Genomic DNA, 271,207 nt, shown 5'->3' on the forward strand with positions numbered 1-271,207 from the left:
GGGGGTCCGGGGCCTGGCTGTGGCCCTCGGCGGTCTCCTGGTCCTGGTCTTCGGCGAGTGCCGTGCTGTCCGGCGCCCGATAGCCGCCGCCCTCACCTGCGCGCATCTGCGGCTGACACGTCGGCGGCCGCGGCGGCCACTGCAGGTGCGCACCTGGTCCGCCCCTCCCTTCCTGGCCACCCTCCACCCGGCCCGGCCCCGCTTGGCTTGGTCCCCAGCGCAAGCCGCGGAGCTTGTGCGGGAGCCCCGGCTCAGCGCGCTTTATACGGCCTACTCAGTCCCCGCCCATAGACACACACACACGCGCGAGCGCACGCGCGCACGCACACACACACACACACACACACACACACCTGTCCGGGCGCCCGTTTGCTCGGGGCAAATATTGACTCAGAGGAGGCGGAGCGCCCCCTCACCCCTCTCCCCGTCCCCGCCTAGGCTTCGGGGCCGGAGCTCCTCTGAGGCCTTGGCGGTGGGGGTGGAGGAGGGTGTCGGGGACCTGGGTGCCTCTGGAACAACACCAGATGTCACTTTTCCACCCACCTGCCTCGGGGAGGGGGTGGGGAAGAGCCGAGGACAGAGGCTACCAGGCGGAGGTTAGGGGGAGCGGGAGGTTTGGTGTCCTAGGGAAACTGGGGCATCCTCTGGCCTGGGGGATTCGAATTCACATTTAATAGGGTCTGTGGCCCGCGGCTTAAGCGATGCGCTCCGTCCCCGTCCCAGCGTCAAATTCTTGACCTTCCTCGACGTGCCTCGATTTCCCTTCCTCTCAACCTCCACAGAGTCCCGGGAGCCCGGCAGATGCTGAGTAAAAGCTAGCAGTGGAAAGGCCGAACCTCGGAGCAGGTGCGGCGGGGAAAGGGAAGGGATGGCCCCTTTTGCTCCGCGGCCACCTGCTGTGCAGACCAGGCCACCCGGCTCTGCTGGGGCAAAAGCCGGCCAGAAACCACCCCGAGCGCCCTCCACTGGCCAGATCACAGAACTCTCGCCCAGCTGCCTAGTGGAGAGGAGCGACTCAACTTCCCAGCTCCAAAGAGTCAGTGCTGTCCACCTTGGCCGCTTCCACCATCTGTGCCTCTCAGACTGCGCGCGAGTTCTTGTCGCTTATGAGGAAATAAAGTGAAGGCAGATGTGTGTGTGTTGGGGGAGGGGGTAGCTAAATGCTTTACTGGGGGGTGGAGAAAAGGTCGGGAGGAATCTACAGATGCAAGTCGGAAGGGGTGGGCGCTTGCGTCTGCAAACAGTCGGTGGGGGGCGGTTCAAACGAGCCGGGCATCTCCGCTTGCTGCGGCCCCGGGGCTGCTGCCGGCAGCGACTCGGGACTCAGAATCCTGGAAGACAGAAAGCCCCAGGTAGGGGAAGTGGAGGAGAAGCTTCCCGGGGCCCCTGCCCGCCCATGCCGCCCCTCGCGCCCTCCGGCGGCCGCTGGCCCCGGTGCCCCCACCTGGGAACACTGAGCGGCGGCAGGGCGATGATGCGTGGTCGCGAGGTGAGCACCACCTCCCCGCGGCTCGCCTCCACCAGGACGTTCTGGATCATGTTCTCCAGCAGCGCCTCCTGCAGGATAGCGAAAGCCGGGAGCCTGCGCGGCGGGAGGCGGGCGCGCCGGGGTCAGCGCCGCCACCGACTTGCACTGGGCTTCTCCACTGGCTTCCTCTGTGCTGTACCGTTTGCCCCGAGCTTTAGGTGGATTCTCACTTAACTCCCCGCCCTCCCAACACCATGAAACATTCTCGTCCGGATTTTACAGACGTGTAAAATACCGTGACTCAAAGAGACAAGGTGCTAAATGGCATGCTGTTGGCACCGGAGAGGGATTCGAACTCGGACAAGCCGGGTTCCCATCCCAGGACCAGGCTTGGGGAAAGGTACTGAGCGATGAGACCGCACAGAAGGAGCTCCTAGGGAATCCCACCGTGGACAGAAAGCCATAGAGCAGCCCCAGGAAACAGCAGTGCCAGAAGAGGTGGTACTTTGCTCCCGGCTCTAGAAAGTCACTTAAGTTCTTTGACGACTGTAATCACCCTGCTGGAAGTGGTGTGATGGTAAATGTTAATAGTCTGCTCTTGGAGAAGAAAAATTAAAGCTCAGATCGCCATTCTGTACATAGCGCCTCCTGAGACCTTAAGCTTCCAGCAGCCCAGCCAATGAACGCGGAGTTGGAAAGAGAAGCTGAGACAGGTAGCCGCCCAGCACACCACTGCCTCCTAGGACCCTTCTGCACTCAGCGCCCCCTCCAAACCTTCACCTGGGCTTGGCTGCTCACCGGCTGATGGCCTCCTTCTCATCTTGCTCTTGCCTCTCCTTCAGCAAGGCCTTCATCTGCTGCTGCCACTGCCATTTCAGGGACTCCTGGGATGTGGGCTGCAGCATGGGCTTCATCTCTGTCCAGGGCAACTTCTCCGCCTTGTCTTCCCCCTCCTGCTCTCGCAGCTCTTCCTCGCCCATCTCCTCCTCCTCTTCCATCTCCTCCTCCTCCTCTTCCTCCTCCTCCAGCTCCTCCTCTTCTTCCTCCTCCTTCTCCTCCTCTTCTTCCCCTTCCTTACTCCCCAGCCTCCGTTTGTCCTCCTCCTCCTCCTTCTCTTTGCTGAACTCTGAGCTCCTGGATGACTGAGATGGGGCTGGCACCACGTGCAGGCTGTTGTGGGCCACGAACCTGGCCGACTGCTCATTCCAGAACTGGCAGAAGTAAGGCATTTGTTCCACCAGGTTTTGTCCCACAGCCTCATGGAAGAGCTTGTCTTCCAGCAGGCCCCTGGGTGGGCAGAGAGGGAGGAGAAGGTCCTCACTGAGAGGCCTTGCAGCCCCCTGTGGGGGACTCTGGCTTCAGGGTTCCCCAAGGGGTGGTTCTTGACTACTGTGGCCACAGGTGCTGGTGGGGGGCTGATCAATTGCTCTTCCCACCGTTTCTTCTTTAGAAAAAGGCATCTCTGGCCCCCCTCCCCCTTGGATTCTTAACGGTGATCATTATATAATAGTGGAAGAACCAGGAGGTCAGAGGTGCCGAGATGAGGGTGGGAGCCCTGGAAAACAGTGGCCCAGCTCCAGACCCCATCTACCAGCCGCAACAAGGCAGAACTTGGGACGCAGCCCTGAGGATCCCTCCAGCCAGGCCACCCTCCAGAAGGGCCTGGAACAACCTGTGGAAGGGATCTTGTGAAGAAGTTCTATCTTTTGGGAAAGGAAGGGCTGGGACTTGTGGGGCTTTGGGTGGGCCCAGAGTTGACCGAACTCACGAGGGAGGCAGAGGGGTGAGGGTTTTGGGGAGGGTGCTCACCTGATGATGGCGGAAAGGCAGTCAATCAGAAGCTGCTTCTCCTGGTTGGAGACAGAGGCCCACTTGTCAGGGGATTCTTCCTCACCAGCCTCCGACTCCACCTTGGGGCACATCCTCTTTGGCAGCTCCCTGGGGGGCGGGGCAGGCCATAGCATTCTGAGTGGCCTGGGCAAGCCACCATGCTGGGGTCAGGGGCCTGAGCAGTGATGGTGGCTGCCCAGTCATGAGGACCTAGGTGAGCTTGCAGCAGCCTCTAGTCTTAACCCAAACACAGTGCTGCTGCATTTTGGGAATCAAGTCCAACTCTCAGAGTCAGCACAGGCCTTGGAGACGCTCCAAGGTGGAAAGGGAGGGAGGAGGGGAGGCAGGGAGGCCTAGGTGGGTTCCCCAGGGGGCTCTGGCTCTCTGCCCCTCCTCATAAGGGCCTGACAGTAGCGGGGGAATCTCGGGGCCAGCAGGGCCCCAGTAGTCCCGCTGATGGCTGCACGTGCTCCAAGCCCTCAGCAAGGGTTAGGTCTGGGTAGCCCCTGCTCTGGAGTGTGTGTGGGAGGGGCGGTGCAGAGAGCAGAGAAAGGAGACCCCTCCCTCCCTCCCTGAGAGTTCACCAGTGCAAGAAGTGGTGGGGAAAGTCGGAGAAGTAGTTGGCCAGGAAGTAGTCGGTGGCATGGGCACGGGCAGTGAGGCCTAGGCAGAGCATGCCTGGCGACGGCGGCTGGGGGCATGGCCAGAATGTCTCCTTCTTCGCCATCTTGAGGTTCCAGCTGGTCGGCCGGTTGAGATCCTGCTGGTTCTTGATGGGGGGCAGCGTCTTTGGGAAAGGGGAGGCACTGACGACAGGGGCTAGGGACTGCACTCCCATCACTGATGTGTGCTTAGTCCCCCAACCAGGCCTTTGGCTACACCTCTGGCATCTCATCCCCACCCATCAGTACTTTCATCCCTCCCTTCCAGCAGGCTGGACTGGGGGTTGGAGGTATCTCTGGGGAGCAAGCAAGGATCCTTTCAAGACATCTTAAGGAGATGGGCCTGGGCTTACGTCCTCACCTTGTACTTTCTCGCAGGCTCACAAGCTGTACAATATGCCCTTTTCTGTGGAAGCAAAGAGACCCTTGCTTAGGATGCAAGAGGCCTAGAGGGATTCCCTTCGTCCTTCCCTTCCTGCTGACTGACCCACAGAAGGCCTGAAGTCAGCGCCACCACCTGCTGCCCTCTTGATCCTGCACAACTCTAAGCCACACCCTCTTCCAGAAGGTTCCCCAAGGAAGCGCTGCCTACAGATGAGGGAAATCTGGCTACCTTGCTGAAGGGAAGGAAAGGAGACACCACCACACAGCGCAGGCTGCTCAAGCAGCACTTGTCCCCAGGGCCCAGGAACGCTGCGCTTTAGAGGGATGAGTAAACAGCCTCCCATATTAAGCCTTAATTCAGAAATCCCTTCTTCCATAGCCCTCAAAACATCGTTTGCCTTCAGAGCTGGGCTAGAGCCTCAGAGTGAGGCAGTGCCTCCCTGGGGGTTCAGTGTGGGGGACACAGGGGCGATCAAGGTGCAAGAGTGCCACCATTGGGAGGAGGAAGCAAGGTGGACATGTTGACTCATTTATTACCAGTCCCCTTGCATAAATACTAATATTAGCCCATATTGAGTGGAGGCTTTCTGGGCACCAGGCACTGTTGTAGGTAATCTACAAGCATCAACTCATTTAATCCTCCCACCAATGCCACAAAGTGGATCATTTATTTGTGTTTTAAAAGTTTTAAAACTTTTCTTTTTAACCTTTTTTGTTTGTTTTTGGCCACCCTGCACAGCTTGTGGGATCTCACTTCCCCAACCAGAGACTGAACCTGGGCCATGGCAGTGAAAGCCCGGAATCCTAACCATGAGTCCACCACGGAATTCCTTTTGTAAACCTTCTTAATATGGAAAATTTCAAAGGTATACACAAGTGGACTTTCCTGGTGGTCCAGTGGCTAAGACTTCATGCTCTCAATGTAGAGGGCCCGGGTTCAATACCTGGTTGGGGAACTAGACCCCAAATGCCACAACTAAATATCCCATGTGCCACAATGGAGATCAGAGATCTCGTGTGCCAGAACTAAGACCAGGTGTAGCCCAATAAATAAATAAAAATACATATTATCAAATAGTATACAAAAGTGCTGAGAATGCTACAAAGAGTTCTCCATTACAGCCAACCCAGCTTCAACAATTACCAGTTTATGGCAATCTTCTCATCTAGACTATCTTGAAACCAATCTCAGATGTCATATGACTCCCATTATATAGTTGAGGGAACTAAAGAGGTTAAATAACTTAGCTAATATCCATCAAAGGTCAAAAACTAAGCCAGACACTTGTTTCCAGAGCCTCCACCTGAAAACACTATGCCACCTTTCCTTCCACCAGAAGGTGGGCTCTGCCTGTTTCCCCCTGGATCCCCAGTGGCCAGCACCCAATAGCCACTCATTAAATACAGGCTACATGAAGCAGAGAATGGTCAGCCAGCTTTCTGTATTCACAGTTTCTTGGGAGGGGCTATGCTTAGTCTGGAGAAGGCAATGGCAACCCACTCCAGTACTCTTGCCTGGAAAATCCCATGGGTGGAGGAGCCTGCTAGGCTGCAGTCCATGGGATTGCTAAGAGTCGGGCACGACTGAACGACTTCACTTTCACTTTTCACTTTCCTACATAGGAGAAGGAAATGGTAACCCACTCCAGTGTTTTTGCCTGGAGAATCCCAGGGATGGGGGAGCCTGGTGGGCTGCCATCTATGGAGTCGCACAGAGTCGGACACGACTGAAGTGACTTAGCATGCTTAGTCTAATAAAAGAAATCTAATCTCTTATGTCAGGCTGGTCAGCTTTTAGGACCACCTCGGATCACCACCTCTGTCTCCTCTGGCAAGGCTAATCAGAAGGCTCTGTGGTGTTCAGAGCCCACCCTGCCCTCCTCACCTTCACTTTCCTATCTGTGATGGTGAACTCCACTTCCTGCCGCAGCTTCTCGTCTTTCCACTCCTGCAGGTCCTTACGGTACTGCCTCAGGCGTTCCTGCTGGTACACCTGTGGCTCAGGACAAGGAGAGAGAAGACCAGGTCTGGAGGGCCTTGGCCTGGGCCTGTGCTGTGGTCCCCCCACTCTTCCAGAGCTTGGCCCTTAGAAGAGGGGCCTTGGGGGGATCTGGGGATCTCACAGACCACCGCACCCCCCCAAGACTGGGAGCTGTGTGCCATCCAGCTTCTCTTTGAGGGTGGTCCTACCTTGCATATCAGGTCCATGCTATAGAAGCTGGCATGCACTGAGGCCTTCAGGGTCACTATGAATGGGATTGTCTCTTCAGGAGCCACCTTTCCTTTCATAGGACTCACAGACACCTATTTATATTTGGGGAAGGAGTCTCTCTGGAGCTTCACAGGGCTGGGATGGGACAAGATGGGATAGCACAGGATGGGATGGGGTGGGATGAAGTGGGATGGGATGGAGTGAAGTGGGGGTGTGAGGGGATGGAGTAGGATGGAGTGGAATGAGATGGAGTAGGATGGAGTGGGATGGGATGGAGTAGAGTGGGATGGGATGGGATGGAGTGGGGTTGAATGGGATGGAGTAGGAAGGAGTGTGGATGGGATGGAGTGGAATGAGATGGGATGGGATGGAGTGAGATGGAGTGGGATGGGATGGAGTGGAATGGGGTGGGATGGGATGGAGTAGTGTGGGATGGGATGGGATGGAGTGGAGTGGGATGGGATGGAGCAGGGTGGGATGGGTTGGAATGGGCTAAGTCTAGAGGCCCTCTGAAGGTTCTGGTTCCCTGCAAACACAGGGAACTCTCACCTCCCCAAAATCTAGAGGCTTCAGCTGCCAGGCGAAGACAACTGTCTCATTCTTGGAGATGTTGTTAAGGAACAGCAGGCGGCTGCACTTGCTCTGCACAGGAATGTTTCCCAGGGAGATATGTGACTGGGACAGGAAGACATTCTGTTGGTGGAGACAACACAACGGCAACTTTGGGAGGTGAAGAAATACTCAGCCTAGCCACCAGTACCAGTCACAAGTGCTTTCAACAGGCCAGGTACCATTGTCGGCAACTGACAGGCATTTAATTCTCACAGTGGCCCAGGGATATAGGCACCACTGTTGTCTCCACTTTACAGATGTTCAGAGCATATAAATAATTTTCCAAAGGTCTCTAGGATAAACCCAGACAGTATCACTCTGAAGCCTATGGTTTTGACCATTTAAAACAGTCTTGAAAGGGCTGATAAATCAGAATTTGCTTACAAAAAGCAGAAGCAAGGCTAATATGATTTGAGTCTCTGAAGGGTAGTTGTGAACTACTAGGTGGTCAGCTGCTGGCATCTTCACCGGCACAGAGCAGGAGTTGTGTGGCAGGGGTGTCTGGAAAGACCGAGGCCATGGAAGGGGCATTTTCTTGGTCTAGACCCTGAGTTCCTCCAGAGCTGAGACTCTGGCACTTTTGTGTGTCCCCAAAACTGTGTCCTCCATGGTACTCATCCTTAGTAAGAGTCCAAACAGGGGAGAAGGGGAAGAGTAGACAGGCAGATGTATTGGTGGATAGTGACTGGACGAGTGCATGGACGGTTGAATGGAGGGACAGGTGGATAGATACGGGATGAGCGAATGGGCATGTGGGTCAGTGGGGAAACACATGGAAGGTGGATGGATGAATGAGGCAGGCCTCAAAACAGTGGGAAGTGTGTGAACTAAAGGCAGGGTTACTGACCCTAGGTATCTTTCAGCAAAATCCATCTAGTTCCAAGGGAGAGGCTGTTCTGAATGAAGATAGCATCTCAGAGCCCTAGAATAGGCTTCTTTCTACCCCTCCCAGTGCCCCACCAAATGCCCTGAGGTGAGGGTGGCTGGGGCCGCGCAGCAGGGGGAGCCTTGCGCAGGAACACCTGTGGGCACTAGGGGGCAGGGTAAGCCTCTCCTGGAGCGGGTGCTGCATTCTAAATATGGAGGAGGGTCAGTTCCAGACACTCCCCCCACCCCCACCCGCCCCATATCCCTTTCCTTTTCCAACTCTGTGTCATTCCCTTCTCAGCCTCCTCGTCCCGCTGCACCAGCCCCCCTGGGCCCTCAGGCTCCCCCTAGGCCTCAGGCCTTCCCTGCTCCCTTTGCCTTACCTGTCCAGGTACCATCAGCCTTGAGTGGATGGCGTTGTTGTCCCACAAAGAGAGGTTGTGGAATGGGGCCGCGTCCCCCAGGACGTGGGGGTCATAGCCCACTCCCTGGAAGCGGATGACGGCCGAGTTCCATCCCAGGATGTGGATGGGTACATCTACCTGGGAGGTTAGGCAGGTGGGTGCAGGCCCTCATCAGAGCAAAGCCTGCTGGGAGGGGGCCACCTCCAAACCCCCACCCTGTGTGAGCTGGGGCTTCCGCTCACCGTGTAGGTCTTGGCTTCAATAGGCGAGAAGATCCAGAAGACCCGGGCAGTTGTGCCTGGCTGGATCTCCCCTTTGGGGTTGAGGCAGCAGAAGATGGGGTGATCAAAATTTTTTTCCCGAACCTGTGACAGGATGTTGGTCTGGATCTCATATGTTACGGGCACCGAGCCACCATTATACAACTCATAAATCTGCAGGGGGAGGAATAGAGGAATCTTCACACCCACTCAAGTCCACAACGTAGGGAGGCTGGGATTCTGTGTTCACTGTGGGAGGGTGGGTTGATCTCCATGAGGTCACCCTTACAGTCCCAGACTTCCCCTAAAAACTTCTGATTTCCCTTCTGCCTGGATCACCCACAAAGTATACAACTGTATTTTAAGCCTGCAACATTTTAGTACAATATGTAATCTTTATATTATTTGCTCTCAACGTACCTAAGTCAAGTGTAAGGGGACACTAATGCTTGTGTCCACAGTGCTGGAATTTGGGGAAACGTCCATGCACTCACCATCCGGACCCTTCATGGTTTTCTAGACTCTCATTCTAATTACCTGGGAGGCTGCCACTTTCCACCTCTGCCATTAGAGGTAGTTGTGCTTAAAGGCAGAAAAGGGAGCAGAAGGAAGGTATGAGGTCCCCCAAGGCTAACCCTGAAGTCGGGGAGTCACAGAACATCCTGCCTGAAACCAGAGGTCTTCTGGTCCAAGACTCCATGTTAGAAATGAGAGAAAGAAGACAGTGAGAATAAAGAGTTTGTCTGGATTTAGGTTCAGCCTCCCCACCCTTCTCAGCACCCACTCCTGAATGTGCTTTTTTTCCTGTAGCTTGGATGGTTGTCTGAGCTTCAGACCTGGTATCCAACTTCTATTTGATGACTCCTCCTTGTTGTTTCATAGGCATCTTACATTTGGCCAAGACCAAATTCTTTACAACCTATTCCTCCCCCTAGTGAATCTCACTTCAGCAAATGGCACCTACATATTCCCAGGAGTTCAAAGTAGGAATCCAATACATTTTCCTCCATCCCCTTCTCTTACTTTCCAGATCTAATCCCCAGCAAGTCCCAGTGATTCTGTCTTCAAAATGTAGATTAAATCTGTTCATTCACTGTGTTTCTGCTGCCTTCTTGCAGGTCCCGGCCACCATCTGTCATCATCTTATGAATGAAAGGAGATGCTTGACTGCAGTTGTGGAGTTTGGTTGGCGGTACAAGTTGGTCTTCTCCTTTGTCCATTTTCCACTGTTCGTGTTCAGTGTCACAGGGGAGTGGTCTGGTCTCTCTGGAAAGCTCTCCAGGAAGCATATGAGTCTTTGCTTGTCTTTTTGAGGGTCTGGGCTTCTGGGTGAGGCTTCTGGGAAGCCAGTGGGTAGACGGGTGGTGTAAGGAAGTGAGCAGAGCCCGGGGCCATGAGACCCTCTCTCGGGTCTAGGAAGCCCTTTTATTTTGCTCCAGGCTGAGTGGCTGGAGGCCTCTCCCAGAAACACAAGGGATTCTAAATGATTAGAAATTTCAGAGTTGTGAAATGTTTGGAAAAATTCTACATCTCCCTCTGGGAGATTTCCAGCGTACATTTTCAGAACGAAGGAACCTGGTTCCCTCCAATTAATAGAGACAATTCTGTAGCTTCATGAGGATTCACTTTCTAGCATTTCAGCCTCCAGAAAGATGCCCTTTTTGGAGCAGTAATTTTCAAGATGTGACCGTCAATAAGCAGGTGCTGAAACCAGTTTATCAGGCCATGTCCGGCATTTAAAAAGTGGAACAGAATAAAAAAGAAAACATCAGAGCACTCAGCATGTAGTGGTGTACGTATTGACTTGTGATACTTTTGTTTCAGTTGGATGTGTATGTATAAACTGGGTTTTCCAAAATATACTATGGTTCGTGGTCAAGTTTGAAAAACCCTGTGTTAAAGGAAGGAACCCCCTGCTTTTGCATGGGAATGGGGCCTGGCAAAGGGCTCAGCACCAGTGCCTAGAAGCTGAAGCCTCTCGCCTTGGGTCTCTCCCAGTTGCCCAATCTTGAGGTTCAACCTGCAACCCCACCTCTGTGAGTGAGGACAGGGGCCTTGTCATCCTGTCATGGGCTGATGCAGACACACAGAGAACACTTCAGCATCCTGGTGAGCAGGACCACGTAGACCACTGACCTGCCTCGGGGGCAATGTGTCACCAATGGGGACAGGGATGAACTGATGGCTGGTGGAGGTGAAGTGCACATACTTCTGCTCCAGCTTCACCGTCACACCTATGAAATTGAGCTGGAAAGAGAAAGCCCATGAGCAGCATCCTTCCCTGGGAGGAACTGAAGTGCCCAGAGGAGAGATGTGGACCCCAGTCCCCTGGGGAACGGTGCTCCCTGTACCACTCTCTAGGCTCTCCAGGACAGGACAAGGGCAGGACCTCACCAGGATCTCCCGGCCATGGGACACCTTGAAGAGCACCGGGAGGCGGTCAGTGCCGATGAACAGATGGCTGGAAGGGAGGAGACAGTCCAGGATGACTTACTGAACCTTGGTATGGATGGAAGAACAAAGGGTCATGGCACGCGTGTGGCTTTGGGCTGGCTACGCGGAAATCCCTGAGCTGGGATGGGGCAAGAGGAAAATTAAACCTCCCCTGTAGGTGGGAAGGCAACACCTTCTCAGGGTGGTGGCCACTCAGGGTACCCTGGAGTCACACAGTGTAAGGCCAGGCTCCTCCAGGGGTTGGGGGAAATGGAGGTCTTCGGGACTGGAAGGGCGGGGTGAGCGGTGGGGGCAGCACCTGTATTTGAGCTCCACCATCTGCTCTTGCCCGGGACTCAGGCTCCCAGCCTTGGGACTGATGGAGAAGATGCAATTGTCCTGCACACGCATCTGGTGCAGCTCGGTGCCATCAAACTCTGCCTTCTCTGCCCAGAGCTCCAGGTCGATCTGCTGGTCACTCGGGAAGAGGAAGGCCCTAGGGGAGGGGTGCAAGACAGAAGGGGCGAAGGAGCCTCTCGGTCAGACCAGAGGCAGGAGCTCTGAGCCCCAGCTGGGATGCATGGAGGCCTCCTCTATTCCCTCTCCCTCTTCTCCGCCATTAGGCAAGCTGTCCCGTGCAAGGCTGAGCAAACACTGAGGCTGTGGATTCTCATTTCATAATGGCCCCCAAACCTAGGAACAGAAGCAGTGACTAAATGGAGTATGGAAATTGGGGCTCCCATTGTGGGTACCAGGGGTCAGCGGGCTGCTTGTATATGTGGCCACTTTGAGCTTGGCAGTGACCCTGGAGGGGTCTGTGTGACAAAGAGCTTAGGAAGGGCCATTTGAGGCACCTAGGAATGTCAGCAGCACCAACTAGGTGGCCCCAAGAAGACTGGCATTTTTGAGTCCAAAGCAAGGCTGGGCATAGAATCAGTGCCCCTGTGATGCCAGGTGCTCCAGTAGAGCAGATATTGCATTCTGAAAGGTGCCCAAATAAGTGATAAAGGGGTCCCAAGATCGCAATCTGAAAAGAAGGCTCCATCCACTCTCAGAGGGATTAACTGGCCTCAAACTGGGCAGGGTATATGAACAGGGAATAGCCAGAAGCGGGGGGAAATGGGCATCACACCTGAAAAGACTCAAGGAGAGTCTTGGGAAAATGCAAATCAAAATCCCCTCAAATCAATCTTAAGTATTTTCACATCTGAATCGTAAAAAATGGTTACATTTGATGCTGGTAAGTTCAGGAAGGACAGACATCCTCGAATACAGGGAGAGGAGGAATTGCTCCCACCTTTTGTTGCAGGAATTTTGATAGCATCTTTTAGAATAGAAAGTGCATAGAACAGAAAATGCTCTTTGACTCAGAAATTCCACTTGGGAGAATTAACTTGCAGGGGTAAAAATGTAAGCACGCATGCAGGCAGGCACACTTGCATGTACACACACACACACAAGGATGTTTATTATAACTTTGTTAGTGATGGTAAAAAAACATTAAAAGCACTGGGAACAACTAGTGTCATCTGAAAGGAGCGGTTTAAAACGTAAAGGCTTCCTTGACAGTCCAGTGGTTAAGATTCCACACCTCCAGTGCAAGGGACACAGGTTCAATCCTGGGTCGAGGAGCTAAGATCCCACATGCCATGTGGCATGGTCAAAAAATTAAAAAAAAATTTTAATACCAAGAATTAAAAAATTAACAAAACAAAATAGACATAAGGTCCATTCATATTACAGAATATTATGCAACTATTAAAATGAATGAGTTACATCTCTATATACTGATCTTTATTGATCCAAAAATGAATGTTACTGACATAAGGCTGAGTGACAATGTTATTGTTATAATGCTGAACACAGAGTAATACATGTAACACCATGCCATTATTGTAATAAAAAATGAAGGAGTAACTGTGTCCACGTGTCTCTGCCTTGTACCAGTGCTGAGAGTGGAAGCACATGCCAAGCCCACCAGGGCCGAACGGAGAGGGAGCTGGCGGGGTGGGGAGCTTCTTACTTTTCTTCCATCACCCTTGTGTTGTTGGACTTGTTACCATTACTTGTTAGTTGCTTCTGTCGTTTTATCTGCAGGATATTGATCTGCAGCAAAACTGGCGACCTTGCTACTTCAGGTTTGTCTGCAGTTTCCCTCTCGGCTCTCACCCCAACTCCGTCCAAATAATCCCTGCCTGTCCTCTGGTGTGGGCCCCCAACTTGGGACTGTGGAAACCTGCCAGCCTGTTCCCCTGCCTCGAACTGCCAATCCTCCTCAGAAGGAGAAGAATTACACGCCCATCAGAGGACTCCAAGGCCCTGCCCACGTCCTTATCAACATTACAGCCACGCTGTGTCTTTTTCTCTTACCCATGTCTGCACCAGGGCCCCTGTCTAGAAGGCTCTCTGAAGGCTCTCTGCCTCTGCTCCCTGGCCTATAGGTCTAGCTTTCTCCAGGAAGTGCTTCTGAGGTGTGCACACCCTCCCACCACTTCTAAATCCGAGGGAAGTAGCTCTGACGCTGCCCAAGGGTCTTTTGCAGCATGTCTCTCACCATGCACCACAAGGCCGGTCTGCCCATCGGGAGGGCAGGGCCTAGGCTCGTCCGCTTTTCTATTCTGAGCTCTGGGCCTGAGGCCTGCACCAAGGAAGCCCCGGTCCACGTTTGGCCGATGGCTTAATGAATGAATGAGGGAGCAGATGACGTTAACTTGTGCCCCTGACACCTGTGAGGGATCTCCCTTTAAACACACAGCCCAACATCTCCCTGGGCCAAGCGCAGGGGCAGCAGAGGAGGCTTGGTGGGGGCATGGCAGCAACATGGCTCCCAGCTCCCCCCGATGCTCCCCCCAAACCCACTTCGGGTTCTCTGTCCTGCCTGCTGCTGCCTCCAGGCCAAGTCCACACTCCCCATTTTTTACTGATCTTGGCAGGAATAAAACCTTCGGTCTGCTCCTTATGAATTTAGCAGAGACTCGGCTAGAACTTTCAAAAATAGCCTTCTAAGAAACTGAAAGGAAACACAACAACGCAAAAAGCCGAGGAGAGTCAAGTGTTCTTAGGAAGGTTCCCTGCGTTTGGAATCTAGGAAGAAGCACGGACTGCCTTCCTGAACCTCAGACAATCTCCTGATGGACGGGCCTGGCTCAGTGGGCACTCTGCCTGGCTTTCCTCCTGTCCGATTTCCAGCCACCTGGCCCCTCTCCACTGAGAGTGAGAGCTGGCGTGCTCCTGCACAAACACACATGCACACACAGTCCACCAAAATACACTGCTCCACACCAGGACACCGGCCAAGGCCGCTTCTCCTGCCCCTACTCCCAGGCCCTGCAGGGCCTTGGCTCCTGGCCACTCAGACAGCTCAGTGGATGGCTGACGCAGCGCTCCAGGCAGGCCCCGGGCCTTCCCCACTGGGCCATAGCCTGCCAAGCTTCCCAGTCACTCAGGGCCAGGAGCCCTTAGTTACTCACAGTCCCGGGCCTTCTCAGACAGAAGCTGCTTAATGAACCAGCTCCCCCTCCTCCACCACAGGGAGGGACAGGACAACCCAGAGAGTAAGGGGCGGCCGCTGCACCGGGGACAATACAGCGCCCCCAGTCTCACCCACATGTACCCCGAAGACTCTTGAGATCACAGATGCATATGCCCACTCTCATCCACCCACTGCCACACCCCGGCTGGGCCCCTGGCTCTCCTCCCACCCCTCCCAAGCCTGACTCAGATGGGGACACTTCTTTCTCACCTCCGTCTAGCCAAGCAAAGTTGGAAGTCATCAAAAGGAAGTTTACTGGGAAATGAAGGCGCGTGGCAGAGGCAGGAGGAAAGAAAGAAACAGCGCTGGCACGGAGACAGGATGCTAACTGGGCACCAGTTCAGGGCCCCTGTGGGAGTTAAGCCAAGCACAGGAGGGGCCCAGCGAGGAGGACTCCGGTCTCCAGGCCTGGGCCCCATGTGACCGGGAAGCACAGCTGCTCCGTGCCCAGCCCCGACTCTTCCTGCAGCCCCATGTGGCTTTGCTCAGCTCAGCCATCTCCCTGACACTGACGCTGTGGCAGCAGAGCCTGGCAGAGACCCTCACCTCGCCCCATGCAGGCCCGGCCCCCACTGGCCTGGGGCTCTGTTGGGGCTGCCCGAGCATTTATCTAGCTCAGAGATCAGGGCACCCTGTAGCTTCTTGCTGACTAACCTGTGTAGGTGGGGGCTCTGGACCTAGACAGATCTGGATGGGAACTGGCTCTGCCTCTAACGGCTAAAGCTCTTAGCTGAGTCCTTAGCCTCCCATCTGTGAGACAATCAGCAGAGGAGGATTTTTTCACAGGGTTGGTGTGAGGCTCAGAGAAGAGGGTCCTAGTGGCCAGCTGTGGCGCACGCGTGGTGGCTACTTCTCACTCGCTAAGCTATGACGATGCCTCTGCCAGTCTCAGCAGTAAAGAATCTGCCTGCCATTGCAGGAGATGGGGGTTCCGTCCCTGGGTGGGAAAGATCTCCTGGAGAAGGAAATGGCAACTCACTTCAGTATGCCTGTCTGGGAAATCCCATGGACAGAGGAACCTGGTGGGCTACAGGCCATGGGATCACAAAGGAGTCGGACACGACTTGGTGACTAAACAACTGCCAGTCTCCATCAGGGTGAGTCTACCACTTCTGAGCCTATGGACGCGACTCAGCCAGATCTGATGTCCCGTTGGACGACCCTAGTCCTACCCTGGCGTCTACATCCAACTGATGCGTGGGGTCGGGGTGCACTTCATGGACACCAAGCGACCAGGGCTACAACCAACAAGAGAACACCTCCAGCCCCTGCATCCCACTCCGTACCAGTCCAGGGGCACCATGCCGCTGTTCTTCAGGGCCAGGAGCACCACGGAGGGCGGGGCATCTATCGGTGCCGCCCCAAAATTGAAATTGAGCTTCAGAGCGGTGAAGACAGGGGGGATCTGGCTGGTGCTGTGTGGAGCAGAGAAATGGTCTGGGACAGGGTTGGGGACAGGCTGGAGTCCTTTCAGGGGTGGCTGGCTTGGCATCCGTCTCCCCACAGAGGGGAACTGGAGAATCTGGGACTCAGGCACAGGGGTGGGTCAGCATTTGAGACCTCAAGTCAATCTCAGCCTTTTCCAGGCCCCACCAAGGATGGGCAGACATTGGTGGAGGGCAGATAGGGAGCCCCTTCTTGGACAGGGCCTGATGCTGGGGGCATGAGTGGAACATTGCTCCAAGAACATTCCCAGACAGGCTCTGCCTTTCCCTAGGCCCACCTCACCTGTGCCGGGTGGGCACCTTATAGGTGAGTTCCCAGGGTGTGGGGTCACGCTCCAAGTAACTGTTGAGCAGGTCCAGGGAGAAGAGGTGCCACAGGTGCTTCCGGGTGATGCCCTCGGCGCTGCCCATGGAGCAGATATCCAGGATGGAGAGGAGTGGGTACACAGCCGTCAGCGACACGTGGCACAGCTCCTGCTTCTCCCCAGTCTTGTCATCTGTGGGGTCATGGGAGAGGGGTGGGCTCACCTCCCAGCTCCCCTGGGGAGGGGAGTACACACTGTGGGCGCAGGGGTCCCGGGCAACCTGCCCCAGGACCCTAGTCAGGAGCAGACTCCTGGGACACTTCCAACAACAGCCAAACCTTAGCTGATACTTTCTACATGAACCAAGCACTGTCCTAAGAGCTTGGCAAACACCACTGTATTTAATGTGCGTTGTTATTCATTTTCAAACTTTAATGGCTTTATTGAGATATAATCTATACACCATAAAATTAACCATTTAAAAACATTTTGGGGGGGGGACTTCCGTGGCGGTCCAGCGGTTAAGGCTCTGTGTTTCAACCGCAGGGGGCACCGGCTCGATTCCTGGTCAGGGAAGTAGGAACTTACATGCCATGCAGTGCAGCCAAAAAATTAAAAAGAATTTTTTGGTTGCATCATGTGGCATGTGGGGTCTTAGTTCCCTGACCAGGGATTGAACCGGGTACCCCCTGCAATGGAAGCGCAAAGCTTTAACCACTGGACCACCAGGGAAGTCCCCAAGATTAACCCTTTCAACACACAATTCAGTGATTTTTTTTTTCGTGTATTCACAGAGTTGTACAACCGTCATCCCTGATTTTAGAACATTTTCAGGCCTCCCAAAACAAACCCAGTACTAAGTGGCTGTCACTCTCCATTCACCCCTCTCCCCACCCCTGGCAACCACTCATCCACTTTCTCTCTCTAGATTGTCCTATTTTGGGTATTTCACATAAACAGAATCATACAATGTGTGGCTTTTGGTGACTGCCTTCTTTCACTTGGCATGTTTTCGTGGTTTGCCCATGTGCTAACATGTATCTGTACTTTTTTTTTTCACCAGTGCACCATTATTATCCCCATTTTACTGATGAGGCATAGGGAAGTTAAACAACTTTGCTGAGGTTACATGGCTAATAAGTGCTGGGGCCAGGATCCAATTCCAAGGAGCCCACACTCTCAGCCACTCACTCTCCTGTGCTCCTCTGACTGTGCTGTCCTGGACTCCCACCAAGTGGCCCCCGGGGCAGGCTGCTAACAACCTCATTTTATGAGGGAGGAAGCTGAGACCTGAGGCATCTGAGGGGTTACCTGAGATCCCTCAACAGGTAGACACAGGGCCCCACTCTTCACACTGAGTCCCCCATAGCTCAGGTACGCATATGTGGACACCCACACAGACAGAGGTGGCTGGTATGAGGCATGTACACCAGACACCCAAAAGCACACCCTAGCACGTTCTCATCCACCCTGCCAGCTGTGTCTGGACCCTCGGCATCCTCCCACCCCAAGTCCTGCACACACAGCCCTCCGCCTTTCCTCCCTGACCCTGACATCCCTGCAGATGGCCCAGGTACCTCTGTGGGAGACGACAGCATAACTGATGGTCCAGGAGTACTGGGACCGGTGTTTGGGACAGGCAGTCAGGCAGATGGCGTCCTGGGACCGGGGCGGCATGCTCCCCTCGGTGCGGTCCAGCTGCAGAGCTGCTCAGGGGTGGCCGTCAGGGGCGGCCGGGTGGGGTCAGGAGCAGAGGAGGCCTCCAGTGCAGCCTGGAGAGGCCCGGCCTTTCCTCTCACCCAGTCCCAGACATTCTCCCCTGGGCCAGCAGAGCTCTGGTTAGAGAGCAGGAAATGGGGAGCAGAGAGCTTCCTCCAGACCAAGACAGTGGGGACCAGTCTTGGGGTCACTGGCACCTGCTAAGCACTTTGTTCCACTCAGCTGCCCTGGGAGGTAGGCACCACCAGTAGCCCCATTTTACAGATGAGGGAACTGAGGCTCAGAGAGGACAATTACCCTTCAACCCCACACATCTAGCAAGTGGAAGCACCAAGTTTCCAGCCCTGTCCCCAAACCATGGTCCGGTTAACCAGTGTTAACCCATGCCCCTCACTCCTGCCCTGAGGGCCCAGTCCTGCCCAGGCCTGAGTACCAAGGGGACTGTTCTCGACAGCCTTGGGGTCGCTCTGTTCCAGGAAGAGGCGGTAGTGGAGGGTGCAGTCGCCATCGTTCAGGAGCACCAGCATCCTGGTCTGCTTGCCATTCACCAGCATGTTCCCAAAGTCCAGCTCCTTTTCCTGTGCCTGAGGGCCAGAGTCAGCCAGCCCGGGGGTGGGGGATCCCCCAGGCCCACGGCCTCATCTGTTGCCCCCCACTCCGGCCTCAGAGGGTCCCCAAAGAGCGGATCCAGCAGGGAGAGCCAAGGGGCCAGAAGACTGCCATCCCCTGCCTTCGTGGGGTCAGGTACTCTGGGGCCTTCCCTCCCATCTGGGCCCTGCCCCTCTTCCCCTTCCCCTCCCCACACCCACCAGGGTCCTCCCACTCACGGACAGGCTGCTGGTGATGCCCATGCCCACCAGCCGGAGCATGTAGTGGGTGGTGGCGGAGGGCTTGGTGTTTGGGGGCAGGCCGGCTTCCCAGACCCACATCCCCACTCGGAACAGGTACTTGGTCTCCTCCAGAGGGCTGAAGGTCCAGGTCAGCGTCTGGGGTCACAGACATTATCCCTTCGTGGGGGTCTCTGGGAACCCCCGCCCAGCTCTCGGATGTCTGAGGTCCCACTGCAGAACGTCAGGCTATAGAAAACCTTTCCGAGTGCTTCCTCGAGCCAGGCACTTACACACATTGCGTACTCTGCCATTTCCCTCGGGCCCTCAACCACTTAGCCCCAGAGGTAAGTGGTGTTATTTTAGTGTCTCATTGTCTGATGAGAGACTGGAGCTGCAGAGAAGCGGGGTAACTCCCCCAGGGTCACACAGCTGACGAGGGTACTTGGTGGGAGCTGGGGATGTGCACTCTTGAGGCTGGACTCCAGAGTCTGTGTGGTCTCTCGCCTTACAGAGTACTATCCCTGGGCTCTAACAGACACCGTGTGTTGGTGGTTCTTGGCTCAAGCTTGGCCTCCTTGACTAGGAGACCCTAAACCAGGGCTGGGGCTCTGCTAGTTTGGGTCTCACCTGTGCCCCCTCCAAGGACCTACCGCTTTGACCTCCAGAAGCTCCCTTCCTCACTCCTTAATGACAGCCACCCATTAGCCCCAAATCCAGCTGCTCCGAAGCACCCCCCAGCTTTGGGGGACCAAGGACGGAGGATGGGCTTGTCCCTGGGCACTGACATCAGAAACCCAGGTTTAAGTCCCAGCTCTGCACCTCTTAATTCACAGTCTTAGTAAACAGTTTTCCCCCAACCCAAGTCTCAATTCTTTGTAAAATGGGGGTGAAGATGATGGTAACAGTCATACCTACGCATAAGGCTGGAAGAAATGACAGTGGCTTAGATGGAGGGGTGAGCCTGGCCCCAGAGAGACGTGAGTAAGAGCTGATGGTGAAGGTGAGGGTGATGGGTATCCTTCCCTCCCGCCCTTGGCAGGGCACTCACAAAGCTCTCGTTGGGCTGGATAATCCCTCTGGCGGGCTGGACAGCCAGCATCTTTCGGTGCTGCTGGGAGACCCTCCACTCAAATTCCAGGGGCAGACGGGAGGGGTTTCGGAAGGTGAAGAGGCTGGTAGAGGAGCAGCCCACCCAGGTGGGCTTGAAAAAGATGCTTTTACAGGTGTCCAGCTTCAGCTGCAGTGGCTCCTCGCGGCTCTGCATGGTCACCTCCTGGGGCAGGCAAAGGGAGGACAGTGCCCTGACATCGCCCTGCGGCCCTGGCTCCCCCAAAGATCCTAGATGGGCAGCTTTGCTCCCTCGGAGAGAGCAGCAAAAGGTGCCCCACCCTGGGCCCTGGGTATGGGCAGGCTCTGTCAAAGGCAGAGTATGTACATAGTGACTGAATAGGAGATGGTTCTTGAAAAGAAGTCAGGGACCGAAAAAGGATGTACAGATCATTTCATTGGCCAGATGTGAGTCTAAAAACCTCGGACCCTTTCCCTGGCCTGGCCCCAAACACCCTTCCACCATCTGTAGTCATGAGTTTTGGGCTGCCCTCACTCCTTCCTTGGGGACCTTTGCACCCCTTTTTCTTGCTCTGGATCCTATAAGTGGACAGGCAATGTCCTGGGGAGAGCCGTTCCCAGACATGGCCCAGGGATCCTCTCCCTGCCATGCCACTGCCTGGATGGGGAGCAGCCCCTGAGCTATTTTAGGGGAGCTTTATAGGCCAGTCCGAGGATGCGGCTTTGAAAAGGGAAGCCCCAGACTCTGGCCCCCTCCCAAGGATCCAGTCCCCACCCCCACTGCCTACCTTGAGATACTGGGGGCAGGAATTGAACTGCAGGTAGAAAACATGCTGCTTCCAGGAGCTGCCCTGAGGGTAGGTATAGGTGAGGAGGACCTTGTGGGCCCCAGGGCCCAGGAGGCCCGAGCGGGGCCGCAGGGAGATGTCCAAGCTGCTTTTGGGGGCCAAGCTGTAGGTGAGCAGCATAGAGCCTTTGTTGACGAGGAGCAGGCTGCGGTAGGAGGGCTCGCTGGGGGACACTGCAGGAAAGAGCTGGGATGGGAGAGAGGAGAGGCCCCAGCTCAGATCTGCATGCCCTCCCCAGCCCCACCCCACATGCACACTCCAGGTGGTCTGTGTGGGCATGGGTGAAGCCGTCTTCCAGGAGGCCCAAGATGCCCTCGCACAACCCGGTCAGTACCCTGGGGGCAGGGAATGGAGGGACACAGCTCGGGCTCCGATCTCCAGAGACCTCCAGGCAAGGAGATGGAGCGGCCACAGGGACTGGCTCCAGGAAATTGAGGACCCCGGACCCCACCACCACAAGTTTCTTTCATCTTGTTGTTGTTCAGTTGCTCAGCTGGGCCGACTCTTTGGGACCCCATGGACTGTAGCCCTCCAGGCTCTTCTGTCCAGGGGATTTCCCAAGCAAGAATACTGGAGTGGGTTGTCATTTACTCCTCCAGGGGATCTTCCTGACCCAGGGATCAAACCCACATCTCCTGCGTCTCCCACATTGGCAGGCGGATTCTTTACCGCCTGAGCCACCAGGGCTCTGAAAGTGCCCACAAATCATCTTTTGGAGATCCCTGTTTCATAGAAGCAGGTGCAGAAGCTCTGGGATAAGCAGCCCCTTTTAGATAATTCTCAGGTAGGCAGCCTTGGTAGGGGAGTGGGGGGAGCCCCACTCTGGGAAGGGAAAAATCCCAGCAGTCCCAAACATCCCTCAGGCATCTAGGGTGTGGCCAGCACGAGGCAAAGAGCTGGGTTGGCTACCAAATGCATGGCCGAAATCGCTGGCCCGGGTGCCCCCTCCAGCTGGAACAAAGAGCACAGGTGCATGAGGTGGGGGCAAGGGGTACATGGGCAACATGGGTCCAGCATTCTGCTGGATTTCAGCAAAGGCCACAGACTATAAGCAACCAGCCAAGGGAAAGGGGCAAGGGTTGGCAGGGGGCACGGTCAGTGAGGAGACCCCAGGGAAGTCAAGAGGGCTGTGGGAAGGGGTGCCCTTGAGCACCAGTGTAACAGTTAGGGGGCAAGATCATCCCCAAACACACAGTGCAAAAGTAATGTCTTTCCAGCAAGCGTGAGACAGGAGGGTGGAGCAGCTGGATGAAAAGACTGATGATGGCAATAGAAGCTGGGAAGAGGCATCGAAGGGGAAACCAAAACTGGCACTTGGCCATCTGGCTCCAGAGTCTTTGTTTCTCAACCTATGTCATCCTGGGGCTCAGGTCAGACAGGGCCTCCAAGGGCCCTGCTGGAGAGACCTGGGAATGATGACTCCCTCAGGACAGGGTTAAGCTAAAGGGCCAGCCTTGAGACACTTGCTGGGCTGGATAATCCCTGAGGGCAGGGGCTCATGGCCTGGGAGGTCCTATTCCCAGCAGGCACTCGGTTAATATGCAATCAGGAGCTGGAGACTTTAAAGCTGAGCGTCGGAGAAGGTAATGGCACCCCACCCCAGTACTCTTGCCTGGAAAATCCCATGGACGGAGGAGCCTGGTGGGCTGCAGACCATGGGGTTGCTAAGAGTCGGAAACGACTGAGCGACTTCACTTTCACTTTTCACTTTCATGCACTGGAGAAGGAAATGGCAACACACTCCAGTGTTCTTGCCTGGAGAATCCCAGGGACGGAGGAGCCTGGTGGGCTGCCGTCTATGGGGTCGCACAGAGTCGGACACGACTGAAGCGACTTAGCAGCAGCAGTGAGAGGGCCGGGGAACTGTTTCAGATGGAGCAGGCCAGAGCCAGTGGTCCAAGCCCCAGACTCTTCGCAGTTCCACTGCAGTGGTCCAGGAGACAGTCCTTCAGGACGGGTGCAGAGCCCCAGGGGCTGGTGGTGGGGAGGTTGGGATGGCCAGGGAGAGCACTGGACGTGCTTCTGAGGCCACCAGAGATGGGAGAGGGATCTGACGGCAGAGCCAAGCCCTCTGTCCCACCTCCCACTGCGGCTGGGGCCATGCTCACCTTGGGGGCGTCCAGGGTGTACTGGGGGATGTGGTGCTCCAAGCCAGGGCAATAGCTGTGGCCTCGCACCTGGAGTGTCAAGCACCAGGACGGGCACACAGTGCAGTCCTCTTCGATGTTGTTGTAGCTTCGCAGGACCTGTGGGACAACCACACCCATGACCGCAGTGTCTGACCTGGTGGGGCACCCCAGCCTGCCCCCTGTACTGCAGGAATCCTACATGGGGCCCAGGGGGAGGGGGCCCCCTGGGAAGACAGTGGGGGAACCACAGCCATAGCAGCCCCTCCTGCTGTGCGCCAGGCCCCGCATTGAACACGCAGCACCAAGCAGTCAGCAAACACGCTCTCTAATCCTCCCAGCAGGACGAGGGTGGGGCTGGGATGTGAAAGCAGCATTCATCCTGCAGGAATGTGCCAGAGAGCACTGGCCAATAGAAACAGAAGGCAGCCGCAAGCGCGAGCCGCAAACATGGTTTTAAATGCTCTAGTAGCCACATTGACAAGGCAAAACACGTAAAACCTATTTCAACAATATATTTTATTTAACTGTGTAGATCCAAAATTGTATTGTTTCAACATTATATATGTATGTGTGTATATATACATATACACACATACATATATGTGTGTGCACGCTTAGTCACTCAGTCGTGTTGGACTTTTTGAGACCCCAGGACTGTAGCCCAGCAGGCTCCTTTGAAAATACTAGAGTGGGTTGCCATTTCCTCCTTCAGGGCAATCTTTCTCACTCAGGGATTGAACCCACCTCTCTACGTCTCCTGTGTTGGCAGGCAGGTTCTTTACCACTAGCACCAATTTGGAAGCCCATACATATCTGTGTGTGTATGTATTCTTGTTGTTCAGTTGCCCAGTCATGTCCGACTTTTCTTGACTGCCTGGATGGTAGCACTCTAGGTCTTCCTGTCCCTCACCATCTCCTGAAGTTTGCCCGAGGTCATTGCATCGGTGATACCATCATATACACATATATACATACGTATACATATATATACATATATGATGCATATAGATGATGGCATTGGGCTTCCCAGGTGGCTCAGTGTGTAAAGAATCCACATGCAATGCAGGAAAAGCAGGCAGATGTGAGTTCAATCCCCGGGTTGGGAAGATCCCCTGGAGGAGAGCATGGCAATCCATTAGTATTCTCGCCTGGAGAATCCCATGGAGAGAGGAGCCTGGTGGAATACAGTCCATGGGGTCAGAAAGAGTCAGACACGACTCAAGTGATGGAGCACGCATGCACGCACAGGATGGCATCACCATATATGGTGCATATATATATGAGGCAGGAGACATTTTGCATACTTTTTGTGCTAAGTCCTAGAAATCAGTGTGTCTCTTCCCTTTACAGTGTGTCTGTTTGGACTAGACACAGTTCAAGCGCTCAGTGGCCACATATGGCTAGTGGTTGGCATATCGGACAGCTTAGGACGGCAACCTGTAGCCTAAAAGTCTGAGGAGCTCAGCCAAGCCAGATTCCACAGCCTCATTCCTACAAACTTTCGAGTTCCTGCACAGCCAAGATATTAGAACAGAGGCAACTAAAGACTCAGCTTTAGAAAAACTTCTCGAAAGTTTGGATATGCTCCCAAGTTTATAGATGGAAAGACAGCTCAGGGGTCTATACATTAAGGGAGGAGCCCAATGTCACAGAGCTGGTAAGGGACTCTGATCTTGACTGCACAGCTCTACTGTTCCCTGAGCCCCAGCACCCAGCCACTGGGCAAGAACAGCAAGGTGGGCAGAGCAGAGAAGGAGGCAAAGGGGAGGACGGATTGGAAATGAGAAGGGAGCAATATGTCTGGGGCTAAGAGGCTGGACTGACCACTTGGTCAAGGGAAAATGGACAAGAAGCCCCTTACTACATGCACGTAATTACTGGGTGCCTCAGGCTCTGTCCCCCCAGGGCCTAGTTCCTGCCCTCAGTTCTTCCAGAAGGACCACTTCCTACCTCAAGGACTAGCGAGAGGTCAGGAGCCCCTCAGCCAGGAGGCCGAGGAAACTACGTGCACCAGAATTGTCCAAAGGGCTTGAGCCCCACTGAGTTTTCCCTTCAGAGCGGGTGGGAGGCACACAAGAGGGAGACATAATCAGCTGGGCCAAGAAGCCCCTCAGCCAAGGCAGGCCATGAACCTGGGAGAAAAACAGACCACCAAGGCCAAAGTTCGGCCAAGGGTTCAAGGAAAGGAGGGAGCAGAGCCCGGCACAGAGAGGACGTGTCCTACCTCACCCTCCCCTCCCCTCCGACCCCATACCCTGCCGTCCAGGCTCCAGGGCAGAGAATCCACATCCCCCTGTCCTGTCTGCCCACACATACCTTATAGACGGCGAAGGCTTCAAGCTCCACGGCGTATAGGCCGTTGGGGTGAGGTGGCTGGAAGTGCAGGCGCAGGGCTGTGGACTTAAGAGGGGGCACATCGCAGGTGTTTGGGGTCACCCAGAAGGGGCAGTCAGCCCTGCGTGTCCAGGCCACGGTGATCTTGCCGTTGGTGTGGTTCATCAGGCACAGGGGGACGGGGCTGGGGTCCTGGGGCCTGGGGCAGGCACCGAAATCCACCTCGATGGGCTCAATGCTGACGGCTGGGGGAAAGATGGCCACGTCACTGGTGCCGTCGAAGAAGTATTCAGTCATCGGGGGGATGAGGGGATACTGCGGGGCCAGTATGTCCTCCGAGTCCTGCGTCGGGAAAGAACGGTGGGTGGGGGCCAGTTCTCCAGCTGCTGCCCCTCATCTCTGTGCTTCTTTCTGGAAAAGGCTACAAGAGCTCCGCACATGTCACACCCCCTGACTACGAACGATGCCCACGGCACTGTGGAGCACGGGACTGCCCAAGGACTGCTAGAGAAGGGGGGGCGTGAACCTGGGAGGGTGGATGGCCCCCCGGGGTCCCAGAGGGACACATCGAACCTCGATGGGGATCATCAGGGCGCCGTTCTTATCCTGCTCCAGCTTCCTCTCCCTCAGCATGATGCCCAGGATGTCGGGCGGGTAGAGCGTCAGGCCCCGCGCCAGGTGTGTGTGGTACCACGTGAGATGCTGAGGCCGAAGGATGGCTGGCTTGGTGCTCTCCGAGTGGCATGTCCCAATCAGGTCCAGGAACAGTGGGTCCTACGACATTTCGTCTGTGTGAGGCTAGATTTCAGCCTCCACTCGCCACCCTGGCCAGAGACCGGCTTCGTCAGGGCACAGTGCGTACCACCTGGTCTAGGGGCCCAGGTGGGGTTGTCACCTCAAGGCTCTCTGCCCTGCACGTGCTGCGTGGGGTGAGGGCCAAAGTCCTGGGCTGGCAGCAGTGAGAGCAAGACTGGCCCACCCACCTGGCTGGAAGCGAGCCTCTGCATGCCCCTAGCCAACCTCTGGCTCCGAAAGCCAGGCTGGGGGCCCTGGAGGAGAAAATCCTGCAAGTTCCAGAATACAGGTGACTGAGCACCGAGCCCTGTTCTCATGACCAGGTCTCGGATTGGGCCTCCAGCTCCTGGGGAGCCTGGCCTCGCCCCTCCCCGACAGCTCACCTGGTGGTGGATGAGACAGGCCACCCGCCGCCAGTAGATGATGGGTTGAGTGGGCTGGAAGACACAGCACAGGGTCATGCGGGCCTTGCCCACCAGGGTCCCAAAGGCAGGTCTGATGCTGAAGACGCTCTCCGGACAGTCGATGTCAAAGTGGAAGTAGGCCCTGCAGTCCGACTTGTTCTCCATCCACAGGCGCTGCTCGGAGCGGGTCCCCAGGCTGACCCAGCTGAAGTCGACACAGCAGTGCTGCAGCGACAGGTCAGGACCTGGTGGAGGAGGCGGAGGCGGGGGGGTCGCTGTGAGTGACCCACCTGGCTGGGTCTCCAAGGGTCCCACCGATGGGATGTGGTGCTGCTTGGAGACAGAAGATTGGGTTGGAAAGGCTTGGCGCCCCAGCGGCCTGTGCAGACCGCCAGGTGGGGTCGTAGAGGGGTGGCGGTTTGAGGGGGATGGTTGGGAGTCAGGGAGTCGGGGAGTGAGGATGCCAACAGTATCTCCAGGTGACCTTAACTGATTCCTAGCTGAGCCCACCAGGGGGCAGCAGACACCCAGGCTGAGGGTAAAGAGGCCCCAGGCGTCTAGGAGCAGACGCTGGTCAGTTGTAAGCAGGGGCTGCTGCTGTCCCTGGAGGCAGTGCAGTGACCTGGGACTGCCAGTACCTCTAGAGAAACCAACGACTTTGAGCAGGGTCTGGGAGGCACAGCCAGAGGGCACGATGGACAAGTAGTCCATGGTCCTGACGTCCAAGGTCTCAGGGCGGAAGAACACCGACACGAATTTCTTCTCTCCGGGGGGCACAATGCCATGGGCCGTGGGGCACGAGAAGGCCTGGTCTTTGACCAGCACGTCTGGGGCCACTTCAATCCTGAAGGGGGCGCTCACCTGTGGGGCCAGGAAGGATCCGGTTACAGGGTGGGGTGGTCCGTCATCACCAGTGCCCAGCTGAAGCCCTGCCTCTGCCTCAGTCATCAGCTTGATTGTGGAACAAGGCTGCCTCTCAGCCCAGAGGAGGGAAGGGGCTGGGAGGGACTGCCCAGAGCAGGTACCTCTGCCTTGCCCCAAAGGTACCACGAAGGCTAACAGTGGTCCTGGCATCAGGACACCTGAGGGCTGCTCTTGGGGTTGTTATGGGGGAAGATCAAGGGATAGTCCAGCCTAGCCCCCAGCTGAGATGATGGCGGACCCCTGCTGACATGAGTGTATCAACAGACATAGGTATGCAAGGCTTGCAACATTCTGTACAGGGGGTGGGTATTAGGCACACCCAGGCCTGTGGTCCCTGACCCCTGTCCCCACTTCCCGCTACTGGCACAGGACACATACTGCCGATGGGTTATACAGCTTGATCTGCCTCTCGGCGGTGCAGCCCACAGCAACAGTGCCAAAGTGCAGCACTTTCTGGAAGCCCTCGGCATCCTGGTCCTCCGGGCGCCTCTGCTTTATGCTCACCAGCAGCTGGGCGCATTTAGCTGGGCAGAGAGTGGACAGCCTTGGGGAGAAACCCACCAGGGCCTCTGTGGCCCCAAACTGAACAGCCCCTTCAAGGAAGACACGGGTTCCCAGGGGAACACTGGTCTGCGGCACCAAGGGAAGCAAAGAGATGACAAAGCCTGTGGGGCTCGGCGAAGGGCGGGAGGCTGATGGAGGTCCCTTGGGGGCCAGGCCAGGGTGGGGGTGGCAGGAGCACACTGGAGGCTTTGTTTCCCAGGGAGGTGAGCGGGGGGGCTCTGGGGACGGGTGAGAGGTCGGGCCTCACCCACAGCCTGCAGCTGGATGCCGCTCTTCTGCTTGCTGCCCTCCCCATACCAGCACGTGGCCTGAGCTTCATAGATGACAGCCATTGGGGGCTGGAAGGTCACCTTGATCCGGCAGGCCTGGCCTGGTTCCAGCAGCCCTGTGGTCGGCAGCATCTGGAATGGGCTGGGGGACTCCCAGGTGAAGAAGGTAGGCAGGTCCCTGGGGGTGGGGTGCGGGGTGGGGGGGATGTGGATCAGAGCCACTTTGCCCCCTCTGACCACTGCCCCTGCTTTAGAAAGGTAGAGATGCCCCCTTTACTCCCACACCCCACATGCCGGTCTCTCCTGCTCCCAGGAATCCTCCTCCCCATTGTCGCGCTTCCCACCTCCAAGCCTGAGCCTCTGCCCTCACCCCACATTTTCCAGGCAGAACCAGGCCTCAGCCATGTCCCCCATGGCGCACATGGGCAACTGCAGGGACGGTGGGCAGATCAGCTTGTGGCAGGGCAGGGTGGCTCTCAGGTCCACACAGAACATCCCCTCTGCTTTCTCAAGCCACAGCTGGTCCACGTACTCCTTCTGTGGTGTGTGGGGGTGGTGGGGAGAGGCAGAGGCAGTGACTGATCAGTGGTACCTGGGTGGTACCCACCTCACCCTGGCCCTGGCCATCCCCCCAACATAACTGTGGAGGGCTGGGCCGGGCCACGGCCCTCCTCCATCTCAGTCTCTAAAGACAAGGTCAGTTACTTGAGCTCTAGTGCCATCCTGGTCTCAGAGATATGGGGCCTCTTTTGTGAGGGACAAAGTTTTGGGAGAATATTTTGAGAGCAGGAAGAAGCCAAGGAATACAGGGCTTTCTGACGGCTGGCAGAGTAGCCCAGCTTTCCCCGCTGCCCCACCCTCCCCACCCCACACGTGCAGCTGGAAGCCCCTTCTGTCTAATGAGTTTTGGCTCCAAGTGGTAGGATGTGGCTGAGGATGTGGGTGTGGCGGTTGGGTTGGAGGGGCTCCTCACTGCTCTGGCCTGGCCCCCTGCTCCGAGGTCACTGTGCCCGTGTCCCTCCCTGTCCTCCGCTCACCACGGCAGGCCTTACCTTCTCCAGAGGGCGGAAGATGACGGGGAGTGAGAGGGTTAGGCCTGGGCTCAGGAAGATGGGCTGTGGGACGACCGTGAAGAAGAACTTGGTCTTGGGGGGCCTGTGGGAGGGAGCCAAGGAATAAACACTTCAGGATCAGAAAACTAGGAGAGGCAGAAGGATTAGGGGAGACCCTGGAAAGGTAAGCAGCCGGTGGGACTGTAGAAGGGGAAACACAGCAGTTATGCCCCAGTAGGAATTCTCTCTTACATGGCACCATTTTTATCCCAAACCTTCACTCCAGGATGTCAGAGTGCTGAAGGGAAAGATACAGGAGCGGACTTCCCTGGTGGTCCAGTGGTTAAGGAGCCACCTGCCAACGCAGGGGCGTGGGTTCCATCCCTGGCCTGAGGAGATCCCACATGCTGTGCGGCAACGAAGGCCGTGGACCACTACTGAGCCCACTCTCTGCAGCGAGAGAGGCCGCTGCAAGGGGAAGCCCGCGCACCACAACTAGAGAGTGACGCCTGCTCGCCGCAGCCGGGGAAAAGCCCGCGCAGCAACAAAGACCCAGCACAGCCAAAAGTGAGTAAATAAATAAACAAAATTACTTTAAAAAAAGAGAAAAAGACAATACTGCCAAAAACTCTATACCAGTAAGTTCAGATAAAATAAACACATTTCTAGGAATGTATAATTGACCAAAAGTGACTCAAGAATTATACATTTTGTGGCCACCCTAACCTAAAATTATCCAAAAAATTGAATAAATAGTCAAAGAATCATCCCACAAAGAAAAGACCAGGCCAGATGGCTTCGCAGCAAGTAGTATGGAGCACTTGATAATTCTAGCCTTGTCTTCCCAACAACAGAAAACAAGGAAACCCTCCCCCAAAATACTCTGTGAGTCTATCATAATGTTGTTATCAAAACCTGACAGTTATGAGAAGAAAGGAAAATTACAGGCCAGTACCAGCCATAAACAAAATATTGGCAAAAACAATTTAGCAATGAGTATAGAAAGAACACTCAATCATGAACAAGCGGGGCTTATTCTAGGTATACACCATTGGTTTAACATTAAAAAAAAAAGTGGGGATGGATTTTCCTGATGATCCAGTGGTTGGTAATCCTCCTGCCAATGCAGGGGACATGGGTTCAATCCCTGGTTTGGGAAGATTCCACATGCCTCGGGGCAACTGAGCCTGTGGGCCACAATTACTGAATCCTCTGTGCCCCATAGCCTGCACACTGCAACAAGAGAAGCTTCCCGCTCACAGAAAGTGCTTTCACAGCAACAAAGACCCAGCATTGCCAAAAAATAATCAATTAACTTTTTTAAAAATCAGGGGATTTCTCTGGCAGTTCAGTGGTTAACGCTCCAAATTTCCACTGCAGGGGGTGCAGGTTAGATCCTACATGCCCTGTGGTGCAACAAAAAAAAAGAAAATTAAAAATCATTTAATGTAATTCATTGTATTGACAAATTAAGAGAGAAAAAAACACATGACCATCTCAATAAAGAAAAACATTAAATAAACTTCAACATATGTTTATGACAAAAACTCTCAGCAACCTAGGAATAGAAGGGAACTTCCTTAACCTGATAAAGTCTAAAAAAAGAAGAAAAAAAAACAACTACAGGAAACATGCAAATTAATGGTGAACACTGGAATCTTTCACATTGAGATCATGAGCAAAACAACAATGCCTTCTATAACCACTTCTGTTCACCACTTTCCTTTTCAATAGTGCAGGAAGGAAAGACAAAGAAAGAAAAGATATAGGATTGGAAAGGAAGGGAAAAAATGCCATTTTTAAGATATGAACATGTACATGGAAAACAGAATTAACAAACACATCATTAGAATTAACAAGAGAGTTTGTCAAGGTTACTGGGCACAACGGTGTGGAAAAAACATCTATATTTTTAAAAAATGACTTTCTAAAAAACCAGCAACAAGCAGAAGAATAAGACAACTTTAAAAGATATCATATTCAGCATCATTAAAAATTTAAAACACTTAGGTATAAATCTAACTAAAGATGTGTAAGACATCTATGGAGAAAATTTTACATTTTATTGAAAGACATGAAAGAAACTCTAAAGAAATATAAGGAGGCACCATGTTCACGAAAGACTCGATTTGTAATGTCGATTCTCCCCAAATTGATCTGAGTGTATGCCTGTGTGCTCAGTCACTTCAGTCATGTCCAAGTCTTTGACCCTATAGACTGTAGGCTCCTCGTGTCCATGGGATTCTCCAGGCAAGAATACTGCAGTGGGTTGCCAATGCCCTTCTCCAGGGGATCTTCCCGACCCAGGAATCAAACCCGTGTCTCTTGCGTCTCCTGCATTGCAGGCAGACTCTTTACCCCACTGAACCACCTGGAAAGCCTAAATTGATCTATATGTTCAACTAAATCCTAAACAAAAATCTTAAAAAGTTGTCTACTTGTATGTATTTAAGTTGATTTGAAGATATTTATGAAAGTTAAAAGGTCCAATGAAAGCCAAGACAATCCTGAGTAAGAATGAAGTTGGAGGACTTACACTACAAGATAATCAAGACTTATAAGCTTTAATAATCAATTCAGGATGATATTTATTGGCCCAGGGAGAGACAAATAGAGCAAGGGAACAAAACAGGGTTCAGAAATGATTCCTACATGTATGGACACGTGACAAACATCAGTGGTAGGGAGATCATAAGGCAAAGTATGAAATTATCAATAAATGGTGCTGGGACAACTGGACATTGATTTGAGGGGGAAAAAAGTCATTGGATCCCTACTTCAAACCATTCACAAAAATCAATTCCATGTAGATAAAAGACAAATATGAAAGGCAAAATTACAATGTCTTTAGAAGATACTATAGGAGAAAATCTTCATGAACTAGATAAGGGTAGAGAAGAACTTGAAATATCAACCATAAAAGAAAATATATTGATACATTCGACTCCTTTGAAATTAAGAATGCCTTTTCTTCAAAATACATGATAGAAGAAAAGACAAATCACAACGCGGGAGAAGATATTCACAACACATAACTGATAAAGAGTTAGTGTCTTCAATAAGAACATCTATTAAAAAAAGACAGTCTACAAAGAACATGTAAAGATAGGTAACAGGTACATGAAAAGATACTCAACATTGCTAATTATTAGAGAAATGCAAATCATAACAATGAGGTATCACTTTGCACTATTATCAAGAAGTCTACAAATAAATGTTGGCGAGGATGTGGAGAAAAGGGGACCCTGGTATACTATTGGTGGGAATGTTAATTGGTCTGCCATCCTGAAAAACAGTATGGAGGTTCAAAAAAAACTAAAAATAGGACTACCATATGATCTAGCGATTCCACTCCTCTGCATGTGTCCAGGAAAAAAGAAAAAGAAAAATACTAATTGGAAAAGATACATGACCCCAATGTTCATAACAGCACTATTTACAATAACCAAAATGCTGGAGCACCCCAAGTGACCATCAACAGACAAATGGGTCAAGACACACACACACACTCACAATGGAATATTGCTGCTAAGTCACTTCAGTCGTGTCCGACTCTGTGTGACCCTATAGACGGCAGCCCACCAGGCTCCCCTGTCCCTGGGATTCTCCAGGCAAGAACACTGGAGTGGGTTGCCATTGCCTTCTCCAAATGGAATATTACCCAGCCACAAAAAATAATGAAATCTAGCACATGGGTGGACCTAGAGAATGTTATGATTAGTGAAGTCAGTCAGACAAAGACATATACTACATGATATCACTTGTATGTGAAATCTAAAAACTAAAACAAACCAATGTTTATAGCAAAGCAGAAACAGACTCAAAGATACAGAAAACAAAGTAGTTGTTACCAGTGGGGAGAGGGAAGTGGGAAGGGGCAAGATCAAGATAGGAGTATGGGGTTAAGAGAAACAAACTACCAAATTTAAAATAGATAAGCAGGACTTCCCTGGTGACACAGTGGATGAGAATCCGCCTGCCAATGCATGGGACACAGGTTCCATCCCTGCTCTGGAAAGATTCCACGTGCCGAGGAGCAGCTAAGCCCTTGTGTCACAACTACTGAGTCCGCACTCTAGAATCCTCGAGCCGCAACCACTGTGCCCATGTGCCTCGAGCCTGCGCTCCACAGCAAGAGAAGCCACTGCAGTGAGAATCCCAAGCACTGCAATGCAGAGCAGACCCTGCTGAACGCGACTAGAGGAAGCCCATGCAAAGCAACAAAGACCCAGCACAGCCAAAAACTGAATAAACTAATAAACCTAGTCTTAAAATAATAGAATGAAATAGTTAGGCAACAAGGTATCCTGCAGAGCACAGGAAATGATAGCCATTATCTTGTAATAACTTTTAAGGGAGTAAAATCTATAAAAGTGCTGAATCATTATGCTATACAGACGAAATTAATATAATATTGCAAATCAGCTACATTGTAATTCTTTCTGAGAAATGAAAAAAGATAATCTAACAGAAAAATGGGCACAGACTTAAACAGGAATTTCACAAACAAAATGGCCAATAACAGGAGAAAAATACTTAATTGTAATAGTAATCAGAGAAATGCAAATTAAATCTACAACAATTTAGCATTATTGGCAAAAAATTTAAGTCCAAACAATATCAATTGTCGGGAAAGTTAAAGAGGAATGGGGATACTCATATGTGGCTCGTGGGAATATAAATGGATATAAGTACTTTGGAAACGAGTTCGGCAAACATGGACAAACGTCTGTAAGAAGCAAACGTGTACATGTTCTAAGTCACAGTAGTTCTATTCTTTTGTATCTACTCTAGCAAAACTTGAACTTGTGCAATAGCTGAACAATGTCGATAACAGTCTCAAACTTGAAACAAACCGAAATGTCCCTCAGCAGAAGAATGCACCAACACATAGAAGCATACACTGAACTCTGTGGTGGAAAAGGATAAACTATGCATGCAATGTGGATGAGTATTATGAACATAACCGAGCTATGACCAACCTAGACAGCATATTAAAAAGCAGAGACATCACTTTGCCAGCAAAGCCCCGTATAGTCAAAGCCATTGATTTTCCAGTAGTCATGCGTGGATGTGAGAGTTGGACCATAAAGAAGGCTGAGTGCTTAAGATGCTTCTGAATTGTGGTGCTGGAGAAAACTCTTGAGAGTCCCTTGGACAGCAAGGAGATCAAACCAGTTAATCCTAAAGGAATTCAATCCTGAATATTCTTTGGAAGGACTGATGTTAAAGCTGAAACTCCAATACTTTGGCCACCTGATGTGAAGAGCTGAATTACTGGAAAAGACCCTGATGGTGGGAAAGATCGAAGACAGGAGGAGAAGGGGGTGACAGAGAATGAGGTGGTTGGAAGGCATCATCAACTCAATGGGCATGAGTTTGAGCATTTGTGAGATAGTGAAGGACAGGGAAGCCTGGCATGCTGCAGTCCATGGGGTTGCAAAGAATCGGACAAGACTTAGTGACTCAACAACAACAACAGTATATCGTGTTATCCCACTTGCGTAAAGTTCACAGGAAGATAAACAAACTATACCATTTAGGGATGCAAACATCAGTGGCAAACCCCTTTGAGAAAAACAAGAAAATCATTATCATGAATGTCAGGACAGTGGTTACCTTCACCAGTAGGGAAGGTGTTCCAGCGCTCGGGCGGCACATGATGAAAGAAGGTGAGCTTCAGACACTGTTATCACTCCATTAATTAACCTGGTCACATGGGTTCCACTTTCAACAACTGTTCAAACTATACATGTTCTATACACTCTTTTGGTTTTGCATGACTTTGTGTTTTAAGTGACTGCTTTGGGGGTTTGAGGGCTCAGGGAGTTAGTCTCTGATCCCTCATACTGGTACCTGTATTTTATCTTCTGGATTTTCAAGGAGAGATTTTTCAGAACCAGGTTTTTGGTGATCTCCTTCCCCAGCATCCAGCCTTTCCACTGTAGCTCCTCAGCCACCTCGATGTCCCAGATGACCCTCTTCTTCATTTTGTCCTGCTTCTTTGGGAAGCACAACTGAGTGTCCATGGAGCTGGCAGGCTGTCCGGTTGGCAGGGAGAAAGGAGAGAAGAATTCAAAAACCCAGAGAATGGGCTAAGATCTCCCCACCTCCAGAAGGTAATGAATTACACCACTCCTTGCCCCAAAGGGGATGGTCTGGAGAGAGAAGGTGAGAGGCAGGGAGGCCCTGGAGTCTGATATTATCTCTTCTGAGGTCACTGGAATGGTTTTCCAACTAGATTCCCTGAGATACTGCCCCTGAAGCAGTCCCTGGACCGCTCTATTGGCCCCTTAACCCAGCACACTCAGCAGCCTTAGCTGGCCAGTTCTGTCCACCGTGTGCCCTCAGACACTGCTCTGTTCAGATGCTGCCTTCTCACCATTTCCTCTCCCATCCCTCACCTAGCTGGTGGAGCAAAGGACAAAGCCAACTTACCTGGGGCCAACCCACACCCAATGCCTTGGCTTTGAGGCCACTCCAAGCACTTCTCCTAAGGATGCTAGACATTTACTGTACCAACACTCCCTGTCTGTAACAGCAAATCCTCTCGTAGGCTGATCCTTAACCCTTAATTATCTGAGGAGGGAAAGGGAATGGACAACTTCTGGGGCAGCAAGATGGCGGGAGGAGGAACCAGGTGCCTCTTCCTACCATTCATTGCAGTGAATGTAAATTCACTGCCATTTTCCTTTAGCTTTGACCAAGGATTGTTTTTATATCATTATATAAAGGGGGCCTGGCGTGCTGCAGTCCGTGGGGACACGACTTGGCAGCTGAGCAACAACAAAGGATAAACGTATGTGTTTAACAGATATGTGTTTCACTACCTATGATGCGCCAGACACTGTAGAGGTTAGTGCCAGGCCTATAACAGTGAACGAGACCATCAAATCCTTTCTGTCTTGGAGCTTACATCTCAGTTTCAAAATATACAGAGTGTCAGATGGTCCGAACTGCCCACGGAGGAAAGGTGACATGGGTGACCGAGGGTCATTTATTATAAACATCAGTTGATGCATCAGTCAGAGTCCAACCAGAAAAACAGAAGCCCCTCTGGGTGTTTAAGGAACTCAATACACAACCAGGGGCTAGTGAAGTAACCTCAAAGTTAACAATATCAAGAAGCTGCCACCAGGGACCTCCCCGGTGGTCCAGTGGTTGAGAATCAGCCTGCCAAAGCAGGGGACATGGGTTTGATCCCTGGTCTACAAAGATTCCACATGTGGAGGAGCAACTAAGCCCGCATGCCGCAACTACTAAGCCCGTGCACCTAGAACATGGGCTCCACAGTAAGAGAAACTACTGCAATGGGAAGCCCATGCACCACACCGAAAAGTAGCCCCCTGCTCACTGCAACTAGGGAAAGCCCACGTGCAGCAACAAAGACCCAGCACAGCCAGAAAGAAACAAATTAATTTAATATAATTTTAAAAAGAAGGTGTCACTGTATACAAGTTAGGGGAAGAGGTGGGGTTCTCAGAACCCAGAGCACTGTCTGGTGCCGATGGGAGTCACAGCGAGATGCCGACCGAGACACTGTCAAAAGCAGGGAGGGAAGAAGAGACAGACCTGGGCTTCTCCGCTCCTCCCACCTTCAGTCTCCAGCTAACTCACAGTGGAGTGGGGAAGGGCAGTGAATGAATCTGTGTGCAAACTGGCCTGGAAGGGCACAGATGCAGAGGAGAGATGACCATGGTCCACAGGGAGGCAAATGCAACCACCATCACATCTAAGGCAACCCAAGAACTCCCACATGACAGACGCTGCACAAAATGCAGTCAGACACCTACGTTACCTCCCTAGATGAGCACTGGCCACCCTGACCTGGTGCTGTCACACAGAGAGAACCCTGAGAGCTGCAAAAAAGCAGACAACATCCACCCACTGGACAAACGCAAAGCCCTAGGCATCAAGATCAGAAGAGCTTTTTGAAGGAAGAGAGAACTACAGGCTACTCTTATCAGCTGCAAACTCCCATCTCCCCAACATTCTTCTCTCTGCCGTCATGCTTACAGCTGCCACCGCTCCAGTTGGCCTGGGGCTCTGTGTATGTAGCATCTAGTAATGTGGTTGGGACAGAAGAGAGGGGTGCTCCCAGACTCTGACCCCTGCTGCACTGCTGCCCATCCACCCCACTTGGCCCCACAGGCATCCTCACAAAGGCACTGGCGTTGCTGCTGCTGTAGGCACTCATGGCCATGCTGCTGCCAGTGATGGTGGGAAAGGCCACCGTGCTGGCACTCAGGCACGATCCGGAGTTCATGGTGCAGTCCCCACTGTCCCTAGTCCTCATGAGGAGGCTGAGGGCTGCTTCAATGAGCATCGGGTGCTGGGAACACAAGTCCGAAGGAAGCTCTCTGGCTAAGCCAAGAGTTCCTGCCAGTCGGGAGCTGGAAAGAGATCAGAGAAGAGACAGGAGGGGCATGAGAAAGAGATGTCAGTGGAGAAGACTCACCATGGGCACTGTGATCGTGGAGGAGTTGCCTGCTTCCGAGCTCTGGCAACAGGTGTGAAGTGGCACGTGAGGAACGAGCCTGAATACAAGACCCAGGGCTTTGTCTGGGAGCCTAGAGGCTCACCATTCAGGAAAGGCCATTTGGGAAAGGGAACTGGGGATGAGGCCCCTGCAGCACTGGCATTTCTCCATAGCCACACGTGGCGTTTCTCAGTAAGTCCCCAGTGAGTGTCACTGAAGCATATGCATTGCTTTTACCTGGCTCTTACTCTCTACTTGTTGCCTCTGAACATGGCTGGCCTCCTCTGGGAAGAGAAATAAGGAACAAAGAAAAGGCAAATGAGACTGAAGGCTTCTTGGGCTTCCGAGTTTTCTCTATCAGTACACATCCTGTTCAGTTCAGTCGCTCAGTCGTGTCTGACTCTTTGCGACCCCATGAACCGCAGCACGCCAGGCCTCCCTGTCCATCACCAACTCCCGGAGTCTACCCAAACCCATGTCCATTGAGTTGGTGACGCCATCCAACCATCTCATCCTCTGTTGTCCCCTTCTCCTGCCCTCAATCCTTCCCAGCATCAGGGTATTTTCAAATGAGTCAGCTCTTTGCATCAGGTGGCCAAAGTATTGGAGTTTCAGCTTCAACATCAGTCCTTCCAATAAACACCCAGGACTGATCTCCTTTAGAATGGACTGGTTGGATCTCCCTGCAGTCCAAGGGACTCTCAAGAGTCTTCTCCAACACCACAGTTCAAAAGCATTAATTCTTCGGCACTCAGCTTTCTTTATAGTCCACCTCTCACATCCATACATAACTACTGGAAAAACCATAGCCTTGACTAGACGGACCTTAGTTGGCAAAGTAATGTCTCTGCTTTTAATCCAGGTTTAAAGGAAGCCTTCACTGAAATGATGATTCAATCCAAGGATAAATGAATCAACCTCTAAAGCAGAGGCTGTGTCTGGAAATTATATGCAAATGTTATAGGCAAATTATATGCAAATTTCATGGGTAGGGGGCTCTTTTCCAGGGAGAGTGTCCACAGCTTTCAACAAATGCTCAAAAGGGTTCTTGGCCCTGCTTTGGACACACAAGGATCCCAAACTGGCTCTGGCTCCATCTCAAATCCCCCTTCCTTCTGCACATATGCCCAGGTGTGGCTACCATATTTGAAAGCATCAATGTACTTCTTTTTTGAACATATGTGCATCTTTAAGATTACTCAGTATCTTCCCCCACCTCTTTGAATAACAATTTCAAAAATAATAACTTCTAAGAATGCTTACTGAGAACTTCTCATGTGCCAAGCAGTGCTGTAAGTCCTTCTCGTGTATTTTAATCCTTATAACAATTTATGATTAGATGTGAGTCATCTTTTATTTGGCCTGAAATTATTTATTTTCAAGTCTGAGGTTCAGCCCCTTATTATAACATATTTTGCTTTAGGAAACAGTTGTATGGTCGCCCTTTAGAAATTTCCCCACTTCCATCAGACACTCTCCCATACCCTTCTCACCATTCATCCAGACCAAAAGATTCTGTTGATGTACTTTTTCCCTAATTGGCAACAAGTCCAAACTGTCTAGGGGCTTCCCTGGTGGCTCAGTGGTAAAGAATCTGCCTGCCAAGAAGATGTGGGTTCAATCCCTGGGTTGGGAAGAACCCCTGGAAAAGGAAATGGCAACCCACTCCAGTATTCTTGCCTGGGAAATCTCATGGACAGAGGAGCCTGGTGGGCTCCCTGGGGTCACAAAAGAGTCAGACATAACAGAGCAACTAAACAATAGCAACTAAACCCTCCAAAGGGGACTATCTTACATTCACTCATTCATTCATTCACAAGGCATTTACTGAAAGCCTGCTATGTACCAGTGCTAGGCATCAGACAGGACAGGCAAGGCTCCTACCTTCAATTGGAAGTGAACATTCAGATGGAATCAGAGAGATGCAAGCTGGTGAGACAGGGAGGAAGGCCCCATTACTTTTCTGCTGTTGGGTGGCTTTGTAGTACTTCCCTGACTCAGTAATGCCTGTAACTGTAGGGCATTCTACAAACAGCCTCTGCCTCTGGACTCTGAAAAAAAAAAAAAAATCTCTGATCAACATTTGTAGAAAAAAAAGAGAGATAACAGGGTAGAAAGCTGGTCCAGACCAGGGCTTAGGGCTTAGGGAAGTGAGAACTGGTCCTGGAGCAAGAAAAGTGGGGTTCCAGCATCTGCTCCGATTCATTTGAGAGGGGCAAATTTCTCCATCTCCTCAAGCCTGTCTCTTCACCTGTAAAATGAAGGTTATACTATTTCACAAAATTGACTTTAAGCTTGAAAGAAACAGAGAATTTGAAAAAGCCCTAGGCAAACCTTTGTTACTATAGTTAACAATGATAATTTCCACACTAGCATGTGCTACTCTTCCAAAGACTGCAATCATTGCGAGGACACTGGGCAAGGGTGGTGCTGTTTTTCGTCTCTTTATATCTTGAGAACCTTAAAAAAAAAAAGTCAGCAGCTTCCTTTATTTGCCTAATTCCCAATCTAAAAATTCCTAAGATGACCAGTGTAAAAAGTGGCGGGCTGCCAAGAAGAAATAAAATATACTTGGAGCGGTTTCACTATCCTCTAAGAGATCTCCAGGCTGATCTCGCCCACGTCTTAGTCCCTCGGGGCTCTCCGACGGATATTGAGGGGACCCCGTCACGACTTCCCAAAGGAGACGGTCTCTTAAGACAGATACCTTCCCTGGCCACTCGCGCAGCTCGCCCGGTCGGTGGGACCAACGCTCAGAACTCACACCGCCGCCATGTTGTCGTTTCTATAGATACAAGACGCACGAGTCAAGGCGTCTCCTGGTTTCCCAGGGCAACGACGGCTACCGGCATGAGTCATGGATCAGAGAAAGCGAAGACTCTGCCCAACTACAACATTCACCCTTATTTTTTATTCTCCAACTTTCCTGGCTGGCTGTAACTGTCTTCTACCAGTTGCAACACAGTTGTTGGGACGTCCCCAAAATCTTGGCTTTCGTTGACGACCAAATTCGGAGGAGGCTAATTCAAGGACTTGTCAGAGCAGTGGGAGTCGTTTCTGTTCTTTCGTGATACCCCTTGGCGATAGAGTCAGAATTTCACCCGGAACTTCATTCTGTGATTGCAATTGTTAACTTAAAAGCAGTAGTTAGTTCTTACTTTCATTGCAAATGAATTCTTTTTGCAGGTGGAAGGGAATGTCTCCTAGGCATTTGCTCCTGGCATTTCCCCCAGCCCAGCACAAAGCTAACTCTTTTGAAGGGATCTGAAGGTGGATGTTTGAAGAAGGCGTTATTACACATAATATGGATTTTTGGAAGCCCACTGGTTCATTTGTTCGTATGTCCTTTGCGGAGAAGAGTCTCATTTGGTGAAGAATCCTTAGGTGGTTGAAGCTGAAAATCTGAGATCATTTATGGGCAATTAAAGATGCTTCACTACCCAGGACAGTGATGGAGGGTAGGTGTTATAGGGAGAGACTCTAGGGGTAAACCCAGAAAATAAACTCTAATTTTGGGAAAGTTGGAGTTTAAAGGTAAAAGATACACTTAGATGACAATGCCGCCCTAATTGGCCTGGGAGATTCACATGGCCAGAGGCTGAGAGGAACGGTCAGGCCAGGGGCCCATTACGTTATGCCAGCACAATTAGGTCTGGAGTTTTCTCGGGATCGAGGAATGTGGAACTTGGTGAGCTTTTCACTGGTTTTAACATTATCCTCAGAATAGGAAACCTGCACTTTGGACATTACCACTTCTGTGTTGCTTGTGGTTTCTATAATGATTTCCTTCTTGTTTTCCTTTAAGCTCTTTTTGAAATAGTCAGCCTGACTCAGCTGAACCTGAGGAACAGAGAAAGGGACCTGTGTGTCTATTCTTCAGCCGTAAAAAAATAAGAAGCAGTAACTCTGGAGGCAAGGCTTGGTGGTAGCCTCAGAAATCCCAGCAATAAAACCCTAAGGAGATTAGAGCTAGAAAAGCTTATTGCAGGAGCCACACACCCTTGTGCCTCTTCACTGAAGGAGTGTCCCTCCAGAGCTGGTCTGTGCAGTCAGTGGTGGCTTCTGGGCTTGGGACAGTGAGAGGGAATTCTTGGTTGGTCCCTTGTGGGCTCTACTTCTACAAGGTTCTGCCTGCCTCCTGGGAGCTCTGCTGATGAGTGACCTTGACCAGCATGGTGGACTCCCAGGGAGAGGCCCAAGTTGGACTTAGCCCTGGGAAGCAAACAGCATGGAAAGGGGTGTGGCAATGGAGGAAACTGAGAAGGGGAGAGAAATCTGGGCTTGCCTCAGAAGTCCCTCATTTCAGGATCCCAGAACCTGTGGGGAACAATGGGTGCTGGGTCCTGGGGACCATCTCCTTCGTGGACTCACGAAAGATGACAGGGTGGGCGCTGTTTTGTTCAAGGCTGTGAACAAGGGTAGGTGATGATTCAGTACCTGGATGAAGACCAGGATGTGGAAGAAAGGGAGGAAGGAGGATGGGAGGACTCCAATCCTCCTGGCTAGAAGCCAAGGGTGATAAAGATAAAACACATTCGGTGATTTGGGCTTCCGCACACACAAAAATATCTTTTCTAAGCTTTTTCCCCCAATATCCCTCCCATGAAATACAGAAGACTTTGGGCTGGGAAATCAGACAGATCTGAGATTAATTCATCACGCAGACCTGAATGCCACTTACTGGCTGTGTGACCTTGGGCAGGTCCCATGACCTCTCTGAGCCTCATCTTTTACCCTGGGGATAATTATCAAAAGGCCTGTTATGTAAAGTCAGTTATGTAAAGTGTCAGTTATGTAAAGTCTTTGATGCATACTTTGTCAACAAAGATAGACACACACACACACACACACACACACTGGAAGGTCACTTGCTAAGTGGATGTGTGCTCAGTTGCTCAGTTGTGCCCAACTCTTTGCAACCCTATGGATTGTAGCCCACCAGGCTCCTTGTCCATGGAATTCTCCAGGCAAGAATACTGGAGTGGGTTGCCAGTTCCTCCTCCGGGGATCTTCCCAACCCAGGGGTCGAACCTGTGTCTCCTGTGTTTCCTGCATTGGCAGACAGGTTCTTTACCACTGAGCCACTAGGGCTTCCCCACTCAGTGGAAGGCCCCTATAATTTTGCTACTCAGCTTTCTGTGCATCCTCACCTCTTCCCATCTCCCAGTCTCTCTGCTGCACGCAGGAGAGATAGAAAGTGTTTCTCCTCTCCGCATCCTCCTCTTTTGTTTCTCCAAGAAGGATACTGCCCATGGCTCTAGGGTGGAGAAAGACAAAAAGACATGCCAGGATGATCTCCTGTCCAGTTGGCAAAGCACCCAGCTCCAGTACTTGAAGAGCCCTCGCCCACTTTTCTTCACCTCAACTCTGACTCAGTTTCCAGTGTTGCTTCTGAAATCAGAAGATGTATTTAAGTTTGGGGAAGGAAATGAGGTGGTAGGTTCTCCCACAGAAGCTCCTGACCTCCAAAATTAGTAGGGTAGATCTTATAAGCCCAGCCTGAGAGGTGAAGAAAAGACTATAGATAAGAGGGCATCTAGGAGAAGGCATGGAGCATTCTCTGCATTAAGCTGCCAGTTCAGTTCAGTCGCTCAGTCATGTCCGACTCTTTGCGACCCCATGAATTGCAGCACACCAAGCCTCCCTGTCCATCACCAACTCCCGGAGTGTACCCAAACCCATGTTCATCGAGTCGGTGATGCCATCCAGCCACCTCATCCTCTGTCATCCCCTTCTCCTCCTGCCCCCAATCCCTCTCAGCATCAGGGTCTTTTCCAATGAGTCAACTCTTTGCATGAGGTGGCCCAAGTATTGGAGTTTCAGCTTCAGCATCAGTCCTTCCAATGGACACCCAGGACTGATCCCCTTTAGGATGGACTGGTTGGATCTCCTTGCAGTCCAAGGGACTCTCAAGAGTCTTCTCCAACACCACAGTTCAAAAGCATCAATTCTTTGGCACTCAGCTTTCTTCACCATCCAACTCTCACATCCATACATGACCGTTGGAAAAACCATAGCCTTGACTAGATGGATCTTTGTTGGCAAAGTAATGTCTCTGCTTTTCAATATGCTATCCAGGTTAGTCATAACTTTCCTTCCAAGGAGTAAGCATCTTTTAATTTCATGGCTGCAATCACTATCTGCAGTGATTTTGGAGCCCCACCAAAATAAAGTCTGACACTGTTTCCACTGTTTCCCCATCTATTTCCCATGAAGTGATGGGGCCAGGTGCCATGATCTTCATTTTCTGAATGTTGAGCTTTAAGCCAACTTTTTCATTCTCCTCTTTCACTTTCATCAAGAGGCTTTTTAGTTCCTCTTCACTTAAGCTGCCATGGGCCCCTAAAGTTGCTGAGTGTGGAGAGAGAGTGTCAAGAGATTGATGACACCCCCAGCCTGAAAGGGCTTCTGGGATACAAGATTGTCAGGGGCTGGGGAAGACTGCCACATGGCAATACAATTCAAAGAGAAGAGTTCCGTTCTGCCTGGGACCCCTATAGGGTTTTCTAACTCTCCTGTGCCAACCTAAAGAGCCTGTTCAACTTGCTCCCTCATTGTCTGCACCAAGTGGTGAACAGGCACAAGGCCAACAGTAGGGAGGATGGAAGGAAAAAGACATGAGGCTCAATCCCAGAAGACTAAGTTCAAGTCCTGATTCTGCCATTTAAGAACTGAACAATTTGAGGCAAATGGTTAAACATGTCAGAGCCTCACTTTCCCCATCTGTAAAATGGGGCAAACAGGGGCAGTATTCGGAGAAGGCAATGGCACCCCACTCCAGTACTCTTGCCTGGAAAATCCCATGGATGGCGGAGCCTGGTAGGCTGCAGTCCATGGGGTCACTGAGGGTCAGACACGACCGAGCAACTTCACTTTCAATTTTTACTTTCATGCCTTGGAGAAGGAAATGGCAACCCACTCCAATATTCTTGCCTGGAGAATCCCAGGGGCAGGCAGGAGCCTGGTGGACTGTGTCTATGGGGTCCCACAGAGTCGGACACAACTGAAGTGACTTAGCAGCAGCAGCAGCAGCAGCAGGGGCAGTATTCAAAATACAATTGGTACAGTATGCATACTAACCTATGAGAATGGATACCAGGGAGCCTTAGAGCCAGAGCCGGGTCCTGAGAGCCCATACTGTGCCAGCCTTAACCTCTTAGGTGTTAGGTTGTGAGGTGTGGAGAGCAGCCACAGCAGCAGAGAACTCGGTCAGTGACTATCCACTAACTAGTAACAAAGTGGGTCTCTCCCAGGTGGCTCAGTGGTAAAGAATCTGCCTGCCAATTCAAGAGCCTCAGGAGACTCGGGTTCAATCCCTGGGTTAGGAAGATCTCCTGGAGAAGGAAATGGCAACCCAGTCTAGTATTCTCGCCTGGAGAATCCCAGGGACAGAGGAGCCTGGTGGGCTACAGTCCATGGGGTGACAAAGAGCTGGACACAACTGAGGGCACTCACTAACAGTACTTCCAGATTTTAACAACCAGTAGAGCTACACAGGATAATACTGCTGTGTCGACTGCAAGTGAGACCTAAGGGTAAATCCTACCTTACCAGCTACTGTATACGTGGTTATTTATTTTAAGCCAAATTTGGAGTCTCTCTCTCTCTCTCTCATTCCTCCTTATTGGTACCTACCACCATGTCTGACTGCTCTTTCCCTCTAGTCTGAGCAGGCTCCTTCTTTGTACTAGCTCTCCCAGCTGTCTTCCTCATCACCATCTCCTATAGGCTCCCCAGCTCCATGTCCTTCTGGCCAGAACCATGGACAGCTCCAGCCGACCAGCCCATCCTAGGCCATCCCCTTCCTCCTGCCTCCTCTCTCCTCTTCCCCCACCCACACCAGTGCAGAACCCTGAGCCGTGATTTGAATGCAGGTCACAGCTGAGAAGACAGTACAGTGGAGTGGATCAGAGCAAGCTCTGGAGTAAATCAGACTGGATTTAAACCCCAACTCCATCAGCCCTCAGCTGTCTGATCTTATTCCTTCATTTCTGTAAGATCCAGCCTCCTTTTCCGTAAACAGCAAGAACTTCTAACAGCTGCCTCAAAGGTCATGAGGTTTAAGTGGGATGAGAAGTTTACAGAATTTAGCACAGAGCCTGACTCATTATATGTTTTGAATAAATGAAGAACGCCATTATTCTGTGACTTTCCACCCTATTTAATTCCTCAAACTCTTTTCCAATCCCTATCTGACTAGAGCCCTCTCTCAAGTAAAGATGTTATAACATGACCACCAGTTTAGTGTAACTGGCTTCCTTTGGTTGCGGAAGTTGACTTGGACTTAGAGATGGTAAGGAAACCTACCTTTTTTGGTCCATGAGATTCTCTTTTTATTAGTTTTTTTTTTTATTTAAAAAATTTTGAGTTAATTTTAGATGTACACAAGAATAGTACAGGTAGTTCTCTAAAACCTTTCATCTAGCTTCCTCCTAGGTTAACCTCTTACATGACCACAGGACACTTATCAAAAAGAAGAAATTAACATTGATATAATAATACTATTAAGAAAAGTATAGAATTTATTTGGGTTCCACAAGTTCATCCACTAATGTCCTTTTCCTGTTTCAGTATGCAATCCAGGATCCCACCTTGGGCATTTCCTGAGTCTTTCCTTGTATTTCATGATCTTGATTCTTTTGAAGAGTACAGTCAATTGTTTTGTAGACTATTCCTCAATCTGGGTTTGTTTCTTGTGATTAGAGTAAGATGTGCATTATTGGGAAGCATAACAGAATTATAGGCCCTTTTCAGTGCATAATATCAGAGGGTACATCTTGTCGATATGTATTACTGGTGATGAGCTTGATCACTTGACTAGAGTGGTGTCTGCTAGGATTTTCTACCATAAACTGCACTTTCCTCCTCTTTATTAGATTCTGAACACACCTATCTTTTGCTTCTCTAGAATTAAGCGTTCAGAACCAAGAAACCTATCTATCTATACTCTTCCAACCACTCCACAGAGCAATACTATTCCCCATGACCTGCCTGGTCACCTTCCTCTGAGTTTTACACACACACACACACCCCTTTACTTACATATTTATCTTTGGCAATGCCATGCAGCTTGTGGAATCTTAGTACCCTGACCAGGGATGGAACCAAGGCCCTCAACAGTGAAAGGGCAGAGTTCTAACCACCTAAAATGCAGAGACCACCAGGGAATGCCCAGAGTAGCTTTCTTACGTCGGGCATTCGGAGGCATATGCTAAAAACCAGATGCAGACACAGGGAGTTTATGAGGGTAACAGTGCACTTCTCAGTTCATTTTCATGGACCTTCTTGTCAAGGCCCTGTAAGCATCCAACCATCCATGGGAATGTCCAGCCCCTCTCTCAGGTCTGGCCCCAAACTGAGCACTTTCTTCAGCATCTAACATTTGGGTTTTTAAAACCTCTAGTAGCCTTCCTTATAACTGTGCATAACTCCTTGCTATCCATTAGCCCACATGCAGAAACTCCTTTCCTTCCAGAGGCTCTCCACTCCTCCAAGTTTGCTGTCACCAGAGACCCTGCTACCAGAGTAGGTATGGAACATTCTTTCAATCAGCTGAGTGTGGAGATGAGCTTATCCAGCCCTTCCCTTTTTCTCTATCTGTGTCAATGTGTCTTCTCACACTGCCCCTTTAGAAGATGAAGAAGCACCACCCCTCTCCCAGCCTCATACACACTTCATTTTTAAAAAAGCTTTCATGTAAAAGTGTATTAAAGGCTTCTGGAAAGCCTCCAAAAATTGTCCTCACCAAATCCCATCTCCTCTTTGCATTTTGTTCTGGTTACCATTGCTGTGTAAGAAAGTACACCAAGATTCCAAACAACTGTTTTATTTTGCTTGTGATATTGTGGGTTGGGGATTCAGGACAGGCTTGGCCAGGCGGTTCTCAACTGGACTCTCCCATGCCATTGCAGTCAGGTGCTGGCCAGGGCTGCAGCCTCCTGAAGGCTTCACTGGACTGGACATCCAAGATGGTGCACTCACACAGCTGACAATTGATACTGGCTGTTGGCTGGGAGCTCAGCTAGGTTAGAGCTGGGAACACCTATCCATAGCCTTTCCAGCTTGGCAAGCTCAGGGTAGAACCAGACAGAAGCTATATAGTCTTTCCTAACTTAGTCTCAGGCCAGATTCAAGGGAAGAGGAGTGTCAAATAACTCATGGACATATTTTAAACATTGCCACTTGCATCAGGATGAGATCCTCTCCATGGGGTTGCAAAGAGTTGGACACAACTGAATAACTAACACACACACACACACACACACACACAGCATCTAGAGTGTTGTTTTTCCAGGACCACCTTCCTGGAGATTCTTGGTCATCCCCAGCCCCATCAGATCTTTTAGGTGAAGGCTGGGAGTGCATTCCTCTCCTTCTAGGGTGGGTAACTCATCAGTTCCTATCTCCCTCAGTTTGCTGCTGCAAGGGACCTGAATTCTGCTCTGGAATGTGCTGTGTGACCTTAGGAAAGGAACTTTACCTCTCTGGGCTTTTGCTTCTTCTCTGCCAAAAAAGAACTGAGAATAACCTCACTTCACATGATGTTAGGGTTTTAAAAGATAATATAAAGAGCAGAGGCTTCCCTAGTGGCTCAGAGGGTAAAGAGTCTGCCTGCAATGTGGGAGATCCAGGTTCGATCCCTGGGTTGGTTGGCAATCCACTCCAGTATTCTTGCCTTGAGAATCCCATGGACAGGGGAGCCTGGCAGGCTACAGTCCATGAGATCCCAAAGAGTTGGACATGACTGAGTGACTTCATTTTCACTTTCATAAAGAGCAGAGCTAGCAACTGATGCTCCTGATTGTGGAAGAAATAACTGCGGACAAGTCATTTTCCCTCTGGGACACTACATTTATTTCTCTCTGAAATGGGAGGTAATTCCCTTATCCTGCTTACCCATGCATATGAGAGGGGTCTTGAATGGACTTCAGGAGGGGGCCAGCCCAGAGGTTGAGGTTCCCCAACTCTGGGGTGGGCGGGAAGGTCCCTGCATCTAGGCCATTCTGGGGCAGAAGAGATGTGCGTGCGTGTGTGCGTGCGAGGCAGCCTGGGTGTGGCTTGAGGATTGCAGGGTGGGGCCGTTATCTGTCCTACCTGGCCTTATCAGATCTGGGCTGGCCGAAGCTTGGCCCAATGGAACAAAGAGGCTTTGAGAACTAGGCTGGGGTGTGGGATGTGGGCCCAAGCTCCGGGAGACTTGCTCCACCCAAGGGGCAGAGGGCATGTGTTGGAAGAGCTGCTGCCACCAATCCCTGCCAAAAAGTTTTCCTGCAGCAGGGACACCCTCTCAGGTGGGCAGCAGAGCCTGTGCTCCCCACTGAGGGCCTCTATCCCTTCTTTGGGATGTTTTTTGCATCAGCACTTCTCACCAGGCCTTCACCTCTGCTCCTTTTATGGGGTGCAGTGTTTCTCCTCCCCTACTCCCATTTCCCCTCCTGGCACTTTTAAGCCCCAGTCACCCTGGCTCCTAGTCCTTGAACATGCCCTACGCTTCTCCTCCACACACCTGCTCCCAAAGATCCATCCACCTCCTCTTGCCCAAATCATTTATGCCAAGCCCCAAACCACTTCCAGGAAGTCTCCAGACATTGCACATCCCATCCTTACCCCTGTTTATTTCTCCCCACTTCCTCTTGTGTGATGCTGTAGGAACTTCTCTCCAAACTGTCACCACTGGCAGAATCTGTCTGAGTCTGGTAGAGACCCAGACCAGTTGGGCCAGTGTTGAAGGTTGTACAAGTTGTACACTGCACAAGGGCTGGGCAGACAAGGGGGCGGGGCCTGAAATCCAGACGTTCTGTGAGCTCAGTGCCCTTGGTGTGAGGCTTCCTGCTAGACAGACTTCCTGGTGCCAGGCCAGAAGTGTTGCCTTTTCTAGTTGGATCTCCTGAAGCGGCATTTTACTAAGATTTTTCATGGTGGCTCAGACAGTAAAGAATCTGCCTGCAATGCAAGAGACCAAGGTTTGATCCCTGAGTTGGGAAGATCCCCTCGAAAAAGGAATTGCTCCCCACTCCAGTATTCTTATCTGGAGAATTCCATGGACAGAGGAGCCTGGCAGGCAACACTCCGTGGGTTGCAAACAGTCAGTCATTACTGAGCGACTAACACTTCACTTTTTCACTCACCTATTTCCACTTCCCATCCTGGAGCTGCAAGTGCTAACAGCAGGCCTGGTTGCCTAAAGGATTGTTGCATTGGCTCAGCCTTTTCCAAACATCGCCGCTCACTGTCAGAAGCCATTCTGCAGGCAGGCCCTTCAGGCAAAAGCTGGGGGAGAGAAATGACCACTGTGGATGCAATGGCCTTCAGGGCTGAGCTTAGGCCTGTGAGAAACAGCAGGCATGGGACCAGTAGCTCCCTGGGCCTGGGCAGTATGGTTGACCTTCCTCTGCGTCTTGGCATCTTAAGGAGGATAAGCAGGCTGGTTCTGGTGGGAGGAACTGGACTATCACACTGCAGAGGTGAAGGATAACTTTCCAGGCGGACTGTACTCATCCAGCTGGTACCATCACCACAGTTCTGAGTCAGGATTCCCCGAAAAATTGCGGCGCCTCATCTCTATCCCAAAGTTGGTCTTTCCAGGGTCTGGATTCAAAGTGCTTTTCTGAATCTCTGCAGCCATCTCTGAAGATAAGTGTATTTCCTGAGGAAGCTCTTTTAGAACAGAAGGTCTAGGGACACCAAATGGCTCTGTGTCTACAGGACAAAGTGTCCCCAGGCCCCATAAGAGGGGCAGGTAGGCCTCCCATAAGGGAGAGCCTCAATCTCTCTTTCACTCTCTCCCCCACCCCATGCAAAATTTCTGTAAAAGACAGAATGTGCAAATGAATGGACCACTGCCTCCTGACCTTGACCTTTTGTTTCTCACTGCAAATGTGTTCATAGATGTTCTGGTTCTTGTGACCTGGTCTGAGAGTGTCTTCCACAAGGCGACGTGTAGTCCACTCCAGGTGGCCTGACAAAGCAGATTTCCAGTTCTGAAATACTGAACATACCTTCTGGAAAGGACCCAAGTTTACCAAAGGAAAAACCTCTGGTAAGAACAGTGGACCTGCGAGCCAGATCAGTTCAGGTCAGTTGCTCAGTCGTGTCCGACTCTTCTCGACCCCATGGACCGCAGCACGCCAGGCCTCCCTGTCCATCACCAACTCCCAGAGTTTACTCAAACTCATGTCCATTGAGTCGGTGATACCATCCAACCATCTCATCCTCTGTCATCCCCTTCTTCTCCCGCCTTCCATCTTTCCCAACATCAGGGTCTTTTCTAATGAGTCAGTTCTTTGCATCAGGTGGCCATAGTATTGGAGTTTCAGCTTCAGCATCAGTCCTTCCAGTGAATAGTCAGGACTGATTTTCTTTAGGATGGACTGGTTGGATCTCTTTGCAGTCCAAGGGACTCTCAAGAGACTTCTCCAGCACCACAGTTCAAAAGCATTAATTCTTTGGTGCTCAACTTTCTCTATAGTCCAACTCTCACATCCATACATGACTACTGGAAAAACCATAGCTTTGACTAGATGGACCTTTGTTGGCAAAGTAATGTCTCTGCTTTTTAATATGCTGTCTAGGTTGGTCATAACTTTTCTTCCAAGAAGGGAATGGCAAATGACTTCAGTGTTCTTGCCTTGAGAACCCCATGAACAGTATGAAAAGGCAAGCCAGATGCCTGGGTTCAAATCCTGCTTCTGTCATTTGCTGCATCATCTTGGGGAAGTTACTTAAGCTCGCTGTACCTCTGTGTTCTCATCTGGAAAATGGTAAGAATCTAGTATATCCTGGGCTTCCCAGGTGGTGATAGTTGTAAAGAACTCTTCTGCCAGTGCAGGAGACATAACAGATGTGGGTTCAATCCCTGGGTCGAGAAGATCCCCTGGAGGAGGGCATGGCAACCCACTCTAGTATTCCTGCCTGGAGAATCCCATGGACAAAAGATGACTGTATCCCTGGTGGGCTACAGTTCATAGGGTCTCAAAGAGTCAGACATGACTAAAGCTACTTAGCGTGCATGCATAATATATACCACATAGGGTTGTTACGAAAATGAAGTGGGTGCTACATGTAAAGCACTTAGAACAATGTTTGGCAATGGTTAGTCTTCACTAAATGATATCAGTTCTCATTGCAGCCTGTGGGAGCCTCTTCCTCCCAGATGACAGTCTCCAGAGCAATGAAGTTTTCTCTAGAGCACTCCTCCATGGAAGTGGGGATGGTAAGGTAAGAGTCAGGGCAGTCACAACCCCCCCCACCCCCCCCACCCCCCCCCCCCACCCCCGCCGCCACTTTGTGACAGAAATCTCTATCAGAGGCTAGAACCTGGGCAGGGGTGTTCTTTCACGACTAGCTCTCCACAGTCAGGGCAGCCCAACTTGGTAGCATATGCCAATTCCTATGGTGTAAACATTCCCACTATGGCCTATTTCAACTGCTTCAGAGTAATCCTGAATATTTAACAATTCTATCAACGGACCTGGGAATCTCAGCTGGTCTATAATGAGTACAGAAAAACTTGCTGTGGGATGTAGAAACCAAGAGAAAATGAAGACAGGGGTCATCCTGTTTTGGCAATAAACTGATGTTCTTCCCTCTAAGCGATGTTTCTCAAAGTGTAATCTATGGACTATCTACCATGTTTGGAGTATTTGTAAAAATAAGTTCCTGGGCCTCAATCTGGATCTTCTTCTTCTTCTTCTTCTTTTTTTTTTTTTTGCTGAGCTGGGTCTTCGTTGCGGCACATGGGCTTTCTCAAGTTTGGTGTGCAGGCTTCTCACCGTGGTGCCTTCTCTTGTTGCAGAGCGTGGGCTCTAGAAGCTCAGGGTTTAGTAACTGTGGCTCACAGGGGTAGTCACCCTGAGGTATCTGGAATCTTCCTGAATTAGGGATCGAACCCGTGTCCCCTGCATTGGCAGGCAGAGTCTTAATCTACTGGACCAGAAGGGACATTCCAATCTAGATCTGCTAAAGAAGAATCCTAGAAGTGGGACCACGAATCAGGATTCGGGCCCTGAGAAAGACCAGAATCAGCAGGGAAGGCACCTTAACTAGGGCCAGGCAAGGCCTCTGCATGCTGACCCCAAAGTTTGCCTAAACACAGTTAGACCAGAGAAAGAACTGATCTAACAGTTCCATGATCACTTTACTTATCTAGAAACATCTCCTTGTTTCCGAGTAAAGGGGCTTTCCCTACTTATTCTGGTCTTTATCAGGGCGTGAGTCTCTGACTTTTCACTGTGGATCATGAAGAGATTCTGTAGAATTCACATCTGCCTTACAGCCCATTCTGAACAGCCCTCTGTTGTGACTTGGCAGACCTACAGGATGAGAAGGGGCCTGCAAAGAGGGTGGGAGCACTGGAGGTTTTGTCTCTGGAGGAAGGTGCACACAGCCCTGGATGGCCCCACCCATGGTTCTAGGCTAACAGTGTATCAGTCCTACTTGGTGTCCTGGACCCCAGGGCTCTAACAACTTAAATAAATTTTATTACAAAAGGAAGAAAAGACCAAAACATCCCCAAATTTTCCCATGGGCTTCCCCCTCGGTGCCAATAAATAAGGTGGGGGAGACTGACCGGAGGAGGGGGTGGGGGTCATGGTTCAGCAGAAATGGGAATGTATAGCCTGGGCAGAGGCTGGGCAGGACATCCAGCCCACTGCCCCTGTCCTGGGCACTGTGATCACATTGGCTGGAACACACAGCTCTGTGTACTGACAGCAACAGTCTCTGGGTGTGTCCCGAGGAGTGTGGCCAGAGAGGAAGGTCATGCCTCAGGATGGCCAGGCTGGCTGCCCTACCCTGCAGGTTCTAGGCAGCATTGAGTCCAGCCAGCTCCCTGCCGGCTCCCAGGGAATCTAGCAGCATCAACTGAGGTGCAAGCCCACCCAAGAGGGGCCTAAGATGGATAGAATGGGCCCTCCCCACTGGGGGAGGCAGGAATGAAAAATCGTAGTGAGGGCTGGCTGGGTTGGGACCCACTGGTCTCAATGATAGAAGGAGAGACCACCTCCCATCGCCAGCTCAGCTTGCAGCTTTGTCACTATACCAAGATGGGGCTGGGGGACACTGGCATCATCCAGTACAAGTCTCAGTGATGTATCTTTGTGGTGGAGGAGATGGTGGGAACCAGTGTCCCCGCTCAGGTCCCTTCCAAGGCCAATGCCCTCCTGGTGGGGAGGCCTTTGGACCCATGTGGGCAGTTCCGGGAGGGCAGTAGAAGGATCCTTTCAGCTCCCTGCCCCGGCCACGCCCAGCGAGTGGAAGCTGCCTTCTTCCAGCAAGAGACGTCCCAGGCGGTAGAGCAGCTGGGGGTACCAGTGCACACCCTCCCCTGGGGTCCAGCTGCCCCATGCCAAGCTGTGAAACAGTCGCAGGGGCCAGAAGGCCAACTGAGCCAGGTGGTGGTCAGCCACGGCCGCAAAGCAAGAGGCCACCACATCCTCCACCACCAGTGTCCCATGCCTTGTTAATGGGGCATAGGCCCCCAGGGCCACGTGCGTGGAGACAGCTGCCACTCTGGCAGGCTGCAGGCCTGGCACCCCAGCCACCAGCACATACTGGCCAGGCTGCACTTGGCTGGCAAACGTGGCTCGGAAGTGGGCAGCTGGCTCAGTGTGATTGTTGGCCGTGAAGAGGAGGTGGGCGGGTGTGAGTGCCAGGCGGCGCGGGGGATCCTGGGTCTCGATGACCTGGAAGGCCCTCAGCCTGTCCGGCTCACGATCGAGGAAAATGAGCACGTCGCTGAAGGTGGGGTTCCCATCCTCCCCCATGGCCAGCACGCGGTCTCCGGGCCTCACAGCTGACAAGGCCACACGTGCCCCACTCTCCAGGCGCACCTGGGCTCCAGCAGGGAAGCAGCCGCCTGTCTTGGCTGCGGCTGAGTGCTCTGCGGGAAGAAGGGACATGAAGGCATTACTGGGTGGAATTTGGAATCCCAGTCATTGCAATCCTCCCCAGCACAGCCAGAGGTGCCCCTGGCTCCCAGGCTGCTCCCCCATCACCATGTCATGTTCCCTGCCCCCCACTTTCTTTGCAACTTTGAACCCACCCCCAGCCTGCAGTATGATGTGCCTTCTTCCCTAGCCTAATGCTTTGCTCATGAGAGGAGCATATTGAGGCTCCAAGCCCAGGGAGCATGAGGGAAAGGGTCCTTCAGAAGCCCAGGTGAAGCCCTCCCCCCACCACTCCCAATCCTGATAAGACTGAAGCAGTCAGAGAGGCCTAGGGTCAGCTGGGCCAGGAAGTGGTCAGCTGTGACTTGACACCCCAAAGCTGCAGCCTCAAGAATGTAAGTCACTTCATGCCTCTGGGGTCTGGATATCCCATTATTTCTCACCCATTTCTCAGATGCTCCCCCCAAATTGTCCTCTTGGACTGACATCCCAAGTTCTATGCCAGAACTGGCCCTTGGCATCTATATACCAAGCGAGAGGAGGGCCAGTGGCGAGAACACAGACTCCTGGGGAAACTCAGAGTGAATGGCCAGGCCAGGGAGTAGCTCAGTGGCCAGGATGAAATCACCATCTTCAGTTCATGTGCTAGGTCCTTGTGTGGGGACAGGACACAATGGCATCAGTGGATGGAAAGCAAGATACTATTTGGGGGTCAGTAGTAATGCAGGGAAGTGACGCCTCTGGGAACTGGCATCGGGCCTGTGTTTGCAAGTGAGGGGTCGATGTGACTTGAAGTAAATACATTTGACAGGGAAGTGCAGAGGGGAAAGGTCCAGATGGGGTCACCACTGTGAGCCTGGTGGGATGAGGAACAAAAGAGAGCCTGGTCTCAGTGTGCCAGGTCTGTGAGTGTGATCGCTGCATGGGGCCAGCACGGAAGGCTGAGCCTGCAGTCAGGGGACCCTGCAGGCAGTCCACACAGGAACCGTGTGAGGCATCCATGACCGGGTTCAGTGCACGTGGCAGGGATGCAGACAAGATTTGAGGGAGGGGGTGAGGTCCCAGTGCCTGCCAATTCTGATCAACAAAGCGGCCAATATGGGAAAATCCACTTTATTAAGTCCATTCTGTTTATTCTTGCCCTCACGGCTGTCCTTGCCCCCCAAAGTCCAGCTTCAGGGCCCCAGGGAAGAGGTTGGGGACGCCTGCGCCCCCTGAGAGGAGCAGACATAGTGCCTTAAAAGGCCTGACCTGCAGCCAGGCTGCATGTTCTGAACCTCTGGGCTCCTGGCTCCCAGTCAGTCATGCTGATGTCTGGGCACAGCCTGGCCCTGGCCCCACCCCCACCTCCCAGTTCTGCACCACTCTGTATGGGGAGGCCGTCTCTCTGTCAGCCTGGCTTTCTCCATCTGGCCAGCTTGCTCTGTCTTGCACCATTTGCAGCAGGCTCTGGACTGTGGACCGCCTGGTCAGCACCCAGCATCGCTGGGACAGGACCCTGTCTCCCTAGGCACCTGCCATGACACTATCAGGCACGGGTTGAGCAGGTGGTTAAGAGCAGCAGAGGGGAGCGCCGCTGACGTCCTGGTCCCCGAGGTCCCCGCCTCCATCCCTGGGCAGGCCTCTTCACCTTCTTGGTTCCCGCGGGCCCAGCGCCGCCTGCCCACGCCCTGCGGCCCCGGCCCCGGGCCCAATCCCCCGGCAGCGGCTCACCAGACTTGACGGAGCAATGTACGTGGGCTTTGGACTCGTAATACACCCAGTCGAAGCCGGCCTCCACTGCCAAGCGAGCCAGCAGTCCGTACTTATTGCGGTCGCGGTCCGACGTGGTGATGTCCACCGCGCGGCCTTCGTAATGCAGCGACTCCTCCGAGTGGTGACCATCCTCGTCCCAGCCCTCGGTCACCCGTAGCTTCACTCCAGGCCACTGGTTCATCACCGAGATGGCCAGCGAGTTCAGGCGGTCCTTGCAGCGCTGCGGGAGAGGAGGGGACAAAGTTGGGGGAGGGGCTGGCCCGTGTGCAGGTGAGCGCGCAGCCCCGTCCCTTACTCTCCTACCGAATTCGCTGGAGCTTGGAAACCGCGGAGGGTGCTCTGTCCTCTCTTAGGAACAGAGAGCCCTAAAGTGCTTCCTTCCATTCTAGCATCCCCTGACCCCACTGGGATTGGACCTCGCTGTGGCGCCACAAATCTGGAAGGCGCGTCCACCCGCTCACCCCCGTGGAGGCCTGTCTCTAAGCTCTCTCTCTCTCTCGTTGGAGTTACTGCACCTTTTGAGCGCCGGGCCCTTCAGTCTCACCAGGGGACCAGCAGGGGACCGCCTGCTGCCTGGAGGGTAAAGGAAGTACCGGAGCTGACTTGCCTGCGGCCGGCCTGCTAGGCTTGCAAGGCTCTAGGTGCCCAGCAGGTGTCACCGTAGCCCCAGGGCTGAGGCCCGCGAAGCGGCCGGGGCGCGGCAGGTGCGGAGCGCCTCGGCAGCCTTCGGGGGTATGTTGGAGGGGAGTCCCAAGCCTGCCGGGATTCCTCGGCGCCACGAGGCATTCCCGCTGGGACCCTCAGGATCCCAAACCGGCCACGTCCGCTCCGGGGAAGCGGCAGTCCGGGAACCAGAGCTGGTGATCGGCTAGCGCCTGACCCGGCCAGATGGATGACCACTCGGCTTGTCTCCCACTGCGAGGGGTGGGCTCCGGGCTGATAAAGGCCAAGTAGCAGTTCTCCCTGAGTCAAGAGCACTCAGCACCCCTGCGTCGCCCCTATCTGGGAAAGGACCCGAGAAACGGAGCGTTTGACCTCGGGGTGCCCACTTCATGCTCCGCCTCCCATGAAGTGGGAGACGAGCCGCGCTGGGGGAAGGACGGTAGAGACCATCGTCTGCGCCGGCTCTCTTCGTATCTGGAGCCTGCAGCTGACTGAGGAGAGGGGCCTGGGAAGAGGGGTCTTTCCACAGTCCTTGACTCTGAGGTGCCAGGAGCTGCCAAGTGTGGGCAGCCCACCTCTCAACCTACTCCGCCCCTCGGAGCCGCTGGCCCCCACAGACCCTTGGACTCGGTCTCCCAGGAACCAACAGCGGCTAAAACCCAAGGCCCCGTCGGTCCTCCGAGGCTGCATTCTAGCTGGGGGCGCTCACTACCCCCAGAGGAGCTCCGCGTGCTCCTGGCCGCCAGGCTTCTAGCCACTCACCTATGTCTGTCCCGCGGTCCTTGCTCCCCGCCCCACTTTTCCCCCCACACCCCTCCCCTACTCGGGTCCAGGGCCCGGGCACGCGCTGTCAATGATTGCCCAGTCCGTGGCCCGGATCCTTATCTGCATTCCTCGGCGCCCGGCCCGGCCCAGCCACCAGTCAACCTTCGCCCGACACCGCCGGCCAGCCCCGGCGCCTGGGCGCGTGCTGCGGGCCGTGGTCTAACTGCCCTTCCCAAAGCATCTAGAAAGCAGGCTGCCTGCCTGCAGTGGAAACCCACCGAGGAAGGGGACCTAGGTCCCCCTTCCTCCGAACTCGGCCTCAAGGAAGAAAATGTGCTCCCCGCCCCGCCACCCCCACCCTTCCCCCCGGTCCTTGGGTTGAGCGCGCCTCCTGTCCCGAGCACTTACGACTAGCCGGCACCCCAGCCCCTCTCTTTCAATCCATCCACAGTACCAAACCCAGGGATTCCCCCAAGTTCGGTCCCAGAGCTTGGCGGCCCGGCACCCCTACCCTTCAACTGCAGCTGCGCCGCTCGGCTCTGGGGACAGACACGTGGGCTCCCCGGCAAGATCCCTTCCCTACCTCCGCCTCCTGGCTCTACCATTGCCCGCTGCTCCTTTAACCCCGACCCCGGAGCGGGCCGCGCAGCGAACCGAGAGCGCGCGGGGAGGAAAGGCCAGTGGGACCCTCCACGCCGGGAGCTTCGCCTCTCGGGTTGCCGAATCGCCTCGACATGAAAGAGGCGCAGCCATGCGGAAGGTTAGGCCAGAGGGACTGGTGCATCTTGCAAACGCGGGAGGCAGTCGGGTAGAGGTACCTCCAGATGCAGCGTCTGACCTGAGCTGCCAGCACTCCAGGGCCGAAGGGGCCACCGCCAACCCGCTGGGCTGTGGCGTTTGGCAGAGGGGAACTCTTCTCATAGCCTCCGGCTTGCTCGGGGAATGCCAGCACTCCGCCGGGACCCCAGCCGGCCCATCTTGGCGAGAGGGGCAGGTGCCAGGGGGCGTGCCAGCCAGTCAAGGAAAGGTGCCAGGGGGCGGGTAGGGCCGGGCAGGTGGCGGTGCTTCGGCGGCGGCGCCCTGCGAGGGCGGGTCGCGCTCACCTGGGTCATGAGGCGGTCGGCGCCGGTGTTCTCCTCGTCCTTGAAGATGATGTCTGGATTGTAGTTGGGGGTGAGCTCCTTGAAGCGCTCCGAGCTGCGCGCGATCTTGCCCTCATAGCGGCCGCTGGCGCCCAGGGTCTTCTCGGGCACGTTGGGGCTGAACTGCTTATACGCGAGCGGCACGAGCTTGCGAGGCGGCCGCCGGCGGCTGCCCACCACCCGGCCCGGCCCGCAGCCCCGCGCCGCCGGCACCAGCAGCAGCAGCAGGAGCAGGCAGAACCGCAGGCGGGGCCGGAGCCGGGCGGGAGACATGGCCAGGGAGCCCCGAGGAGCGGCGGGCGAGGACGCCTGGTGGGCTGATGGGTGGACGAGTCGACCGGAGCGCTGCGGGGGCTCAGGCGTCCGGGTGGCTCCTGGGGGCTCCAGGTGGGGGCGCCATGGGCTGCGCGGCGCGGCGCACGGCCGGCGGGACTCAGGTGCGGGGCGGGGGCCCGGGGCCCTGGCTGGTGGCGGCGCGCTGTCCCCCTCGGCGCCTCGACTCTGAGCTGCCCGGCTCGCCGGCCGCCAATAAATAGGCCGGCCCGTTTGTTTTGGCAACGCGGCGGCGGCGGGGGGCGGCGGGCGGCGGGGCTGCGGGCCGCCGGGCTGGGCTGGGCTGGCCGGGCCGGCCGGCTGGCGGGCCCCGCGGTTAGCACCCCGGCCCCGCGGTCAGGCGGCTGGGGCGGAGCGGGAGCTGCTGCCGTCTGCGGCGCAGCCCGGGGCCGAGTGAGAGGGGAAATGGAAGAGATCCGGGCTCGGGCCCCGCGCAGACCGCACCCTACCCATGTCCCTGCCTCCTGCGCGCTCGACAGCAAACCTGCGGCAAGGGCAGCGCAGCCTCCTCCCCCTCGGGCGGGCGGCCCCGGCACTAGCCAGCCCTCGTTCCGCTCGCTCCTCCGTCGCGCGCCTGCCCGCCCCTGCCCTCTGCGCCCCCCGCACTGCCTGAGTGTGCCCTCCCCGCCCGGACGCGCCCCACCCGGCCTGGCCTCGCCTCTGGGCTCCCCGCGGCTCCGGGGTGCCCCGCCAGGCGCAAACCTCCAGTACAGGAGCTGCCGCCCCCACGGAGACCGCAACCCACGGCGCGGCCGGACGCGAGGGGTGGGGGGCAGTGGCCGGACCGCATAGCCGCCTACGGTGTCCCCTGCGGGGAAGTAAACCCAAAAGGCAGGAGGCCGCTGGTAACCTGGTGCCCCACCCTGGCCCGGGGAGGCGCGCCCTCTCAGCTTGGTGGAGCTGAATTCTGTATCAACCCGGTGCGAAGCTGGGAGTGGGGCATCCAGCCTCATGACGAGTCAGATGGAGGACGAGGTGGACGTGGAAACACTGTTGAAAGGAGCAAAGTGAAGTTGCGGAGGCGTAGGCCAAGGTGTAGAGAAGAGCACCTAAACGGTGACATCAACGGAATAAGGAATCCCGACTGGCTGCCGCTGGCACACGGGAGCTGCTAAATAATTACTCTCTCAGTTCTATTTCACAAATGAAAAAGAACAGAGAATGAGTGATGGCAGCTAGAGATGTAAGCATGGATAGTGTGTGTATCTTAATACGATATTCAGGAAGGCTGAATGAATTAGGATTCATTCCGTTAAAAGGAGAAGAGGCAAGTGTGTTAAAAAACAAACACCATTACAACAAATTACCTGATTTGGTTGCAATATTTTCTACGAATTTAATACAGATAGAAATAAAAGGGCGAGAAAGGTTTAAAAATTCTCCTTTCAAGAATATTAATACTGCTTATGTGCTTGATAAATGGAAGCTTTTAGATATTATACAAGCATTCTGCTTGCATTATCTAATTTAAATCTACAATTCCAAATGCGTTAGTATCCTCCCCATTTTGCAAATGAAGATTTTGCAGTTCTAAGAAGAAAAGCAACTTGCTCCTGGCAGAAGGATTCCAACCTCAGTCCCACTCCAGCAGCACCTGCCACCAGCTGACCCCAGAGCCCCAGCACCCACCCAGCAGACTGGCTCTCTGGGCAGCGCTCACTTATCCAGTTCAGTCTGAGTTTGGGACATTGGTAGCTTTTCACAGATATACTCACATTTTCTTGGAATCAATTTTGTGAATACAAATTCAGAATTGGAAGAGACTCAAAACAGAATGTTTACTCCAAGCCCTTCGTAATATAGAAGAGGAAACTGAGGCCCACAGAAGGGGTATTTAGGACGGCTCCACCAGGGTGGAGGGGTGTCTGTCCCTTGGAAACAGAATGGGTCATTTCCTTGACTTCCCTTTGCTTGTGCTTCCTCCCCACGCCCTGTTTGCATTCAGATTCCGTGCCACAGATTACCTGCCAGGCACAGGTGACTCTAACATTGCTTCTTTTCCTTGAAAGCCTTCAAAATGCTTAACATATGAGTTCCCGGGTTCAAGAACCCAGCCCCCCAATCCTGTTCAGATTTCTGGGATGCACTACTCAGCCAGGTCGGTACCTCTCCCAATCCAGGCAAACAGGGGCTAATCCCATAGGTTTCCATGGCCGCCTATCCTAGATCACCTATCCTTGATCAAGCTACATTAGCACCGCATAAATAATTCCTATGTGACACTGATCAGATCTTACCCAGAGATCTGTATTCAACAGGATCACAGCTTAAGAGAAGAAATGAGAGGAAGAAAGGCAGCATTAATAAGTGGTTATAAGGTAGAACCTCTAAGAGAAGCTTAAAGAAACTGTTTTTCACTTGGAGAAAAGACTGAAATTGAAATTAACAGATCTTCAAGACCGTGCATATGGGATAATAAGCAGGATATGGCCCTAATCTCTAAGGCCAGAAAACGTTTAGGAAAGGAGTTGTATTTGCATTAGAGATGAAGGGAGAAAGATCTAATTTACGGCAAAGCTTCTCTTAAAAATAGTTACAAAACACCTGATTCCTAGTACTCATCCATGAGAAATACATAAGAATGCTCATATATGTATGTGTGCCCAAGACAGTGGTGGGGCTTAGGCCACCCCATTAGGGAATCATCTACTCCATGCAAGCTAGTCTAATAGGCCCAAAAGGACAGAAAATGCAAACAGACAAATAGAAGAGACAGTTGTTGTCCTCAAGGTATTTACTATTCAACCTCAAAGGTAAATCATGAAAATAAAAGGCAATCAAAGCCATGAATGCCACTCATGAACAAGTACAGAATGATGCATTTTAAATTAGATAGGTTAATAGATAAGATGAACTTGATCTAGAAGAATATGGAATTAAGAAACGACTGGTCTAGGGTTAGACCTCTTGGAAGAAATCAGGTTTTTTTAAATTAATTAATTTATGGCTGTGATGGATCTTTGTTGCTGGCCCAGCCTTTCTCTAGTTGCAGCACTCGGGTTTCTCATTAGTTGCATCTCCAGAGCTCTAGGGCAAAAGGACTCAGTAGTTGTGCCACATGGGCTGAGTTGCCCCTGCAGCATGTGGAATCTTCCCAGACCAGGGATAGAACCCACGTCCTCAGCACTAGCAGGTGGATTCTTAACCATTGGACCACCAGGAAAATCCAGAAATCAGTTTTGAAGGAGAGGAAGGAATGACTGAAAGGAAAGAAGAGGACATTCAGGAAAGGGCAGTGGCACTTGTGATCATTAAGAGCCAAGTTGGATGACCTAGTAAAGGTGGGGGGAGCCCGAATATTGTCTGATGTGGTCTCCTCACTCAAACCTTATGATGTATACACAACCATCTTCATTTTATGAATGAGGAGCTGAGGTTCAGAGTTTGTGAGGGAGTTGCAGGAGCAGGAGTTGGAATCCAGGCCTGCTTGCATGCGTGTGTGCATGCTCAGTTGTCTCCAACTTTTTCCAACCCTATGGGCTGTAGCCCACCAGGCTCCTCTGTCCATGGGATTTTCTACAAGAATGCTGGAGGAGATTGCCATTTTCTCCTCCAGGGGCTCTTCCTGACCCTGGGACCAAACCCATGTCTCCTGCATTGCAGGTAGATTCTTTACCGCTGAGCCATCGGGGAAGACTCCATAATAATCCAGCTTCTTGGTGAGTAATTCTTAAGGCAAGCATGCTGGGCTGTTAACTTCTGTTCAAGTCACTGGTTTTTCTCTCCAAATCCAGGAGACTCTTGTTATCTTCATCTTGGGCTTTTAAGCTTCATACTCTCTTTGACTAATCATTTCCCCAACTGGTTGGCATCAGCCTGACTCCTATGGTTGATTTATTGAAGAGGTTAGCAACTCCACCAGATTTCACCCATATGCAGGAAGGAAAGAAGCATGCCTGTCTTTCAAGCTTCTGATCAGGGCAGGACACATTTGGAGATTCAATTAGAGCCACTCAACAATGCTATGAATACTGGCTATTGATTAAAAATGGGAATGTCAAGTTACCTTTGCCCTAAAAATAAGCTCATTACAAGGCACTTCAGAGAGATTCAAGCTCTAAAGACCTTGCTTTGATGACTTTGACAGGGTAGGAAAAAGTAGCAGAATTAGTTACAAAGAGTATTTTCCCTTCAAGTCAGAGACTAAAGGCTGTGGGAAACTTTTTATAAACAGAAAGACCTTTGCAGACAGAAAGACACACATATATAAATATATTTCTGAATATGGATGATAACATGTTTACTGATAAATGAGCTTTATTTCCATCCCAGTGTCTATTTGGAAGAAATTAGTGGCTTAAAGAGACTGTTGGAAGATACTAGTTCAGTGAATGTTCAGTAAAGGGGGCAGAGTTCTACTCTTAATACTCAAGCAACGCTCCTGACACACCTGTCAGCTTTCTGTATTAGTCCACCCACACTCAGCTGTCTCTCTTGGTCAAGATAGCACCCTAATGATGCCTGATATATAGCCAAGGGTCGATAGCCAAAGAAAGCAAGAAGGTATATAGCCACTTGCATTTTAATAACTTGTATTCTTAGTTTCTGCAAAATGACAAATTCATTCTGTTATGGTTATAGCTAACAAAATGGTATTTAACTCCCACTCTCACCTTAGGACTGGGTTTCCTTGATGGGCTCAGAGGTGAAGAATCTGCCTGCAATGAAGGAAACTCCAGAAGACTTGGGTTTAATCCCTGGGTTGGAAAGATTCCCCAGGAAGAAGACAGTGGAGGAAATGGCAACCCACTCCAGTTTTCTTGCTTGGGGAATTTCATGGACAGAGGTCCTGGTGGGCTACAGTCCATGGGGTCACAAAAGAGACACATCTGAGCATGCATGCATATGCGTACTTTTATTTAGTACACATTCAGTACCATTTTCCAATTTCCTCGCCTTGGTTGCCCCAAACAAAAAAGATTACATTCATTGATATCTACAAATTTATAAAACCACTTCAAGATACTGCTGGTGTGGAGGTGGGTGTGTGCGTGTGGGGGGATGGGTGAGTGTGATAACCCTTCATATATTGACTCAACAAGTGTTTCTGAGAACCTGCTAAATGCCAGACACTATGTCAAGTGCTCAAGATGTGAGAAAAAAAAAAAAAGATTCCTGTCCTTATGGAGCTTTATTCTAGTGGGGAGGCACCAGGGGGACAAAACTAAATATAGAAATAAACAAAATATTACTATATATAAAATAAACAAACAACAAGGTCCTATTGCATAGCACCAGGAACTATATTAAATATCTTGTAATGACCTATAGTGGAAAAGAATATGAAAAAAATCACTTTTCTGTACACCAGAAATGAACACAACATTATAAGCCAATTATACCTCAATAAAAATAAATAAATAAAAGTTAAAAAAACCCACAAATATATAATGTGTTAGAAAGGAATAAGGACTATGAACACAAAACCTGAAACGGGGTGAAAGGTTGAGAGTACAGCCAGCCTGTGGGCAGCCATCCAAGGTCAGGAGGCAGGTGACACTGTTAAGCAGGGTAGTCAGTGGAGGACTCATTGAAAAGGTGTGATTTAAGCCCAGACCTGAAGGGGGTGAGGATTTCAAGCAGATACCTAAGGGAAGAGAGTTTCTGGCAGAGAGAAATGCAAAGAACTAAAGCCCTCAGGTGTTTGCATATTAGAGAAATAACAAGGAGACCAGTATGATCAAAGATGAAGCAAGCTGGTGAATTCCCCATTGGTACTGGGGAATATTTAGGACTCAGCACTCTCACTGCTAAGGACTTGAGTTCCATCCTGGTCAAGGAACTAAGATCCCATAAGCCATGTGGCATGCCGCCCACCCCCCACCCCCCAAAAAAAAAGAAGCAAGGGGGCAATCGAGTGAATAAGGTTGACTTTCTGATCACAAGGGTGTTTTTCAAACATTTTATGAAGCTCAGAGTGAAGATAACTGACCCTTTAAAGGAATTTATGTCATGTAACTATAGACACAAGACAATTAAGTTAAAGGAGTAATAAAACAGGATTTATCCATAAATTTAAAAAAATTTAGAAAGAGAAACATAGTCATGGCTGTTACTTTCTACCACACACTCTTCAAAAACTTTGGCGGGAAAAAAACTGTGCTTTAAATATCATCTTTGGCCTGCAGACTTCTTGAGAGCCGAAGATATGTCTTTGTGGCAAAATAAAGCACGTAGCATAATACCCGCATTGGTGACAGGGCTAGTGAATGAGCATTCAAATATATGTGAGTTAATACACATCTAAGTATTTCTGTTTCTTGTTGAATATGGGTTTTTGTATCTCATTCCCAACACAGTTCCAACAAACCCATGCCATTCCTTTGAATTCCTTTGCAGTGATCTGGAATGTTCCTGTTGGACTTTCTCATTTTGCAATTCACGTCTCTGTGCAGTATAACCAACTTGGTTCCTTACATATCCCTTCCTGGCCAGGAGTACAGCATTCTTTAGAGATTCCACGGGGGCTCTTTCTTCACATTGAATTCTTCCCACTAGTTACCCAAGCTTCTTAATGGTTGAAATGTTTTCTGTCATATTTAAATGATTTTGATATCAGTTTCATACCTGCTTCCATTCCATTTGATTACTACCATGAAGGTATTTTTGAGATTCATACCCAGAAGCATACACATCTTTTAGATTCTCAGTCCCATGAGGTATTTTCCAGATGTCTTTCTGGTGGGAAACTCAGCTCCCACCAGTTGTCCCTGCTTTAAAATGGCTTTGATGAATGACCTACAGGAGCCATGCTTGTCCCTGAATCATCACATATCACCCGAGGTGGGAAAAATCAAGCTTCTCTGCTGTTGCTCCATCCCTGCCCTATATGAAGAGACTGCGTGCTCAGTCACTTCAGTGGTGTCCCTCTTTGCAACCCTATGGACTATAGCCCTCCAGGCTCCTCTGTCCATGGGATTCTCCAGGCAATGATACAAGATGGGTTGCCATGCCCTCCTCCAGGGGATTTTCCCAACCCAGGGATCGAACCCATGTCTCCTGCATTGCAGGCAGATTCTTTACTCACCTGGGAAGCCTATATGAAGAAATTAAGTACAGGCACAGTTCTGCTATTTCATTCTTCAAGTCCTAAGAACACACGTACACTTTGACCGTTCAACAGTCCACGGTGTGAACTGGGGCCTCACTCTACTTCACTTCATTGGTGACACCTCCGAAAGCAGCGTGGTGGCACCTTGTGCCCAGTGCATCCTGGGTGCATGACAGCCAAGTACCAACTCAAAGTTGGCTACTTCACAAGCTGGGTGTCCTAGAACCTACAAGAGGAACGTCCTCTGCCTTTTCCTGAACAGAGCACCATGTTCATTTGTGCCCTTTAGCACAAGCCAGACATTGCATCTTTTTCTTTTTTTCAAAATGCCATTGTACAGCTCACCTATTCCCTGTCTTGCTATTCTAATTATATAAATTACCCTGCCACAGTTAACTCATACTTATTAAAGAAGTACATAATGGACATTACTACTACTAGAAAACCACTCAAGTTGGGATATCAGCACCACCTTCATATACCATCATAGTATAACTTATATTGCTGTTTTATCAGGTTACTAATGAAACAGAAATGTTTATTACTAGCTCTCTCTCCCCCAACCAGTGCCTTTCTATTCCCTATATGCGACCTACGACCAACTGGCATTGCTTTGTGCCCTGGAAGCACCAGGCAGCAGGAACAGATGAAATCAGCAGTCTTTTCTTCTCATCTGGCAGGAGTTTTTTTTTCTGTCTTGAGTAAAGGATCTCTTTACCACCCAGGATTCCTAGCAGTACTGTTCTTAACCCCAGAACACACATCCCGACTCTGCTGGGGCGTGGGGGGTTTCCCCACAAGCAGAAACTCATCTCACCACCCCTCTCCTCACTCTTCAAGGCCTGGAGGTGGGGCAGCGGGGAGGCAGGATGGAGTGCCAGTCGAGAGGATTACCCTTCCCCTACTCCATCCTCTCTTCTCCTGTCACCCATTTCTGACCGGCTGTCGATCCTATCAGGGGTCCATAAAGCCAGGAGGACTCTGGCCCAGGAGAGGGGGGTAGGGGTTAGGCAAACAGGCCAGGGAGGCAGCTGGTTGAAATTTAACCACAATATTCTTGGTCTCTATTGTTTTGAGTGAGGCCCAATATTTCCACAGCAGGATTATGGGATCTGATTAACCACGTTAGACAACAATGCTGAGCTGGGATGGGCTTCCCCTTCCAGCTGCCAATATGAAAAAGTAAATACGACACCCAAGTTTCAGAAGGGACTTCCAGCAGCCCCCCAAACCTCACTCCCCAGTTCTGACCCCAAAGTGACAGGAGGGAGGAAGAGTGTGGCACTGCGTACTTCTCTAAATCCTGGCCCCCGGCCCAGCAAGACAAGTAACCTGGCACAGTATTCCCAGGTGAGTCAATGGCTGTGCGCGCCCCACACCCTGGAGTTCTTCCAGTGCTCCTTCCGGGTTCCCCTAGGCTGGCCCAGATTCTCAGGAACCCATGGGAGTTAGGTGCTGAGAGGCTGGCACTCACTCAGAGGGTCCAGAAGTATAGAAAGCACACAAATCGGTTGGATTCCAGGACAGAGAGACTGAGAGCAGGTAGGATTCCACAGCTGAGAAGAGGCTGAGCCTTTTCTAGAATGTTTTGGTGCTATCTCATGACTTCCCACGAGACAGGGTAAAAAAGAGACCCCAGAATTGAGGGAAAGCATTGAGGTCACCATAAACAAAGTCTCAGGAGACAGTATTCCTTGATGGGTCTGGGCTGGGAGACAGAGGATAGGTGGGCTTCTAGATTCTCAGGTAGAGATGGATTCCCTAGGGTACCTCCCCATCACAGACAAGCTACTTTACACCCTCCCCTCTCTGAATGTTTCCCCTCAGGGTAGGATCTTCTGAAGCTCTGTCCAAGAGAACCTGGAAGAAAGTTAGAGCATGAAGAAGCCCTTGACATGAATACCCTGCGGCAACTTACAGGAGGGCACAGCAGCTGGGGAAAACCCTCCCTCCACAACGTGGGCTCCCTTAATCTGGCACTTCTCTGTATCTAAGTGCCTAGTAGGATCCACTACAGTTCTACAAGTCCATACATTTACTCATGTTGGTAACAGGGACTAGGAAGCAAAGGTCTTGAGCTCTGAGTTTGGTGGCTTCCTTGTAGAAAGTCACCTGCTCCTTTTGAACTATTTCTTCTTCAGGAAAATTAAAAGACAGAAAAATATTTCTGGGTAGAGCTCAGAAAAGCACATCATGATTGTATGAAAACCCAGTTAACAAAAAGCAGCACCCTTTAGTAGTGTATTACCAGCACAGTGCTATTTTTTGATTTAGCATTAAAAACTGACCCTGTTCTCAAAGTTATACTCTTGAGTATAACCCAACGTAAGGATGGAAACAAAAAGCCCATAGGAAATATGTATATAAATGCTGATTACATTAATAGCACAGAGAGGAGGTGGCAAGAACAGATAAAATGAGCTTACCACGTCACGAGGAAGGTTAATTAAGAGGATTTTAGGTTTCCCCAATACTCTGTGGAGCAAATCCCCTTAGCTTTGTAAATAGGAGGAAATGAAGGACAGAATGATTGAAAAGAAGGAAATGCCCCCGATGACAATGTCAAGTGTTATTCACTCAGTCATGTCCAACTCATTGTGATCCCATGGACTGTAGCCCGCCAGGGTCCTCTGTCCATGGGATTCTCCAGGCAAGAATACTGTCAAGAACGAGACCAAATCTAGGTGGCATGGCCTTTCCCATTCCCATTCCCATCATCTCTTAGGGAATGACACCCAGGCTCCTGCTTATCTCCCAGCCGACCAGGGCGGAGGAGATCAGGAGGTTTATGTGAACAGGAAGGCAAGAAAAGGGAATTCAAATGGACCACAGGACAAAATTTAAAAAGCACTGTGCTGAATGTTCAGGAGACTTGAAGGAAGGCAAGAAAAGGGAATTCAAATGGACCACAGGACAAAATTTAAAAAGCACTGTGCTGAATGTTCCGGAGACTTGAGTGTCTCTTCCTCCCCCAAGTGCTCCCTGAAGGTGAACCGCATCAGACCCGTGGAAGGATACAGTCCAAGAGGAACAGGTTCTTTCCAGTCCAGAATACAGGAGCTCAGATCTCACTCTCTGCCACCTTACACCCTAGGGACTCTGGGATTCAGTGGGCAGAGACTAGAAGCTCCTTCCTCCCTTTTCCCTAACTTTACTACCCTTTGGAGACCGTCTTTGATCTGGAGGTTGGTTGAACGGTGACAGAACAGAGAATGATCCTCGTGGGGTTTTCTGGGCTCTGGCTCGGGCTCTGCCTTTGGGGGGCTGCTGGGGAAGCCCTCAGTGAAGCTGGAGGAGAGGAGGTGCTGCCCAGCTGCAGTGCTAAGGGATGAAGATTTGTCTCCCAGCAAAGAGCTGGTCTGTCTGGGCTGACTGTGGGGGAGGGGTGAACCACCAGCAAGGCCAAGAAGGCCTTGCAGCCTAGGTGGCGCTATTTCTCTACTTTTTAGGTCAAGTTCCTGCAGGAACTTCCTCGAGGTCCCTAGTCCTGCTCCTGGTTTGCTGGCTTGCTGCTGTAAACCACCTTATATTATTTTTTTTTCTAAAAATACTCCAAAGCAATTGAAAGAGTCCCTTCTCCCACCAGCCAGCCCTGGCCCCAGCCCCGGCCCCGGGGAGAGGGCGGGTAGGCGGGGAGGTGGGCCACTGCTTTATTAAACACAGGGAAAACTAATATTTACGGAATAAAATTTATGGAGCAGCCACGAGAATTCGACCCTTTTATGTGCATGCGGAGTGGGGGTTGGGCCAGGCTGGGGGCCTCAGGGAGGGGCCCAAGCCAGGGGGCAGGGCTGGAATACAGCCTGGCTAGGCCAATTTGTCAAGGCAGGGGTTTCCCTGGAGTTACCCTGGGATGAATGATTTTCAAACACCACCCCTTGCTTTGGGGGGCAAGGGCTTCAGGGCAAGAATGCCTGAGGCAGAGCCACGGGGAGCAATGTTTCTCTAAGGATGTGCCTTTGGGCAGTAGTCCCATGGGGGCAGCAAGCTTTGGGGATACAAGGGGCAGTGGGCAGGGAAGTCATTAGGCATATTCTCATTTAACCTTTTTAAAAAGTTACACATTCTTTTGAGAGCATGAAAAAAAAATATGCTCTTAGGATTTTATTAATAATTTTAGGGGATTCACAAGCCCCTGATCCCCCCTCTGATTAAAAAATGCCTTCTCTTGAGACTGTGCTTTTAGGGCAGAGGGATTACCTAGAGTGAAGAACCCTTATTTTCTTTCAATTTGCTGGGGAAGTCTCTCCATTTTCCATGTGGTCTCATACCTTGAAATCTGTCTCTCTATACTATGCCAAGAGAAACTAAACAACAAAGTGAGTCATCTGATAGATTGTTTTTACATAGTTCCCTATGTACTTCAATGACAGTCACCACCAGGGCACAGACGGGGGCACTGGCCTGGAGGTAAAGAAACTTATCAGCAGCAACTGGGAATGAGCCATGGTGGAGCTTTCAGACTCTGCCAGCAGGTGAAGGCCTGGGGTAAGTCCTGGAGTCTGCCAAGGCTCCTCCCTTGAAGAGCTAATATGCTCAGTTGCTCAGTCAGGTCCAACTCTTTGCAATCCCATGGACTGTGGCCTGCCAGTTACCTCTGTCCATGGGAGTTTTTTTTTTTTTTCCCCAGGCAAGAATACTGGAGTGGGTTGTCATTTCCTACTCCAAGGGATCCTCCCAACCGAGGAATCAAACCAGTGTCTTCCACCTTGCAGGCAGATTCTTTACCACTGGGGCATTGGGAAAGCCCTGAAGAGCTAACTGGGAGTAGTAACAACATCCTCTTAAAAATAGGTAGGGTCACAGGAAAAAAATAGTCACAGCTGAAGACAGAAAAGAATGACTTTACATCCTTCCTGGAAAATGTTTTCAGTGAGGTATATAATAAGGCAGCTCAGAACTCAACAGTCTGGGTTCAAATTCTGGCTGCTACTTATTAGCTGTGTGACCTCTAATAGGGGGGTTTCCCAGGTGGCACAAATGCAAGAGAACCCACCTGCCAATGCAGGAGAAAAAACAGAGGCAGGTTGGATCCCTGGGTTGGGAAGATCCCCTGGAGAAGGAAATAGCAACCCACTCCAGTATTCTTGCCTGGGAAATTATGGACAGAGGAGCCTGGCAGGCCACAGTCTATGCGATCACAAGAGTCAGACACACTTATTGACTGAACCACCGTTGCCACTTAGTAGAGTAGCTGGTACACATTAACTGCTTAATAGATGGTAACTGTTTATTGTTGTTATTACAATCATCATTATTTTATTATTACTTGGATGGTCCTCTTTCTCCCAAGACTTGACATGGGGGCAGAAACACCAGTCTTATGTTTCTCTCTCAGTGCCAAGAGAGACGATGTGACTGAGGAGGCCTTTGACCAGCATGAGTAAATAAACCAGAAAAGGCCTCTGTGGGTTCTGCCCCGACCCCTTCCTCTACCTAACAGCTCCCAGTGAATGTCTGAGTTCTACTCTCCTTCCTGTCTCTCCAAGGTAAAGATTCAGATGGTATTACCTATAGAGGAAAACCTAGCAGAGAAGGCCAAAGAGCTTTATGAATGCTGGTCTGTTAAATCTTTTTGTTGTTGTTGTTTTTTGTTTTTTTTTTGGCTGAGCCATGTAGCTTGTAGAATCTTAGTTCCTCAACCAGGGATTGAACCTGGGGTTGTGGCAGTGAGAGCACGTAGTCCTGACCACTGAACCACCAGGGAAGCTCCAAATTTTGCTAGATTTGTCCAAAAAGTGGACCTTCTAACTGAGAAAGTCTATCTCATACAGGCTTTATATCTTTTCCTGCTGAGCACTATTCATTCTATACGTCAGTTCGGTTGGTCCCAGAGAACCGTGGCCATTTCCTATTCCCAGTCTTCCTATGTTTTCTAGTTCTTCTATTTACTCTATCTGAAGTGAAGGATGGGAGAGCAAAATTCTTTTTTCTCCCACTCCAGGAAACTAACTTGGCCCTAAGGCTCACAGTTCTTTGTCATTTCAATCCCATGTTGTGGTTTAACCTGTTGTCTATGCCTCAGAAATAGATAAAAAACACCCCGTATCAAGCTGGACCAAGAAGCACAGAAGCCACAGGGCACAAGACTATGGAGAGAGGTTTCAAGATCAGTGCTCCCCAGTGGAGACTTAGCACAAGCCACAGAAGAGAAGCATAAAAAGAATCCTGAAGGATTGGACAAGGGCCTTGACTTCATCCAGAGACATTAGTGGGCTGGGATCCAGTAATGGGTTGGTTATATGTTCCACAGATAAGCAATCTCAAAAGCAGGAGTGTGAGTGCTTTTTATTCTGTGCTAGAGAAGAGTGTCTCTGAGAAGCATCTGGGAGTAGCTAAGGACTCTAGAAAGATAGGCAAGACTTCCTTAGTATGTTGTGCCTTTTTGCTGATCTGCCCCATATACCTAAAGTCCATGATAGATCCTAAGTCTAGAGAACCTTCCCTAAAAGAAAGGAGGGTGTGGGACTCCCAGAAACTGTCTTTCACTCAGACAAGGAAGGCCAGTGCCCAGTGGATTGGAGCCAGGATTCCCTTGTTAACAGTAGCCATGCCTGTCAACATGAGCTTTAGTTATCTGGCCCTTACAGTGGAGTCTCTGACTGTATAACTCTGTGTCAAAGATGCTGCTGCCACAGGAGCTCCTTCCAAGGTAAGACTAGGAAACTACTCTCCAAGTCCATCCTCAGCAGTTGAGATGGTGACAAGTTAACTGAAAAGCCCCCTTAGCTTCTTCCTCTTGACTTTCAACAGCTGAGGTCTCTGCATAGGGCCTGAAGAAACCTAGAAAAAAAAGAAATCCAAGTTAATAGAGGTTTTGAACAGTTGCACTTAAGTTAGGAAAAGAATTTCCTTGCTCCCATGGCTCTGGCTAAGAAGGGTGACTGACACGGGGGTTTTGATGTCCATGGCAGGCTGTGAATGCGATGGAAGAGTCTATGTAGGAGAGGCACGCTGTATCCCTTCTCCCCTAGGGAACCACTTCATAGACCATCACTGGAAGTGCAATAAGGCTGAAAGGGAGCCAAGGTCCATCATTCGGAAGAACTGCAGAGAGATGACAGCAAGGGAACACAGAAAAGACCATGACTCTCCATCTAGAAATCCACAATCCACAATTTGGACGCCAGGTCACAAATATCCCCCCATGTTGGGTTAAGGCAGGGTCAACTAGGTGACAATTCCAGGGACCACCAGCTTGGGAGCTATAGATGCAGATTCTCCTGACTGGTTTTTGTTTTTTTTTAATTAATTCGTTTATCTGGCTGTGCAAGGTCTTAGTTACAGTACACAGGGTCTTCATTGCGGCACATAGGATCTTTAGCTGCAGCCTGTGGCATCTTTTAGTTACAGCAAGCGGGGTCTTCAGTTGCAGCATGCAAACTCTTAGCTGCAGGATGTAGGATCTAGTTCTCTGATCAGGGATCTAACCTGGGCCCCCTGCATTTGGAGCGAGAAGTCTTAGCCACTGGCCCACCAAGAAATTCCCCAGACACTCTCAACTCCTGAAATGCTATCTAGGAAGCTGCTCATGACTTACTGTGGGCTCTGTCTCAGGTCCTGGGAGGGATGGTGTTGAGGAGACCGGCTCTTCTACCTGGTTCAAAAGTTGGTTATCAGTTATATGTGAGAAAGCACTGCTTGAGGTCTGGGGATCTCCTGAAACCAGAAAGATCAAAGGAAGATAGTAATAAATGCCTTCTTCTTACCAGGAAGGCATTAGCATTTACCAAGCATTCTGATAAAGGCCTGGCCTTGGTTGTTGTGGTTGTTTAGTCACTAAGTCATGTCTGACTCTTTGCAACCCCGTGGACTATAGCATCCCAGGCCCCTCTGTCCAAGCCTTGGTACTAGTATGCAAACAGACACAAATTCACTTCCAATTAACTTTTGGAAAGCTGTTTCTACTGTGAAGATTCCTCAGGCCAATTGTAACCACGTAGGACAAGAGTCTCTGTGACTCAAAACAGCTAACTGTTCTCCGTATTGCCTGCCACATCTCAGGTAGGGAGATTAACTTTTTTTCCCGGTTCTCTAATTCTCCATTGGGTGGCATCACTGATTCAATAGGCATGAACTTGGGCAAACTCCAGGAGACGGTGAGGGACAGGGAAGCCTGCTGTGCTGCAGTCTATGACGTTGCACGTGAAGAGTTAGACACAACTTGGTGACTGAACAACAACAAAATTCTCCTAGGCATGTAGACTAGTCCTAATAAACTTTCTATAGTGACAGAATGAATATTTGTGATTTGCGCTGTCCAATCTGGTAGCCACTGGCCATATGTGGCTATTGAGTACCTGAAATGTGCAAATGAGATGAGCTTTTCATTTTATTTAATTTTTATTTATTTGAATTTAAATGGTCACTATTGCCTAGAGCTACCATAATGGACAGCACAAACCTAGACCCTAACTCTAACCCCAGGGGGACCAATACCTCTAGAGCTACGTACCAGCATCATGATGCCTCTGTCCCACCTGGATCGCTTGTCTGGTGACTGCCATATACATACTCTGCAGATTTGTGGCGAAGGGTCTTCCATCACCAACACTGCATGCCTCTGGTAGTTTCTACAGGGGAGAGGAGATGTTATCATGGGTTACATGGGATTGCTAGAGAAAAACTCGATATCCCACTGGCAGAACTGGCATTAATCCCAAAAGTTTATATATAGAAGTTAGATTCAATATGGGGCTTCCCTAGTGGCTCAGTTCAGTTCAGTCACTCAGTCCTGTCTGACTCTTTGTAACCCCGGGGCCTGCAGCACGCCAGGCTTCCCTGTCCATCACCAAATCCCAGAGCTTGCTCAAACTCATGTCCATCAAATTGGTAATGCCATCCAACCATCTCATCCTCTGTCGTCCCCTTCTCCTTCTGCCTTCAACCTTTCCCAGCATCAGGGTCTTTGCTAATAAGTAAGTTCTTCGAATCAGGTAGCCAAAGTATTGGAGTTTCAGCATCAGCACCACTCCTTTCAATGAACATTCAGGACTGATTTCCTTTAGGATTGACTGGTTTGATCCCCTTGCAGTCCAAGGGACTCTCAAGAGTCTTCTCCAACACCATAGTTCAAAAGCCTCAATTCTTCGTTGCTCAGCTTTCTTTAAAAGTCCAACTTTCACATCGACACGTGACTACTGGAAAAACCATAGCTTTGACTAGGTGGACCTTTGTTGGCAAAGCAATGTCTCTGCTTTTTAATATGCTATCTACACTGGTCATAGCTCAGATGGTAAAGCTATGGCTCAGATGGTAAAGAATCCTTCTCCAATGCAGAAGACCAGAATTCGATCCCTGGGTCAGGAATATCCCCTGGAGAAGGGAGTGGTTTACCCATTCTTCTATTCTTGCCTGGAGAATTCCACAGACAGAGGAACTCGGTGGGCTACAGTCCATGGGGTTGCAGAGTTGGAAATGACTGAGCAACTAACACACTAGATCCAATACATAGCCAAACCCGTTGGGACTGATATGAAGACCTCTTGGGAGGTCATCTCTTCTGAAAGGCAATTCCAAACAAATATTTTTATTTCTCTCAATACTTACATCTGTTATGCCTCCCCATGAATACCTCATAAGTTTGTAGGTTCTCTCCTCCAAAAGGATAACCTTTTAGAGAACTTTCTTAGAAAATCACATGCTTTAAATTATCCCTGAGTTGTAGATTACTATTCTATTTATACGTATCTGGCTGCATCTGGTCTTAGCTGTCATGCGGGATCTCCCATGGTAGTGCATGGACTCTAGCTGTGGCGCACAGCGGCTCAGCAGTTGCAGTGCACAGGCTCCACTGCTGCATGCCATGCAGGATCTTAGTTCCCTGACCAGGGATGGAACCCACATCCCCTGCATTGCAAGGAAGACTGTTAATCACTGGACTGCCAAGGAAGTTCCCAGACTACTATTTTAATCAAATTTACTCCGAAACTTCTACAGTGGAGAGAGAAAAAGGATGAAATCAAGGAAAGGGGAAAGAGAGCAAAATGGAAATGACAGACTGAAAGAAAAAATAAATTATGGAGCAATGATGTTCAGTCAAAGGAGATGGGAGAAACAAAGTTTACAAAGTTTGGAGGCTTGCCTGCCATTTTACATTACTTATGCAATCCTATTGTGCTTTACTATAATCCATGAACTCACAATAGGGGTGATATTCCCACCCAGGGCAGAGAAAATTTGCTCTTGGTGGGAGGGGTAAAAAAAATCTTACTCTTTTAATGTATATGGCACAGATACACAAATAGTACATAAACAGAGTTTTGGTATACCTGTGGTATTAAAGTTTTCTTAGGGGGGATAATTAGGGGAAAATGTCTTAAAAGGTTCCTCTGGAAGTTGATAATGAAAAAAAGTTGAGAAACCCTGCCATAATCACACCATATTTATCTGTTTCCTTCATTATGGAAGGAACTATGAGTTTACATTCACAGCAAAATGTTTTGCCTAGTTCAAGTTTCATACACTTGGCTGAACTGAGTTTAAGTAATGGCTGAAAACTGAAGAAAGTGCAATCAAAATGAGATGAAAGAGTATGGTGTCCAGTGGACCTAAACCTGGCAGTACTTTAGGATCTTGGAAAGGGGCCAGAGCCACTTCATCTGTCCCTGTGCATGCAGACTGTCGTGGTTCCCAGCCAGGTTAGCAGGTCTCAAAGGAAAGCCCTGCCAGCAGCTCACATGGGAATGAACCCAAGAATCCTGGATTGCTCCCATCTCACATCGAGGGCACTTCTGTTGTGCTATAAAAGCATGCATTTCTGCAAACCCACGGTGGAAGAAGGATGGGAGAGAGAAAGTGGGAGAGGCAGTGAAGTAGTTGCTAAACCATGGTCAAGATTACACAGCTCTTTCCCCCAATTATGGTGGTAGCTGAAAAACTGGTTGATTCCAGGAAAGATTTCTACTCCATAGATTTCTATTCCAACCCAACTTGCAAAAGAACTGTGTCAGTCTTGAACTTTCACTGGAAACCACAGACAGTGAATCAAGAGCCCTGAGTGCAGGCTTTGCTTCCAGCAGCAATCACATTCAGAGTGTAATGTCCTCTTCAGCAGCATTCCCTAAGGAATGAACTGAAACAGGTTGTGGACTTCTGCCTCACCTCATTCTCCTTCCTAAGTTCAGCTCTCCAACACCCAAGCCATCTCCTCCAGCAGAAAGTCCTCTATGCCGTGGCCAGAGAGCCCAGACAGCAGAGAGACAAACAGCTGTTCTCTGTCTTCACATCTCATGTCTCCGGGATGTCCCTTCATGCTGCTCAGGAAGCATGGCCTCTCTTAGAGTCACCCACACATGGCTGGGTGGGCACTGTGCTGTCTGTACAAAAAAGCCAGCTGGAATCTAGGTAGTCCACGGGGGCATCCCCTCCTGCCGTTTCTACGGAACTAAACAGACTCATACAATTTCCAGAGTGACCTTTAACCAATGCATGTATTTAGTCTCAAAATAAAGTGCCAGAAATAAAAGGCTGTTCAAGCTATTGCTGTCCTGGAACTAAGTCCAAATCCAGAACCTGTATCTTAGCCCTTCCTCCCATCCTTTCCCTTCTCAGAGAGATCTGATCCTGCAGCTGCTGCCAAAGGTCATCCCATCTGAGTATCCCTTCTCAGAAAAGCACTAGGAAGAGAAACATATTTACTATGTGCTAGACACTGTTCTAGAGCTTCCCTGGTGGCTCAGCTGGTAAAGCATCTGTCTGTAATGTGGGAGACCCTGGTTCGATCCCTGGGTTGGGAAGATCCCCTGGAGAAGGAAATGGCAACCCACTCCAGTACTCTTGCCTGGAGAATCCCCACAAACAGAGGAGCCTGGCGGGCTACAGTCCATGGTGTCACAAAGAGTTGGACACGACAGAGCAACTAAGCACAGCACAGACACTGTTCTAAGTATTTAAATGTTCAACCCATTTTGTCTTATTCACTGCTATCTTCCTGGCACCTAGAACAATCTGGCTCACAGGAGTGGCTCAGTAACTACGTGTGAGTGAATGGACATGGTGGGCATGAGGATGACCCTACCCTGCTGAGCAGTTACCCAGTCACAGCTAGTAACTGGTGGGAACAGGATTAGAATCCAGACCATGAGGCCTCAGGGCCCTCACATGTTAACAACTACCCTAGGGACCTCTCTGAAGCATAGAATTTTAGTTCAATGGACAATACAACCTTCCCTAGGATTACAGGTCCTTAATTCTTGGCATCACAGATCATCTGTATATAGTCCCTTCCAGCTCAGAAACAAGATCCCTTGGGGGACAAGGAAAAGAAAAAAGCGAGCAGATAACAAGGAGGCAACTGGCTCTACCTGGAACCCTCAGAAAGCTGAAGGGTCATACCCATAATCCTGTTCTATCTGTTCCCCATCATCACGAATTCCTTGGGCATCATTCTCAGAATATGTGAGGGAAGAGGTGGTGAGGCCTGAGCCTGGGAAGGAGAAACATTATTTCCCTGGGCAGGACAATGGTAGGGGTGAGCTGGGGCAAGCAGCAGAGATCAAAGGGAGAAGCTGGAGTCAGGACTAAGAAAAGCAAACAGCAGTGCCTCCTGCTATAGTACACTTGAGCCAGGAGCAAGGTGTACCAGCCACAAGCGGGTCACTGCCCAGAATGGAGAGGGGAAGAAGAGCCAGGTCAGTCTACTGTATAATGTGTTCATCTGATTAACCCAGAATCAATCCTACTTGGCAAAAAGGCTGCTTAGATTCTATCATGAGCCAGTTACTACAGGACTCGGGGAGGGGAAGTGGATGCACCAGTCCTTCCTGCCTCAGAACAGGACAGAGTTAGTACAAAGATAAATAAGTCAGAAGCCCCGCCTCCAAGAGTTTACAGTCACACATAGGAAAGAGGCAGATTCAGGTATCCCCCACTTTTTGTAAATTTGCTTTCTGCCACTTTGCTTTTGGCTTCTCCAGTGGCTCAGAGGTAAAGAGTCCACCTCCAAGTCAGGAGACATGGAAATGCAGGTTTGATCCCTGGGTTGGGAAGATCCCCTGGAGGAGGAAACGGCAACTCACTCCAGTTTTCTTGGGAATTCTCATGGACAGAGGAGCCTGGTGGGCTACAGTCCATAGGGTCGCAAAGAGTTGGACATGATTCAGCAACTAAACAACAACTTTGCTTTTAGGAAAAGCCTACATTAGTACTTGTTTTTGCTAACTAGAAAAAATCCAAAAAAGATTTTCACTTTTATGTAGAAAGGTAAGTACTTCTTCACTTTACACCATTTCAGCTTATGAAAGGTTTCATAGGAATGCTCTCACTTTCAGATAGAAGAAGGAACCTGTATGTGTTTTTGTTTTTGTTTTTTCAGCCATTATGCTATAAGGGAGTTATAAACAAAGAGCAATAAGAACCCAGCAAAGAAGAAAGGGACAAAGTCTCACTGAGAGTCTTGCAAAACACTTCGGAGGTGATGGCATTAAGCCTTTGCAAGGTTAGAGTTTGTGGTGGAAGCCTCTGCAAGGTTAGAGTTTGTAGTGGAAGCCTCTGCAAGGTCAGACTTTGTAGTGGAAGTCTTTGATGTACAAAGGTGTGAAAAGATAGGCCAGGTGGGCATGTGCGTAGTCATTTCGTTGTGTCCGACTCTTAGCGACCCCATGGACTGTAGCCCACCAGGCTCCTCTGTCCATGGGATTCTCTGGGCAAGAATACTGGAGTAGGTTGCCATTTCCTTCTCCAGGAGATCTTCCCAACTCAGGGATTGAATCTGTGTCTCTCGCATCTCTTGCATTGGCAGGTGGATTCTTTACCATCTGAGCCTCCAGGGAAGCCCATAGGTGGGAATATCTGATGGGAAATGAGACTGGACAGCTAATTCATGACCACCAAACTGCAAAGGACTTCATTTTCTGAATTAAGGATATGCCCATAAGGAACTGCTTTTGCTTCATAAAGTGGCTTTCTCTGCTACACAACTACTTGCTGAGGCTTCCCTGACTTCAAACTGTTACTGATACAGCATAATATAGCATTACAGGTGTCATGTTGAGTAATCAGGCATTTCCTCTAGGTTTGCATTTCTAGGTTTTCTGCTACACTAGAACCTCTTCACTACTTCCTGCTAGTACTGTGACTAAGAGCCACATCACACTCTAGTCCCAAGAGCTCTGTCACTCTCTCACCTCGAGCCCACCAGGACTTTGGCCCCTGCTTTATGGCCATATCAAAAGCGTTAGGAAAACAAAAGTCACAGAAATCAAAAAGGGCATTTGATCACCCCTTCTTGTCCTTCTGGCGGCTCCTTTTGGTTGTTAGGCCCCAAACTTCCCTCCTGTTTAACAATAACTCCCACCTTCACTGAGTCTAAAACTCACTCCCAGTGGTCTGGAAATTCTAAGACTCCCTTCTACCCCCTGACCCCAACAGGATGTTGGAGCCATCCCAGTTGCCACTTCCAATCAGAAACAAAAGGTCTGATCCGACCCCCAGACCTCATGCCCATTTCATCTACTCTTTCCTCTGAGGCTGCTTCAGAAAGAAAAAACATTTTAGAAGTCTGGGTCAGGAAAGGCTGGACCTTGAGACACTGCTCACTCTACTCTATATGGACCCACAGGTGAAGTACACAGGTTTAAAAGACAGAGGAGAAAGGGGAAAGGAGCAAACTGGAACTCCCAGCACCAGCTGAGTAGGTCCTTGGTTCTGGCACCATCCCCAGAAGCTAGCACAGCCCCAAGATCTGACACTGCCTGTCTCAATATCATAACTTCCAGGGTAGGGCCTCAAACATGTGACTTCCCAAGGGTAAAAATCCTCTTCTCCCTCTTGTACAAACTTCCTTCCCTAGGGAGCCCAAGTCAGGTTAGGAAAGCATGGTGTGTGTGCTCCATCATGACTGTGACCCCATGGACTGTAGCCCCCAGGCTCTTCTGTCCATGGAGTTTTCTAGGCAAGAACACTGGAGCGGGTTGCCATTTCCTATTAATTGCATCATTAGCTCCTCATAGGGGTACGAGCACACTGGAAAACCATTCTAAGGTCTCAAATTACCAAAGGGTCACCAAAATAAATAGAAAGGAATAAGAAAACCGGTTTGGGAAGAGAACTCCAAGGAGAAAGACTCTTTAGAAGAGAATTCTTGCTTCCTCACCCATTCATTTGGCAAATATTTACTGGTTATCTACAGTGTTTGGGATGATGTAGATGCTGGGGATACAGTACATTGAACAAAAGAAATAAAAATCCCTTGTCCTCCTGAAGTTTACATTCTAGAGAGGGGAGAGCAACAGTAAATATAACTAATTTAAACATATAAAGAGGAGAATGAAAAAACTAGCATGACACTCAACATTAAAAAAACTAAGATCATGGCATCCAATCCTATCTCTTCACGGCAAATAGAAGGGGGAAAAGTGGAAGCAGTGGCAGATTTTATTTTGGGGGCTCCAAAACCACTGCAGATGGTGACTGCAGCCATGAAATTAAAAGATGCTTGCTCCTTGCAAGAAAAGCTATGAAAAACCTAGACAGCATATTAAAAGGCAAAGATATCACTTTGCCAACAAAGGTCCTTATAGTCAAAGCTATAGTTTGTCCAATAGACATGTACAGATGTAAGAGGTGGACCATAAAGAAGGCTGAGTGCTGAAGAATTGATGCTTTCAAATTGTGGTACTGGAGAAGACTTGAGGGCCTCTTGGACTGCAAGGAGATCAAACCAGTCAATCATAAAGGAGATCAACCCTGAATATTCATTGGAAGAACTGATGCTAAAGCTGAAATTCCAATACTTTGGTCACCTGATGCGAAGAACTGACTTGCTGGGAAAGACTGAAGGCAAAAGGGGAAGCAGGTGGCAGACCATAAGATGGTTGGATGGCATCATCGACTCAATGGACATCAAACTGAACAAATTCCAGGTTCAGAGGAGCCTGGTGTGCTACAGTCCATGGGGTTGCAATGAGTCAGACACAACTTAGCAACTGAACAACAACAAAAAGCAACAATTAAAACATATACTCTTAGAGTAATGAAAATAAAAATAAACAAATGGGACCTAGTTAAATGTAAAAGCTTTCACACAGCAAAGGAAAACATAAACAAGATGAAAAGACAATAATTGCAAATGAAGCAACTGACAAAGGATTAATTTCCAAAACATACAACCAGCTCACGCAGCTCAAAATCTGAAAAACAAACAACCCAAATCAAAAAACGGGCAGAAGACCTAAACAGACATTTCTTCAAAGAAGGCATACAGATGGCTAGTAAACACATGAAAAAATGTATAACATCACTCATTATTAGAGAAACACAAATCAAAACTACAATGAGGTATCACCTCACACTAGTCAGAAGAGCCATCATCAAAAAAACCTACTAACAATAAATGCTGGAGAGGATGTGCAGAAAAGGGAACCCTCTTGCACAGTTGGTGGGAATGTAAATTGATACAGCTACTATGGAGAACAGTATGGAGAGTTCTTAAAAAAATCAGGTATAAAAAATACCATGTGGGTTTGTGTGTATGTGTGTGTATGCTCAGTCACGTTCAACTCTTTGTGATCCCATGGGCTATAACCCACCAGGCTCTTCTGTCCCTGGAATTTTCCAGGCAAGAATACTGGAGCAGGTTGCCATTTTCTGTATGACCCAGAAATCCCACTACTAGGCATATACCCAGAGAAAACCACAATTCTAAAAGACACATGTACCCCAGTGCTCACTGAAGCGCCATTTACAATAGCCAGGACATGGAAGCAACCTAGATGTCTATCGACAGATGAATGGATAATGGTACATATATACAATGGAATATTACTCAGCTATAGAAAGGAATGAATTTGAGTCAGTTCTAGTGAGGTGGATGAACCTAGAGCCTGCTACACAGAGTGAGTAAATCAGAAAGAGAAAAACAAATATTGTATATTAACACGTATTTGGGATCTAGGAAGATGGTACTGATGAACCTATTTGTGGGACAGCAACAGAGACACAGACATACAGAACAGACTTGTGGACACAGTAGGGGAAGGAGAGGGTAGGACAAATGGAGAGGACAGCATTGAAACTTATACGTTACCATATGTGAAACAGATAGCCAGTGGGAATCTGCTGTGTGACGGTGCTCTGTGACAGCCTAGGGAGGTGGGATCGGGTGGAGAGTGGGAAGGAGGTTCAAGAGGGAGGGGACATACGTATACCTATGGCTGATTCATGCTGATGTATGGCAGAAGCCGATACAACAGTGTGAAGCAACTATCCTCCAACTAAAACAAAGTGAAAAAACTCTAGGGACTTCCCTGGTGGTCCAGTGACTAAGACTCCCCCCTCTGAATGCAGGGGGCCTGGGTTTGATCCCTGGTCAGGGAACTACTAATAACTCCTACATGCCACAACCAAGATCCAGCGCAGCCAAATACATTTAAAAAACAACAACAACATACACTCTATCAGATGGCATCAGCACCACAGAGGAAAATGAATCAGCACAGGCTGGGGATTGGGGCAGGAATGTGTTGCAATTTTAAACAGTGGTCAAAGAGGACCTCACTGTGAGGTGACACTTTCTAGAGACCTAGGGGAAGTAAGAGAATGTTCCACGTGACTCTCTAGACCTGGTGACCAGATTCCTCCCAGTTTGCCTCATCAGCCTCAGTCTACGTTTACTGTCATTGTCAGTAGAGCTCCTCTTCTCTCTTATAAGGGTCCCAATGTGAATGACAAATTAGGCGGTCCCCCTATTATCAGAGGAAAAGCATGGCAGACATGTGGACACATGTTTGTGTGAAATCACAAAATAATACAGCACATGATTTTTAGATGGGAAGCCACTGGAGGTTAGAAAGAAGAGAGTAGAACGAGCTGACATACATTTTTAAAAGATCACTTTGAGTACAGAAAGACAAGTAAGCAGATCTGTTAGGAGGCTGCTGCACTAACCAAGTGGGAGATGACAGTAGCTTGGGCCTGGGTGGCAACAGTGGACCTGGTTAGATTCTGGGTATATTTGAAAGTACGGCTGTACTTTGTCACCCTGCTTATTTAAACTTCTATGTAGAGTACATCATGCAAAATGCTGGGCTGGATGAAGCACAAGCTGGAATCAACATTGCCGGGAGAAATATCAATAACCTTAGATATGCAGATGACACCATCCTCAGGGTGGTGAAAGAGCCTCTTGATGAAAGTGAAAGAGGAGAGTGAAAAAGTTGGCTTAAAACTCAACATTCAGAAAACTAAGATCATAGCATCTGGTCCCATCACTTAATGGCAAATAGATGGGGAAATAATGGAAACAGTGACAGACTTTATTTTTTGGGCTCCCAAATCACTGCAGATGGTAACTGCAGCCATGAAATTAAAAGATGCTTGCTCCTTGCAAGAAAAGCTATGACAAGCCTAGAGAGCATATTAAAAAGCAAAGACATTACTTTGCAAAGATCCATCTAGCCAAAGCTATGGTTTTTCTAGTAGTCATGTATGGATATGAGAGTTGGACCATAAAGAGATCTGAGCACTGAAGAATTGATGCTTTTGAACTGTGGTGTTGAAGAAGACTCTTGAGAGTCCTATGGACTGCAAGGAGATCCAACTAGTCCATCCTAAAGGAAATCAGTCCTAAATATTCATTGGAAGGACTGATGCTGAAGTTCCAATACTTTGGCTATCTGATGCAAAGAACTGACTCATTGGAAAAGATCCTGATGCTGAGAAAAAATGAAGGCAGGAGGAAAAGGGGATGACAGAGGATGACATGGTTGGATGGCATCACTGACTCAATGGACATGAGTTTAAGCCAACTCCAGGAGATGGTGATGGACAGGGAAGCCGGGAGTCCTGCAGTCCATGGGGTTGCTGCAGTCCATTGGACATGACTGAGTGACTGAACTGAACGAATGGCTGATAGGATTCAGTGACGGATTGGGTATACAGAATGTGAGAGGAATCAAGGATATCTCTATTCTAGGACATAAGGCAGAGGCTACAGAGTGATGATCCAGAAACCTAAAATAAAATCAGAGATAACCTGAAATGGCTCCTGGATCAACAGCACAGACTCAGTGTGGATAATAAAAGAGGGAGACTGAGTGAGAAAGGTGAACCCAATGACCAATGCAAGCATCAGAAAGTTTAAAAAGAAGAAGACCAAAGTGGCTTCTCATTCAAAGAAGAAGAAGCAAAACTATTTGGGAATCAGGACCAAAAAACCCTCTAAAAGAAAAGAGAAGTAAAAACAAGATTTAAGTTCTGGCTTTAGAGCCTCAAAGACTCAGATTTGTATCTAAGGTCTTCTATTTGCTGGCTGTGACATTTTGGGCAAGTTGTATTTAATCAATGTCTTATCTTGAGAGAGAAACAGATGGAGGGATGGGTAGTTATGGGGGCTGGAAAGGAAGGACTGAGACAGACAACATCAACATCACAGGGTTTGTGAAAGGATTAAAGGAAAGAGTAGAGTAAGTCCCCGAGAAATGCTGTCCTTTCCCTTTGCAGGACAAAGGAAGCTCAAGAAATGCCCTAATGCTCTAGGACCTACAGCAGCCAGCGTCTCACCCAGTTATGAACCTCTCCCCAGTGCATCCCAAAATATATGATCTTCCAACAATTCAGTGACTACTCAAAGCTTAGGTCAGGGGGATACAGCTAGGTCAGAAACCTAGCTCGTAACCTCTGGGGAGTGCATCATCCACTATCACCACATAAGCCCAACCCTCAGTCTCTAGTAAGGACCAAGGTCCTGGCTTTAAACCCTGGCATTGCCAGTTAGCAGCTATATTACTAACCTCTTTTAGCCTCTGTCTCCTCACCAGAACAATGAGGAGACCAGTATCCACTTTAATGAGGCTGTTAGAAGGACTGCATTAAATAACACACGTAAGGGTTGCCTGCTCCTTGTAAATGATGTCTCCTGACCTCCCCCCAAATGCTCTCATTGCCTCTCAAAGATCCCCCTTATTCTCCCAATGTACAGGACCTACCCACAAGGCTAGGTTTCACTTCCATTCTCCTTACCCTCTTTTTTGGGGAGGTGGTGAGCATAAGAGTGGAGAATAAAGCTTCCTACTTCAGAAGCACACAAAGCACAGTTTACTCTCTGAAAAATTTTAGCTAAAGTATTCCACATGGCCCAACCTGTCCAACAATGGTTCTACCAGGAACCTTTTCTCACCATTGTTTCCTGCTCCCTAGTGAGGCCTGGGCAAGAGGTTCCAGTATGGTGTTTCCATTGTGAAGCAATATACACTCACAAAAGGCTATTTGGAAAGTAGAGAAACATGATCTGCAAATCGGAGAAGGCAATGGCACCCCACTCCAGTCCTCTTGCCTGGAAAATCCCATGGACGGAGGAGCCTGGTGGGCTGCAGTCCATGGGGTCGCTAAGAGTCGGACACGACTGAGCGACTTCACTTTCACTTTTCACTTTCACGCGTTGGATCCAAATATGGGTTTTTTTAAAAATATTTTTAAAATTGTATTTATTTTTGACCACACTGGGTCCTTGTTGCTGAGTGGGCTTTCTCTGACTGTGGCGAGGAGGTGCCATTCTGTTGCGGTGCACGGGCTTCTATTGCAGTGGCTTCTCTTACTGCAGGGCACAGGCTCCAGGGGCGTGGCTTAGTAGCTACAGCACAACGGCTCAGCAGCTGTGGCTTTTGGGCCCTAAAGCTTGGGCTCCGTAGTTGTGGCCCACAGGCTTAGTTGCTCCCTTGCACTGTTGAATCTTCCCGGACCAGGGATCGAACCCATGTTCCCTGCACTGGCATGCGGATTCTTATCCACTGCACCATCAGGGAAGTTCCAATAGTTATATATACATATTTTTTTTAGTCATATGTTTTTGATGGGATTAATCTCACAGTTTCTTCAGAGTTTGAGGGAAAAAAACCCCAACAAAACATTAATAGGGCAGAGAAAAGAGAAGTGGTGGTAATGTCTAGGTTTTTATTTTTCCATTTTTTTTGTGTGGCACTGAGTGGCATGTGGGATCTTGGTTCCCTGACCAGGGATTGAACTTCCACCCCCTGAATTGGAAGCATAGAGTTTTAACCACTGGACCGCTGGGTAAGTCCCATTTAAAAAAAAAAATTTTTTTTTATTAATGTCCAGGTTTCTAAAAGACAACCAGCTCAACCTCCGTTCGCCTCCCTTGAAATGTTTCCACAGCAGCTCACTTGGATGCGGTGTTTCAGGCGGTATCCTAGCTCAAGGGGTCCCTGTGTGTGTTGACCCTCACAGAATACCCCTCTGAATTCCCTCAGTTCAGTGATCACAAACCTTGGTGACTTGGGAGAGATCCGGCACACTAAGGACACAAGGCAAGCTGCCCTTGAGATCGTCTGTGAAGTTGTTGAGACAGCTGACCTGCCCCTGTGTTTGGTCTGGTTTGGCTTTGTTGGGTCTGGGTCGCACAAGGCCCACCCTGACCACCATGCCCCACGAAGACTGACCTCGCCAGGCTCTCTTGTCGGCCTCTGGCTCCTGAGCACCCACCCCCACAGCACGGGGCTTTGCTAAGGGAAAAACACAAATAGGTCTGAACCTAATCTTCTGTTTGAGACTTTACGCATTCATTATAGCTCACCTTTGTCCTCCCTACCTTTATAACTAGGTGGGAGAATAGACACATGCGTACACTCACCCATCAAAGCATGGATATAGTCCAGTCAAATCCTTACATCACTATCTTGTGTGGCCCGCTCTTCAAAATTGGGTCATTTTGTGCTTCACTCTCCCTGACAGAGCTAGAAATGCAACTGAGATAAAATAGGTACAGAATTCAAAACAGTTTAAGATAAAGTCTAGATTTTTCTGGTTTTGCTTAAGGAAGGCCTAGGTATCTCCCTGAACTGCACAGTCAGAAGAGAAGGGAGATGGAAAGCAAGACTATAAAGAGAGGTCCAAACAGAAGGCTTGAATTTTATTAGTGAGATTAACATTTTGGAATGCTTTAAGTGTACTAGGCACTAGGCAAAACATTAAAAAAATTTTTTTTTACTGTGGTAAAAGTCACATAATATAAAATATACTATTTTAACCATATTTAACTGTATAGATCAGTGGCACTAAGTACACTCACATTACTGTATAACTCTCATTTATGTATAACATACATGTATACATACAAATGTATAAATACATTTCCTGAAATTTTTACCTTCCTAAACAGAAACGCTGTCCCCATTAAACACTAACTCTCCATCCCACCCCCCAGCCCTACCGTCCCCACCCCCTCTCCTCCCAGGCATCTACCAGCGTACCTTCTGACTCTATGAATTTGACTATTCCAGGTACCTAGTATAAATGGAATTAAATAATACTTGTCCGTACCTAATGTATATTGGGATGTCTTTTCAAAGTTAATGCATGTCCTACAAAGCATTTTAATGTGTTATTTCAATTAATCTTCACAGTAAACCTATTAAGTAATCTGATAATCAGTCTCATTAATTTATACAGGAAAAAAGAAAGGCTCAGAGAGGTTATGAAACTTGACCAATACCACAGCTAGAGATTAGCAGAATGGGGCAGCAAAAGGCCCAGGAAGCTGATCCCCAGAACATACACACACTTGAACCATTCCACTATGTGGCTTCTTAAAAATCACCCCTGGAGGAGGATCCCACATACCTTGGAGCAACTAGGCCCGTGTGCAACAACTATTGAGCCTGGGCGCCCTAGAGCCCACGGTCTTCAAGAAGAGAGCCCTCCTAATGAGAGGCTTGCATGCTGCAACTAAAGAGTAGCCCCCGTTCGTCACAACTAGAGAAAAGCCTCCGCAGCAATGAAGACCCAGCACACCCAAAAACAAATAAATAAAATAAGATTTTTTTAAAAATCACCCCCAGAAACAGCCATTTGTCCCTCCCATCCCCCACCTGCCATTCCCCAGGAGGAGCTTGGTCCGCCCCGGTTCTGAGACATCATAGTACTAAAATGTACCTCTCTTGCCTTCTTTCTTAAATCTCCAAATAGCCCAAGAGACTGACAGAGGGAAAAGATAAAACACCCTCCAGAGAAGAAACACTTTACTTATTAACTCCTTGACTGTCCTCTAATGGGACTAGAAAATCAGGGAAATGAATCTCTGGTACGGGGAGGCTCTCAACTCTAAATCTCCTTTTCAAATAAGTACAGCCCCTCAAAGTCATGGCAGGAAGGCCCCTCAGCTCTGCCCCCAAAAGAAAAATAATGGTAAAGGGAGTGGAAGTGAAGGTGGGGGCAGGGGCCGCTGCTCTCATAAGAGCCCTTTGTGGTGGTGCCTCTGAAAGGAGGTTTTGCTAGACAAGGTGGAACTTCTCAAGGTGACAAGCAAATGGTACAGCCTAAGCGGTGACCCTTTGCTCGCTCCATAACCACCCCCTCCCCTCTGGAGAGCCAGAGCCCAAACTGTCCCTGAAGCCCCACCCAGCCCCAGCACAGACCACGGCTTTCTAACTAACAAGCAGCAAAGGGGCTGGAGTAGGGGGGACGTGAGTGGTTTCCTGGGGGGAGGAATCCTCGGAGCCCCTCAGAAAATGCAGCGGCAACTCTCATTCCTCCTCTCTCTACTCCCACTCCTTCTCCAGGAAGAACAAGCAGCTCCTGTCAGCTCTGGCTCGGGGCGGGGGGCACCGACCCGCCTCTCTGGGACAACCAGTCTGAAGGATAGTTTAACCCCCATCTCAAGTCAGCCACCTCACCATCCTTTCTCCAAATGGAAATGAAATGAGGAGGTGAGAACCAAAAAGAAAAAAGCATCAGGTCTAATGACAGGAAGAAAATCACAGCCATACAGCAAGCATCTGACTGAAGCGCGTGACCCTTGCCCTGTGCCCCCAGCACTCCGCAGGAGCACATATTTCATTTTCCCCCTGTTTTAGCGGGGAAGAGAGGACAGTCAGCTGGGTCTGCAGGGCACAGAGGTGATTTAGAGGACCTGATAGTATCATCTGTGGGACCTCTACCACCAGAGGGATTCTCTTTCACTCCCCATTACATGCTTGACAGCTGGGAACACAGATCATGGTGGCTGTGATCTCAGGGCCTCCCCACCCCCACCCCACCTATCCTCTCCACCTCCTGAAACCTACAGAGTGATGCACTGCCCTCCCATAACACACACACGCACACACACATCCATGCTCATGATAAGGGCCTGATCTTCATGACCTTAGGTAGGCAAAGATTTCTTAACAGGACATAAATCATAAGAAAAGACTGATAAATTAGACTATATCAAAGTTAGGCACTTCTGTTCATCAGAAGATACAATTTAGAGAGTAAAAAAGCAAGCTCTCAAGCGGGAGAAGATATTTGTAAAACATATAATGAACAAAGGGCTGACTCATTTTCAGAATATTTGAAGAACTCTGAGAAATTAATTGGAAAAAGTCAAATAACCCAATAGAAAATTGACAAAAGGCTTGGTCATAGCTAAATGATCCATAATTACACGAAAATGTTCAGAACCTCATTAGTTACTGGGGGAGTTAAAAAGCCACAGTAGGATACCACTACACATGCACTATAAATGGCTAAAAGGAAAAGGCAGATAATACAAGTGTTGACAAGGATGTGGTACAAACCAGAACTCTTATATATTGTTTGTGCACATACAAATTGATGTAGTCACTTTGGAAAACTGCTTGGCAGTATCTATGAAATCTAAATATATGCATAACTATGAAGCATACAGGGCTTCCCAGTTAGTTCAGTTGGTAAAGAATCCATCTCACCAACGCAGGAGACCCAGGTTCAATCCTTGGGTGGGGACAACCCCCTGGAGAAGGAAATGGCAACCCACTCCAGTATTCTTGCCTGGAAAATCCCATGGACAAAGGAGTCTGGTGGACTATAGTCCATGAGGTCACCAAGAGTCAGACATGACTTAGCAACTAAACCACCACCACCATGAAACACCCAACACAAATGGATGAATAAATTGTGGTACAGTCTTACAATAAAATATAAAAATGAAAATTAACAAAGTACTATCAACATGGATGAATTTCAAAAAAATTTTGTTGAGTGAAAGAAGTCAGACACAAAAGAGTATATACCATATAATTCCACAAACAGACAAAATTAACCTATTGTATTAGAAGTCAGGACAGTGACCCTTTGGAGACAGTAGGTACTGAGTACTGGAAATTTTCTAGTTCCTGATTTGGGTGCTGATTACATAGCTATGTTCATGTTGTGATTCTTCAAGCTCTTTGTTTACGACAGAGGCACTTTTCTATATGCATCTTATACTTTTATTTTAAAAGAAGAAAATCAATTTGGCAATTGCCCTGAAAGTTAAATAATAGAGTTACTATATGACCGAGCAATTGCACTCCTAGGTATATACCCAAGAGAACTGAAAATGTATGTTCATACAAAACTTATACACAAATGTTCATAGCAGCTTTATTCATAACAACCCCAAAGTGGAAAACAACCCAACTGTCCGTCAACTGATGAATGAATAAACAAAATGTGGTATATCCATATAAAGGGATATCCATAAAAAGGAACAAAGTAGATACTTGCTTCAATAGATGGACCTTGAAAACAATGCTAAGTGAAAGAAGTCAGACACAGAAGACCATATATTGTATGATTCCATCTGTATGAAACATTTAGGAGAGGTGACTCCAAACAGAGACATAAAGTAGATTAGCATTTTCCAAGAATGAGGGAGCAGGGAACGGAAAATGACTGCAAGTGGGTGCACTGTTTCTTTTGGGGGGGGTGATAAAAAGGTCCTTCCTGGAGGTAGATAGCAGCTGTAGTTATACAGTCGTATGAATATTGTAAAAGCACAGCATTGTACATTTTCATTGTATATACTTTTGGTAAATATTATGGTATGTGAATTATACCCCAATTTTTCAAAAAACTTTTTTATTTTTATTTTTTAGAAAAGATAAAGTCTCTATTCTCCCACTCTCCTCTGTCTGTTCTCTGTTACTTTTTTCAGGAATAGACTCTCAGCCTCCCAACAGGCAGGCCTGGACAACTGTCAAAGGACTTTTTTTCTTTCTTTCAAAGGATTTTAACAGTAGATTCCTGCCTAGTGGCCAAGTGACTGGCATTAGCACCAAATGGGGACAGAGCATGGGCTCTAGAGTCACGTAGGCTTAGCCTTGGAAACAAGCCCACCACTTACATAGTTTGGGCTAAGTGTCTTTATATATTTTTTTAAGATTTTTCTTTTAATGGGGACCATTTTTGAAGTCTTTACTGAATTTGTTCCAATGTCGTTTGTCTTGTGTTTTGCTTTCTTGGCCACAAGGCATGTAGACCTTGGTTCTCCCACCAGGGATCGAATCCACACCCCCTGCACCGGAAGGCAAAGTCTTAACCACTGGACCTCCAGGGAAGTCCCCCTTTGCATGATCTTGGCTAAGTGTCTTAATCTCTTTGAGCCTCAATTTTCTTTGTATAAAATGAGTAGAATAATTCCTATCAATGAGGGTTGTTGCAAGGATTGTTAAATGAGATCATGTATGTAACATATTAATTCCACTCTCCTGAAGTTCTAAGCAACCTCAGCTACTTGAATACAATCAAAGTGAAGAATGAAAGTGAAGTCACTCAGTCGTATTCAACTCTTTGTGACCCCGTGGACTGTAGTCTACCAGGCTCCTCCGTCCATGAGATTCTCCAGGCAAGAATACTGGAGTGGGTTGCCATTTCCTTCTCCAGGGGATCTTCCGGACCCAGGGATCAAACCCAGGTCTCCCTCATTGCAGACAGATGCTTTACCCTCTGAGCCACCAGGGAAGCCAGGAGCACTTCAATTTGGCAAAGCACTCAGATCCCAGTCCATCACTTTATCTTTCAAAGCTTTAATTTCTCCAGCTGTAGAATGGGAATAAGAATACTGCCTGCATTTTAGAGTAAGTTTGAGGATTAAATGAAGTAATGCATGTGAAGTGCTCACTACACCACACTGCACATGGAAAAGTGTCAGTCACTCAATCATACCCAATCCTTTGCGACCCCATGGACTGTAGCCCACCAGGCTTCTCTGTCCATAAAATTCTCCAGGCAAGGATACTGGACTGGGTTGCCATTCCCTTCTCCAGGGGACTTAACTGACCCAGGGATCGAACCCTGGTCTCCCACATTGCAGGGGGATTCTTTACCATCTGAGCCACCAGGGAAGTCCAGAAAGCACTCACTAAATATTAACTGTTATTATTAATTAAGTCATTAAACAAAAAAAACTGTTGACTGTGCCAGAGAGTATGCTGTGTCCTAAGGATAAGAAAGAGTTCTCTGCCTTCAAGGAGCTCATAGTCTGGTTGGGGAGTCAGTCACATAAACAAATAATTGTTCTCATTGCTGGGCACACACTGGAGTCTTTGACTGCCAGTCAGAAACACTAGGTCTGAGGCATTATAAAATCAAGCTGGATATGTGAAGAACAGGGGTAGGGTGGGGGCAGTGGTGAACAGACTAACCATGAATCAACAGTAGACCCCTTCTTTTTTCTACAAATAGCCTACAAGAATCTAGATAAACAGGCAGGCAGAGTTTGACTTTCTTCTCAGCATTAATACTCACCAGGCAGGGGCTTACGGGCATCTCCTATGTATCTATCTCCCCTACTCTTCAAGTGGCTGGTTCTTTCTCATCTTTCAGATCTGTTTAAATGGTACCTCTCCTGGTACCCTTACCTAAAGTATTTGTTCTTGGAGCACTCTATTCTTTTTCCTCAAAACAGTCATAATAATTTTCCATTATTTGTTTACTTGTTTCCTATCTCTCCCAGTAGACTGTAAACTAGAGTTCAGGTTCATTCAGCAAATATTCATTGAGTACCTCTATGTGCCAGGCTCTGAAGTATGCACTGGGAATTCAGCTTGGGGGTAGAGACATGGCCACTGCCCTCATAGAACTTATAGTCTATATTTGCTGCAGAGCTCTGGGATGGACGTTTATCCCAATCCTGGCTGAGGACCTCTTCAGACTAGCCCAGTCAGAGATGAGTCCTGGGCTGCCAGTCTCTCACTGAGTCCAGAAACAAGAGGCTGCAACTCTAGCGACATCTTATCCTTTTGCAGTCCTAGATTCCCATGCTCACAGCTCAGCCGAGGTTAAGTGAGGCCAAACAACACAATCTCAGAGCCATTAGAGCAAATTCTCTCCTTGTAAAGCTATTCTTATCAGGATTTGGGACTAGGGGATCAGGGTCACAACCATCTCCTGCTATTAAAGGATTGAGACCATGTATGTGTGTGTATGTGTTTGCATACATACCTTGTTCATTTAATAAAGAATCTGAAACAGATTTTAAAATAATTCTTTCCATTTTATTATCTCCCAGTCCTAAAAACAGTGTTCCCTTGGCCTATTCCCAGAGAATTTGCTGCTGACTCTATTAACTAAAGCCTCATGGAACATCCCTCAAGCTCAGGCTGGCTTTTGCAAGAAGCCACCTTGGGATGGTCAGGTTCAATGTTAAAGAAGCTCAGACTACTGGAAACAGCCATAGTGAGAATCTTGGAGCACTGAATTTGAAAACTGCTGAGGACTCTAGTTACTCCTTCTCTGTAGGACTTAAAAGGAGACTCTCACCTCCCTATCCCTACCTCCCACCACACCCCACCCCAGACATATATCCTTTGCCAGAACCGACTGTTCTTGCTTTTAGAATGCTTACATGTACTTCTTTATTAACACATTAAATTATAAGCTCTCACAGTGGATCAAATAGCCACCAGAATTTCAAACAGTGATGAGCATAAACTATATTTCATGATATCTGTAGCAACTATAAAATGATCTGTGATTTCTATTGGTGACAAAGTCACAGAAACTGCTAATGACATGGTGATTTTCTGCATATATTTGTTTAGTTTTTCATTGAAATACAGTTCATTTGCAATAATTGTGCTAGTTTCAGGTTACAGCAAAGTGATCAGATACAGATAGATAGATATTCAGATTATTTTCCACTATAGGTTAAGATGTTGAATATAGTTCCATGTGCTATACAGTAAATCTTTATTGTTTATCTATTTTATGCATAGTAGTTTGTAACTGTTAATCTCATACTCCTAATTTACCCTCCTACCCTCTGTTTCTCCTTTGATAACCCGGAAATTTGTTTTCTGTCTTTGAGTCTGTTTCTGTTTTGTATATGAAAAGTAAAAGTGGCTCAGTCAAGTCTGACTCTTTGTGACCCCGCGGACTGCGGCCTGCCAGGCTCCTCTGTCTATGGAATTCTCCAGGCCAGAATACTGGAGTGGGTAGTTGTTCCCTTCTCCAGGGGATCTTCCCAACCCAGGAATCGAACTCAGGTCTCCCGCAATGCAGGCGGATTCTTTACCATCTGAGCCACCGGGAAGATTCTATACATAAGTGATACATGATGTTTGTCTTTTCCTTTTTGTGGCTAATATTGTAATATATATGTATGTGTGTGTGTGTGTGTGTGTGTATGATGTTTTCTTAAACCAATGATCTGTTGATAGGCACTTAGGTTGTTTCCATGTCTTGGCTATTGTAAATAATGCTGCTATGAACAGTGGGGTGCATATATCTTCTCGAATTACATTTTTCATCTTTTTGGAATATATGCCCAGGAGTGGGATTGCTGGGTCATATGGTAGCTTTATTTTTAGTTTTTTTAGGGAATCTCCATACTGTTTTCCCCAATGCTGCTGCTGCTAAGTCGCTTCAGTCAGGTCTGACTCTGTTTTCCACCATAGCTGAACCTATTTACATTCCCACTAACACCCTCTCCAGTATTTATCATTTGTAGGCTTTTTGATGATAACCATTCTAACCTTGCTTACGTTTATAATAGAAGGAAATGTTAAATTTCAGTTACAGGTTAATAAAAATAAAGATGCAACTTTCCTCCCATCCAATTCACAGAACTCTGAATCCTAAGCACAAATTCTCAAAGGATTCATGGATCAGGGTGAAAAACTTCTGCTATAAAGATTCTCATTGGGTAACAGTGCTTGCTTAGTTATCAACAGAAAGACTATGCAGACCTAGTCAGAGTAGCAAGGCAAGCCAGAGCCACATGTCAGTCAATAACTTACAGGATTGGAAACAAGCCAGGCAGCAGGTCACCATGAGGGGCAGAGATGGATGGATCTGGAGATCCCAGGGAAGGACACTGCCTTTCCAGTTTCTGTGGAAGTTTCTGTGTCGTCGTCGGTGTTCAGTCACTCAGTCATGTCCGACTCTCTGAGACCCCATGGACTGCGGCACTCCAGGCTTCCCTGTCCTTCACCATCTCCCGAAGCTTGCTCAAACTCACGTCCGTTGAGTCAGTGATGCCATCCAACCATTTCATCCTGAAATTAGGTACTGACAGATCTTCTTGGCCTTTTCACTAAATTTCCTTTTTACTAAACTAATTGAGGGGTTTTTTTCTTTACAATTAACTACTGAGATAATCCTTTAAATAAATGAGTGTACTGAACCATGTTTATAATACATTGTGTTTATTCGTATACATTAACATCCTACTGGATTATGAATTCCTTTAGAGCTCAGAGTATGTATAATCTTAATTCTGTAAAGCCCATTGCTGCTGATGTACACGAACCCACTAGAGCAGATACTGATCATATCAAAGCCTCTGAGGAGGAGGGAAACATGCCTTTCTTCTTCCTAAGTGGCTAAACCTGGCAGGCAAACCTGGGCAGTTTACAGAGTGAGCTTGTAGGAGCCTGATGAAATGGATCAGGATGACAAATCACCGAAGGCTTTTGGTATTTGAATCATTGTAGAGCTCTAGGTTTAGGGAGGGCAAAAGCAAGAAAAAGGTACAAATGGCCAGAAGAAGAAACCAAAGTTGTCAGAAGGCCTCTTAGAAGATGTATCTTTAAGAGATATTCCATTTTATTGAGGGGGAAAACTGAGGGGGATAAATTGTGTCCTGAACAGCTTTCCTATTACAAAAGCAATGCTGATGGTCAACACTTAACTCCCCCTGGACAGATGTAGGCCTGGGGCCTCTTCCATGGAGAAGAGAACAGAATGACCTCCGAGGTGTCTTCCATTGCTCTTCCCACTGTTTTTCATCCCACTGGGGGAAAAGAGGAAAGGAGAAGTGCGGGGACAAGGGACTGAATGTTACTGTCAATTGTTTAAAAATTCAGTGAGTGTTGGGTACATGGTATTTGTTTTATTATCCTTTATATACCTCTCAAGGGGCTTCCCTAGTAGCTTAGCTGGTAAAGAATCCACCTGCAATGCAGGAGACCCTGGTTCGTTGGGTTGGGAAGGGATAGGTTACCCTTTCCAGTATTCTTGGGCTTCCCTGGTGGCTCAGATGGTAAAGAATCTGCCTGCAATGTGGGAGACCTGGGTTCGATCCCTGGGTTGGCAAGCTCCCTTGGAGGAGGGCATGGAAACCCACTCCTGTATTCTTGCCTGGAGAATCCCCATGGATAGAGGAGCCTGGAGGGCTATAGTCCAAGGAGGCAAAAAGAGTTGTACATGACTAAGCGACTAAGAACAGCACAGCATACCTTATATATGTCAGATATTTTCTAATAACATTTTATAGTAAGAGTACTTAAAAGATAGTGAAAACCAAATCAAATCAAATATCCAAATGAAAAAGTAAGAGATACTTAACAACACTGCATCAAAGTCCAAGCATAGTAAACCCATTGGGAGACATGTTCTTCAGACTTGTACCAGTGCCTGGCACCCCTGGACTCTGAGTTTCAAGATGGGCACAGATTCCAAGAAGTCTGAGGTTCTAAGAAAAAAAATTCTGGATACAAAGTCATTTTCCAGAAAATCAAGAGGCCTAGGAGGCCTCAGGGTTAGAAAGTTGAAGTGCTAGCAGGTTAATTGCTAGACCTCAGTTTCTTGCTACCAGTTCAGCTCACAACAGGGCACCTGCCTAATGCATGGCTGGGGTGGTGATGGAGGGTGTGACCCAAAGTTGTCCAATGATGACTCTGAAATCCAGTGTCTGGGGAAAACTAAGCAGGCCTAATGAGGATTAAAGAGAGATCAGTAAAAGATGGAATACTGGGAGAAAAGCAGAGGTTAAAAGATGCACTTCAATCAGACCACAACTCAGGAGTGTGGTCATGCTATGGTGGGAGAAGGGGGCTGAAAAAAGAGAGAAGAATGACTCTATGGGGGGATCAAGGCAGGCTTGATAAGGAGGGAATTTTCCTAAATGGATATAATCAGGCTTGAGGCTAAAAGCTGTTTCCTGAGGCTTTCTAGTCCCTCAGCCTGGGGTTTCTGCACTCATTGTCTGCTTTCCCGGGCGTAGACCAGGGACTCATTTCTAGGTACAGTACATGTCATACTCCTTAGGATACAGGTTTCATTGAGGAGGATAGAAAGCTCTAGTTACCTTATTAAGCATTTCCTAACTGATACACTCTCCACTTCCTTGCAGGAAGCCATAATCTTGTGGGTTTAAGGTTCCCACTGAGTTTGCTAAACCCTTACCCTCAGGTTCACTTAGGAGGCGAGAATAGACAGCCCTGACACCAGGCTGACCCAAGGGAATAGAACAGCTACTTCAGGGTTCATCTCCAGGTGAGGGGATGAAGGAAGGACCAAATCTAAGCTCTAGTTACAGGGCATTGGGAACACCTGCCGATCATAAAACATTATCTGTCAAGGCTTTGGCCCTCCAACCCACAGAAACACAGGAAGAGGGTGGGAGAGGAATTTTATTCCTTCTGATACCCACCCCAGAGAATAACAATCCCCATCCCCCACTCCATCCCAAAGGCCACCAGCCAGAGTAGAAGGGCACCAAAGGGAGGGTCTAAAAGAAAAGATTGACCAAGGGTTGTGAAAGGATGTACTAGTCCCTTTCTAGAAAGGAAAGGTGGGCAGTGGATATGAGACAAAAGCTACGGAAACACTTGGCCAAATCAGCTATCTTCCTTCCCCATTTCCACTGAGTTTAGTTCCAGAGTGGCTTTTAAGACTTGTGGGAGCACAAAGCAGAGGAAATATTCAATTTGAACGGGTTGAGTTTGAGATGTCTATTAGACTTTTAAGTGGAAATGTTGAACAAGCAATTGGAAACACAAGCATGGGGTTTAAGAAGATCCAGGCTGGAGATACATGGGTAAAGATGGTGTTTAAAGCCATGAGATGGAATGCAATCGCCAATAAGAGTGAATGTGGGTAGAGAAGAGGAGCAAGGACTGAGCCCCAGAGAGAGTGCAGAAGAGAAGGAATCAGCAAAGGAGGTGTGAGGAGGCAACCAAGAAGCTGAAGATAAAGCCAAGAAAGGGTACAGCTCTGGAAGCCAAAGGAAGACAGTGTGTCGAGAAGGACCGGATGACCAACTATATCAAACGCTTCCTGTAGATCAAAAAAGATGAGGACCAAGAACTCACTATTGGATTTTGCAAGGAGACAGTCAGCAATGACCTTTTCAAGAACAGTTTCAGTAGAGGCGGGGAGTCAAAACCCCACTGAAATGGTTTTAAAAGAGAACAAGAGAGAGATTGAACATCATGAAAACAGATAGCTCTTGAAAGGAGTTTTGCAGCAAAGGGGGCAAAGAAGTACGGGAGTAACTTCTGGGTAAAGCAAGATATCAAAGGAAGGATTTTTAAGATAGGAAAAATAGGGCTTCCCTTTCAAGATAGGAAAAATATCAAATGAAGGATTTTTAAGATAGGAAAAAAATAGAAAAATCCTATCTTAAAGGATTTTTAAAATAGGAAAAATAGGTGGCTCAGTGGTAAAGAATCTGCCTCCCAATGCCAGAGACACAGGTTCAATCCCTGGTCCAGGCAGATACCATGTGCTGTGCAGCAACTAAGCCCAGTGCCACAACTATTGAGCCTGTGTTCTAGAACTTGGGAGCCACAGCTATTGAGCCCATGCTCTGCAGCAAGAGAAGCGACCACAATGAGAAGCCTGTGCACTGCAACCAGAGAAAAGCCAGCACAGCAACAAAGACCCAGCACAGTCAAAAATAAATATGTAAAAAATTTAAATATAGAAAAAATAATAGCACATTTGTACGCTAATATGATAAACTTATAGAAGGCAAAAAGTTAGAGAGGGAAGAATTACTGGAGCAATTTCCTTATTAGACGACATGGCATCTAACCGCACAAATAGAGGAATTGTTTTTGGATAGGAAGATGGCTAAGTTATCTATGCAAACAAGCAGAAAGGCAGTGGATGAGGGTATATATGTTAGTAGTAAGTAGAAGGTGTTAAGTCTGTTATAGTTCACTTCTTGTTGATTCTTCCCCCAACCCCAACCCCCAGCAAATCAGAAAGCAAGCTTAAGGTGATAGGGACTTAAGTAAAGAGAAAAAGGTATGAAACAGTCATCTAGAATGATGGGAGAGTGCATGGATTAGGGAAGTATGACTGCCTGGCAGTATTAAGAGTGCATCTGAAGTTCTTGGTCAAGAATCTAAATTGAGGAAATTCCCTGGTGGTCCAGTGGTTAAGAATCTGCCTTCCAATGCAGGGGACGTAGGTTCAATCCCTGGCCAGGGAATGAGGATCCCATTTGCTGCTGGGTGACTAAGCCTGAGCACTACAACAACTGAGCCCATGCAGCCAAAAGTAAGAAAAAAAAATTGAAATTGAAATTAGTTTGGCATGCTTTTTTTTTCCCCTCCCTAACTATACTTGGCTGCACATGCAGGTATGAAAAAGTAGAAAAGTTGGGTTTAACTGTATACAACACAAGAGGTGGGCAATAGAATCAAAAGTGCATATAAGGAAGAGATTATAATGATTGACCATAGAAACTGGTAAAGAAAGGAAGCAGGACATCAAAGGGGTCAGGACAATGAAAGGAGGGTAAGATCAATGGACTGGAGGTCTCTGTGGAATTAAAGGAATGTTGAGTCAAGGTAGAGCAAGAGAGCCAGAATGATAAGAAAAGGAAATGGTTAGAAAGTAGGATGTATAAAATCGAGATTACGGAGAGGCTGCGATTACTGGCCGATGACAAAGTCCACAGTAGATCCTAAGGTAACTTCTAAGCAGTGGCACTACTGACACTTAGGGTTAGGCATGTTTTGTCATGGGGGCCATATCCTGTGCACTCTAGGATGCTGAGCAATCTTTCTGGATGCTACACACTACACCAGATGCCAGCAGCACCCACACCACAGATGGTAACAACCAAAAATGTCTCCAGACGTCGCCACATGTTCCCTGAGGGCAAATGTCTCCCCTGGTTGAGAACCAGTGCTCTAGAGTATGTCCACAGCAATCAGTGAACAAGACAGAGCAGAAGTCAAGATAATTAGAGAAGATCAGAGAAAGTGATGGTGAGTCTGGAGCTAAAGTCCTCAAGAAATGAACTGGAATGACTCAGAGTCAGTGTGTCACAACAACAACGAAGAATGGATGATACAGTCTGATGACACGAGATTCAGAGCCAGGCTTTTTAGGGAAGAGGAGGAAGAACGGTCAGAAAGCAGCGATTAGAAGCACCGAGGACATGTATCCCCCATCTTCATGTGTGCGTCTGTTAGTTACTCAGTCGTGACTGACTCTTTGTGACTCCATGGACTATAGCCCACCAGGTTCTTCTGTCCATGGGGTTCTCCAAAGCAAGAATACTGGAATGGGTTGCCAGTCCCTTCTCCAGGGGATCTTCCTGACCCAGGGATTGAATCCAGGTCTCCCACATTGTAGGCAGATTCTTTACCGTCTGAGCCACCAGAGAGGCCACTCAGCAGTAAGAGGACTATGGGAGAATAGCCACCATGTGAGAGGGGTGGAAAAAAGAATCCTCAGGGGAAAGCCAGGTTTCTGGGCAGGAAGGAGAAAGAAATGCCCAGATAAGAGACTGATGATAAAGAAGAGTCTGCTGATGTTGTATTGTTAATCCCAGAAGGCACAGTGGAAGTGTTCAGAATTGTGGAAAGGTGGGAAAAAAAGACAGAATAGGGAAATGCAAGATGTGTTCCTCAAACTGGAAGGTGGAATCCAGTGGGAGGTCCACTAAGGGGAGTGGCGGTGTAGAGGACACAAATCTTCAGAACAGAGAAGAAGGAAGCCTTCTGTTATTTTGTTAGCAGGCTAGAACTAGCTTAGAGCAAAAGGATAAATTTCTGCACCAGTTTTAATATTGGGAAGTCAACCAACCAGACGCATATCTCTCAGGAGATGAGAAGGGGGTTTTCAAGGGTCCAGGAGCTAAGAAGGGTGAAATTGATGTAAGGTTAGTCCAGATAGGCCTAAAGAGGTAAGTAGAATTCTTGGGGCCAATTAGGAAAGTGCTTTCCTCATTAGAAGATCAGAAATTAGGGTGATCTATGAGGGCCAGAGGGGCTCTAAAGCTTACACTCTCGAAGAGAATTAGAATGTAAATTCCCAGAAGGACTGAGAATTACCCCCACAACACACCCACCCAACCAGACAAGATTGAGGAAAGGAACAAGGACCAGTGAGCCCTGAAAGCTAAACTGATTGGACTAAGAAAAAAAAGGCAAAGAACTCTCTCAGGATAAGGAATTGGTGCTGGGTAAACGCATCAATTTACTTTTTCTTCCTTTTAAAAAAAATTACAAAGAAACATACTGACAATATCTAAGTTCTACACTAAACGTTTAAATTTAAATGCTATAGAAGTACAGAAGTAAAAGACTCTCTCTCTTCACCTCCAATCCATTCCTCAGAGGCAATTGCTGTGAACAGCTTGGTGTATATCCTCCCAGACTTTTTTCTATTCTTATATAAATATACACAGAGATGATTTTCCCCCTAAAATGGGATTTTATGTTTTTTCCTTTGGTCACTTAATAGTATATCATGGCCACCTTTTCAAGGTATAGAAAGGTCTACTTCATTCTTTTCAATGACTTCCTTGTTTTACATTGAATGGATAAGCGATAATTTTCTCATATCTGCATAACAATAGGCACTTAAACTGTTTCCAATTTTCCCTGTTACAAATAAGCCTCCTTTGAACATATTTGTGCACATCTTTGCATGCTAATAATTCTGCAGATTACATTCATACCTGCTCAATTAAAAACTCCCCTGCCAAAATAATGTATCAACTTACCTTCCCACTAAAATTGTGTAAGGAAAGCCCAATTCCCCACACTCCTGCCAAAGTTATAATAACCAATCTTAATTTTTGCCAGCTGATAAAAGAAGATCTCATTCTTGATTTAATGTGAACTCTTTTTGCTTTGTTTTTCTGTTTATGGGGGGAAGGATATTTCAGTTTAAGGATAATGGGACCAATTTCAAATTCATTTATATACATAAACATTGAACCAAGAGGATACCATCCTTATTAAATATACTGATTCCTAAATGGAAAGAAATATGAGAACAGTTCTACACATAAGCAATACTTCTGAGTGTTTATTACATGCCCAGACACTACGAAAAGTACCTAAGTATATAGGTACTTATATACCTTATTGAGCTCTTACAACTCTATAGAGTACATTGATATGCCCATGTTACAGAAAAATAAGCTGAAGCCAGATAGGTTAAGTATTTTCTTAAAGTCACATAGCTAATAACTGAGTAGACCCAAACCACCTGAACTCTGGAGCCCCTATTCAGAAAAGTTAAGTAACTTGCTCAACCAAAATTACACGGACAGTAAATGGTACAGGCAACCCCGAATGTCAAACCCAGGCCTGTCTAGCTCGTAGAGCACACATACGTAAAGTGTTTAGTAGAACTTGCATTATTTATATGAATAATGTAGTGATGGTGTGGGAAAGAATTTATTCCTAACCGAATGTGTTTTTTGTTTTTTCGATTCTGGTTTTGGTATTTTGGGTTCTGTTTTGTCTAAGGTTTTCTTTGTTTTTGTTTTAATTGAAATTGCCTTGGCTGAACTAAATACAGAACCACTGCATTTCATGATAGCAGGGAATCATACCGTATTTGTGCAGTATACAACCCACAGGGCTGAATGTGGTGGCCCCAGGACGAGACACCAACTGACTAAAAGTGAAAGTGAAAGTCACTCAGTCGTGTCCAGCTATTTGGAACCCCATGGACTATACAGTTCATGGAATCCTCTAGGCCAGAATACTGGAGTGGGTAGCCTTTCCCTTCTCCAGGGGAACTTCCCAACCCTGGTTTCGAACCCAGGTCTCCCGCTTTGCAGGCAGATTCTTTACTAGCTGAGCCACAAGCAAAGCCCAATTGATTAAAGACAAGGGGATATTTCTCCCACAATTAGGCCAGAAGAGCCAAGGGAAACAAAGTGCCCCCTAGTGGCTGAGAATGGTGTTAACAACTGCAAAGTTTAGCTAGAGAAGTCCAGAACTGCTGAACAAGGGTAGTTACTATAGTGAAATCAAGAGACATGAAAACTAATTGCTGCTCTCTCTGCCTAGGAATGTCCCCTTTCAAGAGCATGCAAGACATATCAAGACTACTCTTTAGACAATCAAAGGTTCTATAGGAGACAAAGTGGAAAAGATGATAAACATCACCCACATCTTGGGTCTCAAGAATAAGATACCTACAGAGTAAATGAAAAAAGGAAAGGATTTACCTTTAAAAATTTTAGAATTTACCAAACTAGAGAAGGTGGTAGAGAAGGTGGAGAGAGTTCAGGATGGAGAATACATGTACACCCATGGCTGATTCATGTCAATGTATGGCAAAAACCACTACAATATTATAAAGTAATTAGTCTCCAATTAAAATAAATAAATCTTAAAAAAGAGAGAGAGAAGGCAGGGAGATATACATAAATAGACTCAAGACTAGATAATCAGTCCTGGAAACTTCTTAGTAATCTTATAAAAGGCACCCTTCCTCCGCCCAAAAAAAACTAGAAAATTGGGAGAACCTTGAAAATGTTCTCAAGAGGAAAAATGATGCTAAAAGAAACCCAGATGTGGTGAATATAAAATGAATGGAATTTTGGATTCATTCCTGCTGTCAGCCTCTCTTAGAATTGAGGCAAAGGCAATTGCAGACTTGGGAAGAAAGGCTTAACTTGACCAAATTAAAATGGCCTAAAGCCATGAAAAGACCATGGGTAAAACAGAAACATACATCAGCGGGCAGAATATGGGCCCGGAGAATCAGTATAGTAACTGAAAGAAACGGAGAAGATTCAGCCAAGGTAACTATGATTATACTATCAATCATATGCTTGACTGAGAAGGGGATATTCTGGTTAATCGCATTTTCTAGTTTAATATCTACTATTTGTTACATATACAGATTATCAATTTTCAAAGAATTTGAAAGTATATTGTAAGATAAAAGTAACACTAAAATAAAGACACCTTATCACTTTCTAATGACATAGTGGTGGTGGTGAGTTATCTGCTGGTGGTTTATCGTGTCAGACTCTTGAGACCCACGAACTATAGCCTGACAGGCTCCTCTGTTCATGGAATTCTCCAGGCAAACCAGCTACTGGAGTTGGTTATCATTTCCTTCTCCAGGGGATCTTCCCGACCCAGGGATTGAACCTGGGTCTCCTGTACTGCAGGCAGTCTCCTGTATTACAGAAGGATTCTTTACCAGAGAAGCCCCTCTAATGACATGGGGTGTTTATCAAAAGTATCAGTCATCATTACTGTCTAAGGATTGGGCAGAATCTGGTCCCTGTTACTGATATATCATAACTCTAGCTAAGAAGAATAATATAGGAAGATGTAGGTGACACCAAATAGATTACAAAGCCCACAGAGTTAAGAGATACAATCTTTCTCAGTTCAAAGAACTTAGCACGGTAGGAAGCACGAGGAATGATATAGCAATGGGACAGGGAAAAAAGACCACATTCATTTAGACAACTCACCAGACTATCAGTTCTCTGAGAGCCAGTGACTGGCACACAGCTGGCACTAACACATATCCAGAGAAGGAATAGGTGCTGTCCTTTTCCCATCCTCTCAAAAAATATTTCTGGGAACAAAGAATGAATGTTGTTCACTCTGTCTAATATCCCTTTCCACATTCTTTACTTAGGGGAGTTCTTATTCTTTAAGGTCCAGCTCAAATTTTTCTCTTTTTCAAAGTCTTCCCTGATCCCCTCCTGCTGCCCACAATTCCACCTCCTTCAAAGAGCCAAAATCAAACCTACTTTATTCTTTCCTTCCAAAGCTCATTACTTAGACCCACATTTGCTCTCATGTCATTCTGCATTACATTATAGTTCAGTATATACATGCCTGGGACCCTTCTAATGGGTTATAAGCTCCTTGAGGGCCAAGTTCTGGATTCAGTTACTCTTGAACTCCCATCTTCTAACATAATACCTTGTAAATAGTCATTACTTAAATGTCTGCTAAGTTTAATAAAACAGAATTACATTCTTGGTGTCTACTAAGAAGAAAGCATATAATAAGTGCTCAATAAATGTTTGTTACATAAAGAAAAAAACTAAGTTCCTGGCCTCAAATCCCAGGGTTGGGAGGCATCATGCCTTGGGGTTAGAGAAATGATCTCTTTCTTGCCTGGTTCACGTGGCGAGTATTGGGCATTCTGGCACCAAAACTGTGGAAATAAGTTTGGGGGAGCTCTAGGAAGAGCCACATAACTGATTCAGGGTGGGAGAGGAAAGGATGAAAAAGGAATGATTAGGGGCTTAAGCCAGGCAGATGGCCTCACTGACGCCTGAGACTGGACACGATAACCTGCTGCTAACTTTGGGAGAGTGTAAACACCCAAGAGGGGAGGAATTGTTTAGCCTGGTCCAAAGAGCTAAAAGTAGGAGAAAGGATGAAACAAGGGATGGAAGATCAAAGCCCTGGGACAGGAAAGCTAACCAGGAGAGGCACTGGTCTCCTTGGACTGAGAAAACAATGTCACATACATTTTCACAGCTATCAACAAGTGCTATTATCCTCATCTTCAGGCATACAGGTCTACAAACAGATGGACTGCTGAAACTAGAAGGACTGAAACCTAATACAAAGAGCCTATGCTTGAAACAGAAAGTCCTTTTACCGTTATGCAAAATATAGCCCCATACTCAGGATTATACTAAAGCAGTGTCCAAAAAAACCATTGCTTCAGACTGTACCCATAAGTAAAAGCTCCTCCAAGAGAAAATAAAAGAAGAAACAGTAGAAAGAAAGAGAATCAATAGGACTGGAATCCTGTGGTTCAGAAAAACACATGCAATCTCCCATCTATGCTCTATATCACTGTTTTCCATTTTACGCTAACAAAGTCACCTCTCAAAGTACAGTTTGCTGAAAACAGATTCATTGCTTCCTGTTCCAATCCCCTCCAAGTCTGCCTGCTAGCCTCCCAGGAAAGTGTTGGTGGGCTTCAATGCCACCTACAACATTCATAGTAAGGGCAGTGAGTGGTAGAAATAGAGAAGACAGGGCTTCCTGCTTCAAAGAACTTGTAATCTACTTGAAGAGACAAAATATAAATATGTGAAAATAGCAAGAAAATAGCTGCAAGGAAACATATGATATATGCAAACGAAGAAGAGATATACATTCTGGAGAAGAAAAATAGAAATGGACTGACTGAAATCAATATATGGGTTTATAAAACTAGGGGGTATTTTATTAAAATTGCTCATTGACAGGTGTATTAAACAGAAGCCCAGGGAACTTAAATATTTGTTAGTCCAAGTGACAAATAAATGAGTGGAAGAACTGGAATTCAAGTCAAAGTAACACTAACGTTCACTGCAGCATTAATTATAGAAGCCAAGTTAAGGAAGCAACCTAAGTGTCAATAGATGAATGAATAAAGAATATATACATATACACATACATATATGTACATAATATATATAATGGAATATTATATATATTTATATATATACAATGGGATATTAAACACACACACATATATTTATACACACAACGGAATGTTGTTCAGCCACAAAAAATAAAATCTTGCCATTTGTGATGACATGGATGAATCTAGAGTATTATGCTAAGTGAAATAAGTCAGACAAAGACATACACTATATGAGCTCACCTATATGTGGAATTTAAAAAGTAATAAATAAAACAAAATGAAAACAGACTTATAAACACAGAGGACAAATGGGTGGCTGCTTGAAGAGAGATGGGTAAGGTGGGAGCAAAGCAGGTAAAGGGGATTAAGTATAAAATAAAACGTTTCATAAAATGTTATAAAATAAATAAGTCATGCTGCTGCTGCTCCTGCTAAGTCAGTTCAGTTGTGTCCAGCTCTGTGAGACCCCATAGATGGCAGCCCACCAGGCTCCCCCATCCTTGGGATTCTCCAGGCAAGAACACTGGAGTGGGTTGCCATTTCCTTCTCCAATGCATGAAAGTGAAAAGTGAAAGTGAAGTTGCTCAGTCGTGTCCGACTCTTCGTGACCCCGTGGACTGCAGCCTACCAGGCTCCTCCACCCATGGGATTTTCCAGGCGAGAGTACTGGAATGGGTTGCCATTGCCTTCTCCAAATAAGCCATAGGGATGTCATCTATAGCATAAGGAATATGGTCAATGATACCGTAATAACTTTATATGAGGACAAATGGTTCCTAGACTTAAATGGTGATCATTTCATAATGTATACAAGTGTCAAATCACACTTGAAACTAACAAAACACTGTATGTCAACCATATTGCAATAACTAAAAAAAAAAACAAACCCAAGTATTCTGCCTTCAAATCCAAGGGCAGATGACAAGAACTCAAGCAGAGAAGCAAGAATTAGCAATGCCTGTAAGGAGGAAGGTGAGCAGACTGGCTTGGCTATGACAGAGGGCTTGTTTCATGGAGTCCTGAGAACTAAGAAGCCCCCCTCTATTCCAAAATAATCTGGGTGGCTCCATGTGAGACTCCACTTCTCCCCCTCTTTAGGAATGCTCACCATGCTTTAGGGAGCTCTGCGTTTCCCATACCACGTGTTCTGCTCTGAGATCTTATCTTCTGGCAGTCACCATCTTTAGTCCCAGATGCCTACAAGTCTAAGGACCCCCAAAGCACCAAGATACATACATGGCAAAACTAACCAAGAAGCTACTCCACATATGAACTTCTGGTTCTGCTCACAGTCCCGCCCTCCTCCTTTGCCCCCACTAACACTGAGGAAACCAGATGTACAAATAGTTAACAGAGGGGAAAAAAAAAAATCCCACCCAGACCACTTGAAACGCGGCTAGTCTGGCTGGGCTTCGAGTCCGCTCAGCTACTGCTCCATGCCTGCTATTTATAGTCTCTGGGTGCCCAGCCCAGCTTCCAGGTCACTAATTGTGGCCCAGCCCCGAGCCAACCCCCACACCTCCTCCCCCGCCCAGGGAACAAGAAGCAAACCCAGCTTTGTCCAGCCCAGGAACAACAGCCTGGAGTGAGATCTGAATCCAAGACCCTATGTTATAGGTTTTGTGGAAGGTATCAAAACTGTTCCAAGGAGTCTGCCTGCGTACTGCATAGCTTGGGGAGCTGAGCTATCCCTTCCTTCTACACCAGCATCCTTTCCTGAATTCTTTAAGATCATCCAAAAATGAATCCTGAGTTCAGGCTAATCCATTCAGACATTAGGGAGATACAGGTTTTAGCTATCAAGGACATTAGCCAACAGGCCATAAAGAGCATGTCTCTTGAGTAAGTGTCCAAGCATTCGTGGATTGCTATGCTTGCCCCTTCTTGGGGGTCTATTTGTTAGATGATCTAGCCATTTGTTTGTATTACTACCCCACAACAAGACAAGTACCCAGGTACTTTTTAGTTTTATTAGAGTTCCATCTATAAACAATCCCTTCTGATTCCAAGATGCTATTACTTGAGTGTTATTCTATCCTATGGCTTTTCCCCTAGGAATTCAGATGATTTTGAGGTGGGCAATGACCATTTTTGGATATATGAAGCTTTGTGAAGTTACCCTGAGTGGAAAAAGGTTTTTGTTTCATTGTTTTGCTTTTTTAAAAAATAAATAAAGGCATACAGATTAACAGCAAAAGACTTGGCAAAAAGACTCAGTGAAGCTTTCTGTGTTAGGTCTATATCCACGCTACATCAAGGCAACCAAAAATGGCCCACATTCTCAACTATCAAGTATACCTGACCATTGTCAATGATGTTCATATTCAGAGCAAAGGATTACATCTAGAGGTGAAGGAAGAGGTAAGGGGACTTAGAATTAAAGTGAGACATCTCCTTCCTTTCCTGGTTCTCCAGTGCCTAAACTTTGGTTGCCCTTCTTCTCAGACCACCCAACAAGCTCCCAATCCTCTAAGTCCCTCAACTGATACTGCCCAAGACTATACAGTCCAATGTCAGTCTTCCCCATTTCACTTTGGGGTTCATTTGGGCCACTGGATAATATGCCAGAGATTCCGGTTATTGGAGCCAGAACCAGAATGCTGGTGCTATGTTATCTCATCATCACCCACAAATACCAATTCCCAGCCCCAAATGGCCCCAAATCTTTCCTCCCAAGACCACAAGGGGAAAAAAGTTTCCAAATTAAAAAACTAAAACTGGCAACAAAGGTGCCCCATGGCAGTAACCTTTAAAACTGGCCATTAAAGTTTATAAGTCAGACGGGCACCAACGTGAACGATCAAGAAGAGAAAAACAGCCCCCTCCCTTGGGGACCTGGAGCCACAGCCTTCCCCCTAAAGCCACAGAGCTGATGTCACATGAAGTGCCTGCTGCCGTCAAGGGCTCTCTGTGTCCTGACTGCAACCACTCACAATGTAGGCAGCCTCTGTGTGCTGGAGGTGGGTGGGTGTCTGGCTGAGAATAAAGGAAAAGGGAGGGAAGAGGGGGCACAAGCTGGGGGTATATAGGAGGTAGGGAAAGGTGGGAAGGAAGAGAAAAACAGCAAACAACAAATCTCCTATCATGAGGGCTGCCTGCAACACCCAGGCCAAGAAGGGGCACAGCTGTCAGCCTGCCTAGGACAGTGGTTCTCGACTTTTTTTTCCCAACCAACACACATGAGCCATACCAAATATTTTCATCGGCAACTATAAGTCATCGTGCAATGACTCTTAACCATCCTGGGGTTGGTGGGGGCACATAACGGAATTTTTTCGGTAAGGGTATGAAAAGGCCTCCAAGCGTTCTCCACACCTCCCCTATGGGTTATGTACCCCCTAGGAAGAATCATCAGTTTACAGAAACAACTCCTTCCCTCCCCCTTCCATCCTTCCATGTATTCAACAAATACACATGCCAGGCATTGTTCTAGGGGCACTGGTGAGATGTCAATGAACACACAAACGAGATCCCTGCCCTCACTGAGAATTCATGCCTACACAGGGGAGGATAACAACATAATAAAAAAAGTAAGAAGTAAAATCTGGGGTATGTTGTGCGTGCTAAGTTGCTTCAGTCATGTCCGACTTTCTGAAACCCTATGGACCGTAGCCCACCAGGCTCCTCTGTCCATGGGACTCTCCAGGCAGGAATACTGGAGAGGGTTGCCATGCTCTTCTCCATGGGATCTTCCCAACCCAGGGACTGAATCTGGGCCTCCTGCATTGTAGGCAGATTCTTTACCATCTGAGCCACCAGGGTATGTTGGGTAATGATAATTGCTAAGGAAAAAGAGCAGGGAAAGGGAACAGAAAGTACTGGTAGGGGTGGGAGTGAAATTTTAGATAGGGTGGCCAGAAAGTCTGCAACTAGAAGGCACAGGGAAAAGGCCTGGAGGAAGTGGAGGAACCAGCTAAGCAGGTATCTGGGGAAAGAGCATTCTCAGAAGAGGGACCAGCAAGTACGAAGGTCCTAAGGTGGGGCACATGTCTGGGATGTCCAAGGAACGGTAAGGAGGTGGCCACTGAGGCTGAAGCCCACATTTCACTAATCACAAGCAGGAAAAAAAAAAAAAGTAAATACCTTGGTGAAAGAGGACCCAGGTAGTTAGGTAAGATGAACTTAGTATTAAAGTATTTCTCTTTATTTAAACAGCTCAGAGTTCTTTTAAATAAAATCTCACCCATTAACACAAAATCCTTCCACGAACAAAGGTCATTATCCCCTTAACTAAGAACTAAAGGGGGAAATGGCTAGCTCAAGAATTAATTGTTAAATTATTTTAGAGCTAGAAAGTAGAATAGAATTTACTCTTGATACCCAGGCTGATGCTCTATTATTCAGGAAATCATAGCGTATTAAAAACTGGAGGACTTCTCTGGTGGTCCAGTGGTTAAGAATCTGCCTGCCAATGCAGGGGACACAGGTTAGATCCCTGGTCCAGGAAGATTCCATATGCTGTGGGGCACAATGACTGAAGCCCACTCACCTAGAGCCCACCCTCTGCACCAAGAGAAGCCACTGCAATGAGAAGCCTACCCACTGCAACTAGAGTGTAGCCCCTGCTCGCTGCAACTAGAGAAAGCCCACATACAGCAACGAAAACCCAGCACAGCCAAAAATAAATAATTTTTTAAAAAACTTAAAAAAAAAACTGGAGAAGCCTTAAGAGATTATCTTACATGTTCCCCTCACCTTATGCAAGAAGCAACTACCAAAATTAGAATCCAGGGTTCTTGCATGAGGGTTAACACTCCTTAGAAAGCAAAGGAGGGGGATGGTGCAGATTTTAAAAGAAGGGACCGTTTCTCTCAAATCTCACATTTCTAGAATCTTTCCTGCAGAGGAAGGTGACATCCTAATGATGATATTAGGATCACTGAAGGCTCAATAGCGTTCTCTGTCCCCTGACCCCCTAGAAAAAAGTCTGTTATCTCCACATGTGAGGCTCACTACGTTTTATCTAGCTGCCTTCAGTCCAAGTGTCCTTGGTGAGACAGAGCCTGGCTGAGCCAGTGGGCTGCAGGTCTGAAGACCAGACCAAGTCTACAGTGTGGATACAGATAAACACACACACACAGACGCACACAGTCAGGGGGGATGAAGGAAAAGGAAAGCACACACAACACAACACACCAGGGCAGCTGCAGAAAACAACTGCTTGTTAAGTTAAAATTAAACTCTGCACAAATATTGACCTTTGGAGGGGACAGAAACTGGTCCCATATTTACCAGTTTTATAAATGGGACTGACCACAGCTGCCCCACGCGCTTGGCCGGCGTGATGGCAGGATGGGGCGAGGCCACGCTTTGGGGGTGGGGGATGAATGAGAGGGGCAGGAGACATTTTAAACACTCTCTTAAACGTAGTTACTACTGGTAGGTCAAAGTTCCCAAAAGCCTTAAAAGAGGAATTTCTAGGAAAGCAAATAAAGCCGTCTCTGAAAGTGGGGGGTCAGAGAAGTAGGGATAGAGAGGGGAAAGGAAGTGTCAGGAAGGAAAAACTGCTAAAAATAGTGAGAAGTAGAACAGAGATTGAAACTGAATGGAGAAAACACTGGGGAGCTTATCCTTTTGAACCCTGGCCCTTAGTCAAACCAAGAGTCATAAGGTAGAAGACCAGGTGACCAACTTAACCCAGTGGAACAACCTAAATGGACTTGGATTGAGTCTTGGCTCCGCTGCTTACTTGCTATGTAACCTTGGGACATTTGGGGACCCCAGCTTCCTCATCTATAAAATAGAGGTGGTAATATAAAAACACTGCCCTAATTTGTGAACTACACAAAGACCACAACCAAAAGACAATGTGAGCGTAAGCACTTTGCCAACTATAAATACCACACAGATATCAATCATTCTTTTTATTCATTCTATTCCAGCTAACTGTGCAGCTTTATGCTCAAACTAGCCAATAAACTGCAGTCTCTCTAAGAGCAAAGTCAAGGGTCAGAAGGGAGAGCCTAAGCTTCTTCTGGACTTGTTTAAAAGCCTCCTAAAGGCATATACCTACAGGCTTCCCAGGTACAGGAGATGTAACAGACTTGAATTCACTGGGTCGGGAAGATCCCCTGGAGGAGGAATTGGCAACCCACTCCACTATTCTTGCCTGGAGAATTCCATGGACAGAGGAGCCTGATGGGCTACAGTCCATGGGGTCTCAAAGAGTCAGACATGACTGAGCAACCAACACAACAACAAAGGCACATATCTAATCCTTCCCTTGCTACAGGAGGACAAGGAAGTCAGCTTGCTGAAATAGCCCCCCAAAGCCACACTCTCAGCCACAAAACATCTAGATAAGCAGGAGGAGAAAGGACTCATCAATATTATTTCCCTGAAAGCTGATCTCTGACAAACTAAGGTTTTTCAGGAACAAACATCACAGATGCAGGGTAACTTAGTTCTGTTCCAAACCTCTGATGCCTTTTTTACACTTTCCTTTACACTTGTGACTTTCATGACCAATGCTGCTGCTCCTGCTGCTAAGTCGCTTCAGTCGTGTCCAACTCTGTGCGACCCCATAGACGGCAGCCCACGAGGCTCCACTGTCTCTGGGATTCTCCAGGCAAGAACACTGGAGTGGGTTGCCATTTCCTTCTCCAATGCCCGAAAGTGAAGTCACTCAGTCGTGTCCGACTCCTAGCGACCCCATGGACTGCAGCCTTCCAGGCTCCTCCGTCCATGGGGTTTGCCAGGCAAGAGTACTGGAGTGGGTTGCCATTGCCTTCTCTATCATGACCAATAAGAATACACAAAAAATGCCTGGATCCAATCTCTACATAAGGCATGACAACACCTTTCCCTCTAGTTCTGCCATGGAGAAGCAGAACTCTGAAAGTATTTCAACTTTGAACAATACATGAATAGATTTTGCTGAAATTAACCACCAGTTTTATAGACAGCTCCTGTGCCTTTATGTAGCACACTATTTGTACTGTTTACACTCCACGCCTTAAAAGCACGGAGCAAACCAGTATCTATCACTTACGGCAAGTGAGAAAGGCAGTGATGAAATGGAAGTCCTTTACCTCCTCCGTGCTAAGCAAACACGTCACTGGTATCTTTCGACTCTGCTTCTCTTGTTCAATGTTTTACCTTAATATATTACAGTTTATATTGTTAAACGACTGTCATAAAACATAAACAATGTACAGCACAACCATGTCAGCAATTCAGGAGGAATTTCCAACGCTGCAGTCTCTGTGGTCACAGGACAGGAAGATGACTTGCATTTGGTAGACCAAACACGTGCTAAGGGAGAGACTCCAAACAAATTGGGGAGGGGGAGACAGGAAAGAAAAGAAGAGAGTGGGGAAGTTACACTCTATGTGGGGAATCAGTTTCCCTGGATTGTGACCCAAGAAGTGATTTTAAGATGGAATCATTGTGAATTTCTGTAACACTCTGGTTTTACCCTTCTGCAGGGACACAGAGAATGCCCCCAGGTTCAGCCACTCAGGGCCTCTAAGAGTTTGTGTTATTCTTTTGTCAAAAAGAGTCCTTTCTTTACTCCAGCCCCATCCTTTCCATGAGCAAAGGACTCCCCCCCCCCCCAATGTAAGTTTTAGTTCCATCTTCTGTGAACATAGAAGAATCTAAGCTAGCTAAACTAGCAGATCTTCTCTGTAGGGGCCTAAGATTCCTCATCTGTTAAGCTATAGCCAGAAATGATAGCATTTTCAAGAATTCCCTAGTTCCAGAAAAACAGAACTAGGCATTACCATAATTATGAGTGTCACCCATTTAATACTCCAAAAAATCCATCTTCACTCTAAGTGCCAGTGTCCCAGGAGAAGCCTGAACAGAACATGCCAGTCTGTTACTCTTCAAGAGCCTCCTGCCTCAATGTTCTCATCCAAATTAAAACCAGTGCTTCAGACAGAGGGGGTGTCTTGGCTCAGAACACGGTGCAGGAGCTGAAAACAAGATCTTCAAAAGCAAACTATTCTTAAGGAGAAATTCACAGCTAAGTAAATCTCCAAGAAAATAATAAAGGTCACAGTAGGACAAATGATTATTATCCAGCAATTAGAAGTGACATGTCCAGAGGAAGACAAGTACATGATATCACTTCTATGTGGAACCTAAAAAAAAAGGGTACAAATGAACTTATCTTTTTTATATTCTTTAGGTACAAAACAGAAATAGGGTGACAGATATAGAAAACAAACTTGAGGTTGTTGTTCAGTCATCATGTCTGACTGTTTGTGACCACATGGACTGTAGCACACCAGGTTTCCCTGTCCTTCACTATATCCCAGAGTTTGCTCAAACTCATATCCATTGAGTCGGTGATGCCATCCAACCACATCATCCTCTGTCATCCCCTTCTCTTCCTGCCTTCAATCTCTCCCAGCATCAGGGTCTTTTCTAATGAGTCAGTTCTTTGCATCAGGTGGCCAAAGAATTGGAGCTTCAGCTTCAGCATCAGTCCTTCCAATGAATATTCAGGGTTGATTTCCTTTAGGATGGACTAGTCTGATCTCCTTGCTGTCCAAAGGACTCTCAAGAATCCTCTCCAGCACCACAATTCAAAAGCATCAATTCTTCAATGCTCAGCCTTCTTTACGGTCCAAATAACCAGGGGATAAGAGGAAGCGAGGGATATATAGGGAGATTCAGATTGACATACACATACTACTATATATAAAACAGACAACTAATAAGAACCTACTACATAGCACAAGGAACTCTACTCAATACTCTGTAAACAGTATATAGAGTATACCCTATATACTCTAAAAAAGACTGGAGATATGTATAACTGATTCACTGTGCTGTACACCTGAAACTAACACAACACCGTGAATCAACTAGACTCCAATAATTTTTTTTTAACTGACATGTTCAGAGATGCTTGATGAGGGGGTCTCTTAACCCTACCCACAGCACAGCGTCATCTGTGAGAACCTCTCGATCCCCTCCCAGACTAAATTCAGGCTGTCCAAATTCAACAGAATGCAGCCCCACTGAGGACATGCAGTTGAACAATGGTTGTTTCCGTGATCTTCTGCTCTCTCCTAGCCAAACTGGGAGACTGACTTCTCAGGGCTGTCCCGCAGCAGATCATGTTCAGTTCAGTTCAGTTCTGTTGCTCAGTGGTGTCCGACTCTTTGAGACCCCATGGACTGCAGCATGCCAGGCTTCCCTGTCCATCGCCAGCTACCAGAGCTTGCTCAAACTCATTTATCAGGGCAGACCATGTATCAGGGCTGATTTCCACTGAGAAGGCCTTCACCTGACTAAGCCAGCAAAATGTCTTTCTGGGAGCCTTCAGGACAAAAGGGCACTTTTAATATCAAAGATGATAGCTCCAAAAATGCTCCGAGGGCTATAAGAGGTAATGCTTTTTCAGCCCTAAGAATTACGGATGAAGCTAGGGTTCCCAGAAACACTCTGATGTAGCTCAACAGTAAGGACAAGCAGGGGACCCTCACACAAGGCCTAGATAAGGCTGGGAGCAAAGTGAAAGCACAAAGAAGGGACTCACAGACCTGGAGAGCATTTCCACACACAAGTGCATATCTCTTCCCTAGCTGAGGCTCAGACACTGCAGGAGCTTTTGACTGGGTAAGAACTGTGTCTGTAACCCAGAAACAACTAAATTTCAAGCACATGAGGAAAGATCCTTCCCCCTGTAATCTCTGAAGCCCCTAGAGAAGTAAATAAGGAAACATTGCTCCCGGGTACCAGTGAGGGCTGCCCACTCACCAGCCCTAGGAAATGTCTGAACAGAGTCTTATTCAAGCCAAGGGAAAGCGCTGTTAAAATACACAAAACTCCTTTGACTAATGTGAGAGGGGGAAAGAGCCTCTATAATTAACAGAAACTGTCACAGGCATTGGGGGCTCCGACGTGTTCAACGCAAACCACTTGAAAAGACCCGGTCTTCTAGGAGAAGGCTGGGGTTTGTGAGTGGGGATCCAACAGGCTAGGGACAGCTTTTCCAAAAGAATCCACCATATTAAAAAGAAGAAGGAAAAAGGAGAAGAAAAAAACTGGGGGTTGGGGGGGGTGGAGAAAAGAAAAACCCAAACCTCAGCTGAATATTTTTCCACCACTGGAACTAAAAAGCTGAACAGAAGAAAAAAAGTCCAAATACAACCAGTTTTCAATCAGGGCCTAATTAGAAAGAAAAGTGGCAGTGCTATTATTACAGATCTGGGGAGGAAGAAATGCAGTCAATGACTTTCGTTTGGGCTGAGCCATCCACTTGAAAGCTGTGATGATTAGAGGGACAATTTATGGTGAGAGATGCTGAGGGGGAAGAGAGCAATGGAAGAAGGGGCTGACTGCTCATGCCAATCAGGAGCCAAAGCACATAGTAAATTTGTGCATAGAAATTTGTAAAGCATCACATGAAGGGCTGTACAAATAAAGAGAAAGGAATAAAGAAGAATAAAGATCGTAACAGATGTAGCTCTGACCTGAAGAGGCTTATAAACACTACCCCTGCATAAGCACCTACCTCCTAACCCTCAGCCACTATATACACATGCACACGTCTTCAGAGAAAATTTAACCTTGACTTCTTTCACACACAAAGTCCACTCTGACTGCTCATGTGGCCTGACTCTGCATTGCTCCCAGCTCCCTCCTCATTTCCATACATGAGACACAGAGACATCATGAGGAAAAGAGGCCGTCATCCAATATAATTCCTGAAAGAAGCAAAATCTGGATTTGCCTGAGCCCTCAAAAGAAGCCTGTCAAGATCTACACCCTGGCTCAGACAGGCCAAGATCTTACATCAAGATGGGTAACTTCACAAGGGCTGAAAGAGTATTTTCTGCTTTCTTTATGATCCTGAAGGAATCAGGTCCATTTTCTAGGTAAAAGTCATACACATGAGAACAAGCAGAAGGGAACTCGGGATGGGCACCCTGATATACACATGGCTATAGAAAGGAATGCGGCAGCCAGTTCCATTCCGTATTTGCAATAGAACAAAGCAGTTTGATTGGTGGAAGCATGAAGGACTTTCTTCCCTTGCTCTGGGGTACCCTCTTCTTTGTTGATTTAGCTCAGGCAACTTGGAGGAGGGACAGGAAGGGCTACGCAAACATGTCACAGCCTGCAGTGAATAGGGCCAACAGAAAGGAGAGGCAAAGAACAGAGCTGAGAGGAGAGGAAAAGAGGAGAGGCCTCTCTTCCCATCCCACAACCTGGGCTCCATCCAACACAAAGTTAATTCCTAACCTCGGCTCACCACCCTGCCCACTGCTTGCATGATTTATCCCCCTATCTGCCTGCATCGCCTTTACAAGCCTCCCAGCCCTGCACACCATTATAAAAGCTGTCTGTGCTGCTGGCTCGACCTGGCCTGGCCCAGGCTCCTGCCACTGTAACCCTTCCCCACCCCTACATTTTACAAGCCTTCCGCCATCATGGAAATCTGAAATCCCACGAAAGAACAGTAAACATCGCAGGGAAAAGAAAATACCTAGCCAGGCCACTCTGGACAGCAGAGTCACAAATGGACCGATGTCTCTAAGCCAGAGGAGAAGGCCCTGAGGCAACAACGGTACAGTGCGCTGCCTTCTTGCCTGAGCTCAGCTGGATAATAACAAAGAGATGCACACATACATGGGCCAGTCCTTTATGGGCACAGCCAAGCGTCCCGGTGCCCTGGGAATTCCCAGGCTGGAAGAATCAGCCAGGATGTCAGGGAAACTCACAAGTAAACACAGGTGTCAGGTTTAGAGAACCACGTGGAAATGTGAAGTTTTAAATAACGGAAAGAGACTAAACATTTTTCAGACCACAAACTAAGTCAGGAGCAGCTCTGTCACCTGCTTATATGGGCTCCTTAGGGAGGCAGCATGGTACAGCGGAAAGAGCATGGGTTCAGATTTAGCTGACTTGCTTTGAAAGCTGGCTTCATCCCTTATTTATTAGCTAAGTGACTTCAGGAAGCTTATACTCTCTGAATCTCAGTTTCACTCTCTATACCATGAGAAATACCAACTCATAAAAAGGTGGCGAAGAGTTCCAGCAAGATTTATAGGCAGAGGGCCTAGCACTCAGAGGTACCCCCCAAAATGGCACCTATTATGATTCCTGGGGATGTTAGATATCCTAAAATGGGGGGAGTGTCTATTGCTTCCTCATGCAAATTTTAGCCTGCTTAACAAATTTCCCCTTTGTTCTAAGAAAACTATCTCTTTCTAAACCAGATTCCACCAGTTCATCTGCTGGCCAGAGAATGAGCCAAAAGGGAGGCCCCTGGAGGAGCATCTTCCCTACCCACTGGGTTGAGTACCCTTTTCATCACTCTGAACTCATATGACCCAGGTCTGCCTCTGATCCTCACACTAGGCCCCCCATTGGCTCCTCTGGCCCCAGTTCATAAGGCTCTTCTTCCTTTTTCACATGCCTCAAGAGAACCTGCCAGCAGCCGCTAGATTCCATTCTGTTCGAGAATGCCCACCTGCCCTATTACAGCAGAGTCTAAGCCAGATGTCAGGGTTCACACCTTCCCCAGCTAACTGAGTGGAGAAACTGGACACTCAAGAATTCCCCGTGAATCTCTTGAGTTCCAAAACGCTTTGCCAATGAGGCTGAGTGCTCCCCAGAGCTCTGTTATTCACTTGGGGGTAGGCAGTGGGGACATGGAGGGGGAGGGCGGGGGAGGGCAGGGAGAGAAGAGAGCCTTGATTCAGGGGCCAGACTGAGTCCGCCACAGGCCAGGCTCCGCTGAGGTTTCTCGGGTGAAACACGCCTCTGTGATGGCTGTGCCTGTGAAGCGCATGGAAATGCCCATAAAGCCGTATCAAACCCTGCGCAGAGAAGGACAGGGATATATATAGAACCAGGAACCAAAGGGCCCACAGGGGATTCGGGCGGACAGCTCCGCCCAGCCCTTAAGCCCGCCCCAGGGAAGCGGGGAGGCCCAAGGAACAAGCTCAAGGAATGAAGGCTGGAGACAGCCCGGCGGGTGTGCGCAGGGAGTGGGGAAGGCAAGGGGCACTAGGGACAAGGATGGAAGAGAGCTGGCGACGGGGCTGTGGGAGTTGGTCAGGGCCGGGGAGCCGGGCCTGCTCCGGCACCTGGACGCCAAAGAGCCAGCCTCAGTTCTGGCAGATCCCGAGGTGACTCGGGACACTCGCTTTGGTGTCCCACGGTCTGGACACTGTCCTGCTGCCTTCTCAGAACCAAAGAGCCTCTCATGAAACAGCTTTCCCTGTCCTTCTCCACCCTCTGGGCAGTACCTCCAGTTTAAATTCGTCTGGGAGCCAGTGTTCCCCAGTCACCACTCCCTGCCTCTCAGAGAAACTGGGGTCAAAGAAAAAAAGAGATCTACCCATGAGGAAAGTGTCCCGAAACAAGAAAGGTATCCTAAGATGGACATCTGTCAAAAGATAGAATGAAATTCACAGAAAGGAAAAAATAGAGGATCACAGAATGAGGCAAGAGCCTTAGGAACCAGGGCATCTGGCAGCATCGGGCCCTGAAGGAGACGCAGTCCTGGCAGGGACAGAAAGTTAACGGGCTCCTCCACTCTTGGGTTTGCTGGGAACCCCCTCTCCTCACCAGTCCTCTGGCTGAAGTAGGAGAGTGGGGGTCCAGACCCTGGGTGAGGGGGAGGGAGCAGACACGGAGCCCGCAAGGATTTCTCACCTGAGCAACAACCAAGGTAGCCAGTCCCCACTCCCTGTCCCTGAGAGAACCCTCTCCACCTCGAGTGCTCCCCAAGCCAGTGCCAGAAGTAGGACAATGTTTTGGCGCCACCTGCTGTCTTTTTCCTGACAGCTGCGTACACTACATCCTAAAACTGGATGGACCTCAAATTCACCTTCTTTAATTCATCACAAGCCCTGAAGGGAATGGAAAATGGACAACTTCATGCTTCTCCTGGTTCCCTTGGACCAACATCGTAGGAACTCCAGTTAGCCAGAACCGTCTTACTGGGTTCTGAGTTCCAGTCTTAACAGCCACGGGTCTCTGAAGTTCCTTCTCCAAGAGTCTTGCTGATCTGAGAACTGTGAACACTCAACAAGCCCTTACTCTAGTCAATAAGTTCTATATAGTTTTAAAATATTTCTGTATCATACTGGTTTTCTTGGTTTTGGTAGAAATTCTAATTTTGCACCAAGATGACATGATCCTTTGTCATCCAACAGTAGAATGAAAGCAGTGTCACCAACAAGTAATGACTTAGATACTTCGCATTGCTCCACCATTCCTGTGGTCCTCACTATGGTCTGGGCAAACATTCTAATAAGCAACATGCTCATTGAGCAGTCAGTTCATCTTACAAATATAAACATTTGTTCATCCATTTAACAAATATTTCTGTAGCACCTAGGAGGCACAAGCCAGAGGTACAGTGGTGAATAAGACATACAAGCACCCAGCTCTCAAGCACTCTTCATTTTAGCATCATTTATCTGATTCTTTAAGGTAGTCTAGCAATTTCTCACCCATCTTAAAGAATATCTGGGTGAACAGCAAAGATCAAGACGAAAATGTAATCAGACTTTGTAAAGACAATGAAAAAATATAAGAAGATATAAGGAGAAAGATACACAGAGTGGGACAATGACTGTGTACAGAAAAAGAACTGTTAATATTATTCCCTCCTCATATTCCTTATGAAGAAGAGTTTTTTTCCTAAAACCCATTACTGGACCTAACTCTAGGAACTGCATGCCAGCTTCCAAGGTCAGCTTCCTCAGACCTCAAGAAGGATTTAGTAGGTCTTTAGTAGAAAGTATGGAGGGCTGCCTGGGATTGACAGCTTAAATTATATGCAAGTATTTCCCCAAATGTCACCACAGGAAATATGTGGGGCTCCATAAAAAATATTGTCATCTTGTAGAAGAGGAAGATGCTTCTGCTGGGCTGTAGCATAAACCAGCAAATCGATGGGAATAGAGAGTTAACCATAGAATCTTAGGGTTAGCCATACCCTCTACTATTGCTTTCTAAGCAGGGCAAGATGACACCTGTGGTTAGGGAAAGAGTCTTAAAGAATTCTAGCAGGGCACTTTCCAAAGTTTCCCTGGTAACATTCTAGTCAGGTGAAAAATTGTTCTTTCTACTTCAACTATATCCTTATTGCTATAATGCAAGTTCATCCTTTACTGTAATATAATTTTGAAATGCCAAAAAGCACATTCTACAGGCACCAATTTTTCATATGTAAAAGAATGAGCTATGACTCAATCTACTCTCTTAATTAATCCTATTTTCCTTGGAGTTAAAAAAAAATTCTATTTCCACCACTCTTACTACTCTTCTGATTTTCCTATGGGCACTCAGGCTCCATGCATCTTTCAAACATGACACCAAAATCCTGTAATAGAAGGGTGGCCTCAGGCTCTCCTCCTCTTCTTTTAATTATATAATTTGGAATTCTGTTCATGTTTTTAAATAACCAAACTATGCCAAAAATTATGTCACAGTTGGGAACTCTTACTGGTTAAATCTGAAATAAAAAAAGGGGGAAATTTTCTCACCTAGGAAGTACAAGGATACTTTATAGAGAAAAGAAGTTCTATTAAATAAGACTGGAATAGCCGAAGCATCCGACAAAAGGTGTAGCAGGCAAGGCTGGTAAGCAGGGCGCCCAGGGCGAACATTTAGAGGGGCTTTACGCCTCGTTGAAGGTTATTAAGGGAACCACAGGAAATTCTACTTTCCTTTCCTTTCAAGAGCTCCCAGGGAATCTTTCACTAATTTCCCCACAAAGAAGGACTTCCTCATTTGTCCTAGCTCAGTGCTTTGTGTGTTATCTCCAGAAGAGCACTCTCACTTTGGATTTGTGTACACGTAACCATCTCCCTTTCTCTTTCACGTGCTTCTTGGAGCAGGAATCATGTCAGCTATTGCTGTATCCCTAGCACTCACTGAATACTCACCAATGCTAGTTTCCTACCCCTCAGAGCACCTCATACAAGAACCTAAACCCAGCAGTACTCAGCACACTGGAACAAGGACAATGGCAGGAACAACAGCCATCCAGCACAACTCCACTAAGTCGTCAGACCAGTTCAGGATATTGGCATGAAAACTCCTTTTTCTCTTGGCCCAGACATTTACTCTTAAGATTTGCCTCCTCCTCAACAGACTCCAGGAAATAGGGTTAGTTTTAACTTCTAGAAACTCTAATCATTCTTGTTTTCTTCAAGCTAAGGGCCTGAAGGAAGGCTGCAGATACCTCATGAATATGGATGAGCCTCTGCGGTCACATGAATATTAACAACACCCTGTGGCTTTCGGGAACAGCAGCCCAGCTAGAAGGTCTAATATTAACCTTGGCTAGCCCCAAAAGGTGGGAAGAGCATATGCCCATACGACTCCATGCAGAGTAAAGACTGAATGGCAGAGTCTGGTTGGGGGTTGGCCCCTATGCAAACACTGGGCACAAGGGCAGTTAAGAAAGGACTAAACATTGTGCCCACGTCCCTGGCACTGAGAGCACTGTTAGCTGCTATCCAGGCAGAAATCCCAGTTCACAAGCTCTGCAGAAGTAAGGATGCAGAAAACTCAAGTCATCCTCAATGCAGAGAACTGGTAGGGATACTCTGACCTAGTTCAAGAGCTACCGTAGAGGGCTAGGGAAGGTTCAAAGTCAGATTTCGTTGGACAAAAACCAGAATCAAATAATCAGGCTCATTTAGGCAACAAAATACAGTTAGCAGGTCACACATTAACAGTAATGAAAGACCTACAGGCTGTGGAATTTCCAGCCCCACACCTTCTGTGAAATAAGCGGATATAGAGACCAGTGACTTGGGCTTAAGGGAAAAGATGTTCTAACACCGAAGGAGCAAGAGATATAGAGCCTGGGTTCTTTTAGCACCTACAGATTCTGAACCCAGGAGACACCAGAAAGAATGATGTGTATTATTAAAAATAAAGGAGAAGTACCCTGAATCAGAGTCAACCAAAGAAACCCATATACTCCTGGCTCTGGGTCTAAGTTCAAAACCTACTGCCAAGATTTCCCTGGTAGTCCAGGGATGAAGAACTGACTTGCCAATGCAGTGGACACAGGGTTTGATCCCTGGTCCAGGAAGATCCCACACGCTGCAGAGCAACTAAACCTGTGAGCCACAGCTACTTATGGCTGCATGCTCTAGAGACTATGCTCCGCAACAAGACAAGCTACCTCAATGAGAAAGCCCTCACACAGCAATGAAGACCTAGCGCAGCCAGAAATAAATAAGTTTTTCATGTTGATGTATGGCAGAAACCAATAACTATTGTAAAGTGATTATCCTCCAATTAAAATATAAATAAAAAAATTTTTTAAAAGCCTACTTCTATGGCACGTCACAATACCACTGAAAGGCAGGTTAAGTGCCCCATGCAGGGAATTAATGCTAATCACTGGGTTCCTGCTATACTCACACCCCAAAATAGACTTTGTTTAAAACTAGAAAACACCTCTTTACTCCTCTTGCCTGATCCTACTTAAGGCCTTGACCCCTTAGTTCTGTCTGCAAATCTGACCCAGCCCCCTTTACACACAAACACACACACACACACACACACACACACACACACACGCAGAACAGAGAGGCCTGTGGGCCGAGCCCCAGCTGAGGTGGTGAGAGGCCACACCTAGGAAGAGGGTGGCGGCTGCTCACGGAGCTGTGTTCTGTCACACAATTACCATATTATGCAGCTCTAATAAAAGAAATACTTGAAGTTTTACTAGTGCCATATAATAAAGTATTTATAGAATCCGGGGGGTGGGGGTGGGCAGAGGTAGAGGTGGGGAGGGAAAAAGGAGGAATCAGAATTGTTCACAAGAGCCCTGGCGACAACAACTCCCAGCATTCATCGTGTAGCTCGACTTCAAAGTGTCAGCCTGGGCCATCGGGCTGGCTCTCACTGGCCCAGATCAGTGTGGCTCCCAGTCCACTGCTTCTCCTGATCAGTCTGTCTCTAACTTCTTCCTCGTTTAACAAAGAAAGAGATGAGAAACTGAAAGGAACAGGAAGGAAGAAGGAATGTCAGCACCACTGGAGGCCTGAAAATGTTGGGGACCCGAGGACGGGACAGCAGTCAAAGAATGAATGGAATGTGAGCTTTAAAAGGCTAACCTTCTAGTCTCACCATCCAACATACCTGACAGCTTTGAAATTTGCCCAAACAGGGTTTTCCATCATGGCACTGGCCCCTCTGCACACCTCTCACACTCCCCATTCCGACCAAACGCTTCACTTGGGGCCATCACGAGCAAGCGCGGTGCGCTCCACACCTACAACCACAGTGTTCCCACACCTCCCCTTCTCCTGCACAGTCCCCAGAGAAACAGCATCTCACATGCAGCAGACTCGCCACAGCACACTCCTCCCCATGAGCACTCACTGGCTGCCTGGATTTCCCAGGCATCTTCCCAACTTAAGGCACATCACAGATAAAAAACGTTTTCTGAGTCTACCACCCTCTTTAACATTTCAAAATTTTCTATTACCCAGAAAATCTCCCCAAAGAGAGCACAGTGAGGGCTGTGGCATTATTACAGAGGAGACTATAAACAGAACAAATATAGAGCTGCTTTATTACAAGGCAGTGTGGGGTTGGTGGCTGGCTGATTACAGGGACACTCCCCGGAGCTCTCTGCAGTCCCAGACCTCAATAAAGCCCAAACTAGAGTCGCTTTTCAACTGAGGGGCAATTGGATTCGGGGGCCCCTAGAATCTCTTCAGATTCCAGTCCAGGATATGAACCTGCCTTGGTGGGAGATAAGAAGGAAAAGCAAATATAGTCTAAGAACAACCATGCTTGGCAAAGAGCCACCAGGCCATCTTCTCCAAGGCAAACACAATTAGTAATGCTTTGGGTTTCTTGAAATCAACAGATATCAAACTTCGGATTAAAAAAAAACTATAAAAATGAAGAGCAAATTGATTTAGAATCTCCACACGTCAGGGATGGTGCAGGGGGATGAGACAGAATGGATTCGAAGACAGAAAGAGAAGCAGCACAGCTTGAGTGACTAAACCAACCCGTATTACGCATAAAATCATAGAAGGAAAGGGTGGGAAATCCACAAGTCCTCTCCTCTGGGCTCAGGCACACGGCGTCCCTTCCGGGGTGAGTCACAGTGGGCTCACCTTCACCCCTGCTTCATGTGGTAAGGGCCTCTTTATAAGGGGACATACCCGCGGAGCCTTCTCCTCCTCCATCGCTGCAAGCCAGGGGAATTGCGTCACTGACCTCCACACACACTCACTCCCTCCTCTTTCCAGCCGGCCACCACACAAGGGATCTTGTCTTGTGGTCCCCGCGATCCTTTCATCTAGGCTCCAAACCCACTGTCACCTTGGCCCTGAATCACTCCCCAGGAGACACTGGGAAAACATTGCTGGACAAAGAGCGTCTGGGTCCTGTATGGCTAGAATTTACTGATCCCTGCTGGCAAGAGAACCCGGCCGTGCTCTTCCCTACCCAACAGCTAGGGTGCAGGGATAATTTTGAAACCTGGCCTTGTGGCCAGCTCTGCCTACAGACGAGGTTTCCACTGATTTGGGTGATACCAATTCCCTCCAGCTCCCAAGAGCTGAAGGATAAAAAAGGACCAAGGGGCAGCCTGAATGGTTCCAGCTCTGCCTTACTTGTTCAGTGGCTGAGAAACTGTTAGAGCTGGAAGAGGGTGAGCAAGAAAGTATCCCACCCCATTCTGTTCTCACCTCACTCGGCCATTCTGTTCCCAGCATAGCCCCAAGGGAAACATTTTGGCAGCTGAAAACGGCAGTGTTTCTTAGATCCTTCTCCAGATAAGAGATTCCCCTCTAGAGAGAGGATTCCCCTCTAACTGTGTCTCAGGTCATGTCCACATCCCACGGTCCTAACATTTTTCCTTGACCTTCTATGTGATGATGCTTGGGTTTGGGGCTTGACCGTTTTTCTATCATTTCAGACCTGTGTTTCAGTGGACACATATAAGGGGAGTCACCGGAACGCTTTTTACTCTTTGAGTATCCTCCCTTCTCAAATATATTTCATTAGAACAGAGTCTCTGAGACAGTGTGAGATAGTGGAAAAGCTGTCCTAGAAAGTCAAAGGATGAGGTCTGGCTTCAACTGCAATGACTTGTGGACACAAGGTCATTAAATTTCTCTGAGCCAATCCATTATATCTCCTTATCCTGAAGTGGCCAGAGGGGAGTGAAAACAAAATTTTCATACATAAGTTTGTTCTCTCTTTTTATATAGCCTTTTTAACAATCTGAGTAGGTGATCAATATATTTACATTGAATTTTCCTCAATGAAACCTGCTTATTTCACAAGATAGTTATGAGAATCAAATTAAATAATAAAGGCAAAAATTCTCTGCAGAATACATAGCACCAAAAAATTTGCTGAGTACTTAAAATGGACCAGACAAATTAAACAAGACTGATAATATCCCTGCCCTCGGGGAACTTACCATGTAGTAGAAGGAGCCAGAAAAACTAGTACTTACAGTGCAATGTTGCTAGGGCCTATGACAGAACAAATAAAGTCACACATAAGAAGGGCAACTAGAGAATTCCCTGGCAGTCCAGTGGTTGGGACTCCATGCTTCCACTGCTGGGGGCCCAGGTTGGATCCTTGGTCAGGGAACTAAGATCCTACAAGCTGCACAAGTAGCCTTAAAAAAGAGGGGGGGGGGGGCGGGTGACAACTAACTTTTGCTTCCTGGTGACTCAGCGGGTAAACAATCCATCTGTAATGCAGGAGACCCTGGTTCGATTCCTGGGTTGGGAAGATCCACTGGAGAAGGGATAGGCTACCCACTCCAGTATTCTTGGGCTTCCCTGGTGGCTCAGATGGTAAAGAATCCGTGTGCAATGTGGGAGACCCGGGTTCAATCCCTGGGGTGGGAAGATCCCCTGGAGAAGGGGATGGCTACCCACTCCAGTATTCTGGCCTGGAGAATTCCATGGACTGTGTAGTCCATGGGGTTGCAAAGAGTTGGTCGGACATGACTGAGTGACTTTCACTTTTCAACCTGAGCTCAGAGGGCCAGGGAAAATTTCCTGGCAGAAGTGACATCCTCTCTGAAACCCAAACAATGAACAGCAGTCATCCAGATGAGAAGGCTTTGCTGCTGATTGGCAGGGCACTTCCAGAAGGAAGAGCACATGCCCAGGACTAGAGACAAGACAACAATGAGCTCGAGGAGCTGACCATAGATCACTGGACTGAAGTGAAGATAGGGGATGGGTTTAGGGGTACAGATTTGGAAGTGTAGATTTGGGGGTGAGTGTGGCCTAGCATAAAGAAAGCTGAGCACCAAAGTATTGAGGCTTTTGAACTGTGGTGTTGGAGAAGACTCTTGAGAGTCCCTTGGACTGTAAGGAGATCAAACCAGTCAATCCTGAAGGAAATCAGTCCTGAATATTCACTGGAAAGGCTGATGCTGAAGCTCCAATACTTTGGCCACTTGATACAAAGAACTGACTCATTAGAATAGACCTGGATGCTGGGAAAGATTGAGGGCAGTTGGAGAAGGGGGCAACAGGGAATGAAATGGTTGGATGGCATCACCAACTTGATGGACATGAGTCTGAGCAAACTCCAGGAGTTGGTGATGGACAGGGAAGCCTGGAGTGCTGCAGTTCATGGGGTTGCAAAGAGTTGGACACGACTGAGTGACTGAATTGAACTGTGGCCTAGCAAAAGAGTGGGAGAGGCAGGCAGAGGCCAGATCATACGGGCCTTCATGGTTTCACTAAGGAGCTTGGACTTTATCCTAAGGTCAATAGGGAGTGACCAATTAATTTTCAGCAGGCACACGTGACCAGATTTACTTTAATCAGGAGCTTCCATCTGGTTTGTTGTCCTTTCTTGAGTATCGTCCCCGCCCAGCCCCAGTCTCCAATGAGGACTGTCGGGTCACCCAGCCAAGAGTTCACATTTCTAACCCAAGGCCCATTTCTTATCTCTTACTCGAATTCCACCAAGTTTGCCAATATTTACTTTCTTCTCAATCCTAGATCTTTCAACCTTTAGAAACAATTTGGGGGCCTCCTAACAGAAGACTACGATAATACTGCCCAGACACATGATCAATCTGTATAAGAAAGACCTCATATCTGGATGATAATGGCAGACTAGCAAATGAAGTGTATGGAAAACACCCCTCCTTTTCTTTCTTTACCTCATTAAGTCACCAGAGCCACAGTTTAAGGCTTAGAATCAATACCCTAAGGGGAAAGCATCATGGCCATTAACTTTATCTCTTGGCCTTAGCATTTAACCTTAGCATGGCAGAACCTTGGCACTGGGAAAGAAACCTTTAATCCTCCAGTCCAGCCTTACACCTGAGTATCATGGGCAGTTGAAATCAGATTATTTCTTACTGCCTGAAATTTCCTTGAGAACTTATTTTTATGTTCATCCCCCACTGGACAGGTCTAGGGTAGGACCTCTATGTCCCGTAGGGAATGGCTATAACGCACTAGGTCTTCTGGTTCTAGAATAATGCTATCCGAAGTGTTATCAGTAAACTGGTCCTGGTCCATGGGCTCCTTGTTACCACACACAGGCTAAGTACAGAAGTTAAGTGTAAGCATCTGAAAGTCTGTACAGAACCTGATATTGCCATGACAGCCGAACTCAAGTTCAGAGGACTCACCTCAGTGAACGGGGTATAAAACGGTTCAAGCATTGCTGATCCTGTCATGCGTGGCCTGTGCTGCAACGAGCTATGCACAGTAAGACCAGGTTACTTTGAAAAGCACCATTCTAGAAGGTTTCACGGCAAGAGGAGAGGAGAGGTCTGGGGGTAGGAGGACCAGCTCTTTCCCCTCTTCTGGTTACAATAAAGAGGGAATCTGCTGTGGAGGATGCGGAACAGGAAGCTGCTCCCCCTAGGCCACTGGCTGCATGGGGTGAAGAGGAGGGCAGGAGTTGGTGGCCAGGTTATCAGGCAATAACAAACTCAGCATCCAAGCACGCGACTTCCAGCAATGCAAGGAGCTTCCTTTGTTTTGGGAAAACAAGAGCTGCAAGAAGCCTCTCCTTGACACGTTCTTGCCTGGCTTCGGGAGGAGCCCAACCACCCCTAACACACAAACAGGACAGTCCTGGCCAATGAGAGACAAGCCAGTACCCTGACCACAACCCCTGTTTGCTTTCCCTTTTCCGCCACTTCCTCAGCTGGAGGGCCACCGTGGGGCCATGGGGAGCTGCCAGCCCAGGTCACTAGTCAAGAACTTCACCCCCACGGCCCAGAACGTTCTCCATACAGCTCTTCCTATGCCTCTTCCACAGCCTGCCTTCTCTTCCCAACACGGTACTTCTGGTCCGAGACCAAGGCCATACTTCTGGGGAGTGGTAGGTAAAGCTGGGCCTCAGAGCACCATTCCAACAAAGCCCATGGTAGGCTCTGGCCAACGATGCTATTTTAACTCTAAAATCAAGAAGACTGGCACCTCTCCGAGGGCCCAAGAAGAACGATATCTCAGGTTTCAACAACTTATTCTCAACATGTATTTTTAAGTTATCTGGAGTCAATTATAGTAGAGTCTTGGCTTTAAGAACGCAGTTATCACCAAGACTAACGTATATAAAATAGTGCACCTCTTCATGACACAGAATGTTGTTTAAACTTCTAGCAGCCAGCTAGGGAGCAAGGACCAAAGACCCAAACAAATATCCGACAGCACCTGCTAGTCTAGCTCTCAGGGTATAAACAGAGTAAGAGTGTCTACCTCCAAGACTCACAGGAGAGTGTCTTCTAAGACCAGAGACTTCGGGACATTTTCTCCAAGAGCACTCTGAAGTAGGGCTGGCAAGTCCTACTTATGACTTTATGAGGATCCATCAAGAGCCTGGGGGACCAAGAAAGCTTCCTCCCTTTCTGATTCATCAAGGGAGCTTACTCTTTACCCTGATGGCTCAAGAGTCCAAGTTTCTATGAAGACTTATTTGTCCAGTAAGGGGAGGGGTGTGGGGGCGGGACTCCCCCCCACTCCAAGCCTCCTTCATGCCAAAGAAGGAGGAAACAGAATAAGCAAAATAAAATTCATAAAGCGAAGCAGTAATTATGGTGTGGTCAACAAGAGGCTGTCCTCAAGCCCATCATTATGTGGCTAAATTTAACGCCCTGCGCGGCCAGGGGAGCCGTGCGCCCGGGGCACCGTGTGTCCACACAGACGCCAGCTCCGCCACCTTCACCCGCTCGACAGCCGCCAGGCCTGCCAGAAAGCAGGTCACAATTTTTTTTATAGTCTGTTTACCAAGATGCTGTTTTTACTGCGAGGTTTCTCTCATTTTATCTCTTTTTCCCTTTTCCCCAAACAGACTGGCCTGTATTTTCTGTCCTGGGTTTTTTTTTTTTTTTTCTTTCTCCCTCTCTCAGTACTATTTTCAGAACTCTAATTTTATATGGTATGTCCCTTTTTTTTTTTTTTTTGGTAAATATTTGCCATGACTAAGCCAGGCACATCCAGTTTAAAAGGCTCCGTCCCACAAAACATCGGGTCTTTAATGATATGCATCTCATTAGCTTTCCCCATGAAAGGGGGTATAGAAAAAAAAAAAAAGCAACTTACAGACTCTCTCACTTTTTATATCTAGAGAGACCTATATTTATATATGAGGACAAGCTTGAAACTGACATTCTGAGCCTCAATACGAGGTTAGTACAATGGCCATTTGATTCAGTAGAGAGAGGCTATGGGGTCTGTGTGTCAGTTGATTGCTGGTTGAGCCAGGCGGTTCTGACCAGATCAGTACAGCCAGAACCAATCCTCGAACTCTGAGGTATCAGGGCTCGATAGATCAGGGGAACAAAACTCCAAGAAGTCCTCTGACACTAAATTTCCTAAACTGGGCATGAGCGAGACAATGGGGCACCAATATTTTCCCCATCCGCTGGTGGGTGAAGTCAAAGAAAGGAAAGCTACGAGTTAAGGGAGTGCTGGGAGAGACCCCCTTCCAGTTAGCATTTCATACCTCCCATTCACCATCCGAAGAGCTTCTCCAGCTGGGCAAAGCCTCAAAACTGATGGGAGGATTTCTTACTGTACATGTTAGGTTCAATGAAAGGGGCCACGTGTCCATCTATCACACTGAGCAAAAGGCAGAGCATTCAATAAGCACTCTCTGAGGACTGATCTATGGTGCATTTAAAATCACCCTGATATTCCAAGAAAGAGTTAGAGGAGCCCCTGAGATTGAGGGCTTTCAATAAGAAGTGTTGAGGCAGGGAAAGAGATATACAGTTTGAGAGACTCTGAATGGCTGCTAAAGCAGCATCTTGTGGGAGCCTATACTTTGAAGGCGTCACCAAAGGTCCAGAGTCTCTAACTTGGTCTTCACTGGTTAATTTAGGGATAATCAGACTTCAGAGGATTGACTGATACTAACTAAAATCACAAGAGACCAATTTAGAAATTAAAATGCCAATTTATTAGTTTATAAGGTGGGGGCTATAACCATTCCAGTGGCTGATACACCTTGTGCTGATTTTTCCTGAGAAGATAGATAAAAACCGAGAGCACTCCTTGCTACACACAGAAAAAAGGCAAAAACAACAAATGACTTTATGGACTAGCTCATATACACTGCAGAAAAAGCTGGCCATTCATCCTTATTTCACACTAGCACTGCTGCAGCACTGGGGTAGACAAATTAACCAACTGTCACTCCCTGGTTTTTCTCTTCCTACATTCTATGCAATTCTGACTTTTGTTAGTGCATCTCCTCAGACTTCATGAATTAATTGTATAACAGCTTTTCTCAAACTGCTTATAAGAGCCTACAGGTGTGCAAGACAAAGAGAAGAAAAGGATGTGGAGTAAGCAATGAGGCAGTTCTTGGGGCAGCTCTCTAGCCATGGCCACTTCTCCATCTTGTAATTAAGTTATGAGGTAGTTAGGAGTCTCCCTACTGCTCGTAGACGGGTCTCAGTCTTGCCTAGTGCCCACATGAAGTTCTAGGTGTAGCTGTGTAATATGTAGCAAGGCAATGGGACACAATGGAAGAATACTGGGCGGCAAGTGCAGAGCCCTGGATCCTGGTGCCCATCTACCACTGATTTTCCATTACTTTCTTTCATCTTTGCAAGCTCTAATTTCCTTATGAGTAAAACAAAGAGCTTTGATATATCCTTAGACTGATAAAGCCCCTTCCCGCTCTTAAAATTCTACAGCTCTAATCTTCTCAACCATAATTTCCTTCTTAAGGTACTGGCCTGGGCCCTTGAGATGTGTAACCTCATCTCAGAATCAATATATTTACAAACAGATGGGTGGGTTCCTTCTGTAGATAGCTAATCTCACCCAGGTTCTATCGATTATTATTTATCTCAGTATCAGAGATGACCCCAACCTGGGGAGATATTCTTCTTGAAACTAGCATCTCATTAGGTACCCACTAAATTCAGCAGTTTCACTGTGCTCTTTCCCCGGCTGCCAGGCGCTGCAGAGAACTAAATGCTAAGATGCTCAATGACTATTTCTTCTTCTTCTTATTATTATTTATTTATTTGGTTGTGCTGGGTCTTAGTTGCTGCATGTGGGATCTAGTTCCCTGATCAGGGATCAAACCCAAGGCCCCTGCATTGGGAACACAGAGTCTTAGCCACTGGACCACCAGGGAAGTCCCTGACTATTCCCTCTTTACACCAAGCAGCAGCAGCATCCTTGTCTCAAAAGTGCCTCTTCATTCCTAGCCTCACTTACACCAAGCTGGAAGGATTTCACTGAAGTAAAAGATTCGAAGCAGCATTAGAACTGCTCAGCCTTCAAGTGTAAGAGTAACAGATGCCAAACAGTTTGAAGAAAAAGTGAAAGTGAAAGCTGTTCAGTCGTGTCTGACGCTTTGTGACCCCATGGACTATACAGTCCATAGAATTCTCCAGGCCAGAATACTGGAGTGGGTAGCCTTTCCCTTCTCCAGGGGATCTTCCCACCCAGGGATAACACCCACGTCTCCCACATTGTGGGAATATTCTTTACTAACTGAGCCACAAGGGCAACCCAAGAATACTGGAGTGGGTAGCCTATCCCTCCTTCAGCAGATCTTCCTGACCAGGGAATTGAACTGGGGTCTCCTATATTGCAGGCAGATTCTTTACCAACTGAGCTATGAAGGAAGCCTATCAGTTTCTGCAGGATTCCCTCAAACCACCATATCCGGGGAGAGCTTCTCAGATTGCATACCTGAATCAAGTCCCTAGACATGTCTTTCCTTCAACAGCCTATCACCTTACAAGATCCCTCTGAAATTTTAGCTCAAGATTTCCCTCTTCCAGAAATACCTTACCCAAACTAGCCTGGTATGAAACCCAGATGCCACCCAAATGAATCTATTGCTCCTCTCAGACAACATATATTTTATGTATTTAGAATATTCTTTGCATAGTGTAAATATGCCTAATCTCTCAAAAGTCCAACTTTCAAGGACAGAGACCACGTTTTAACTTTTCAGTATGACTCCATGTTGTTTAATATTTTCACTGGTACTTAAAAAGTACTGTCCACATAGAGCTTAAATTTCCAAATTAAAAAACAACAACAACAACAAACAAATAGACCAAAGATCTCCCACACAGAGTGAAAAAAATGCTTTCTGAGACTCTGGGGCAATTTCCCCTTGACAGTTTCATTATAAGAGATAGCAAGGACACCTACAAATCCTGCTGTCTGTGCCCTAAACACTGGGCAGGTGAGCTGCCAACCTACAGACCTCAGTCTCACTCTCATGTTTCAGTTCAGTTCAGTTCAGTCACTCAGTCATACCTGACTCTGCGACCCCATGGACTGCAGCATGCCAGGCCTCCCTGTCTCATGTTTCACTGTGGCTTGCTATCCAAAGGAGGTTTCACCCACAAGCAAAAGCCATCATAAAAGAACATGGGTATAAGGCTGAAGTTATAAAGTCTATAGATCAGGCAAAGCTTAAAGGTAAGTCATTTGATACTTTTTTTTTTCTCTTCATTTCTATAACCAGAGACATTGAACAACGGGAGAAACTTCTCCAATGCCAAGACCTCTGAGCTACAAGCATTCATTATTTTGGGCCTCCTACTACTGGGCACTGCTGTAGACTCAGAAGGGAAACAAAATGAGCAAGACAGTTTTGCCCTTGAAGGAGTTTATCACCTAAAAGGGGCGATAAGTATAGAGATTCTCATATACAAGGCCAAAGTGAGACGCGACACAGGAAAGATACAAAGCATTGTGGGAGCTCAGACGAGGGAAAGAATATAGCCTATACTTTGACTTCTGTCCGTTTCACTATTTCTGGCATTACAGAAACATCATAGAGCCATCTGATGCTCTTTTTAAGTTAGGAGAATTAAATGCCCTTGGAAAGAACTGCAAAATTCCTAGATGAAAAGGCTATGTCTCCTGGGGAAAGAAGATGGAAATAGGCAGAAATCAAGTCCCCAATCTTCAAAATATCACCTGTGCCTTCACTCCACCTGCAAATCCCAGAGGAAGGCCTAACCCCTCGCTTTGCTCCACTCTGTAGAGCCTTGCTTTCACACTGTCATTTTCACATCACCAGCATAAATGTTTCCTTCTCCAGTGGCTTATCCTTTGTTTTCAAATACATATGTCTCTTCCCATCTTAAAAAGAGAGGTTGTTAGGCCACTTCTAGCTCTCCAGCTGGCTCTCATTACCTTCTCACTGTGAAACTTCCCAGTGAAAGTTCTATATTCACTGTCTCTGTCATATCAATCAACCCTTCTTTAGGTGCCTATAATCTGCTGATGTTACTCAAGATCCTGAACAGCATGACGATCTTTCCTCGGGCAGTCAGTCTGGCCTCTCTCCTGTGTGTAGCACAGTGGATCCCCTCCCCAGTGATGGGAAGAGCAAGGGATTTGAAAAAAAAAAAAAACACACAAATTCCATGACCTGAAGTGACCTGCAGCAAATTACTTAGCCTTTGAGCCTCTGCTTCTTTATGATGAGGATAATATCACCAACCTCATGGGTTTGTTGTAAGGATTAAAAGTTATACCTTAGCTAAAGCACCTATCACTGTGTCTAGCACAGGCAGTATGTATTAGATAACTGCTAGTTCCCTTTCCTTAACTAATTTACTCCTCTACCCAGATTCCTTCCTATCTCACCCACATTTTCTTCACTAGCTCCTACGACCTTCCAATTACATTTGTTCCCCAAATCTCAATCACTGGACTTTTGTTCTTTTCTCCATGCTGTTCCCAGTAAAAGATGCTTCCATTCTGATGCCTTCAAATGCTGCTCCTTTGTAGAATAGTCCCAAATCTATTTCTAGGGGTCCTTTTATCAACCTAAGCTTCAACTCTATTTCTTTTAACTCTTTTCCTGAACATTCTCACTTCTATGTTTTATAATCAATTTAAATTCAACGTGTGTTTAAAAAGGTCCTCATCTCATGTTTTTTTAATTAACTGATTATATATAAGGCATTGACTATTTCTTCAACAAGCTAAGGCTTATGTTAAGTGGTCATACTGAAATGAATGGACTTTTATGAAACTGTTCCTCTATTAGGGGATGAAGGGAGAAACTCAACTGTGTGAATCATGGCAAGATGTTCCAGAGGTGTGTGAAGTTTTATTGTATTTGTGAATGCTCAGGCATGTCTGGCTCTTTGTAACCCCATGGACTGTAGCCCACCAGGCTCCTCTGTCCATGAGATTCTCTAGGCAAAAATACAGGAGTGGGTTGCCATGCCCTCCTCCAGGAGATCTTCCCATCCCAGGGGTCGAACCCATGTCTCTTATGTCTTCTGCATTGGCAGGCAGGTTCTTTACCACTAGCACCATCTGGGAAGCCCATGAAGCTTATAGGTTAGGCCTAAAAAGACTCAATATTTGCTAGAAATAAGGCATCAGTGATCATTGCCTCATGACTCAATTCTGAACTAAGTGGATTTCTCAGACCAGAGGTTAAAACCAAATGGATTTGGCGAAGCTAAACAGAAAAAAAAAAAGTGGTTTTCATTTTAGAAGAGTGGGTAACTTCCTTTGAATGAAGCGAGATGCCCAGCCCGGGCAGCAGTGTCTGTTATACTGTGTCAGCCAGGCTGGGTCTAGATGTATCTAGATGTGCACCATCTAGTTTCCCACAGGCCCCTACAAACCCTGCTGTCTTTTATCCAGTCTGACACACATGTTTCTATACTATACCTATCCCATGCAGTCATCTGGGTTTGAGTGTGTTAGGATGAGACAGGGCTTCCCTTGTGGCTCAGATGGTAAAGAATCTGCCTGCAATGTGGGAGACCCAGGTTCGATCCCTGGGTCGGGAAGATCCCCTGGAGAAGGGAATGGTGACCCACTCCAGTGTTCTGACCTGGAGAATTCCATGGACAGAGGAGCCTGGTGGGCTACAGTCCATGGGGTTGCAAAGAGTCAGACAATACTGAGCGACTACACTTTCACTCAAGATAAGAGAATTTAAATGTGACAGAGCCCTTCACTATTGGGATTCCCAGAGTCAGAGAGCCTACCTTCTGGAAATGAGTAATTTTAACCCACTGTATTTTCTATATCAATTTCCTTTTAGTTTTTCCCTCTGATTTTTGGTGGGGTTTTTTTCTCATATTTTTAATACATTTCCTTTTGAAAGTATAGGCCCTTTTAAAACTTTGTAAAAGAAAAATAAACAAAGAGACCTTTCTATACATTCTTGGGACAAAAAGAAGTGGTGAGCCCTGATAGCAGGGCTCAAGGGTGACTACAGGAATCCCAATGAGAAAACCCCAAAGAAAAGGCAAAATTCAGAAGAAATATGGCTGAGAAACATGTGCGGCCATCCCTGCCTCCCTGGAGATTTTAATTCCAGACCTCAAATACTGGTGGACTTGTGTTTTAAATAAGGAAAGCCATTCCTTTATAGGCCCAAGATTAGATTTAATTGAGCCCCACCCATGATTTTTCCAGTCTGTCAATGGCACCACTATTCTTCAGATCACATAGGCAAAGCACTGACAGCCTAATCTTCCTAAAAGATCACTTTCATATGTCACTTATACAGTCAAAACTTCCCATGGTTTCCCACTCTCTGTAACAGTAGTTAACTGCAAGCAGGAAGCGCCTCATCTCCCTCCTAGGAGACGTGCCCCTATTTGAACATCACTACGTGTAATGACAAATGTTAATAACTGGACTGAAACGGGTAAATAAATGGATTACAGGCAGAAAAGAAATACAAAACATTTACCACTAGCACAAAACACCAATCTTCCAGGCCAGCATCTAAGCCCCCTGCTCCACAACTCAAGTATTACCTTACTAACTTTATTTTCTACCGATCCTCACCCACTCTTGTTAACGTACATCCTTTGTCCATGTGTTTCCCACCTAAAATGTCTTTCACATAGTTCCCTAGGAAAATCTGGAAAAAAAACAACAAAACAAACTACAGTCCAATTCAAGTCCTATCTCTTACAGGAAGCTTTTTCCAATCACTCCACTACTGTGGCCCCTATAACCACTCATTAAGCACAGTGAGCTCTTTGATGGCAACATCATCATTTATGCTCATAGGACCTGGCATAGTACACATGCACACTACTGAATTCTATAAGGATAAACTAGCTGCAAGGATCAGAGAACTGACACACACAGTCATAGAGGGGATCATGCATCTAGACTTGCCCTTCTTCACGATGCCCATGAAGGAGACGGGAAAAAACGTCCTCTGAATGCTATGTCTTCCTCTGCATAGTGAAGAGCAGAAACGCGGCAGAGGAGCAGCCCCTCCAACCTTGGAAGCAGAGCCCAGAGACAGGAAAGGCTGAAGAAGGAAGAAACTTAATAACTTACTTCGGGCTCTATGACTAATGTTCCTTCCAGGATTTTGTCAGGTTCTTACTCCTTTGGTTTTTGAGATATTTAGTTTCTTAACTGGCTCTTAAAAAAGAGGTTCTAGGATCTCTCAATGGGCTTCCTTGGTGGCTCAGATGGTAAAGAATCTGCCAACAATGCAGTAGACCCGAGTTCAATCCCTGGGTCAGAAAGATCCCTTGGAGAAGGGAATGGCAACCCTCCAGTATTCTTGCCTGGAGGATCCCATAGACAGAAGAGCCTGGTGGGCTACAGTCCAAGGGGTTGCAAACAGTCAGACATGACTGAGTAACTAACACACACACACACACACACACACACACACAGGATCTCTCAATAATGAAAGATTCAAGGTTTATACTTCCCCAGATTGGGACTATGTCCCAGTAAACTAAGTGCCAAAGAAACAAGGCAGGTACTAGAACGGGAATCTGACAGTGGTCCTCTCCTTAAGCTACTCATCTGTTTATAGCAGTACTGTCTAAGTCTCAGGCTACCAAAAGGTGATGGTTTCATGGTTTACTATTCATAAGACAGTAAAAATAAGGAAAAGTGAGAAGATGTGACTTCTTCACCCATTAACAAATACTGCCTGAGTGCCTACCATGTGTGGAAGCACTGTTCTAGGTACTTTGGATAAACCAGTGCACAAAATATACATCCGTGTCTTCACTGAGTTTAAATATTCTGGCAGGGGGAAGATAGGCCATAAGCCATAAGCATAATAAAATAAAGTTGATGTTAATATGGAATATAAGTGCTATGGTGAAAAAATAAACAGTAGAGCATGGTGAAGTGAAATGGGAGTGCCAGGTGCAGAAGGGTGGGGGTGTGGCTTACAATCTTAAATAGTATAATCAGGGTAAACCCACTGAGAAGGTGACACCTGAACAAGGACATGATTGTAGTCCATGTAGATATGTCTACACATTTTTTGACATGCCTCCCCTTCAAGAAACAAACATGAAAGTGTTACTTGCTCAGTTGTGTCTGACTCTTTGCAACCCCATGGACTGTAGCCTGCCAGGCTCCTCTGTCCATGGAATTATCCAGGCAAGAATACTGGAGTGGGTAGCCATTTCCTTCTCCAGGGGATCTTCCTGACCCAGGGATCTAACCCAATTCTCCCACATTACAGGCATATTCTTTACCATCTGAGCCACCAGGGAAGTCCCCTCCCCTTCAATTACCCTTCCCTGGAGTGTGACCTGGACTTGGTGACTCACTTCTAAGGAAAAGAATATACCAAGATGGTGTCAAGGTGGAGGTGTCACTTCTGAGATTAAGTTATAAAAAGACTTCAGCTGCCTTCTTGGTCTTGGTCTCCCAGTCTGCCTCTCTGATTACTGGCTCTGGAGGAGGCCAGAGCCGTGTCATGTGAGTGGCCCTATGGATAAGCCATGTGGCAATGAAATGGCACCCCCTGCCAAGAGTCACTTCGGAGAGCTTGGAAATGAATTCTCTAGCCCCTTGTGATGATGGCCTTTTCAGCTGAGATCCTGACTTGCGGTTTCAGAAGAAACTCTTGAGTCCAGAATCACCCACCCAGCCACTTCTAGATTCCCAACCTTCAAAACTGTGTGAGAGGATAAATATTTGTTGTTTTAAGCCATGAAGTTTTGGACTTATTTGTTATACAGCAATAGATAACTAACACAGACAGAAAAGAAGGGAGGGTTTTGGCCATACAAATACCTGAAGAAAGACCATTCCAGGCAGAGGGAATAGGAATATAAACACCTAAAGGAGGTGATGCTCAAAATGTAGAAAAACAGCAACAAGTTCCGTGTAGCTTCAGTGAAGTGATGGGGGCAGAGAGGGAAGAGAGGTCCAGACCATGTAGGGTTTTGCAGACCATCATCAAGTCTTTGGGTTTTACTCCATAAATGAAATGTGAAGCCAGCTTTGAGCAGGAGAGTATCATGATGGGATCTGGTTTTAATAAGATCATTTTGTTGGTAATGGGCCCAGAAGAGAGAAGTGGCAACAGGGATACGAATAAAGAGGTTCATGTAAAACTTCAGGTAAGAGATGCTGGTGATTCAGACAAGAGTAGTAGCAGCAGAGGTGAAATTACAGATGTGCTTTGAAGGTAAAGCCACAAGACTGATAAACGGGATATAGGATGGAAAAGGACAGATTTCACTCCAAGGAGGACTCCAAGGTTTTTGGCTCTATGAAGTGAATGGATGAAGCTTCCATCAACACGTGCTGTGTTAGATATGCTAAGTCACTTCAATCGTTTCTGACTCTGCAGCCCTATGAATTGTCCTCTGTCCATGGAATTCTCTAGGCAAGCATACTGGAATGGGTTGCCATGCCCTTCTCTAGGGGATCTTCCCAACCCAGGGATCAAACCCACGTCTCTTACTGTCTCCTGCATTGGCAGGCAGGTTCTTTACCACTAGCACCACCTGGGAAGCCCTTTCCATCAACATGAGAAGGGGGGTTTAGAAAAGCAAATTTGAGGGTTAGGATTAGGAGTCCAGTTTTGGACATGTTAAAGGTGAGATGCTATTGGACTTCCATGTCAAAATGTTGAGCAGGCAGTCTGGAGTTGGGGATCGGTCTTGAATGAAAACTAAATTTGAGATTCATCAGTGCAATGATATTTAAAGATATGAGACTAGATGAGATCACTAAAGGAGAGAAAAAAGATCAGAGCATCAAGGATTGAGTCCTAGGGCACTCCAACATTAAGAGGTGAGGGAAAGGAACCAGAAAAAGAGTCCAGAAGGAACAACCCGTGAGACAGAAAAAACAGGAGAGTATCATGCTGTGGAAGCCACGTTAAGAAAGTATACTAAGGAAAAGGAATTGACAAGCATTCTAAAGGAAAAACCCAAATAAGAAAAGATCAGCCAACTCAATTGTCCTCTGCCTCCTTACCCTTCCTTTTCATTTCCACATCCTCCCTGTTGACAAATTTTACAGCAGTGGTAAGTACAGGGGGCTGGGACTTCCTTGGTGGTCCAGTGATTAAGATTTGCACTTCCACTGCAAGGGGCAGAGGTTCGATCCCTGGTTGGGGAACTAAGATTCCACATGCCATGTGGTATAGTCAAAAAGAAAAAGTACAAGGGGCTGTAGGGATAACAAGGTAGTATACTTATGCCTGGAGAGCAGACTGAGAGAGGGAAAAGTTGTCATGGGAGACTCAAGAAAGGGATGACACCAGTGCGGAGCTGGGAAAACTGAACAAGAGATTGCCATGAGGATAAGAAAGAAGAGACTACCAGGCTAATGGATCACGAGATGTATGGACAGGAAGCTGTCAATACTTGAACGTGATGAAAGAGCGGGGTGCTACTGGGGAAAGACATAATGTCAGGCTGAAGAAGTCAGCAGGACCACATCATGAACCATCTTGTGTGGCAGCAAGGAGTTTGAACTTTCCCTGGTGGCTCAGACAGTAAAGAAACTACCTGCAATGCAGGAGACCCACGTTTGATCCCTGGGTCAGGAAGAGTCCCCTGGAGAAGGGAATGGCAACCCACTCCAGTATTCTTGCCTGGAGAATCCCATGGACAGAGGAGCCTGGTGGGATACAGTCCATGGGGTTGCAAAGATTCAGACATGACTGAGGGACTAACACTTTCACTTTCTGCAGGCAACTGGGAACCAGTTAAGGACTTTAAGCAGGAGAGTGACATTATCAGGTTTCTGTTTCAAAGAGACCACTCTGACATAACTTCCAGTCCAATTGGAGGGAAATAAGTACTAACTGGGAGACAAATTAGGAAGCTGTGACACGGTCAAACCAAAAATGGGGCAGATAATGGCTAATCAGGCAATGGAAGTTGGAACAGAGAAAAAGAGTAGATTCAAAAAAGGGTTAACAAGGGCTTCCCTGTTGGTCCAGTGGTTTAGAGTCCACTTGACAACACACAGAACACAGGTTTGATCCCTGGTTCAGGAAGATCCCACATAGCACAGAGCAACTAAGTCCGCATGCCACAACTACTGAGCCTGTGCTCTAGAGCCCGGAAACTGCAACTGCTAAGCCCGCAGGACACAGCTACGGAAGGCTTCTTGCCCTGGAGCCCTATGCTCTGCAACAAGAGAAGATACCATGATGAGAAGCCCATGCACCACAACTAGAGAGAAACCCCCACTCGCCACAACTAGAGAAAGCCTGTGCACAGCAAGAAGGCCCCAGGGCATCCAAAACAAAGAAATTTTAAAAAAATGTTTAAGGGGTTAACAAGTTAGGCTCTGAAAGTAAGGACAAAGAGAAGAGGGGATAACTCCCAAGTTTCTAGCTTAGAAAACTAAACAGATAGTGGTACAGTTCCCCAAGATAAGGAATATAGAAGAGAACTGGGTTTGGGGCAGTAGATGATTAATTTTGCACATGTTTAGGGTATTGCCTGTGGGGCATCCAAGTGGAAATGTCAAAGATGCAGAAAGAACTATGAGCCTGAAACCTAATGGAGATAGAAAACCAGTACTCAGGGCTGTGCTAGTGATAGCTGGAGCTGGGGTCTGGATGAGATCACCAGAGAGAGTGAAGAGTGGGGGGATGGAGGGTTACCAGCCCTGGGAAACACTAGCATGTGAGGGCCAGGGAAAGGATGGAGAGCCAGCCAAGGAAACCAAGCAGAAGCTGTCTGTGAACTTAACAGGAGAGCAGTTTTCAGGTGAAAGGACTCCTCATCTTCCCCAAGTGTCTTTGACATAAGCTCCAGCTTCATAAGAGCAGGCATGAAGATCTTCAGAGCTTGAGGTCTCTGCTCTAGAATCAGGCTGAAACCAGACAAGGGATGAAAATACTACCTAAAGCTAGACAAGACACAAAGGACATGGCTGCATTCAGGATGCTGAATCAAATCAATGTGAATTATAGCTGTAGAACTAGAACTATATAAAAGAAATTGGTCACATGGAACTCTGCTCAGTGTTATGTGGCAACTTGAATGGGAAGGGAATCTGGAGGAGAACGGATACATCTATGTGCATGGCTGAGTCCCTTCGCTGTTCACCTGAAACTCTCACAACATTGTTAACCAGCTATACCCCAACACAAAATAAAACGTTTATTATCAAGCATGGTAGAAAAGCCTTTGTATACATATTTATAAATAATGTGTGCAATATATATTATAGAAAACATGAATATTTACCTAACTAAAAAAATATATGACATTCGATTCCACTTGTTTGACTTAGTATGAATAGAATGGTAGATTTCTACTTTAAAAAATAGACATGCAACAAGCAACAAAGGTTTACTGTATAGCTCAGAGAGCTATAGTCAATATCTTGTAATAACCTATAACGGAAAATAATTTCAAAAATAATATATATGTATATGTATAACTGAATCTCCTTGCTGTACACCTGAAACATTGTAAGTCAACTCTACTTCAATAAAATATATATAAGAAAAAAATTTTTTAAAGAAGTGGAAAAAAATAAACAAAAAAAGAAATTGATTAAGAATTACATGGAACAGATTATTTAAGTCTGACAAGGCATTTAGAAAGCAGTCATGGGAGTAACTGCTATGCTGAATATATTCTCCACTGAAGACAGAGAAGAAGAACTGCAAAATCTCTATCTCTGAGAAGGCTCCCCTCCCCGAGGAAGCCAACTTCACACAACTGCCCAGGTTTCAGAGTCCGGGGCTGATTCCCAGCCAGGGGTTGCCAGCTGCAGAGGGCGGGGCTCTATTTTGGGCTGCCTGCTATCCCTGAGCCGGCCGCCTCTGGTTTGAGCAGCAGGCAGCCCCAGTGACTCACACACCCATGCAAACCGCCTGTGGCTCGTGGCATGGCCTCAGAATGCCAGCCTTAGGCCAGCTCCCTCCTCACCCCATTACACTGGGATAAATAAATAAAGAGCACGCCAGCAGCCACACGGCCTGATGGCAACCAGATGAAGAGAGGGAGGCACGGACAGGGCCGGGAGAAGGAACTCCCTCCAGTGGACCCTGCTGAGCGAGGGCCATGCCAGCCCACTCATCCTAAACTTCCTCCTCAACGCCGATCTGACTGGCGTGTAGTCAGAGCCCCCAAATCCTTGACGGGGCTACCATTCCTAAAGGGGCCTCTCAGCCCCTTGTCCTAGGAAATGCTCTACGTGAAGATGTTGCCCTCTGTGAGAACAGGGCTAGCCCTGACTTGAATGGGCATTGCCAGGATTCCTCCTCTAGTTAGGTCACCATCGATTGGCCCCTTTGGGCTCCCTGGAAATGAAAGTCAGGCTCTTAAGGGAAGAGGAAAAACAAAAGGTCTAAATATGGAGAGGTAACCCCTGTTCAATCCTTAAATATTTTTCCTGGACTTAGTGTCCTAGAAACCTCCCATCCACTGCCCCTTGCACCCTATCTCGATGGCCCCTTGCCTAGCAACTGTCCCAGTGAGAACCAGGAAAACAGACCCCAGGCACTGACCGCACAGCCCTCTGACATCGGCCCTGGCCCCTGCACCTTCATCCCGAGCTCTCTGTCCCCAGTTTGTTTATCTTCCTATGTTGCTTATTTTGATGGCACATCCTTTTAGCTCAGTCTTGAGTGACCCTATGACCCTTCTGTGTCCTGTTTGTAGGACCCCAGGCAAGCAGAGTTGCTGAAAAGATGCAGTGGCCATAAGAAATGCTGCAGTCCTGGGAAGAAATCTTTCAGTTCTAGCAGCTCTGTAGGACATTCTGAGGACAGTGCAGTGGTCCCAGAGGTCATAAGAATTCAACATTATCCCAGCCCTTGACTCTCCTCTAATTTGTGTGTACGACCAGTAAAAGCAGCAAAACAAAATAGGGATAATACTAGACTATGAGTCAAGAAGTGTGGATGGTCCTAAACCTACAGCTACCACCATATGACCTTGGGCAAGTCACTTAACCTTTCTGAGGCCCAATTGCTTTTATTTTATTTATCCATTTATTTGGCTGTGACAGGTCTTAGTTGCAACATGCTCCATGGCACGTGGGATCTTTGTTCCCCAACCAGAGATCAAACCTGCATCCCCTGCATTGCAAAGCAAATTCTTAACCACTGGAGCACCAGGAAAGGCCCTGAGCCCCAATTTCTTTAGCTATGAAGTGGAAAGCTACTACTATCTCTCAGATCTTTTCCAGATATAATAAAACTCTACAAGTCTATGCAGTTTGGATGTGATCCACCCAGAACCTAGAGGACCAGTATTCTTGATGCAGTTGGTTCGAAAACACCAGTCTCCTTCCTGGGCTAACACCTGTTTTCTACATGCTTTCTCATTCAGTTCCACAGTGTTCCCCCCACCTCAATAGTGTGAAATGAGCCTCCAATTTTACAAATGAGAAAATAGAGGCTCCGAGAGAAGTGATTTATCAAAGCCACAAAGTAAATCAGAAGAAAAACTGAAGATCCCGAATATGAGTCTAACAAGCAACATTGGATCCACAGCCCACACAGCCACAATTTTCATAAAATCCCTCTAGCATAGGTTTATCAACATATTTACCCACAAACTCATTGAGAACCTATTACTTCCAGGCACTATGTTTGGTGCTGGAAACATGGAAACACATTCAACACGGTTCTTGCCCTCAAAGAGTCCATGAAAGTGAAAGTGAAGGTGAAGTCTCTCAGTTGTGTCTAACTCTTTGCGACCCCATGGACTGTAGCCTACCAGGCTCCTCTGTCCATGGGATTTTCCAGGCAACAATACTGGAGTGGGTTGCCATTTCCTTCTCCAGGGGATCTTCCCAACCTAGGGATTGAACCCCAGGTCTCCTGCATTGCGGGCAGACGCTTTACCATCTGAGCCACCAAGGAAGGAAGCCCTTCAAAGAGTCCATGAACGTGAAGTCGCTCAGTTGTCTCTGACTCTTTGCGACCCCATGGACTGTAGCCTACCAGGCTCCTCTGTCCATGGGATTTTCCAGGCAACAATACTGGAGTGGGTTGCCATTTCCTTCTCCAGGGGATCTTCCCAACCCAGGGATTGAACCCGAGTCTCCCACATCGTAGACAGACTCTTTACCGTCTGCGATCTCAGCCAAAAGGCCGAGAAGCAAAGAGTCCATAGCTCAGTGGAAAAAGACATACTTTTGCAAGCATACAAACAGCATCATTATGAAGCTATAATGAGGCATGAACCCAGGCACTATCATCTCAGGAAAGAAGGATTATCTTTACAAGGACAGTCTGTAAAGGTCTCCCGAAGAAGCTGAAGCTAACACTCGAAAGATTAATAGACATTCACAAGCTAGAAAAGACCAGAGCATTGGGCATTCTAGATAAAGGAACAATGTGTGCAGAGACACAACGGTGAGAGAAAACAGCATTTTTGGCAATTCAAAGCCATTCTATACGGCTGACACATAAAATATACAGAAAAAAATTGCTGAGAAACCAAGCTGAATAGGTATGCAGGCACTAGATAGGAAGGCACCTCCCTGATGAGCTAAGAATAACCCTAACATCGTTTGACTAAGGGGCTGAGGCATGGAACAAGCATGTCATACCAGCCTACATTAACCTCCTTAATACATAAACCTATAGACAGGAGAAGCTATCTGAAAGAAAAAGGGCCTAGGAAATCTCTCTGTCCCAAGTTTTGGTTTAATGGTCTCTTTTTCCCCATGAATACCTAAAACCTGTTCTGCTTCAAGACTTAGCAACGCATCTCTCCTCCTTCAGAATTACAACCGCTTTAGTAGAGGGACTGAGGGCTCCGTTCACATGTCTGGTTCTCACTGTTAAGACCTCAAGCATCATGCAGCTACTGCTCAGTCAACAGACAGAGGCAGGACAGAAGGATCCGAATCAAGAACACCTGCCTGTTGCCTAGCCCTGTGAAAAGCACGAATTTCAGGTTCAAAAGAAGTATGAGTCACAGTCCCTGCCCACAAGGAGCTGACAAATTAGCCTAGAAGACAAGACAGAAAAATGAATAATCCATACATATGATAAATATTATAACAGCATAACACAATAAAGTACCAACCTGGGTAACATGTATAATTAGAAAATAGTGCAATAATACTAGGGTACTAACTGTACAACCAACAACTCCCAGAAGAGTTAGAGAAAAAGATCAATATTGACTGGTATTATCAAAGGTCACTATTATTAATATTCCCCCTGCTTGGCATTTAATAGATGTTTCTTTTGGCCAAGCTCAATCCTTAGAAGGGAAACCTAGGAAGGAGCTTCTGACAGGCCACAATTATCTACTCCCCATTCATTCCCTTGCCAGTCCTCTTGCATAAACACTGTGATTTTCCACAGCCTACTGCGCCCACAAGACCGTCCCCAAATGGTAGCCCTGTGCTTTTCACCATCCCCTACTGCAGGATGTACAAGGGGACAAGTAATAATGACTAGCCCCTTGCTCCACAATCCAGACCTGGGATCAAATCGCAACAAGCAAAAATTTAGCAACTGGTCAACCAAGCTTTCCAAGAGAATACCAAATAAAATGCCTAGGTATTACAGCAGAGATGTTTTACAAATGTTAATCAGCCCACTTCTACCTTTTACTTCTTTCCCCCTACTTCTCCCCAACTTCTCCATCTTAAGCTTTTCAGACTTTCTGTAGGTTACTTTTCTAGAAAACAGATTTTTCAATCATGCAATCAAACCCAATACCCAAAATGCAAGTCACTACTCTGACACCTGGAAAGAGGAAGTAAAGTGGAGGTTGCAGAAAGAGAAAGGAAATAAGGAACACTTTACCTCTACCATAAATCGTTCCAAGAAGGAATTCTCTTCAAATGGCTCTGTCTTCAACCGATCTGTAACAAGAAGGGAGACAGAAAGAAAATATGAGTCTTAGAACGAGCTCCCTACCTGTGAGATGGAAAGGGAACAGAGCTCAGGACTTCTTGGGGAAAAGGATAAAAATGCAACATCCAGAGACAGCGATCCAGTGGGAGAAGAACACAAGCAGGAGGAGGAAAGGATGATTAGCCAGGACAACGGGTTCAGCGGCAGCATGTGCACTCAAAGGTCTTCCCACCACAAAGACAGGTTGGATTGAATTTTTAATCTGAAGTTGGAGCTATGCAGCCTTCTAAAGTCCCAAGTCATGTTTGCCCTTATGCAATTTTGTACAGCTGTCGGCCCCTTTCCAGAGTCTTACTTGGCCATTGCCTAGGGCATGTCTGGCTCAGTTACAGCATCTCTTAGACACCTGGGCCCCAGCCAGACACTTGAAGCAAAAGAAGTGTCATCTAATCTCCAGTTCCTGGTTAGCACCCAGCACCTGGCGAAGTACCTCCCTAATACAAATGAGTCTCCCCCTTTCCAAAGGCCCTTCAACCACTCCCCACCCAACTCCCAAAGAATGTCCTGGGCTTCTCTGGTGGCTCAGTAGTAAAGAATCTGCCTGTCAATGCAGGAGACACAGGTTTGCTCCCTGATCTGGGAATATCCCACTTGCCACAGAACAACTAAGCCCATGTGCCACAACTACTGAGTCTGCACTCCAGAGCCCGGGAGCCACAATTACTAAAGCCCGTGTGCCCCAGAGGCTGTGCTCCTCAACGAGAAGCCACTGCAATGAAAAGTACATGCACCACGACTAGAGCATAGCCCCCACGCGCCGCAACTAGTGACTGGCCCACACAGCAACAAAGATCCAGCACAGCCAAAAATAAATAAATAAAATCATTTAAAACAAACAAATGAAAAACCCCACATGATGTCTAAAAGAATGTCCTCTCACCTCGGCTGAGTGTAGCCCCACTCTCCTGGTAGTCCTGGATCTCTAGATCTTTCATATGAAGCAACGTTGTTAGGTCCCTCACCTGGCACTGCAATGCCAGACTCATGCCCATCAGAGGTCGAATCAAATGTTGGGAGACCTTCCATGGAAGAGATACTAATTAGTCAACAGATACACATTAAGTACTCCCTAACACTATATAAGGTATTAGGAAAAAATACTAAAAAAACAAATGTTTTCACAGGAATTTATATTTTTATAAGCAAGCAACATGTTTACATGAATGTAAACACAGATATAATAATAAGTATGTGAAAGAGGTCCAGGGATTTCCTTTGTGGCACAGATAAGAGGATGGGAAGAATAAAGGAGAGCACACATGAACAGATAACCTCGACTCATGATGTAAAAAGAAGGCTGTGATACAGGTGATAAGAGGTAAGTGTGGACTCAACTCTCAGCAAAAATTTAGAGACAAAAGCAGAAGATCCAGGTAACCTTCAAGAAAGTGGATCCAGCTAAAACAGTATGCTGGCTAGAGCGTAACAGAAGACAAACAACAGCAGAAAGTAGAGAACTTTGAAAGTCAGATCAGACCCAGACACTAACTATGAGCCATTTCAGGGCTGATCAGTTCAGTTCAGTCACTCAGTCATGTCCAACTCTTTGCAACCCCATGGACTGCAGCATGCCAGGCTTCCCTGTTCATCATCAACTCCTGGAGCTTGCTCAAGCTCATGTCCATCGAGTTGATGATGCCATCCAACCATCTCATCCTCTGTCACCCTCTTCTTCTCCTGCCTTCAATCTTTCCCAGCATCAGGGTCAGTTCTTTGGATCGGGTGGCCAAAGTATTGGAGTTTCAGTTTCAGAATCAGTCCTTCCAATGAATATTTAGGACTGACTTCCTTTAGGATTGACGGTTTGATCTTCTTGCAGTCCAAGGGACTCTCAAGAGTCTTCTCCAACACCACAGTTCAAAAGCATCAATTCTTTGGTACTCAATTTTCTTTATGGTCCAACTCTTACATCCACACATGACTGCTGGAAAAACCATAGCTTTGACTAGACAAACCTTTGTCAGCAAAGTAAAGTCTCTGTTTTTTAATATCTAGGTTGGTCATAGCTTTTCGTTCAAGGAGCAAGCATCTTTTAATTTCATGGCTGCAGTCACTATCTGTAGTGATTTTGGAGCCCAAGAAAATAAGGTTTATTGCTGTTTCCATTGTTTCCCCATCTATTTGTCATGAAGTGATGGGAATGGATGCCATGATCTTAGCTTTTTGAATGTTCAGGGCTGATAACAGCCCACAATGAGGCCAGAGTTTCAATCTGTCCCCACAAATGCAGCAAAGTCTAAGATCATTGTTGTAACTGAAGCAAGCCAGTCACCGAAAGACCAGCCTAGGAAGGAATAAGCTAGCCTTCCACATGGCTTGCTCTTAACCAGAGGTAAAGAAGGATGCAAGCATGGCTATATGGTAATGCAGCTAGGGTGATGCTTATATGATAATGCATAGTTATATAGAAAAACTATTCCATTCACCTACACATGGTGTACAACAGCCAGCCAAAAAAAGAAATAGCTAAATTCGATCATTTACACCTGGGAAGTATCATGAAAGTTCCTTTCCTTTCCCTCAAGGAGAATTGTTTCTTTTAAGAGGCACTAAGAAGAAATGCCCTAGATCAGAGGTCAGCAAATTTTTTTCTATAAGGGCAAGATGGTCAATATTTTCAGGTCTGTGGCCCATACAGTCCCTGCCACAATACTCAACTCAGCTGTTGTAGCAAGAAAACCGCCATAAACAACATGTAATAAACGGGGGTGGCTGGGTTCCAATATAACTTTACAAAAACAAGCAGCATGCCAGGTTTGGCCTGCTGACCACAGTATGCCAATCCCTGCCCTAGACCTGAACAGGAGAACTTTTAGACAAGATAGCCCACACAGGCTTGAAATGAAGAAAAGGTACTGAAGTGGCCAATAAGATGTACAAGCCAGACTCATTTGGACCAGGATCAGAAGTCTGAATTCTTCAGACTCTTCTGTGTGCATTTCCATTAACTTTCTAGTAAAACTTATTACTAAAGGCTTCAAGCGTATCACAGCTCAAACTGAGAGGAAGAGATCTTTCACTACAGACAGATTTCTAGAAGAGAAGACACTGGGTGTGCGATGCTGTGGGGGAGGTTAGGGGTTAATGGCAACAGCTTTTGTATCAGCACCAGGATCCAAGAAACGCAGGGGTAACAGTGCAGCGTGGGAGGCCAGTAGTCAAGTCCAGCCATAGAGACCGGTCCCTGCTTTCTGTCACACAGCACACCCCAACCAGGTACTATCTCCCAGCTCAATCCTTAGTATGAACTTAAACCTCCAGGCAGTACTGTTCAGAGTGTGGCAGAAGTCCTGCTTTTGGAAAATGTATCTGTTCCAGACTCAACCCTCTTTCCTAGGAATTGTTTTAAGTTTGGACCTTTTCAAGGGAGACCAGGAGGAAAAACAGGTGAATACTTATCTGAAAGCAAGTCAATGGTTGGTGGGCTGAATTGAAAATAACTACTACTGCTAACTGAGCAGCGTCACCGTCTGTTTGGTAGCAGCACTCAAATAATAGAAACTCCTAAAGTTAATAACCAACCTTTCTCTGGGGGTTACTTTCACAGCAATTCCTTTGAGTGGTAGTAAATAAAACAGCATGAAACATGATGAGAAACAGCTTTTAATCAATGCCATGTCTAATTAAATGTGGTGATTATTTCAATTATTGATAGGACTCCAATGTCTATATAGCGTTTTTTAAAAGCTTTTTATCATTGAATATTTCAGCTTCTGAAATAATTTCACAGAGTGGGGTTACACCATTCTGAATCATTGGGGTATAACTCATTTCAACATTAGCTGAACCCTGTCTTAGATCAATTAATTAGAATAAGACATTGTGGCTGAAGCAATAGATTTCAAAGCAAATCCACAGACACTACAAGGAAAAACGCTGAAGTGCTGTAGGAGGCCAGGGACACTTCTTCCCCTTCATCTGCGGACAGCAACATATGGAAAGATGCAGTTCAATAAGTCAATTCAATAAATACCTACCGGGTGTCAAATATGTGCTCTGACCCTGTGAGGCCTCTGCCCTTACAGAGCTCCCAACAGCTAAGGAAGTCAGGAAGTGTGGTGGATATAGAAGCAGGAGTTGCCAATCTTGTCTAGAGGAAAAGCTATTTATAATTTTCCCCAACGTCTTCAGATTTCCCATTGAAATGTTCATGAGTCAGAAAAGCAGGACAGCAGTTATCAATCCCAAGATGAAACACAGCATGCTTGAATTTAATGAAAAAGACAGTAGACTGGGAATCAGATTAACATGCTATCCTGGTTCTAACTATACCTGGATGTGAAAATGACTTCACCCCCAAGTACTCTCATGGTCCCTGTCTTTTTTAAAAAGAAAAAATTGCGGAATTGGAATATTTGCTCTCATAGGTCCACTTTAATGCTAAGGCCAAGTAATGCGACATATTCTCTTATCTAATCCTCACAACTCTGTAGTAAGGTCATGATCAGTATCTTCATTTTACAGATGAAGAGACTAAGACTCATAAAAACTTAGTAACTTATCCAAGCTGAGACAAGTAGTCAAAGTGGTGGAGTTAAGTTACAAGTTCAGGTCTGCTGATTCCAAACCCTGTGCTCCTTCCACTATGGAAAAAAAAAAAAAAAAAAACTTTGGATGTGACTCCTGGGAATCATAAAATTGCCAAAGAGGTGACAAATTTGAAACTCAAAATATGGAATATCAAGAATTACATTAGGGCTTCCCTGGTGGCTCAGTGGTAAAGAATCCACCTGCCAATTCAGGAGAGATGGGTTTGATCCCTGATCCAGGAAGAACCTGGGTACCTTGGAGCAACTAAGCCCATGTGCGCAACTACTGAGCCTGTGCTCTAGAGCCCATGAGCCACAGCTGCTGAGGCCATGATGCCCTAGAGCCCGTGTTCCGCAGTAGGAGAAGCCGCCACGAAGAGAAGCCCGCGCTCCGCACCTAGAGAGTAGCCCCCGCTCGCCGCAGCTACGGAAAAGCCAGCACAGCTACAAAGACCCAGTGCGGCCAAAAGCAGAGAAATAAAATTATTTCCAAAAAAGAATTACACTGGGAAAAAAGATAATAACAACAAAACTGAATTAGATTAGATAATAGAAAGACTGAACAGTAGGAAGGTGTGGGTGATGAAGAGAGGTTGGCCAGAAGGGGAAATGGGCTCTGTGTTAGGAAGCTTTATATCTCCCATAATATCTTGCAGAGATAGGAAAACTATTATCAACACATTACTAACGTGAATACACCATGTGGTAGAGGAGGTGGGGAAGCTCCCTGTATGAAGAGGGAAGCTGTCACTCTCTTGTATGATGAGGAGGAGCTATACTGCATAATCTCTCCAGAAGACAAGACGGCATTATGTTAGCAATTTATTAAAGATGCAAGTATTCCTTGATTCAGTTATTCCACTTCTAGGAATTTACTCACACATTTACACATAGAAAAAGTAAATACAAGGGTGTTTATTACATACAACAACAAAAGAATGGAAAGAGTTTAAGCATCTACTGGCAGCAGATCAACTAAATACATGTTGATACATCCATTCACCAAAATGCTATGTGGCCATTAAAAAAATATTAAGGCAGGTCTTCTGAATGTATTACTGTGAATGATTTCCAAGTTCTAAAACTTGTGAAAAAAGCAAGGTACTGGACACTGCGAACAGCATGTTAACATTTGTGAAAATACATACATATCCAAAGATCTGATTCTGACTGTATGAGTATATTCATATATATACGTATATCCATATATAAATGTATAGATACATACACACAAACATATATGTAGCTTTCCTTAAGAATTCACAAGACTGTGACAGCAGTAGTTGTTTTAGAGAAGGAAAATGAGGGACTGCGAAGGGAATAGAAAGTAGACCGATTTCTTAATGACATACCCTTAAATGCCATTTGAAGTGTTTGCCTTTGGCATGAGTTACTCATTCAAAAAGAATTAAATAAGAGCTATGACAAGAATGAGTAACAAACAAAAATTATGACTGTGTGACCTCACAGACACATACAAGCCTGAAACAGAATCCACCTACATCCTCGCCCATGTCCACTGGTTCTAAATTTTCCCCTATAAAGCTTTCTCAGGTACAGGGGTTTCCCTGAGATGGCATTCTTCTTCTTTGAATAATATATCTTGAAGCATAATTATTAATAAATTGTTCTCCCCATGGCCAACCAAGACTCATTCGACTCTAAATACTGCTGCCTCTTTTTAAATTGCCGCTCTCCGACTAGAGAAATTTGCCTAGGAGAGCTAAGTGTTCTTAACATATTACTTTCCATTATATTATCATTATGCAAGTATCCTTTACTGTATTCTTTTGAAAGAAATAACTATTAGAGCTCATAAGTTTCCAATGAGAACTGCCTCTCCAGTCTCACTTGTCTGAATTTCCAGGGCTGTGTGATACAAAATAAGAGTAGCTATTGGGAGGGCTTCCCCAAAGCTGCTCAAATGTTTTGGTGCCACAACAAGCATTATTGAGGGAACAATGCCCCCTGGTGTTACTTAGAAAAAGGTACAGGGGTTTTAAACAAAAACAAATTCTGTCTAAAGCAAGGTGGAAATTTTGATAAACTCAACTAAAAGCAACCAATGTGAGTGACTATTACCTGCTAAGCCTGGGATTTCTTTGGAGAGAATGATGCTAAAGCTGAAACTCCAGTACTTTGGCCACCTCATGCGAAGAGCTGACTCATTGGAAAAGACTCTGATGCTGGGAGGGATTGGGGGCAGGAGGAGAAGGGGACGACAGAGGATGAGATGGCTGGATGGCATCACTGACTCAATGGACGTGAGTCTGAGTGAACTCTGGGAGTTGGTGATGGACAGGGAGGCCTGGCGTGCTGTGATTCATGGGGTTGCAAAGAGTCGGACATGACTGAGCGACTGAACTGAACTGAAATGAAACCCCTGCTTAAAGTTTTTCAATGAATCCCTGTTGCCTTTGGGATCAAATCCAAACTCATCAGAATCTTTCAAGATCTGGTTATTGTTTACCTCTTTTCTCACAACTTTCTGCAGTCATGAAGTTCCCCCACTTCCCCCACACTTATACACCTCCACTCCTCTCAAAATGCACTCTTGCCTAGAATGATTTTTTTCATTTTCTCCAATTAGTTCCTACCCATCTTCAAAACTCAGCTCAGAAGATCTTTTCAAAAATGTTTTCCAGATTTCTCAATCATCCTGAGCTTATCTTGATCAACGTATATACCATCCTTTATCCTGCTTTTTGTCTGTCTTCTCATTAGATTATGAATCCAGAAATAGGCTAAAGTGAAGAGAAGTGAAGTCATTCAGTTGTGTCCGACTCTGCAACCCCATGGACTGTAACCTACCAGGCTCCTCCGTCCATGGGATCTTCCAGGCAAGAGTACTGGAGTGGTTGCCATTTCCTTCTCCAGGGGATCTTCCCGACCCAGGGATTGAACCCAGGTCTCCCGCATTGTAGGCAGACGCTTTACTGTCTGAGCCACCAATAGGCTATATTGTTTTAAATCTGAACACCCAACAATTAGCCCACAGTAGATGCTTAATAAATGTTCAATAAATCAAGTAATGACTAAAGATACCCAGTCAAGCATGTAGACCCAAACTCTGCTCCTTTTATAAGGAAAGGAATACCAGTCAAGAAACCTTTATGCCTTCTTTCTAATTAAGAAAAGTTTTCTAATTGGAGAAGAATTTCAAATGGGGTTTACAAATAAAAAGAAAAGAAGAGAGAGTACCAAAAGCTTCATATGAGAAGCTTTGAGAAGAAGGAGCAGCTGGCACCCCTTTCCCTACCCCATGTTCAAACTGCACTTACCAGTGAAGGGCTAGCTAGGATGCAGTGGAAATTCCAATAGAATGGGAGGCCAGAAAGCTCACTCCGCACCCGTAGAATCAGTGCCTCTTCCACGTGATCACAGGAGAATGTAGCCGTGCCAGGGCAAGAAGCATCCTTCAACAACGGGCGAAGCAGATCATCCAAATGACAAAGAAAAGCCTCGGGAGGAGCAGTCAGGCGCTTATTCAGCTCCTAAAAAGACAGCAGGGTTTCTACAGAGTAAGAATGCTAAAAGGAAACTGACTCCCTTGTACACACATGCTAAGTCACTTCAGTCATGTTCAACTCTGTGTGACCCCACATACTGCAGCCCGCCAGACTCCTCTGTCCATAGGATTTCCCAGGCAAGAATACTGGAGTGGGTTGCCTTCCCTTTCTCCAGGGGGCCTTCCCATCTCAGAGACTGAACCCAAGTCTCTTATGTCTCCTGCATTGGCAGGCAGGTTCTTTACCACTAGTGCCACCTGGGACTCTCATAGGTAACAGCAAAGGAAAGCTCTGGTTAACAGGAAGACAGTGGGCAGGGGACTCCCCTGGTGGTCTAGTGGGTTAAGAATCCACCCTGCAATGCAGGGTATGAGGGTTCAATCCCTGGTTCGGGAAGATCCAGAACCTTGAGGAGCAAGTGAAGGGCCCGTGCTGAGGGGCAACTAAGCCCATGTGCAGAAACCGCCGAGCCAGTGCACTCTGGAGCCCACACACCGCAACTAGAGAAGAAGTCCTCAAGCCAGAATGAAAGATCCTACATGTCACAACTAAGACCCGATGCAGCCATGTAAATGAAGACATTTTTAAAAGAGAAGATAGTAGACAGAAGAGGAAGGGGAGGGAAAATAAAAACATCAGAACAGGAAAGAAGAAAACATTTCTGGCCTACTTCACAATTCTTCCTTCTCCTGAATACACTACAGAAATATACCCACACCCATATGGAAAGATCCCAGGGTTAGAGGCGGAAGTGCAGAACACTGGTAGCAATTGTTTTATCCTGATTTGACCTTCCTTGGCAACCTACAGGCCAACAAGCTGGGAGATGGTAATGTTCCCTGACCTTCACTAGGGAAGAAATTATGTCCCCTGCCACCCACAGCAGTACTTCTCTTCACACTTACCTTGGCTCGCTGGCTGATCACACTAGTGTCCACTTGTTCATGCCACACCTGTTGAAGATCTGAAACCAGCAAGGCATAGCCCTGCCTGGTGATATACACCTTGGCCAGGAGGGAGTTCTCAGCAAGCTGTAGCCATGCCCATGGCTGCATCAGCAGGCCTTGCTCCAGTTCCTCCATCTGCAGCAGAGTCTTAATTTAGCAAAGTGCCTCCAGGGTCCTGCAGGTCTGACACCAAACAGTTCTGTATCAAATATGCTTCGTGAAAATCCTAAGAAAACAAAAGGAATGGATTTACTTTCTTCCCCCTCTCCTCCACCCTCCTGGTATGTAATAAGCTGAGCATCACTAAAATTCTATCTAGAATTTTGACGGTTTTTTCCTCATATTAAATTCCTAGAGGATGTAAAATATCTCCTTCTTCAATGGCATTTAAGCCTCAATAAACGGGTACTAGAATTTCTGCTTTCCAATGGTAAAACTGTGGAAACCTACACCATTTTAACCCACAGGAAAAATGATCAAACTGCCTGTAAAGTAGCCATAGTTACTGAACATCTGTTAGGTTGAGGCTACACATTTAGTTATTGAAGTGGAAAGGCTGGCTTCCAGGATGTTCAGCAGGGCATGATATCATTGATGGCAGTGATAAAGATCGAATCTTTATCACATTCCTAATAAATGTCAGTGCTATTCTTTCCCAGAATTCCTAAAAGAGAAGAAATTGTTCTTTTTTATAAAACATCATAAGTGTCATAAGCAGGAAACTCAAATTATTTGATCATTATCTAAAAACAAAACTCTGGAAGCTCTCAGAATTTTAAATATGTGTGTGTGTGTGTGTGTGTGTGTGTGTGTGTGTGTTTAGTTGCTCAGTCGTGTCTGACTCTTCGACCCTATGGACTGACTATAGCCTGCCAGGCTCCTCTGTCAGTGGGGATTCTCCAAGCAAGAATACTAGAGGTGTGTATATTCACTAAACATATATCTATATATTACATAAATTACTATATGCATATATATACACTTATATGTCCTCTAAATACATTTTTCCCTAAATATAGATACATTCTCAGGGATTCTTAATCTAGAGTCAATGCATGTAAGTTCTCTGGAATTATACGTGAACTTTGTGCATACATGCATATACCCATTTGGAGGGAAGAGGTCCACAGTTATGGTCAAATAAAGAGCTAATAACTCCATGTCCAGAAGCAAAGAGAAAAGCCCCAACTCCATTTCAAAAAGACCCTGAATGACTAAGAAGTCAATATAAGATACAGAACATAGCAAAAGTAGAGACCATGAAATAACTCCACTTCCCTCATCGCCTACCTCCCTACCCAAGGCACTGCCATCAATATCATGCCCTGCTGAACATCCTGGAAGCCAGCCTTTCCACTTCAATAACTAAATGTGTAGCCTCAACCTAACAGATGTTCAGTAACTGTGGCTACTTTACAGGCAGTTTGATCATTTTTCCTGTGGGTTAAAAAAAAAAGTGATATAATGAAAGTCTATAAATACAAACTGAAGTTGGGGGAGGCAGATCTTTAAGAATATAAAGAAAACAATGAAAATCCTTGGATTTCATTAATATGGTTAACATGGCTCCATTCTTCCAGTCATTTTCATCTCAATCTAAGCCATTATTCTTCCAACCATAACCTAGTGCAGCCTTGTAACATAATTTGTACAGTCACTAGGCAGGTGAAATAGAAATGCATATATTGTGACTTTTATCTGCAGCCTCAAAACCTTCTGTCTGGAGGATGGTATTTCAGTCACAGTTCCCCTGCTATTCCTACTCAGAGGAGAAGATCTGGGAATGATGAAGCCAGTCCTCACCAGACCAGAGTCCCACTTTGCCCAAGATCACAAACCTCAAGTATGTCACAAACAGCAAGTCACCAAGCCCTTCTCTCCTTTCTAGACACACCCCAGTGTGCATTCTCAGTCATCAAAATTGGGCTGATTATCTGAGCCTGTCAGTCATCAAAATTGGGCTGATTATCTGAGCCTGTCACTTTAGAAAGCCTGGATGCTCAAGACCCTCACACTGTATGGTGTTTTGTGGAGGGGGGAGGAGTTTAAAATGCAGCTGGGGGGGTCAACAAGCCCCCCAAAAAGGTTTGAGAAATTCAGCACCACACCTAGAGTAAGCTGCTCTCACCACACACGTCCAGTTCTGAGATCTATATCTCAGCTTTTTCTTATTTCCTTCCAGGATGACTTCACATTAACCAGATTCACCCGTTTATTTTTCTTTTCTTTTCTTCTAATAATTTTTTATTGAAGTATAGCTGATTTACAATATTATATTAGCTTCAAGTGTGGTGGTGGTGGTTTAGTTGCTAAGTCGTGTCCGACTCTTGCGACCCCAGGGTCTGTAGCCTGCCAGGCTCCTCTGTCCACGGGATTCTCCAGGCAAGAATACTGGAGTGGGTTGCTATTTCCTTCTCCAGGGGATCCTCCCGACCCAGGAGTCGAACCCGGGTCTCCAGCATTGCAGGTAGATTCTTTACCTACTGAGCTATGCTGCTGCTGCTAAGTCGCTTCAGTCCTGCCCGACTCTGTGCGACCCCATAGACTGCAGCCCACCAGGCTCCCCCGTCCCTGGGATTCTCCAGGCAAGAACACTGGAGTGGGTTGCCATTTCCTTCTCAAAAGTGAAAGTGAAGTCGCTCAGTCGTGTCACTGAGCTTTGAGGGAAGTCAAATGTACACCTGTTACAATTACTGAATGAAGGGAGGGGAAGTGTGGAGGGCCAACAGCGGAGTGCCAACAGCGGAGTGGGGTTGCCTAAAGCGAGTCGGGATGAGCCCTCTAGGCGCAGTTCCTCCGCCATCCTGCAGAGGACAGCAGAACGCCAAAGACTGTCCGGGCTAGACTCTGCCCCGCCTCATCCCTCTGGGAGAGGGCGGACCCTCCCTCCCTTTACCACAGCCCCACCCCAGGAGCCCCGCCTGGTGGCAGCCAGTTTCCATTCGCCCTCGCGAGAAAGGCCTTCCAGTCCGTGTTTCTATTTTTACAGAGCCGGCTGCTTAAGGCGCGGCTCCGGACTCCCCAAGCGGCAACAAGGCCAAAAACCGGCTGCTTCATCGCAGCAAGTTGCCGGCTGGGAGTACCTCCACAAACCCCGCCCCGCGGCCGGGAGGCGAGCTGCGCACGCGCGGCCCCTGCACCACCACCCCGCCCATCCCCGGAGGCCTGGCCCAGAACCTTGGCCGCGCGCGGGTCCCTCCTGGCAGGACACTTGGGGGAAGGAGGCGCTATTGCCAGGACCAGCCCGCAGGGCCCGAGATGTCTTTCGCTGCCTAGCCCTGGCCCTGGCCCGGATTAGAGCTCGACCCCACCTACCGTGAGCGGCCGAGAGAGCTCTCACCCTCCCCGCGGCAGGCTGGCCCGCCCGCGCCAACGAAAAGGCCTAGAGTAGAAGCATTTCCCACCCCCACTACAGGGAGGTGGGGTCTTGGGACACTGGGGCGGAGCCCAGGCCTGATGTGGGCGGGGCATCTGGGCCCCGGGAGCTGATAACTGGAGTGCTCGGAGCCGGAGGGCTACCGGGGCCCTGGTAGGTGGGTAGAAGGAAAAAGGCGCACTTTAGAGTTGCCCTGCGTCCCTGGAGGCTCAGATAGTAAAGAATTCGCCTGCAATGCGGGATACCAGGGTTGGGAAGATGCATCCCCTGAAGGAGGGCATGGCAACCGACTCCTGTATCCTTGCCTGGAGAATCCCCATGGACAGAGGAGCCTGGCTGGATACAATCCATAGAGTCGCAAAGAATCGGACACGACTAAGCAACTAAGATCAGCACAGCAGAGTTGCCCTGGCAGAGTAGAAAGAATGCCAGACGAAATGCAGGAAGAAGGACCACGAATTTGAATTTGTTGAAAAACCGAAAGTCAAATTTCCCTACCCTACGTGTCTTTTTTGTTGTTTTATTTTTAAATAAAATGAGGGGATTGAACGTCACTAGATATTCTCTCTTGGGTCCCACCAGCACTCTGGTTGTTTAAGAGATGAGTCTCCCAGGCATACCTCCCCTGGTCTGACCTTGTCTTGTACCTTCCTGCCTGCTTTCTCCCTCCATCCACCACCATACGGATGCTCCATCACCAATCCAACTCATCTTGTACCTTGTGTAACTTACAGTTTTGCTCCATCTGGACACCCAAGTCTGAAAAATTCTCATCCATGTTCCACAACCCAAAGTCCTCTTGTTAAGGCCAGCCCCAGTGCTGCTTCTATGTAAAGTCTTTCCCACTATCCCCAATCAGAATTCATTGTTTCTTACTCTTTGCTCCCATAGCATTCTTTTAATCTTTATTGAAGGCTGACTTCCACTTTGGATTTTAGTTAGTAATTACATGTTTTTTATTGTTGTTGTTTTTTTGATGTACCACAAAGCTTACTGGATCTTAGTAGTTCCCCAACCAGGGATGGAATCCACACCCTTTGCACTGGAAGCTTGGACTTCCAGGGAAGTCCAGTAATTACATGTCTTTTTAAATCATAAGTATTTGAGAGGGGAGGGACCCTGTCTTATCCATATCTATATTTCCAGGACCTTACACATAGGAGATAATAAATATCAGTTAAGTGAATGCTAGGGTTCGAGTATAGATCATTCACAGGCAAAATATCACTCATTCATTCACAGCCCCTGCTCTGGAACAGGCCTAACTAAGAAAGGAAAAGGCAAACACACCTATTGGGAAGTGAGATTTTTGGGGGGCCCATGTGAGATACACACACACATCCTCTCCCCGGGAAAAAGTGGAGCCTGTGATCTGGTTCTTCAGCAAGCTGGGAGTTAGGACTAAACTAACTAGAGTAGGAGTCCTGGTAATTACTGGGACTGTCCTCTGCTAGGCTGAGGGCACTGGTCCCCAAAGTCAGGCAGCAAGTCAGCTGTCTCTCCGGGCTCAGCGGGCCCTCTTTCCTCATTCCCAGAGTCTTGGGGCAGCGGGCAGAGGCAACGGAGGGGTTGGGGAATGCAGGGACACAGGTTTTGGATGGAGAAAGGAAGCTCGTACTCTTTATCTGCCTTCTCCCTGGACTTCTGAGGCATCCGAGCCTTTCGGGCAGTAAAAGGAGGTGGCAGCCCTTGCCCTAGGCCTCGCTCAAGCCGTGTGCCTGCAAAAGACAGAGTGGTCAGGACATTGCCCAACCCAGGGAGTGATGACTTTCTGGCCACTCCCCAGTCTGCTAGGGCCTGGCCTCAACTTACCAGAAATGGTGTTCTCTAGGAGGAAGCCCAAGAGTCCCGCCAGGAAGATGGGCTCTGTGAGCAATGAGCGCAGTAGCACATCCAAGGGGCTCCAGCCTACAAGGAGTTGGGACCAGGCAGGAGGGGGACTCTGACACTATGCAAAACCAAGGGTCTAATACTTCCAACCTAAGCTTAAGTACTGGATGGAGGGCATATCTTTCTGAATTGTTCTATCTCTCCCTCCCCACTTTGTCCCTCTGCTCTCTATTTCCCACACCCAGACCCTTCCCACAGGACCCCTGCTTAACACCCTGTCTTCTGGGCATCCACATGCCCTTCAGATATGCTTTGATCATTCCAGGCTCCCTGTCTTTGGAAAGTTTGGTATTAAAATCCCCAACCTTATTTCCTCCTTCTCACCTTTTATGCTCTAGCCTGAGTGCCTCAACCTCAGTACTACTGACATTTGGACCAGATAATTCTCTGTTTGAGAGAGGCTGTTCTGGGCACTATAGAATGTTTAACAGCATCTTTCTACCCATTAAATACAAATAACCTCTAAATGCAAGTAACCTCTCCCCTGCTTGTAACAACCAAAAATGTCTCCAGACACTGCCAAATATTCTCTGTGGGATAAAATCGTCCTCAGTTAAAATCACTGCTGTTTGCTAAGCTGAGCTAACAAACTAAGTTATTTGCTGCTCCGGGAGCATATGCTATGACTTCCTATTTCAGCATTGTTTACTGTGGTTCCTCTGCCAGGAATGACCTTCTTACCAAATACGTTTCAATCTTACCATCCTTTGAGACCAGCTCAATGTTACTTTCTCCATAAAAGTTATCGGGATCATCTCCAACAGAAGCCATCTCTCTCACTGCAGAGCATCACAGCTCTTTATCTGAGCCTTTCTAGTTGCATTTCTACACATCTTATCTCTTTCACTAGACTGTAAATCTATAGGCACCTTTGTATCCCAGGGAAGCTAGCATGGTGTTCAGTAAATATTTGCTAAACAAATGGACAGACTATTTATCCCCAAGCCCAGAGAAGGGTGTGGGGCCTGGAGTCCAGAGAAACTCAATCCTTGAGCCCTTGCTTGCCCACTGCCAGGCAACTACTCTTTCCCTCCCCTTCCTCCCACCTGTGCTCAGTAGGACTGGCGCTTCCCGAAACCACCTCGGCAGCAACAGGGCCGTGAAGATGGAGAAGCCAACAATGAAGACATTCCGCCCAGAGTCAATGTCAGCCAAGTGGAAGCTGGAGAATCCACTAGACAGAACCATTGCCTGGGTCACTCCCAGCATCCCACCTGTGCCGTACGGAAGTAATCAAAGAGGTTGGGAGAGGGCTGGCACAGCAGAGTACTTACTATAGGGCGGGGCAGGTTGTGATGGGCAGAGACCACCAAAAAGCCCAGGGGCCCAGGAGCCCAGTCAGGAAGCCAAGATGTGGCTGAGAAAATTCGGGCAGCTGCCACATACTCACAGCCACATACTAGGGAGGCTTCTCAGAAAGAAAGGGTATCGACCACAAGCAACCACTTGGGCCCTGCTAAGGGATCCTGGTTCAATACTAGTGCTACTGAGACATCCGCTCACCAAGCACAGGCCCACTCACCAAGCATAGGCAGCGGGATGGTGGTGAGGAGCTGGGCTAGCCTCGGGGAGAGCCCCAGCGCCACGCAGAACAGCCCCACCAAGTGGGCCACTCGCCGAGGTCCAGCCTACGTGATGAAGAGACACTGGAACACACCTCGACCACTCAAGCTTTTTGCTTGGCCAACCCCATCTCATCCTTTGGATCCCAACTTAAATGTTACTCTCCCAAGAAGCATCCTAAAGGGATTGCTCTTACTCAACCCCCTTCCCATCCCCTGCTTTGTTTTCTTAATAGCACTTATCACTTTTGGAAAGTATCTTATTTGCTTTTCTCCTAACGCGTCTGCCTCTCTCTCTCTTAAGTCCTCAAGAGAACAGGGATTTCATCTGACTCCTTCCTCTCTAGAACCTCAGCCCTGGTACAGAAGGAGCCTGAGGCACAGAAGGAGCTCAGCAGTGACTTAGTGTCTCCCTCACACTCCTAGTCCCCACCACTTCTAGGCACCTCTCTCAATGAGACGGCCACTGTGAAGAGCCCGACAGAGGGCTGGGCGCAGCAAGCTGTCAGTTCCCTTCCCTCTCTTGCACCTCCGGTTCCTCTCCCCACACCCCTGTTCACATACCTGGAGAAGACCCACCGTGCCCACGTTGGGGAAACTGGATGCAGTGCCCATGGGGCTTCCCAACAGCCCAGCCAGCACACTGCCCAGTCCCTCCAGGCTCAGCCCTCGGCTACAGGCATGCGGAGGTGGAGAAGGCAAACGCAGCAGCTGGCCACAGAGGGCATAGCAGCCCAGGGAGCTGGTGGAGGCTGCCAAGGCCATGGAGATGCCTGCAGCCAGAGCCCTGGGTGTCAGCAAGGGCCAGTCCCACTCAGCTGGGGAGGGAGAAGGAGCCACTTTGGGGCCAGACTCGAGTCTGAAGCATCCCCCTGCCTGCAAAAGCCTGTGACACAGGAAGCCTAAAGTCCCCGTTGTCTTTGAAGATAATGTCTTGGGACAAAACCATCAAACTCAGGGTAAAAACCCATCCCTTTACTGCAATCTACAAGGTCCCTTTGGTCTGACCCTTACCTCTTTCTCTAGCCTCATTTACAACCACACTCTTCATCGTTTCTTTCACTCCAGATACACTGGCCTTGCTTCAGGCCTTTGTACTTGCTGTGCTGCTGGCCACCACAGGGCCTTTGCATATGCTGTTCGCTCCACCTAGAATGCTCTTGTCTCTTGCCTTTCCCTAATAAGCTCCTACTTATCTCTCACATCTCAGCTCAGTGATCACTTCCTCAAGAATGCCTTTCCTGGGAAATCTCTAGTAGTCCAGTGGTTAGGGCTCCATCTCTCACTGCTGAGGGCCCAGGTTTGATCCCTGGACGGGGAACTAAGATCCCACAAGCTGTGTGGCATGGTCAAAAAATAATAAAAATAAAAACCATTTTAAAAAGAATGCCTTTCCTAACCTCTCCAATAAAGTCAGATTTTTTTCCCGTTGTAAACCTTCATCATACAAGGTACATGTCCTTTGCTGTATTTACTACATGCAATTCTACACTCACTTAGGTAACTATTGAATTAGTATCTGTATTCCCTGACATATTATAAGCTTCCTGAGTGCAGGTTCTGAGTTCTAGGAGAAAGCCTACCTGGATGAGGCAGCCAAAACCATGGTGCCCCGGTGGGGGCAGACAACTCCCCAGGGATGATGCTGAGACCCAGAAGGGCAGAGACAATCCACACACAGGCCACTGGGATCAGCACCTGAGGGACAAGTCTCAGAAAGACTCAGAAAAGGGTCTTCTGGGGAAGACCCCTCCCCCAGAACCTTCCAACCTTCTTAAAGGGGTAAGCAACAACCAAGTAGGGGCCAAGTGAGCAGTCCATGCCAGCCCTCCTAACTCCAACTGTCCCCCGCCCAAACCCCCACATACCGAGAGGAGCCTGAAGGCCAGGATGTGAGTATGGGTTGAAGAGGTTGAAGCTGGCCTCCAGGGGCGTGGGGGTAGCAGGCAGGAGCCCAGATGCTGAGAACAGACCACCATGAGCACAATCAGCCTAGAAAAGGGAAAGGGCTTTATGGGCAAGAGGAAGCTTGCCCCTGAGGCAAGGAGTGAGATGGGAGGGGCAGAATACCACGAAAGGGGGTTCCAGAGAAGAATGCCCCCGTGGAGAGGGAAGGAGGGCACCTTGGGGGTCAGTGGGAGACAAGGTACAAGTCAAGGTGACCAACGAATCCAGTAAAAGTCTTGGATTCCAAATCCACAAGTGTTATCCCTGCTGAGACAGCTGCTGGACTGGCAGAGTAGCAGCTCTCCCCTCCCCCTGCTTCCACACAACCCACCAGGCATCATGCCTCTCAGGACTTACGTACAGCGATGCCAGGCCCCAGTGAGTGGAGCAGAGCAGAGCTACTTCCCTGTAGACAGAGAGCCCTGCCACAACAAGGCTGGGGGCCAGCACTAGGGGCCCACAGCGGGGGAACAAGTGGCCAGGACCCCCCAAGAGCCCCAGAGTGGCCTGCAGCAGCCCAGAGACCACCACAGCCCCGGACACCTGGTGGAGAGAAGAAAAGGACAAAGAGCAAACATTCTCCTTTATCAATATGACCTCAGCCTGGACTTCTTAACTAATTCCAGGGAGCTCACTAGAATCCCAGTGGTTAGGATTCCAGGCTTTCACTTCCATGGACCAGGTTCAGCCCCTGGTTGGGAAACTGAGATCCCACAAGCTGCATGATATGGGAAAAAAAAAAACAATTCCAGGAGGGGTTCCCCACCACCACCTCTTTCCCCAGAGCATCTCAGTTCCTACAAAATGGAAACAAGAACCTCCCCAACCCTGGGAGCACTCTTAGTCCAGCCCTATCCCTCCACATCTGCAAGCATGTACCTCTCGGATAGAAGTGTTCCAGAGTTCCAAGCCATGGCAGCCAGGCCCCTCACAGAGGTGCAGGACAAGGGAGGCTGGGAGATGTTGGGGGCGTGGAGAGGAGAGACGGAAACAGGATGGAGACCCATTGCTCTACAGTTCTGGCTGGCGTCTGGCCCTCTCATCATTGCCCCATCTCAACCCTGCACCCAAGTCCACCTGTGTGCTCAGAGGAGCACCCAACCCCACCCTCGGCCTGTGCCCTTGCTCTGTGCTCACAGTTTCCAGGTGTCCGGAGAGCCAGAGGTAACTTCTGACTGGTCAGCACCAAGGCGGGGATAAGAAACTGTAATGACGGAGCCTGGACAAGAGGCAGCCTGAAGGAACAGCAGGTCTGGTAACGTGGGGCAGTCGCCAGCCTCCCTGAGCCTTACCTCCCCTCTGGGACCCTGTCACCTTCTCTCCAGGGAGTTCCTCTCACCTGCTGCCCATCCAAGTTTGCAGGGAGGTAGACACGCCACATGCAAAGAGGCTGGAAGCCAGGAGCTGGGCAGGGGAGAAAGAGAGTCCTCCTGCTGGGAGACTTTGAAGCAGGAGCAGGTGGGAGGTGCAGAGCAGAGAAGCCAACACCAAGATATGCTGCGGGCGATTAGGCAGAAATACGTATTTCCAGAGGGTTTCTCATGCCACACCTACACCCTCCAAACACCCTCTTCAGCCAGCAGAAACCCAGGCACCTCTGCCTCCTACCTGCAGAGCCAGAAGACAGCTGAGGCCCCAGGGAGGAGGCCCACACAGAGAGGCCCAAGAGTGAGAGGGGGGATTTTGGACATCGGGTGGCTGTGGCAGGGGAGCCAGGGTGCCCTGGGAACCCATAGACTGGAGCTGTATGGTGTTGGGCGGTGACTGGCTCATGCTCCCTGCCTTCTGTCTTGTCCTGGCCGCCCTGGGCCAGAGTTAAGTAGGGAGAGAGAGAGAGAGAGAAAGAGGTCAGAGTTTGTGTGAAGTTAACTGCCTGGAGCAGTGAGGGGGCGGGAGTGTCAATGAAGCAGAGCGAAGAGATGAGGGGTTTGGGGAAGGACACAGCCCTTTCACCTTTGCCCAGCTCTTGTGCAAATTCCATCACCCATTAACCTGGGAACCAAGTTCCGAGTCCCTCCCCATCCCAAGAATCTCCATCTGGGTCTCCTGTCCCAGGACAGGAGTGGTGGGGAGGAAACCCCCCCTAGCATAGCCAGGGCAATTTTGATAGACTGTACTGCCTCCTCACCACTGCCATTCGGAACATCGAAATTACACAGTAGTTCTCAAGCCTTTTAGGGTCAAGCCCCCAGACTACCTCAGGAGGAAACATCCCTTCGTCATGTATGACAACTGTGATCACAACTCTGTATACAATGTCCTCATTGTAATATAAAGAAGCAATCAAAGTGATTTATTTTTTAAATATTTATTTGGCTGCTCCAGTCCAAATAAGTCTGCTTGGGGGAAGCAGAATCCTCAATCCTTGCTGCAGCATGCGAGATCTTTAGCTGTGGCGTGCAGACTCTTAAGTTGTGGCATGTGGGATCCAGTTCCCCTGACCAGGGATGAAACCCAGGCCCCCTGCATCAGGAGCACGGATTCCTAACCACAGGACCACCGGGGAAGTCCTCAAAGTAATTTATAATGACTTATTTCACCGTGGGAAAGCTTGGGTCCAACTAAACTGGAAGACAGTGAAGTAGCCCAGTGCCCACCCCTCATGTGGAATTGCCACGGATGCGGCAGCTACAATCCCAGCTGATACTGGTGCTTCCCTGATGACATGTGTACCACCGGCAGTGCTGCCATTCGTGACCCGATGTTCCAAAACAGTGAACAGGTTCTTCATAAAGTGCTGAACAAAGTGTAGATTTACTGTACCCAGAGATGCATTCCTGGGAAACAGACTCTTTCCAAATGGGCAAAATCTATTCTGTTTACATGCTTAGAGAAAATAAGTACTTCCAGGCTCAGATAAACAGTCATACATGATATCCACCAGTCATTCAAAAGTTGCCTCGGGAATTCTTCATAAGAAGGGAATTCTCAAGCCTTCCTGGATGTGTAGCTTTCTATATAAGCTGACTAAGTGCCAGTAAGTCCCATATCTTCAAATTTTTGTCAACCAAAAAATGCCCCATATAGTTCCAAGATGCCCCCTAGGTGGCAGTACCACCCCTACTGCGTATCTTCCTCTGTGGTACCAAATCATCATGGTTCAGCTGGCTGCTCTTCTTCCAGTGATAACCCAGGCTTGGTCTTCTCTTTGGTGGTGGTTGTCACTAAATTGTGTCTGACTCTTGTGACCCCATGGACTGTAGCCCACCAGGCTTCTCTGCCCATGGGATTTCCCAGGCAAGAATACTGGAGTGGGTTGTCATTTCCTTCTCCAGGGTATCCTCCCAATCCAGGGATTGAACCAGGGTCTCCTACATTGCAGGCGGATTCTTTACCTGCTAAGCCACCACAGAAGCCTTTGTGGTAATTACCACCATTTGTCAGCCCAGAAAGGAAGTCAGGAGATAAAGTGTCTTTGGGCTTGCCCTCAAGGAGTTCACGGGGCTCTGCTGGATACGCTCTCCATGAGATGGCCTTGGGATCCACAAAGATGGTGCTCACTCAGAACTTGTGACAAACAGGGCTACCCCTAGCACGGCACAGTCACCATCTATGCCCCACTGCACCAGAGTCAAGGAGTGTTAGGGGCCCCAGGGTGCTGGGAGCAGGAACGAGGGAGCAGCTTGATATGAGAATCTATGACCATCAAACAAGAAGGACGTTCTGGAATGGGACTCAGAGAGAATGAGCAGCAGGATGATAGGATCAGGGAGTAGGCAGGCTGAGAAGGAAGATCTGGGCAGGAGAGTTCTTTGAGGGCTGCTGCAGAAGGAAGAGTCCAGGCCATGCAACTAAAACTGTTTATTGAAACCTTAGTTCTACAAAAGCGTGAAAAATCCAGATATAAAGCAGTGGCCAGAGAGGCCCGTGAAGAGAACACCCAGGAGAGGAACCGGAAGAGAGGAAAGCCCAGGAGCAGGGGACTAAGAAGAGAATGTTGGAAGACAAAAGGGCCGGGGTGAAGGTCCCAGCAGCCCCTGGTTCTTCTAGACTTGGCATGAGTGTGGGATGTTCCCCACCTCCCGCCTTCCCTCAGCAACTCCTACCATGGGTGGCCCTGTCAGTCCCCGCCTCTCCTACCTCAGGGACATCAAACAGACCCTGGTCAATGTTTCCTCCCTCCCTCGTCCAATCCTAGGAAACTCAAAGGCAAAAGTCTAGAAGAGCCCAGGGGACAAGAGAGGCAGGAGCCTTGCCCCTGTCCACCTGTGACATGCCCCTGGTCACTGAGCTGAGGCTTTCCCTGGAATCACCACTGCCCTGGCCAGGCAGTCAGCCCCTGAGGGACAGAAGAGCAAGTGACCTTCAGTCCTTCTGCCACACGACCCCCTTAAGCTCCATCACCCAGGAGGACAGGAGACCAGCCAAGGACCCAGATCAAGCTTTGCCCCTCCAGGCTCTCAGGGACTCCCAAATCCTCTTAATGCATTCCTCAGAACCATACCTAGCCTGGGAAAATGAAAGACTTCAGGCGGGCCAGTTCCATGATGCTGAAAACGGAACATTGCTGGGGCTGTGGGAGCAGAGGAGGCATTGGGCTCCAAGGCCAGGGGGGAGCCAGGCCGTGGGAGTGGGACCAAGGACTGGGGGGCCCCGTGGGGACAGTATGGTTGAGGTGGTGGCAGGCACGGCAGGTTGGGGAGTCCTTCTGGAGCTTCTGGCAAAGGGGGCAGTTGAGAAGAAGAGTGGGAGGAGCAGGAGGATCTGGAGGAGGCAACGGTGGGGGAGTCAGTGAGGCTAGCAGACTGCCCCACAGTGAACGCAACACTACATCGCCTTCCTGGCAGCCGGAGATGTTAGCAGGAGACGGCAGGCACTGTGGCATGGGAGAAGGTATGCAGGGTTCCAAAAGGCACCTGGAGGCCAGTCCAAGGTCTGGAGGGCCAGGCGGGGGGCTGCAGGACAGCCCTAATGACTGGTGTATTACGGCCATCGATGCCACAGCGAGGGCCACGCTGCTCACATATGCCATAGCCAACAGGCAGGACAGCTGGGGGAGAGGAGTTAAGAAACGTCAGTCCCCAAATCCCCTTCCCCTGAACCCTCTTTAACTGTCTTTAACATACCCATCCCTTATCTCTGGACACGTGGACTCAACTTAGAGCTCTCAGTCACCATCTACTTCCAACCCATCTCCTGAGCCATTCTGTATTTGCTTTACATCACCAGCCAGCTCAAACTCCCTCTGCTTCCTGACCTGCCTCACCTTTGCCAGCCGCTGGCAGAGGGAGCCCAGCGCCAGTTGCCAGGCAGGTTGCTCCAGCAGCACACACAGGTCTGTGTAGGTGTACCAGCCCCGCCGGCGCCCCTGCTGCTCAGCCACGCTGCAGGGATAGGAGAAAACACAGAGAGGGTCTGCAATCTTCCTGCAGCTGCCCACCGGCACCCTCATTCCCCTGGGGACCTACCAGGGAACACCGAGGAACTTGTTAAATGTACAGACTCCTAGACTACCCGTTGATTCCAAAGATGAAGATGAGACCAAGATCTGTATTTTAAATAAGCTTCTCCCACTCTTCCAAAGGTGATCACACAGAGGAGAGCAGACTCGTTTCGGAACCATGACCTTGGGCAATTCTCTTTCTCGTTTTCTCCCCCCCCACCCTCAGTTACACAGACCCTCACCTCTGTTTAGCTCCTATGGCTTAGGCCTCAGCCTCCAAATCCTCAAGTCCCTCTTCCCAATTCCTAGAACCTACCAGCCCTCCAGCCAGCTCAGCACCTCAAAGATTTCCCGAGGATCAGTGTAGAGCCGCCAATCCTGTGAATAAAGAGCATCCAACCAGACTTGGACATGAGCCACAGTCAATTAATAACCAGACCCACAGCAGCAACTACAACCTCCACTACAGGTAACACTTGGCTCTTACCATGTGCCAGATACTGTTCCAAAAACTTTTATGTATTAACTTATTTAATCACCACATATCTGGTTTCACATTGCACCCTCCATTAAAAGCAAGGGGCAAAAAATAATCCTGGGAATGGTTCGTGCCCATAGGAAGCCCAGAATCTAGGGGAAGGCAAAGTTTGGAAGAAAATACCCAGAGCCCAGTAAGATAAACTCTGGCTCAGAGTGTACTCTGTGGGACCTGGAAGACTGACAATGGGAGGTCTCCACTTCTGACTTCACCATGCCAGGAACCTCTAAAGACTGTGCTTATTCCAGAAAAGCTAGAGGGCAAGATGCTAATAAGGGAAGACATAAAGAGGACAAACAGAAAGATAAATGAAGAGACCATAGAAAGCTGGGAGATAAAAAAACAAAGGATGAAAAGAACATAAAAACAGGTCAGGAAAACAGAGCAAGAGAGAGAAGAGCTATTCACCATGGCACTCAGGAAGCCCCTCTCCAGGGCATTGAGAGTGGGCACGGCCACACCCCCAGCAGCTCCCCATTCATCATTGAAGACCTCTTCCTCCTCTCCTTCGTCATAGAGGTACTTACTGGCCACCATCTGCAGAGGAACCAGAGGTGGTATCAGGAGAGCTCACACCTGGCTCCAGGCTTACCAGGGAGATGAAGGGAAGGGGGCATCTTACCATGGAGATCAGGAACAAGTCAGAGGATGACACATGCTGTAGGTAGTCCGGGTTTCTATGCCGGAGCCGCTCAATGTATACCAGAGCCAGCATCATAGCACACGGAGAGATGCAAGCCTCTCTGGGTATCAGAAAGCATTAGGAATTAAACGCAAGGATCTTTCGGTTCTTGTAACTTATGATGCTCATCCCTGTATCTTTACTAGTTCTCTTTAGAGATAACTGTTCCCCTCTCTTTAGAGCCCAAACACTCTCACTCTGTATCTCTCAATTGTGAACTCACCGGGACACGTGGGCTACATATTTCTTCTGGAGCCGGCGAATAGGACTGGGGGCTGCCTTCTGCAGGAGTTCCACAGCAATATCTGCAGAGGCAGAAGGATAACAAGAGTGAGCAAACAACTCCCCCACAGCTGGGCCCACTGCTATCAGCAGAAGACCCAGATCTACATTATCTGAGGTCTTGGAGACAGGACCACAGTAGCAAAGCAGAGATCCAATTCTCCCACGCTGAAACAAAAGGCCTATTCCAAATTTGAATTCCAGCTCCTTCCAGCAGGAAGGCATATTTCCCTGTCACCTGCAATTACCTAGAAGCGTCCTTCACTCTAGCTCATCTGAGAAGATAAACATGTCTTGTTGATGGGGGAAATATACGATAGATATGCTTGGAAAATTAAAAGCTTCTAGTATATAGATCAAGAATAATACAAATTTGTAAGGCAGCAATATTTCCTACTCATCTGGATTTAAGGAAAAAATGAAATACAAACCTAGTTCTTACACCTGTCAAACATACTAGCTACCAAGAGGCAGTGTAGTTCACAGGCTACACCTAGAGTCACTTTGATGACAGCTGACACCCCCACTTTCAGGCTTCTCACTTGTCCGGTCGTACAACACTGTCTAACCTGCCACGGGGCTGGAGAGCTCCTCCAGGGTACAGTCGGTTTCCCAGTCCCAGCCATAGTAGAGTCTCCTTCGGATCCGGGCACTCAGCTTCTGGTGTCCTGGGAGAAACTGAAACAGGGCAGGAGGTGGGTGGAGGGTGAAGGGCAGGAAGGGTATGCTGAAGATCCTGGTTCCTGGCTGGAAGGGGGCTACGGGGCGGCAGGCCTGCCTCAGGGCTAGTGGGGCCCTTGCCCCACCCAGCCCCGCATTCTCTGGATTGTTTGTTAGTGGCTCTCTGTCCACAGGGGGTGGAGTCCTCCTCACCGAGGGCTCTGGAGGAGTTCTCCAAGAAGGGGCCGGGCTGGTTACCTCCTACCCCATTCCTGTACCCCGCGGCTCTCCCCATGGGCCCAAGGAGCCAGGGCCTCGAGTAGGCACGGGTCGAACGGCTACCGCCTAGTTTCCCAGCAGAGCCATCAGGCGAGCTCGCAGCCCCGCTCGGGCTCCGGTGAGGGGCGCGGAGGGAGCGCCCGCGGTCGCGGCTCCAAGCGCTGGGAGGCTAGGGAGGCGGCGGGCCGCGAGCTCACCGTGAAGTCCTGGAAGCCGGTAAGGGAGAAGGTGCCTTCTTCGTCCAGCAGGAGCCCGGCCAGGTCCATCGCGCCGCCAGCCACTGTCCTACGAAGGGAAGGGAACGAGTTCTAAAGGGGCCGCGGAGCCGTCCCTGCCCGCCTGCCCACCTGTCCGCCGGGCTCCCTCCCGCGGGCCGCCGCCCTTGCCGGTGCAGCCCCCTCCCCTCGCGCCAGCCGCGGCAGGCGGGGCCGGGCAGCAGAGCCTCTTCCTGTTCCGCTCCGGGCGGGGCTCCCGGCTCCGGGTTCTGGGCTCCCGACTCGGGGCGTGGAGCTCCAGGGCCCGGGCGCCCACCTCACCGAGTAGAGAGGAGTCCTGGCTTCGAGGCGCGTGCTGTGCCTTTGCCGCGCCGCGCGTCTGCCCGGTGTTTACAAGCCGCGGGGGCGTCGTGGGCGAAGTCAGCGCCGGGCACTTCCTGCGGCCAGTTGGGCCGAGCCGCCGGCTTCGACCGCTGGGAAGGAGCTGGGCTAGAATTCCTGATATCGCTGAGCCCCAGCGTGTCTGAGAAATTGGGACAATTCCTAGGGGACCGTGGCACACTTGAGAACGAGCGAGCCCGGCTGACCTTTTCGTGCCGGTGTAGATATAAATGTAAATAAAGACTCGGGACAGGGAGTTGCTCGCAATTGTTTTCTTTTAAAGGGGAGATGTATGCACACACAGAACATTATACACTTAAAAAATAAAATCAGCAAGAGTACAAAAATTTTAACTGGTGAATTGTGTACAAAGTAGCAAGGGCACTGATTTTTGGCTATATATTTTGTAGGATTATTGCCGAGATTAAATGTTCTTGAGGGAACACGTTAACACCACGCTTGTTACGTTGGAAACCTCAGTAAGTGGTGTTAACGCCCCCGCCAAGAGTAAATAGCACCTAAACAAGAGTTTTAGACTTCGAGACCCCAATAACTCGCTTAAGGTATTGGAAGGAGTTCCGATGCGTGAAAGGAGGGAGAGTTTACAGAAAGTTGAGACGGAAACAACTTTTCTGTTTTTGAGCCGATCGAGTCACGCGCTGGTGTTTGTTTATTTGCTGAGAGGGAACTGGGAGGACCAGTACGTCGAGGGTTGAGTTAAGGGGCGGCCGCCGCCCTAACCAGAGCAGAAAGATCCCACGGGGGCATCTGGAAGCTGACTTCCTGCCGCTTCGGGCTGCCTCACCAGGAATCCAGGCCAGGACCGGCCTTCCTAGCCGCCCTGCCCACACAGGGGGAAGAAAATTGGCTGGAGTGGGCAAAAGCGGAGATACAGCCCCTCTGTCAGGAAGAGGGAGACACCGCCCAGCGCCGCTAAGACACACACCTGCGTAGGAGCAGGGTCACCGGCAACCCCCTGCGCGCAGGCGCCGGTCACCCTATCCGGGCGGTTAGGGCACATCACGTGCCGGGCTCGTCGCTCCGCCGTCACGTGACGCCCGTCCGCGGCCTGGGCGGCCCTCTCCGCGGTGTGCGCCCCCTTCCGCCTGACGCGCCCCAGGCGGCGGCCGCGCAGCCCTGGCTCCTCGCGGGCTCGGGCGGCGGCTGCGGCGGGGCTATGGCGAGTGGCGGTGGCGGTGGCAACACCGGCACTGGTGGGGGCCCGGGGCTGGGCCTGACCCTGGGCCTGGGCCTCGGCATGGGTGAGGCCACCGGCGAGGCGGAGGAGGAGGCGGCCACGGCCGAGGCGGTGGGACGCCTCGCCACGACGCTGTGGCTGCGGCTCCGCGGCTGGGAGGCGGTGTTGGCCGCAGCGCAGCGGCTGCTGGTGTGGGAGAAGCCGCTGCACAGCCTAGTCACGGCGGCCGCGCTCAACGGCCTCTTCTGGTAACGGCCGGGGAGGAGGGGGCGGGGCCGGGCAGCGCGGGAGAGCGGGGGCGGGCGAGCCCGGAGTACCGTTCCCCTTTCTGGGGAAGACGCTTGTCCTGGAGGGCTGGGCCACCTCCTGCTGTTTAAAGATCGTTGTCAGCCTGGGTTGCCCCTTTCCTCTGTCTTCGGGTGTCGAATTCGGCCTGAAGGTTCCCATTCCCCGATCAGTGGGCTCTTTTCGGCCTTTCGCGATGGGTGTAGGAGCCTCTCTCACCCACTCACCGCTGAGTGCCTGTCTCTCCCTAAGGTTGCTGTCTTCGTCCTCCCTACGGCCCTTCTTCCTACTCAGCATCTCACTTTTGGCCTATTTTCTGCTGGATTTGTGGCAGCCTCGCTTCCTCCCTGACATCTCTGGTGAGTGTGACTTGATTCATTCAGCAAGCCCCAATGAGCACTTGTTTTGTGCCTGACCCACCCGGCTTCGGTTGAATGGTGAGGCACATGTACCGCAGGCCACCTGCCTCCCAAAGCATGACTGCTTCCTTCCCCTGTTGGGAAATAAATTTCCCCTTTCTCAAAATTCATGTTATTGTGTGGTTGTTCAGTCGCTAAATCGTGTCTGATTCTTATCCATTGAGTGGTGATGCTGTCTAACCATCCCATCCTCTGCCGCCCTCTTCTCCTCCTGACTTCAGTCTTTATTGTGTGTAGTAATAGTAAAGTTTGTGGACTCCGCATCCAGATTGCCTGGGTTCCATTGCCTGCTTCCCGTTTACCCTGTACGTGACCTTATAAAAGTCACTCGATCTCCAGTTTCATAAGGAGGAGGATATTCTTGAATTTATAAATACACTTCATATGCTTATGGTAGGATTTCACATATGGTGGGAATATTAGTTCTTACCAGGGTTTTCTTGTCCACATGTTTACTTAATAGACAGTTTAGAGAACTGGGTGCCAGGTGTGTAAGCTGTTTGGGGTGTATGTACATGTGAATGTGAATAAGATGGGGTTCCTATTGTTGAAAAGGGTAAAGCCTGAGGAAGGAGACATACAAACAACATAACAATGTAATACTTCCTGCAAATGGCATTTGGAGAAAGCACTTTGGGACTGCAGAGGAAGGGCAACTGTTTCTGGCTTGGGGAGTATTTCCCAGAGCTCTGCCCCTCAGTAATTTGTCTCCTTTCCCTCTCTATAGCATCATCCCCGGAGGAGCCACACTCTGACAGGTGAGTGCAGACCACCCCTTGAAGAACAGACAAATGTCCAAACCCTGTCTTGCTTTGGTGCCAGTGTCACCGCCACGGTGCAGAGCAATACGGAGTTTCTGCAGGCACAGCCCCCAGCATAGTGAATGCACTGTAGCAAGCTTGGTCCCGGATTCTTGTGTAGGTGTTTGTGTGCCTGCTGTTTTCAGGGCAAAGGGTTGGGAGCCCCGGGCTTTATTTCCCAGGTCCCAGACAGCCTCCCTTTGGGAGGCAGGGTTGTCCACTTTCTTAGACTACAGAGCTCATAGGCATTCTCAGAGGGATTTGAGTGCCTAGGAAGCTGGTGTCTGAGGCCTCCAGGGGTCATATCATGTCTCCCCAGTGAGGGTGCGGGGTCAGGAGCCCGGCCGCACCTGCTGAGTGTGCCCGAGTTGTGCAGATACCTGGCTGAGAGCTGGCTCACCTTCCAGATTCATCTGCAGGAGCTGCTGCAGTACAAGAGGCAGAATCCAGCTCAGGTAACCTCCCCCTCATCACACAACAGTGCTCTACCCGGTGGAGAAATGGAGGTGGGGATGGGGAGGAGTGACTCAAACTCCTTGACTGGAGATGAAGGATAAGGCCTGGGGCCTTCTTGAGGCAAAATTTACTGCTAGTAGCCTGATACAAGAGGCAGAGTAAGCTTTTGGTGTCCTGACACTATTTCTTGCCAAGAGAGACCAAGTTTGAATTATAGGTGTTTGGCTATGTCAGTTGCAAACTTCCTGAATCGATGATCCCAGGCATCCTCTTGACTAAACTGGATCACTGCATTCTTAGAGGACATGCCCTTCCTTCCACCAGTGGAGCAATAATATTTCTTTCCCCGGATAAGTGGAGCACATACCTCAGTCTCCTGTTCTTAGACCCTGTGCTCTTCTCCGCAGTTCTGCGCGCGTGTCTGCTCTGGCTGTGCTGTGCTGGCTGTGCTGGGACACTATGTGCCAGGGATTATGATTTCCTACATTGTCTGTGAGTAGCATCTGGCCCCTGCCCTTTCCAAAGCCCTTTCTTTGTCTTCTTTTCTTGGACTGACCCAAGGGGGGTTGTTGTACTCTCTTTGCCCATTTACCTATTTACAGAGATCTTCAGGAGGATGCTGTGGGATAAGTGGAAGGAGGGCAGTGGATGTGGGAAGAAGCTGGCACAGCCTCAGGAAGGGACTTTGTCTCCTTCAGCCTTTCCTGTTTAGGCATCAGTTGAATGAGGGCTCTTAGGTAATAGGCATAGGGAGCTCTGAGTGGACTCTCTGACCCTCAGTGCTGAGTATCCTGCTATGGCCCCTGGTGGTGTATCATGAACTGATCCAGAGGATGTACACGCGCCTGGAGCCCCTCCTTATGCAGCTGGACTACAGCATGAAGGCAGAAGCTGATGCCCTGCATCACAAACACGACAAGAGGAGTAAGGGGATCCCATGACCCAGGAGGGGAAGGCGGGGAGGACCTTGGTTTGAGGCTTGTGAAATGCCCTGGGATTTAGATAGTCTCCAGACACCTGTGGCTATGTTTGTCCCCCATCTCTGTTCCTGCTTGGTCACTGCCCTGCTGTTGGTCTCCAGAGCGGCAGGGGAAGAATGCACCGCCCGGAGGTGATGAGCCACTGGCAGAGACAGAGAGTGAGAGCGAGGCAGAACTGGCTGGCTTCTCCCCGGTGGTGAGGTCCAGGGGTCCAGGGGCGATGGGCTGTCAAGTATAGGGCTGGGGGAGAATCTGCTTTAGAGCAGTCACCTCTCAAGGGGATGGGAGTCAGTGGCAGGGCAGGGATGCTCCTGGAAATGGGCTCTCTCACCCTTTTGTCTGTTGTGTTCATCATGGTTCCCCTGCAGGTGGATGTGAAGAAAACAGCACTGGCTTTGGCCATTACAGACTCAGAGCTGTCAGATGAGGAGGCTTCTATTTTGGAAAGCGGTGGCTTCTCTGTCTCCCGGGCAACCACTCCACAACTAACTGACGTTTCAGAGGGTATGGGAAGTCCTTTGTCCCTCTTGATCTTCCTGTTCCCTGTCATGGGATGCTGGCTGTGCTCTCTGGTGATTGCCCCCATAAATGTTTTCTTTGGGGAGCTCATCCCTAGTTGTACACCAAGTTCCTGAAAGACCTTAACACCTAAGGCCTGGCCTAGCATCCTGTGTCCTGAGTTCTCATCCTTGAACTGAGTGATCCGTTGCAGCTACTCAGAACAGCAGGCCCATTCCTGGCCCTTTGTTTTCTGCACAGATTTGGACCAGCAGAGCCTGCCAAGTGAACCAGAGGAGGCCCTGAGTCGGGAGCTAGGGGAGGGAGAGGAGACAGACCTGGCCCCTCCCGAAGACCTGCTAGGCTCTCCTCAGGCCCTCTCACAAGACCTGGACTTGGAGGAAGAAGATGTGGCATCCGAGGAAGCCTTGCTTCAGCTCTCATCCCCCCTTCACTTTGTGAACACACACTTCAATGGGGCAGGGTCTCCCACAGATGGAGTGATGCTCTCCCCTGGAGGACCAGCGGAGACACTGAGCCTGGAGGCAGTGAGTGGTGACCTCACCACTCCTCCCAGCACTCTGTCGCCCCTACTTGGCCTTGCGGAAAGTGACCCAGTCCCCGTCCCCTCCCCCTCCGTACTCCCATCTCTGCCCCAGGACTCACCCCAGCCCCTGCCTGCCCCTGAGGAAGAAGAGGCACTCACCACTGAGGACTTCGAGTTGCTGGATCAGGGGGAGCTGGAGCAGCTAAATGCAGAGATGGGGTTGGGTCCAGAGACATGCCCAGAGCCCCCTGATGCTTCACCCCCTCCACCCCTAGGGCCCGACACCCCGTCTCTGGTACAGTCAGACCAGGAGGATCAGGCCGTGGCAGAGCCATAAGCCTGGGGGAACGAGTTGCAGGCACAGTAGGGCTTCCTGGCTAAGGATGTCACTGTTGGCTCCTTTCCCTGCTCTCCTGGGGAGGAGCAATATGTGGGGAAGCTGGCTATCAGATGGAGCCAGTCCACCCTCCGCCTGCCTGCCTGCCTGCCTGCCTGCCGTCCCAGGCCTGGGACAGTACCTGGGATTTGTTTTAAGTTTGTAAATAATTTTACATTTGGGTTTAGTGGTTATGAACAGGGCTAGGGGAGTCCTTCCCACTTGCCTCCCCGCCTCATCTCTAGTCTCATTCCACAATGCCCCAAGCCCTGACGGTCTGTCCTTTTCTTTTTCCTCCTTTCCTCAGGGACCTGTGCTGCTCTGTCCTCGTGTCCCACTCGGTTGTTTAGTTCAGGCACTTTATCATTTTTCTTTCCTATCCCAGCCCCTCTCTGCTTTACTTCCCTGCTGTGTCCTGTCCTTAGCAGCTCAATCCCCACTCTTTACCAGCTCTTCCTCCCCAGCAGGCCCCAGCTAAGCTTTAGGGAGGCTCCCGTCTGGGAGGTACAGATGAAACCTGGGGTGGTGGGTCGGGTCAGTAGTTAATGCACTTAAGTCACTGTAGCCCGTGGAACCTCCACTGCACCCTTGCCCTTGTTCATCCTGGCCCTTCCCTATACAGGATGAGAGCAGGGATCCCACAGCACGTATGCCAGCGCTGTGGTAGTGAGCAGGACATCTGTCTTGTGGGGCGAGGGGCTTTCTTATCTTAGGAGTAAGGAGATCTGTTTCTCTGGGTCATGGTCCAAGTGTGGTGGGACCCCCTACTAGGGTCAGGAAATGGACAGTAACATCTGTGCAGGTGTTGACTGGAAAAATAAAGTGTTGATGGCTAGAACTGCTGCTGCCTGCCTCACTGAGCTCTGTCTCCCTCTGTGCTCTGCCCCTACTGCCTTATCCCCTGTTTGCTCCTGGCTGTTTATTTACTTTGGTGCAAAACAAGGCCAGAAGCAAGGATTACCCTGACAGCCCTAACCTGCCCTTAGCCGAGTTCTCTGTGATAATGCTTAGTAAGGTTTAGCATGTGCAAATAAGTATGTGCAGGAGGAAGCTGCTTCAGCTTCCCAGTCAGAAACTTGAGACCACTGTGTACCACAACAGTTGTTTTCTAGTGTTGTCCACAAGCTTAACACTTACGTAAGAAGTCCTTACCCATCTGTGTACTGACGGTTAACTCCCTCAATCCTCATTTGTCTCTCCTGATAGAAGCAAACAAGCAGGACTTGGATACCTGCATTAAAATTGATTCCGAGGGGCTTCCCTCATGATCCAGTGGTTAAGAATCCTCCTGCCAGTGCAGGAGACACCGGTTTGACCCCTAGTCTAGGAAGATCCAACATGCTGCAGGGCAACTATGCCCATGTGCCAAAACTACTGAGCCCTTGATCTTCATCTACTGAGCCCCTGCACCATAACTGCTGAAGCCCTCTCACTTAGAGCCTGTGCTCCACAACAAGAGAATCCTGTGCATCCCATCACAACTGGAGAGGAGCCTCCACTCGCCACAACTAGAGAAAGCTTGTGTGCAGCAACAAAGACCCACCCAGTGCAGCCATCAATCGATCAATAAAAGAATATTAAAAGAAAAAACTTTCCTGGCAGTCTGGTGGTTAAGACTACGCTTCCACTAGAGGGGACGAGGGTTAGATCCCTAGTCATGGAACTAAGATCCCACATGCCACAGAGCACAGTCAAAAAGAGACATAAGACTGATTCCAAGCCCAGGAACATGAAAGAAACAGTGTTTACACTAACAATGCAACATTCCTGCTCAGCACTCCTCTAGGTGATTTATACTAACTTTTTCCATCAGGACCCTGACATAAGATACTTTTATAGAAGTTACCTTTCACAAAGTCAGGGCCTTAGTTCACGATGGAGCCAGAATCCAAATCCAGGCAGTCTGGCTCCAGCAGTCACCCTATAATAGGGAGCCCCTGTCCATCAATACGGAGAAGGTAATGGCACCCCACTCCAGTACTCTTGCCTGGAAAATCCCATGGACAGAGGAGCCTGGAAGGCTGCAGTCCATGGGGTCGCTGAGGGTCGGACTCGACTGAGCGTCTTCACTTTCACTTTTCACTTTCATGCATTGGAGAAGGAAATGGCAACCCACTCCACTGTTCTTGCCTGGAGAATCCCAGGGACAGAGGAGCCTGGTGGGCTGCCGTCTATGGGGTCGCACAGAGTCGGACACGACTGAAGCAACTTAGCAGTAGCAGGCCATCAATAGGGCCCAGATGCGAATATGCTCAAGGATGTGGGAATGATACAGGAGCAGTCTGCTTACCCTAGCTCCACAAAGACTGGTCTTTTAGCAGTCCTTGCTCTTTGGGGAAGAACAGCGTTCAGAGGAGAGCCCAAAACTGGACAGATGGCTTTTTTCATGAGTCCACAGCCTTGGCCTCCATTCAGCTGGAAGCTCGATCTGGCAATGCTGCCTGGCTCCTTGAGGTTGACTTCTGTGCTGCATCTCTTCTAAGTGTGTGAGAATTTTTTCCTTCCACGTGTTTCACATTTGCCTGAAAGGCTTTCAGGGATTCAAGTGTCCTCCCTGTCTTGCTGTTGGAGGAACATGAACTTGTAATCATCTAGAGATGTCTGAAGAGAATGGCCAAACAATTCTAATCATCGAACAGACAATTCAGGAAAAAATAGAATTAATCCAAAAAACAATTGCTGCCGTGGCCCCACCTTTACTTTCCTTGTTTAACCTGCAGTTTGAAGACAGAGCCAGAAGACTGTACTGGGTCAGAACATTAACCAAATGTTTGCAGTTCCATGAGAGTCCATTCTTGACACTTGCCCTGGTCCGATGGCTGTTATATGTTTGCCTACAGTTTTTCATTACCAGGTATTCTGGCCATTTCCTGCCTCATGATGAAAGGGACAAGAAGAAAGCTTTTCATATGAATGAAAGAAAAATTAAGTAGAAATATGAAACCTACAGTTAGGCTAAACAAAAAACTAGAAGTACAGCCCGGGGAAAGAAGGGTTCAGTTCAGTTCAGTCACTCAGTCATGTCCGACTCTTTGCAACCCCATGAATCACAGCATGCCAGGCCTCCCTGTCCATCACCATCTCCCAGAGTTCATTCAAACTCATGTCCATCAAGTTGGTGATGCCATCCAGCCATCTCATCCTCTGTCGTCCCCTTCTCCTCCTGCCCCCAATCCCTCCCAGCATCAGGGGCTTTTCCAATGAGTCAACTCTTTGCATGAGGTGGCCAGAGTACTGGGGTTTCAGCTTTAGCATCATTCCTTCCAAAGAAATCCCAGGGCTGATCTCCTTCAGAATGGACTGGTTGGATCTCCTTGCAGTCCAAGGGACTCTCAAGAGTCTTCTCCAACACCACAGTTCAAAAGCATCAATTTTTCTGTGCTCAGCTTTCTTCACAGTCCAACTCTCACATCCGTGCATGACCACTGGAAAAACCATAGCCTTGACTAGATGGACCTTTGTTGGCAAAGTAATAGCTCTGCTTTTGAATATGCTGTCTAGGTTGGTCATAACTTTCCTTCCAAGGAGTAAGTGTCTTTTAATCTTATGGCTGCAGTCACCATCTGCAGTGATATTGGAGCCCACAAAAATAAAGTCTGACACTGTTTCCACTGTTTCCCCATCTATTTCTCATGAACTGATGGGACCAGATGCCATGATCTTCGTTTTCTGAATGTTGAGCTTTAAGCCAACTTTTTCACTCTCCTCTTTCATCAAGAGGCTCTTTAATCCCTCTTCACTTTCTGCCAAAAGGGTGGTGTTATCTGCATGTCTGAGGTGATTGATATTTCTCCCAACAATCTTGATTCCAGCTTGTGCTTCTTGCAGCCCAGCGTTTCTCATGATGTACTCTGCATAGAAGTTAAATAAGCAGGGTGGCAATATACAGCCTTGACATACTCCTTTTCCTGTTTGGAACTAGTCTGTTGTTCCATGTCCAATTCTAACTGTTGCTTCCTGACCTGCATACAGATTTCTCAAGAGGCAGGTCAGATGCTCTGGTATTCCCATCTCTTGAAGAATTTTCCAGTTTATTGTGATCCACACAGTCAAAGGCTTTGACATAGTCAATAAAGCAGAAATAGATGTTTTTCTGGAACTCTCGTGTTTTTTCCATGATCCAGCAGATGTTGGCAATTTGATCTCTGGTTCCTCTGCCTCTTCTAAAACCAGTTTGAACATCAGGAAGTTCATGGTTCACGTATTGCTGAAGCCTGGCTTGGAGAATTTTGAGCATTACTTTACTAGCGTGTGAGATGAGTGCAATTGTGTGATAGTTTGAGCATTCTTTGGCATTGCCTTTCTTTGGGATTGGAATGAAAACTGACCTTTTCCAGTCCTGTGGCCACTGCTGAGTTTTCCAAATGTGCTGACATATTGAGTGCAGCACTTTCACAGCATCATCTTTCAGGATTTGAAACAGCTCAACTGGAATTCCATCACTTCCACTAGCTTTGTTTGTAGTGATGCTTTCTAAGGCCCACTTGACTTCACATTCCAGGATGTCTGGCTCTAGATGAGTGATCACACCATCGTGATTATCTGGGTCGTGAAGATCTTTTTTGTATAGTTCTTCTGTGTATTCTTGCCACCTCTTCTTAATATCTTGTGCTTCTGTTAGGTCCATACCATTTCTGTCCTTTATCAAGCCCATCTTTGCATGAAATGTTCCCTTGGTATCTCTAATTTTCTTGAAGAGCTCCCTAGTCTTTCCCATTCTGTTCTTTTCCTCTATTTCTTTGCATTGATCGCAGAGGAAGGCTTTCTTTTCTCTCCTTGCTATTCTTTGGAACTCTGCATTCAGATGCTTATCTTTCCTTATCTCCTTTGCTTTTTGCTTCTCTTCTTTTCACAGCTATTTGTAAAGCCTCCTCAGACAGCCATTTTGCTTTTTTGCATTTCTTTTCCATGGGGATGGTCTTGATCCCTGTCTCCTGTACAATGTCACGAACCTCCGTCCATAGTTCATCAGGCTTAGTTACATGGTTATGTTTGCAGGGGAGGGCAATGCACTTTATGTGTTCTAACAGCTAATAGTATAATGTTGCTGCTCATAAACTTAACTTTAGGCAGTATTACTGGGGAGAATATAATAGCTAAGGTGTACTGTGCACAAATTAGAATACTTCCATAGGGTGCCTTGCTACACTTGTGGACAAAGTGACAAATTGAAGAGTGCCCAGAAGGGAATCACCAGAAATAAATGCTGAAAATTCCATCACATGGAGCACATGGGGAATTGTGAAGGAACAGAGAATGTTTAAGCCAAGAAGGGAATGCAAAATTAAATCACTTCAGTGGCTATCAAACTTTGCAGGGCTATCTGTAGGACTTCTGAGGGTAGAAAATCTTTGAGCAGAGTTTGATTAGTAATCGTGTAGGCAGGTCCATCAGCAGATGAATGGATAAAGAAGTTGTGGTATATACACACAATGGAATATTGCTCAGTCATAAAAAGGAATGCATTTGAGTCGGTTCTAATGAGGTGGATGAATTTAGAACCTATTATACAGAGTGAAGTGAATCAGAAAGGGAAAGATATTCTAACACATATATACAGAATCTAGAAAAATGGTACTGAAGAATTTATTTACAGGGCAACAGTGGAGAAACAGACATAGAGAATAGACTTATGGACGTGGAGGGAGGGGAGGAGAGGGTGAGATGTATAGAAAGAATAACATGGAAACTTATATTACCATATGTAAAATAGATAGCCAATGGGAATTTTCTGTATGGCTCAGGAAACTCAAACAGGGGCTCTGTATCAACCTAGAGGGGTGGAATGGGGAGAGAGATGGGAAGGAGTTTCAAAAGGGAGGGGATATATATATATACCTATGGCTGATTCATGTTGAGGTTTGACAGAAAACAGCAAAATTCTATAAAGCAATTATCCTTCAATAAAAAATAAATTGACAAAAATAACCGTGTAGGCAGAATTTGTTTCTCTGTTCAAGGGATATTGCAAAACAGATTTAAAAGATCTTTAGAAGTACAAAGATCAAGGACAGAGAGTGTAAGAATTTTCCATCATGCAAGGACAGTATATCACCATGTTATTTTGCTTTTAGTGTCTGAAGTCTCATGGACTTCCTCCTCCTAATCCCTTAAGTTTTGGTTTTTCACTGAGTCTATCCCTGGCTCACTTTTTCTTTGCACTCTGCCTGGACAGTTTCACATGTTCACCCATTTAGTTTCCACTCATATGGAAACTGATGACTTCTAAATCTTAGCTCCTTTCCCAGAACTTTTGACTAGGCATCTCCATTTGAATGTCCCATGGGCACTTCTGCTCAACATACCAAAAACTAAACACATGGTCTTTCCCCTCACCTTCCACCCCCCAACTTCCCTACACAGATAGGCTTTTTCTGTGTTTTTTATCATGCTTGTTTCCACCACTAACTCTAAAGACCTACATCCTTCTCTCTCATCCCATACCCAGTCAATCCCGAGTTGCTGCTAAATTGATGTTCTAATTATTTCTTGATTCACTCCCCGCCACTGCCCTGATTCACACCCTCCTTATCTCAACAGTTTCTCTGCCCACACTCTTGTCTCCTACCAAAATTTATGCCCAACAATGTGGCCAAATAATTGAAAAATACAAATTAGATGATCTTTCTGCTGTTTAATAGTAATCAAGGCTCTCCTACAAGGTATCATTCAAGCTTCCTAATACTGTTAAGAAGCCTTCTGAGACCTGCCCTGTCTTGCTCTTTACAGCACCAAACCCCCAAAAGATTATCCTTTCCTCCACTCAGCTGCATTGCCCTCCTCCACCCCTGCTCTACACTCCCACCTCTCATTCCTCCACTTGCTAAACACTTGTCTTTTAAGATGTACTTCAGACCACACCCCATATTTGAAGGCTCCCCTGATGTCCCATATCATGCCCTGATAGGAGACCTATATAATGCTTACTCAGTATACTGCTGTTTTTCCGAAGATCACATAGAATCTTCGTATGAGCACAGTGTATGGCACATATGGGTGTATGTGTATGTGGATAGATTGCTCCCATGATACCTGCTGTTGACAAGAGGCTTCATTTCCTCATGATACTAACCTCTCCCTCATCACACTAACCTGGTTGCTTGGGGGCTTCCCTGGTAGCTCAGCTGGTAAAGAATCCTCCTGCAATGCAGGAGATCCTGGTTTGATTCCAGGGTCGGAAGACCCCCTGGAGAAGGGATAGGCTACCCACTCCAGTATTCTCACCTGAGAATCCCCATGGACAGAGGAGTCTGGCAGGCCATGTATGGTCCATGGGGTCACAAAGAGTCGGACATGACTGAGCAACTGAGAGCAGCCCAGCACATGGTTGTTTGAGTGTCATGACAACACCAAAGCTTCCTTCGCTGGAGCAAATGATCCAGGAGAGCAAGAAGAAAGCCACAGTGCTTTTTATGACCTAGTGTCAAAAGTCACGCTCTATCACTTCCACCACACTATATACATTAGAAGCAAGCTATTGAGTCCAGCTCATGCTCTTTAAGGGAAAAGTAGGAAAAAAAAAATTGTGGACTTTTTTTCGGGGGGCCATGCTGATTGCAGGATCTTAGTTCCCTGACCATGGATTGAACCTAGGTCACGGAAGTGAAAGCACTGAGGCCTAACCATTAGACTGCCAGGGAATTCCCTTGTGGACATATTTTAAAACAATTACACCAAACTGATCTGGAAAATATATTCAAGAATTTGGGCCAACAAGCTGCACATTATAAATATAAAGACAAATGAACAAATTTGTAACAATATATTATACACAGGATATAAAAAATACACATATGTTAAGTTTATGTATCCTTTCTGTAATCTTCACCATCCTGCTTTACTGTAGGAACCATCCACCCTACCCCCATTTTACAGATGAGGAAATTGAGGCATAGTGGTAAAATGGCTTGCCCAAAGTTGCATAGCTGGTTGTGATTAAAATACTGGTTTTCAGCATTTTGTTATTCTCACATACTCATATCTTAAAGTACCAAAATAGAATTTTAGTTGAGGTAGAAATATTCTTTCAACATTGGAAAAAGAAATCTGAATTCTGAATGATTTATAAATGAGATATAGCCATGTTAAAATTTTGAACACACAAAGGTTTGTTTATAAAACATTGTTGCATCCCACAGACTTCAAGAGGAATCAAAAGATGTCAATTCTATTGCAAGAATAATTATTCTAGTTCAAAGACACTTTAAACAAGTATATTAGGAACAGGATACTGTCAAAATTAATATAAGGACTTCCCCAGTGGTCTAGTGGTTAAGAATCTGCCTTCCAGGACGTCCTTGGTGGTTCAGTGGCTAAGACTCTGAGCTCCCAACACAGATGCCCTGGGTTCCAGTCCCAGTCAGGGAGCTAGATCCCACAGGCCGCAACTAAGAGTTCTAATGCTGCGACTAAAGATGCCACATACCACAACTAAAGCCCTAGAGCAGCCAAATAAATTAGTAAAACTTAAAAAAAAAAAAAAAAAGAAAAGGAAGAATCCTTCCAATACAGGGGAAGCTGGTTCGACCCCTGATCTGAGAAATAAGATCCCATATGCCACAGAGCAACTAAACCACAACTGGAGAAAAGTCCAAGAACCCCAACAAAGACCCAGGGCAGCCAAAATTTTTTTAATTAATATAGGTCTTCTGCATCAGAATCTCAATCTAGAGTCAATTAAATTGAAGAAGATGGATACAAATCAGAAATTTTCCACTTGAAACAAAACTATATTTTGCTAGAAATTAAAAATATATTTATATATATCCACCTGACTAAGGTCCGTCTAGTCAAGGCGATGGTTTTTCCTGTGGTCATGTATGAATGTGAGAGTTGGACTGTGAAGAAGGCTGAGGGCCGAAGAATTGATGCTTTTGAGCTGTGGTGTTGGAGAAGACTCTTGAGAGTCCCTTGGACTGCAAGGAGATCCAACCAATCCATTCTGAAGGAGATCAGCCCTGGGATTTCTTTGGAAGGAATGATGCTAAAGCTGAAACCCCAGTACTCTGGCCACCTCATGCAAAGAGTTGACTCATTGGAAAAGACTCTGATGCTGGGAGGGATTGGGGGCAGGAGGAGAAGGGGATGACAGAGGATGAGATGGATGGCATCACTGACTCGATGGACGTGAGTCTGGGTGAACTCCGGGAGTTGGTGATGGACAGGGAGGCCTGGCATGCTGCAATTCATGGGGTCGCAAAGAGTCGGACATGACTGAGTGACTGAACTGAACTGAACTGAACTGAACTGAACCTGGTGGTGGTTTAGTCACTAAGTCATGTCCAACTCTTGCCGACCCCATGGACTGTAGCCTGCTAGGCTCCTCTGTCCATGGGATTCTCCAGGCAAGAATACTGAAGTGGGTTGCCATTTCCTTCTCCAGGGGATCTTCCTGACCCAGGGATCGAACCTGGGTCTCCCGCATTGCGGGTAGATTCTTTTACCAACTGAGGGAAGCCCATATATCCACCTAGGAAACAAAAATAACTCAAAGTTACCAAATGAGGTGAAATTATTTGAACGAGGAGAAGTTGGGGAACTATATTTGAAGTTAGATTTATAACCATCTCTTCCCATTTCTTTGAGAAATACAACACCAGAAAGAGCTTTTTAAAGCAGCTAGAAAAATTTGTACCAAAAATACACTTACAATTTAACAGTGATATCTTAATATATTTCTTTAAGAGATCACTATTTTTAAAAAGGGCAAATAGGGAATTCCCTGATGGTCCAGTGGTTAAGATTCCATGCTTCCATGGGCTCAGGTTTGAGCCCTGGTCCCATGGCTAGATAGCATCACCAATTCAATGGACATGAGTTTGAGCAAACTCCAGGAGATAGTGAAGGACAGGGGAGCTTTGTGTGCTGCAGCCCATGGGACTGCATAGAGTAAGACAACTTAGCAACTGAACAACAAACAACCAGGAACTAAGATCCCACAAACCAGGTGACCAAAATAAAATAAAATAAAGATGTAAAAATAAATTTCATTTAAAATAAAGAGCAAATAATTTTATTTCCAATTATTTTTATATTTTTACTTTTATTGGCATTTAGTTTTTTACTCTAAAATAATACTTCATTAATTTTATATCTAACATCCATGTTAAAATATTAATGTATATTTAACATTCATGAATTTTAAGCTTACATTTTTACATTTAGTTGCGTGTGTGTGTCCTTCAAAGATATCAAGAAATTTTACTTTTTAAAATGCTTAACATTTGGCTTTAAAAGTAAACTATTGTTTTCTGTAAAATAAATACTGAAATACCAGTGAAGTTATTTGCCAATCTGTCAACCTCTAACAGCTAGTAGTTATTGGCACTGCAATTTGAACTCACTCAGAAGAACTCCAGTTTTATACTTCATCTAAATCAGGCTTTATCAGTACTATTGACTATATGCACTACTGACATTTTGATCCAAATAATTCTTTGCTGGTGGTGATAGGAGCTGTCCTGTTCATTGTCAAATGTTTAGCAGCATCCTACTTATTAGATGCAAGGAGCCCCTCTCCCTCACTATCCCCCTCCTCCTCTGGACATTGAACAACTACAGGGTAGAGACCTTAAGTTAGTCACCTCTATGCCCAGGGCCTTGTATAAAATCTGATAAGTCTTGGATTGAATCAAATAAATGTAACCTGTAAAATCATGTGAATTTGAACTATATGCTAAATTAAGAGTCTTCAATTGATCCATGGGAGAGCTAAGGCACTTCAGGACAAGTAACTTAATGTCATCACAAAGTTTGTTTCACTATATCGTATACCTGAGAAAGCAAGGCAAACCTCAGTGAAGGGAGAGCCAGGCCCATCTTCAAATCTCCTGGGATCTGAAGTCATTTCCAATCAAAGAGCTTCCACACCTGGTTATTTAAATAGTGATAGATATTTGAATAGTACCTTGCTCCAAATCATGGCATTAGTTTTACACCTCGTGTTTTCCTTTGGGTTTCCCTGGTGGCTCAAGAAGCTGGCTGCAATGCAGGAGACCTGGGTTTGATCCCTGAGTCAGAAAGATCCTTTGGAGAAGGAAATAGCAGCCCACTCCAGTATTCTTGCCTAGAGAATTCTATGGACAGGAGAGCCTGACAGGGATTGATAGAAGCTCTTTCTGGTGTCCTACTCAAAAGAATGTGAAGAGATGGTTATGAATCTAACTTCAAATACAGTTCCCCAACTTTTTCTTGTTCAAATAATTTTACCTCATTTGGTAACTTTGAGATCTTTTTGTTTCTTTACGTGGTTATATTTGTTTTTTTTTTTTTTAATTTGTAGCAAGGTAAAGTTTTGTTTCAAGTGGAAAATTTCCGATTTGTATCCATCTTCTTCAATTTCATTGACTCTAGATTGAGATTCAGATGCAGAGGACCTATATTAACTTTAAAAATTTTTGGCTGCACTGGGTCTTCATTGGAGTGCTCAGGCTTTTCTCTAGTTTCAGCTCATGGCTTAGTTGCTCTGTGGCTTGTGGGATCTTAGTTCCCAAGTCAGGGATCAAACCAGCTTCCCCTGCATTGGAAGGAGTATTTTTTTTTTAATATATTTAGTTTTATTTATTTATTTGGCCGCTCTAGGGCTTTAGTTGTGGTATGTGGGATCTTTAGTTGCAGCATTAGAACTCTTAGTTGCAGCCTGTGGGATCTAGCTCGCTGACCAGGAAAGGAACCCAGGGCCCCTGTGTTGGGAGATCAGAGTCTTAGCCACTGAACCACCAAGGAAGTCCTGGAAGGCAGATTCTTAACCACTGGACCACTGGGGAACTCCCTATATTAATTTTGACAGTATCCTGTTCCTAATATACTTGTTTAAAGTAGAACAAAGACACTATTATTCTTGCAATGGAAGTTTATTTTGTCCATTGACATCTCTGATCCCTCTTGAAGTCTGTGGGATGCAACAATGCTTTATAAACAAACCTTTTTGTGCTCAAAATTTTAACATGGACAAAGGAGCTTGGCAGGCTATAGTCTGTGGGGTCAGAAACAGTTGGACACAACTGAGCGACTAACACACTTCACTTGCGCTGAAAGGGTGTTTGAATATTGATAATGCATGGAGAGATATGAGATTTTCCACACTCTGAGAAAATCACCACTTAAGATCTTTGCAGTTACTGACGAGGTTACAGAGTCGATGTGGGAGAGGCAGTGTTGTACAATAAAAGAACATGGGACTTAAGGCTATGCCCATTCTTGGGTTCAAAGTCCATCACCATAAGCCAATGACTTCATCTCTCCCAATCTCAGTTTTCTTTATCTACAAAATGGGAATGCGTAATATCCACTTCAAAAGGCTTTCATGGGGAATTAAATAAACTAAGAGATGAGTAATTGTAGGACAGGACAGTCAGCAATATGGTTTTTCTTTCCCTTTTAGTATACACTGTTTCTCTAAGAGTCAACAGTTATTGTTTAGTTACTAAGTCGTGTTTGACTCTTTGTGACCCTGTGGACTGTAGCCCACCAGGCTCCTCTGTTCAGGGGATTTTCCAAGCAAGAATACTGGAGCAGGGTGCCATTTCCTTCTCCAGAGGATACTCCTGACCCACCTCTCCTGTGGCTCCTGCATTGCAGGCAGATTCTTTACCACTGAGCCACTGGGGAACCTCACTAAAGAGTCAACTGAGGAGGAGGAAAACCACTAAAGAGAAAACCATTAAATTAATATTCGAGTCGATTTGGGCCTGAGACATCCTTACTGACATCTTTACTTTGACCTTGTCTGCTTTAAACCTGCTGAAGCTGATATAGGAAGTGTCTGGCTGAGGCTCCACCTGCTGATTTGTAGAGGAGCCGATTCCTGCTGTGCCTGTGGGAGACTGCAGCTCAGCTGAAGCACAAAGCTGCTTAGCAAATCTGCGTGTGCTTTGCTGATCTACAAGACAAATGACTGAAGCAATGCTCAATTGCTAATTGATATCTTTTGACACTTCAGCTTCTTCAGTGTTACTGGTTAGGGCATAGACTTGGATTACTGTGATATTGAATGGTTTGCCTTGGAAATGAACAGAGATCATTCTGTCGTTTTTGAGATTGCATCCAAGTACTGCATTTCAGACTCTTTTGTTGACCGTGATGGCTACTCCATTTCTTCTGAGGGATTCCTGCCCGCAGTAGTAGATATAATGGTCTTCTGAGTTAAATTCACCCATTCCAGTCCATTTTAATTCGCTGATTCCTAGAATGTCGACATTCACTCTTGCCATCTCTTGTTTGACCACATCCAATTTGCCTTGATTCATGGACCTGACATTCCAGGTTCCTATGCAATATTGCTCTTTACAGCATCGGACCTTGCTTCTATCACCAGTCACATCCACAGCTGGGTATTGTTTTTGCTTTGACTCCATCCCTTCATTCTTTCTGGAGTTATTTCTCCACTGATCTCCAGCAGCGTGTTGGGCACCTACTGACCTGGGAAGTTCCCCTTTCAGTATCCTATGATTTTGCCTTTTCATACTGTTCATGGGGTTCTCAAGGCAAGAATACTGAAGTGGCTTGCCATTCTCTTCTCCAGTGGACCACATTCTGTCAGACCTCTCTACCGTAACCCACCCACTCATCTCACATGCTAGTAAAGTAATGCTCAAAATTCTCCAAGCCAGGCTTCAGCAATACATGAACTGTGAACTTCCTGATGTTCAAGCTGGTTTTAGAAAAGGCAGAGGAACCAGAGATCAAATTGCCAACATCTGCTGGATCATGGAAAAAACACGAGAGTTCCAGAAAAACATCTATTTCTGCTTTATTGACTATGCCAAAGCCTTTGACTGTGTGGATCACAATAAGCTGTGGAAAATTCTTCAAGAGATGGGAATACCAGACCACCTGACCTGTCTCTTGAGAAATCTGTATGCAGGTCAGGAAGCAACAGTTAGAAATGGACATGGAACAACAGACTGGTTTCAAATAGGAAAAGGAGTATGTCAAGGCTAAATATTGTCACCCTGCTTGTTTAACGTATATACAGAGTACATCATGAGAAACACTGGATTGGAAGAAACACAAGCTGGAATCAAGATTGCTGAGAGAAATATCAATTACCTCAGATATGCAGATAACACCACCCTTATGGCAGAAAGTGAAGAGAAACTAAAAATCCTCTTGATGAAAGTGAAAGAGGAGAGTGAAAAAGTTGGCTTAAAGCTCAACATTCAGAAAACGAAGATCATGGCATCTGGTCCCATCAGTTCATGAGAACTAGATGGGGAAACAGTGGAAACAGTGTCAGACTTTATTTTGGGGGGCTCCAAAATCACTGCAGATGGTGATTGCAGCCATGAAATTTAAAAAGATGCTTACTCCTTGGAGGAAAAGTTATGACCAACCTAGATAGCATGTTCAAAAGCAGAAACATTACTTTGCCAACTAAGGTCCATCTAGTCAAGGCTATGGTTTTTCCTGTGGTCATGTATGGATGTGAGAGTTGGACTGTGAAGAAGGCTGAGCGCCGAAGAATTGATGCTTTTGAACTGTGGTGTTGGAGAAGACTCTTGAGAGTCCCTTGGACTGCAAGGAGATCCAACCAATCCATTCTGAAGGAGATCAGCCCTGGGATTTCTTTAGAAGGAATGATGCTAAAGCTGAAACTCCAGTACTTTGGCCACCTCATGGGAAGAGTTGACTCATTGGAAAAGACTCTGATGCTGGGAGGGATTGGGGGCAGGAGGAGAAGGGGACGACAGATGGCTGGATGGCATCACTGACTCGATGGATGTGAGTCTGAGTGAACTCTGGGAGTTGGTGATGGACAGGGAGGCCTGGTGTGCTGCGATTCATGGGGTCACAAACAGTCGGACACAATTGAGCGACTGAACTCAACTGACTGATCTTTTGACACTGCCCTTTCAATGTGGAAAGTGTTACTGGATTTCTCACTGTTCCTCCTATTCCTTTATTCAGGACACAAGGAACCTACATCCACACTGTGTAGGAAGGTGGTGGCTTTGGTCTGTTCATCGTCCTTTCAAATCTTGGGAAGCTCCTAGGCTGCTGATTGTCATGAATAACTTAATCTGGACTATATCCCATCAGTCAGGAAAAGTCTGGCCTGAGAAAAAAGAAACTATGAAGGCTTCATTCTCTCTTGTGGTCTCTCGGGGCCTCTGGCAGTTAAAACACTCTGGCTCATGCTCAAGACAGAGCTGCAAAGAATTTACTTTTAGGGTTCTCTAAGCTTTTGACTATCTGAGCATTCATGGAGTAGGAGAAGGGAGAGAGGCAGCGTTTCTCTTTGTTTGTGAAGTGAAGTGAAAGTTGCTCAGTCATGTCTGACTCTTTACGACCCTATGGACTACACAGTCCATGGAATTCTCCAGGTCAGAATATTGGAGTGGGTAGCTGTTCCCTTCCAGGGGATCTTCCCAATCCAGGGATTGAACCCAGGTTTCCCGAATTGCAGGTGGATTCTTTACCAGCTGAGGTCTGTTCCAAATAAGGTTTCAAAAATTGAAAACCAACAACTCCAAAGTCATGAGTGTAGAGGGGGAGAAAATGAATAAGTAAAATTCTTAAAACCAAATGATTGTATTTTAACATGAAAAAAAATTAGGCCTTCCCTGGTGGTTCTGATGGTAAAGAATCTGCCTGTAATGCAGGAGACCCAGGTTTGCTCCCTAGGTCAGAGAGATCCCCTGAAGAAGGAAATGGCTACCCACTCCATTTTCTTGCCTGGAGAATTCCATGGACAGAGGAGCCTAGTGGGCTACAGTCCATGGAGTTGCAAACAGTCACACTCGACTGAGCGACTAAATACTTTTGCTTTTGGTGGCCCAGTGGTTAAGAATTCGCCTGCCAATGCAGGGGACATTTGTTTGATCCCTGATCTCGGAGGCTCCCACACGCCATGGAGCAACTAAGCCTGTGTACTATAATGACTGAGCCCAGTTCTAGAGCCTGCTCTCTGCAACTAGAGAAAGCCCACACACACAAATGAAGACCCAGCACAGCCAAAAACAATAAAATAAATAGATAAATAAATTTTAAAAATATTTAAAATCAGACAGCTAGGGCTTCTCCAGTGGCTCAGTGGTAAAGAATCTGCTTGTCAGTGCAGGAAACATGGGTTCAATCCCTGATCTGGGAAGATCCCACATGTCACAGAACAATTAAAGCCCATATACCTCTACTATTGAGCCTGTGCTGTCCATCCCAGAGGAGCCGCGACTCCTGAAGCCTCGACACCTAGAGCTTGTGCTCTGCAACAAGAGAAGTCACAGCAATGAGAAGCCGCGGCAGTACAACTGGAGAGCTGTTGCTCTCTCGCCACAGCCAGAGAAAAACTTTCACAACGTAGCCAAAAATAAATAAATACATATGTTCTTAAAAATCAGACAGCTATATATTAAACGTATTTATAAGGCCCTGGCAGTAATTTAAAATTAAAAAAGTAAACAAAAATAAATCAATAAAAATAAAAACAAGTAAACAGAATATGAATCCACAGGATATGATGTCACTGTATCAGGAGTCTTTCCAGAGCTGTGAGGGGAGGCTCTCTAAAGTTGACTGGGAAGCTCAATGATCATTCCACTGCTACCATCACAGCTATCAACATATGTTGCCAATACATGGCAAAAATTCCACCTGGGTGAATCAAATGTTCATTTTTATTAAGATGAGCTGCCACAACAGGTGTATCACCAAGGGAGCTTTGGGTTGCAAAATGTAGAAAATGTTGCTAATAAGGACATTTACTCTCTTACATAACAAGAGGCCACATGTAATATCCCCAGGCTGGTTAATTTATCAGCGACCCTGGAACTTTCCCATCTTTCTTCTCATCCATCTTCAACATGTTGGCTTGTCCTCTCTGCTTGGCTCCACTCATGGTCACAAAACAGCTGCCTGAGTGCTAGATGTCACAGTTAAAAAAAAAACAGAGCAGAAACAATTTTCATCCAGATTGTATACACATATAAAGGTTTCATTTAAATCATTAATGAGGGAGCTGATAAAGAATACAAAAAGTTAATTCTCTGAGTGTTTTCAGGTGAGAAATGTATACATATCAATAAATGAACAAAATTATTAGGTTAGGTACAAAACTGATTAACATTTCACAGGACTAAAAAATAACACCTTTCAGGTTAATGTTTCTTCAAGGCTATACAAGAACAAAACCTTATCAGTTTCTACAGGTTAATGTTACTGAAGTGTAAACTCTGTGCTTTTATCGGTAGTGGATGTAATCAAATATACCATGACAACAGTTATATTCCCAAGAGTATCAGGTAAAGGTTAAGTTGGCTTATTAGGAAAACTCTAGAAGTATATTTTTAAAAGAATGATCAATTTTTTTCTTCTCTAAAGTTCGGGATAAATTTTTCTTCCAGACACAAATTGTTTTACATGCCTCAACAAAGGGGAAGTTTTGCTGGCTTAGAAAAATTGTATTTTTTTTTTCTTTCTCCAAACTGAAGGTTATCAGTTCAGTTCAGTTCAGTTCAGTTCAGTTGCTCAGTCATGTTCAACTCTTTGCGACCCCATGAATCGCAGCATGCCAGGCCTCCCTGTCCTTCACCATCTCCCGGAGTTCATGTCCATCGAGTTGGTGATGCCATCCAGCCATCTCATCCTCTGTCATCCCCTTTTCCTCATGCCCCAATCCCTCCCAGCATCAGGGGCTTTTCCAATGAGTTAACTCTTTGCATGAGGTGGCCCAAGTATTGGAGTTTCAGTTTTAGCATCAGTCCTTCCAATGAACACCTAGGACTGATCTCCTTTAGAATGGACTGGTTGGATCTCCTTGCAGTCCAAGCAACTCACAAGAGTTTCCTCCAACACCACAGTTCAAAAGCATCAATTCTTCTGTGCTCAGCTTTCTTCACAGTCCATCTCTCACATCCATAAATGACTACTGGAAAAACCATAGCCTTGACTAGATGGAACTTTGATGACAAAGTAATAGCTCTGCTTTTCAATATGCTGATCTAGGTTGGTCATAACTTTGCTTCCAAGAAGTAAGCATCTATTAATCTTATGGCTGTAATCATCATCTGCAGTGATTTTGGAGCCCCCCAAAATAAAGTCTGACACTGTTTCCACTGTTTCTCCATCTATTTCCCATGAACTGATGGGACCAGATGCCATGATCTTCGTTTTCTGAATGTTGAGCTTTAAGCCAACTTTTTCACTCTCCTCTTTCACTTTCATCAAGAGGATTTTTAGTTTCTCTTCACTTTCTGAAGAGATGATGGAACATCATCAGGAACAACATCAGGAAGTTCATGGTTCACGTATTGCTGAAGCCTGGCTTGGAGAATTTTGAGCATTACTTTACTAGCGTGTGAGATGAGCGCAATTGTGTGATAGTTTGAGCATTCTTTGGCATTGCCTTTCTTTGGGATTGGAATAAGGGTGGTGTTATCTGCATATCTGAGGTAATTGATATTTCTCCCAACAATCTTGATTCCAGCTTGTGTTTCTTCCAGTCCAGCGTTTCTCATGATGTACCCTGCATATAAGTTAAACAAGCAGGGTGACAATATTTAGCCTTGACATACTCCTTTTCCTATTTGAAACCAGTCTGTTGTTCCATGTCCATTTCTAACTGTTGCTTCCTGACCTGCATACAGATTTCTCAAGAGACAGGTCAGGTGGTCTGGTATTCCCATCTCTTGAAGAATTTTCCACAGTTTATTGTGATCCACACAATCAAAGGCTTTGACATAGTCAATAAAGCAGAAATAGATGTTTTTCTGGAACTCTCGTGTTTTTTCCATGATCCAGCAGATGTTGGCAATTTGATCTCTGGTTCCTCTGCCTCTTCTAAAACCAGTTTGAACATCAGGAAGTTCATGGTTCACGTATTGCTGAAGCCTGGCTTGGAGAATTTTGAGCATTACTTTACTAGCGTGTGAGATGAGCGCAATTGTGTGATAGTTTGAGCATTCTTTGGCATTGCCTTTCTTTGGGATTGGAATGAAAACTGACCTTTTCCAGTCCTGTGGCCACTGCTGAGTTTTCCAAATGTGCTGACATATTGAGTGCAGCACTTTCATAGCATCATATCTCAGGATTTGAAACAGCTCAACTGGAATTCCATCACCTCCACTAGCTTTGTTTGTAGTGATGCTAAGGCCCACTTGACTTCACATTCCAGGATGTCTGGCTCTAGATGAGTGATCACACCATCATGATTATCTGGGTCATGAAGATCTTTTTTGTACAGTTCTTCTGTGTATTCTTACCACCTCTTCTTAATATCTTCTGCTTCTGTTAGGTCCATACCATTTCTGTCCTTTATCGAGCCCATCTTTGCATGAAATGTTCCCTTGGTATCTCTAATTTTCTTGAAGAGCTCTCTAGTCTTTCCCATTCTGTTGTTTTCCTCTATTTCTTTGCACTGGTCGCTGAGGAAGGCTTTCTTATCTCTCCTTGCTATTCTTTGGAACTCTGCATTCAGATGCTTATGGGATGGTAGATGGAAATCAATGTAGTGTTTGGCAACTAAAATTTTTAAAAAATGAAATAGAACATCAAAGTTTATTAAGCACAATAAGATCAAGTATTAGGTATGTGTGTGTTAGGTTATAAAATGTAATTCTTATTGTGAGAAATTGTTTAAAAGTTTGAAAAATATTAACTTAAACCATTTAAGACTCTTTGTGGGAGCAGGAAAGGGACCCATGCGAAACACAACTGCTTGGAAAAGGATGATTAAAATCAGAGTTTTGTCCTTGAGGAGGGAACTGGGGAATGACTTTTTGGTCGAGTAGCCTACAATTGAAGACTGACCAAGCAGTGACTGGTCTTGTTGTTCTCCTCCTCAAACCCCTTGAGCTGAGAGAAATGCCTTCTGGCTACTGTATATCTGTGTTTCACTATCTGCTTCATTACTTCAAACTCAGGATGGCTCAAATATCATTAAAGTCGCCCTCCCTGGCCCCTGCTTTTTTGATACTAGTTGTCCCCCAAATATCTGCTCTCCTTAACTGACATAATTGAAATTTTATCTGGGAACATGGCCACCCAGCTAAAGACTATTTTCCCAGTCTCTCTGGAGCTAAGTATGATCATGTGACTAAGCGCTGGGCTATACTAGGGTCACAGAAATGATGTAGGCAAAATCAGGGTCATACCTTTAAATGGTGGGGGACGGGGGCAGGGAGAGGACGGAGGAGATGCCTTCTTTTCCTTCTCCCTCTTTCTGCTGCCTAGAACAAGAACTCATCTGGGACCACATAGACAAAGGCAACACCTTAGGGATGGTGATGCAACAAAATAGGAGGTGTCCAAGTCCCTGACAGGTGCTGTCATACCAGCCAGCCCTGTATAATTACATAAGGAAGAAATTAAACTTCGTTCTCATTTATGCCACTATTTTTGAGTCCCTATTATGGCAGCTTAACCTGTATCCTAACCAATATGCTTTCTTTATACACTGTTAGCAGAAAACAGTACAAGTTTAAAGTGCTAAGGTACACAGACTTATTAAAAAGCAGAGACATTACTTTGCCAACAAAGGTCCATCTAGTGAAAGCTATGGTTTTTCCAGTAGACACATATGGACCATAAAGAAAGCTCACTGCCAAAGAATTGATGCTTTTGAACTGTGGTGTTGGAGAAGACTCTTGAGAGTCCCTTGGACAGCAAGGAGAGCAAATCAATCAATCCTAAAGGAAATCAGTCCTGAATATTCATTGGAGGGACTGATGCTGAAGCTAAAGCTTCAATACTTCGGCTACCTGATGCGAAGAGCTGACTCCTTGGAAAAGACCCTGATGTTGGGAAAGATAGAAGGCAGGAAGAAAAAGAGACGACAGAGGATGAGATGGTTGGATGGCATTGCCAACTCGATGGACATGAGTTTGAGCAAGCTCCGGGAGTTGGTGATGGGCAGAGAAGCCTGGCATGCTGCAGTCCATGGGGTCGCAAAGAGTCGGACACGACTGAATGACTGAACTGAAGGTACACAGACATTTGACACATCTGATTTTAAGGTGTGTGGACATTTTTTTTTTTATTGCACTGGGCAGCATGTGGGATCTTAATTCCCTGACCAAGGATCAAAACTGCACCCACTGCATTGGAAGCACAGTGTCTTAATTGCTGAACCACCAGGAAGTTGCTAGACTGCACATCATACTCTCACAGTGCTTGTTTGTCTTCTTATCTGGGCCCCAAAACCCAGCAGGGTGAGAATTAGACAGAAAATCAGAAGAAAAATAATTCGTGCCTGTGACATGTGCTGCTTATTAATAGATTAAACCACATGTAATTCTTTTGGTAAAAAAACAATTGTCAAGTCTTAGCAATTTCGTATGCTTGTATCTGTCAGAACTGTTGCTGGATTTCACAGATTTGGAGTCTTGGAACTCACAAACAACAAGCTCTTCAACAACTGTCTTTTCTAAAGGGCCTAGGCTGAAAGTTGAATCCCCATGACAGGTGCATACCCAGATCAAGAGTCTCCCACACATCAACAGCCTGACTTCATGGTATGACCAGAAAGTGTGATAGTGCCATGAGAAATATCTTGAATCTAAGATTCAACCATCTTCAAAGGGACAATGTTAAACTAATGCAATAATGGCAGTTAGCCATAGTTTTGTTGGGCAGTGTAGACTTTGGGAGGAGGCAAGAATCAGGTAATGATATGACTGAAAACCCTGTGTGTAAGCTACAAGATCAGTCTCTTTTTATGGGACTGTGTTCCATCAGTCAGAGGATGGTAGATAACAATCCCTCCCTGTCCCTCAGTCAGTATGACAGTATGGTAGTATGGCAGATGGCAAGCCCATAGCTTATATGCTACAGGTCCAATGGCTTTATGAGTACTGATTCTTCCAGCCTTTATTTCAAATTCCCAGGAAGGAATCTGATTGGCCAAATATAGCAGATGCTCCTGGTGCCTTGGCTGCTTGGTGCATCTTGGACTTCAGATGTCACTGTGGACAGCTCCTATGAGTCCTCATGGCTTCCCACTTCCAAGCCAAGCCAGATTCAGTATTCCTGCCTCCAGGATTTTCCCCAAATCCCTCATACTTCAATCAGCTTGAATCAGCTTGCACATAGGTACAGGTTCACTGTGCCAGGTGGATATGGGGGAGTTATCACCTCCTAGGAGAAACTTTCAACTTGAAGACAGGAGTCAGCCCAGCCTTCTGTCCTTTAGAAGGATAATTCTGAGGCATATTTTATATGCCTTCTCTGATGGTTCCCAGTAGTAACCAGTTCAATAACTCTTCATTGGTTTCCCTTCCTTTCCTGTCTCCCTCTTCCCTACTCTTACTCTGGCTAGGATTACCTCCTATATGAATTATCTGCACCGAAATCCTTGTTTCAGGTTATGCATTTGGCGAACACAAACTCGGATAACCAGTGTGGGTCAGATGACCACTCCCAGACCAATCATCTTTGGCAGAAACACTGCTGCCCCGAGCCTACCCCAGGGGTGAGGATGGATTGAAGAAGCTGCCAGAATTTCCCTGAAAGACTTGTTCTCACTGTCAAGGGCTGGGGCTCAATTCCTTGTTGGGGCAGTAAGATCCTATAATCCGTGTGGTGTGGCCAAAACATTTTTTTAAAAAATAATCATTTATTTATTTATTTTTATTTTTGGTTGTGGTGGGTCTTTGTTGCTTTGCACAGGCTTTCTCTAGTTGCAGCGAGTGGGGGCTACTCTTTGCTGTGGTGCACAGGCTTCTCCTTGTGGTGGCTTCTCTTGTGGAGCACGGGCTCTAGGCAAGGGCTCAGTAGTTGCGGCTCATGGGCTCTAGAGCATGGGCTCAGTAGTTATCGTGCTCAGAATTAGTTGCCCTGTGGCTTGTGGAATCTTCCCAGAGGAGGGATTGAACTCATGTCCCCTGTACTGGCTGGCAGATTCTTATCTACTATGCTACCAGGAAAGTCCGGAGAGCTCTTTCCTTTTTTTTAAACCATTTTATCCTCTCAGTGATACATTGGAAAGCTACTTAAAGATTTTTGATGTGGACCATTTTTAAAGCCTTTATTGAATTTGTTACAATATTGCTTCTGTTTTAAGTTTCCACTTTTATGGCCCCAAGACATGTGGGAGCTTAGCTTGTGGGACTGAACCCACAATCTCTACATTGGAAGACAAAGCCTTAACCACTGAATCACCAGGGAAGTCCTGAAAGTTACTTTTTTAAAATATCTATCTCACATCTAAGTTCTATACTGAGCTTTCATTAATTCTAAGCATCATCCCCACCTAGTTCAGGCCATCATTATCTCTTGCTTCTATTATAGCAACAGCCTTCAGCCTAGCCTCCCTTCTACCAATCTGTTCTCCACACTGAAGCCAGAGTGACTTTCCCAGAATACAAATCTGATCATATTACTCTCCTTCTTAAAGCTATCTATAGCTCCTCATTTGTTGTTGTTCAGTTCTTGTGACCCCAAGGACTGTAGCCCGCCGGGCTCCTCTGTCCATGGGATTTTCCAGGCAAGAATACTGGAGTGGGTTGCAATTTCCTTCTCCAGGGGATATTCCTGACCCAGGGATCAAACCTGAGTCTGTCATATTGTAGGCAGATTTTTTTTACCACTGAGTCACAAGGGAAACTGATATTATGTTTATGTTAAAATTCTCAACAACTAATGTGGCCTCCATGATCTGAGATTTTACCCCTGCTAACTCTCCAGCTTTATCTCCTGCCAAGCTGTTTCTTACACTCTAAGATCCTGATGTTATCAGCTTTTTAAAAGCTTTATCTAAAGAATCTTGTTCTCTCTTATCTCCAGGTCTTTGTCCCTGCTGATTCCTCTGCTTGAAATAGCACCTACTTCCACCTCCTTCCTTTCTCCCTTGGCCTTCACCTAGCCAACATCTACTTACCCTTCAGGCTTTGCCTTGTCAACTCCAGAATGGGTGTATCTGAAATGCACTGCCGTCTTGCCTAGTACTTCCTAGTCTTTGCATATGTCATCCAGTGACAAGAACATGGAAGGACACTCAGCATATTCTTGAATGAAGGAAGGAATTGAATGGACTCTCTTGGGTTTTCTAGGATTGTCCAAGCCAGTTTGTTAATTTTCACTTTAGTGTTGCTGACTCCCTTCCCCCAAACATGAGACTCAGGCCTGGCATGTCAGAACATCACATACCCTGACCCTAGGCCACAGGTCAGAGCTTGGCGGACGATCCAAGTCAAGGGAAATGGACACAGTCGCAGCTGAAATTAGGCCTTCTGCTTAAAGAACCAAGAAAAAATGATTTTAATTTCTAGTAGCCTTAGAGCTGTAAGGATGTAAGAAACAGACACAGAGGGAAAAAAAAAAAACCAAAAGCTGGAGGGAGAGAGGGAGAAGAGAAGAAAGTTGTCTCATTCCCAGTTGTAGCTGGTTCTCTCTCCATTTTGGAGGACATGTTCAACTCTAAGCATTTCATCTGTTTACTTATCTTCATGCCCAAATTTATGTGAAGCTAGGGCAACCAAGCCCATGCACGAAGGGCCAGAGAGGCATGTGAGAAAATGTGTTGAAATGGAAGTCTCAACCTGGGGCTCCCTAGGGTCAAGCAGGACACCAATCCAGCCACTCTCTAGCTTCATTCAAGAAACATTAAGTAAGCATTCAGAATATTCCAGGCATGTGTTTTTCAAATTGTAGTAGATGGATAATCTGTCCGAATTCTCGCCTGTGCTTCCGGGGGTGGGGAGGGGGCGGGAGCTCAGGAATCCGCATTTTAAAGCAGGTGATTCACAGTTCCAGGCACTGCACTGGGTGCTGGGCCCAACTCAAGGGAAGGCAGACGTGGTTCGTCTTACCACTATATTTATGTGGGAAGGGGGCGGCAGTAAGGGAGTGAGAGAAGAGATGATTACAATAAGGTGATAGGATGCTAGAAAAGAACGACGGGAAACCACAAGAGATGCACTGGGCTCAAACTGAGGAGGGTCAGAGAAGTCTTACCAAAGGACAGCGAAACCAAACGTGGAGGAGCTAAGGCTCTGAAGAGAAATGTGTATCTCACAGAAACATGGGTGTTTGCAGTTCGTAGAGTAGGTATAGCAGCGGCTGTGAACTAAATGGCTGGGGGAGGATGCAGAGTGAGAAGCAGGCGAAGGACCCAATTGTGAAAGACCCCAAACCACCTGAGCCTCGGAGATGTAATCTCTCTTTGTCTTCGGCAGCCCTAACGCCTTCTCGGCCAAACCCACCCGCGGCCACTCGGTAGCCCAGGAGACAACATTCAGCTCGCGGACGCCTGGCAAAACAGGAGGGGCGGGCCTCGGCTCTTCCGGGATGCGCCCCGCCCCTGCCGACAGCGAGGGACGTGCCCGCCCTGCGCGATGACGTCACGCGCCCGCGCGCGCCAAGGGAGGAGTGAGAACTGCGGTCCGGGAGGCTCTGACGCTCCGGTAAAGCGGGCTGGGTCGGGGAGAGGAAGGGGCGGGACGAGGAGTTTCCCCCAGAGTACGGGGTCGCGATTTGGACCCAGAGCTGAAGCCCTCGGGGAGCTCAGCATCGCGTCCTCTCCCAGCAGGTCCCCGTCCAGCCCGGCGATGGAGTTTCCGGACCTTGGGGCTCACTGTTCGGAGCCGAGCTGTAAGCGCTTGGGTAAGCGGGTGAAGGGGTGAGGGGCGGAGCACGCGAGAGGCGGGGCCGGGCGGAGTGGCGGGCTCCTGGGCTGGGAGTGCCCGAGGAGGGCGGAGCTCGGGCTTGGGGCGTGGCGTAGGAGATAGTGGAGTAGGGCCAGGGTGCAGTTGATTCCCAGTGAGGCAGCGTTTTCCTGCCCCTGCGTGGAAGGCTTGAGTGAGCAGGAACGTCGAGGTCCCACTGGACCTGCAGTCTGACCTATTTCCTGCAGATTTTCTGCCGCTCAAGTGCGATGCCTGTTCGGGCATCTTCTGCGCAGACCATGTGGCCTACGCCCAGCATCACTGTGGATCTGCTTACCAAAAGGTGAGGGGGCGGTCTGAGGATGAAAGGGGGCGGGTGGAGGATGCGTGAAAAATCTCCGGAACCCCTCTGCCTCACATTTCCCCTCCTTTATTGTCTTCTTGAGGCTCAGTGCTGGGAACATTATTTTCTTTTGCGTTTATGGAGGGTATGTCCAGGTTCTTTCAGGGGGATTCTCTCAGGATCAGAGATCTGGCTGGACTGGGAGTAGGCCACAGACCGAACCCTGCTCCCTAACTATAGGATATCCAGGTGCCTGTATGCCCACTCTGTAACGTGCCTGTTCCTGTGGCCAGAGGGGAGTCCCCTGACCGAGCTGTTGGGGAGCACATTGACCGAGACTGTCGCTCAGATCCAGCTCAACAAAAACGTAAGGTAAGTGTTAGAGGATCAACCATGGTCACCTGGGACTACAAACGCCTGGAACTCTGCACAGCTGTTAGGACAGGATTGAAAAGGGAGCAGAGATCTCAGCAGAGACAATCCTTCCTACTCCACCTCAGATCTTCACCAATAAGTGTGAACGTGCTGGCTGCCGGCAGCGGGAAATGATGAAACTGACCTGCGACCGCTGTGGCCGAAATTTCTGCATCAAGCACCGTCACCCACTGGACCATGATTGCTCTGGGGAGGGGCATCCCACCAGTAGGGCAGGGTAATTGCAACCAAGTTCTCTACTTGCCTTTGGGACCTGAATGAACCTTTGTCATAACAGTTGGGAAGCTTCACCCTATCTCCTTTGGCTAGGGAGTCTTTTCTTTTTCAAGTGCATGTTTTCCAGATCTTTTGGAGGAGCTCCCCTCCTGACTTCCTGGGTCAGGGGTGGGAGGAACTTGTAAGCCAGAAGTGCCTGGAGGCATGCCCAGAGTGTCTCTTCCTACAGACTGGCTGCCATCTCCAGAGCACAAAGCCTGGCTTCTTCTACAAAGACCATCCCCAGCCCGAACCAGACCTTGCCTTCGTCTTCCTCTGCCAGCAGGTAGGCCTGCCTGTTTCCCCTCCCCCTTTTTTCCCTTCGCATCTCTGACCTGAGCCTCTTGAATATCTGCCATAGAGCCTCAACTCAGTCTCCAACCCGGACAGCCGCTCCAGTGATTACTTTGCAAAGTGGCTTGGTGAGTGGGGCAGAGGTTGGATGGATAGAAGCAGACCCACAGAGAGTGAAGTCCAAGGCACCTGGTCTTATTTTTCCTTTTGTAGAGTGAGGATGAGGCTCTGCAACGAGCCCTGGAACTGTCCCTGGCAGAGACCAAACCCCAGGTCCCAAGGTACCTACTCACTGGTAAAAGGGTGGGGCGTGGGCGAAGGCTCAGTTTGTCATCCAACGCAGGATAGTAGGAACTTGGGCTCAAAGTTAAGTTTTTGAACTATATGACCTTGGACAAGTTCTTTAGCCCATGTTTATATGTTCAATAAAATGAAGACAATACCAACATCCTGTAAAAACCTACATGTGAAAATTGAAACAGTACTTAGAAGGGCTCAGCACAGTGATGCCTAACAGAGGAGATGCTCACACTTTAGATACTAAGTTAAGCTGTTCCTCCCTCCCAGTTCTCAGGAGGAAGAAGACTTAGCTTTAGCACAAGCACTATCGGCCAGTGAGGCAGAATACCGACAGCAGCAGGTATGAGGACGGCGTAGAGATGGGCCCTGTGCTGGGAGTAAGTAAGGAGTTTGCAGGGTAGGGGGGAAGGCAGGGAGGGTGTTCTTCCAAGTGGTAGAGTTTACGGTGGTGTTTATCCTTTTGTTTTCCTTATGACTCCACTCATAGCCCATGCTCAGCTCTGCAGTAAGGACTGTCCCTCATTTCCTTGACGTTGCACCCTGTCTTCCTCTCCTTCCCTTCCCCTTGCTCCAGGCTCAAAGCCGCAGCTTGAAGCCGTCCAACTGCAGCCTGTGCTAGGGCCCTGGGCTTGGGGAGGGAGGCTCAGCTGAGGAAGACTGTGGCCCTCGCACCTCTAGGGTCCACAGGGAAAGGAGGCCCAGAGCAGCCAGAGTGAAGACGAAGAGGAGTGACATGGAGGCCACCTCCAGGGAGCATCTGGAGAAACAGCATGTGGAGCTGAGCCTACAGAGGGCTCTGCTGGCTGCTCCAGCTGCATGGGAGTAAGCTGCTCTGAACTGCTCCCTGGCCAGGTCCCACTCGGCCCCCCTGCATCTTGTCATCCCCCATATACTGGGGCTCCCCTCCATGTATAGGGGGCAGGGAGGCAGGCTAGAAACAATAAAGGATGGGCAGTCTGTAAGACAACAAAGTGGTGTGTTTCTTTCTCTTTTCCAATCAAAAACAGAAGAGTCCCATCAAGAATGCTCATCTGACCTGCTGTAGTTCCCCACACCGCAAAGTCATAGTGATCCTAACACAGTCCACACTTTTATTTCCCCCACAATGCTCTTCTGAAAGTCCCCGTTCCATCACTGTAGCTAGCACCAAGACCAGGATGAAACATGGCAGGAAAGAGGGATACTGTGTATTCCCCTCAGAGTTATCCTTCAGGAAGGAAGTGGCCACAACTTTTGTCATCATGCCTTAGCCTGGGAATTGGTGTCTTCAGAGACTTCTTGTCCCTGCTGCTGTAGCTGCCACATGTCAGCATACACCCCACCTCGGGACAACAGAGCCTCATGCCTGGGGCAAGGAGAAAAATGTAAGTCCCAACCAATTGTTATTTGTACCCCAAGAGTCCTCGCCACCAGTCTGAGATGACAAGGAACTGGTGAGGGAGATCCTTCCAGAAACCCCTGGGATTCCACGACCTTTCCTTGGGGCCCCCACTTCAGAGGCCCATCCCTGTTTATCATGCTGTGTCCCTTACCGTCCTCGCTCCACAATGCGGCCATCCTTGATGACGAGGATCTGGTCAGCACTGACCACCGTAGAGAGCCTGAGAGGTCAGAGGTCAGTTACCCACCACAACACCCGAGGGGGCCCCTGCACCTGCTGCCCGTTCCATACCTGTGTGCCACCACGATGGTGGTGCGGTTGGCACAGACTTTGGCCAGAGAAGCCTGGATGGCCCTCTCATTATGGGTATCCAACGCAGACGTTGCCTACAGAGAGGGACTTAGATAAAACTGTCCATCCCACCAGACCCCTGGTAGGAGGAGGATGCAAGTGGCTGGCCGAGGCCTCAGGAATCAAAAAGGACCTTGTTTTGCGCTTGAAAACTGGGAAGTGTTTTTGTGAAACATGCATTGGTGCTGGCTCTCCTACACGAAGAACGGTGCTCAGCAGGAATGGCTGGGCACAGGCTCAGGGAGGAAGGAGGGGGGTAAGGCATCTCAGGGCCCTCACCTCATCCAGCAGAACAATGTCTGGAGCCTTCAGAATGGTGCGAGCGATGGCGACACGCTGTTTCTCCCCACCACTCAGCTTCAGTCCCCGCTCGCCCACCTGGGTATCATACCCTGTGGAAATTGCCCACCTCTCTCAAGTCACGCGTACTACACTTGGTTTCTGCGACCAGATGGGCAAGGACGGGGTAGAATGGAGGTCAGAGGCAGTAATAGGCCTGAATTGGGCAGGGAGAGACCCTGAAGGGGAGGCTCACCTTCAGGGAAAGCCATGATGGTGTCGTGGATGCCCGCAGCCTGAGCCGCAGCCTTCACCTCGTCGTTCCCAGCTGTGATGCGGCCGTAGCGGATATTGTTGGCAATGGTGTCGTTGAAGAGGACAGTGTCCTGGGGCACGACTCCAATGTGAGACCGGAGAGAGGTCTGGGTCACCTGGGGCCAAAAGACCATATACTCTGGCCTGTGAGATCCCTCCAGGCCTGGAAGGTAGGATGGGCTGGTGGGAAGCACGTGGGATGAGATTCTGTGTGAGAGTCCTGCTTTCACCACCTCAGACCCCGGCTGTGTGGGCAAATCACTTAATCTCTCTAACTCTGTTTCCCCATTGGTAGAAAATTCATTTTTTCTCCCTGCTGCCCTAGATGGCTGCAGATCTTTGTGCCTCATACGGCATCCTAGGAATCACTCCCGTGACTACTTTCCTTATACAGACCATGTGCCACTAGAAAGGCTGATGTCTCCTGACCCAGCTTTTTGCAGGGGTGACAGCTCTTTCTCTACTCCCTGGATGCCCAGCACCCACCGTTCTTTCACATATGGGCCCCAGACTATAGTCTTCCCCCGAGCATCCTTACCTGTGACACATCCTGCCCATCTATTCGGATGCAGCCAGAACTGATGTCATAGAAGCGAAATAGCAGACGCAAAACTGTGCTCTTCCCTGCTCCTGATGGGCCCACCTGTTGCATGAAAAAGAGAGGGAGAAAGGCCTTACTTGGTGGTGCAGTGGCTAAGAATCTGCCCACGTGGGCACATGAGTTTGCTCCCTGGTCTGGGAAGATTCCACATGTCTCGGAGCACCTCAGCCCATGCACCACAACTACTGAGCTTGTACTCTAGAGCCCGAGAGCCATAACTACTGAGCCTGCATGCTGCAACTCCTGAAGCCCATGTGCCTGAAGCCTGTGCTCTGTAACAGGAGAAGCCACCACAATGAGAAGCCTGTGCACTGCAACAGAGTAGCTCCTGCTCACTGCAGCTAGAGAAAGCCTTCACATAGCAATTAAGACCCACCACAACCAGAAAAACAATTTTTTTAAAAAACGGTGGAAAAACATTCTCAGGCCTGTTGGCTAAAGGCTTTCTCTCCAAGAGGCCACCAATGTCCACGGAGGCTGCCACATTCAGTCCTGTGACCCAATAAGACAGGGCCCTCTGACCTCCACAGCCTGGGTCCCCAGCTACCATGGGCACTGGAATAAGGGAAGCTCAAGGAGTCTGGGTCAGCTGGCTGGGTCCCCTCTCACCAGGGCCAGTGTCTGTCCAGGCATCACGGTGAAGGACACATCCTGCAGGGTCTCTCGCCTGCAAGGAAGGGTGAGCATGGTCGGTAGGCTGGCTATACTGCCAGGGTCCCCTCCACCACTAGAACTACTACTGGGCCCTGTCACCTCTCGCTCAGACTGTCTTCCCAGATGGTGGTGAGCTGAGAAGTGGGGGGGCAGGGCAAGGGGAGGAGCAGTGTGTAAATGGACACGGGAAAGGGGATTGCAGGACAGTGGAAGGGGAGGGGCTCACCCATCAGTATAACTGAAGTGCACGTTTTCAAACTCAATCTGACCCCTCTGAAAACGAAGGGGCCCTGCGCCGGGAAGGTCCTTCACCTGGGAGAGTGCCACCATTGTGTGCCATTACAGGCCTGGTATCTTACAGACACGAGGAACACCACGCCAGCTCCCACTCCCTACAAACCCACTCCTCTCTCCTCACTCACTTCTGTCTTCTCTTTCAGCAGGTCAAACATGTTCTCCATGTCGATGAAGTTGGTCTGAATCATCCTGCAAGAAGAGGGCTAGTTGGAGCTCCTTCTGGGAGCTGGGGAGATAACACTGCATCCTGGACAGGTGAGGGCTGGTATCAGGTTACCTGTAGTAGGTGCCAAACCAGTTGAGAGGCATGTACAGCTGGATGATGTAGGTGCCAAACAGCACAAAGTCCCCGACCTGTGGACATCCAGGGATGAGGACTGGGTCACAGGAGACTGTTGGGCTGTCACCCTGCCCACTAGCTACCCCCTACCTCCTTCCCACCTGTGAACCTGATGGCCTAGACAAAGTCCCCAGGCCCAGGACAATTCCCTCACCTGTAGCTTCTGCTCAGTGACAAAGTAGGCACAAAGCAGGGAGCCGGCGAGGAGCCCAAGGCCAATCACCAGGTTCTGGGTCTGATTTAGTAGAACCAGTGAAGCATTTGACTTCCACTCTAAACTCTTGGGCAATGACAAACAGGAAGGAATGTCATACACATGTTGACAGTCACCAAATCCCAACCTGAGCCCAGGCACATCAACCTCACAGCCCAAATTTTACTCCTCTCAGGCCTGGTGATTCCACAAGTCCCGGCTGTTGCTCTCAGTAGGCCTCAAACCAGCATCCTCACCTGATATTTGATGATGGCCTCACGATAGCGTTCCACTTCATAACTCTCTGCATTGTAATACTTCACCTGATGAATTTCAAACCAGTGCTGTTTCACACAGCCACAGCTTTCAGCTCCATTCTCCATCCCTCCTCCCTGATTGTAAGCAGCACACTTCGCACCCTCCCTGCTCCTTTTCGGCCCCAACGACCCCAGGCACACTCCTCTACATCTCCAAACCTCACAAAACTGCCACCGAGGTCTCTGTTACCGTCTCAAAGTTTAGCAAAGAGTCCACAGCCCGGGCCCGGGTAGCATTCTCCTGCATGTTCATAGCCCGTCGAAACTTCGTTCTCCACTCAGTGACCACAATGGTCAGGGCTAGAGAGTGACAGAAGGGAGAGGAAGGAGAAGAGAGCAAGTCAATCCCAGCAGCAGAGACGATGTGTATGTCTACTGCTAGTCACGCGTACACTAACCCTGTGCTATAACCCAGGGACCCAGATTCCCAAGGGAGGGAGTCTTAAGCTCCCTGAGGGAAGGGGCTGTGTCCAAGACATCATCACAGTCTGCATAAAGCCTGTGTGAAAACAGTTTTTGTGAACCAATGGAGGCAAGCTGCATCCTATCACATGAAGTTCCTCCTTGACTTGAGGTTCACAGCGGGAATCTAAAGTGACCAGGATGTCCTTCCCTAGGGAGAGCTGGGGTTTCCTTGACAGAGGATGCTCATCCATCACAGTGGGGAGCAGCAGGAGCCGACTGGAGCCCACTGATCTACAGCCTCTCAAAGCTGGGCCATCTGAGTTGGGGCAGGACTCATGTTCAAGGCACTCCATAAATGGTTCAGGGAGATGGTTTCACCAAGCCATCTCTCATCACTCACCAAGGTAAAAACCCATGCACAGGAACACAATGAGGCCAAACCAAGCATTGAAGAACGTGCTGAAGTAGACAATGCCAATGATGATGTCGGCCAGTGTGGGGATGATGTTGAATACTAGGTAGCTAGGAGGCAAAGTCAAGCGATGAAGAATAGTTTAAGGGCTCAGAGCCAGCAACTCTACCTAGGAGGATTTCGACAGAGTGTTTTGTTTTCCATAGCAACAGCCTAGAATCAAGCTAAATGCCCCTTAAGAATCAATGCCCCTTATATATGGCTAAATAAACCATAGCATGCCCAAACTATAGAATGCTTTGGATCAATTACAATGCATGAGAAAGATCTTCACGTATGAATGAGAATGTTGTTGTTTAATCACTAAGTCGTGTCTGACTCTTTGCAACCCTGTGGACTGTAGCATGCCAGGCTCCTCTGTCCATGGAATTCTCCAGGCAAGAATACTGGAGTGGGTTGCCATTTCCTTCTCCAGGGGATCTTCCCAGCCCAGAGACTGAACCTGTGTCTCCTGCTTGGAAGGCAGATTCTTTACCACTGAGCCACCAGGGAAGCCCAGATAAGAATACATCTCCCTAACATTTTGATAATAAAGCCATTCTGAGAAACGATGCCTACATCATGATACCATCTGTTTTAAGAAACACCTCCACAATACCTACTAGTTCTACATGTCCATACGTAAAAAAATGCAAAAAAGCAGAACTCTACATACTATACAGAGTGGGAACCTCTAGTGAGTGGAATTCAAGAGAGATTTGTTCTGTCTGCTTTACTGGAATTCTGAGGGCATGTGTATGTTAATTTTATAATTTAAGGAAAAAAAGAGGACAGACAGGCAACTCTTCCAGCTGGGTGGGTTGTCCTGACAGCCCCTCCACCTGCTTCCCCAGGCCTGCCCTCCCGCAATTCCTTCCCATTGGCATGGCACCTGAGCAGCCCCGTGACACTGGACGTGCCCCGGTCCACGATCCGCAGCACCTCCCCTGTGCGGCGCCCCAGGTGCCAGCGCAGTGAAAGCTCGTGCAGATGGGAGAAGAGGCGCAGTTCCACCTGCCTCGAGGTGAACTGCTGCACCCGGATCCATAGGAAAGTGCGCAAGTTGGTCACGAAGCCTGCGGGGAGCCAGGGAAGGCCTCGGTAGGGCTGAGCAGCCCAATGACGTCAGCCCAGCAGCAAGATGTGAAAGGTCTGAGAGCACCAAGGGGGCTGGGGGAGGGACGCCTGTGGGAGGAAGGACAGTGGCCAATACCAACCAGGGTGAAAGCAGAGTCCCTCATACCTGTACTGCCAGTGCCACCCCCCTGGAGAAACTTGAGGAAGACATAGATGATGACCGTCCAGACCAGGGAGTTCCAAGGTGCCTTCTGGGTCAGCAAGTTCACTATGGAGAAATTGAGTCCAAGCCCACTCAGAGACCCTAGCACTCTCTTTGGGAGAAACTGCCCTAGGCACCAGCCACAGCCTCTACTGACCACCCAGTTCTCAACTCTGTCACACTTCCCTGGGCTAGTCTCCACCACCATCCAGGCCAATGAAGGACCAGAGAGCTAAGCTGACCTCCTCCTTCTCCCCCTCACCTATGTCCCTATAGAAGATGGGTACCAACACGTTCAGTCCCCGCTCCAACCCCATGAGCCCCAGGCAGATGAGCACAACAAACTGCAGAGCTGGACTCCCCCGAGGCCACAGGTAGCCACTCAGTAGGCGGAGCTTCCTGCCTAGATCTCGCCAGGTAGACCTCGATGGCCCCTCTGTTGATGGAACCTAGGATGGTGAAACATGTAGGGGAGGGGAGCTCAGAAATCAAAATGGCATTAGTCAGAAACCCCCTAAGGAAAACATATGGGATTATAGCTCCCAGGTAACTTGGACCCACAGGTGACCCCTGATGGGCTCAGAAAGGCTAACAGGGATTCAGATTTAGGAAAGAAGTGAGTTATTAAGGTGAGAAGAAATGATGACGGGGAATGGAATTACAATAGACCCTAAGTTTTAGAAATTGAGGTGTACCTGGCTCCTCTCTACATCTTGATCCTCTTCATTGACCCGCAAGGTGTAAGACTGCGGTCGAAGTCCAGGGGCCCAGAGCCCCAGGACAAAAAGCCCTCCGGAGACCACATACCGCAGCACCCACAGGCTAAACTGAACCTAGAATTAAACATAGGCGGGGAGACTATCACTGAGGGCCAAAGTCCCATTTTCACTCCTTGTAACAGGGCTGGGCACTGGGGTAGTACACACACCCAGGTCCTCTTCAGGGGCCCAGCATCTAATAGGCTTTAAAAAAGTCTACAGTGACTCAGCACCGCCACTCCCCACCAGCTGGCTATCAGCTCCCAGCAGCACTGGCCCCTCCTTTCTTCCCTTTCTTAAAGGCATTTGAAAAGCGTGGAAGCAATGTGAGCAGACACTCCACGCTTCCCCCTCCCCCCACGAGGTCCCTCACCTGCTGGCTCAAGTTCGCCCTTGCCCACCACCATTGTGGGTTGTTCCAAGACACCAGGGCCAAATTCTCGGCTGCAAAAGACACAGTCCAGAGGAGCAGGAGACCCGGGCTGTGCCTGAACTTGATCCAGACGCCCATTGCCAGCTTCTGCAGTGCCTGGCTCCGTTCTATCACGAGCATCGCCAGACCACAGGCGCTGGCCACTGTCCCCAGTACAGAAGCCAGGAAAAGGTAGCCTGGTAGTGGGGCACCCTGGGCAGTGCCCACCCGGCCAACGAGGCCAGCTAGGGGCAGCGCTACCTGAACTGTGGCCAGAAGCAGCTGCAGCACGTAGGGAGCGACGCGAGGGCCGGCCGCCCAAGACACCCTGTCGGTGCCACCAGGCCGCTCGGGACGTCTGCAGGGAAAAGCCGGCACCAAGGCCAGAGCTCCTAGGGCCATCAGAGTCGAGGGCACGAGCGTGAAGAAGAAGCAGGGGCTGAGCCCACCCTTCGCCCAGACCGGACCCGCGGGTCCCTCGGCCTCACAGAAGTTGCCCACAGTCACCATGGCAATGCGTGGCCACCGACCGAGACTGCGGGGACTAAGGGACGGGAGAACTGGAGCGGCGGCCGCTCGGGGCGGGGCGCAGAATCCGGAGTATCTTGGGTCATGGATCCTCTGGGCGCTGAGCCGCGGGGGTCGCTGGGCAGGGTCGCACGTGGACCCGGCCACACCACTCACTCGCTTCGCGCACGCGCCGCCGCCACGCACTCACGCCGGGCACGTACGCTGTCTCCGCCGTTCGCCGGTGCCGGGGGCAGGTGACCCTCCGGCCGGGTCCGAGCCCACGGGAGTGTTCAACGTCCGACTCCGGCGACTCTCTTCCTCAGCAGCCCCGCCCACCAGGGCCGCCCCTGGCCCCTACCCAGGTCCCCATTGGGCGAGAGTCTCCGAAAGGGGGGTGAGGGGGATGGCGCACGCTGGGAAGGGCAAAATAGACGGGCGGAGCCGGCATAGTCACGTGCTCAGGGCGGGAAATCTGACCGCACGTCCTGCCGGAGTCCTTGACCTCCAAGGAACCGTGGTTCGGAAAGCTGCCCTTCCGCTCGCCCGCTAGGTCGGTAGATCCAAGTGATCGCATAGACCAGCTTTCTCACGGGGCGGACAGCTTTCTCACGGGCAGTTCCCAGCCACCTGGGTGGTTCACAGACACCCCATCCCTCCTGCCCCCCCAAAACCTGGCCGCTCGGGACAACAAGCCGCGACCTAGTCAGTCCCTTCTTTATTAAAGGTTGTCAAGCTGTACACGGTCCCCCACCCCATTCCGCTGTAAGTTCGGCTGGGTAGTTCAACCGCTCACCCACAGCCGACCCGAGCTGGGGGAGGGGGGCGGGGGGAGGGAAAGGAGTTGGGTCCCAGCATGCAATGCGGCAGCCCACAGCCGAGGGCGAAGCCATCCTGTCGCCCCTGCATCCCCCTCTCGGGACAGCGGGATGCAGGCCAGAGCGCTCTTGCTGGGAGACAGACAGCCGAGGTCACACTCCGGCCCTTTCCATCCCATGTGCAGGTGGTACGGAGTACAATAAGCAGCAATGGGGGCCAGGAAGGCCTCGAGTCTCCCAGGGGCCCACCCTAAAAAGTTGGAGAAGACATCAAAGACTTTCCATCCCTGCTCCACAGTTTAGAAACCTTCCTTCTTAGTGTCAAAAGATAGAATGAGGGGAGCTGGGAGCTAAAGCCTCCACACCAACACAAAGCAAAAGCTGAACAGAAGTGGGGAGCAAGGGAACAGAAAGGGAGCAAGTGGCAAACATGCCAGTGATGTATGTGCAGGAAGCAGGGGAGAGGTGAGCAGGCTGCAGCACTGGGATAGAACTGGGGGTGAGGTAAGGGCCACAGCCTGAGCTGCTCATCTGTTCGGGGGTGGGGAAGGAGGCTGCAGAGGTTGAGGGTCCAGGCCCAACCTTCCCACTCCACAGTTGGCACATGTTCTCCCTGCTTGGCAGCTTCTGGGGTGGGGAGTCCTCTGGAGACTTGCAGGGGTGGGTGCAAAGGTGGCAGTACTGGGGCTGGGCTGGGGACCAGTTTCTAGCACCACACTCTGAGCCAAGGGGGGTCCTGGGGATGAGGCTAGAGTCCCGTGTGCCCTGTTTCCCAGGCCCCCCGTCTCTCTCCTGGGGCTGTGGCGAGCCCAACATTGGCACCTCCCTTGGCCAGGCACAGACACACAAACACCACACGCGTGGAGCCAGGCAGCACTCGGGAGCCCTCCATGACGGACGGATGGGATGGCAGGGCAGCAATGGCCTCCATCCTGGGGCACAGGGACCCTCCTCCGCCTCGTCTATACCTGTGGAGAGAAATGGGTTGGTGATGGAGATGGTCTTCAGCAATCTGCTTACACAACAGAGGCCTGGAGATAAAGGAAAAGGAAAATTTGATTCTGGGGCAGGTAAGCAAAGGAAAAATCAAGTCCTGGGTTTCATAGTTGGTGAGGGGAGAGAAGGAAGTCTACTTTGGAGAAGTTGCAGTGTCATCTGCTCAGGAGGCCACCTCCCTTCACATGAGAAGCTTGACCTCAGCCTGGAAGTTACTACTTCTGGCTGTCGGTTTCGGGTCTTGGAGCCCTTACCTTGTGCACTTGAGGGGGGAGCTCATCCTCTGAGCCCTCTTCGGGCACAGGCTCCGGGTGCCTTGATGCTGACTGCCCATCTTCAGCCCATCCTCCCAGGGGCAGCCGAGAGAAGTGAGAGGGAGCCCGGGGCACTGTGCCAGGATCTACAGACACAAGTGAGTACTCTTAGTCTGCACACAAACAGGAATGAGGAGACGGGCTCTGGGGCTACTGGGGGAGTTGGAGGCGCCAGGGAGGGACTAGTCTTCTTGGGTCTAGTCCCTCTCACCTCTTTCCTCCCCTAGAGGCCCCAGAAGGACCACTCTTCCCTGAAAGCTCTGTCTTCTGTACCCCCAGTGCATACCTGTGATGCCTCCATAACGCCTCTGGAAGCCCCCATGCAGGGCAGTAGTCTCAGGAGCTCCAGGCCGGGGTGCAGCACAGGGATAGCTGGCAGAGCGGGGGATAGGCTGGGCGGCCCGGGCCCCCTCGCCCCCCTCTTCAGGGGCACTCTCCCCACTCTCATCACTCTCCCGGCGGTGCCACACATGCCGTTCAGGTTCAGCCTGGGCCTGCTGCTTGTGGAGCTGAGAAGTGGGAAATTCGTTAGTTGGGGACAGAAAGTGAGGTCACTCAGTTGTGTCTGACTCTTTCCTACCCCATGGACTGTACAGTCTGTGGAACTCTCCAGGCCAGGATACTGGAGTGGGTAGCCTTTCCTTCTCCAGGGGATCTTCCCAACCCAGGGATTGAACCCAGGTCTCCCGCATTGCAGGTGGATTCTTTACTCGCTGAGCCACAAGGGAAGCAGTTGGGGACAAAAAATATCTGAAATAGTTACTCTCCACCATGGTATTGGCCAGTTCTGATTTATATTGCCTCATCTAGAACCACTCACTCAGAGTACCTGTCATGTTAATAACATGTAACATACATGTAATGTTTTCCAAGTTAAATTCTCAGCAGATTCCAGGAACAAGCCTGTGCACAGATTGTAATGGCTCTCATTTTCCCCAGTCATCTGATTCCAGAATAAACTGTTTGTGAATCTAAGTGCCAAGAGCTCTTTTAGGTGCTGGGGATACAGCAGTAAACAAAATAGTCAAAAACTCCAACTCCCTGGGGCTTATATACTTGGATGGGGTGGGAGGAGATAGACAATAAACCAATAAATAAGGAAAAAATACAGTGTCAGATGATGCTAAATGCTAAGGAGAGAAAAACAGAACTGGAAGATTCAGATCCCTAGGCAAAGGAGGCTTTTACTCAGGGTGACCAGAGATGGTACAGTTCTGAATGAGAAGGAGGGAGCCATGTGGCTATGTCAGGGAAGTGGATTCTTAGCAGGGGAAACCACAAGTGTGGAAAAGCCCTGGGTGAAAGTAAGCTTGTCTGAAAAGGATAGGAAGAGGAAATATGAGGAATGAAAATTGCAGAGCAGGTAAATGGCAGAGAAGGGATTCGAGCCCATGTCTTGCTTCTCCATGTCTAAAACCCTCTATTCTATTTTCAGTTGCCACCTTGGTTCTACGGCCCTGCCCCTTCCTGCCCACTCACCTGGTGCATGTAGAGGGCATGTAGGCTCATCTCAGTGGATGCATATTCTGACAGCACCAGGCTCTGCAGCTGGCCTTCCCACACACTGCTCCCGGAGCTGGCTGTCCTGGCATCCACCCTGTCCCCACCGCCAGCACAGACAACAGTCATCAACATTTTTGAGACCGGCACAAACTGCTGGGGGCTACTGCCACGCCCTCCCCTCATGGCCCACTGCTACTCACCCAGAGCCTGTCATGGTGCTGGGAGCCCGGCCCGTGGGAGCCTGACCAGGCTGCAGAGGTGAGAAGGAGCGCAGAGCAGAGGCGACTTCAGCCCTGTGCCTGGAGCCCTGCAGGTCTCTAGGCAGTGGGGGACCCCGGCAGGATGAGCCAGCTACCACGTTTGCAATAAGGCTCAGTGGCTGTGAATAAAAAGGGTGGTAGAATTCTCAGGGCACAGGGAGGCCTCTGGTCCCCCAGGACTCTGCACATTAGAACCCAGTGGCACAGACTGAATGAACAGAGAGAAGGAAACTGACAGGGTGGACCCTTCTGCCCCACACCCTCAAGTCCCAGCTCCTGGCGTCCACTCTGCCCATCATATCCTAGTCCCTAGGAACGCACCTCAGACTCGGATTGTAAGGACTGGATGGACGTAAAGAGAGCATTTTCCGGGAGCAGACCCCCTTGGGCAAGGCCAGCAGCTGCTCCGTCCCGCTGAACTTGCTCCTTGAGGAAACCTAGGAAGGCCGTGCTCTCACGTGGTGGCTGCCAGCCAGGGTTGGTGATGGCAAAGTGCATGAGTGACAACTCTGTCTTCCCATCCTCGGCCTGCTGGTACACTGAGGCCTCCGTCTGCCCACCGGACAGCCACTGCACAAGGGAGGCTGCAGTGAGCAGGACTGGCCCCTTACAGAAGCCCTTTTGGTACTTTTCCCGCGGTGGAGGGGGGAGGCCTTGCCCCTGGAGGACAGAGACCACAGTGCACTGCTGTATCTCGTCCAGGGGCCCTAGTGGCCACCCTAAGAGTAGCCACATACTATGCTAGCTGCTTGGTTTGTGCCTTTCTCAGGGGAGCTTGGCCAAGGGTACAAGTTTAAGGCTATAATCCAGTCCAGGCTCCTGTTTACAAAGCCGTGTGTGCCCTGGTGCAGGGCTGCCACTTTGTGATTCGTTGGCTCAGAAGGGGTATCTTTTTGCAGTTTGCCCCCAAATGCTGCATAGGCCAGCATCACCTCTGGCCAACTGCGCCCCCCACCCCGCCTTTCCTAATACCTGGGGATGCCCATGCTGGCGAACATCCATCTGAGCGAAGGAGCAGGTGTCTCCAACACCAACAACCTCCACGGTGAAATTGCGGAAGAAGTCTATAATCTCCAGGGCCCGTGGGCGCAGGCAGAAGATGAGGATGAGAGGTGTGACAATGGGGCTCAGTAACTCCTCCAGGATGAACACCTAGAGAGGAAGAAAGGGACTGAGGTCACAAGAGAGCAGGAAGGAGACCAGCCCTTGGCACCGAGCTGTCAGCCAGTCTCTAGCAGGCCCTGACTCCAACTCCACTCACTGCCTTGTACTGGAAGAGCTGGGCAAACTCGTCCCGGGTCTGCGAGCGGTGGGCATTACCCTGCCAGTGGTCAGGCATGTAGTGGATGTGAGCGAGGATCACGCGGAGCAGCTGCTCAGGGCAGAACACCATGTGCTGGTCCGGGATAAAGGACCTGGTGGGATCAGGGCTGTGGTGAGACGGAAGTCCTTCCCGGAAATGCCAGCCTGCTCCCCCCTGCTGCCCTGGCCCACCTGCACACGGTCACGGTGACCCCCAGGAGTGTGACGGTGGTGAGGACGTGTTCCACAGCCAGCACGTCTTCATCATAGATGGTGAGGGCAATAAGCACGGCCAGGATGGAGCCAGCGAAGAAGGCGCAGTTCTTGGCCAGCAGTGTCAGCAGCGGTGACAAGAAGCAATTCATGTACTTGGACGCAGGCTTGTAGCCTCGGTTGAGGCGGGACTGCAGCTCATGCTCCAGCTCATTGAAGTGGCGGAGGTAGCAGCGGCCGTAGAGCGACCAGCAGCGCGCACCCAGGGCACCTGGTTCCCGCTTAAGCACCTCGGCGTAACTGAAGAAGGCGTAGAGGATCTGCCAGATGAGGATGAGGGGGCACAGCAGGAAGTTGGCAATGCCGATCCACAGGATACGGTTGCTGAGGCGCTGGGCCAGCTCCAGCCGTTGCCCCCCACGTTTGTACTCAGCCTTGAGGCTCCATTCGTTGAGAAAGAGAGAGCCTGGTCCCCAGAAGAGGATCAGCTCGAAGTTGTACTTGAGGCCCCGGGTGAAGAAGACAACCTCCCCGAGACCGGGCAGGCGAAAGCGCAGGGGCAGGAGGGACTTGTTCACCAGCGCCACCATGTAGTTCTGGAACCGGAGGATGCGGTGGTAGATGTCCAGCTCTGTCAACTCACGCTTGTGGATGCAGATCTGGTGCTCCTTCTGGGTCTGCACGATCCGGGCCTGCACTTCTTGCCACGTGCAGTATGGAAGTGCCGACTGGGGTGGGGAAGAGACGGGGGATGGAAGGCGGGGTGGTTGCCTCAGCCCCTTGCCCTCCATGAGCTGTGAGGCTCAGGGGTCCTTGGGAGCTTTCAAGCAGACCCTGCCTGACCTACCAAGGATGGAGGAGGTTGCCTGGTGCCCAGGAATATACCCCACCCTTCCCAGGCGGTGGAAGACATCCTGGACTGTGGTGCTAACTGCCCAGCTTCCCAGTCTCACCATGGGGATGCGCAGAGCATGCAGGTAGAAGGAGTGGATCTCCCAGTAGCAGCAAATGTTATAGATAAACTTGATGAGCCGGTGGACCCAGAAGACACCAGCGATGACCAGGATGGTGATAAGGGAGCCATTTTCCTGAATCCTGGTAGGGGAACAGGGAAGGGGAGGAAGAGTGGCCTGAGGCCTCTAGGCGGAAATGCTGCTGTCCTGAAAGATTCGGAGAGGCTGAACCTGTGTTCTGGGGAATGTTACTGCCTCACACCCCATCCCCCACCTGCTAGCTGAACTACAGGCTCTAGTGCCCTCTGACCTGCAATGCTCACCTGGCACTACAGACTTGGGCAGGCAGAAAGGCATCTGGCAGAGTGACCTTGACGGGCTCGGTCGGGTGAAGACTGTGGTTCACCATCTTGTTGGCGAATAGGATGTCGTAGTCCACACAGCTGACCAGGAAGGTGGTGAAGGCAACCACAAAGAGGAACTGCCTGGGGAGTCGGGCATAGGGGGTGCGGTCTGAGAGTCAGAGAGACACCAGTGAAATAACCGGGAAAAAGTGAGAGTCTGGAAGTGGCAGACTAAGACTAGGGAGCAGCCTCTGGGGAAATGGAGGGCCTCTCTCTACTGCTTGGCCCCGGGAGACCCAAGGCAGCACCTGTTTTTGGCTCCTAGCTTCAGGCACCACAGAATCAGCCTGCTTTTCTATCTCATGGTAATCTCTGCCAACACTCACTCTTTCAAAGGTTTTAGACTGTGTGGTCTCTGGTCCCCGGTCCCTGATTTCCTGTTGAGATTGTAGAACCCCTTTGCAGATTTGAATTCTTCTCTTAGGGAGGGCAGGTTTTCCACCCTTTACTCTTTGGCAAAGCCATATGGCTCCCAGAAGCCCCTCTACTCAGCAGTGGGTCTAAGGTACATCCAAGGCAGAACAGAGACATTTTTCTCAAGTAAGCATCTGGCATCTGATACCTCCTGACTGAACCATGCTCATTCTACTGGAGCTCTGATGAGTCTGAATTCTCTCTGTGGAAGAGACAGGACTTGGAAAGCCTTCCTTGTAAGGGTGATTAAAAAAGATAAGGCTGTAAAACGTGGTGCCACACCCAGGCTTAAACTATAAAGGTTTGCAGCTTGGAACCTTGCACCTAGCTGCATTGGCAGTTTGGGCCAGGAGTTGAGCTCAGAGACAGGAAACACTGTGATGTGTTCCTTCACCGCACCATCCGTCCCTTGTACTTACATGAGCTCAAAGATCTCCCCGATGAGCATACAAGTGAAACCATTCTTCTGGTGTAGATTATAAACGTGCAATTGTTAAGAAAAAGTGGTTGGTAGAGACAGCAGTTAAGAGCACATACTTTGGTATCATGTACCTGAGATGAAGTCCTGGCTTTCTGACTTTTGAGCTGTGTGACTCTGGCCAAGTTACTTAACCTCTCTAAGCTTCTGTCTGTAGTAGTATAATAGCACCTGTCATATACGATTGTTAGGTCTGAGATAGTGCATGTAAAGTATTTAACAAAGAACTGACACAAAATCAAAAAGACATTAATTATTACAATTAATTATTAGCACACCATCAAGAGAATCACCCTCAGAGAGGTTCCTTATAAATTAATAGTACAAAGTACAACACACATGGCTCTTAATAGATGTGGGGTATTATTATTTATAACTGTCATTATTTCCCTAGTCTCTGTTTAGGTTCAAGGTGCACTCCATTCTCCTTCGAGGAATTAGAGCCAAACCCACACCAAGTTCTTCCCCTCAAGGGGCCTGGCTTAGAGAGGGACTGAAAGTTCAAGAGCTCCAACACAGAGACACAAAGGATATTCGAGAGAAGAAGAGGTCAAGATTTTCGATGTGGTGCCAAGGTGCTGTGGGTACAGGAGCAGAGATGTCAGAGCCCCGAAGAAATGGAAGCCCCTTGCTCCCTCAGCGTCCCTCCACCAAATCTCCCCCCAAGTCCCAGTTCTGGCTGTCATGTCCAAGAACTCACACTTGCTCCCCTCAGGAACATGCACCAACAGGTCCTCCTCTCCAGGGGGTGAATCGCTGTAGGAGGCCTCTAGGCGCTGGTATTCAGTGTCAAACTGCGCCATCACCACCGCCCCCTGTCCACCCTGTCGACCTGTGGATACAGAGGAAAGAGAGACCCAGGTTTAGACCTTCTGCCTTTATCTTCTTCCCTGCCTACTAGGACAGAAATGAATGAGAAAGAATCCTTGGGCTTGGTCTCCACTACTAGTCAACTTGGATCAAAGGCAGAGGAAGAGTAGTAACCCAATGAAAGCAACATGCTTAGGGCTTGGGAGACACTCACTGACCAATGAGGTCAGTCATTCCCGTAGCCTTTACTGAGTGACTACTGAGGCCTTGCTGGCCTGAAGACAGACTCTGCCCCTTTTGTGGGGTGGGCGGCAGGGTCTGTTTCGTCTTCTATTCAGTGGAGAGAAGGGGCCCTCCCACTCCCCTCCTAGAGAAACTCTGGTCTCCCAAGAGACTAGCAGTTTGGAAGCACTTTGTAAACAGAGGTTTGAGATAAGCACATGGCCCTACCAGCTCCATGGACAGTGTCAGCTCCACTCCAGCCCTCGATGCCCTGGCTCTGCAGCTGCTGGAGGAGAAGGTGTCAGGCCCCAGAGAGTGGGGAGTGAGAACAGAAATAAACCCAACCCTACCACTCCCCCCAACCCCCACCAAACTTCAGGGGAAGCCAAGCAAGGGGCAGGGAGGCTGCAGTGAGAAAGAGGCACCCCTCCTAGCCTAAGGCTATGCACACTTCCTCTGGTTGTAACATATGAGGCCACTCATTCAACTGTAGGGTCCTGTGCTGTGGCTTAATGAACCCGTGGAGACTGAGTCTGTACAGGGCTGGACTGTTTCTCCATGCCCCACCTTAGCCTCAGGAATTAGGTGGACCTTTCGGGGTTCGCAAAGTCCCAAATCCAAAACCCAAGAAGACAGTCTCTCCTAAAAAGGAGCTGCTCTTGCTTCCCTAGCAAACACCCAGCGGGCAGGCTAAGTTCCTAGATGGGATATCCTGACTGGGTCAATGTAGACTCAGATCCTGGCTCAACTGTGGGTTCTCTTGGTCCTGGAGACAGGCATGATCTAGGTGGCACTCACCCAGTCAGCGCAGACACTGAAGCTGTGGAGCACTGCCCAGCCTGGCCCCAGTGGGATTCCCCGAGTTAGTGAGAGCCCTGGATCCTAAGAAGCTGACCAAGCCCTCAGGGAACTCACCACTCACTGGGTCAGTGTAGACCCAGGGCCCATAGAGCCCGTGTCAGCCGGGCCCGGGCTCAGGGGTTCCTGCGGACGTTGGAAGAATCGAGCCAGTCCGACAGCCGATACCCCAAGCCGAGCTGGGTTGCCTTCCTACACCCAGCTGCCACGACCCGAGCCCAGCGCGCCCCCAGACCGCCCGGCCCCAGGCCAAGGGCTCGGCTCCCAACAGCGGACAATCCTGCGCGCGGCCCCGCCGCTCACGCGCGCCCCCGTCCGCGCGCCCCCGCTATCAAAACATTCCGGCTGCGCGCCTCCGCCCCGCCCGCGGTGCCCCCTTCCCCCGTTACCAGCCGCAAGTCCGCTTAGGACTCCGCGGGCATACCTGGCCAGGCCCGACACGGGTAGTGAGATTTCGGTAACCGGGCTCGCGTTTCACCTCAGGAACGGTGACCCGGGTGATTCCAGGGACTCCGTCGCCTCCACTGGGCTCGACCCGACCGGGCGCGCTAGGCCTGGCGTCTGCCACTCACTGTCAGCCGCAGTTAGCCTGGCCAATGAACATGGGGGTGGAGACATGACGGCCAATGCTCGGCGTCCGAGGCGGGACTAAAGGCTAGAGGCGGGCCCTGGGGGGTCAGGGAACCAATTGTGCGCTCTATATGGGGCGGAGCTCAGATGCAGGCAATGCCTTTTGTCCTCTTCGCTACTCCGTAGTGACGAGTTTGTTACGGTGTTGCAAAAATCCGGGCTTCGAACTGTAGACTTCCCGTGCCTCTCCGCTCCCTCTGACCTTAAGTGCAACTACTGTGGGAGGGTGCGAGTCCACGCGGTGTAGTCACTGCTGGAACTCACCGCACGGGTAACGAGGAGAGGTTGGTTAAGGGACCGGTGATTTTAACACTGCTGGAGTCGATTTGGTTGCTGAATTCGCTCCCATTTCACTCTTGTGTGGTCCGAGACTGGGAATTTCAGAAAGCGTGCTGGGATCACGTATTAACCTTGGGCCCACCCCTGGTACCCGGGTGAGTGGCCGTGGTTCCTTGCGGAGTGGGAGAAACGCTGGCTGGGGACGCGGCATAGGACCTTGCTTTGGGAAGCTCTGTTTCTTAACCTCCTTTCTGCTCCAGCAGCTGCTTCTAAGTAAATTTCTGCTCAGCCATGTCGCCGGCTCCAGCTGCAGCCCAGGCTCCTGTATCGGTCTCCCTGTTTGACCTCAGCACGGATGCTCCGGTTCTTCAGGGCCTGCGCCTGGTGAGCCACTTTCCCGAGGAGGCCTTGGCCCAGTCTCTGCAGACTTCCTGTCCAGGTATTTGGGAAGGTGTGGGGTGGACCCGTGAGAGATATGACAGGACACTTTGGAGCTTATTGCTCCTCCAGGGAACACATTCTTACTGGTGTTTCCCAGTTTAGGAGCTCTTCTTGACATCTCCTTCCACTGGATAAAATTTATCAGCTCCCAACTGCAGAGTGTTTGTTTTTTTACTTTTACGCTGAAGTTTGTGTATATTTTTCTTAACTGTTATGAATTTAAGGCAACATTTGTACATGTTTTCTGATTAAAAAAGAAAAAATTTCACTCGATCGCTGGATTTCTAGAACAGGCTCCTGAATTGTCTCCAAGCAAATCTCTTGCCATTGCTCATGCCTCATCACATTAACACCACTGCCTGCAAAAACACTTCACCATTCCTTGATATCACCCAAATTTAACTATTCCAATCAAATCATTCCTTCTTGCTGAATATAGAACAACTTACTGTTGGTTTCATACTACTTTAGTTTGGCTGTTTTCTTATACTTCAAAAAAAAAAATCAACTGCATACTGTAATAGGAAATATAAGCTAAAAAGATGGTATTGGGGAAGAGTTATTTGCACAGTTTAAAAATAATCTTAACCGTATTACCAGAAACCATTCACTGGTGGCTCACATGGTAAAGAATCTGCCTGCAATGTGGGAGACCCAGGTTTGATCCCTGGGTGGGGAAGATCTGGAGAAGAGCATGACAACCCACTTCAGTGTTCTTTCCTGGAGAATTTCATGGACAGAGGAGCCTGGTGGGCTACAGTCCATGCGATTGCAAAGAGTCAGAGGACTGAGCGACTAACACTTTCACTTTCAGGATTCCTCTAAACAATCCCTGTTGTTTATTTACACACAGTGTTTATATTCATCCTATGCATATCTTTTCAGAAGCATATTTATTCTATAAAGTGATTGCTGTGTCATTTATTTCATGACTACTAGATTGTTAAATTCCTTGAAGGCAATGACGTGCCATCTCTCTCATTTGTATCTTCTGCTTTGTATATCAGACACTGAATGTAATCCTAGATAGTGTGGATTTGGGCCCATTCTACCTCTGTTTACCCTCCCCTTATTTAGGTTCAGAGGAGCGAATAAGCCCAGAAGGAAGACCATTCCAGGGTCCTCTGGATATTTCAGAGAAGTTGTTTTGTTCAACCTGTGACCAGGTCTTCCAGAACCACCAGGAACAGGTAAAAGACCAGGTGCAGAGCTAAATGTGGAAACAAAAATGTCATGGTTGGGGTAAAGAGGTAGAAATTTGTCTTTAGTGAAGGTCTACATTTTAAGTAAGGAAGTTAGTATTACCTGGTCATACTTGGTGGAGTTCTTGTTTAGGTCTCGTGTAACATAAAAGGCTGGGTCAGGCATATTTCCACATTGTTCTTCTCTCTTTGCCTTGTACCAGAGGGAACATTACAAGCTTGACTGGCATCGGTTTAACCTAAAGCAGCGTCTCAAGGACAAGCCTCTCCTGTCTGCCCTGGATTTTGAAAAGCAGAGTTCCACAGGTGATGACTGGTGGGAAAGCATGTGCGAATCAGTCATGGGGATGGAGAATGACCCTAGTTGAGCTTGAAGAAAGGTCAAAGATGGGGCACCAAGCTTTCGTATCTTTTGTTGTTCTCAGGTGATCTTTCCAGCATCTCAGGATCAGAAGACTCAGACTCAGACAGTGAGGAGGACCTGCAGATACTGGATGAGGAGAGGGCTGACTTTGACAAGCCTGCGCGACCCCGAGGCTTCCACCCACATCGGGTTCTTTTCCAAAATGCCCAGGGCCAGTTTCTTTATGCCTATCGCTGTGTCCTAGGCCCTCGCCAGGCAAGTGCCAGCACACATTGTGTGGTCAGTCCCAGCCTTTTGTACACTCAGCCTAGATTTCCCCTCAGCACAGTCTCTCATTTCTTCCCTTCCTTCCTGTTCAGGGTGGGTGTCACACTTGATGGCACAGGCTTGAACTGGCCTGAATCTTAGAAGGGTCAAGTGTAGTGGAATTCAGTTTGGAAACAGACGGATCTAGGTTGGAATTCTGGTTCTCCTACTTGATCTTGACTACCTCTGCAAGTTTCTAATTTTCTTATTATAAAATGGAGGCAAGCATGAAGCTGTTGTATCAAAAGAGATGGTGCCTGTGAATCACGTAGCCCTGGCACTTGTTTCTTACTCCCAGTAAGTGCCACAGAGATGTTTGTGCTGCTCCTGTGTCTCCAGGTGCCCCTTGAAGAACCAGAACTGCTGCTTCAGAACCTGCAGAGTGGAGGTCCCAGGGACTGTGTGGTGCTCATGGCTGCTGCTGGGCACTTTGCTGGTGCCATTTTCCAAGGGTGAGAGGGTGCTGCATGGGGCAAGGATGGAATGGATCCTGTTTGTCTGGGAGTACCATCTGATTTCCAGTACTGAGTCTGTGCTGTCTACAGACGAGAAGTGTTGACACACAAAACCTTTCACCGCTACACAGTGCGGGCCAAGCGGGGCACAGCCCAGGGGCTTCGGGATGCCCGGGGTGCAGCTGCTCACTCTGCCGGGGCCAGTCTGAGGCGCTACAATGAAGCTGCACTCTATAAGGTGAGTTATGTGTCCAAGTCAGGTGTGCCCCTAATCCCCACTTCTCTCCTCTTGACTGATTAAATGGTACAGCAGGGAGGCTGGCTCCTGTGTTCCCTGTCTTTGTTCTTTCTGGGTAGATGAAGGTAGAATGGGGTGGATGCCCAGGAGTCTGAATCCTCTCATTCTCCACTCCCCATTCCCTACACGTCATCTGTACGTCAGTTTTTGGTTGGAGGTTTAAAAGTAGCAAGTGAAGAATTACAGAGCTGAGTTACTGTCTTCTCTAGGAAGTTCGTGACCTGCTGGCAGGGCCAGACTGGGCTAAGGCACTGGAGGAGGCTGGGACAATACTGCTGCGTGCCCCCCGCTCTAGCCGGTCCTTGTTCTTCGGGGGCCGTGAGGCTCCCCTGCGCCGGGGAGATCCCCGACTTTGGGATATCCCCCTCGCTACCCGAAGACCCACCTTTCAGGAGCTACAGCGTGTACTCCATAAGCTGACCACGTTATACGTCCATGGTGAGCTTGCTTTCTAGATCCCCACACTCCCTAAATGTTCCATCCGAGCCTCGGGTTCTCATTCGTGCATCCAGGTGGTTTTCTAGCCCTTGGACTGCAGTCTGATGCCATTTTCATTGGCAGAAACCTGAGCTGGCTTCTCCTTAGCTAAGTCTTTTGTTTTATGGCAGGAGAAGACCCCCGGGAGACAAGCAGGTTGGATTTACCTCAGACACACAGGAAGAGAGTGAGAGAAAGGAAGGTTATCGAGGAAGAAAGAAAGGTCCCCAGTGATGAAAATGAGGCACTTGGGCAGAACAAGGAAGCTCCCAAACAGGGTTTGCACACCATCTGGCAATTGTCAGGTCTCTCTCTGGGGGGATGTCTGTCCTAGAAATGCAGCGGTAAATCTACTGTCATAACTTTACCCGCTTCTCTATTTATAGGTAAGCCCTTACATACTAACCCCACCCCCCCTCCCCCACACACAGACACATCTGTTCAGTTTGTGGTAGCAATTACTGAAGTATATTTTGTGATTTTTCCAAATCTCCTATCATCTCTTTTGATCACTGATGTATTTCTAGTTCTTAGAAAAGTCTTAGCATGAAGTTGATGCTTGGACGTGTGTTGTGTGGATCTTAACATAATTTACTTGCCTTCTTGGATGCACTGGTTTGGAGCTAGGGTTTGCTTCCCATGAGGCAGACTATCACCTGCATGGTTGTCAGCTGCTCCATGCTCCTCTGTTCCGACTACCCTAAGGCTGTCATGGGAATGTCCAGGGACTCTTGTCCCTGAATAGCTTCTTCTGGGTCTGCCCTGGGGCTGTGAGCCTTATATCTTCACATGATACTAATGGCTTCAGCTCTTGATATGCTACTTTATCTTGGGTGACAAAATACAATTTTATTTCAAATGATCTGGATTATCTCTCTATGTACATTCTTAGGCATCTGGGGCAGCCCACACCCTTCTACCCTCTGCTTATTCCTTAGATGGATCTAACATAGCAACTTTTTCCCCCTAGGATCAGAGTCAGAGGGAGAGGCTGGCTCCCAGGTAGAGTTGGAAGTAGTAGAGGTGACACTGGGAACGCTGGATCTTCGTGAGTTTGAGGTATTTCCCAAGCAAAGGAGGAGAAAAAGGAATAAGAGGGAGAGAAAGCAAGACCTGGAGTCTGGGGCACAAATGACTCTTTCCCAGCAACCAAAGGAAGATGAGGCCCTTTCAGGGTCAGCCCCCTTGCGGCCTCCCTGGGATGAGGCCACGTCCCCCTGTCAGTCGGAGCTCTGGGATGTGCTTCTAGCTGCTTGCCGAGCTGGAGATGTGGGGATGCTGAAGGACCGACTCACTGCCAGCCCCCTAGACCCTGGAGTTCTGCCTCTGCTCAGTGCCCCCTTGGGCTCTGGTGGCTTCACTCTTCTGCACGCAGCGGCCGCAGCTGGGAGAGGCTCAGTGGTTCGCCTGCTGCTGGAGGCAGGTGCGGACCCCACTGTGCAGTAAGTGAGGTCTTCATGCCGATCCCCGCTAGGGTACAGAGGATGATCTGGACGCTAATCTTGGCCTTGCCTAATTGACAATATTTCCCTTGGTCTGCTTGGGCGATGTTGGGAGGTGCAGCAGGCAAACCAAACGTGTTTGGGGGTTTTTCGCACTTAGGGATTCCCGAGCTCGGCCACCGTATACAGTTGCAGCTGACAGATTGACACGCAATGAGTTCCGGAGGTTCATGGAGAAGAATCCAGATGCTTGTGATTACAGCAAAGCTCAGGTCAGCTGGAGAAGGAAGCAGCAGAATGGGAAGGCATCAGAGATGCTGGCTAGATCTTTTCTACTCTCCTACAGTCTTATCAAGGATAGTCTGTACAGATCTTTACCTTTTGCTTTCCTGGAAATCCTCCAGGTGCCAGGGCCGCTAACAGCAGAAATGGAGGCACGGCAGGCCACTCGGAGAAGGGAGCAGAAGGCAGCCCGGCGGCACCGGGAGGAACAGCAGCGGAAGCGGCAGGAGCAGGAAAAGCAGGAGCAAGAAGAGCAGCGGCGATTTGCTGCCCTCAGCGACCGGGAGAAGGTGAGGCTGGGGGTTCTTCCTTCCACAGCAACACTTCCCCAGAGGTCTGATCTCTTCCCTGGTGTGCAGCCGTCACTTCTTGGACACGTTCTCCACCGCTGAGGCCTTGTGCTTAACACAGCTTCTTTTCCCCTCAGAGAGCTCTGGCTGCAGAGCGCAGACTAGCTGCCCAGTTGGGAGCCCCCAACCCTCAGACCCCCGACCCTGCCGTCACCGTCAGCAATATTCCGTATGTGGAGGGGGCAGGTGTGGGGGGTGGGCTGTGATGTGGGCGGGGCCATTCTGTACAAGTAGAGCAAGTGCTGCTCTGTGTTCACAACGGCTGTTGAGGGGATATGAGATGTTTTGGGAACCTCTGGAATAAAAACAGAAGTGACAGGAGGGTGGGTGGGGAAGGCTTGGATTGGAACGTTTCTGGGATTCCTCTCCAGCCATTTTCTCCCTCTTATTCAGACGCTGCTGGAGTTGTGGGATGTCTCTCCAAGGCCTTGTTCCTTTTCACTACCTTGACTTCTCTTTCTGCTCCACACACTGCCTCCGGGATCATCGCAGTCAGGCTGGGAAGCCCTCTTCCTGATCCCTTACAGCTCCACCTGGGACCAGTGCTAGGCCCTGAGAGGGCACACTCCCCCTGGCCCTAGGCTGCTTCTTCCCCCACGGAACCAGTGTTTGGAAGATTAGGGTGAAGGACATTCAGGAACCAGGGCAAAGACAGGGCCACAGAGGTTTGTGGAGCTGGTACTGTCTCTGGAACTTTAATCACAATAAAGTTTGGCAAGGAAACTGCACTTGTACTTCCATTCAGGCCCGTGGCCTTTGTTTCCTTACGGTCACCATGGCTAGCACGAATGGATCCTGCCCACTGCGCTTGTCCCACGTCCAAGGATTACCTTTCTTTCAGTGCCCACTTAACTCCATTGGTTCAGAGGCACTTGAGAGGGAATAGATGTACGTCCTGTGCTTGGTGCTATTGAGGATGGGCCTATCCAGGAACTGGATTTGGGGCTGAGGAGGCACGTTTTCTAGCTCCAGCAACGTGATTCTGTTGTGGGCTCCCCTGGGAAACAGCAGGGGTCTTGGCACATAGAGGGTCTGCTGCGGCCCCCGCTTTGTCCAGTAGCGGCCCAAGTTAAACCCATTGATCCAGACTTGGCCCTGGGGAGTAGAGGAAAAGAAAGGATCAGCTCTCAGAGGGGTAGAATTATCCCCTTGCTTGGGGGTGGGGGGGTTTCCTAATCAGAGGAATAATTTGTGCTCTCCCTTCTTCCATGGTTTTCCCCTCTTACCACCCTACCTCTCACCCCACCCCCACCATCAGCAATACCTTCGTCCATCCAGGTAGAAACAGAAATGTGTCCCCGCCTGAGTTTAAAATTGGGAAGGTGGTAGAGTAGAAGGTGGGGCCGGAGGGGGTCTGAGGATGTGAGCTTTTCAGCGGCTGGATGGGAAACCACTCTTTGACAAGATTGTCAACTTTCAGGGGGAACATCAGCCATTGGGTAAGGACTGTCTGCCCCAGAATTGGTGGCTGTAACAGGCCCTGTGAAGAAGGCAAATGAAAAATCATCATTTACTAAGTTCTAAGGCCAGACTACTGCTACTCAAGCCCTGGAATGCACCTAGTGGCCATGTCCAGATCCCCCACCAGCTGCTGCTTTGCTCTCTAAGCCCTAAGGCTGTAGCTCTTCCTTTAGGTCCTTATCTTTTCTAGGGAGTTCAGTAAAGAAGAGTATGGGGGCGAGGGAGTGGGCAAAACGAGCTCACCTTGAAGTCACTGCTGTTAGACCCAAAACTGAGCCTCCCCATGTTCTCCAGCAGGACATCCAGTGTGGCCCCTATTTTCCCCATCAAAAATAGGTTATGTTTCATGTTTCGTTCCAAAACACCCTGAAACACCTGTGGATGAGAGTATCTGTGAAAGGGAGCGGCTCAGCATCTACCTTGTGGCCACCACCCAGGAAGCTACATTAATAGACACTAATAATAGACACTATTATTTAGAGGGCAAAGAGAACAAAGCCCTTCTGTCAGTTCCTTCTAGAACCTTATCCTTTGTCAAACTCTTCCTCATCCCACCTTATCCTCTGCAAATGTGAGCAGGCAATGGGAAAAGGTAGATACCGGAAACTTTGCTGGGGAGGAAAGGAAATGGGCTCATAGGTAGCCTGGAATTAGGTTCTCACCCCATCCACCATCACGTAGGCACGGTCATGGACTCCATTGTTTGGCACCCAGAGTTGTGTTGGCTCAGAAACAGTATCGGTCAGATAGGTCCGATACAACATATAGCCATGGACCTAGGTGTGGAAGAACGAGTAAATAAGATGTGCTGAGAGACAAGAAAGGATACTGTGGGGAAGACGCATAACTCAGGGGACCCTTGGTATAGCTGTTGGTGGATTATGCTTTACCTGGTTGACAGCCTCAAAGGTCATTGGCAGGACTGAATGGATGGGACCTTGGGGGCATAGGAAGTCTAAGAAGTCCAGCAAATTCCCATCCTATTAGAATAAGGGGAAAGTATCAGAATATAAGGGAACTTTCAGAATAGAGGGCTGGGCAGAATCAGAGAATAATGGGGAGGAGCTTACCAGGTGTAGGGTCAAAGGTCCAAGCGTCATCTTGGGGCTGGGGGGAGGTAAAGGTCCCAAGGGAACTTCCTGGAACTGAGCCCAAATTCTCTCAGGAGCCATAGGAAAAGCACACAAAGAAACCCTATTCCAAGACCCTAGTGTGCAGGGTTCTTAACTGGGGGTCCAGGGAAGGGCTTCAGGGGTCATGAAGATTCTCTAATATTGTATGTATTTGTATCTCCCCAGGAAGTCCCATCTGAGTGAGAAATGCTGCAATAGGCTGCTCAGAGGGTTTTGTGGTCCAGACAACAATCATTGACTTATGGGACCCCTTTACGAACAATTTAGGCACCCCTCCCCCTAAATTAGTAAAAGCCTTTGGCACTTAATGAAGTGGTAGGGCACCTTGCTGATGACATTTCGAATAGCAAAAAGCTTGGGTGTGGGGTCCCCTGCTTCGGATATGGGTGCGTCGTAGTCATAGCTGGTAGTAATTGGAAGAAAGCGTCCCTTCTCATCAGCACCTAGTCAAACCAATTTAATTAATTCAATGCATCGTTCAGATGACAGGCCTAAGCAAAGAAATTCATGCAGAGAATTTTGCTCTCAGAAGGGACGATGGTAGCCATATCCAGCTTCTAGACATCCTAATCCACACATTCCTCAGACTCTAATTCCTTGCTGCCTCCCTGCCTCCACCCCAGAGACCATCTAGACTCACCATTCCAGTATCCAAAGTTGGTACCTCCGTGGAACATGTACCTGAAGTGGGGGAGAGTGGGGGGAAAGGTAGAAGCTGACCCACTGAATCTTAACCTTCATCCCTAACACCCAGTTACAGATTTCATGTTGGCCCCTGTGCCTCCAGTTACATGTTCACACTGGCTCCCAACTTGAGCATTTTCTCTAGTCCTTTGGTTACAGCTGGAATGGAACGTGTGGAGTGATTCTGGCCCCAGTAATCCAGCCAGCCTGTGTAGTACTCAGAGTTCACCTAGAGTGTGAAGTGAAAGGAGCTGTGAGCAAGATGGGACCTGAGCGCCACCCATTCCCCACGCTGCCTCTTGCTTTGATTGGCCTCCCCTCTGGCTCCTCACCAGGGGCCCGCGGGGTTCATACTTCCGAAGCAGGCCAAAGATCTTGGTCATGTTGTCAGCTGCAGAAAGGAGGCAAAGGTGCAAGGTAAGCAACATGAAACAGGTGCCCCTTTCCCAGACTTCATTCTGAACCCTTGCTTGGGAGACCTGGGCCAAAATCTACAGTGGTATAGAGTCCCTGGAGGGAGCCACATTTGAGTCCTTCAGGCCCATCTGTGGTGAAGAGCAAAATCTTGTCTCCAAGCAGCGATCGGAAGAGCCCAGCTAGGTGCCTCATGTAGCTCACGTCACAGGCTCTGTAGCTACCGTATTCATTCTCCACCTGCCAAGGGAAAGGAAAAGTGGAGGTCAGCTCTGAGGTGGAGAAATTAAGGGCACTGGCACCTCCTTCCCCTAGCCCAGTCAACTTTCCACTGGTACCTGAATGCTAATGATGTTGCCCCCATTGTGGTAGAGCCATGGATATATCCTGGGCAGCAAGACCTTGAACCAGGAGTCCACTGCAGCAAGGAAGTCTAAAGGAAGGGGCAGTGCTCTGCTAGTTAGGACACTGCCACCTCCTTGGCCCCCACCCATAGCATCAGTGCTAGCATCTTGAGTGCCGCCTGAACTCAGGGAAGCACTGTGTACCATCCCACTTGTCCATAACTCCGTCTGGGAAGCAGTGACTTGTCAGAGGAAACTCTGAACCCTAAGCACTAGTATATTTGCATGGCAATGAAATTTAAGCATAGGAAACAAAGCAGTGTTTCTTGAGAATTCATTTTTTAAATGTCAGAAAAAAATGGTAAAACACATCACATGGAGTTATTACGTAACCATATGTAATATACACTTGAGATCGCTATGACATAGCACACATGTTTGTGTGCCTGTGTGCTCAGTCGTGTCTGATTCTTTGTGACCCCATGGACTCTAGGGGTTACAGGCTCCCTCCAGACTCAGGTATGAAGTAGCATGGGAATTCACAAAATTGTAGAATGTCTGACCCACACCTGATGGAACTGCCAGTCCAGGACATTTAAGTCAGCAAATGAAAGATCATTATATGAGGTGGCATGCCTTCAATTCTCAACTCCTGTTGGTGATTTTTGTTGACTCACCCTCAGGGTCTTCATGCATGACCTCTGCCTCCTTACCTAGGTGACTCCAACTCAGGCTTCAGGTCTCAACTTACATTTCACTTCCCCAAGAAAACCTCTGATATCCTAGATGAGGGTAGATTCCCCGTTACACTCTCTCACATCACCTCGTACTCCCTTTTCAAGTGCTTAAGAAATTAAAATTAAGCGTTTGTGTCTGTAATTGTTTCCTATCGGTCTCCCCTACTAGTGAGCAGGAACCTTCGTCTGTCAGGTTCATCGGCTGCATCCCTGTCATTGAGGACAATGCCTAGAAGACAGCGGACTCTCAAAGGTGGAGTCAATGAAAGATGTTTTAGAGGCTATCTTTATATTCTTAAAACATTTAATTCCTTTACATTTTGTGTTCTGTATAAAGGAGGGCCAGGTTGCACTGCCTCCTTTAATCCAAGCATACATTAAATCGCATCCCTTGAATGATAAAAATTTAACATGACCAGAACTATTGTTTTTCCCCCAAATGTTGATCTTTTGCCACCCCTAGTCTTCTCTGTCTTCCCTAAGTCAGTACATGGCACCACCACCTTGACTGGCTGGATACTTAATTCCCTTCTTTCCTCATCTTACCCATACTGTCCTCCCGCCCCTCCGCCACTGCTCCCTTTTTCATCAAAATCTGTCAGTTGAGTCCTGTTGACCTTTATCTCCAACCTATAGCTCATTTCTGCCCTCTTCTTTGCATTTCCACCACTACCACAACCAGGAGCCATCTCTCTCTCCTCAACTACAATCATAGTCTCCCAGTTAAGTTTCTCCACCTCTACCCTTGCTCCCCTCAATCCATTTTCCACATCCAGGCTAACGTAGTCTGAAAACAAATCAGATAATTTTGGTTAAACTCTCTCAATGACTTTCTACTGTGCTTACAATAAAAGCCAAACCCCTTACAATGGTCTGAAAGGTCCTGCATTAACACTCACTATATAGCTCCAATTTCTCATACTACTCTCCCTTACACGCTGTGTTCCAGCCATGCTGGCCTCACTCATAACAGTGTTCTGTCCTACCTCTGGGCCTTAAAACACACCATACCTGGGAATTCCCTGTGGTCCAGTAGTTAGGGCTCTGAGCTTTCACTGCCAAGGGGCCAGGTTCAATCCCTTATCTGAACCACGATCCCACAAGACTCACAGCACAGCCCTCCCCCCAGAAAAGTACGCCATTCCTCTACCTGGTCATTCTGACTTCACTCTTCATATGACCAGTGCTTTCCCTTTCCTAGAGTAACTGAAATATCATCTCAGAAAAGCCTTTCTGGCTTTCCTACCTAAAGAGGCCCTGTTACTTACTATCTCAACTCCTTGTCCATTTTCTTGTGTAGTATTTTTAAAATAATCTTATATAGGTGTTTTTTTTTTTTTTTAATTAATGTGTCTTCCACACTGAGTCCTCTGGTCCCCCTGTCCTGCTGGGCAAGATTAAAACAGTAAATAATTTGAATGAGTGGTCTCTGTTTTGGGTACCCAAATGACCCATTTTGTTGTTTGCTTTTTTCTGAGTCCAGTCTTTTTTTTTTTCTCTACCCACCTGGATCTGAGGTTCTCAGATGAATTTTAGGCTTTCGAAGCAACCAGGCTGGGAGACCCCCCTGAGACAAACATAAAGACAACAAAAAAGTGAGTGGGCTTTGTTGTGTGAGAGTAGAATAAGGTAGGTAAGAAGGGAGGAAGTTGAGGGTAGTGATGGAAGTGGCCTCAGAGTCAGGGCACATGGGAAGCTGTGCTTCTATCCCTTCTCCAACTAACTCACCATCTCCCACTCTGCACAGATGTAAGGTCCTGGTCTCAGTATGACCAACAGGTTCGCTAAAGTTGCCTCTTGCAGAAATGCAAAGAGGTCACGGCTGCCATTAAAGTTATAGACCCCAGGCTCTGGCTCATGGTAGTTCCAGGGCACATAACTGAAAAAGGAAGAGGTTAACAGGGCCCAAGACAGGGAGAAGCCAGGGAGGCCAAGGGGCTCAGGCCTGCAGGAATCTCCAGAAGCTGTGGGAAGGAGGTCCTGGCCCTCCCCTTTCCCACCCTTGGCAGGGAAGCCCTGGAGCTACAATCCTCATACCCAGCCAGTCTTCCTGTCCTGGTCCCCTTCTTAAGGGCATGGTAGGAGGAGTGAATCCCACCCTTCCATGACTCTCATGTGCACTTCTTACAACTGTACTACGTTGAGGCCACTCATTCGCATCTTGAAAAGCCGGTCTGCCCAAAGCACCCGCGGTACGCGAAAGTAGTGCAGGCTGCCAGACACGTAGCGGAAAGGGGCCCCGTCCAGGAGGAATCTGTTATGATCCCGATCCACTACGAAAGACCGAGTGTCTGCCTGTAACGGGAGAGACAGTGCTCACAGGGGTCTGGAGTCCGGGGTCAGCGTCTCCCAAAAGCAGAGGAGACAGAACTAGCCCTTCCCAGTATTTTGTTGTTTTCACTTTCACTCTCTCCTCCGCCTGTCTCACCGCACCCAGCGGCTGGTTCGATTCTCCCATCCTACCTGGGGCAGCAGCAGCGTCAGGAGCGGGAGCAGCAGGGAGGGAAGGCAGAGAGGTTTCTTGGGAGCCATGGCGCTTTCGGGGCTCTTCCAGTCAGAGACGGTGGTCCGACGGTCACGTGGCAGATTCCTGGGAGAGAACCTCAGCGAGCAAGTGGGCGGAGACCACTGCAAGTTGTCAGGCGATTAGCCTGGACTTTGTCTCCAGCCTGCAACTGCCTGCTACTCTACTAGTTTGTAAACCCCTCTATATCTTGCTACTGGTTCATGAACCAGCTTCATCATGGGAGCTTGTTAGAAATGCAGAGTCTCAGACCCTACCTCAGACCTGTAGAATCAGAAGTTGTATTTCAACAAGATTTCCGGGTGCTCTGAGCACATTCAGGATTAAGAAGTAGATTTCTGCTACACTGAGCCCCCTGAGGATAGGGAAAGCCTTGTCCATCCTGAGTCCTCTGCTGCTATCACAGGGCTCAGTACACAGCAGGTTAAATCTAGATGAATGTCAGATCTAGGTTCAGACCCAAGGGAAACCAGAGGATATCTTCTCAGTATATGAAAGGGGAGTGGGAGTTGGGGTGGGGATCAGGTTACAAGAGGAATCTTCTTCCTAGAGAATCCTGTCCTGTTTCAACAAAAGAGACCATCTAGGCCATCCTATCATCTTTGGATGTGTGCCCCTTTCCAATTTACCCCTGCCTGGGCAAGAGACATCAAAGTTCCAAGGTTTGGAAATTTGTGAATTTCCATCACTCACTGCCTTCACAGTCCCAAGCCTGGGATGTGAAGACCAGGATAGTTATTATTGTTATTTCTGCTTATGGACACTACTCAGGGCTATGCATCAATCGCTATAGTAAGCACTTCACCTCTCATTTAATCTTCAAACAACTCCATGAAGTAGATAATAATCTCCATTTTACTGATGAGGTGATTGGAGGATAGAAATATTAGCCCGTTAACAAGGTCACATAACTAGTTTAGTAGAGCTGGGATTTGAATGAGGCAGTCTGGCCTCAGAGTTCATGCATTTAACTTTAGGTACTCTTACACCTATTTTACAGTTAAGGAAAGTGAGGTTCCTAGAGGCTAAGTAACTTGTCCAGGTGACACAGCTAATGGGCTATTAAGATTCCGACCCTAGTCTAGTTGAAGAGCTTGAGCTCTTAACTACTGTGATTACGGTAATAAGATACAGGCCAGAGCCCCCAAGGTTGTACTGATCAGAGCTGCAAAGGGGTGCAAACTGCCAGCTCCCGCCCCCTCTGAGCATCCACCTCCAGGCTGGACCCCAGTCGGCCACCCGGTGCACGGGAGGTATGACGCCTCCTACCTCTGGCATTGGGAGAGGCAGGTCCTGGGGGCCTCGGGCCGAGCCCGGCTTTGCTCCCCTTTGACGTAGGTGCCTGCGTCTTGACCCTCACTGCAGGCCAGGTGGGGAACCCTCACCCGGGTCCTGGGACCCCTTCTCCCCCAGGCCTAACCCGCCCCCGGCCTCTCAGCTCCACGCCCCCACATCGTCCTAGTGCTCAGCGGTTGCTAGGATACTGCGGGCCGTTACGCCGGCGCGGACTGATGACGTACTACTGCTTCCGGCCCCTGGCGCTTCCCTCCCGCTGAAGCCGGGTGAGTGTGGTGTCCTGGCTGGCCCACCCAGACCGAGACCCGGAGTGGGTTCTGCAAGCGGTGGGTCCAGGCCTCGCATTCCTCTCCGGATCTACCCCGTGCCCTGCCTCTACAGCCCAACGGGGTGTGCGAGTGAGGGGCTGCCTGAAGGTGGGCCGGGGTTGGAGGAAGTGGCCTGGGAGTCGCCGCTGGGCCTGGGCCTTTTTAAGGCACCTGACCCGAGCCTTCTTGGAGCGGGCGTTGCCAGGGCTTATTTTCTCTAGGTTTGGAGACCTGGGCCTGAGCGCTTCACGTTGGCCCTTTAGGGGGGGTCATCTGGATTGTGCCCCGCCCATGACCTGCCATTCTTTTCCTTCCAGCATGATCTGCTGGAGCCCCAGCAGCTTGCCTGAAAGAGACCACTCGACCTGGACGAACCCTTTGGCAGCTTCAGACCGTCCTTGAGAAGGATGACTGAGACACTATGGGCCACGCGCTTTGCATCTGCTCTCGGGGAACTGTCACCATTGACCATAAGCGCTACCTCTTCATCCATAAACTGGGGGAGGGGTGAGTGTTTTGGAAATCATTTAGTCCCAAGAATTGTGGTGTTTGAAGGACAGCAGTCAGCACAAGATAGGGGCACAGAGCCTCTAATTCGCCGGCCGGAGCCCAGCTCCTTGGTGGTCAAGAAAGTGGATTGTGGAACCAGTCTTCCTAGAGTCACCATGTATGGCCTTGATAAGCCCTAGTTGCTTTATCTGCTTATTAGAGCTAATTTTGCTTCAATGATGGGGCTGTGAGGACTAAATGAGATAATTCGTATCAAGTGTCTCCCCTATTGCCTGATAAATAGCACTTGATAAAGGTTGGCTGTTATTTATTTAGTATTTATTGAAGCCCTGCATAAAGACCATAGGACCTAGAAAATGACTGTGTCCTTGCTCTATGTGAATAATCTTCAGACTTCTTTTAGAGTCACACCTTGGGAGGGTTGCTAGTAAACGGGAGACACCCCCCCCCTCCCCTCGCACTTCTTCCCAGGGAATTCCTCTGGATCCCAGCAGTATGGGAGATGACCTTGGTCCTTCACTGACCCCTTTGGCCCACAGTGGGTTCAGCTTTGTGGACCTAGTGGAGGGGTTGCATGATGGACAGTTCTACGCCCTGAAGCGAATCCTGTGTCATGAGCAGCAGGACCGGGAGGAGGCCCAACGAGAAGCAGACATGCATCGCCTCTTCCATCACCCCAACATCCTTCACCTCGTGGCTTATTGTCTGAGAGAGCGAGGCACTAAACATGAGGCCTGGCTGCTGCTACCCTTCTTCAAGGTCAGAAAGTCTCCTGGCTATGGATGGGATTGCAACAGAGCGGTGTGTGCCAAGGGCTATCATGAGCACTCAAGCACATTAGGAAGCAGAAGTCATGTTCTGGTTTGAACATTTCAGATTTGGGGTTTAAGGAACCCACCTGGGGCTGTAGGGTGTGTGGTGAAATTGCTATAAATTCTGACATAGGGAAAGAATCAGGCTCAGGGAGCAGAGGCTAAAAACATCAGCTGCGGGGAAACTTGTTTTGCAGAGAGGTACGCTGTGGAATGAGATAGAAAAGCTGAAGGACAAAGGCAACTTCTTGACTGAAGAGCAAATCATTCAGCTGCTGCTGGGTATCTGCAGAGGCCTTGAGGCTATTCACACCAAGGGTTATGCCCACAGGTCAGTGGGAGGCTCCATGTACTTGCTGGACAGAAAGGAAGAGCCTCATGAAGAGAAATGAGAGATCTCTGTGCTCTTCTCCAGGAACAGTCCCCATGATTCTTTTGCCCCCCCTAGGGTCTTGGGCTTTTGGTTCAGGGATGCTCATGGGTCATTTCTACTTCCCTGCAGGGACCTGAAACCCACCAATATCTTGCTTGGCGATGAGGGGCAGCCAGTTCTGATGGACTTGGGGTCCATGAATCAAGCATGCATCCGCGTGGAGGGCTCCCGCCAGGCTCTGGCCCTCCAGGTAAGAGTTTCCAGAGTCCTTTGCCCATCTCTTCCTCATCAACCCCTTCTGGTCCATGCCCCAGTTTGGTCACATGACCAAAACCTGTGCCCTGCTTCTGAGCTCTGGGGCCACTGTTCCAGGACTGGGCAGCCCAGCGGTGCACCATCTCCTACCGGGCCCCGGAGCTCTTCTCCGTGCAAAGCCACTGTGTCATCGATGAGCGGACTGATGTTTGGGTGAGGAGCGTGTGGGTGGGAACGTGGAAGGGGAGGAGTGCTGCTCTGTGGCTGCTGTGAACTGGAGGAGCAAGTCTTTGGTTTCCAACGCATGGGGCCCCAGGAAGCATGTATGTCCCAATCTCCCCTTGACTTCCTTCCTGGGAACTATCACTGACACTGTACTCAGTTGCTCAGGAAGTGATGTAATCTTGCCCTTTGAGCAGGATAAGTATAACTAAATGTCAGGGCTGGAGGCAGCGGCTCAGCACAAGACGCAGAGGCCTCCAGCTAACTGGCAGTTTCTCTGGGGCCCTGGTGGTGTCACGTGACTGAAGTCTGCATACTGCAGCCTCCTTTCACTACAGAATGAAACAGAGAGAGATGACTCCATTGGCCCTCTTCCAAGGAATAACCAAGTTATGCTCAGTCCCTAGGCTGTGTGCTATATGCCATGATGTTTGGGGAAGGCCCTTACGACATGGTGTTCCAGAAGGGTGACAGCGTGGCCCTTGCAGTGCAGAACCAACTCAGCATCCCGCAGAGCCCCAGGTGAGCTTGAAAGGGGCAGGGGCACTCCAGGCTCCTCCCTTCTGTTTGCAGGGGTCAGAGCACAGGGGGCGGCCACCTCCTTCACGCTCCCCTTCTTCTTCTGCAGGCATTCTTTAGCCTTGCGGCAGCTGCTGACCTCAATGATGACTGTGGACCCCCAGCAGCGCCCTCACATTCCTCTGCTCCTGAGTCAGTTGGAGGTGCTGCAGCCCTCGGCTCGGGACGAGCACACTACCCACATCTGAACAAACCCGTGGCCACGTTGAGAAGTTGGCCCCTGTGCCTTGGCAAGGAGCCGCCCTCCCTCAGTAGAATCTCCATCCATTCAGTCCAGGACCGTGCCCTTGTCACTGGGGGCAGCTGGGGCCTGGGACAGTTTGCTCGGTCTTTTGTCTCTGATTCTGCTCTCTCACCCCCAAAAGCAGTAACTGGACTGGAGGCCTGCCTGGGGGGTAGTGAGGGATGGGGAGAGGGGAACTGGTAGAATATAGTCAAGGCTCTGAGCAGGACTGCTGAGCATACATCATGATCTGCTTCCAAATCTGGGGGCAGGAGAATGTATAAAACAAGAATAAAGTGAAAGCAGCTTGGTGTGATCTTAGTCTTGTTGTTCCTGGAGTGAGAGGAGGTGCAGGGCGCCCAAAGGCTGGCTGCCTTTTCTGGGGGAGAGCCTGGAGAGAAGAGGGACTGGCAAAGCCTCAGGAGTGGCGTGACCATCCCTCCACATTTGGAGGCAGGTGTCCCTACCTTAGATCTGGCCGGTGGGGGAGTAGGCACTTCTTCTCCTAGCTTGTCTTAGTCAAAAACTTCAAACTGCTCTGGCCTGAGCTGCTTTCTATGCCAAGAACTGGGCCAAGGGCCCCCTTAAAGCACCCTCACCTCATTCTTTCTTCATTCCCATGGCTGGGTAGCTTAGTCAGAGAAACCCAGCTGGTTTTCCAGGAAGGGCTTCTGGGTGGAGACACCTGAGGAAGCTTTGGGACAAGCACACAACTGGTTTCCAGCCTCTGCCTGGGGGCAAGGGGAGTGGAAGTGGTGGATATTTTAGTCCAGAATCTCTCCCAGATGGTTCTGGTTCACACATGGTTAATGATTAATGGGGCCTGTGTGGTGTGGCAGTATCCAGCTGCCACTTCCTGCCTCCTCTGCTGAGTAAACAGGGGCCCTGCCTTTGCTGGGCTGGAAACCTGTTCCCTTGGGAAGGGCACTGTGTCCCTGAATCACCAGGGAGGGGAGGGGAGGGCAGGGTTGGCACCTCCTGCTCCTGAGAGTGACGCCCCCCCCCCCCGCCAACTGTGCCCACCCCCCAACTGCTGACGTCAGTGTGGGTCCTGGGGTGCCTATTAGCAACCTTGAAGTTTTCCCCAGGGCCCTGGCAGGAGGCTCCCACCAGCTAGCACAGAAGCTGAGGCCAGAAAGAAAGCACAGAGGGAAGATGACCTGGCTTTTAATGGCACAACCCTAGGCCCCAGCAAAACAGCAAGACCAAAAGTAAGCTTTGCAAAGCTGCTGGGAGGTGCACGGACACAAACAACTCTGGGAGATCACCCTTGTTCCCTCCCAGCCCCCAAGCTTATGACTAGGCTCCATGCCCAGGAACTCTGGGCCTGTTCAGCCCCACTCCCAAGCCCTTAAAACGCACAGAGGTGTCTGGGCCAAGCTTTGCTTCCAGTCTCGGTGAATGCAGAGCAGCAGGAAGAATAGGGTAGCAGTCTAACTCTCAAATACAGAAACGGCTGGGCTTAAACTCCTACTTGGAAAGGAAGTGAAGCCTCAGATCCTTTAATGGCTCATGTTGGACAGGTCCAAGATCCGGTCCTCATCTCCCCCCTATCCTGGGCACTCCTAGGATAATACATGGGGTCATGTTTTCTGGGCCTGGCAAGGGCCCCTTGGCAGGTCTAACCTTCATCCATGGAAGGAAAAAGTCATGAGCAGCACATAGTTAGGGCGGCAGCAGAAACAGCAGCAGCAGCACAAAAGGAGAAGGCAGCAAAGCTCAAGCACTCACAGAGGGACGAGAAACCGTGCAAGGAGACTGTTTATTTCGAAAGGATTTTGCAATAAACATAGTGAGTGGGCTCCAGGCAGCGGTTCTATTCTTCTCCCTCATCCTCGTCCTCATAGGAGTCGATGCCCACTTCCTCGTAATCCTTCTCCAGGGCAGCCATATCCTCCCGGGCCTCAGAGAACTCACCCTCCTCCATGCCCTCGCCCACATACCAGTGCACAAACGCCCTCTTGGCATACATCAGGTCGAACTTGTGGTCCAGGCGGGCCCAGGCCTCAGCGATGGCGGTCGTGTTGCTCAGCATGCACACAGCACGCTGCACCTTGGCCAGGTCTCCCCCGGGCACCACAGTGGGGGGCTGGTAGTTGATACCAACCTTGAAGCCTGTGGGGCACCAGTCCACAAACTGAATACTGCGCTTGGTCTTGATGGCAGCAATGGCGGCGTTGACATCCTTGGGTACCACGTCTCCACGGTACAGCAGGCAGCAGGCCATGTACTTGCCGTGGCGGGGATCACACTTCACCATCTGGTTGGCAGGCTCGAAGCAGGCGTTGGTGATCTCTGCCACCGACAGCTGCTCGTGGTAGGCCTTCTCTGCAGAGATGACTGGTGCATAGGTGGCCAGGGGGAAGTGGATGCGAGGGTAGGGCACCAGGTTGGTCTGGAACTCAGTCAGGTCCACGTTGAGGGCTCCATCAAAGCGCAGGGAGGCTGTGATGGAGGAGACGATCTGGCTGATGAGGCGGTTGAGGTTGGTGTAAGTCGGGCGCTCGATGTCCAGGTTGCGGCGACAGATGTCATAGATGGCCTCGTTGTCCACCATGAAGGCACAATCTGAGTGCTCCAGGGTGGTGTGAGTGGTCAGGATGGAGTTGTAGGGCTCCACCACGGCCGTGGACACCTGGGGGGCTGGGTAGATAGAGAACTCCAGCTTGGATTTCTTGCCATAGTCAACAGAGAGCCGCTCCATCAGCAGTGAGGTGAAGCCAGAGCCAGTGCCCCCTCCAAAGCTGTGGAACACCAGGAAGCCCTGAAGTCCTGTGCACTGATCAGACTGAAAGACAAGAAGGAAAAGAGCAATGTGTGTGGGGAAAGGACCTGAGGATCTCTTATGTTCTGGCTTCACCAAAGTCTAAAATTTCTCAGGTGTTAAGGCAGACTAATGAGTATCCCAAAGCCACAGCATGCTCTGGGACATATATAATTAAAGATGACTCCATGAAATGGATTTGGAAAAAAATGTTTCTGACCATTAGCATCATTTCAAAAGCTTCCTTCCTTCTACCCCCAATTCTTACCAGCTTGCGGATCCGGTCCAGTACTGGGTCAATGATTTCCTTGCCAATGGTGTAGTGACCACGAGCATAGTTGTTAGCGGCATCCTCTTTCCCAGTGATGAGCTGCTCGGGGTGGAAGAGTTGCCGGTATGGGCCATTTCGGATCTCATCTGAAAAGGCATTCATCACATTGTTAGAGCAGAAACCACAAGGCTATGCTCAGCACAGACCTCCCTCCCTCAGCCTGGTGGCTGTGGTCAGATATATGGAAGCATTCATCCTCCTGCCAGCCTGAGATAGCAGTGTGTGAGAGAAACCCAGACCTGCTGCCCAGGCCAGTCTGCGATCAGCCTCCGTTCTTTAGCTTCCAGCAGGGCAAGGGGTTTTGCAGAGCCAGGAAAGCCAGGTCTAGACATCCTTAATTCCACCCTCTCTTCTGCTCACCAATTACTGTAGGCTCCAAATCCACAAAAACTGCCCGGGGCACATGCTTTCCGGCACCGGTTTCACAGAAAAAGGTGGTGAAGGAGTCGTCCCCTCCACCGATGGTCTTGTCACTGGGCATCTGTCCATCCGGCTGAATTCCATGTTCCAGACAGTAGAGCTCCCAGCAGGCATTGCCCATCTGGACACCTGCCTGCCCCACATGGACTGAGATGCATTCACGCTGAAGGGTAAAGAGAGGGGACATGACATAAGCCCCACATACATAAGTCCTTACCTCATGAGCCTCTCTCCCACCCTATCACCTACCAGTTAGGATGACTCAGTTGGCAAAAGGGCCTGAGCAGAGGTCAAAGAGGCTGGCATGCTGCCCAGGCTCTCCTGCATAGGACTTTCCAACTGGAGGCACCCAGTAGGGCAGGCCAGTTTCCTCAGCCTACTTCTCCATGGGGACCTTGTCAAGTAAGAGCTGTGGCTCCATATGACCCTGCCATATTCACAGGACACTCAGGCAGGACGGAGAGGTCAAGTGCATATGAGACAGGCGGACACTGCAGTCACTGAGACAAGGACAAGCGATTTTTTCAGCTGTTACCAATCCCTACTCCCACAGATCAGCTTCTCAAGAGTGTGAGAAGGGACAGAAGGTTTTCCAGAGCTAAGAATTTATAGCTAGAGGTCCGCCCTTGATTAATTCTTTGCTTTGAGGATGAACAACTAGAATATCATATAACCCTCTGTCCCTTTCATTCTTGCGAACTGTAGAGGTGTCTCAGCCTTCCGGTCAGGCATCAACTGACCATGCTGGCCAGCAGGATGCCCTCGCCCTCACCACCTTTAAATCCCATCTGGCTCTGGGGATCAATCCCATCTGGCCGCTCTCCCCACCTCTACCCCCACACCCTGGGTATCTTCACCACGTTCATCCACTGCGGCGCCCTTACGGAAACTGCAGAGAGCAGTAAGGCGCCGGCAGTAAGGGTTGTGGGCACTGGGGCACTCGCTGCCCTAGGCTCATTCCTGCCAGTCTGGAATTAACCTCTGAAGAGCCAAAGTGGTGCAGAGCAGGGCCGGCGCGGCCTCCCTTTTCGACACCGAAATGGCGGGGTGACGGTTTGCAAACACCCAGAAAAGGAAGCGGAACCTGCGGTGAGGCCCCGAAGGTAACCTGCCTTGCCCTGGGCGGGGTGAGCGCCATCCTGCGCTCTGGCCCCGTATTTGCCCCTTCTAGATTCTTTCCAGGTCCATCCCAGTGGAAAGCGAGGATTGGATTTCGGCCCCCGTCCCTGGGCTATAAATACCACCCCCTACACACACCTCTTTCCCCTCCCCCCAACCTGGCCTCGGCCCGCGCTCTCGCTCAAGCGCCAGCTGTCTCTGCCCGTCCGTGCACACGGACTCCGGCCGGAGAGATTCCGGCTCGCCTCACTAGGCCGAACCCCATTCTTGCCACCCCTCCAGGATCAAAAGAGGGGTGCTGAGTCACGAGGTGGGGGTGCTGTGGGTAGAAGGGATGCGCCCACAGTCGGAGGAAAGGGAGATGCTGAACCAAGTGATCTGACCCCTTCCCACCTTCTTGCACCGAGCACGTGTTTGGTCAGTTCCAAGGACTCGGGAGTGAGGGGGAGGCTAGGGGCGGAGGGCAGCCAAGCGGGGTCTCCCTCCACCGCGGAAAGGACGGGCCGCGGGACCGCGTGACTCCCCTCAGGAGGGTTAGGACACAAATACTTGGCGGAGCAGGAGGGGATTCCAGGAGGACTCCTCTCTGCTACTGAAGATTCCCACCCCGCTCTACCACCCTCCCTAGCATCCGAAAGTGGACAACTTGGCCCAGCCAAAGTCACCGGGAGGGGGTGGGGGAAGGCAACCCCCCTCCAACACCTCGAGACCTGAAACTCCGGATAGAGGACCCCGAGCAGCCCTAGAGCGAGGTTCCCCGAAGAAGAGGAGAACTTAGGGGACGGGCGCGATGCCGGCGGGGCCGCACTCACCATGGTGAGTCCGGGCGGTGGGTCTCACGTAGAGTCCGGGTGACGGGTCTCAGTGAGAACTGCGCTAGCTGCAGTGCCGCACCGCTCTTATATGCGGGGGGCGGGCCCGCGCGCTCCGACCGCCCACTAGGAGCGGGGCGGCCCAAACGCCACGCCCCCGAAAGGTAGGCGGCCCGGAGGGGTGGGGCCAGAGCGAGTCCCCTCCCCGGGGCGTGCCAGAGTCCCTCACCTGTCCCGCGTGAGTGAGCAGCAGCGACCCGAGCTTAAACCCTTCTCTCCCGGCTTTGCGCCGACACTCGGAGCTCCCGAGCTCCTCTGTTGGGACGCAAGGCGCGGTGCCAGGATGTGTCTCTCCTGCACCTGCTTCGTGGGGGCGCCTGTCGCTAAGGTGTTCTGACTTAGGCCGGGTGCTGCAGAGGCTGTTTTTCCGGAGTGGCTGCAGCCAGCTTTCGCCTGTGCCCTCCTCGCCCCGCCTCTCTGGAGGCTCCGGCCGACTGCCTGGCTCTGGCGCGTCCCCCAGGAACGGCTTGCAGTCGTCGCACGAGGCCTGCTGGTCCCCGGCCGGGACGGCTGGCCTTCGCCAACGCCCGCGGGCGGCCGAGGACCGAGAGCTGCACAGTCTGAGCCCCAGGTTGCCGATCCCTTAGGTTGCTCCGCAGAGCCGAACCCCACAGTCTGTCTGCGAGGGCCGACCCCCAGAATCTGTCGCGTCTTGCCGGCTGCCCGCTGGTCAGTGGCCCCGTCATCAGCACCGTCACTATTAGCCGGCCCTCGCCATAGCCACCTGCCCACTCTCCTGCACCCAGAACCGCTGGGGCTTCTGGGATTCGCATCCTGACTACCCTATGTGACCTTGGGCAAGTGACTTAACCTCACTGAATTCTAGGCATCTTCACCGGTTAAAGGAGATAACGATCCCATCTCCAAAAAGCATTGTGAGGTGTTTTAACGTTTGTTGACTCTGAACAGGAAAAAAGAAAATGGAGATTCTGATGTCATGGCTGGTTTTGACTTTCCCATCCTCTTCTGTCCTTAAGCCATGGGCAGGATCTGCTACCTGCATCTCAAAGCCCTCCAAGCTCTGGCAGAGGTCTCAGCTAAAGCTATTCCTTCTTTCTACTTTTCATCCCCATGTCTCGCAAGAATGGGCTTTTCAACCCACTTCTGCTTTCCCTTGCATGCCTTACATTTTCTACCTGTCTCTCTTCACTGCAGAAATCATCAGAAGTGCCCTACGTGCCTATTGGTACATCCTGTCTCCTGGGAAAAGATTCACCTGTCTCTCCTATTTGTTTCTCCTAGTGTTTCCTAGGGCCAAGACTGCCTGACAATATAACACAGCAGGATAAAACAACTAGCAATGGCAACTTCCTACCAACAAAATAGCTAACTGATACCTTACTTTACCAAGGCATGGAAAGAAACACCGTGAAATATGACAAGGTCTCTTTTCCCAGTAGACTAACCATATGGTTGGGAGAACAAGACTCATTCATAGAAAAGAAACCTGGCAAGGGCACATAATGAGGTTGCTTTGGGAAATGGGGTCACGGTCTCTACAGAGCAAGGAGCCTTGGTGACTACAGAATACGTGGCCTCGTTCAGACCGTCCCTAGCCCTCTGTTTTCCTTGTGCAGCCCAACCCTGCAGAGTGAGTATTTTAAGAGACTTGTGCTCTCTTAGGCAAAACCCCAAACCTATTTGTTCTTCATGTTCAGCTTCTTTTTCTGTAAAACTGGGATAATAACTTTGGATTGTGAGGACCAGATGAACTGGAGGATGCATACGTACACAGGAAAGCACTATGTATCCGGCTGCCTGGACTCTTAGAGCATTTTGTTCACTTATTTTAGTGCGTGTAGCACCGCATGCTGCAGTTATTCATGCATATGTCCATCTTATTAGACAGTGATCTTGCTGAAGCGAAAGACTGTGTCTTATTCACTTTTGTGTTCCCCAGTTCCTAGTATGGCACTTGGCACATGGTAACATTTGCTAAGCGTGTGTCAGATGAATTGTTTCATTATAGAGATGGGACTGAAAGTAAGGTAAAACTCTTAAGACCCCAGAAGTTTCAAATTAGCAGCCTGGGAAACAAATTCCTTCTCTGAAATGTTTCATCTGGCCCCCACAGTGTTAACCCCTATTGCGTTTAGAATATGAAAAAAATGTATGGGGCATCGCCAAAGACCACCCCTATGTTAGGAGACTTACTAGACAGACTCACAGGACTCAGCATAAACTTGTACTCACAGCTAGGGTTTATTACAGTGATGCAAGAACAATACACAGCTGGATAATAAGGGGAAAAGACACAACAAGAGTCTGAAGGAATCCATGTCCTCTCCCCTCCATAAGGGCTTACACTTTTCCTAAATGAAAATGGAGCAACATTTCCCTGCAGTGCTTTTGCCCAAGAAAGCCCATTAGAGACTCAGCACCCAAGGTCTTTAGTGGGGGCTGTTCACAGAGGCACTTCTGCCTTGCATGTGCCAAAATTCCAGACTCAGAAGAAAAATGGGTGTTCAGCATAAATCACATCATTTACGCACACTGTCCAGGCACAACAAACCATCTTGATCAATCAGCTGTTGACTGGGAGTACTCTAAGAGCCAAGTTCTGAGATGCTAGCTGAGGGCCAACCTTGTGAGCAGGCCTTTCCAAGGATAGCTGTCTCAGGCCTGCTAGGTTAACTGTTTTGATCATGTAAAAATCCAGATTCTAGCTTATCATGAAACAAATTGGAAGAGATGGCTATTCTAGGCCTGCATTCCCATTTAGCAACTGTGATAGGCAGAATAGCACTCCCCCCAAGATGTCCACATTCTAGTCCCTGAAATCTGTGACTACGTTACCTTCCATGGCTAAAGACAGTGCGAATGTGATTAAGGTAAAGGTCTTGAGATGGGGAGATTTGGGGTTTTCTGGGTGGGCCCAGTGTAATCAAAAGTCCTTGTTTTAATTTAAAAATTTTTTTAAATTATGAAAGTATGATAACACATTAACAAGAGACTTGGAAAATAGAGAACAAGATTACATATAGTTCCACTATATATTATAGTTATTTTTAAAAGTAGATAAATTAAGATTTTTAGTTGGGCTTTCAATATCAAACTCTCAAAAATTAATACAATGAATACAATACCATTTTCTCAAAAATTAATTATCTTCTACAGAGTAGAAGGATCTAGTAGACCTGAAAAGCACTATGAACCAATTCAACATAATTAAGATTATACAATTTTCACAGAGCAATAGAATACAAATTCTGTTCAAGTTCCCACAGACTGTAAACTAGAAGACACTGGAATAAAACAAGGCGCAAAACTTTCATCGTCTAAATGTGTTGAAATCATACAGAATCGCTCCTCTTATCACTGTAGAATCATGTTAGAAATTACTATCAAAAGATATTTGAAAATAATCCACCTATTTTCAAGTGGCATGTGACATTTACCAAGAGAAATAGAAGGGTCCTTCTAAATGGAAGAAGGAGGCAGGAGAGTCAAGTCAGGGAAGGGGAGAGGTCAGAGCGAAGGCTCTCGAGATGGAAGGAGGCCATGGTGAAGGAATGCAGACAGCCTCTAGAAGACGGGAAAGGCAAGGGACATGTTTCCCTCTAAAGTCTTTAGAAGGAAAGCAACCGTGCCAATGCCTTGAATTTATCCGTAAATGGGTTTCCAATTTCAATGGTGGGAGAGGGGGCTTCCCCACACACCACCAAGCAATTCTCAGACACCAGCAAGGGGTTCGAGAATACAGCTCAGTTCTGCACTTTCTGCCTGGAGATAGCATCAGGTTCCACAGGTTAAAGGTCTGATCCTGCAAAACTGACCCCCCATTTCCTGCTTCAGATGCCAGTCACAAGTCCCAGTTGTTACCTAAGCTTCTGACCCGCAAGCTACAAAGTGGAAGTTCCAACACCCCCCTCCAACTCTGGATACCAACCACAAGTCCATATGGTTACTTGTCCTGACTGATGGGCTGCAGATTAGAGCTTACAATCACCTCTTTCTTGGGTTCAACTAATTTGCTAGAGAGGCTCATAGGGTTCAGAGAAACATTTTACCTACTTGATCACTGGTTTATTACACAAGGATATAAGCCAGGAGCAGTCAGATAGAAGGGATGCAGAGGGCCATGTATGGTAAAAGGACGTGAGCTTCCATACCATCTCCAGGTGCTGTACTCTCCCAGCATCTCCATGTGTTCACCACCTTGGAAGGTCTCCAAACCCCATCCTTTTGAGTTTTGATGAAGGCTTCATTACATAAACATGGTTGATTAAATCAGTGACCATTGGTGATTGAACTCAATCTCCGGCTACCCACCCCTCTCAGGAGGTCAGAAAGGGCATGATGGGACCGAAATTTCTAAACCTCTAATTGCTCAGTTGGCTCCACTGGCAAGCAGCCCCCATCCTTAGGTGGGTCCAAAAGTCACCTCATTAACATAGCAAGACACCTTGACCACTCTCAACACTTAGGGAATTCTCAGGGTTTTGAGAACTGTGAGCCAAGAAGAATGGACAAAGACCAAATAATATACAAGAAATACATTTTGGTCATCTGAGTAGCCACAGTTTTTTCTTATAAATCATAATATTGCATTCCCCATAAGATTTATTTTGGACTTTTGATCTCCAGAACGTGAGATAATAAATACATTTTTGTTGTTTTAAGCTACTAAGTTTGTAGCAATTTGTTACAGCCTGGATAGGAAAACAATGCGGCAACAAATGTAGCTGGGTGATGGCTACCTTCTTAGGATGGGCAACAAGCTGCTCCAGTTCACCCAGCCCTCGTTACTCTGTTTCTCCCTGACACAGAAGGCCAGTGCCCACTGTCATTTAACATTACATGCTCAACCCACATCACACATTTATGTTAGCCTGGCTCCTGCAGCAATGAGTTCACAGCCCTAAGCAGGCTTCCTGACAGAGAAAACGGAGAAGACAGGGCGCAGGGAGACACGCCCAAGGCATGTTGGTGGAATAGAGAGTCTGCATCTGGTAGGGCATGTGTGTCTGAGCGTGCATGCTCATGCACAAACAGGCATGACTGAGTGAGCATGTATTTTCTCAGGATATAGACAGATCCCCTGAATAAGGGCCATAAGCTCTTGGTAGTTGTGCAGGTAATAGTCCATATTGCCACACAGAAAACTCTTGGACATTCACATAGAATCTAGAAGACAACGCCAAACACTTCCTGGTGAGGTATTGTTTAGTCCACTCTCCCAACGTGGGTGTCAACTCTCTGGATCGCTCTCCCTCTTCACCGTGCCTACTGTTATCTCCCTCTTTCCTAACTCCTTCTCAGAGTCTCACCTCCATCTTGAAGCAGTGTGGCAAGGTCATCAAAGTTCTTTGTTTGCTTTTGGCTGTGCCACGTGGCATGTGGGAGCTTAGTTCCCTGACCAGGGATCAAACCTGAGCCCCTTACACTGGAAGCTCAAAGTCTTAGCCACCAGGAAAGTCCCCATCAAGGTTTAAAATGACTCCATGGATTCCATTAGGGAGAGGTGGAGCTGAGCCTTACTGCACACCCATTTTTGGTTGTTTTTTTTTTTCAGTTGGAGCATCTACTAGCTGTCCTCCTCCTCACAGCACCATCTTTCCTACGGGATAGCTCCATGTCTTCTCTCCTCCCTGCTGTCCACGCTGGCTTGGTTCACATGCTCCACTGAGATGTTCTTGCTAAGGTCGCCAGTGACCTCCACCTTGCCAAACCAGAGATCATGCCCCTCTCTTCATCTTTCTCAGCCTCTCAGCAGTCTGACATAACTGATCCTTCCTTTATAGTGTTTTATAGTTGAAATACTTCGTTATTGGCTTTGATGACACTTCTGCTTCTGGTTTTTGTCCTAGCCACTCCTTCTTGGTGGTCTTTGATGGCTTACCTCTAAAGAGTGTTCCTCATAGCTCATTCCCAGGCTTTCCACATGCTTTTTTTCCCTGAAGGAGCAATAGTTGAAAGTGGGTGATGAGTATATGGGGTTTTATTATGTTATCTCTACGGTGGGGTGTATTTTTCAGTTCAGTTCAGTTCAGTCGCTCAGTCGTGTCCAACTCTTTGTGACCCCATGAATCTCAGCATGCCAAATTGATGCTTTTGAACTGTGGTGTTGGAGAAGACTCTTGAGAGTCCCTTGGACTGCAAGGGGTGTATTTTTAAATGTCTGTAATTAAAAGCAATTTTAACTTATCTAGGGTTACTCAAAAAAGAATAGCTAGAGTACAAACATCCCAAGCTGCAGTGCAAGAATAGAATAAAAAAAAAGCCATATCACCTATATGTTGATGGTTCTCAAAAGTACTCCTCCATTTTGGACCTCTCCTCTGAGGTTCAGAGTCACATGACTGTTTGGCTTTTTGATATCATACCTTGAAAGCCCCTTAGACATCTCAACACAACACAAAGTAGAACTCTTATCACACTCCCTGCCAAACCTGCTTCTGTCCTAGGCTCCTGAAAGTGAAAGTCACTCAGTCATGTCTATACCAGTCCATGGAATTCTCTAGGCCAGAATACTGGCGTGGGTAGCTTTTCCCTTCTCCAGGGGGTCTTCCCAACCCAGGGGTCAAACCTGAGTCTCCCACACTGTAGGAAGATTCTTTACCAGCTGAGCCACAAGGGAAGCCCTGGGTCTGAGTGAATAATACCACCTTCCTCCCAAGTCCTTAGGCAAAAACGGAGGGCTGTCCTCTATTCCTCTTTCATTCTCTTCCTCCCCTCTTTTATTAATTAGAATGTTTTAGCTTCAAATCATGGAAAGCCTAGCTACCAGCAGCTTAAACAATGGGTGTATTATTATCCCGCAAGAAATCTGAATGGAGGGAAGTTCCAGGATTGGTTCAGTGATGTCACCAGTAAGTCTAGTATGTCCAGCTTTCTGCTCTGGCATTCTCAATGGCCTGGTGACGTCTTCTCTCCTGATCACAGGATGACTACCACAGCTCCAAGTATCATGCCCTCGTATGACACCATCCTAAGGCAGGAAAGGGGGGATGGTTTCCTCCCACATCTCTTTTTATCAGAGAGAAAAACCTTTCCTTAAAGCACCCCAGCAGACTTTCCCTTGTATCTCACTGACCTCAGGCCTAAACTAGTCATTGGAAGGGGGCACTGGAACTACCATGAATGGTTTGGACTAACCCTTGGAGAAGGCAATGGCAACCCACTCTGGTACTCTTGCCTGGAAAATCCCATGGATGGAGGAGCCTGGTGGGCTGCAGTCCATGGGGTCGAGAAGAGTCAGACATGACTGAGCAACTCCACTTTCACTTTTCACTTTCATGCACTGGAGAAGGAAATGGCAACCCGCTCCAGTGTTCTTGCCTGGAGAATCCCAGGGATGGGGAGCCTGGTGGGCTGCCATGTATGGGGTCACACAGAGTCAGACACAACTGAAGTGACTTAGCAGCAACATACTTACCCTTAGGTCTAGAGAAAGGCCATCTTCCTTGACCAAGTGGAAGGGTGAAAAATTATACAAAATCAGGACCATGCCAGCAAAGAAGACATGGAGGCAGGGGTCAGGTAAGGCTGTTGGGTAGCTCTGCACAGCCCAGATTAGCATGTCCTATCACTTCAACTCAGCTACTTCCCTCACCCCCAGTTTAGTCCAAGCTACCATCCCCTCATTTCTGGATATTAGCCATGGTCTCCTCACAGCTTCCTGCTCCCACTCTTGAACCTCTATAATGTACTCTCCACATAGCAGCTGCAATACTCTCTCTAAAACAAAACACGAAGTAGGCCATGAGGCTTGCTTAACCCCCCACCCCCCATCACACTTGTAATAAAAGCCAGTCTCAGGACTTCCCTGGTAGTCCATTGGCTAAAACTCCAAGCTCCTAATTCGGGAGGCCCGGATTCCATCCCTGGTCAGGGAACTAGACCCCACACACCACACCCGAGTGTGCATGCTGCTGCTAAAGATCCCGCAGGCTTCAGCTAAGACCTGGTGCAGCCAAATAAGTAAATAATTCTTTTTGTTTTTTAAGCCATTCTCCTTCCCAGGTCCCTTTCCCTTTGTGAACTCCCTCCCTCCATTTCCTTATATACACCAGGCTTGCTATTCTCTCTGCCCGGAGCACTACAGTTCAGATCTTGGTGTGGCCCACTCCTTTCAGTAGTAGCCCCCTCTCCTACTCTCCCCCCACCCCATCTCTTTCTGTGCCATTATCTGTTTTGTTTTCTTCAAGTGTTCATTGCTATCTGAAATTCTCTTGTTTGTTTAGTTATTATGTCTTCCCACAAAAATACAAACTCCTTGAAAGCACAGACTCTTTTTGTCTACTACCACTGTATCTCTGGCAACAGTGCTTGGCATACTGCAGACAATAAACCTTGTTCAAGGAATGAAGAATATTGATCACCTCTCATTTTATAACTTAGATACATTACATGCTCTTAAAAAAAAATCTCAGGACTTCCCTGGTGGTCCAGTGGTTAAGGCTTCCGCTTCCAAGTGCAGGGGGTGGGGGTTCAATCCCTGATCCAGGAACTAAGATCCCATATGCCTCATGGCCAAAAAATCAAAACATAAAACAGAAACAATATTGTAACAAATTAAATAAGACTTTAAAAATCATCCATATTAAAAAAAACCTTAAAAAAAATAAGTCTCTTTATTCTTGTTTTATATGAGACCCCTCCCCCTGCCTGCCTTGAAGAGAATTTTCTTTGCAGAATTAGTGTTGTCAAGGTTGACTTTAAGATGCCTATCTTCAAAGACCAGTTGGGAGAAGTTGGAGTGCTAGCAGGACACTCTGGGGCACAGTGGGCCCCAAAGCCTTCCATCTGGATAATAATTCCAGAGTTCTATGGCTTCGTGGATCAACCCAGTGTAGACTGGGCTTTCTCACCTTTGAAGTGTTGGTTGGTTGTGTCTTCTCTCCAGGGATCCTGGCCTTTTAGTTCCAGGTAGGAGAGAGAAGCAGAGAAGGCGATGGCACCCCACTCCAGTACTCTTGCCTGGAAAATCCCATGGATGGAGGAGCCTGGTGGGCTGCAGTCCATGGGGTTGCGAACAGTAGGATATGACTGAGCGACCTCACTTTCACTTTTCACTTTCATGCATTGGAGAAGGAAATGGTAACCCACTCCAGTGTTCTTGCCTGGAGAATCTCAGGGACGGGGGAGCCTGATGGGCTGCCATGCATGGGGTCACACAGGGTCGGACATGACTGAAGCAAATTAGCAGCAGCAGAACAAAGACCTCAGTTCATGGCCCAAACTAGAGTTAACCATCTTAATATTCTGGGTCACACCCTGGTATTCTAGGATGAAAAGGGCTCTGATAAAGCCCCACCCTCAAGATAATTCTTTCACCATTTGCCATACTGACTGAAGATTCACATTAGAAACTACTTCCTGGAGAGGGTTGCTATTAATAGACAAGATTCTTTTATTTGCTAAATTTGACATTCCTATTCCTGGTCACGGCGCTGGCTGGAAGTATGACTAGAGAGAGGCAACATGGTTTCAAGGCAGCATTAGGGACCATTTGAGGTTAGTGGTCATGCATTTGAAGTTAGATCAGTCAATATAGTTCTGGGGTTTTCTACAGCCACTGTTTAGCGGGTCAGTGCAGGCAGAATTGGTGAACAAATGGATTTAACCAGAGTTGTGGTTTGGTCAGTCAAGGAAACTGAAGCTAGAGGGAGACAAGGCAGTTGAGGAGTATGCAAGGGAATGATCACCACTGACCACAGAATTTAAAATAAAAACACAGGAGAGGATGAGGAACATCAAAAACTCTGCCATGTGGAAACGGGAGAGGCACAGATCCTGAGTCCCAGAGGAACCGTAATTCTGCCCCTAATTAACTCCCTTGTGCCAAGAGGCAGCAATTTCCTTTTATTCCTCAGGAAGTAGAGGCCTTCCCTTGCCTACCTCACACAAAGTTGTTGAGGGACTCAAAGGAGATAAGGGCATGGGGGGTGGGGGGTTGAGGCTGCCTTGAGAACAACAAAGCAGGAGACAAATGGGAGAGAGTAACATTTTTATTTCATAATTTTGTCCCAGGCCATATGGTGACTACTTCTGTGGGAAATAAGGCCAGACTAGACAAGCAAAGACTTGCATTAGAACAGGGAGAGACTGTGAGGAATAGCCTTGAAACCCTGCTCAGTATCTTGCCTTGCCTGTGGACAACAGCCAATTCTGGACTAAGCACATGTATCTTGTTAAATCTCACGGTATACCACCTCTCCCCAGTCTACAGATGAGAAAACTGAGGCAAAAGAAGTTAAGTGTGTGCTAAGTCACTTCAATCATGTCTGACTCTTTGTGACCCTCTGGACCATAGCCCACCAGGCTCCTCTGTCCATGGGATTTTCTAGTCCAGAATGCTGGAGTGGGCTGCCATTTCCTTCTCCAGGGGATCTTCCTGACCTGGGGATCAAACTCATGTCTCTTACGTCTCCTGGAGATGGGGCTAACCTGAGCTCTAGTTTCTGCTGTTCTCTAATATTCTGAGTTCCTACCCAGAAAGGCCCAAGTTGATCTCCTGCCCTAGGTAACTCATTGTTTCTGGTCCACTGCAGACTTTTCTGAGCCCCGCCCACTCCTCTTCCAGTCCTCACCAACCCTGGGGGGTTGGGAGGGGTGGGGGGTGGTGCTGGAGCTCAGACAGCTTAATTTCTAAATCCTCTCCCACCTGTGAGGGCCAGGCTGAAGCACCAGGGGTTGTATGACTGAGCAACAGACACCGTGTACCCAGAGACCTGGATACCTGTGGGGCTACGTGTGGGGCTACCAGTGGGCCCACGTGTGGGGCTACCAGTGGGCCCCTCCTCCGCAGGCACCTCCTCCCCTGCCTGGGCCCCGGCCCAGCGCCTGCCTGCTGCCCGGTAACCAAGTCAACAGACCTGCCCTCCTGGGGCCGTTTCTAACAACATTCCCCCCTACTGAGAGCAGACCAGAGAGTATAAGGAGGCCAGCAGGCTCTGTGTCCCTCACAGATCTGTCCCCAGCCTCGGTCTTGCAGCAGACAGACAGACGACCCCAGCTAGTCCCAGCCAGGCAGCATGGTAAGCAGAGGTGGGGGCTGAGGATGCAAATGAGGGTCCCTTGTGTCCAGGGGTTCATGGGCTATAGTGTGGAGGCAGGTGAGGTAGGGGAAAGGGAAAGAGACTTGCAGATGGGAGTGTGGCCCCCTAAATGTGCTAGTATGTGGGGGCCTGTTCAGGGGGTGGAGAGGGACAGGTGATGGTAACTAGGACCTGGGTAAGAGCCTGAGCAGCTGCTGAAGGGCTTTGAATTTAGGGGTAGGGAGAATAGGGTGAGCAGGACACAAGTAGAAAGTGCAGGCAATTTCCTGTAAACCTGGGCCCCTGCTGGCCTCTGGTTCCAGCTCCCAGCTGTAAGGACCCATCCTCCTAGGCTGTCCATTCCCTGTGCCTTGATCTGACTCCTCATTTCAGCTATGTACCAGGAGGGAGAGAAAGAAGGGGTGGGAGGGTGCTATGGGGGGTGGGGCTTATTTGATATCTGTTATGAAAACCTGCCTCCCAGGCAGGACAGAAGAGCAGTTAGAAGTGTGGTTGGAGCCAGGCTGTCCCTTCTCTGAATATTCCTAGTTTTGCTCATGACCTTGAGCAAGTTGTTTGACTCCTCTGAGAGTCAGTAAAATAGGGTAATAAAAATACCTACCTAAGGGGGCCATTATGAAGATTAAATGAGATAGTGTGTGAACCGCTTAGCACAGTGCCTGGCACCTAATCAGCACTTAACACATGGAACTAAGCACCCAAATGACAAAGCCTGCAGAGTAAGAAATTATACTATTTTCACCGACAAGGAAAGGCAGTGGGAGAAGCCGCCTTGAAGCAACTCTGTCCATGTCCCAGAGGGATAGGGGTTTGAGGCCAAGTCTGTGTGATTCCAGGGCCTGGGTTCTGTGCCCACACCCAGAGTGAGGGGCATTGTTTCCAGAGTCTCAGGCATTCTCCACATCAGACATGCCTTGCATGGGCCCTCAGCTGTGGAGGCCAGGTCAGTGTCTGGCTCTGTGCATGGGACCTGGGCAGGCTCTGAGATACAGCAGCAGGCGCCGGCCCTGCTGGGTGATTGGTGAGCTGAGTCAGACCTTCCTCATGGACCTGGGGATTTCTGGAGTCCTTTGACCCTGAACCCCTCCCAGCTTAATTCATTATTTTCTCTTTTTAAATTTTTATTTATTTCTTTCTTTCTTTTTGTCTGTGCTGGGTCTTTGATGCTATGTAAGCTTTCTCTGGCTGTGGCAAGCGAGGGCTATTCTCTAGCCGCGGGGTATGGGCTTCTTGTCACGGTAGCTTCTCTTGTTGTGGAGCGCAGGCTCTAGGGCACTCGGGCTTCAGTAGTTACAGGTCGAGGGCTCAATAGTTGCGGCTCCCGGGCTCTAGAGCACAGGCTCAGTAGTTGTGGCACACGGGCTGAGCTGTTCTGCGGCATGTGGGATCTTCCCGGATCAGGGATCGAACGTGCGTCTCCTGCATTGGCAGGCAGATTCTTTACCACTAAGCCACCAGGGAAGTCCCTGTGACTTTCTCTTACTATGACCCCCGGGGTTGGGTGATGGGGGAATGGATAAGGGGATCCAATAGAAATATGGCCTGACCTAGTCTGTGTTGTGCCGTGAGCCAGGCAACTTGCATTCTTTCATCTGCACAGTAATTCTAGGAGGGGGCTTAAGATGCCTTCAGAGTATTGAAGACTCTTGCTTGAGGCAAGTGGGGAAGTAATGGGGCTGGGATACAGATGTTCTCTGTATTAATCCCAGTCATCCAAAGAAATCACAAGAAGCTAAGGCCCTTGTGTCATATTTACAAAGTCAGAGAAGTGTTCAATTTGTGGAGAAAGCATCCTCTTTTAAAAAACTCTGAAATATTTCAGATATGCAAAAAGGTATAAAGGATAATATGATGAACACCTGCTACCCAGCTTAAGCAAGAGAATCCTCTGACTGTATTCACTTCCCTCCTCTACCAAACAAAACCATTATTCCAAATTGGGTGTTAATATTTCCTTTGCTTTTTTTATTTTTGTAACACATTCCAAGAATATATAGCAAACATAAAAATGTATCTGTAGATGATGCATACAAGTTGAAGATTTACATAAACAGTAACGTCATGATTCCTCTGAATTTGCTTTTTTTCTGGTAAGAATGTTTTGGGGTAAGATTCTTTCTTGTATTCACCCACGCCCACTTCTGAATCATTCTTTATCCACTTTCTCCTGTTGAGGGCCTTCTAATTGGCTTCCGGCGCTATGGTGCTGTGACTGCTCCTGCACCTGTTTTCTTGTGTACCTGTGTGAGAATTTCTCTAGAGCAAGAGCATCTTCAGCTTTTCTGCTATTGCCAAATCACTTTCCAAGACAGATGCAGCACTTTGGGCTTCTAGCAGCAGTGTGAGAATTCTCATGTCTCCACAATTGCCACATGACTAAGCCTTAAAGCTTGGGGAAATTTGGTGGATGTGCTTGAGTTTTCTGTTTTTCTTTTTTTTTTTATGGCCATACAATGGGACTGGCAGGAACTTAGTTCCCCATCACGGACTGAACCCTGACCCTCATCAGTGAAAGTACAGAGTCCTAATTACCGGATGGCCAGGGAATTCCTTCATTTTGTTTTTAAGGTCTGTCATAAACACTTCTCAAGGGGAGCAGGAAGAAACACTCTGGGATCCCACTTCCCACACTGTCACATATCTTAATCATATGAAAGTCTCCCTTTCCTAGACAGTGAGCTTCTTAAGCGCAGGGACCAGGTGTTAAGTGTCATGAATTTCCAGCATCTGCACAACGTCAGGCACATAATGGAGGCTCAGTACAAGATGAAGCAAGTGAGTCAAGTCTCTCTGATGCTCATGGGGCTCCCCAGAGCAGGGACCTTTCTCTTTTCTAGGACCAAGCAGGTTACCCTAGTCCTGCTTCATGGGCAGTTCTTTGACCACCAGCCTTGAACCATATGAGGAAGAACTTTCTTCCCAGACTCTTTTTCCTCCAGAACCACACACACCCAAGAGGAAAGAACAGCACACACACATCCATTCCAGGCCCACGTTCCCCTGCTTCACTGGCATTTCTGACTGTAAAGTGAATCCAGAGTTCTTTCTGCTCTTATAAACCTCATCCTTGCTTCTCAGCCCTGAAACCTCACTTGGTTCTTGCTTTCCTTATTAATGGACGCTACTTTCTTTCTAGACGTGAGTGGGTTGACTATTGTGCTCTGGCAGACTCATCTGAGCCCCTCAATGTTCCTTAAATGCTTAGTCACTGAGAAGGACTCTATAATCTTAGAAATGGTCACATCTTCTGCTTCCCCTGCGGGTTTTATCCCCACCCCACATCCCCCGGGAGATGGGGGCACAGAGAGCAAAGTCTAGGAACTTCTGCTCTCAGCTGGAGAACCACTCAAGGAAGGAAGGCAGGAATCGTGTCCAGACATGATACCCTTCTCTCTGCCCTTTGCCCACTCAGCGTGAGTGCATCTCAGTCCACGTGGGGCAGGCCGGCGTGCAGATTGGCAATGCCTGCTGGGAGCTCTACTGCTTGGAACATGGGATCCAACCAGATGGGCAGATGCCCAGTGACAAGACCATCGGGGGAGGGGACGACTCCTTCAACACCTTCTTTAGTGAAACTGGGGCTGGAAAACATGTGCCCCGGGCGGTATTTGTGGACCTGGAGCCCACTGTGATCGGTGAGTGATGATCAGGCCCTGTCATGCCTTGCCCCAGGTACCCCGTCAAGTCCTTCTCCATAACTGGAGAGCCCTGGAGTTCCGGTTCCCAGTTGCTGCAGCCAATCAGAACTCCAGATCTCCAATCACTCAGCTCCAGAGTCTCAAGGTCACCACACATCCCTTTCCTTTTTATTGACGTACCCTTAAAGCCAAGAGCAATAGCAACTGCCTGAATGGGCCTGGTGACCCCACCCCTTCTGTGTACCCTGGGGCTCTGGGAGCCAGGCTGCAAGGGGCGGGGCACCTAAAATTCTGTCCATTGCAGATGAGGTTCGGACGGGCACGTACCGCCAGCTCTTCCATCCAGAGCAGCTCATCACTGGCAAAGAGGATGCTGCCAATAACTATGCCCGAGGCCACTACACCATTGGAAAAGAGCTCATTGACCTGGTGCTGGACCGGATTCGGAAGCTGGTGAGAGAAGAGTTGAGGGCTGGGGAAGGGGAATTTGCATTCCTGTCATGAAGTGATCTGGAGGGCAGATAAGGAAGGGCAGCTTCCATCCTTGGGAGAGTCTCCCAGACAAGAATTAAACACACAGGATCAGGACTAGTGAGGAGGGGAGGCAAAGGGTGGGTTCCACCCCAGAGCTGGGTGTCTCCTTTATCTACTACAGTAACTGGCCCGATGCTGTGCAGAGTGGCCACCAGTCGATAGGCTGCCTGGCCAAGCTATGAGCACCCATAAGCAGTCCCAGATTGTCAGCCTGTATTGTAGGGATGTGGACAGAAGGCCCTGTGAAAAACGGATCCAAACAACACCAGCCCAAGGCTCTCTGATCAACTTAGGCCTTCAGCAAGGATGTGGACCAGGTTTCTGGGTTATTGATCTCAGTAAAGAAGCCCTCCAGAGACATCAGAAGTTAGATTGGGAGATGGGCATGGGTAGGAAACCAGGTGGAATTGGCAAGTTATGATAATAAATGACTGTTGGCACAAGAATCAAGAGAAATGTCTGTGGAAGGTCTCGGGAGGTTTGAGAGAGGAGGAGGGGCAAGGAGAGGAGAGTGGGACCACCGTATCAGAGCCTATTTTTTGCCCTTGGAAAAGTCTTCCAAGGATTTTATGAAACTTTTGGGGAAATGGCAAACAGCACAAGCTGGTTCTCTGCTGTTGGTCAGCAGTGCTTCAGAGCTCATGTTTCTCTTTGCTCTAGGCTGACCAGTGCACGGGACTCCAAGGGTTCCTCATCTTCCACAGCTTTGGAGGGGGCACTGGCTCTGGCTTCACCTCACTGCTGATGGAGCGGCTCTCTGTTGACTATGGCAAGAAATCCAAGCTGGAGTTCTCCATCTACCCAGCCCCCCAGGTGTCCACGGCCGTGGTGGAGCCCTACAACTCCATCCTGACCACTCACACCACCCTGGAGCACTCAGATTGTGCCTTCATGGTGGACAACGAGGCCATCTATGACATCTGTCGCCGCAACCTGGACATCGAGCGCCCGACTTACACCAACCTCAACCGCCTCATCGGCCAGATTGTCTCCTCCATCACAGCCTCCCTGCGCTTTGATGGCGCCCTCAACGTGGACCTGACTGAGTTCCAGACCAACCTGGTGCCCTACCCTCGCATCCACTTCCCCCTGGCCACCTATGCACCAGTCATCTCTGCAGAGAAGGCCTACCACGAACAGCTGTCGGTGGCAGAGATCACCAACGCCTGCTTCGAGCCTGCCAACCAGATGGTGAAGTGTGATCCCCGCCATGGCAAGTACATGGCCTGCTGCCTGCTGTACCGTGGAGACGTGGTACCCAAGGATGTCAACGCCGCCATCGCTACCATCAAGACCAAGCGTACCATCCAGTTTGTGGACTGGTGCCCCACGGGCTTCAAGGTCGGTATCAATTACCAGCCCCCCACTGTGGTGCCCGGGGGAGACCTGGCCAAGGTGCAGCGTGCTGTGTGCATGCTGAGCAACACGACCGCCATCGCTGAGGCCTGGGCCCGCCTGGACCACAAGTTCGACCTGATGTATGCTAAGAGGGCGTTTGTGCACTGGTATGTGGGCGAGGGCATGGAGGAGGGTGAGTTCTCTGAGGCCCGGGAGGATATGGCTGCCCTGGAGAAGGATTATGAGGAGGTGGGCATGGATAGTGTGGAGGGGGAGGGAGAAGAGGAAGAGGGGGACGAATACTAGCAGAATCCTTTGTGTCTGTCCTAAATAAAGTGCTGTGGCCTCATTGTCTCCCAAATGTCTTTTTCTCTTGGGAAAACCACTGGGGGTGGGTTCCTTCATAAGAAATAAGAAGGCTAGTATCTTAGCCTGGGTTCCCCAGAAAGCAGATCTGACTTCAGATTTCATTCCAGGGAGCAGAATGAAGGCTGATGTGGGTAAAGCAGAGAAGGAGGAAGAATTCATCCTGGAGAGGATGTAGTGGGATAAATGGCAACTTAGAACCATTCCTTGGGAGATTGGGCAGGAGAGGAGGTGAGGGTGGGGAATTTCTATACTGGCTCCATTCTTGCCTTGGTTAAACCTTCCCCACATCAAGCATTAACTCACCTCTACCTCCAGGTTGCACACACACGGGCAGAAGGGCAACAGCGAAGACCTGGGGGCAGGAGGCGAGGCGCTGTTAAGTTGTGAAGCTGGTCTGAGCCACACAGGGCTGCAACAAGAGCCTGATCAAGGCCAGGAGATTTGACATGGTGTCTGATAGAGCTGGTGCCACTCCTGTCCTCTTCAGGCAGGGGGTTGAGTGAAGAGAGGTAGAGAGTCCAGAAGCTGGCATTGAGACAGAATGGTGGCATAGCGGCAGCAACCGTGGAGCAATGGCTGGGGGTCAAGGGGGAGCCTACCCCCAGGAAATGACCATGTCACTCACCACTTTTCGATAAAGACAAACAACCTGTCTTCAAACCTATGCCACAAGCACAACTTCCAACCGGACGACGGCCCCAAAATCCTTGTGTGTAGATTTTCTGTAATGCCTTCTGGGGTGGAGGGATGGTTTGACTACTGAAGGTCTAGAACAAGGGCAATCCCCACCCCTACTGCAGCCCCAGAGATACAGTGCCTAGTGTTGTCCTTGGCACTGTCCTCCCTGCAGCCTCCCTTTCCCAGGCTTGGATGCTGGCAAGGAAATCCCAAAGTCAGCAAAGCCAGGAAGCTGCTATCACCCTTAGGGCTGGAAGAGTCAAGGTATGAGATGATGATGCCAGAGCTTTGGAGCTGAGATCACCAGGTGACATCTGGAGCCACAGTAGAGCTACCCAGAGGGAGCAGGAGCGGGGAGGAGGGAGGGGTGTTTGTCAGGGTCTTCTTCCCTGGTGGACTTAGACGGTAAAGAATCCACCTGCAATGCAGGAGACACGGGTTTGATCCCTGGGTCAGGAAGATACCCTGAAGAAGGAAATGGCTACCCACTCCAGTATTCTTGCCTGGAGAATTCCATGGACAGAGGAGCCTGGCGGGCTACAATCCCTGGGGTTGCAAACAGTAGGACTGCTGCTGCTGCTGCTGCTAAGTCACTTCAGTCGTGTCCGACTCTGTGCGACCCCATAAGCCATGACTGAGCAAATAACACTATACTATACCAGAGCCGTGCAGGAGACACAGCATCACCTGAGTTACTTTCTGATTTTGAGAGAAAGAAAAATAAACTGGCTTCGCCTTTCCTTACACCCTCAATCTCCAGCCAGTGGTTCCCACTGGGTGAACAGAGACACACACTAGCTGGTAAGAGAGGACCTAGGGAAAAGGAGGTGCAGCCTGTGAGATACAAACCAGGGCAGGAAAGGTGGGTGATTCCAGAATGAGGTGAATAAAACACTTACCTCCACACACCTGCACCTGGGCCTAGCCCAGGAGGCCACTCAGGTAAAACTGGAAAGGGAGTGACTCCTCCCCTTCCCCATATGGTCCCCCTCACCTGTCCCTGTCACTCTTGTCTCTTGTCTCAATAATTATTTTGCAATTAGAGGATGGAGTGGTGGCACCACGATGGTGAGAAGTTTAGAGGAGAAAACAGGCACACCCAGCCCAACAGTTTCCTCCCTCTATTTTGCAATGATTTTCTCAGAGACAGAAAGGATTCTCAGTGCCTCTCTGAGGATTTCAGCTGACAGGTAAACTCTGTCCTGGGAAGACAGAGGCCTGCAATTGTGTGTATATTTGTGCGACGGGCTTCGGAGAATCATTTAATTATTCTGAAATCCATTTTGGCTGAATAGCTAGCTCAGCTATATCCTCCAATCTGCTTTTATTGATTTTTTTTCTCCTCTAAAAGGGCTGAATTTCAAATCTCTATCCTGTGTCTTTCTATCAACTGGATTCAAACTTGGGGAGGGAAGAGGGGTTATTTGAGGAGCTTTTAAAACCCAAGAAAAATTGTTGTTGTTTATTAAGCACCTACTATATACTAGGCCCCACATTCATACTATCTTCTTGATTTTTTTAATTAATGAATTTTTATTGGCCATCCCTCAAGGCTGATGGGATCTTAGTTCCCTGACCAGGGATTGAACCTGTGCCCCTGCAGTAGAAGCATGGAATTCTAACCATGGGATCACCAAGGAATGCCCAATGCTACCTTCTTTAATCCTGCTGCTGCTGCTATGTCGCTTCAGTAATGTCCAACTCTGTGCGACCCCATAGACAGCAGCCCACCAGGCTCCTCTGTCCCTGGGATTCTCCAGGCAAGAACACTGGAGTGGTTTGCCATTTCCTTCTCCAATGCATGAAAGTGAAAAGTGAAAGTGAAGTCGCTCAGTCATGTCCGACTCTTCTCGACCCCATGGACTGCAGCCTTCCAGGCTCTTCCGTCCATGGGATTCTCCAGGCAAGAGTACTGGAGTGGGATGCCATTGCCTTCTGAGGTAAATATAATTATTGTACCCACTGGACTGGAAGGTCCATGGGAACAAGACCTATTCTTCTCTCAGGATCCAGACTGCTGCCTGACACATATTAGATTCTCAAATCTGTTTAATGAATGCCTCTTTTATAGATGTGGTGACACAGGCTTGGAGAAGTCACGTGACTTGCACAAGGCTACTCAGCGAGGAAGTGGAAGAGCTGGGATTGAAACCTGGGTCAGTCTGGCCAAAACTGCTGCCTCCTCTTCCTCGGTGTTCTCTCCTCCCGCCTGCAATAGATCGGGGCACCCCTCCAGACGTCACCTCGTCTAGACCTGCCAGGTCCCCGGTGCCCAGACGGTGACTCAGTTGCCTCGAAGGCAGGGAGGGGGTGACGCTTGACACTCCCTTGGCCAGGCACTGTGGGAGAGGGCTAGGGGGGGCCGGTGCCAGGACTCAGCTTCCAGGGCTGAACAAGGGCCAAGGCGTCTCTGGGGCCAAGCTTCAAAAGCTCCCCACAACTGACCTCCAATAGGTGAGGAAAGGCCCTGAGAAAGGTGAGGTCTTCACCTGGCAACATGGCTGGGCATCCACAGAGGTGGCCAGGCTCCCCCCCTGATGGTTGTACCAGCCAGCCCACTCTGGGTAGTTGGAGGATCACCTCCTCTCGGATCTGGTGAGGCCTCCCAGTTAGTAACTCTGTGGGCAAGCTCTGGCAGGCTTAGGTTGGGCTGGGTGTGGGTGTGGGTGTGGGAGGTGGCAACCCAGATCTCCATGGGGTAGCTGGGAGTGCCCATCTAGACCGGCTCCTGAGGACTCCCTCAGTGTAGGGGAATGCTTTCATCCCCGAGGCTTCTAAAGCCAGGGTACAATTACCTCCTGCAGGCAGACACAAGAGACAGAGCCCCAACTTTGGATTCCACCCAATACATTTCCTCCCTTACCTCTGATGAGTCAGGAACATGCCTGCCTCCAAAGTTGCATTCCCTTCTAGCCTCCCTCCCCTTCTTGCCTGTTGCCATTCCTTCCAGTTTAGGCCACAGTCACCCAGGACCTGTCCAGCTCTGAGGCCTCTCCTTCCTCTACAGCCTCTCTCTTCTGTCTCTATTGCTCAGGCGATACTTGGCGTGCATTGCCTTGCAGCGTAGCACTCAGCTCCTTTCTGATATCCCATTTCCCCAACTAGATTTTAAAAGATTACATGCGTATTTGACCAGTTATTATGTACACACACTTCAGAATTCAAAAGGTACCAAAGAGATTGACAAACAGCAAAAATAAGTCCCCTTCATTTAGTCCCCTCTTGGCAGCCATCATTGTTCA

General features: G+C 48.6%; 14 protein-coding genes and 1 long non-coding RNA gene across 65 annotated transcripts; 6 read left to right on the forward strand and 9 right to left on the reverse strand.

Moving 5' to 3' along the window:
* Nucleotides 1–1,130: 1,130 nt before the first annotated feature.
* Nucleotides 1,131–37,699, reverse strand: CFAP65 (cilia and flagella associated protein 65). Its single transcript, XM_069578380.1, has 32 exons — nt 37,512–37,699; nt 35,207–35,391; nt 29,351–29,453; nt 28,669–28,835; nt 28,277–28,476; nt 27,844–27,989; nt 27,180–27,402; nt 26,521–26,786; nt 25,916–26,116; nt 25,325–25,684; nt 22,988–23,125; nt 20,820–21,065; nt 20,012–20,236; nt 18,961–19,119; nt 18,567–18,717; nt 17,992–18,120; nt 16,393–16,606; nt 15,951–16,079; nt 11,452–11,628; nt 11,094–11,160; nt 10,836–10,946; nt 8,682–8,873; nt 8,419–8,577; nt 7,106–7,249; nt 6,535–6,648; nt 6,230–6,337; nt 4,322–4,366; nt 3,883–4,085; nt 3,278–3,406; nt 2,267–2,755; nt 1,445–1,582; nt 1,131–1,331 (listed from the first exon to the last, which is right to left on the reverse strand). The coding sequence occupies exons 1-32, from the start codon at nt 37,674–37,676 to the stop codon at nt 1,199–1,201; spliced, it is 5,616 nt and encodes a 1,871-aa protein (XP_069434481.1). The 5' UTR covers nt 37,677–37,699; the 3' UTR covers nt 1,131–1,198.
* Nucleotides 37,700–53,286: 15,587 nt separating this feature from the next.
* On the reverse strand, nt 53,287–59,965 carry IHH (Indian hedgehog signaling molecule). Its single transcript, XM_069578372.1, has 3 exons — nt 59,002–59,965; nt 56,429–56,690; nt 53,287–54,708 (listed from the first exon to the last, which is right to left on the reverse strand). The coding sequence occupies exons 1-3, from the start codon at nt 59,311–59,313 to the stop codon at nt 54,050–54,052; spliced, it is 1,233 nt and encodes a 410-aa protein (XP_069434473.1). The 5' UTR covers nt 59,314–59,965; the 3' UTR covers nt 53,287–54,049.
* Nucleotides 59,966–71,633: 11,668 nt separating this feature from the next.
* On the reverse strand, nt 71,634–161,939 carry NHEJ1 (non-homologous end joining factor 1). Of its 4 annotated transcripts, none has more exons than XM_069578373.1 (8): nt 161,813–161,939; nt 158,456–158,723; nt 157,323–157,535; nt 150,393–150,531; nt 149,402–149,460; nt 74,880–74,997; nt 73,965–74,083; nt 71,634–73,207 (listed from the first exon to the last, which is right to left on the reverse strand). In XM_069578373.1, exons 2-8 carry the CDS (start codon nt 158,630–158,632, stop codon nt 73,133–73,135), a joined length of 900 nt encoding a protein of 299 aa, XP_069434474.1. In that variant the 5' UTR covers nt 158,633–158,723; nt 161,813–161,939; the 3' UTR covers nt 71,634–73,132. The 4 variants fall into 4 exon arrangements, with proteins under 4 accessions (XP_069434474.1, XP_069434476.1, XP_069434477.1 ...); XM_069578375.1 differs by having other exon boundaries at nt 73,965–74,021; nt 161,813–161,913; XM_069578376.1 differs by having other exon boundaries at nt 73,965–74,021; nt 158,456–158,680; nt 161,813–161,910.
* Nucleotides 161,940–162,805: 866 nt separating this feature from the next.
* On the reverse strand, nt 162,806–169,193 carry SLC23A3 (solute carrier family 23 member 3). Of its 5 annotated transcripts, none has more exons than XM_069578367.1 (12): nt 168,881–169,193; nt 168,612–168,769; nt 168,410–168,507; nt 168,152–168,225; nt 167,634–167,815; nt 167,194–167,317; nt 166,909–167,023; nt 165,890–166,143; nt 165,286–165,391; nt 164,810–164,977; nt 163,686–163,781; nt 162,806–163,591 (listed from the first exon to the last, which is right to left on the reverse strand). In XM_069578367.1, the coding sequence occupies exons 1-12, from the start codon at nt 169,043–169,045 to the stop codon at nt 163,305–163,307; spliced, it is 1,827 nt and encodes a 608-aa protein (XP_069434468.1). In that variant the 5' UTR covers nt 169,046–169,193; the 3' UTR covers nt 162,806–163,304. The 5 variants fall into 5 exon arrangements, with proteins under 5 accessions (XP_069434468.1, XP_069434469.1, XP_069434472.1 ...); XM_069578368.1 differs by having other exon boundaries at nt 168,612–168,676; nt 168,881–169,155; XM_069578371.1 differs by lacking the exon at nt 165,890–166,143 and having other exon boundaries at nt 166,909–166,954; nt 167,194–167,286; nt 168,881–169,155.
* Nucleotides 169,194–171,058: 1,865 nt separating this feature from the next.
* On the reverse strand, nt 171,059–177,111 carry CNPPD1 (cyclin Pas1/PHO80 domain containing 1). 4 transcript variants are annotated; one of them, XM_069578384.1, is made up of 10 exons: nt 176,639–176,939; nt 175,628–175,854; nt 175,294–175,381; nt 174,727–174,835; nt 174,099–174,180; nt 173,816–173,936; nt 173,602–173,730; nt 172,972–173,033; nt 172,479–172,596; nt 171,059–172,262 (listed from the first exon to the last, which is right to left on the reverse strand). In XM_069578384.1, exons 3-10 carry the CDS (start codon nt 175,360–175,362, stop codon nt 171,717–171,719), a joined length of 1,236 nt encoding a protein of 411 aa, XP_069434485.1. In that variant the 5' UTR covers nt 175,363–175,381; nt 175,628–175,854; nt 176,639–176,939; the 3' UTR covers nt 171,059–171,716. The 4 variants fall into 4 exon arrangements, with proteins under 4 accessions (XP_069434485.1, XP_069434487.1, XP_069434484.1 ...); XM_069578386.1 differs by having other exon boundaries at nt 175,633–175,854; nt 176,639–176,732; XM_069578383.1 differs by having other exon boundaries at nt 175,628–177,111.
* On the forward strand, nt 175,956–182,089 carry RETREG2 (reticulophagy regulator family member 2). 2 transcript variants are annotated; one of them, XM_069578381.1, is made up of 9 exons: nt 175,956–177,138; nt 177,428–177,534; nt 178,322–178,352; nt 178,714–178,849; nt 179,258–179,342; nt 179,631–179,774; nt 179,932–180,026; nt 180,199–180,334; nt 180,590–182,089. In XM_069578381.1, exons 1-9 carry the CDS (start codon nt 176,870–176,872, stop codon nt 181,210–181,212), a joined length of 1,626 nt encoding a protein of 541 aa, XP_069434482.1. In that variant the 5' UTR covers nt 175,956–176,869; the 3' UTR covers nt 181,213–182,089. The 2 variants fall into 2 exon arrangements, with proteins under 2 accessions (XP_069434482.1, XP_069434483.1); XM_069578382.1 differs by having other exon boundaries at nt 176,407–177,138; nt 178,802–178,849.
* Nucleotides 182,090–205,904: 23,815 nt separating this feature from the next.
* On the forward strand, nt 205,905–209,384 carry ZFAND2B (zinc finger AN1-type containing 2B). Of its 20 annotated transcripts, none has more exons than XM_069574572.1 (11): nt 205,905–205,980; nt 206,358–206,585; nt 206,708–206,784; nt 207,035–207,129; nt 207,370–207,501; nt 207,630–207,781; nt 208,010–208,105; nt 208,181–208,241; nt 208,327–208,394; nt 208,681–208,753; nt 208,988–209,384. In XM_069574572.1, the coding sequence occupies exons 3-11, from the start codon at nt 206,730–206,732 to the stop codon at nt 209,030–209,032; spliced, it is 777 nt and encodes a 258-aa protein (XP_069430673.1). In that variant the 5' UTR covers nt 205,905–205,980; nt 206,358–206,585; nt 206,708–206,729; the 3' UTR covers nt 209,033–209,384. The 20 variants fall into 20 exon arrangements, 19 of the variants coding, with proteins under 19 accessions (XP_069430673.1, XP_069430671.1, XP_069430683.1 ...); XM_069574570.1 differs by having other exon boundaries at nt 205,907–205,980; nt 206,711–206,784; XM_069574568.1 differs by having other exon boundaries at nt 205,938–206,229; nt 209,092–209,384.
* On the reverse strand, nt 209,371–218,092 carry ABCB6 (ATP binding cassette subfamily B member 6 (LAN blood group)). Of its 4 annotated transcripts, none has more exons than XR_011254037.1 (19): nt 216,408–217,655; nt 215,972–216,109; nt 215,539–215,725; nt 215,241–215,342; nt 214,890–215,073; nt 213,947–214,068; nt 213,332–213,441; nt 213,082–213,147; nt 212,786–212,911; nt 212,569–212,645; nt 212,417–212,480; nt 212,221–212,306; nt 211,950–212,007; nt 211,278–211,382; nt 210,681–210,855; nt 210,425–210,586; nt 210,086–210,180; nt 209,946–210,014; nt 209,371–209,758 (listed from the first exon to the last, which is right to left on the reverse strand). XR_011254037.1 is itself a non-coding variant. In XM_069574557.1 (19 exons), exons 1-19 carry the CDS (start codon nt 216,954–216,956, stop codon nt 209,653–209,655), a joined length of 2,532 nt encoding a protein of 843 aa, XP_069430658.1. In that variant the 5' UTR covers nt 216,957–218,092; the 3' UTR covers nt 209,371–209,652. The 4 variants fall into 4 exon arrangements, 1 of the variants encoding a protein (XP_069430658.1); XR_011254034.1 differs by having other exon boundaries at nt 210,425–210,537; nt 210,681–210,919; XR_011254036.1 differs by having other exon boundaries at nt 210,681–210,919.
* Nucleotides 217,657–227,093, reverse strand: ATG9A (autophagy related 9A). 7 transcript variants are annotated; one of them, XM_069574558.1, is made up of 16 exons: nt 226,923–227,093; nt 225,869–225,926; nt 225,309–225,440; nt 225,143–225,186; nt 224,550–224,614; nt 223,636–223,797; nt 223,313–223,454; nt 222,339–223,087; nt 222,106–222,259; nt 221,817–221,996; nt 221,166–221,414; nt 220,785–220,963; nt 220,561–220,678; nt 219,368–219,590; nt 219,022–219,167; nt 217,657–218,739 (listed from the first exon to the last, which is right to left on the reverse strand). In XM_069574558.1, the coding sequence occupies exons 3-16, from the start codon at nt 225,409–225,411 to the stop codon at nt 218,734–218,736; spliced, it is 2,520 nt and encodes an 839-aa protein (XP_069430659.1). In that variant the 5' UTR covers nt 225,412–225,440; nt 225,869–225,926; nt 226,923–227,093; the 3' UTR covers nt 217,657–218,733. The 7 variants fall into 7 exon arrangements, with proteins under 7 accessions (XP_069430659.1, XP_069430661.1, XP_069430665.1 ...); XM_069574560.1 differs by having other exon boundaries at nt 225,869–225,923; nt 226,923–227,089; XM_069574564.1 differs by having other exon boundaries at nt 223,636–223,793; nt 225,869–225,923; nt 226,923–227,071.
* A 121-nt stretch (nt 227,094–227,214) lies between these two features.
* On the forward strand, nt 227,215–233,752 carry ANKZF1 (ankyrin repeat and zinc finger peptidyl tRNA hydrolase 1). 2 transcript variants are annotated; one of them, XM_069574586.1, is made up of 14 exons: nt 227,215–227,562; nt 227,668–227,846; nt 228,926–229,038; nt 229,254–229,356; nt 229,476–229,669; nt 230,060–230,172; nt 230,266–230,413; nt 230,683–230,911; nt 231,082–231,228; nt 231,921–232,392; nt 232,553–232,664; nt 232,797–232,964; nt 233,102–233,193; nt 233,418–233,752. In XM_069574586.1, the coding sequence occupies exons 2-14, from the start codon at nt 227,699–227,701 to the stop codon at nt 233,539–233,541; spliced, it is 2,163 nt and encodes a 720-aa protein (XP_069430687.1). In that variant the 5' UTR covers nt 227,215–227,562; nt 227,668–227,698; the 3' UTR covers nt 233,542–233,752. The 2 variants fall into 2 exon arrangements, with proteins under 2 accessions (XP_069430687.1, XP_069430686.1); XM_069574585.1 differs by having other exon boundaries at nt 227,251–227,562; nt 227,671–227,846.
* Nucleotides 233,691–241,831, reverse strand: GLB1L (galactosidase beta 1 like). Of its 4 annotated transcripts, none has more exons than XM_069574588.1 (17): nt 241,591–241,831; nt 240,261–240,387; nt 239,926–240,092; nt 239,526–239,676; nt 239,304–239,364; nt 237,055–237,149; nt 236,782–236,956; nt 236,635–236,693; nt 236,410–236,531; nt 236,259–236,299; nt 235,943–236,061; nt 235,556–235,630; nt 235,376–235,465; nt 235,148–235,261; nt 234,729–234,860; nt 234,289–234,504; nt 233,691–234,119 (listed from the first exon to the last, which is right to left on the reverse strand). In XM_069574588.1, exons 2-17 carry the CDS (start codon nt 240,327–240,329, stop codon nt 233,862–233,864), a joined length of 1,944 nt encoding a protein of 647 aa, XP_069430689.1. In that variant the 5' UTR covers nt 240,330–240,387; nt 241,591–241,831; the 3' UTR covers nt 233,691–233,861. The 4 variants fall into 4 exon arrangements, with proteins under 4 accessions (XP_069430689.1, XP_069430688.1, XP_069430691.1 ...); XM_069574587.1 differs by having other exon boundaries at nt 240,261–240,425; nt 241,591–241,821; XM_069574590.1 differs by lacking the exons at nt 239,526–239,676; nt 239,926–240,092.
* On the forward strand, nt 233,993–239,216 carry LOC138432899 (uncharacterized). Its single transcript, XR_011254042.1, has 2 exons — nt 233,993–236,719; nt 237,967–239,216. It is a non-coding gene; the product is annotated as an uncharacterized lncRNA (long non-coding RNA).
* STK16 (serine/threonine kinase 16) lies at nt 241,807–245,215 on the forward strand. Of its 8 annotated transcripts, none has more exons than XM_069574593.1 (8): nt 241,807–241,883; nt 242,243–242,432; nt 242,975–243,194; nt 243,445–243,578; nt 243,750–243,870; nt 243,993–244,088; nt 244,498–244,619; nt 244,726–245,215. In XM_069574593.1, exons 2-8 carry the CDS (start codon nt 242,347–242,349, stop codon nt 244,862–244,864), a joined length of 918 nt encoding a protein of 305 aa, XP_069430694.1. In that variant the 5' UTR covers nt 241,807–241,883; nt 242,243–242,346; the 3' UTR covers nt 244,865–245,215. The 8 variants fall into 8 exon arrangements, with proteins under 8 accessions (XP_069430694.1, XP_069430699.1, XP_069430695.1 ...); XM_069574598.1 differs by having other exon boundaries at nt 241,814–241,883; nt 242,907–243,194; XM_069574594.1 differs by having other exon boundaries at nt 241,849–242,033.
* Nucleotides 245,216–246,642: 1,427 nt separating this feature from the next.
* TUBA4A (tubulin alpha 4a) lies at nt 246,643–250,811 on the reverse strand. The gene is made up of 4 exons (XM_069574592.1): nt 250,346–250,811; nt 248,355–248,577; nt 247,932–248,080; nt 246,643–247,687 (listed from the first exon to the last, which is right to left on the reverse strand). The coding sequence occupies exons 1-4, from the start codon at nt 250,346–250,348 to the stop codon at nt 246,716–246,718; spliced, it is 1,347 nt and encodes a 448-aa protein (XP_069430693.1). The 5' UTR covers nt 250,349–250,811; the 3' UTR covers nt 246,643–246,715.
* A 10,445-nt stretch (nt 250,812–261,256) lies between these two features.
* Nucleotides 261,257–267,272, forward strand: LOC138432900 (tubulin alpha-1D chain). The gene is made up of 4 exons (XM_069574602.1): nt 261,257–261,387; nt 264,821–265,043; nt 265,351–265,499; nt 266,241–267,272. Exons 1-4 carry the CDS (start codon nt 261,385–261,387, stop codon nt 267,222–267,224), a joined length of 1,359 nt encoding a protein of 452 aa, XP_069430703.1. The 5' UTR covers nt 261,257–261,384; the 3' UTR covers nt 267,225–267,272.
* Nucleotides 267,273–271,207: the final 3,935 nt, after the last annotated feature.

Source organism: Ovis canadensis, chromosome 2 (genome assembly GCF_042477335.2).
Source record: "Ovis canadensis isolate MfBH-ARS-UI-01 breed Bighorn chromosome 2, ARS-UI_OviCan_v2, whole genome shotgun sequence".
Taxonomy (NCBI): Eukaryota; Metazoa; Chordata; class Mammalia; order Artiodactyla; family Bovidae; genus Ovis; species Ovis canadensis.

Excerpts from the sequence above, each read along its gene's own strand:
- CFAP65 (XM_069578380.1), bottom strand. The coding sequence starts at position 37,676 with ATGCTCATTGAAGCAGCCCTCAGCCTCCTCATGAGGACTAGGGACAGT. Across the intron at positions 16,607-17,991 it reads TGCTGTCGTCTCCCACAGAG|ATGACAAGACTGGGGAGAAG; the intron begins GTACCTGGGCCA and ends ATGACCCCACAG. Across the intron at positions 4,367-6,229 it reads TCACAGATAGGAAAGTGAAG|AAAAGGGCATATTGTACAGC; the intron begins GTGAGGAGGGCA and ends TTGCTTCCACAG.
- IHH (XM_069578372.1), bottom strand. The coding sequence starts at position 59,313 with ATGTCTCCCGCCCGGCTCCGGCCCCGCCTGCGGTTCTGCCTGCTCCTG. Across the intron at positions 56,691-59,001 it reads CCGACCGCCTCATGACCCAG|CGCTGCAAGGACCGCCTGAA; the intron begins GTGAGCGCGACC and ends CCTCTCCCGCAG. Across the intron at positions 54,709-56,428 it reads ACATTGCTCCGTCAAGTCTG|AGCACTCAGCCGCAGCCAAG; the intron begins GTGAGCCGCTGC and ends TTCTTCCCGCAG.
- NHEJ1 (XM_069578373.1), bottom strand. The coding sequence starts at position 158,632 with ATGGAGGAACTGGAGCAAGGCCTGCTGATGCAGCCATGGGCATGGCTA. Across the intron at positions 150,532-157,322 it reads TCCTAGCTAGCCCTTCACTG|GTCTCCCAACATTTGATTCG; the intron begins GTAAGTGCAGTT and ends CTTCCATGGAAG. Across the intron at positions 73,208-73,964 it reads GACCTGAGACAGAGCCCACA|GTTTCTTCAGGCCCTATGCA; the intron begins GTAAGTCATGAG and ends TTTTTTTTCTAG.
- SLC23A3 (XM_069578367.1), bottom strand. The coding sequence starts at position 169,045 with ATGAGCCAGTCACCGCCCAACACCATACAGCTCCAGTCTATGGGTTCC. Across the intron at positions 168,770-168,880 it reads GCTGTCTTCTGGCTCTGCAG|CATATCTTGGTGTTGGCTTC; the intron begins GTAGGAGGCAGA and ends AATCGCCCGCAG. Across the intron at positions 166,144-166,908 it reads GTTTTGGCTGCCTCATCCAG|CTGAGTGGGACTGGCCCTTG; the intron begins GTAGGCTTTCTC and ends CTCCCTCCCCAG.
- CNPPD1 (XM_069578383.1), bottom strand. The coding sequence starts at position 175,362 with ATGGACCTGGCCGGGCTCCTGCTGGACGAAGAAGGCACCTTCTCCCTT. Across the intron at positions 173,731-173,815 it reads ACTTGTTCCTGATCTCCATG|ATGGTGGCCAGTAAGTACCT; the intron begins GTAAGATGCCCC and ends GTTCCTCTGCAG. Across the intron at positions 172,597-172,971 it reads CTGAGCTGGCTGGAGGGCTG|CGTGGCTGAGCAGCAGGGGC; the intron begins GTAGGTTCTAGG and ends CTATCCCTGCAG.
- RETREG2 (XM_069578381.1), top strand. The coding sequence starts at position 176,870 with ATGGCGAGTGGCGGTGGCGGTGGCAACACCGGCACTGGTGGGGGCCCG. Across the intron at positions 177,139-177,427 it reads GCGCTCAACGGCCTCTTCTG|GTTGCTGTCTTCGTCCTCCC; the intron begins GTAACGGCCGGG and ends TCTCTCCCTAAG. Across the intron at positions 178,850-179,257 it reads AGAGGCAGAATCCAGCTCAG|TTCTGCGCGCGTGTCTGCTC; the intron begins GTAACCTCCCCC and ends TCTTCTCCGCAG.
- ZFAND2B (XM_069574568.1), top strand. The coding sequence starts at position 206,730 with ATGGAGTTTCCGGACCTTGGGGCTCACTGTTCGGAGCCGAGCTGTAAG. Across the intron at positions 208,106-208,180 it reads TCGTCTTCCTCTGCCAGCAG|AGCCTCAACTCAGTCTCCAA; the intron begins GTAGGCCTGCCT and ends TATCTGCCATAG. Across the intron at positions 208,395-208,680 it reads ACCAAACCCCAGGTCCCAAG|TTCTCAGGAGGAAGAAGACT; the intron begins GTACCTACTCAC and ends CCTCCCTCCCAG.
- ABCB6 (XM_069574557.1), bottom strand. The coding sequence starts at position 216,956 with ATGGTGACTGTGGGCAACTTCTGTGAGGCCGAGGGACCCGCGGGTCCG. Across the intron at positions 211,383-211,949 it reads CTGGACAGACACTGGCCCTG|GTGGGCCCATCAGGAGCAGG; the intron begins GTGAGAGGGGAC and ends TTCATGCAACAG. Across the intron at positions 210,856-211,277 it reads ATGGGCAGGATGTGTCACAG|GTGACCCAGACCTCTCTCCG; the intron begins GTAAGGATGCTC and ends TTTTGGCCCCAG.
- ATG9A (XM_069574558.1), bottom strand. The coding sequence starts at position 225,411 with ATGGCGCAGTTTGACACTGAATACCAGCGCCTAGAGGCCTCCTACAGC. Across the intron at positions 225,187-225,308 it reads TGTTCCTGAGGGGAGCAAGT|CACCTTGGCACCACATCGAA; the intron begins GTGAGTTCTTGG and ends CTGTACCCACAG. Across the intron at positions 222,260-222,338 it reads GTCACCGTGACCGTGTGCAG|GTCCTTTATCCCGGACCAGC; the intron begins GTGGGCCAGGGC and ends TGATCCCACCAG.
- ANKZF1 (XM_069574586.1), top strand. The coding sequence starts at position 227,699 with ATGTCGCCGGCTCCAGCTGCAGCCCAGGCTCCTGTATCGGTCTCCCTG. Across the intron at positions 230,414-230,682 it reads ATGAAGCTGCACTCTATAAG|GAAGTTCGTGACCTGCTGGC; the intron begins GTGAGTTATGTG and ends TGTCTTCTCTAG. Across the intron at positions 231,229-231,920 it reads CAAGGAAGCTCCCAAACAGG|GATCAGAGTCAGAGGGAGAG; the intron begins GTTTGCACACCA and ends TTTTCCCCCTAG.
- GLB1L (XM_069574587.1), bottom strand. Across the intron at positions 235,631-235,942 it reads TTCGAAATGTCATCAGCAAG|TTCCAGGAAGTTCCCTTGGG; the intron begins GTGCCCTACCAC and ends ATTTGGGCTCAG. Across the intron at positions 234,861-235,147 it reads CCTACGTGATGGTGGATGGG|GTGTTTCAGGGTGTTTTGGA; the intron begins GTGAGAACCTAA and ends TCTCATCCACAG.
- STK16 (XM_069574593.1), top strand. The coding sequence starts at position 242,347 with ATGGGCCACGCGCTTTGCATCTGCTCTCGGGGAACTGTCACCATTGAC. Across the intron at positions 242,433-242,974 it reads ATCCATAAACTGGGGGAGGG|TGGGTTCAGCTTTGTGGACC; the intron begins GTGAGTGTTTTG and ends TTTGGCCCACAG. Across the intron at positions 243,195-243,444 it reads TGCTGCTACCCTTCTTCAAG|AGAGGTACGCTGTGGAATGA; the intron begins GTCAGAAAGTCT and ends CTTGTTTTGCAG.
- TUBA4A (XM_069574592.1), bottom strand. Across the intron at positions 248,081-248,354 it reads TTTGGAGCCTACAGTAATTG|ATGAGATCCGAAATGGCCCA; the intron begins GTGAGCAGAAGA and ends ATGCCTTTTCAG. Across the intron at positions 247,688-247,931 it reads TGGACCGGATCCGCAAGCTG|TCTGATCAGTGCACAGGACT; the intron begins GTAAGAATTGGG and ends CTTGTCTTTCAG.
- LOC138432900 (XM_069574602.1), top strand. Across the intron at positions 265,044-265,350 it reads CCTGGAGCCCACTGTGATCG|ATGAGGTTCGGACGGGCACG; the intron begins GTGAGTGATGAT and ends TGTCCATTGCAG. Across the intron at positions 265,500-266,240 it reads TGGACCGGATTCGGAAGCTG|GCTGACCAGTGCACGGGACT; the intron begins GTGAGAGAAGAG and ends TCTTTGCTCTAG.